This window comes from Saccopteryx leptura, chromosome 2, assembly GCF_036850995.1.
Source record: "Saccopteryx leptura isolate mSacLep1 chromosome 2, mSacLep1_pri_phased_curated, whole genome shotgun sequence".
Classification (NCBI taxonomy): domain Eukaryota; kingdom Metazoa; phylum Chordata; class Mammalia; order Chiroptera; family Emballonuridae; genus Saccopteryx; species Saccopteryx leptura.
The window spans coordinates 48,190,476-48,478,833 of NC_089504.1; the positions used below are offsets into that span (position 1 = coordinate 48,190,476).

Sequence of the window (288,358 nt, forward strand, 5' to 3'; positions counted from 1 at the left end):
AGGAAACTATAGCACTTCACAGAATGATACCATTAACCATATCCAACGATGTGGTCAACATCTATCAGCTGCCATGAAGAAAGGGGAACATTCTTCTCTATGAGCCAGCTATCTCCTCCCCAGCTTCTCCAGGCCAACAGATTCCCAGCCGGGCATGCCCAAAGCCTTCCTTCATTTTCCCTGTAAAGCTTTCTCATTCTTCTGCCTGCTTTTGAGTCTCTGCCAAATGCAAGTGTTGGTGGCTGACTCCCTTGTGCTAGCAAGTACTAGATAAATAGCCTTTGTTTTTCATATTTGATTGGTCATCATTTATTTCTACACCGTGGAAGAACAGAGGAAATGTTATGACCGACTTGTAGAATTCATACAAACGCAACATCATTTAGTTTTTGCAAAGGGTGTTATGGAATTTATACCTAAATATGACATACAATGTAATAAATACACCTAAACATTATTAGCACATCTATTTTGAGAATCTCTGCATCTCCTTTTAATATACATTCTCACATACAGTGATCTCCAAGCATTTTTAGTTCTGTACACCATTGATAAATTTTGTCAACCGTTCCCCAAATACAAGTACCTATCTGTACATTTATAGATGTAGTAAAATTAGAAAATTTAAATGGTGAAATAAAAATACTACCATAGCTGTCAGTATTTAGAGGGCTTAGAGGACTGGATGATGAAAGGTGAAGGAATTAAACAAACAAACAAAAATAAAAACCATGGAGATAGAGACAATAGTGTAGAGACAGCCAAAGGAAAAGGGAGTTGGGAATTAGGTGAAAGTGGACAAAGAAGAAAACATTGGGGAGGAAAGACACTTTGCTTGGGGCAATGGGCACATGATGCAGTGTGTAGATGATGTTTTATTTGGCTTCACATCTGAACCTGTACCCCAATACATTTCATTAAAAACAATCTTTTTTTAAAAAAAATTACTTTTAAACATTCTGTGAATCATGATAACACTATCAGTAGCTAATCCCTTTGCTGTGGGTGTAAATTCAAAGATGAAAAAGCCTTCCTGATAATTTCCAAGCATTAGGCCCAATAAATTATACAGTTAGGTTGTTATTGTTTTTACCTCTTCAATAGCTAAATATGCACTTATATTAGGGCTGGGTTACACTTCGGCTCTGCCGTGTTCTTGATGTTTGTGATTAATCATAGTTATTATATTTTATCTGGGGTGTCTTTGCAAGAATCTTTTAGTCTACTTTCCATTAAGAGATTGAGATGGAAACAAGATAATGTCCCCTATAAAGCCACTTAAACAGCCCATAGAGGCTACAAAAGGTTGCAGGATGCTGACAGTAAACAAATGGGCAACCATCTACCAACATCCCATTTTTTGTGGAACACTCCAAAATAAGGATGCCAGTGTCAACCAATCTATTACATATTAGTAAATTTAATTTATTTCTCATTAGAATTAGAAGATTAATAGATAACTAGAATTTTAATACTTTTCTTTCATAGCTCAATAGACACTTGCATAGAGACATGCTTTATAGGCTAGATAGCCAACTACAATGATTTTCAACTGGTGTGCCACAAGAATTTTTAAAATATAAAATACCTATATAGTCAGGGATACTGACCTCTTTTTCCCTAGATTGTCAAGTATAAAAATGACAACAGAAAAATAGTGGTCTGGTGTAAATGAATCAAAATTATGACTATTTTTGTCATGTTAGCAAAAAATATACTTTTTGGCCATGGCCATTTGGCTCAGTGGCAGAGAGTTGGCCTGGTGTATGAATGTCTCAGTGATTCCAGTCAGCGCACACAGGAGAAGCAACCATCTGCTTCTCCACCCCTCTCGCTCCCCATTCTCTCTCTCTCTCTCTCTCTCTCTCTCTCTTTTCCCCTCCCACAGACATGGCTAATTGGTTCAAGCACATAGGCCTGGGTGCTGAGGATGGCTCCATGGAGCCTCCTCCTCAAGCACTAAAAATACTGTAATTATGAGGACGGTCCCAGATGAGCAGAGCATCAGCCCCAGATGGGGGTTGCCAGGTGAATCCCAGTCAGGCTGCATGTGGGAGTCTGTCTATCTCCTCTCCTCTCATTTAAGAAAGAAGAAAAGAAAAAAATATATATATTGCTCACAAAAATTAGGGGATATTCCAACACTTCATATTCATTCATATGTGCTGTGAGCTGGAAAAAGGTGGAAAAATTGTGTCTATTATATTATTTTCCTGAGTTTAATCAATGAAAAAGTTTTAATTTTTTTTCTTCTTTTGGCAAACCAATGTGAAGAGAAAATGAGATGGCAAGTGCGCTTACATTTCACTAGCTTAAATTCACATTAGCTGAAGGAATCTGCATAAGTCTTGCTACTCTTGGCCTGAGTTAAAGGAAGGCAAAGGTCAATCTGAAGAATAAAAGCATAAAAACCTTAAAGTATTTATTATTCCCATTTTCTTGCTTTCCTTCTTTGAGAATTGGGACCTCCAGAGTTCAATGCATTTAGATATTTTCTTTATGTTAAATCAGCTCAATTATCTTATAAAAATGATGCATCATAAATGGTTTGGTAAGCACATTAGCTGACTCTCTTATTACCCAAGAGGAGACATGTCAACCAGATGTGCTGTTATTACTACGTTGAAATTTTCCAAATACGAACAGTCACTTCTGCTTTTTTAGCAACCATGTTTGCAATATCATTCATTATTCACTCCTGATCTAAACTTCCCCTCTTTATTTCCCTTGGTAACAAATTTACACACCAATATCTCAGCCATTTTAAAGTCATTCCTATTATTACTATCTTTACTGATTACCAAACTTTTTGAAAAGTTTTATCTACTGGTACTTCTTTCCTGACATATTTGTGAAAATTCCATTATCATTCTATCCTTCTGCTAACAAACTCCATTTGCTTTTTGACTGTTATCTTTCCCTTGTCAGTCATAACTAATGGGGCAAAATCTTGTTAATTTCTTTTCTGTCTATTCTCTTCCTGTCATGCTTTTATTTCTCCCCTCTACATATAGCTCTTAAAATAGGTCAAAGGCACCAGTTCATTAAAAAATTATTTGAATGCTTCTCACAGCACACAGGCTTTCATTGGATGTCAGCTCATATTCTTCATCTCATTCTTAGTCTCCCAATCGGATCTTTCTCCTAGCACAGAATACAAGGGAACCCTTTAAAATAATCTTTCTTAAAGTCTGATACCCAATGTTACGATTTGTAAAACTAATTCGTATGATAGTCAGCCTTCAGTTAGCCATGGTAACTGGAAAAATATTGGCTTGTTATAATTAATTGAAAGTTCTTAAAAAGCAGCCAGAATTCATGTAAGGCAAAGCTCTTTCCCTTCCACCGAACCTGCTCCAATTGTCAAATAATTATATGCATTCAAAAGATAGTATCCTAAACTTTCCCATATATTTTCTGGTAGGCATGATAATAGACATTAAATTAATTGAAGGGAGAATGTCAGAAACAATAGCCAAGAAGGCAGGACAGAGTACTGATACCGATTCTTAAAAGTAATTACTTCTTGGAAGGAGTGTGTGATTAAGGAGTGAGAGAGAAGGTAAAGAGACATTCAACTGCTCCTATACCCCCTTCTGTATTAATTTAATATTTTATAGCAAGCATGTATTCTCAATAGTTTAAAATAATATAAAGAAAAATAAGGGAGCACATGGCAACAAATCACCTGTTTAAGTTCAATACCCCTATAAACAACTTTTAAAATGAATTAATTAATTACCTGGATAAATAATTAGCTATTTCCAGCATATAATATATTCTAAAGTTATAATCAAAACACTAGTTGTTGTTTTTTCTGAGTTAAAATAGCTATAATATATTTAAAATATATTAAATTCACATTAATAAAATATTAAGTGTACTTATATTAAGATGTATGTTTATAAGTCAAATACATCTTTTATACAAATTGCACATTATGTTTTAAAACTTTTTATGGTTGCAATCTAAACAGGCAGTAGCTAGATGCCCAGGTGCCAGCTCTAGCCCAGGCATTCAGTTCAGTTTCCACCTGCTCTACCTGAGAAAGAGTAAGGAGCTTTATCCAGAGCTCTTAGCCCAGAGGCTCAAACTCTGTGGTCCCAGCCATAGCTAATCACGAGGATCATGCAAAGAGATGAATAGAGGGTGATTACAGTGAAAATGTACAGGCGGAGCAGTGATCTCCAGGTCCTGACCCTGGCTGCCTTTCAGAACGCCAGTGGGCAGCCACCTAATCCGCCCCATGCTAACAGGAAATTGGACAAATCTGGATGACCCAATGAAAGTGTCAGAGAATCCACCCAGCAAAGGCCACCAATTGATAAAATTCCCCGAGTTCCATTAACCTTTATACTTTGCTCTTCCATATGACCATTTTGGCCAGAGATCACAGGGTTCACAAACAAATATGGAAGTCCAAGATCAAAAAAAAAAAAAAACAAGAAAAAAAATTGCAGAAAACAATGGAGAAGAAGATTATAATTAAATTTTCAGGACTTTAGAGAAACTCATACCCAAAGAACAAGAACAAAATGCTATTTTTGAAAAAAGAAACCATAAAGAGAGTAAGAAAAATATCTTATAAAATTAAAAATATGACAGAAAAAAATGAGTGATCTAAAAAGCTTAACTTCTTGTGCTCTTTTTCTCAGAAATCAACTGGATTTTATCAAAATAAATAAACTAAAAATGAGGAGTATTTGTCAAATAATTCATTTTTTCCTGATTTGCATGAATCTGTTTATCTAGTATTTTATATGCTATCTTGCAGGAATTATATCATACTTTGCATAACTTTGCATACTGTTTTATAACTCACTTCACTTACAAAATAACATATCAACATCCTCTCATAGCAAGTAATACAGATCTACATATTTTCAACACTATTTTAAACATGTATCTAGTAAAGCTTATAAGCATTATTGAATTTTTTAAAATTTTATTTATTTATTCATTTTAGAGAGGAGAGAGAGTTAGAGTGAGAGAGAGAGAGAGAGAGAGAGAGAGAGAGAGAGAGAGAAAGGGGGGAGGAGCAGGAAGCATCAACTCCCATATATGCCTTGACCAGGCAAGCCCAGGGTTTTGAACCGGTGACCTCAGCATTCCAGGTCAACGCTTTAACCACTGCACCACCACAGGTCAGGCCAGCATTATTGAATTTTATTAATCCCAATTTCATTTACATACATGACAAAAATGCATATACATTATGTAAATGTTTTTAATTGGACTTCTTGATGGACTAGAATGTTTTGGGGACACAGAACTCACTGCAGCACCTTTGCTCCATGACTTCCATGGCCCACACATTGGAAACGACATTATGAGGAAAAACAAGCTCATAAGAAACAGGTAGGAATAAAAGTCCCTTAGTCAGGTGAGTCATTTCTTTATTCAACAAATATTTATTGAGGACCGACTGTGTGGTCAATCAAGCACAGTGCATCTACTGAGAGCAGCAAAGGACCACAAGTGGCTTAGAGAAGATGGGAATATGGGTGGGGGTGGGGGAATTTTAAAGAAAGCTAAAATAAAATAGCCAAAAGGTAGCTGTGTCAAACTTTTGTGAATTAGACTTTTTACTAAGAGCCAAGCAACCCTGCCTAAGATGTGCCACATAGCCACCCAGATAGATACGGCATTTCTTAGTCTTCCTTTCTTCCTCGAGGAGGTACGTGTTTAGACCAAACATGAAGGGAGATGCGCTACTTACTGCTTGTGGTAAATAAAACCCTGTATGTTCCTGGGTTAAAGCCAAGATGTCTACAGTTCCTTTGTAAATGTTTTATGGGCAGTTGGTATAGTCATCAACATCAGAGAAGTTTCTTATTTTATGTTTCTCCAGATGTTACTATTCTCATTTGGAGGAAAATTTTACAAAGCAAATTCGAGTGGCAGAGAATAGGTGGAGTGGGGAGAGAGGCGAGAAGAGAAACTCTCCTCCTGATAGTTGAGCTTTCGGAAAACCTTATGTCAGACCTGGCCAAGGTCCCAAGACAAAATGCTTTGTACAGTTTTTGCTCCGTAAGATAAAGGAACAAGAATGAAACCTAAGTCAGAAGCACTGAGGAGCAAAGAAGAAAGTATTCCTGTTTTCCTCAACAGCAACAAAAAAGTCATGACATGTTTATTTTGATGAGTGACAAATAGCATCTTATGACTTAAAACAGAAATTGATGTATATGCTCCTGAGAATAAGTCATTCAGATTAAAGCATTTGAGGATTTTAAAATATGCAGTTCAGCTCCATGCTCTTATTTTTAAAAAATGCTACTTATTACATTTGACAACAATGTGCCTTACTGTGCTTAGGTAAAAAAAAAAAAGGGGGGGGGATGCAGGGGAATTACACAGAGGTGCTCAGAGAAGGATGACAGAGAAAGTGTTGGGCTCCTCTGATGTATACAAAGTAGAACTGGAAAACTGTTATTCATGCCACAATAACAAAAAATACTCTGTATCCAATTGAGTTACCTAAGAAAAAGGCACTCCAATGATTAGAACAACATTTAAAGTAAGAGTGACTGAAAGGGTTGAGAGGCAGCAACATTTAATAATGATCATTTGAATTGAGATCATTTAAGGATCAGAAATATCTGTCTAATGGTGTCTGACTTCTGTGTCTTTATTCTCCCTTTAGGTCAATCCATCAATCAGTCATTCAGTCAACATACACCAAGCCAAGCATTTTATTTAAGCATTAGAAATAAATGTATCAGCTAAGTTTAGTATCTTTATTTTAAAGATAAGAAAAATAAAACCAGAGGAGATAAATAAATAACTAGTTTATCCAATGGGGATAATTCAAAAAAGAGCCATGACATACTGTCAGCTTTCCCTCCCCTGGCCCTCGACAATGTCCGAGGCAGATTCCATTGCTTTCCTGCCATTTTTAGGCATCAAAAGAGTTGCATTTTCAGGTGTTAAAAAGTCCAACCCATAACAAAAAATTAACTTGAAAAGGATAAAAGACTTAAATGTAAAATCTAAAGCCATAAAACACCTACAAGGAAATACGGGTGGCAAGCTCCTTGTCGTGGGGTCTTAACTGTGCTTTTTTGGATATTACACCTAAAGCACACAAGCAACAAGATCAAAACCAGCAGGATTACACAAAACAAAAGAGCTTTGCAGAGCAAAGAAACAATCAACAAAATGAAAAGCCAACGGGATGAGAGAAAATATTTACACATCTGATAAGGAGTTAATATACAAAACATATAAAAGACTCTTACAACTCAATGTGGGGGGGGGGGACAATCCACAGGAGCCGAGTAAACATGTTTGCAAAGGAGATATTCAAATGGACAAGTACATGGCAAGATGCTCAACATCACTCATGATCAGGGAAATGCAAATCAAAATCACAATGAGATATCACCTCATGCCTGTTAGAACAGCTGTTATTGGCCCTGGCCGGTTGGCTCCGTGGTAGAGCGTCAGCCTGGTGTGCAAGAGTCCCAGGTTCGATTCCCGGCCAGGGCACACAGGAAAAGCACCCATCTGCTTCTCTACCCCTCCCCCTCTCCTTCCTCTCTGTCTCTCTCTTCCCTTCCTGCAGCCGAGGCTTCATTGGAGCAAAGTTGGCCCAGGCGCGGATGATGGCTCTATGGCCTCTGCCTCAGGCACTAGAATGGCTCTGGTCACAACAGAGCAATGCCCCAGATGGGCAGAACATTGCTCCCTGGTGGGCATGCTGGGTGGATCCCGGTCGGACACATGCAGGAGTCTGTCTGACTGCCTCCCCGTTTCCAACTTCAGAAAAATACAAAAAAAAAAAAAAAAAAAAGAACAGCTGTTATTAAAAAAATAAGTGATAACAAATAATGGTGAGGATGTGGAGAAAAGGAAACCCTCTTGCACTGTTGGTATAAAGGTAAACTGGTAGAACCACTATGAAAAACAGTATGGAGTTTCCTCAAAAAATTAAAAATAAAACTACCAATTCCACTTTTGGGTATATAGCCAAAGAAAACAAAACCACTATATCAAAAAGATATCTTGCATTCCTACATTCCTTTTTATATTATTTACAATAGCTAAGGCATAGAAATAATATGAGTGTCCATCAACAGACAGATGAATAGATAACAGAACATGTGGTATGTTTGTGTATACATAGTATTCAAGTGTGGCCACACTAGTATTAACTCCCTAGAATATATATATATGAATACTATTAAGACATTTAAAAAAAGAAGGAAATCCTTTTATTTTGCCATCTGTGAAAACATGGATGAACATCAAGGGCATTATGCTAAGTGAAACAAGTCAGAGATAAATGAATATATATGATCTTACTTAGATGTGGAATTTAAAAAAAACTTATAGAAAAAGAGATTTGTGGTTACCAGAGGTGGGGGTGGGGCTAAATTTAATGAAAGTGTTCAAATATACAGACTTGCAGGTATAAAATAAATAAGTCCTGGTGATAGAATGTATAGCATGGTGACTATAGACAAATCTGTTATATTAGCCAGTTGCTAGGAGGATAAATCTTAAAAGTTCTTATCGCAAGAAAGAAACATTTTTGTGTCGACACAAGGTAATGAATGTTAACTACATTTATTGTGGTAATGATTTTGCTATATATGTATGCCAATTATTATGTTGTATACCTTAAGCTTACAAAATGTTATATGTCAACTATAATATTTCAAAAACAGAAACAGACAATTAAAATAACTTTTTTTTGTGTATCTTCCTGAAGCTGGAAACGGAGAGGCAGTCAGACAGACTCCCAGATGCGCCTGACCGGGATCCACCCGGCACGCCCACCAGGGGGTGATGCTCTGCCCATCCGGGGCATCGCTCTGTTGCATCCAGAGCCATTCTAGCGTCTGAGGCAGGGGCCACAGAGCCATCCCCAGCGCCCAGGCCATCTTTGCTCCAATGGAGCCTCGGCTGCGGGAGGGGAAGAGAGAGACAGAGAGGAAGGAGAGGGGGAGGGGTGGAGAAGCAGATGGGCGCTTCTCCTGTGTGCTCTGGCTGGGAATCAAACCCGGGACTTTCGCACGCCAGGCTGACGCTCTACCACTGAGCCAACCAGCCAGGGCCTTAAAATAACATTTTTAAAAATCCAACCCAATCCAGCCCTAGCCAGTTGGCTCAGCGGTAGAGTGTTGGTCCTGCGTGTGGAAGTCCTGGGTTCGATTCCTGACCAGGGCACACAGGAGAAGTGTCCATCTGCTTCTCCACCCTTCCCCCTCTCCTATCTCTCTGTCTCTCTCTTCCTCTCCCACAGCCAGGGCTCCATTGGAACAAAGTTGGCCCCAGGCGCTGGGGATGGCTCTATGGCCTCTGCCTCAGGTGCTACAGTGGCTCCCACTGCAACAGAGCAACGCTCCAGATGGGCAGAGCATCACCCTTGGCGGGCATGCCGGGTGGATCCTGGTCAGGTGCATGAGGGAGTCTATCTGACTGCCTCCCCACTTCTAACTTCAGAAAAAAAATTTAAAAAAAGAAAGAAAATTGAACCCAATCCAAATCAAAACTTTAATCTCTCAACCAGTTAAGAACTTCTCCCATCCTGCTCCATGAATCCTAACCTATAGCTTACTGAGCACATGTGGAGAGGAGAAGTGTCATGGTCTCCAATTTTCCTCTCCTTAATCCAGTTCCTTATTTCCTCCTGCTGATGTCTCTTTCGCTTCCATCATCAAGTGCAGTAGGTGAAATAAGTGGTAAAGGAGCAAAAGTGTCTTTTCTTAGTTGGTGCTTTTCAATGGGGCTCTTTTCAACGTCTAAGGACCTTTGCAAAACAGTCGTCAGATTCTGGCTCTTCTGTGGGATTCACTGTAAACGTTTCCAAGTCTTCCCACTGCACCATTCTTCAGGGCAGCTCAAGTTCAGGCCAACCTCTCTCACTCCACCTTCATGCCTGCCCTCTGTACACCTCACGCAATCCCTTTCTGTTAGGATTCTTCATTCCAGCACACATTCTTCCAGGACAGGGTTGTCCCAACAGAGTTCACTCTGGCTCTCCTGTTCTAGTCAACTCTGCCCCCAAGAAACATTACAGATGCTCACAGTAAACAGTTAAGGTGCAGGCCTCTCTCTGTCTCAGCCTAAGCACCTTTTAAAAAGCCTGAGACAAAGTCCTGCATGTGGGTAGTTTACTTGTAGTTATCACCCAGGAAGCAAGAGAGCAGGAGAGAAACAGGAGGCAGAGCCATTCCAGGTGCGCCTTATCAAGGTGGCCCCCAGTGAAGGACAAGGAGGAGAATCCTGTACGGACTGAATACAGACCTTTAAGAAATGTACTCTGAGCTGGGGAACTGAGGACAGTAGAAAGCACTTAACTATTGTCTCTCATACCCCATTGGCCCTGCTGGTGTTAATTCCCCACAGCTGCAAGCTGAGTATAAAGGAGTTCAGGGCCACTACCACAAAGAAAGCCTAGGGCAGGAAGGCAGGGCTATGCAGTGTGCGCCTAATGCCAGACCCTGTCTCATTGGACTTGCAGGAAATAATAGGTGTGACTGGAGTAAGAGGTGAGTGACCAAGAGAATTTTGAAGGTGCAAGAGGTGCCCAATATACGTTCTCCACCGCCTTCTCTCCTTTCCTGGATGTTAAAAGATAAAATCATGCCTCTCATGCAAATATAAAATAAACCTGTGTCAAAGATTATATTCAACTCCTTAAATAATGAAGAAATCAGTGAGATGTTAGAGCCAGTTCTAAAGAGAATTCAAAGTGCAGATTCACATTCAAGGATACTTAGGAATACCGAAATGAAAAGAATTTGCTTAGTAGATCCAAAACTGGCTTCTTTGGAGGAGAAGAGTGAGGAATCCATTGCATCTCCATCAGACAAAATTCACTTGTGTCTCTGTGAACAGGAAGCATTTGCATTACTCTCCGTTATCTATAATTTACAGAATTGTAAAGTAACTCAAAGGAAATGAATGCTACAGACCACACAGAATCACATAACCAAGGAGAATGTTCTAGACCAGGGGTAGTCAACCTTCTTATACCTACCGCCCACTTTTGTATCTCTGTTAGTAGTAAAATTTTCTAACCGCCCACCGGTTCCAGAGTAATGGTGATTTATAAAGTAGGGAAGTAACTTTACTTTATAAAATGTATAAAGCAGAGTTACAGGAAGTTAAAGTATATAATAATAATTACTTACTAAGTACTTTATGTCGGATTTTCGCTAAGTTTAGCAGAATAAATCTTTATAAAACAACTTACTATAGTTAAATCTATCTTTTTATTTATACTTTGGTTGCTCCGCTACTGCCCACCATGAAAGCTGGAACGCCCACTAGTGGGCAGTAGGGACCAGGTTGACTACCACTGCCTAGCTTCCATTAAAAAAGACCCAGGTTTTTGCTTGTTTGTTTGTTTTTCTATTTTGGTCTTTCATGATTTTTTTTGACAAGGCTATCACAGTATAATCTAGTCTTTATTTTTCCATATGCCCATCAGACACTCTTCTGGGAATTCACTTGTGATCCAATTCTAAGAACAAAAGGGTGAATCCTTAACTCAGAAATCAGCAAACTGACCCACAGGCCAAATCTGACCAGTAGACTTTTATAAGTAAAATTTTATTGGAAAACAGACACATTTATCTTTTGTTAGGACTCCTCTTACTCTACAACAGCAGAGTTAAATAGTTGTAACTAGGACCCTGTGGCTCACCATGCTAAAAATGTAATTTTACTTTTTTTTTAACTTTTTGTTGTTGTTGTTGAATATATTGGGATGGCATTGGTTAAAAAACATTTTATAGGTTCCAGGTGTACAGTTTTATAATATATTTTCTGTATAATGTGTTGCGTGTTTACCACATAAAGTCAAGTCTCCTTCCTTCACCATTAATCCCCCTTTACCCTCTTGACTGGTAATCATCCTACTGCTGTCTATGAGTTTATTTTTTCTAAAATGTTGACTCATTAGTTCTTTACGGAAAACGTTTGCTGACCTCTGCTCTAGCTCCCTAAGCAAACAGCAGGATTGTGCAATGACAATGCTTCTTTCCATCAGATGGCCCTTGTCTCTAAAAATGGCCTTCCAGGACTTGAGGCCAAGAAGGAAATACAAGAACACCTTGGAATTTTTTTTAAAGCATGTTTCTGTCACAGTTCCTCCCCCCCCCTTTTTAATAAGCCTATGTACCCTGATTGATCAATGTCACCCCGTTAAAATTAATAAAAATGTTAAAAAATATATTTTATTCATTGATTTTAGAGAGAGAGGAGAGAGAGAGAAGTCAGGGAAGGAATGGGAAGCATCAACTCATAGTCATTGCTTTTCATATGTGCCTTGACAGGGCAAGACCAGGGTTTTGAACCAGCAACCTCAGCATGCCAGGTTGGTGCTTTATCCACTGCACCATCACAGGTCAGGCCGCCTTGGCCCTTTCTAATCCTGTCTATCCCTCCAAAGAACCCTCTTCTTCTCTATCATGTCATCTAACTGTCTCTTCTAGAGACTGCAGCTGGGCAGTGGGGGCAAAGAGAGTAAATATTGGTCTTACCAGTTCCTAATAAAGTCTTTAGAGAAATATCTCAACCTCTCCTTATAAGTATGAGCCCTCTCCACCCCTCTCTTCAATTTATGAGCCTTCATTAAAATTCCAAGATCACGGCAAAGGTCTTGGTCTACATTCTGTCTCGTTACAATTTCTAAACAAAGGTGCTTCTGAACCATTAGGGCTGAGACTCAAATCCAGGTCTGACCCAGCACAGAGCTTGTCCAGCTTTCAGGGTGGGGATAATTCACAAGTTTACGGGTTACGGGGACTCACCTCATGTGAATGCCATGTGCTTTTAGTGCCACTTCACTGGTATTTTAAAAGACATTAAACATGGCAAGAGCACTGGGGTGGGAAAAAGTGTTTTAGGCAGAATGCTTGATCCTTCCTTGCTGCCGCCCCAGCGTTCAGATGGGGGAGGAGGCATCGCGGCTTCCACACCAGCCTGGCAGGAGAAACAGACATCTGTCTCAGGACGGTATTTCTTATTTTATGATAGCAGCCAGGATTGCTTTCTGATTCAAAAGAAAAAATATGCCTAAGCTAAGAAATATGAGATTAAAATTCAAGCACATTGACACTAAACTTTGAATTAAGTTCTTTTTGTGGTTGTTTATTTGTTTGTTTTTAAGGAACTGCTTAAACAACAATAATAAAAAAAAATCATATTTCTAAAGTACCAGCTAGGATCTTTCTAATTAAGTCCTGAAGAAAAGCAATAGAAGCCAATTAGTGGAAGGTGAGTGGAGAACCATACCATCAAAATGCAGCATTTCTACAATCCTCCATCTTATCTACTCCCTTTCAACACACAGAAAAATCAGCATAAGGCTTCCCTTTTTTTTTTTTTTTGTATTTTTCTGAAGCTGGAAACAGGGAGAGACAGTCAGGCAGACTCCCGCATGCGCCCGACCGGGATCCATCCAGCACGCCCACCAGGGGCAACGCTCTGCCCACCAGGGGGCGTCGCTCTGTTGCGACCAGAGCCACTCTAGCGCCTGGGGCAGAGGCCAAGGAGCCATCCCCAGTGCCCGGGCCATCTTTGCTCCAATGGAGCCTTGGCTGCGGGAGGGGAAGAGAGAGACAGAAAGGAAGGAGAGGGGGAGGGATGGAGAAGCAGATGGGCGCTTCTCCTGTGTGCCCTGGCTGGGAATCGAACCCAGAACTTCTGCACGCCAGGCCAACGCTCTACCACTGAGCCAACCGGCCAGGGCCAAGGCTTCCCTTTTTCTTTGGTTACTACAGGAGAATAACAGACTCAGATTTTGAGATGGTTGTTTTATGGTATAGCTAGGAATTGTCAATCTAACTGTCAAGACTATTTCTTTGGCTGGTATTGGAAGACCTTAAATGGTTTCCATCATTCTCTGTGAGTTAATCCCTCTGATTGCTTTCACCTAGGGAGGTCAAATGTCACATCTCAGCAATTGTGAGGATGTCTTGGCTTAGTCTTTCTTTAGGCATGGTGAAATAAAATAGCCTGTGGATACCATGCACAGTTTGGTGTTCATAATGCACTGGGGGAAAAGGAGAGCTTTTGGATTTAGATTTGGGTTTAAATACTGGCTCTTTCATTTACTAGCTGTGTGATCTGGCACAAATTGTTTCACACCTTTGAACTTGAGCTTTCTCATTGGTAAGTTAGGGATAATAATCATTTCCTAATTAACATCATGAGACTTAAGAAAGATTACAAAAATCATAGCACACAGAGCCTCACACTCAGTAGTTATTTCAATAGGTGTTCACTCCTTCCTACGCTGCTACACTGAGCAGTCATCATGCTTCAGGGAAACTGTTTGAGTTTTGATATTGCCGCTACCTAGAGAAATTCTATTATGATTTTCTCCTGTCACATCACAGAAAGATGTGTTTTTCTCCTCAGTTTATCTGGCAACTTCTTGCCAAGCAAAACACAAATAAACTTCAACTGTCCACAACAAAACCCATCAGTGGGGTTGGGTGAAATTTCATAATTGGCCTGTAAATCTTTGGTTTTAAAATACCAGCGCCCACCTCAGGAGACAGCAGTGATGTAGTTGAAGATAATTAGTAGTGACTGGGAGTAGTAGAACATGGATGGAAGAACAGGATGCTAAGCTGTGGAAAAGTTAAGCCTTCTTTGTGTGTGGAATACACCAGCAGCTGCTTTGGTGGAGGATAGTTTCAGAACAAAGCCTTTCAGTGTCTTGAATTCAGAAGGAAAAAGAATCTTAAATAGCATGATAATAAAAAATGCAATAAGAATACCCAGAAAGTCTAGAAGCAAATAGTCTATGAAAAAGATGCTGGCTTTTTACTTTTATTAAGATGGGACTTTTTGCCTGACCAGGCAGTGGCACAGTAGATAGAGTGTCCTACTAGGACGCGGAAGACCCAGGTTCGAAACCCCGAGGTTGTCCACTTGAGCGTGGGCTCATCTGGTTTTACCAAAGCTCACCAGCTTGAGCCCAAGATCACTGGCTTGAGCAAGCGGTGACTCGATCTGCTGTAGCCCCACGGTCAAGGCACATATGAGAAAGCAATCGATAAACAAGTAAGGTGCTGCAACAAAGAATTGATGCTTCTCATCTCTCATCCTTCCTGTCTGTTCCTATCTGTTCCTCTCTCTGTCTCTGTCACACACACACACACACACACACACACACACACACACACATACACAAAGAAAAAAAGATAGGACTTTTTACTTTTAAGATGAATTGTTTTGGGTAGTTGTTTTTTTTTTTTAACCAACACTGGTAGAGGTGTGCCTTTATGTTGATTGTTAAGCTCCTCAATGGATTGAAAGTAAAAGCTCCATGACAATTTAAAATTTGTTTTTCTGCATCTTTCCAAACCAAATAATTTTTCAAATTACATTAAGGTAAGAATTTTTTGGAAGCCAAGAATATGACCCAAAACATGGCACAGTCTCTGCCCAGTATAAATTTCACCAAAGACTTTCAAATGCATGAATGGTTTTGTGGCATTTTTCCAAGTTATTTTTCTGGAAAGTCCCTGTAAATATTACCAAATATCTCTAGTCCAAGAAAGAAGTCAATCAAGATCATCAAAAGTCCAGAAACCTGGCTCACAGTGGCCTGGTACAATCTGTAATGTATGAGAGCCAAGTAGACCAGAGTAAGATGACCCTTCCTAGTTCGTTCCTTCCTGGCATCTGCCCCAAACGGGTTTTCTGCCATTAACAGCTATCATCATAGAGGACTTCCCAATTGCATCCTACCCAGTGCAATAAGTATCAAAAGAAGAATTATTTTCTTGCCAATCTTGCTACCTTATTACTAAGATAAATACATACTCTTTCCAAGCTGAGAAGGTACAAAAGTCTGATGGCTCAAGTTGCGTTACAGTTACTCATTCTTTCCTAAACACTCACGATCTTCAGAACAAATATTTTATGTTCATGTAAACTTATACAGTAATATTTGAATCTCTGTGGTGATTACTGCCAGTTGAAAATCAAATTCACAAGCATAAAGTAAAAATGTTAAGCTATCACTCTATCCTCAGCTCTTAGAAGATTGCGTGGCACACAGGAGGCACTCAATGAATGTTTATGAACTAATGACTATTCACTGTAAATGGCAATTAAGCCAAAAAAGGGAATATGATTATGCTTGGAGAGTGTGGGGAGGGAGAAATAAAGGGAAAAGGAGGTAAGAAAAAGAAATAAAAAGGAAGAGAAAGAGGACTTACAAATAACTTTGGAAAACACCTAACAGTAAAGGATAGACACAGCAAAAAGAGGCAGCAAAAACCTGAGTAGTAGAAGCCAGATGGAGAGAGAAAATCAACAACAACAAAAAAGGAGGGGGTGTGGTTATGAAAGAGTAAACATTAGACTATTTCAGGATAGGGCACATTTCCCCTTTTTCACCAGATTTTTTCTGTCCCCACAGTTTTCTAAATAAACAATTGGATCCATTTTTACCTTTAAATTTCATTCTGATCTTTTGTACAAACCAATTTCACATATCTATTATTGACTCCAGTAGTAAAACAACAAATATTAGAAAAAATATGATTTCAATAGAAGCATTTTCTCTCATAAGAAGATAAATGGGTGGTTAGATAGACAGACATACAGACAGATAAAGATAAAATACACGAATGGTTTAGTTAATCCTTGGCAGTATCAATTTCATTTTTCTAGAAAGTAGCCTGAATAAAGCAAGAGTCTTCCAGCAAGCAATGAGAAGCTGCCTCATTGTGAGAAGATGCCTTTTGTGTCTTGGGAATCACATAGTATCCCCACTGAATATTCCATTGGTTGAAGCAATGACAAGTCCACTAGATTCAGGGCAAGAAAAATTAGACTCAATCTCTCAATATGGGAGTAGAAGGTTCTACTGCAGAACAGTGTAGGGGACAAAAGACATTGTTGTGGCCATCTTTGGAAAATACCATCTGCCACCATGACTTCCTGAAACTCCAGGTTCAGTGAGAGGTCTGGAGCCATCTTTTGCTACTGCGTTTTCCTGGGAATGCACATTACTCTGAGACCAAGAATTCTTCAACTGCCACAGCTTCTCTTGCTTGGCTGGAGTTACTATATTCAGTATCATCAACTGAATTGCTTAACCACTCCTTCTTCTGAACTCAGTAAGAAAAAAAATTCTTTTTCATGAACAAGTATTGTAGAAAAGAAATATTGCCATAGATCAAAACTCCTTCTCCTAGTGGAGTTGGGGGACTGAACAAAAGAAGTAAAGGGATTGAGAGGTACAAATTGGTAGTTACAGACTAGTCACAGGGATGCAGAGTACAGCATAGGGAATGTAGTCAATGATATTGTGATTAACTATGTATGGTGCCTGGTGTGTCCTGGAAATATCAAGGAGAACACTTTGTAAATTATACAATCATCTAACTACTATGTGATACACCTGAAACTAACACAAAATAATATTGAATGTAAACTGTAATTTAAAAGTGAAATTTAAATTAAAAAAAAAAATTCTTCTCTTCAACACAAGATCTTAAACTTCCTCCCCACTCTCACCCCTGACGGAATAAGGTCCTTCTTCCTCAGAGTCTCATTCTACAGTTCTTATGACTGTTTTTACCAAACTGCACTGTAGAGATCTCATGACTTATCCGTCTTCCAACTGAACTTCCCAACTAGCCTTTGACAAGAGGGATGGTGCTCCATCCATCTTTATATGTCCAGGCCTGACCCTAACGAATCAATTCTGTCTTGAAAATCATCATGCTGTAATGTAAAAAGTCAGGACACGAAGAAAGAAAACCTGGATTCCTACCCAAGCTTTTCCGTATACCAGCAGGACACAAGCCAATTCTCTCAGCCTGTTTTCTCATCATTAACATGGGGATATAACAACCTGACCCCCTTATATCACACAAGGGTTATTTTGAGAATCAGCTGAGAAGATAAGCTATAAAATTACAAGGCATTATTTTATAATATTAGTTTCTAAATATAGACCTTTACTCTTTACTGCCAAAGCTTATACATTTTCAGTACTTTGCACTAAATATTTCCATACTAGACTTGATACACTGTTGACTTTAAATGTTTAGGGTCATAAATCTAAGCTATACAGGAATATAACTCCTAAAATGCATTTTAATGAACCAAACAAGAGTTTAAAAGAGATATATAAAGTGATTGCTCCAAAGAATATTTCAATTTCAAGCAGAAAAATAGATTTCTGAGTAAATAAAGGATTCCTAAGAAACACAAAAGCAATGAAAAGGGCACAATAGACTACTATGAACTTATTGAAGGAATACGCAACTTCTCCCTAAGATTTTCCTTAGCATTTTGCATGTAGAATAGACTTTTTAAAAGTACTTGTCAAGAAAATACATATCAACCTTCATTCATTGTATAATTTTTTTAGAGAAATAAAATAATTCACCCTCAAGTCAATGACTATTTACAACTTGAAAAGCAATGAGAATTAAATCACACTAATATCCCTTCTTTCAATCCTCAAATCATATTTTCACAAAACAAATACTTACATATAATAAAAATTGTGAGGTATTGCATTGAACAAAAACAAAAACCAAATTCTGAATATTCTACACTAACAAAATTGCTATGATTTCTCTCTGGGGGAATTAGCAACTCAAAATGTAAGACAGTATGTGATGAGTCAGGTACAATATTTGTATTCATTACCTCTAATGCATAGAAAATTAACAAAGCATAACTGAGAAAAATAGACATTAACTAATTTTTATGTGCAATTAGTTTTTATACAGAAAGGTCTCCAAATCAATCTTAATTCTATCAATGGGCATTATCCCGCTTATATTAACATGTATGTAAACCTTTAAGGAAACTAGCAGAGTCACCAGATTTCTGTCTCAATGTTGACATGGACCAGAAGTCCCCAGTCTACACAGAGAACTAAGGAATGTAGACCGTCGCCAGGTGATTCAGATGATGAAGCAGGCTTGGAAACCATGACCTGAGACACGTTCCATTTGCCAACTTCTTCCTGCCACTCTTTGTATCTGTCTTTCAAATTCTCTAACCCCCCTTCACTCTGTCCCTCTTTCTTCCAGCTCACCTTGTCACGTCACAAGTAATTCTGGCACCAAAACACCCCAATGTTCTCAGTTAACCATTATGATTTTGACATTTTGGGACCATAAAGGGCCAAAAAAGGTGACAAAATTGGTCATGTTACCAAAGACATACTTTAAATCTTCTGTATTATAACACTTTGAAAGGTCAGGAATCATTTTAGCAATCATTTAGCAAAGAAGAAGCACTTCTCAGCTTCTCCTGCAAGCAGACACCAGTCATAAAAAAAACAAAAACAAACAAACAAAAAAAAACAGATCAATGTCTACTGCCAGTAATGTAGGTAAAGGGAGCATGAGTAAGAGCACTATGAATATAATGGTCTTAGGCAGAAAGAGAAGTTGTTAAAACAGCCCCTGTGGTAGGTTGATTGCATTACTCTAACCATCCCTAGACCTTTGCTCTTTACCATATAACTTGGCAAGGCCTCTCAATGTGAGCAGGGTGAACTTCTCTGCCCCTCTTCTCTGGACTTAGCCATGTGACTTGTTTTGACCAGTAAAACAAAGTATAGGGTTACCAGCTTTAGCAAATAAAAGATACATACAGCACATCCAAATTGAAAAATGGTATGTCAGTTCCAAGCATAGGTAGGCTTCAAGAGTCCTTGCATATTTCCACTAGCTTGTGTGCCTCTCTCTGCCTGAGCTAGCCTGTTACAGGAGAAGATATAGGTGCATCAGAGCCAGATCTTTCCTGTCACTCCAGCTGAGGTCAGCCTAGATCAGTGAACACCCACTCAATCTCCATTCAAGTGAGTGAACCCAGTCAGATCAGAACCAGTAGATTCCAAAGGACTCTGAAGCATGAGCAATAAACATTGCTAGTTATAGGCCAATGAGCTCGTGGTTGTTTGTAATATAGCTTTATTATATTAACAGATAGCTAATATAGCTCATATGGGGAAATATGCTACAATGAGGTTTGTAAATTTGCTAACTGAGATTGTGGTTAGTAATTAGAGCTCATTAATGATTTCCCTCTAAATACTAATGAATATATACCTCTCCCTCCCCACCTCATTCTTAAGACACTAGGGGGAAAAAATCTTATTTTCTATTCCTCTCCTCAAAGAAATGAGCTGAGACCTTCCTACTTGTTCATTACCCTCCTCACCCCTACCCCTAAGAATTGGACAGAAGTGCTAGAATTGCCTAGGGCAACGTAAATTAAAAGAATTGGTGACAACGGATTTATTTTTTCTGTGGCTTCTGAAGTTGGCAGGTCTGACTGGTTTACCTAACATCACTGGGCAGGGGCAAAGAAGATGAACATGCTAGCCAATCAGAGGTACTTCAGGTAATACGTGCAGCAGCACATTAGAATTGAACTCTTTCAGTCTCAGTATTGACCAGGATAAAACTACAGACACCATGCAGGCATCCCCCAAACTACGGCCCGCGGGCCGCATGCGGCCCCCTGAGGCCATTTATCCGGTCCCCCTCCGCACTTCCAGAAGGGGCACCTCTTTCATTGGTGGTCAGTGAGAGGAGCACTGTATGTGGCGGCCCTCCAATGGTCTGAGGGACAGTGAACTGGCCCCCTGTGTAAAAAGTTTGGGGACCCCTGCAAGGCCTTCATCTCTATACAAATGGCCAAAGGAAATGGCCTCAAAAACTTATCCCATGAATCCTTAACCTTTTAGACAGCTCGAAAATATAAAAGGAGATTAGAAAGGGTGGAAAAAGAACATTGGCGATGTTTGTTTGTTTGTTTTTTCATCTATTTTTTAGGACCCCTCAGAAAATGTTAAGGCTCACTGGGTAAAGGATCCTGGGAACTGAGATAATCTGTGCCAGAGAGATCCAGCTCAGCTTGCGTTGGGTCCTGCCCAACAGCGTAACACAGCAGGTGAGAAGACCTCAGCAGAAGGAGATGGGAGGGTGTCCCTGGATACCTATGGGCTGAGGGAGGAGTTACAAATGACCAGGCCTCATACATAATGGAAGGTGCAGGAAGAAGAGCTCAACAGGGTACCTCAAAAAACTCAAAGAAAGCAAAGAAAGCAGTCAGGGAGAAATGTCTGTTTTAATCATCAGCAAATGAACACATTTAAGTCCAGGGATAACAAAGCTCCCAGCCTTGGGAAAACTACAATCTTCCCTTCTATCTTTTTCTCCTAGTTTTGACAGAAATGTGCAGGGAAGAAAAGGTGAGTAGCGGGGGGGGGGGGGGGGGGGGGGGGGGGAAGCAGGGAGGGGCAGCTGAGAGGAAGTGAAGACCAAAGGACCAGAGGACCATGCCTGCAGCAGGTCAGAGCAGAAGGAAGGCAAAAGATTGAATTCTGTCAAATTCAAAGTTTTGATTAACATCTTTACCATGGCATTCTAATTACTGAATTGAGATTGTGTTTGCAACCTAAAGTGCCCTTGGAGTATCTTTTCTATAAGACTGGAGGCAAAAGCTGTAAGATCTGCCAGAGTTGACATCTCGGGGGCAGATAAATTACTCTCATGGAATCAAGCTCGAAGGTATGTTGGAAGACTATAATGCTGTGTTTTGTTTGTGTCACAAGTGATGCTTGTTAAACTTTCCAGGTACATACTGTTGAAGCCGAGTTTTTTACTCTTGATGATTTATACACATTCTCTCCAGTGTCTTGCCTGCACTTAGGAATGGGTGAAATTCTTGTGCTTTCAGTCACTGGATCCTGGTTGTTTTCAGAAAGAGACTGTACAAGGTGAGACTGATTAGAGATCAGCGATATTGGAGTGTTAAATACACAAGGTGGACTGGAGGGAGTAGAGAGCATTATTCACCTCCTTTCTGGTGTCTACTGACTATATGGATAAATGAGGTGTGTTTATTCCAGCTCCCCACTTCCAGAAACCCCTCTTCTTCTGTGTCTTTCACAACCTGGATGACCCAATGACTTGTCCAGGCTCTCATATTTTGTCTCCATGTATTCTCAGTAGATTTACCTACCACAGAAGTTAAATTGCCAAAAGCCAGTCTTCCTTGAAAAAGTGGAGACTAGAATTAATATCAAGATAGAGATTGCCTGATTATACTTCATTCCAGCGAGAGGCCATTACAGACACAGGACTTTCCCTAGGTTTTAGTAACATATAGAAAATAAGTAAAGTACACTTTAAAACACTGGTGTAGAAAGAGAAGAAGAAGCCTCTCTTTACTTTTTTATTTTGAAACTGTTGGGCCCTGTTCTTAAGGTATACAAAAATGACCGCAGCTTAGTATTTAAAAAAAATTAAAAAGGCAAGCTTTGACTTGGGCTAGAGAGGCAAATTGTCAATCATGATTTTTTTTTATTTTAGTGGGGTGACATTGATAAAATTGTCTTCCGTCACCTTCTAACTGGTTTTCTTTGTGCCCCTCCCCTCCCCCAACCCCCTCCTTCTCCTCTCCCCCACCCTGTAACCCCAACCCTGTTGTCCATGTCTCTGAGTCTCATTTTTATGTCCCACCTATGTATGGAATCATATAGTTCTTAGTTTTTTCTGATTTACTTATTTTGCTCAGTATAATGTTATCAAGGTCCATTCATGTTGTTGTAAAAGATCCGATGTCATCATTTCTTATGGCTGAGTAGTATTCCATAGTATATATGTACCAAAGCTTTTTAATCCACTTGACCTCTGATGGACACTTGGGCTGTTTCCAGATCTTTGCTATTGTGAACAATGCTGCCATAAACATGGGGGTTAATTTCTTCTTTTGAAACAGTGCTATGGTGTTCTTGGGGTATATTCCTAACAGTGGTATAGCTGGGTCAAAAGGCAGTTCGATTTTCAATTATTTGAGGAATCTCCATACTGTATTCCACAGAGGCTGCACCAGTCTGCATTCCCACCAGCACCGCAGGAGGGTTCCCTTTTCTCCACATCCTCGCCAGCACTTATTCTGCGTTGTTTTGTTGATGAGCGCCATTCTGACTGGTGTGAGGTGATATCTCATTGTGGTTTTAATTTGTATTTCTCTAATGATTAGTGATGTTGAACATTTATTCATATGCCTATTGGCCATCTGTATGTCCTCTTTGGAGAAGTGTCTATTCATTTCTTTTGCCCATTTTTGGATTGGATTGTTTGTCTTCCTGGTATTAAGTTTTACAAGTTCTTTATAAATTTTGGTCATTAACCCCTTATCAGACACATTGTCAAATATATTCTCCCATTGTGTAGTTTGTCTTTTTATTCTGTTCTTATTGTCTTTAGCTGTGCAGAAGCCTTTTAGTTTGATAAAGTCCCATTTGTTTATCCTGTCTTTTATTTCACTTGCCTGTGGTGACAAATCAGCAAATATATTGCTGCAAGAGATGTCAGAGAGCTTACTGCCTATGTTTTCTTCTAAGATGCTTATGGTTTTACAGCTTACATTTAAGTCTGTTATCCATTTTGAGTTTATTTTTGTGAATGGTGTAAGTTGGTGGTCTAGTTTCATTTTTTTGCAGGTAGCTGTCTAATTTTCCCAACACGATTTGTTGAAGAGGCTGTCTTTACTCCAATGTATGCTCTTACCTCCCTTGTCAAATATCAGTTGTCCATAAAAGTGTGGGTTTATTTCTGGGTTCTCAGTTCTGTTCCATTGATCTATATGCCTGTTCTTATGCCAGTACCAGGCTGTTTTGAGTACAATGGCCTTATAATATAACTTGATATTTGGAAGTATGATACCTCCCACTTTATTCTTCCTTTTCAAGATTGCTGAGGCTATTCGTGTTCTCTTTTGGTTCCATATAAATTTTTGGAATATGTGTTCTATATCTTTGAAGTAAGTCATTGGTAATTTAATTGGTATTGCATTGAATTTATAAATTGCTTTGGGTAATATAGACATTTTAATGATGTTTATTCTTCCTAACCATGAGCATGGTATATGCCTCCAGTTGTTTGTATCTTCCCTGATTTCTTTTGAAAATGTTTTATAATTTTCCAAGTACAAGTCTTTAATCTCTCTGGTTAAATTTATTCCTAGATACTTTATTTTTTTGGTTGCAATGGTGAAGGGGATTGATTCCTTAATTTCTCTTTCTGACAGTTCATTGTTGGTTTATAAAAATGCCTCTGATTTCTGAGTATTGATTTTATATCCTGCCACCTTGCTGAATTTATTTATCAGGTCTAGTAGTTTTTTGACTGAGACTTTAGGGTTTTCTATATACAATATCATATCATCTGCAAATAATGATAGTTTTACTTCTTCTTTTCCAACTTGAATGCCTTTTATTTCTTCTTCTTGTCTGACTGCTGTAACTAAGACTTCCAGGACTATGTTGAATAAGAGTGGTGAAAGGGGGCACCCCTGCTTTGTTCCTGATCTTAAGGGGATCGATTTTAATTTTTGCACATTGACAATGATGTTGGCTGTGGGTTTGTCATAGATGGCCTTTATCATGTTGAGGTATGTTCCCTGTATTCCCACTTTGTTGACAGTTTTGATCATGAATGGGTGCTGGATTTTATCAAATGCTTTTTCTGCATCTATTGAAATTATCGTGTGGTTTTTCTCCTTCCTTTTGTTTATGTGATGAGTCACATTGATTGATTTGCTAATATTGTACCAGCCTTGCCTCCCAAGAATAAATCCCACTTGATCATGGTGTATAATTTTTTTCATATATTGATCGATCCGGTTTGCTAATATTTTGTTGAGTATTTTATTATCTAAATTCATCAGGGATATTGCCCTATAGTTTTCTTTCTTTGTGTTGTCTTTGCCTGGTTTTGGAATCAGAATTATGCTCACCTCATAAAAGGAGCCTGGAAGTCTTCCTTCCTCTTGAATTTTCTGAAATAGCTTGAGAAGGATAGGAGTTAGTTCTTCTTTGAATATTTGGTAGAATTCACTTATGAAGCCATCAGGCCCAGACTTTTCTTTTTTATGAGTGTTTTGATAACTGTTTCAATCTCATTTGTTGTAATTGGTCTGTTTAGGTTTTCTGATTCTTCCAGATTAATTTTTGAAAGATTATGTTTCAAGGAATTTGTCCATTTCATCTAGGTTGTCTAGTTTTTTGGCATACAGTTCTTCATAGTATTTTCTTACAATATTTTGTATTTCTGTTGTGTCAGTTGTTATTTCTCCCCTCTCATTTCTAATTTTATTTACTTGAGTCCTCTCTCTTTTTTTCTTGGTGAGTCTGGTTAAAGGTTCATCAATCTTGTTTACCTCTTTAAAGAACCAGCTTCTGGTTTCATTGATCCTCTGTATTGTTTCTTTAGCCTCTATGTCATTTCTTTCTACTCTGATCTTTATTATTTCCTTCCTTCTACTAACTCTGGGCTTTACTTGCTGTTATTTTTCTAGTTCTTTTACATGTAGGGTCAAGTTGTTTATTTGAGCTTTTTCTAGCTTCTTGAGGTATGCCTGTAATGCTATGAACTTCCCTTTCAGGACTGCTTTTGCTGTGTCCCATAAATTTTGAGTTGATGTAGGCTCTTTATCATTTGTTTCTAGGAATTTTTTTATTTCTTCTTTGATCTCATTATTTACCCATTCATTATTTAATAACATGCTATTTAGTTTCCAAGTGTTTGAGTATTTTTCAGTTTTTCTGTTGTGGTTGATTTCTAGTTTCATGCCATTGTGATCAGAGAAAGTGCTCGATATGATTTCAATCTTCTTAAATTTGTTGAGACTACTTTTGTGCCCTAACATGTGGTCTATTCTAGAGAATGTACCATGAGCGCTTGAAAAGAATGTATGTTCTGCTGCTTTAGGGTGAAAGGTTCTGAAGATATCTATTAAATAGAGTTGATCTAGTATGTCCTTTAAGTCTGCTGTTTCTTTGTTAATTTTCATTCTTGAGGATCTATCTAATGATGTTAGTGGGATATTGAAATCCCCTACTATTATAGTATTGCTGTTGATCTTGCCCTTTAAATCCTTCAAAGTCTGCTTTATATATTTAGGTGCTCCTATATTAGGTCCATAGATATTTATAATGGTTATATCTTCCTGTTGGATTGCTCCCTTTATCATTATGTAGTGACCTTCTTTATCTCTAACTATAGTCTTTGTTTTGAAGTCCATTTTGTCTGATATAAGTATTGCTACCCCAGCTTTTTTTTCATTTCCATTTGTGTGAAATATTTTTTTCCATTTTTTTATCTTCAGTCTATGTGCATCTTTTGATTTAAGGTGTGTCTCTTGTAGACAGCATATGTATGGGTCCTGTTTTCTTATCCACGTAGCTACCCTATGTCATTTGATTGGATCATTTAATCCATTTACATTTAAGGTTATTATTGATATGTAATTGTTTATTGCCATTTTATTCTTTAAAACTGTATTCCTCTTTTGCTATATTCTTTTTCTCCTTTGATCTGTTTACAACAGGTCCCTTAGCATTTCTTGCAGCCTTGGTTTGGTTGTAGTGAGTTTCTTGGGGTTTTTTTTTGTCTGTAAAGCTTTTCATTTCTCCTTCAATTTTAAATGATAGCCTTGCTGGATAAAGTAGTCTTGGTTGTAGGCTCTTGTTCTGCATTACTTTGAATATTTCTTGCCATTCTCTTCTGGCCTCAAGTGTTTCTGTTGAGAAGTTGGAAGTCATCCTTATGGGGGCTTCTTTGTAGGTGATAGTCTTTTTTTCTCTAGCAGCTTTTAATATTTTCTCTTTATCACTTAGCTTTGGTATTTTAATATGATGTGTCTTGGTGTTGGTTTCTTTGGGTTTCTCTTTAATGGAGTTCTCTGTGCTTCTTGAACATGTGAGATGTTTTCCTGCCTTAATTGAGGGAAGTTTTAAGCTATGATATGCTTGAACAAAGTCTCTACCCCTTGTTCTTTCTCCTCTTCTTCAGGAACCCCTATGATGCGGATGTTGTTTCTCTTCATTTTGTCACAGAGCTCTCTTAGAGTTTCTTCAAACTTTTTGAGTCTCTTTTCTTTTTTCTGCTCTGCTCCTGCCTTTATTCATTGTGTCCTCTAACTCGCTGATTCAATTCTCCACTTCATCCATCCTGCTTTTAATTCCTTCCATTGTGTTCTTTATTTCAGATATTGTATTTGTCATTTCTGACTGATTCTTTTTTATTATTTCAATGTCCTTTTTTATATTTGCTATCTCTTTATTTAGGTGTTCATAATGACCATCTATTGTTGTTCTAATATCTTTGGGCATCCTAACAATCATTATTTTAAACTCTGCATCTGGTAATTTGGTTATATCTGATTCATTCAGGCCCTTTTCTGGGGATTTCTCTCGGTTCATTTGTGTTGCATTTCTCTGCCTTTGCATTTTCTCTGTGTAAAGGAAGGTTTTGGCCTCTGGAGTCCACTGGGTATGGCCTCTGTTCCTTAGGTATGGTCTGTCTGCAGACCTGCCACCCCTCTTCTGTTGCTGCGTAGGGTATTTGGGTTTGGGCGTTGCCGGTGCCTGCCCACTGGGGGTGTTGCTGTGGTTTCCACCTCTCCTTCACGGGGAGTGGCTGTGATCACATGCTCGGGTGTACAAGCTTTGGTGGCCTTGGCCTTTGCCCCGCCCCCATGGGTGGCGTTATGCTCGGCCCTGAGGGCAGTGGCAAACACCTTTGCTCAGCTGCGGGTGTCCGCCTATTTCCAGGCTTTTGCCCCACCCTTGTAGGAGGAGCCTGCTCGTGGAATGGCTGCTAGCCTTGGCTCCACAGGCCAGGCAGACTGTGTGCCTATGCTCAGTAATGGGACTCTGCCTGTTCTGGGTTTTGGCTCCACCCCCCCGGGAGGAGCCGGCTCCCAAGTCATGCCACAAGCCTCGGTTCCACGGGTGGGGCAAGGCTGTGCTCCTGCGCCCTTGTTCAAGGGCTGGTCTCCACCCCTTCCAGGTTTCCCGCCCTTCTCCTGCAGGCTGGATTACAGGTGGCCCACAGCTGGGCTTGACCACTTTTTTACGCCCCCTCCTCCCCAGCCAGGCAAGATTGAGCTCATACCTGGGCCCAGTGGTGGCCAGCCGGCTTCCGCCCTTGCCAACAGAACCACGCTTCCGCGTCCCGCCGCTGCCCGCCCTGGGTGAGCCCTCAGCCATGTGGGTGGGGGTGCTGCAGCTCAGTCCCTAAGACTCACTACTGTAGTCCCAAAAGCTCCCTCCTTCTAAGCGACTCTGCTCTGAGTGCCACAGGAGAGCTTGTTTGGCTGGTGTCCTGTTTCCCTTTGCTGATATTCCTGTTTCTAGGGGAAATATTCACTTCAGATTTGGGGAGTGACTCGTCCCAGGGGTTAGGGTGGCTGTCTCTCAAAATGATTCTCCCTGTGCCTCCTAGATTACACTCTCTTCCTGCTACTCCAGTATTCTCCTCTCTCCCCATCCTCCCAAGCCCCGGGTGAGTGGTTGTGAGAGAGGTGTTCTGCACGGTCCCTTTAAAAAGAATCCTGAGTCTTTCTCACAAACAGTATCCTGACTTCTTTCCAGCTAAATACTGTCCATACACCTCTTCTAGGCTCTGGGGCTGCAGGCTGGGGCTTTGTTCCTGGGGCTAGGGACCCCCCCTCTCTGCTAAATTCATTTCCTGCCACGCGAGTCTCTCCCGGGTGCTATTCACTCTGGGGAGCTGGGCAGCCCTCTCCATGTGTCTGCTTTTCCTACCGGTCTTGGTGTGGCTTCTTCAGTGTTCCTTGGTTGAAGAGTCCTCTTAGTTTAGTCCAAATTTGGTTTTTCCAGATGATAGTTCTTAAAATTAGTGTGTAATCCACTTTGGTTCTGGGAGGTGGTTGTTGGTACATCCCCCTACTCCAGTGCCATCTTGTCTTCCCATGATTATTTTTTATTTAAAGGTAAGTTGTTGCTTATGTTATCCCATCATCTCTTCATGTCCAAGCCTGGTAGCCAAATCAGAGCCGCCCTGGCAGGGAAGCGTTCACTTGGCACCAAAGATTCAGGCTAAGAGTGAAGAGAGGAAGACAGCAAGGATAATGGAACCCAGAGAGGCTCACCTCCACTGATAAGACAAGCTCTCTAAAAAGTGAAGGAGATGTTAGTGAGATGTTAGAGCATGCCAGAAAAAAAAAGAAGGCTGTTTAGTTAATTTTTGAAAAACAAAGTGGACAAAAAGACTATCCAGGAAAAAAAAATGAGGACTGATTGTTTAGGTCAATCCTTAAACATCAAGGGTTTGAACTTGACAAGTCCACTTACACACAGATTTTTTTCAATAAATGCTGTAAATGTATTTTCTCTTCCTTATGATTTTTAATAACATTTGCTTTTCTCTAGTTTACTTTATTATAAAAAGTACAGTATATAATACATACAACATGCAAACTATGTGTTAATCGACTGTTTATGTCATTAGTAAATTATTAGTAGTTATGTTTTAGGAGAGTCAAAAGTAACATGTTGATCTTGACTATGAGGGGAGTTGGTGCCCTTAACCCCCATGTGGTTCATGGTTCAACTGAAGATTGACACTGGCTTGGTGTGGAAAAATGCAGACCTGCAAATGTCTCTCCTCCCTTGGAGGGCTCATCTACTGCAGCCTCAATCCACCATACAAATCTTCACATTTTCAGAAACGTTTGATGTTCTCAGTTCAAGCTGTACTATGGAAGATTTTTAATCCACTTCAATTCAACAAGAAGTTATTAAGCATCCAGTTTGTACAAGGCATTGCATATGATGACATGGAAACAGCAACGATGAAGAAAAGATGAATCCTACCCTCAGGGAGCTTTAAGTCAAGACATGAACAAAAACAGTAAAGATCAATATAAGATAGTCTTTGGTGCATGCAATAATATAGAAAGTGCTAAGAAGAGAAAGATTAAATCCAGCCCAGCACAGGATGAAACAAAATGTTGGGTAAGCTTACAGACAAAGCAGCCTCTGAGATGCACATTGAAGGATATAAAGGATTTCAAGAAGTGGGGCAGGAAAGAAAGCAGCATGGAGGAGCCTGAGGATAATGAAATAGTAGCATCTCCACCTTGTATCAGACTAGTCCATCCTAAGAGGCCAAATGGACAGAATTCCTGAAGATCATGGCATTGGGGGGAAATTGGAAACACACAGTGCATTGTCACTAAGGTCATGGGATGAGAACAGAGCAGGGAATCAGGCCCTGCTCCTTCTCTGCCCTTAAAACCATCAGTTTTGGATAGCTAAGCACTTTTTGGTTCATAATAAGCTAGTCCAGTGCTATCCAGCCTAGTTTCCTGGTGGCCCTTCCCCTACCACTATAGTATACAGCAACTATAAAAACAGCCAGTGCCAGCACTTGGGATTAATAATTTAACCTTTGAACCACCTGCTTTAGTCAATTACACATTTTTTCTTACTCACTTTACTCTAATTATTTGACATTACCTGCCAGCAATCTCCCAATAATTCCAGTTTATCCTTCCATTGCAGTATCATAGGTGCTCTGCTAATATGATCACATTTCAGCCAGTGCCTGGCTCTGGGCCTCCTACCTTAGTCACATCCGCAGACAATGTTCATACCAGATTTTATTGAGTTCACAGAACAGGAGCGGATCTCAAATGCAGTGTGAGAGTTGCTCCCAAGCTACCCAAATTATTCTCCATTGCTGATGGAATAATTGGATATTTAATTCCATTTTTAATCTCTCTTTGTTTTAAAGTAGCCATGACAGAAGATACAATATGCAATTTGGTTTTTGTTCTGCAGATGTGTTCAAACTAAATGGGCTATTGAAACTCCTTCAAAGGGTCATCAGAGAAGGGATATGTGTTGATGCCTTTGCTTTTGAAAGCAATGTGGGTGTTTTATAGAACAATAGGGCCATGCCAGAGACAAACAAGAGATCTGGAACCTACAGACATCTCCTATAAACATGACCATAAGGCACAGACAGGTGTAATATCAGTGACACCCCAGGGCCTCTTCCTCGCTCTGTCTGTCATTGTTTAAAACAAACATGTTAATTGCTTAGTGAGGAAATGATTCAGACCAGATCATTTAGAAAAATGAAATCTCTGGAAACTGCCACCTTCAAGTCAAAAAGTATAAAAATAAAACAATTCTTAGTAATAGAAAGGCATAAAGAAAGCTTCACCTCTAACTGACTGGTGGTGATGCAGTGGATAGAGCATTGACCTGTGATGCTGAGGTTCCAGGTTCAAAACCCCAAAGTTGCTGACTTGAGCACAGGCTCATCAGCTTGATACGGGGTTTCTGGCTTGAACCTGGGATCACTGACATGATACCATGGTGGCTGGCTTGAGCCCAAAAGTCACTGCCTTGAAGCTCAAATGTTGCTGTATGGCCAGCAGTCACGGCCGTCATGGCCATGTACATGCAGGTTCCCATTGGATTCAGGCAGAAGGTAAAGAAAGAGTAGAGCCAAAAAATGAAATGGTGGGCCATTCCTTTATTCAAGTCTCATACTGGCCGATGAGCAAACACACAGGGCTCCCAAAGCCACTGACACATTATCTGGTTCCACAACCAGGAGAGTCTGCTCTGGTTTCTCCTAGAATCAAAGGCCTCACCAGTCCCAAAGCCCCTCACCTCTGGTTCCCCAGCTTTTCCTTCAGCACTCTGCCTTCTCTCTCTTTCCCTGCCATCTTGGCTTCTTTCTCCTTCTCCTCTCCTTTTAAAAGCTTTTTGACACAAAACCTCCTCTTCCAGCAAACATTAGCATTACAATGGCCCTTCCCAAGCAGGAAGGTAATTAGCAATTTCACAGATCACATACCTGGCGCTGCCCAGCACCATTTTTAACAATAAAAGTGAGCAAATTCAAAAAACACAATTTTACAAACTCATTTTTCTCAACAGTTGCTGACTTGAGCAAGGGATCACTGGCTCAGCAGGATGAAAAGCAATCAGTGAACAACTAAAATGCCACAACTATGAGTTGATGCTTCTCATCTCTCTCCCTTCCTCTCTCCCTCTCTCTCACACACACTTAAAAAGAAAAAGCCTTTCTCTGCCTCAGTTTCTTCCTTTGTGCAGCAGGGATAAAAATGGTGCCCATTTCATAGAGGTGCAATGAGGAATAAATGAGTTAAGACCAGTAAGGCGCTTAAAAACAACCCATGCCACATAAGAGGCACTCAGTAAATGTGTACCCGAGATGAATGAATAAACTATCAGCCATGAGTCTCTCTGTGGCAATCTTAGGTACAGAATTAATACTCAGCACCCTGCAGAGTGCTGGGCCTAACAACTTCAGCTCTTTTCCTCACATCTAAACCTACCCCTCTGCGCCGTTACAGTCTCAACCACAAGTGCAGTTATGTGGTTTTCAAATGACCACACGCCCCAGCAATCCTTTCCTTGGCTTAACAGACATCTCAGGTGAGCAGCTGCTGCATTGTCTCAGGTCACAACCAATCAGGAGGCATCAGAAGTTTGGAGAAGCCTCACATAGATCCACTCACACAACTTCAGTGATCACTCCTGGACAGAATTAGATCAGTGGGATTTCACTCCACTCTTTCTGCTTGAAGGAACACACACACACACACACACACACACACACACACACACACACACACACTATGGAAAAAACTCCAACATTTCAAATGACTTGCGTGAAGATAGGATATTTTCACCGCCTCATTCCCGATTTCCTAGGGTCTTCTCCCCGGAAATGGGAGAGGAGAATGTATCCACCAGGCTCTGCTAACAAGGGAAAAGAGAAGAGAACTAACTTTGCAGAATCTTCACCATGTAGCCAACTCTGCTGAGCTCTCTTTTATTAATTAATCCAACTAAACTTCACAACAACACATTAGAAAATCTCTAAATGTTGATACTAATTTACATTTCTGCTTTCTTCAAGGCGTCTGGCTTTTAGCTATTAAAGACAAGATGTGTGGTAAATCTTTAAAAAGATATATGGAGCTTAAGTCTCAGGGGAAATCCCTGGAGAAGAGGTTTCTATTGGCTGCTGCTGACTTAGCAGGGGCATGTATTCATCCACTTTACAGACAAAGAAACTGAGTCTCGGTTAGGTTAAGCGGCATTCGACAATCATACAAATGCTGTCTGTGCACCAGGGGGATTTATGCTGCTGCCTGTCTGCTTTGAAGTTCAAAGCTCTGTCCACTCCACTCCATGGCCTTCCAGTCCCCCCCAGGATCTGGTTCTTGCAGGAAGTAAACAGAAGGCAAAACAGGAAGTGGTTACCAGTGCTCAAATGTAGGGGTTTGTCAGTCAGAATAGAAGCTGAAAGCACCTAGCCTGTGCTTAGGTAACATTCTGCTGGTCATTTCTGAAGCAGAGAGAGGAATTGTTTTATTTATTTTTTTCATGTCTGCTTTGTCCAGAGTAAAAATATTTGGATGCAAGAGATGGGCCAGCAACTCAGTGGCAAGAAGAGGAAGCAAACCAGTCCTGCAGAAGGGACTCTGAGGGCCTCCCGGGCTTCCTTCCTCCGAGTGCAGGCACCCTAGTTTAGCAACCAACACGTGGAGGCAGAAACCAGGCAGACGTCCATGGGAATCTGGGAGAGGTCCCAAGAAGATTCTGGTCAGGGCAGAGTTGGGAATGCAACATCCCCAAAGGAGGCAGCCTTGGCTGAGGAGCCCTGAAAAGGTTGCCTCCTGCTTCTCAGAGGCAGAGAGTGAGGAGCATGGACCATAAGGAAGGTATTCTGGGCAGAAAAGAGCCTACAGGTATAATAGTATTGATAGATCCGATGGGCACACATAGTCTGTATGAATGTACGTGTTTTTTTTCTTCTGATGACTTAATTTCTTTCTACAAACTTGCATTTATAGCGCTGATAAAAGATGTTCCAATCCCTATCAAGAGAAGACACTCCCTGGGAATGGAAGAGATAATAACCCCGAGCTAGGGCCTTGATAGCAGTTCTGAATGTTTCACTTGACCTGGCATAATCCAGTGGAGATGGTACACAGCGTTCCTGCCTAACTTCGGTTTTCTGGTGAGTGGACTTGGACACCCGCCAGGACCTTTCCTCCCCATGAAGTGGCAGCATGATCGCAAATAGAGCGAGCTAGGGCTGCAAAGTTGGTGGCTTACTTAATTGACTGCTCACAAAAAGTGGACTTCATGGATTCCTGGGTAGAGAAAGAGGCCACGTTCAAATCCAGACATCATTCTGCCTGAAGAAAAGCAAGAGAATAGATCATGAAAGCAGGCTTTATGTTTTGAAGAACTCATAGGGAAAAGACAGCTCAGATGAAAGGCTGCTTTCTCTTGTAGGCTCTTTTTGTAGTTCTCTGTGTTATTAGAGGTGAAAGCTGTTAGGTATGAAGTCTGGCCGACTTCAAAAGCTGGAGGTCTTGCCTTGGGGAATCATAATTATTTCAGTTCCAACCTTCTGTAGTATCATCACTACAACGTAGAAGAGAAAATGCCTGGAGTTGAGTTTTTTTTAATGACATTAAAAATATATAAGGTATAAACTATAAAGTACACAAGGTATGAACTCTAAAATGTGAAAGAAAAAAAAAGTGTCAGAGCTATGATAAAATGTAACAGGAAGAACCACAGAAGGCTTGATCTCGTGCAAAATGGAACACCATTGTAATTCCTTTACTCTGTCTTCGCAAAGTGTGTCTTTACTAGTTCTTCAGGTTATCTATACTGACTGTTAATGTCAAAGCAGTGACATTGCAAAAGGAATGTTACCCTGACAAAATTCCATCTATTTTATTCAGACCCAGGATGGGTGTTTGAGCTGGAGCACCTCACTTTATATAAAGGAGCAGATGGATCGTGTGAATACTAGAAGTAACCTGCTGGGCACAGTATTAAAAATGTGTAAGAAGGCCTGACCTGTGGTGGTGCAGTGGATAAAGCGTCGACCTGGAAATGCTGAGGTCGCCGGTTCAAAACCCTGGGCTTGCCTGGTCAAGGCACATATGGGAGTTGATGCTTCCAGCTCCTCCCCCCTGTCTCTCTCCCTCTCTCTCTCCTCTCTAAAATGAATAAATAAATAAATAAATAAATAAAATACCCCCCCCCCAAAAAAAATGTGTAAGGAAATGTCACTACTTAGAAGTATTTATGTACTCAGCAATTGTTAGGTACTCAGTAAATTATTTTGTAAAGGGGCGTTATCACTCTAAACATATCTGAATTTTCACATCCTGAGACTACCTACAGTGAGGCAGGACTGTGTTTTATCATCTTATTATTTCTGATTGGCTTGATTTAAAAAAAAAAAAAAAGAGAGAGAGAGTCTTGTACAATTTGTACTGCTAGTATAAAAGTATACGAGGCCTGACCCTACAAGTGAGGAGAGAGTAAATTGGAGGCCACTGGGGTACAATTCGGCATATTAACTCACCTCTGATTTAAATTTTAACCTAATAGAATGAAGTCACAGCTGGGTGGAGAGAAGAATGGTTTCCTGCCAGCCAGTGTAGCTGCTGAGTCAGGAGAGAAAGGGAACACGGCTCTCCGGTGGGTAGTAACATGGACAGAAGGTTCAAGTTTCCTTCACTCAGACATAGCCACAGACACACCTGCACACAGCCCTATTACATTATTTAGAAGGTAAGTTATTATTTTAAAAAGATCCAAAATAATAGGGGTTTTAAGAAAGCAACTTATTTCTCACACATAAACAAATTCAAGACTGCCTGGCAACTCCTCACTTATCTGGGACTCTCTGTCCTCGTCACTGGGAAGTGGCTGCCATCCTCATGGTCCAGAAAAGGGGACATGTAATTTCCCAAAAAATACTAAAGAAGAAAGACTATTGAGGGAACTTCAGATTGTGATCTACTATCAAGTGTCCCTTTCCAAAGTAACGGAAGCCACTTGGTGGCCTGGAATAAAATTCCATTCCGAGTCTCCCTTGCAGCTAGAACTTCTGGCTAATGGGAGGTGAGGGAAGGCGACGTGTACCACTTCCTGGTCGTGTACCACTTCCTCCTCCCTTTCCTCCATCTGGGAAAATGAGGTCAAAGGTCCTGGGACACACAGTGGAGTCACTATACTAATCTTAACCTGTACTGCATACACAAAAACTTTTACATGGGAGAAAAATAAACTTCTATCTTTTCAGCCCCTGCTATTTGGGTCTGTGTTAAATGCTGCTGAAACTAAAGCCTACCTAATACACCCATCTTAAGGGAAATTTCATGAAGAAGAAAAGGTCAATATTTTAATTTACTAGGGTGCAATGGTTAGCTACAAAGTCTCACCGGTAGCCCTTTCATTTGCACATTTAATAATGTTTATCTAACATCTGCAATGTTCCAGACAGTGTTCCAGGCCTTCAGGGCAATGCAAAATGAATGTGCCCTGATCCTTCCCTCAAGGAACTTAATATCAAATAGAGGAAAGAATTAAGGGAGCAAATATGGTTGAATGCTAATGTGCCAGGCACTGCTGTAGTTGTTTTCATGTGTTTCATATCATTTGCATCTCACACAATTTCTGTGGATGCCGAATTTTATAGATGTGGGCATGGAAGCTCCACATGGTTATAGAACTTTCCAAAGGCTACACCTATAAGAAGTGGTGGGAATCAAGATTTAGGTTCAGATTTCTGACTCATGAGTCAATAAGTCACGAGGTTACTTCATGGATGTGTATACAAAAAACAAAAATGCAAGGCTCCAGATGACAAGGGCCAAGACTTCAAATGCTTCAGCTGATGTGTAACTAACTTGTAGAGGCGCCCAGCCATTATCTTTTCCCCAATGTCACTGTGTCCTAGAAAAGCACAGCTTGTTCTTCCCGTCCTGCAAGGGAGACTGAGCCCACTCAGAGCCATCACACCCACATCGCCTACTTGCTTTTCTTAATCATTGTACTCACACACATATTGCTTAGTTTTGTACATTATTTAACTTTATTCAAATAAAATCCTATCTTCTAGAATTGCTTTTTTTTTATCTAATATTATGTTTTTAAGTTTCATCCAAGTTGATGCATGTAGCTACATTTTATCCACTTTTGTTGCAATTGTGTGAATATAACAATATAAACTTATTCCTTCTATTTGGATGGCCATTTGTGTTTTCTGTTGGAAATCTTTGCTATTAGAAACAACACTGATAGGAATATTCTTGTGTATATCCTAGTATACATATGCAAGAATCTCCAGAGGGTGTACACCTAGGAATGAAAATGCTGGGTTGCTGAGTATTTAAACGCTCTAGTTGACTATGTAAGAGCAAATTGTTTCCCAAAGTAACCAAACCAATTCACACTGCCACCGGCCTGTGTGAGAGTTCTTCCTGCATTTCATCCTCACCAACACTTGGAAGTGAAACTTTTTATCCCCACTCTGGTGGGTGTAAAATGGTACCTTATTGTTGTTTTAATTTGCATTTTCATCAGGACATGCTTTTATCACATGTGAATTCAACAAACCAAGACAAGAAACCATTCAGAGTGATTTGTCATAAATATTCTTTAAGACTGGAAAATTTTCACAAACCAAGCTTCTCCTTATAGTGGAGGTCAAATAATTGGAAAAGGCACAATTATTCATTTTTAGACCTTAGAAAAAAACCACAGAGTTTATGCTACTGTTTGTATGGTAGGTTAAACAGCTATTTCTTAAATGGCTGCTTGTGGGGGTTAATGATATTCCCTAAAGCCATGGGGAAAGCAAATACATTTCAGGGAAATTATAAACATTTCTTTTATCTTACCAGATAAAGAGATTTAGTATAAATCCTAATGCACCTACTTGGCTATACACAATTTATAGCAAATGAAGAGTTTGAAACACTTTCATGTAAATAATCATAGATATTTTCCCCAAAGGTTGCTAAAAGGCTGTTTGACACTCTTTATAAGTGGAGAGCATCTCAGAGTAAGAACTGGTTCTGGATAATATCAGAATTTACTTCCCACCAGCAAAGTGGCTCCATTAAGAACTGTTTTCATCTCTGAAGCCTTTACTTTTATGTAATGTTTACATCATTGGCACCTTCTCTGACTGAATCCCTAATATAAACAAGAGATGTAATAAGCCTTAATGTATTTTAACAAGATTTTAGGAAATGTGGCTCTGGGATGATGATAACCAAATGGTGGACAGATTAAAGCAAAATCTTTATAACACCTCAATCTCATGTGACAAAGACAATGCTATAATTTAAGCCCAGGAGGGAAACGGTCCCCCTGTGTTTACTCATCAATTAGAATTTGATGGACTCCAAATGTCAACCGACCGCCAAATTCCTTAACACAGCCTTTTAGCAGAAAATTAGAAGCTCAGTTAAACTTGGAAAAGATACATGATAATAAATTCACTTTGCTCCATAATATCTACATACTGATGACAACTGTGAGTTTCATGAACCACAACAGCAATACATGAAAAGCAAATCTTTGTAATTCAACATCTTAATGCAATAACGTGAGATGATCCATCCAAAACTAAAATTTTGCCTGATTTACTTTATCTAAATAAATCATTCTAAAGTATGTTTAGTATAGTAATGGTCTGACCAACCTAGGTGGAAGGGTGCTTTGTAACTAATTTTCATCTTCATGTTTTTATTCTCTGTGAGGCTCTGTGGTATGTCATGACAAAGATGCATGAGTCCAGGCTGCAGCAGTGATCATTCCGGAGTGAGGAGGGCGTGTACTAGAGAAGTATGGCTTAGTAAGTGCTTGAGTGTGGTCTGTGGACTGGTGTCAGCCCAGGAACTCTTATTATCAGTGTTCAGGAAGAAAGGTAAGCAAGTGGAGAGTAAGTGTTTAAAACTTTTATAGCAATGGCTGCACCACCCAGGGTGTGCTTGCTGGATTTACCTCCTTGAATAGCACGTTTTATAAAAGAATGTGTTAGTGACAAATTTATTAAAAAAACCAACCAACAAAAAACACCTCACCCATTACTATAGATAGTTTGAGAAGCACTGATTTAAGGGGATTGTTAAAAGGCAGATTCTGTTTTTTAAATGTTTATTTTATAGGTTTTTTTGGGGGAGCGGGACATAGATTTGTTACTGTATTGTGCTCTGACTGGGGATTGAACAGGCAATCTTTGCACTTCCGGCCAACACTTCCACCAACTGAGCTATTTGATCAGGGCAAAAGGCAGATTATTGATCACCAGCCCTAGAGATTCAGATTCAATAGGTGAGGTGAGGTGAGGTGAGGTTTGAACTTACATTCCTTTTATAAAAAACTAAATTTATTGGAGTGAGCCTGGTTAACATAATTGTACAGGTTTCAGGTGCCCAATTCTACAACCCATCTCTGTACACTGTATTGTGTGTTCACCCCACCCTTTCCGCCATGACCTTGCATTTCTAACAAGATCTCAGGTGCTGCTGTTGCTGGTGGTCAGAACCACACTTGCTGAAGCACTGGGCTACATCAAACAAAACTCAAGATGCTCCCCACCATTTGTCACTGACGGCTACCAAACCTGGACATTTCAATTTAGTAGTCCTAAATATAACACCTTTCAGATATTTATATTTGGCATCTTCTGTGCTTTTAGGAGAATATGGAAGTGACCATTTGTCCACCAAAGAGGATTCTGTTTTGCATGACTTTTCCTTCTTACCATCTTCTACCCTCTTAGAACTGGCATACGGTGACATTCTTAGAGCTTCCTTTTACTGTTTGAAAGATTTGCCAATGTATGAACAGCATACAGCGTGCTGGGTCTCCTAACCATAGCCGGCAATGCCTTCTGGAAATAGACATGGATTATAACCGGCATCTGTACTGACCTGAACTTTTAAGACTTTCATAAAAGAGGGGAAAGGCTTGATCTCTGGTACGGAAAACCAACAGTGCCTGCCATTCAAGCCGCTCAAGTAACTTGGATGACTTATCTGAGTTTCCTTGTTGAAGTTCCTAGAACACCAGCCAATTCAAGTTCTCTTCAAAATGACCAAAGACTAGCACTTAGGAAATTAACACAGTGGTCACCTTCTCTCCTCCTGTGACTAACTAGCGAGGCAACCCCGCAGCTCCTGCGCCTCTGCAAGACTTCCATCAGCAGCACCGCCACGGGAGTGCTGGCGCTTTCCGGAAGCAAGGGCACGTCCACGGCTAAGTCAGTAATCACAGGGTGTGGCAGGCAGGCTTTTAGAGAGAGGAAGCTACCCTTTCTACTGAAAGAAAATGATGAATTCTCAAATGGGAGCCCTCTAATCATCCATTTGCTCAGCTACAGCGTACTTCTGTTGGCCAGTTATCTAGCTTGATCCACGTTGTTAGAATAAATGCCTTAGATTCTGGGAAGGCATGCACAGTTCAGGGAGCTGCTTGTGTGTGAGAAAGGGGACAGTGTTCTAAAAGGAGGAAAATGTTTCAAGAGTCTGAGAGAGTGAAATCAAATCTCTAAATCAAAGTTATTTAAAGGAAGTTCTAAAGAGCTAAGTTTTAAATTCTGAGTATGTCCCAATTGCTGTAGTTTCTTTATTTAGAACTCGGTGCTACTAAATATCTGTGTTTGGGCCTCTGTGCCTCAGTTTCCTCATCTTCAAAATGGAGATAATGACAGTACCCAGCTTACAGAGTTTTGGTAAGGATTAAATGAATTAATAATTGTCAAGACTTGAAAATAGTCCCCGGTACATAGGAAGTGCAAACATTTCCCAGGATCTCACAGTTACAGAAAGTCTTAGTGACTTAGTATGGCCCCACACCATACCACCCCACACCCTTTCCTAGTAACTTGCATCCCCTAGTTTAAATATGAATATTATCTATGCTAGAGTACACTGGAAATATCATAGACCAACTCTGTCCAATAGAAATATGAGAAATATGAGTCATATATGTAACATTAAAGTTTTTTAAAAGAAAAAGAGGTGAAACTACTTTTTTTTTTTTTAATATTTTATTTATTGATTTTTTAGAGAGGAGTGAGAGAGAGAGACAGAGAGAGAGAGAGAGAAGGGGGAGGAACAGGAAGCATCAACTCCCATAATGTGCCTTGACCAGGCAAGCCCAAGGTTTCAAACTGGCGACCTCGGTGTTCCAGGTTGACGCTTTATCCCACTGCGCCACCACAGGTCAGGCCTGAAACTACTTTTAGTATTTAAAAATATAAGCCAATCCATTGAAAATACTATTATTTTAACATTTCATCAATATAAAATTATTATTGAGATATTTATCTTTTTTAAAAGATTTTTAGAGGAGAGAGAGAGAGAAAGGGAGAGTGGGGGAGAAGCAGGAAGCATAGACCTGCAGTTGCCTCTTGTCTGTCTTGATGGGACAAGCCCAGGGTTTCAGGTTAACAAGCTGCTAAATCATTTATATTCTATCTCATTCGCTGACAAATAAATATTCACAATGATAGAATGATAGTAGCAAGTGAGGTTGGTCATAAAATTCCTTTAAATATCATGCTCAAACATCGTTTTTGGGGTGACATGTAATATATTATTGTCACCACAGAAACCTTGCAAAGTATTTTAATTTCAATATATAAATTGTCATAATTTCCACCATCTCTTAATGCAGTATTTAGGGTCATGTAATAATGCAAAGAAAACTACTCCTCACATTCTATCTAAACCCATATCCATACAGGTTTAGCAGTAGTTTGGACCATTTGGGGAAATGTTCCTAAGATTCCATGTGCTAGCACTCTGCGTGCTGCACTAATTTGTAAATACCTCTGGAACCACAAAGAAAACTAAGAAAGTGAATGCTCAGTACTACTGGGAAGTGATATTTGATCACAAGACACTCTATCACAGTCACACCATCAAAGAAAAATGATTTGACAAGTTAATTAATTTGTCTTTTCTCTTGCCTGAGCACTTTGGCTGCTCAAATCTTTCCACACACCTCAACGTAGTATTTGGATGTAAGTAGCAGCCTTACAGCCAGTAAGTGTTCATGGCACTTGGAGTTCACTTTTTCTTTTTTTAAGGACAAAGGGCAAGAATAGAGAAGTATTTTCTGGGAGCCTGAACAGTGTCATTTCTGAAGGTGAGTGATTAGGGTTACACTGTCCCAGCACTGAACACTGAATTCCATGAGACAAAAGTGCCCATGTGTTCTTTGATTTATTTATGTCTCTTGGTGAAAAGTAGAGCCCTCTAAAGTGTGAGGCCAGGGAAGGCCCCCTTTTGTCTGGTGTAAGCTCAGTACTGAGAAGGAGAAAGGGGAACAAAGAGAGAGAAGGAGATAAAAGAAAATAAAAAACAATAGATCATAAATAATCTCAAGCTACTTTCCACACCCCCAAGAAATTAAAGCCTCTGACCTAACAGGCTCAGTCAAAAATACCCCTAAGCTCTAGAGTTCCCAAGGAGACATCTTCAGTTCAGCTATGTTAAAGAACTTCTATAAACCAATATATGTACATATGTAAGTGTATGTATGTTATGTAACTTACATATAATACATTATATGTAATTTAAATATGTAAATACATAAATCTATACCCTTTTATTGTTTTTCTATAGCAAACAGGATTATTTTCATTGACCTGTTTCTTACTGCTTCAGCCTTTTTAGAGCCTCTTCACTGATGGGAGTTTGGGGATGTGGGTGCAGGATGGTGAAGACAATAGCATCATATGTGGCATTATTGTCCCCAGCTGTAGGGCTTCAGAGAGTAGAATTTGGTGGGGGGGGGGCGTAAATTTAGAAATCCATAAGGAATTGACCATTTGCTGGAGGGGAACGGCAAATGGGACATTGAAAATAAAAATCAACTATCTGTAATTTCCATCAATTTATGGAAAAGACATTTCTACAATAATGCACATACAGTCATGAAGAACAACTTAAACTAAAAATAATTTCTCTAAATTGATTAGTTCTTAAAAACTTATTTATTACATGGATTTATTCATTTGTTTGTTCATTCATTTGTTGCAAAGATCTCGTGAAAACAGCATCAAGAACATGATGCTGTCCTTGGACCAACTTTTGGGATCCCGGGCCTGGGTGTGTCCTACCAAGGCGAGCCAGTGAAGCTCTTACAAGATCTCTGCTAACAAACACCACAGAGCTATGACACTGTAGGACACAGTTTTTGTGAACAGGTTGGTGAGAAATTTATTACCAAACTGATAAAAGTCAAAAAATCATTGGATATTTTCATTGCATTGGCTTCAAACTATTTCTCTAATGGTGGTCCTGAAACATCAAGCCATCAAGATGTTTGACTTATTTAGATGTTAAACATAAGAAAACCAGTAGTATACCCATCTAAATTGAACTAGGAACTAGGGAAGGAGGAAGAGAGTGACAGATGTCACTGTCAGAAATACAACCAGGTGAATAGCACAAACATGTGCACTCTAAGGGCCTGAATGACAGTTCGATGACAGCAATCCCAGAGGAAGGAATAAGGACTTTTTGCTCCCCCTGAAAATTGAAAGGCTCACAGAGTGTTGACAAATGGCTTATAATCCCCTCTGTAATGCAGGCCTGGTGCCAACCTACAATATGTAACTTCTCAACAGAATTGCCAGAGTGGCTGGCCACTGAGTTCCAGCTGCTCCTCCGCAGACGTGAATAGACCTAAGTCATACTCCAGGGACATACCCCAGCGAGGCTGGTCTCCGAGGATAATCCGACTCTCGGTGCAACCCACGCTGCACTTTCCCCAGGGAAGGGGCAGGAGAAGCGGTGGGTCATGGGCTGTCAAGTTCAAGTTGGGAAGATTGAATACACCATTTACTGGTTGGACTTTGGGCCCATCACTTCACTTCTCTGAACCTCCATTTCCATGCATTTAAGTTGGGCTGATGCCACTCACATCACTGTGTTACTGAGGGAATTAAATAAAATGTTGTCACTGTAGCAACCAACTCAGCAGATACAATTATCTCTTTTTTAATAGTAGTTTCCTACCTGAATTTTAGAATCCCATAATCCTCCTAAATTTTCCATAGATTCATTATCTCATAAAATGACAACCACCATAAAAAAAAAATGAAGAGGGGAAAGAGAATGCCTGTTATCACAGAGGCTGAGTTGTTACCATCTAGCGATGGGCTGCCCTGACACTCTGCAACACTGCAGAATTCCCTTGGCCTCCTCTGCAACACTCCAGCCCGCCCTGACTCCTGAAACAAGTACAAGGATTACTGCTACAGGAAACACGACGACTTCTCAAGGGGCACATTCAGAGAACGGCTATTTGCGGGGGCCCTTTCTTCCTTCTGTCACTACTTGCCAGCTCTCGACAGCTGACCTGTCCTGTTGGATTCATACTCACTTCCTTCAGACATGTGCAAAATCTCAACAGAAGTCCCCTCCCCCCTTCTCTGGCATGAGCCAGCTTCCTGCCATTTAAAAGCTGCAGCCCGACAGGCAGGCTTAAGTCTGTTACTTGCATTTCTCCACAAGCCACCCCAGAATAGAGATGTGTTCATACTTTCCAGTCACCCAGATTTCCACTTCAAAAAGAGAGTGATAGACAAATATGGTGCAACCCATTTATAACATTTTCCCATGTTTAACTTCCAAATTCGAGAGTCTGAAGCATATTTGGCAAAAGCACTTTTTTTCTACATGTAATTTTTTTTCTTGGTCTCTTAGTCAATGACAACTGAATTTTTTCCCTACTGTTTCCTCTTAGAGGCCAAGAGTTTTTCACTCCCGGTCTGCAATACCCTGCCTGGGCTATGACCCAAATGGCTTTCACACTTAAAGTGAGAAAGAATTAAGTGCTCCTGCAATTGAAAAATGGCTCTTTCCGCCTCAGAGTCACCAAGCTCTCCTTACTGAACACCGATTTGAGATGCCAACTGAGTGCCCTGCTGAGCCTACGATGATGCCAGGAGGGTAACTGGAGAACAAAGAGAAGACCTTCACTTCTCCACCTGGAACACATCCAAATGTATTCACCTGGTTATTACCTGCAAATATTTTGGGGGGAAGAATTTTTCACATCTTTTCTCCAGTTTTCCTACAAACAAGTTTAGTACAACTTCAAAAACCATCATCTTTCTAGCCTTACCACACAGTAACAGTCTAAGCTGGTTACTGACCACATTTTCTTAAGTTACTTAGAAAGAGATGTTACCTGTGCTTTTTTAAAATAATTTTTTTTATTGATTGATTTTTAGTGGGAGAGGAAGAGAGAGAGAGAGAAAGACAGGAACATCAATCTGTCCCTGTATGTGCCCTGACCAGGGATCAAACCAGCAACCTTTGTGCTTTAGAACAATGCTCTAACCAACTAAGCCATCGGGCCAGGGCGTGGCTTCTAATATTTATATGTAGCAGCCCAACAGGCAGGCTTGACTCTGTAACTGGAATTTTATCATATTATCATCTAATATGATATTGACTTTATCTAATGACAGGAAGAAAAAGCAGTTAAATCAATCCCCATAAGTGATTATTTTCTTTGGAAGGCTAAATGAATCTTTTTTATATCTCAAAAGGATATCCTGTCTCTGTGTGTGTCTTTTACAAAGCAAGCATACCAAGGTGAAGAAATATTTGAATCAATGTGCCTTAAGCATCTTTACCTATTTCACTAAGCATTATTAATTGTCAATCCTCTTACATGGTAAATTTTAGTTTTGTTCAAGGTCAACCTCAGAGCTACAGATGATGGCCTAGCAAGTCTTATTAGTTTGCCAATTTGTAAAAAACAACAACAACAACAAAAAAAAACAACCCTCTAGATTTCAGTTATTTGTTACCTGTGTTTTCTGTTTCAAAAATTAACTGTAAATGCTCAAGTCATCATTTCCTTTAAGTGTTTACCTTTACATAACTTCTGAGTAAGTCTAATGATGTTTTTCAAAAGCAATTTTAAAACTTCGATGGGGACCAATAAGGCCAGAAAACAGTAAAAAATGTAGTCTGTATTTGACAAAGAGATAGCTCTGAAAATGACAGAGTGCTCAGTTTAGCTTTCATACCTTGAAAATACTAGAACAAATCATCAAAAAAATCAATTTGCAAACACCCATACGATCACAGAATACCAGGTAATGATCAGCATTACTTTGTGAAGAGCAGTCTTGTCAGAACCATCTAATTTCCTTCTAAAGCAGAGTGACAGGCCTGGTAGATCAGAGGGATGAAATAGATGTAATGGAGCTCAAAATTTACAAAGCTCTTGATTCCATCTTCCATGATATGCTCATCGAGAGATGACTTCGGAAGAAATTTGTTGTAAAGGTTTACACAGCTCTCAGTGTCTCAGCATTACACTGGTAGGTGAAGGGTTGGGTAGAAGCTATTTGGTATGATATTTGGCCCAGAAATGAGTAGTAGCTCCTGAATGATTTCATAGGCTCCTCAGGCCCAAACACAGTCCTAGTGCGTGCTCTATCAACACTTGTTCAATGAAAGAATGATGGGTAGGGGAGCTACTGCTTGGTGAATTATCATAATTCTAAAATGAATGGGTGGGTGAAGACCAGCATATTAGAAAAGAAGAATATTTGCTCCTCCCTGTGAAGAGCCAGCTCCCTAAGGGTACCTGGGACAACATTAGGTAAGCGGTTTACATTGTTTGGAGTAAATTTAATTACAGATTATTTTAACAGGTTTTATAAATATGTCAAACTAATGGTATATTATCTATTTGAGGGAAAATAAAACCACATAAACTCAAACTTTATAAAATGCAGAAAGAATAGTATATAAATTGCTCAGTAAGTGAAAGATATGTCATAGCCTTAAAACATCTTGGGCTAAAAATGTTGAGGAAGATTAGGTGATATGAGGAGCCAGCTGCCCTGGCTAGAGATAGCTCACTTGGTTAGAGCATCATCCGGATACACAAAGGTTGCAGGTTTGATTTCTGGTTAGGGCACACACAGGAACAGATTAATGTTTCTATCTCTCTCTCTTCTTCTCCCTCTCTCTCTCTCTCTCTAAATCAATAAATAACAATATAAATCAATTAAAAAAAAGACAGGGTTTAAAGACTGGCTTGGCCACTTGTTAGCTGTACAACTAGGAGTAAGACATTTAACCTTTCTCAGTCTTCCATGTTCTCATATGTAAAATGGGCCTTCTAAATCTCACAGAGTTGAAATCAGAACTGAGATTTCATTATATTATATGTTTTCATATATAAATGTATTAAGATATATAGGAACCTCCCCAGAGGTAGGCATACTGTAGGCACGTGATAAATATTAGTTCCTCACTCCTATTCACATGCAGGAAGTCCACTTTGAGAAAGTAACTTGTAGTAGATTAGCAACACACCACACATTCCTTATCTTCTTCCATCAATCTGAAGTCACAAATGGCTTTCTGATGTTCACCCCATGATTTTCATCCCCCATCCTGTTTATATATTTTAGACACCACATCTTATCTAGAGTTTGGCTTATAACATGGAAAAAACAAGATTTTCTGGTGGGTATCTACAGAGTTGTTGGCCTGGTTATTGTACCTCTTCCCCTTCTCTGAGGCTACATGGTTAGGACAAAAACGCCATGTTTTCTCATATCCTCACCATCTTGGCCACAACCAATCCATATCAGCCAGTCACCGCCATCACAATTGACTATTCCATGTGTGAGCTTCTGATCCAGACTGGGCCTTCAGAGTCTTTCCAGAGAAATTGTTTTTGAACTAGAACTAGTTTGAGATTAGTCAGCCTCTGACTTGTTAATAAGGTGCATTGGGCCAATGGAGATGTTTCCCACCATGAGGAAAAGCCACTCTGTCCTAAAAATCAAAGACTACTCAGGAGCAGCAGGTAATGGTAATGGGACAAGACCTAGCCCATTCAAACCCTGACTCCTGTTGTTCCTGAGACTACTGCACCCACATCCTTCTATAACTCAGTTCTCCAAACCTTGGAATTCCTCTAGTCAATACATTCTTTGTTTTGGCTTATGCCTTTTCACGTTGGTGTTCTGTCATTAGTAATCAGATTTAAAAAAATAAAAATGCTGCAATTAAAGTCCTTGTAAATTTTTTTGAATATGCTCTCAGAAATGAGAGTAAATAATGAAAATTGTATTTTTGAATCAAAGCTTATGTGCATTAAGATGATTGAAACATATTTACAAGTCTTTCAGAAATGTTTTAATAATTGCATCTCTCATCTGCAGTATATGAGATGTTTGTTAACACCACTAACATTAAGTAATTAATAATAATGATTAAAATAACTATTTTTGCCAGATGATAGGTGAAAAATGGTATCTTTCATTTTTATTTATTCAGTTATAAGTGCTATATAGTTATTTATTTCTCATCTTTGCTAACAGTCCATGTGTGTCCTTTGCCCAATTCTCTATTAGTATGTTTTCTAATTGACTTGTGAAAGCTATTTATATATATAAAATATTAAAATTGTGCTTGTCATATATGTTGCAAAAATTTCACGCTATTTTGTTATTTACATGCTTGCCTGAGCTCTTCTCCGTAAGCATGACTTGAAGGTTAATAAAGAACTATGATTCCTCTTCCTACTTTATTATATTTTATTTATTTATTTATTTATTATTTATTTTTGATAAATAGCACTTAATTGCTCTTTCAGGGAATTCTCTAATGCAATAATAATTTAAAGATCATTAAATTATTTGAATATAATCAATGCTTAACATTTTCTTTAACCACTTAAAACTCCCAGATTTCACTGAACTTTCCAGTCTCCCCAGGAAAAATAGAGCAGCTGCCTCTAGGAGTTGACCGTTGCTGCATAAAGGAAACGCTCACGTATATTAGCAGGTTCTGTCCACACTGGACATGTCTCCATCCTGACAACTTTTCTCTCTTATTTCTAGTAAGTTGATTTCCTTGGCCTCTCTTCTCTCTATTATAATTAAAGAAAAACTTTTTTGTACAGTTCACTCCTTAGATGTTAAAAAAAAATGCATTTGAACAATAAAAATCCCCAGAAGTAACAGTTATAGAACTATTAAGATTACAGAGAAAAGTAAATAGATAAGGGCTATAAATGAACAAGTAATCTTGGAGGTCATTGTTGGTTTAATAATAATCTGGAGGGAGAGCAGAAATAAGAAGTGGGTAAAGAGCATTGAATAATGAAACTGAATTTATGTAGGAGGAAGAACATCAACAAGATCCAAAGCACAGATAGCCTGTGTTCTATATATTTACTGCTGCATAACAACTACCTCCAAACTAAGTGGTTTAAAGCAGCAAAAAAATATATTATCTACAGTTTTTTGTGGGTCAGAAATCCATGAGTAGCTTAACCTGGAGGCTATGGCTCAGGTTTTTCATGAATCTTAAAAACAAGCTGTGACTGGGGCCGGAGGGTCTGCTTCCCAGGTTGCTCTCATGGGGCTGGCCACCAGCCTGCGAGGCTCACACTTGGGCCTCTCCCTTGGGTGCTCACCCAGGCCAGCTGGCAGAGCGAGGGATCCAAGAGGGAGAGAGAGAGTCAAACAGAGGCCACAGTGTCTTTCATAAGCTGTTATAACCTACTATGCCATCACTGCATGTTCTATCAGCAACACGGATCAATTCTGGTACGATGGGCGAGGGAGACTTCACACAGGTGTGAACACCAGGAGGCGATGTCACTGGCAGCCATCTCAGAGAATGGTGACTAGTCTGTGTCCATCTAATTCTAGCTCTATTTCCTTGTAGATCTGCCCATCTTAATTCTGAGGATTCTGTCCAAGCCTCTGTTTCCCTCATAGTGCACACTGTCCTTAACCCATCTCCTCCATTCCTGTGAGCTCTATTACAGTGAGCAAACGGAGGCTTATAGCCTCAGCATAATTGTTGCTTCCTTGGTTCTGGTGTGTTGTTTTTATTTTTCACTTTCCTGTAAGACTCCTTCATGTGTATGTCCAATACTAAATGCCATTCCCCACTGCTCATGTCAAACCACCTCCTTCTCCTCTCTCAGAAGATAATACCACCATCCACCCAGTTGCCCGGGCTGGGGACCTGGGTCTAACATTTGACTTCTCCCCTGCCCCTCACATTGTTGGGGCTACTTCTTTGGCTGGGCCTGCTCTACCTCCTTCCACTTCGCTGCTAACAGAACATACCAACCCTGGCTGCAGGGGATGGGGAAGTGAGGTCTAAGCTGGCCCATCTGTGCTTCAGTCCTGGACGTTGAGAGCTGAGTGAATCTGAGATAGGAAATAATACCAACAAATGTTACAGCAGCACTCTAGAAAAAGTGGTACCTCGGGCTTTTGAAAACTCGGAAGAAACAAGCTCCATATGTACTGAATCTCCAGGCCACTTGTTCAGCTTGCTCTTTGATTCTGTGATTCATGGCCTCCCAAGAGATTCCTTCCCTTAAACCCCTACTTTTTTTTTTTTTTAATCTTTTTTTGTGGACAAGTCCTACCAGGGGTGAGGACTACCAAGACGCAAAGACCCGACTCTGGGGACCAGGTTCAGTGATGCAGATCCACTTTATTCATGAAGGAAGCTAGCTTATATACACAGGTTCAGCCTATAGGGTGTTACAGCGTGTTCCTCAAAGCCAATGGCTGAAAAGATCAGGGAGCTGTGCGGTTGGCGCTAAGTCACATCCTCATAGTGGGCAAGCTTCCTTCCTGGGTGTGCCCAGGAGGCTTCTGGGGGCTAGAGTATTCTCACAGCATCGCATCAGCCACAGCTGCTAGGAATGCACTCTGTGCTCCACCCACATTTTTTTGCTTAAGTTCTTTTAAGTCTCCATGTTTTCTGTCCCCTTGGGCATTTGTACTTGTTTCCTCCGCATTGAGTTTTCTCCCATATACAGAAACTTCTTATCTGACCAATCTCTACACATTCTTCAGGTTCAACTAGATGTCATTTCTTCCAAAAGCCAACCCTAACCCTACGTGGGTTCTGATGCCTTCCGTGTGGTCCTATAGCATTCTGAACTCCCCTAGAATACTATCTATCCAATTATGTTTTAATTACTTAATTCCTTAATGAAGTCTTATCCCATCTAAACTTTATGAGATCAAGGACCATCTCTGTTCTGTGGATTTCTATGTCCTGTATCTAGCTTATTTCCTTAAGATTAAGGGGTCTTAGAAAACTTTGGAATAAAACTGAATTCTTTTTTAAAAGTCTCCTCCATCTTCATTGTAAAAAGTTGTACAAATTTTTCCTTTTAAACACGGTTGCCAACCTGCTTGGTTATTGTTACATGGCAACTTCTCTACATGTTGGTCAAATAGTCCAAAGAGCAAATACCCACTAAAAATGCTGTCTTATCTAACAGCATGAAGGGAGTTGGATGAATCTGTGGAGAGATAATATTTCTTATGGCTGGTGTACCAGCTACTGGCATTGTTACAATTCTGTCTCCAAAGAGGGTGACGTGAGCAAGGTTTCAGTGTTCAATTCTGGACACAGTAACACCTCCCTGGACTGTTGGAAGTTTTCAAGAAAGATTTTTCAGGGACCACAGATGAACAGGATTATGGCTTTGCAACATCTTTAATATATGATCTTTAAAATACTCATAGCTGCTCAGTTCTGTAATAGGGATCCAATGATGCACTCGTATAAATAGCTATGCATTCCTGCACTTGGCTCTGGCAGCCCCTGTTTTTCACTGGAAAGCAATTCAAATAGTAACTTAACTGGTCCAAGTTGTATGATGAGATCTTAATTAAAATTCTACAGTCATCTCTCCGAATAGCTGAAGAGTTCTTTTTTGGCAGTGGAGAGAATTGACCTTTTTAATACAGGTGTGTGTTATCAAGCAGTTAGTACATAATCAAACTGTCCCTGAACCAAAGCCATAGATCAAAATGCTTTTGTGGGCTAAGAATAGTGGCTCCCAGAATTTCAAGCAATCTGTGTGTCCTTTGCCTCACAACTCAATCTGTCCTGTGGTCAGGGCCTCTTGTCACCTCAGTGCAACTTTAATATGAGTGAAAACAATTCCATTTTAACTACCATGCTGTCTTTATGAGCTCATGAAATCAAAACACACACTAGTAATCAAAAAAAAATCTCCCCATGTGACCCATCTTTCAAACAAGACTATTGTTCAAGCTACAAAGTGCTTTTCAGAAACAAAAAGAAAAAAAAGTCCAAAATAAACGTATCACTTTAGTAAAAGAGTAATGCAAAGTAAAAAGATAATAATAAAGTTAAAGTTTGGAAGGATAAAAACCCCATGAATTAGAACACTTACAATTAGAAATTGACAGATATTTTTGGTGCCACGTTTGTAGCTGATGTTTTCATTTCCATGAAAGTATATTGCTTTTAACAAAGCCTCTCACCTAAAGATCAGCCTTTCAGTCACACAGAACAGAGCATCACCAAGAAGCAAGCTTCTCAGAGCTGAGGACAATGTAGCAAAGCCCTGGCTCTACTTTTTTTTTTAAGAAAAAATATGGAACTTTGGCCATGATGAATGAGTAATTTGCAGTTACTATTTAAGAGAGCAGAGAGCAAGTGGAGGTGGTGTATGGGAGTGAGAGAGAGCAATACAAAAAAGGGAAGCACAGGAACACTGGGCAGCTGTGTTCCAGTCACTGATGTGCTGACTGTGGGGACTGGTCACCGGCTCTGGTGTAGACAGGGCCAACTCTGTCATTCAATTCATCTGACCTCTGTGGATCCAATTTCTCACCTGTAAAATGGGGATAACAGAGGTACAGATCCACAAATCCCTTATTTCCAATTCCAAGATGGAAAATTTAAAGAATACCAGTTTTTTCATGATGCATTTGTGCAAAATTGACCTGAATTGAGTTATAGATGTATAGTCATGGCTTACTTCCTTCAGTAGGAACGCCCATGTTTTGCCCTAGAAATATTAATGTGCTTGATTATGGAGTGTTGTTGAGTGGATGTTATATATAACATTATTTATTATATATATAATAATATTATCCACATTATTTGTTATATATATATATATACACACATTATTTATTATATGTATATAAATAAAATACTTAGAAATAAATTTAACCAATGAGGTGAAAGATCTCTACACTGAAAATTGTAAGACAGTGATGGAAGAAATTGAAGAGGACATAAATAAATGGAAAGATATCAATGTTTGTGTATAATATTGCTATAAGGTCCATGCTCTCTATGGGACAGCTGTGTTAGGCTTGCTCGCTGGTGTACTAGCTGCAAGCACTGCTTGATTAGTGTGTAAGCGGCTGGCAGAGGAACGTGTGCATAGCTTATATAAGGCCACGGTGCTTGTGCTCGAGGGAGACTGTGGATTGTGGATGCGCAGACTGCCTGCCTACCACTGTGAGGGGCCATTTTTCTGTTTGTTTGCCTGAGAGGTGGTTTCCCCTGCCTGTGTGCTTGTCCACCGTTGTGACCCAACGGTGCCACAGAATGGCCTAACTTTTTCCAGCTCCGCAGTTTTTCTACCGTCTGCCTGAATCCAATGTTGACCTGCCTGGCCTCAGTCACTGGCATTACACTGTCTAAAGCCATCTACAGATTTAATGTATTATCTATCAAAATTGCAATGGTCTTTTTCAGAGAAACAAAAAGTAAATAAATAAGATTCATATAAAACTACAACAGACCCTGAAGAGCCAAAGCAATCTTGAGACAAAAACAAAGCTGAAGGGAGAATTCCATGGCAACGGAGTAGGCAGATGTTCCAACTGCCACCTCCCAGGAACAAATTGGATTACAACTTAATTTTTGAACAAGCATCTTGAAAAACTAACTTTGGACTATAACCAAGGATCACAGAGGAAGCCACACAGACACTGGTAGGAAGGGCATAGATGCAGAAAGGTCTTCCCCACTCCCAGGAGCGAGCAGTGGAGGAGGGTCCAGAGAGACTCTCACTGCGGGGAGGGTCGCCCTGAGAGGTGTGGGTCCTCAGCCCCATGCCCAGAGCCCCAGCTTAGAGCCCCAGAGCCTAGAAGAAGTGCCCACATAGCATTTAGTGGTGAAAAGAGCTGAGGTTTTTGTCTGAGAGAAAGAGATGGGAGCTCCCAGAGACTCAGGCTCTGTCTTAAAGGGCCAGTGCAGAAAATATCATTAATAGTCACTTATCTGGGGCTGCATTAGATGGACTAGTTACATGAGAAGAGTGTGAAGTTAGTGGTCCAGGGAGAGACACTGTGGGGGACAGGCACTGGAACCCCTGTGCTGAGTCATTCTATACTGCAGTCATCATCTTTCTTGGGTGGAATAGTCTTCTCCGTGTGGTATCACCCTGAGGGAAAGCAACTGTTCCACCCTCAGGAATCCCTCTTGCCCTGTCCTATGGAGACTGGGCCATTCTGAGAAGCCAGGAAGCAGGGAGCACATCAATGACTTAGTTTTCTGATGTTGAGGCCAGAGCTTTCCCTGGACTTTCCCAAGACTATGGTGCTTCCGCCTCATGGGAGACTCGGTAGAAAGTGTCCAGGCTGTGGGCAGAGCACACCTTTGGGTCTGAGGCCACACCCACCAGACTTCTGGGGCGATACCCTACTGAAGTCTGCAAAAAAAGTCTGGACAGACTTACACCTGGAGCCAAGGGGCTGGAGCCACACTCACCACCGTTCCTAATCCCTGAACTACCCCAGGCTCTAGATTCTACAAGAGGTTTTTCCAGTGGCCAAGCCCAACAAGGAGCCAGCAGACAGAGGCTGTAGGAGGCAGGGTCTCAGGGAACCTTGGATCTTTTGCTGACTTTCCCCCAGGCCCAGTGTGGGTAAAAGCTAGCCTCGGTCTGCAGCTTGATATTCCATGTGCACCTGGGCTCAGCAGAAGCATCCTCAAACTCTAGTTTGCTTATAGCTCCAAGAAGGTTGCTGAGGGCCAGTCATAGGTAGGGTCCTGTACTGGTCTGTGCCGAGTTTTCTCCATGGAGACCACCCAGAGCTGGCACATCCAGTGGCCAGCTGCGGAGAGCGTCAGAGCAGGACCTAACGATCTCTGCTGGCAGTGTGTGTTAAGGGATGGCTCGCTGGCACTGGGCCCAGCTAAGTTCCACTTTCTGTGGTCAGCACCTGCACAGTGGCTCCCCCACACATTGGACAGAATAAAGCTTTACAGTCAGCTGGTCCAGGTCCCAGACCTCTTGACCCACTGGACTAGATCCCATTGGGGGGGGGGGGCGAAGAGGCTTGGAGCACAGACATTTAAGTCCCTGGAGACTATTGTTAAGACCAATTGAGGGGGCACAGTTAGCCCCAATGAAGTACTCTCTCAGTCTTCCTCCCTGAGACCAGAGGCTCCCCAGCTGGAAGAACTTCTGCAAAGGGGACTATGGGCCCCACCCAAACAGAACCCACTACTCACTTCGCTGGGGAGAAATAGAATTGTGGAGTATCCAGCAGTGTCTGAGGGATTAGGCTCTGGACTCAGGGTCACTTTCCCCATATTGAGATCCTGCCCAAGAGACCTCTGAAGTAGGGGGTCCCACTAACGTTGTCATCCTGACCTCAGCTGCCCTAACCTATGAAGCTAACCATGAGTAGGGGTTGGTGGGATGAGGCCAGTCTAAGTCCACACTACAATCTTTTTACCAAAGACTCTGGGAACACCAGGCAGCTGCAAGAGATGGAGCAGCTGAAAAGTGGAGGCAAATCTTACAGAGCTTGGGATGTTTTACAGAGCTGCTATCAGTTCTAAGCAGGAGGAAGCTGATCCTTATACACAGGTTGGACCCTCACACACTACCCAGGCATATAAAACGCAGACAGAGTGAACAGAGCAGTAACTTCAGACAGGTAGCCCATGGTGGGTTATAAACTATGGCTGATGCTAATCCATACCCAAACCCTACTCAAGAGAACCCAGGACCAATATAACCAGTAATGGGTGTGAAGCCCACACCAATACTAGACTCAGCTAGCTACACAGTGGCACGCCCAAAGGAGGAGTCCAGCAGGCCCAGGCACAGCCAAGAATAAATACACCCAACAGGACAGACACTGCATAGCGTCTAATACACGTGATAAAGGTTGACCCTTAGAGCCAGCCAGCCAGCCTGAAGGGATAACCCCACCCATGAAAGGGCCAAATACACTTAAGACTCACATACAACAGGAAGGTAAATACTACCCTCAGGAAGCATTCTAGAGCAAGAAACTCAGGTGGCCTGGAGGTCAGTGCCACTGAGCCCATCTTCCTCATAAAGTTGCCTCAACAAATTTGAAAGTCAGAGCAGAGCTACCTAATACATAGACAAAATGAGCAGAGAAATATGACCCAAATGAATCAACAAAAGAAATTCCCGGAAAAAGAACTAAATGAAATGGAAGTAACCAAACAACCAGATGCAGAGTTTAAAATAATATTTAGGATGCTCAAGGATCTTAGAGCAACAATAATCACAATGAGAACTTAAAGAAATAGCAAGCATTAAAAAAGACATTGAAATCATAAAAAAAAGAACCTCTCAGAAATGGCAAATACAATATCTGAAATGAAGACTACAATAGAAGGAATCAATAGCTGGCTGGATGAAGCAGAATATCGAATCAGTGATTTAGAGGACAAGATAAACCTAAGCACAGAAGCAGAACAGCAAAAAAGAAAAGAGCCTCAAAAAGACTGAGGAAACTCTAAGAGACCTCTGCAACAACATGAAGAGAAACAATATCTGCATCATAGGGCTTCCTGAAGGAGAAGAGAATAAACAAGGGATAGAGAACTTGTTTGAAGAAATCTATCTAAAAACCTCCCTAATTGATGAAGGGAAAAGTCACATAAGTTTAAGAAGCATAGAGTCACATAAAAGATGAACCCAAGGAGGCCCAAACCAGGACACTTCATAAGTAAAATACCAATGTTAAGAGACAAAGAAAGAATATTAAAAGCTGCAAGAGAAAGGCAGTTAATTACCTACCCCATAAGGCCGACATCTGACTTCTCAACAGAAACCCGTCAGACAAGACATATTCAAAGTGATACAAAACAAGAACCTACAAACAAGACTACTCTATCCAGAAAGACTATCATTTAAAGTTTAAGGAGAAATAACGAGCTTCCCAGACCAAAAAAAAAAAAAAAAAGAAATCAAGGAGTTCATTACCACCAAACCATTACTACAAGAAATGTTAAAGGGCCTGCTATAAGAAGAGGAGGGGAAAATGGAGAGAATAAAAGAAAGAGGATTGCCCTGGCAGGCTGGCTCAGTGGTAGAGCGCCGGCCTGACATGCAGGAGTCCCGGGTTCGATTCCCGGCCAGGACACACAGGAGAGGTGCCCATCTGCTTCTCCATCCCTCCCCCCTTCCTTCCTCTCTGTCTCTCTCTTCCCCTCTCGCAGCCAGGGCTCCATTGGAGCAAGGTTGGCCCGGGCGCTGAGGATTGCTCTATGGCCTCTGCCTCAGGCGCTAGAATGGCCCTGGTTGCAACAGAGCAATGCCCCAGATGGGCAGAGCATTGCCCCCTGGTGGGCATGCTGGGTGGATCCTGGTTGGGCGCATGTGGGAGTCTGTCTGACTGCCTCCCCGTTTCCAACTTCAGAAAAAAAAAAAAATAAAATAAAATAAAAAAAGGATTATAGGTTTAAAAAATAAAATAGCAATAAATAAATACATATCAGTAATAACCTTAAATGTAAATAGATTAAATGCTCTAGTCAAAAGACATAGGGTAGCTGCATGAATAACAAAACAAGAACTGTATATATACTGTCTACAAGAGACCTACCTCACACATAGACTGAAAGTGAAGGGATGCAAAAAATATTTCATGCAGATGGAAATGAAACAAAACAAAGCAAAACAAAACAATACTGGGGTAGCAATACTTTTATCTGACAAAATAGCCTTTAAAACAAAGGCTATAGTAAGGGACAAAGAAAGTGACTACATAATGATAAACGGAACAATTCAACAAGAAGATATAACTATTGTAAATATTTATGCACCTAATATAGGAGCACCTAAATATATAATGCCGATTTTGATTGACATAAAGGGCGAGATCAACAGCAATCAGCAATACTTTAATAGTAGGGAATTTTAACATCCCACTAACATCAGTGGATAGATACTCCAGACAGAAAATTAACAGACAGTGGTCTTAAGCAACACACTAAATCAACTGGATTTAATTGATCTTTTCAGAACCTCTCACCCCAAAGCAGCAGAATATACATTCTTTTGAAGTGATTATGGTACATTTTCTAGGATAGACCACGTTAGGACACAAAACAAGTCTCAATAAATTTAAGAAGACTGAAATCTTATCAAGCATCTTCTCTGATCACAATGGCATAAAACTAGAAATCAACTACAACAGAAAAACTGAAAAATATTCAAACACTTGGAGGCTAAATAGCATGTTATTAAATAATGAATGGGTTAAAAATGAGAGCAAGGAAGAAACCAAAAATTTTCTTGAAACAAATAAAAATGAACATAAAATAATCCAAAAATCTATGGGACACAGCCAAAGCAGTCCTGAGAGGGAAGTTCATAGTATTACAGGCACACCTAAGGAGCAAGAGAGAGCTCAAATAAACAACTTACCCTGTAACTAAAAGAACTAGAAAAAGAACAACAAATAAAGCCCAGAGAAAGAAGAAAGGGAATAATGAAGATCAGAGCAGCAATAAATGACACAGAGTGTAAAAAAACAATGCAAAAGGTCAATGAAACCAAGAGCTGATTCTTTGAAAAGCTATTCCAAAAAATTCAAGAGGGAAGACTTCCAAGCTCATTTTATGAGGCAAGCATTATTCTAATTCCAAAACCAGGTAAAGACACTATAAAGAAAAAAACCTATAGGCCAATATCCCTGATAAACATATGTGCTAAAATTCTTAACAAAATACTAACTAGATCCAGCAATACATTAAAAAGATTATACATCATGATCAAGTGGGATTTATTTTGGGGAGGCAAAGTTTGTACAATATTCACAAATCAATAAATGTGATTCATCACACAAACAAAATGAAGGATAAAAAGCACAATATCATATCAATAGATGCAGAAAAAAGCATTTGATAAAATCCAGCACCCATTTATGATCAAAGCTCTCAACAAAGTGGGAACACATCTTCACATAATAAAGGCCATATATGACGATAAACCAACAGCCAACATCATATTCAATGGGCAAAAATTAAAAGCAATCCCCTTAAGATCAGGAACAATGCAAGAGTGGCCACTTTCACCATTCTTGTTCAACATAGTTCTGGAAGTCCTAGATATTTCAATCAGACAAAAAAAAAAAAAAAAGAAAGAAAGAAATAAAAGACACCCAAATTGGAAAAGAAGTAAAATTCTCATTATTTGCTGTTGACATGATACTGTACATGGAAAATCCTAATGTCTCAGCCAGAAAACTACTAGAGCTGATAAATGAATTCAGCAAGATGGCAGGATATAAAATTAATATTCAGAAATCAGTGACATTTATTTTATTTTATTATTTTTTTTTCATTTTTCTGAAGCTAGAAACAGGGAGAGACAGTCAGACAGACTCCCGCATGCGTCCGACCAGGATCCACCCGGCACGCCCACCAGGGGCAACGCTCTGCCCACCAGGGGGCGATGCTCTGCCCATCCTAGGCATTGCCATGTTGTGACCAGAGCCACTCTAGCACCTGAGGCAGAGGCCACAGAGCCATCCCCAGTGCCCGGGCCATCTTTGCTCCAATGGAGCCTTGGCTGCAGGAGGGGAAGAGAGAGATAGAGAGGAAAGCGTGGCGGAGGGGTGGAGAAGCAAATGGGCGCTTCTCCTGTGTGCCCTGGCCGGGAATTGAACCCGGGTCCTCCGCACGCTAGGCCGACACTCTACCGCTGAGCCAACCGGCCAGGGCCAACATTTTATATACCAACAATAAACTGTCCGAAAGAGAAATTAAAAAAACAATCTCATTAACTACTGCAACAAAAAGAAATAAAGTGCCTAGGGATAAATTTAACCAAGGAGGCAGAAGACATACTTGGAAAATTGTAAGACATTGAAAAAGGAAATTGAGGAAGAAACCAACAAATGGATGCATTTACTGTGTTCATGGATAGAAAAAACTATTATTAATATGTCCATACTACTCAAAGCAATCTACAGATTCAATGCAATTAGTATTTTAATTTCTATTAAAATACCAATGGTTTGCCTGACCAGGCGGTGGCACAGTGGATAGTGTCAGACTGGGATGCTTGAAGACCCAGGTTTGAGACCCTGAGGTTGCCAGCTTGAGCGTGGGCTCATCTGGTTTGAGCAAAGCTCACCAGCTTGGACCCAAGGTTGCTGGCTCGAGCAAGGGGTTAGTCGGTCTGCTGAAGGCCCATATGAGAAAGCAATCAATGAACAACTAAGGTGTCAGACGAAAAACTGATGATTGATGCTTCTCATCTCTCTCTGTTCCTGTCTGTCTGTCCCTATCTATCCCTCTCTCTCTGTCCCTGTAAAAAAACAAAACAAACACTAAAATAAATAAATAAATAAAATACCAATGGCATACTCCACAGATATAGAACAGATATTTCAAAAATTTATCAGGAACCAAAAAAGAACTCCAATAGCCTCAGCAATCTTGATAATGAAGAACAAAGTGGGAGGTATCACACTTCTTGATATCAAGTTATACAAGGTCATTGTAATCAAAACAGTTGGTACTGACCCTGGCCAGTTGGCTCAGCGGTAGAGCGTCGGCCTGGTGTGCAGGGGACCCGGGTTCGATTCCCGGCCAGGGCCCAGGAGAAGAGCCCATCTGCTTCTCCACCCCTCCCCCTCTCCTTCCTCTCTGTCTCTCTCTTCCCCTCCCGCAGCTGAGGCTCCATTGGAGCAAAGATGGCCCGAGCGCTGGAGATGGCTCCTTGGCCTCTGCCCCAGGCGCTAGAGTGGCTCTGGTCACAACAGAGCGATGCCCCGGAGGGGCAGAGCATCGCCCCCTGGTGGGCAGAGCATCGCCCCTGGTGGGCGTGCCGGGTGGATCCTGGTCGGGCGCATGCGGGAGTCTGTCTGACTGTCTCTTCCCGTTTCCAGCTTCAGAAAAATGCAAAAAACAAAAACAAAAACAAAAAACAGTTGGTACTAGCATAAGAACAGGCATACAGATCAATGGAAGAGAATAGAGAACCCAGAAAAAAACCATTTCTTTATGGTCAATTATATTTGACAAAGGAGGCAAGAGTATACAATGGAGTTAAGACAGTCTCTTTAAAAAATGGTGTTGGGAAAATTGTGCAGGTACATGCAAAAAGATGAAACTAGACCACCAACTTATACCATTCACAAAAAGAAACTCAAAATAGGTAAAAGACGTTAAGTCATGAAACCATAAAATCTTGGAAGAAAACATACGCTGTAGACTTTCCATTATCTCTTGTAGTACATTTCTGCTGATATATGTCTGTGGACAAGTTAAATAAAGGACAAAATAAACAAATGGGACTATATCGAACTAAAAGGCTTTTATACAGCAAGACACCATTAACAAAACTTTATGAAAATTTTCTAAAACTCAACACCAGAAAGGTAAACAATTCAATTAAAAAATAGGTAAAGGACTTGAATAGATACTTCATCAAAGAGGACATCCAGATGGCCAACAGGCAAATGAAAAAATGCTCAATGTCACTAATCATCAGAGAAATGCAAATTAAAACCACAATGAAATACCACTTCACACCTGTCAGAATGGCTCTCATTGACAAATCAACACACAAGTGCTGGTGAGGGTGTGGAGAAAAGGGAACCCTCCTGCACTGCTGGTGGGAATGCAGACTGGTGCAGCCACTGTGGAAAACAGTATAGCGTTTTCTCAAAAAATTAAAAATAAAACTGCTTTATGACCCAACTATCCCACTTTTAGGAATTTATTCTAATGCCAAAACACGAATTCAAAAGGAGATATGCACCCCTGTTTATTGCAGCATTGTTTACAATAGCCAAGATCTAGAAACAGCTGAAGTGTCCATCAGTGGATGAGTGGATAAAAAAGCTGTGGTATATTTACACAACTGAATGCTACATGGCTGTGAAAAAGAAAATCTTACCTTTTACAATGGCATAGATGGACCTGAAGATTATTATGCTAAATGAAATAAGGGAGGCAGAGGAAGACAAACACCATATGATCTTACATATATGTGGAATCTAATAAACATGGTGAACTGAGGAAGAAAACTAAGAGAGGCAGGGTCACAGGGAACAGAAGGATTCCTGTCAGAAGGAAGGGGAGGAGGGAATGGGATCAAAGAAGGTGAAGGGATTAGGCAAATTATATATACATAACACATAGATACAGATAACAGGGTAGCAAGCCCCAGAGGGAAAGGGGGATGAAGACAGGGAGGAGGGGGGCAAAGGGAGTAAAACGGGAATGGAAAGAGACTTTGCACGGACATGGGGGCATGATGCGGGGGGTTGAGGTGGTTATATTGAGTGGGACCCTTGAAACCATGTTAACACAATAAATTAAAAGTGGTAGTGCAGAGGGTAGAGTGTTGACCTGGAATGCTGAGGTTGCCGGGTCGAAATCCCAGGCTTGCCTGGTCAAGGCACATATGGGAGTTGATGCTTCTTGCCCCCCCCCCCCACCACTCCACTCTCTCTCTCTCTCTAAAAATAAATAAAATCTAAAAAACCCCACATTTTTAACAATTAAAAATTATAAAATACCACACATACACATACACACCCCAAGGCTGGAAGCATCAAACTTCATTTTAAACTACATTACACAGCTATAGTGATCAAAACAGTATGGTTCTGACATAAAAACAAACAAAAATGAAATGGAACAAAATCAAGAGCCAAGAAACAAATCTATATCTATATAGCTAAATAATATTTGACAAGAGAGACCTAAGAATACACACTTTGTTAGAGACAGTCTTTTTCATAAACAGTGTTAGGAAAATTGGATATTCACACACAAAAGAATGAAACTATTTAAACCCCACACAAAAATTGACTCAAAATGAATTAAAGATGTAAGACTTGAAACCATAAAACTTCTAAAAGCAAACATAGAAGAAAAGCTCCTTGACATTGCTGTTGGAAATAGCTTTTTGGATATGACATCAAAAGCACAACCAACAAAATAAAAAATAAACAAGTGGACTACATCAAACTCAAAAGCTGTCTGCACAGCAAAAGAAACCATCAACAAAATGAGGCAATATGGAATGGGAGCAAAATTTTGCAAACTGTGTATCAGATAAGGGGCTAATATCCAAAATATATTAAAAAAATAAACTCATATAACTTAATAGCAAATGATCTAATTTAAAAATGGGTTGAGGACTTAAATAGATGTGTTTCCAAAGAACACATACAGATGGCCTATAAATAAATGAAAAGATGCTCAACATCACTAATCATTAGGAAAATGCAAGTTAAAGCCACAATGATCTACCACTTCACACCTGTTAGAATGGCTGTCATCCAAAAGACAAGAGATAAGTGTTGGGGACAATGTGGAGAAAGGGGAACCCTTGTGTGCTGTTGGTAACAATGTAAACTCGTGCAGCCACTATGGAAACAGTATGAAGGTTCCTCCCATAATTAGAAATAAAACTGCCCCATGATCCATTAATCCTACTTTTGGGTATATATCCAAGATAAAATTACTAAAGAGATAACTGTATTTTCGTATTCATTGCAACATTATTTACAATAAATAGTGAAGAAACTGAAATAACCTTAAGTATCCCATTGACAGATGGATTAAAAAAGTGATCTATACACATACATGTGTATACACACACACACACACACTCATGTACAAAATGGAATATTATTCAGTTATGAGAAAGAAGGAAGTTCCACACTTACAACAACATGGGTAGACCTTGAGGGGATTATGCGAAATAAAATAAATCAGAGAAAAGACAAATACTATGTGATCTCATTTGCAGTGAAGTTTCTAAAAAGCCAAACTTAGAACAGTGTAGAATAGTGTTGTCAGGGTCAGGGTCTGGGGGTGAAGTGGTGATGTGGTGGTTGTGGTGGTAGGGGGGATGGGAAGATGTTGGTAAAAAGTACAAGCTTTCAGCTATAAGATGACAAGTTCCGAGAAATCATATATGGCATGGTGACTGTAGGTAACAATATTGTATTATATATTACTTGAAAACTAATGTGAGAGTAAATCTTAACTGTCTCACCACACACACACACACACACACACACACACACACACAGAGATCCTAATTATGTGAGGCAACAGATGTGTTATCTAACCTTCCTGTGGCAACCATTTCACAATATATGTGTATCAAATCATCACCTTGTATACCTTCGACTTACATATTACATGTTATACCTCAGTAAGTTGAGGGAAAAAAGACAAGCTTTCTAAGCATGATCAATACCAACTTGCCTTATTTTATTGGCTCCTACAAGTCTGTGGTCAGATTACAAATTTATATGAGTTTTACAAACCTAATGACATGCACTAGGAAAAAACATCGTGACACCGTTCTCCGTGTAGAAACAAATCTTTGGAGAGAAAAAGACAGTCAAACAAGTACAAAATTCCACGAGGTGTATGTAAATGGTGTCTTCCAAAAGACTGAAGGAGTTAACTTAGCAAATCCAGTTGGTACTTCTGGCTCCAAGTGCACCCACGGAAGGTCTGCAAAGTGCAGACCAACCACCCAGTGTGAAATCAAGTCCACCCCCCTAAGAGTGGAGCCGAATCCTTCGCATTTAGTCAGCTTGAGTCACCACTAAAAATCTCATTAGGGGCACTTTATGTTTTGTTTTTAAGACCATCTCTCAGGAACCAGTGTCTGTGAACCAAGGCCACTGGCCTCAGTCACCCTCACGACTGTCTGGTGCCCGGGAGGCTGTTCTGTCCACACTAAAACTTTGAAGCCTCAAGATGTGTCTGCAGTGGGGTTGACAGACCAGCACTGTGGAAAGCCTGAGTTTCCTAGTTCAGTCATGAACTTGAAATCACATTTAACTGACACTGATTACTTACAGGAAAAATGAAAGGGGCTATGAAAATCTGAAAGAGATTTAAGAACAAAGTTTAACACGATTTCTTGAGTGAATCCAGAAACAGTCTTGTTTTCATTCATCAGGGAACTAACTGGCTTCAGGAGGCGGTGCTTTGTTCTCAGCTGCACCAGACTTCTCTGCATTGGATTCATGATGCCAAAACTTGACTTCATAGACATTGAGAAGTGAAGAGCATTTAGGCTAGACTCTTTTGGGGCAAACAGACATTATGCTGAAGTTCTTTAACAAATGAGTTGTCCTGTATTGACAACTGCTTTGCTTCAAGGAAGGTGGTCCAGGAGTTTCACTCCATTCCTTGTGATGGTTCTTGTCGGTGTCTTTTCCGGTCCCTGTGATGCTGGTCCTGAGAGAAAGGCACATGCTGACCTGGTCGTTTTCTTTGCTGGAGCCCTTGTGACCACAAGGCTGGCAGTGTTTTTTCACTTAGTTCCCACCACTAACTCATTCTGCTACTTCCCCAATCCCTGGAACACAAATCTCTAGCTCAAGTCATACTTTCTGCCGCGACACAGGATATGGCCAGGGTACCACTTACAGTAGTTGCTTTTAGAAGAGACGGTGGAGGTTAAAGTAGAGATTGGGAGATGGCCAGCTGCTACCTAGGTGTGGGGAGAAAAGCTGGGCCACCAAAAACCATTTGGGCATTAATTTGGAGTCCAAAAATTTGCTGCCTAAGTTCTCAAAACCCAAATACTTCACAAGTACCTTCTAATGCATGTGTGTTTGTTTTGCTGGGCCTAAGTCAAATAAAACATGACATTTATGTGAGTTTAAGTCTTCTTCCAAAATAACATTAAACATGTTGATCCTGGATGTTCTCATGAAGCCACAATATGAAGTAAATGGAGGAGACTCCCTGCCTGAGGCAGTACGATGCGAGGTCACCAGGGTCACACCTGGGGAAGTCCACTCACCCACAAGGAACTATTTACCTTGTATGTACGGCATTCAGGCCACAGTAGGTACACATACCACAGAGCTCAGAACACAACTTATCAAAAATAAACCTTGCCACTATCAGTTCTGAATGCAAGTGGGAATTGAAAGGTAAATCAATGCAAATAGTTCAAAAGAACAGGGAAGGTTGTTAGCCACTGCTGGGTTGCGGGCCCACACCACAGCTCATTGTTGGAATGTCACTCTACAGGTGGCCCAGGAGCTGAGTAGCTACAGAAATGAGCAGCCAAGAATGTCAAAGAATGAAGTATTTTTGTACCGATGTCTTTGCAATTTTGTAATTGCTTACTCAATGCTGGGCAAGGAATTCCAGTGCAGATTTCCTTACAACTGACAAGTACTCTCGGTTAGACATCTTGTTTCTGCGTTATACAAATACCATGCAAAAATGTCCAGATTAAGGATGCAAGAAGTGGCCGAGCTGACAGCTGAGGGCATCACTGATGACCTCGCTGTTCACAAAGCCTAGTATGTGCTGCCTTCTGTCTGTGGGATGTCAATTTCCCCTACTCACGGCCGCAGTGTCCCAGAATTCCAAGGCTAAGCTGAATTTCTATCCCATGACTGGAATTCCAACCACATGTAGCTGTCACAGGGCTGCAGTTCAAGTTTCAGTGTTCCTTGTTCCAGGACAAAGCTCATCTTTTGCAGTTCACTGGCCAAGAAGCCAACCTTGCTAAGTAGTGGCCCCAAAATGAGGTGTATCAGTGGAAACTTTAAGATCGTGGAATTGGTCAACCTACATTTGACCTTCCAGTCTTAGCAAGGTCCTGGCGGCTTCTTCAATGTGGGTTTTTTTCTTCTTCTTCCTACTTTTTGGTAGATTGATGTAAGTCAATTTTCTAGTCCTAAACCACTCCGTCCTTTTATTGGCACTAAATTTCACCTGTATAGGGCGATTCCTTCCTTTCTTGTTCTTCAGACTCCATAAGACCATACTTGGAGTAAACATATGGTAAACCAAGTTATGATGACGTCAACATCAAGATTTTTGTGCAGTTTAATTCAGGCCTGAGATTTATATCTAATCTGACAAAATCTCTGTCATGAGAGAAAACAGATGCCTCTTTGCCTTAAAAAGTAGGTCTATTTATGTTCTCACCCCAAATTTTATTCCAGTACAACAGACAACGTTTTAAATCAGAGAACACTGATGGACATCACAGATTTGACCTCTCAGGCACCAAAAGGAAATTTTAACTGCTTGAGGTGGGCTCTCTCTCCTTCAGGAAGCATAAATACAGTATGCAAATGACATACCGTCTGTGCCAAAATGAGTCTTTTTACTCCAAATCTTTATCACTTTTTAAGAAGCATTAATAAGGATACGCTGAAATTAATTGAGCTAAGAATACTTTAAAAATGTTATCATCTGATGTAGCAGCTCTCAGAGTACTCACGTTTGAAGTGCCGCTTGCAACCCTGTGTGTTGATGAACACTGAACTCTCAGCCCGTTAAGTCAACACCTCTTATAGCACATCACCGAGCGCACTCCAGACCACTGTGGGGCTCCAAACCCCCAGCTTTCTACCTAGTGGAGTCTTAAAATGTCAGGTTTTGAGCCCCAGAAATACTTTAAGATCCTCCTTGTGCTGCATTTCTACACCCAACCAGCAGCAGTTCCAGAAGCTTTGTGCATGCAAAGACTTCAGTGGAAATGTTTCCCAAACCCAAATGGCTGGAAATAGTCCATGTGGGCTAACTCTAACACAGAGTTGTTCCCACAGAACGTACCTTAACGATGGAAATGTTCTATAAATTTGTGTCGTCCAATACAGTAGCCAGTAGCAACAAGTGACTACTGAACACTTGAGGAGTAAGTAGTTAGTGTGACTGATAAACTGAATTTTAATTTTAATAAACGTAAACAGGCATAGACAGCTAATTGTCACCACACTGAACAGCACAGTTCTAAAGCAATGAGGCTTTGAGTAACATGACTTTTGATGGATAGTATTTTTATACACCAAAGAGGCACTCAATAAATATTTGGTAGCAACCTGGCATTGACAACCCCTCCCCCTCTAGATCTTCTCAAGTAAAAAGAAAAACCAAACTAAAATAGCAACAGTGGAAAACCCACATTAGTTTAACACTAATCTCCCTGAAGAAAACGAATAATTTTTAATAGCCAGAGATGGCACAGTCCAGGATAAAAATAAACTAACACTAGCAAAACAAAGAATAAGAAAGCATACTAGAAGTTATTTATGTTTAATGCTTAAAAGTCTGAATGCACAAACAATCTACCATTATAGAAGTACTGGTGGTCAATACAATGCATTAAAACTATATACAATGCACAGTTTAGTATCAAAATCTTTCTACACTGTAGAGTTTTACGAAACTGTTAATGACATCAAACACTAAGCACTTAAGACACCTTTTTTTTTCCTGCTACCACATTAGAAACGTCAATGGACAGTCCATTTCAACTTGCAGCATCCATCCATTTCTAGTATGAAATTAAGTAATTTTCTACTTATACAATAAAGTTTATCTACACAGTTCTCTTGATTTTGATCCATAGCAGCAAAGGCACTGTACATCAGCAGATCCACAGACTTAAAAATTTTTTAAAGCATTCAAACAAAAAAAATAATAAAAAAAAGGAGTCACATACCATAGTTTAACAGCAACAACAACAACATAAAAGATAACACAATGTTTCTGGCACAATGGCACAGCCTGTGTCCATTTCAGGGACATCCAACTAAGACATGGAAAGAACCAGAGGTAAGGAAAGCAAGTCCTCATCCCAGGTGAGCGTCCATTTTCTGGTTTTCAGAGGGAGGTCCTTGCGAAGCCTCCTCTGCTGTCCTTGTTTTGTAAAAGCCTTGACTTGCACAGCAGGAAGAGTCTGTGCAGTTCCCAAAGAACATGCCAAAAAATAGCCCATAATCTCTCCTAATGACAAAACTGCCCAAAGATAAACATCTCCCTTTGCAAAGAAACGTGGCAAAAATATCCAGAGGGTTAAGTTCTCTCTTTGAGGCCAAATATAACTTGTTCATCTGTCTATAATATAATAAAAAAAGGAATTGAAAACATATTACAAAGACACTTGTCAACAAGTCAAAAAAAAAAAAGGGAAAGTCCAATTACTTTTATCGAATATAATCTAAAGCTATAGATATACTTGTTAAAGTTGTCTAAATAGAGTCAAATGAGGATGACATGGCCTGTCATGTTCTAATTGTTCAAATTTCCAAATGTCTTGAAAAGTAGAAAACAAAAACAAAATAAATCTAACACAGCAACATATTGCTTCAATATGTAATTATACATTTCACATCTCTATACAGTCATTAGTCTACATTTAGTGACATTATTAATCAATTGTTTTAAACCTTCCTTTCCCCTCCTTTGCCAAAAAAAGGGGGAGGTGTATCAAATACAACGCATTTTCATTATCAATGCAGGAGCAGACAGCTTTATTTAGTCAGTCATTGTTAGAAAGCCTTCTTTAAACAAAATAAATATATTACAGATATCATACATAAAGATTTCGTTCACTGTTAAGTATGTGTTCCATGTTCTTCCAAGTAGATAGCTGAAGATTTGGTATCACAGGTTCTTAATGAGTATTCACAATTCAATAGCAAGGAGGAGGTGAGGGGAAGGAAGGGGATTAAACACCACAACTACAATGAGTATTTGAAATCCTCGGTTTTAGATGGGGGAGGGAGGTGAGAGAACAAAGTGCTACAAGGAGAAGGAGTCCAGTTCGTATGAAGATTTGTCCTTAATAAATAACTTCATAAACCGTGGCCTTCTTATCCCCAGAGCCAGTGACAATATATTTGTCATCCACAGAGATGTCACAGCTAAGCACCGATGAGGATTCTTTGGACTGGGAAAGAAACATATGAACAAAAAAGTTAAATGCTGAGAGACAAGCCCATTAAGACTGAGAGGCAGGACTGGAGGACTCAGAGCAGAAAGAAGCCTGACGTGTTCCGCTGACCAGAGAGGAGCCCAAGTGAGGAAAGGCAGCACGTGCTCCCTTCTAAAGCAGCCCAGCCGGGTCCTAGGGACACTTCACATTAGTCTACAGATTCTTGCCCTGGGGGCATCAGGTGCGAGGCAAGTCACCCGATGAAGCAAGGCTCTATTTCAAATCCTGCTCGGAGCAGAATGGGTATGGAAAACCCTCACCTTCACCCACATGACAAGGGTTCAGGTGGAGCTACAAAACACCAGACATGTCACTTAACCTGCTTATGCCTCAGTTTCCTTATGAAGGTAAGCAGGTTGTCATCTTACCTGTCCACCCCTTCTAGAGAGCTGCCAAAGCATTCAAGTGAGGTAATATATGGGCAAGAGCATTGAAAACACTGTATTTTTAAATAGTGAATGCAAAAATATTTCTAAAATAAAGCCTAATTTCCTCCTGTGTAAAAATGGAACACAAATTTGCAAGTGGGGAGGGGTTCAATAGTTAAAAAATGCACCTCACTCAATTGCACTAACAACAAAGGGCTCAGTGTTCACTTTTAAACTGAATTGTGCTAATGAATAAACAAAAATACCTGTGGGATTTTCACTACCACTTTGAACACTGAAAAAAGTTTGACATGCAGCTGCTAACCCACTATCTGTGCTCCTCAAATTTTTTGATCACAACTTGAATATATAATATTTTACTTTGTAGCCCCGTACACACACGATATAATACTTATACTTGCTACCAATATGCACTCTAATATTAATTTTTTCATGTTCCAATTGGGACCATCTAAAAGGCTATATATAACCCACAATACAAAAAGTTCACCACTGTATTAGATTATAAACTTCATGATAGCTCACTCAATCTATGTATTTTTAAACTCAATTATAATTTACTCTATGATGACTTATCACTTGGTCAAGAAAACTGCAAGTGTTATGTTATTTCTAAAAATAGAACACCACCTAAAAAATAACATCTGAAATACATAAAATTAAAAAGAGATGTCTTCTTTAACATGCCTATGAATTTGTCACATCCCAGTAGGAGGAGAAAGATTGTGCGTGTACCATGTCTAAAATTTAGCTTTCAACAAATAATTTCATAAACTACACAAAGTACCAATAAGTCAACAGGAAGAATACAAGTTAATTAAAGTTAATCAAGATTTATGAAACTTTTCCATCATACTCTTCTTCGGAAAAAATTCAAAGAAATAGTAATACTACTAGTAAAGAGTATTCAGCAAAATGCTCATAATTTAAACATTAAAGAAAAAAGACAATGAAAAAACAAAACCCACAGAGACACACATCCTCTGCTCCGACGTATAGGAAGGGGTGAGGCCTGAGGAGCTGGTTAGTGAGCAGGCTAGGCACTCAGGACGTGAGCAGATTCCCAGCTCCCCAGTTTGTGGCTGTGACACTAGCCGCCTCAGACACAGCTGTTTCCCTCTGCACAATGGAAATAATACCAGCCCCTACATCCTAGGACACTTACATGCCTTCATTTGCAAGAAAGCACGGACAGAGTTTGGTTAAACAACTAGCAGCAGTGAGCACATGTAAGTGAAGGCCACCCAAGAAAAGTGTTACCTGGAATATACTGGCGCCGTAAGGTGTTCTCCAGGCATTCAGAAGGTTGTCCTTTCCAGTGCTTACAAACCATTTACCTACAGGAAGAGCAGTGAGGAAGGGAGTGTTCATGATACTCTGTCAGACACTGAGATCCGCTTTACAGGATGTCAAGCTGTTCACAGAAAACTCATCTGTGACAAGCAAGAGTTGTTTTTCACTGGAAAAATAAAGCCCATTCTGCTAGGTATGATGAGTCATCTACACTTATGACAAGGACAAAGTGGATTAAGGCCAGAAAAATTACACGGCATTGGAGAAGGAGGCAAGTGTAAGGAAGCGATACAATTTTAAAGAGGGACATGTTAATGAACTAAAGGGTCCGACTTAAGCCAGTCAGCAGAAGGGCGGAAGGAACGGCTCTGGGTGACAGGCAAGGGGAGGGCGTGCTCACCGCAATGGGCAAACTTCAGCGACAGCACACAGCTCTCGTGAAGATGCAGCTGGTACTTGTCTGGCTTGGTGACATGCAGGACTTCCACGTTACTGTTCTCCATCCCCACCGCGAGCCACTCTCCGGTGGGGCAGTAGCCCAGAGAAAAGATCTAGAATTAAAACAAGCGATGGTGACAATGGCTACAGCGGACACACTTGCTTGCAACTGGGAAGCACTGTTTCTTCTAATCATGTAAATTATAAAGGAAATCAAGATAAGCTGAATTGTACAGGGAAAATACCAAAGCCAAATGGGTGATCCCAAAGTAATCTGACACCTCTGACCAATTTAATTTAGTAATAAATCGTCAAATTCAAATATATACAGAGTAATGGGTTTTGAAATAAAAACCTGCTAAAAGCTTAAATGTAAGAGATTTCTTACTCCTCCCATAATATATAGCACTATATTTTGATAGGAACCATGGAATATTCAGCTATCTAATCAGTGTCAGAAGTGACTTTGTCTCATGGTAAGGGGCCGCCCTTAAGGATATCATATATTTCACAAAACCATGGCTTCTGACCCGACACAGGCTCTCAAGCACACCTGCGAGGTGAAGTCGTGCTGCTGCAGCTGCCGGCCTTCGCGCAGGTCCCAGGACCTGACCGTGTTGTCCAGGCCGCCCGTCCAGAGCTTGGTGCCGTCGTTAGAAATGTCAATACAGCTGGCCCCGTCTGTGTGGCCCTGGAACTGCCTGGAATGTCAAAATGGAGGGGAAAATCCTTGAAGTTAGTTTTTCCGTGAACTCACTTTAGAATTCCTCAGCAATCAATTTCACTGCAGGCCTTATTTGTAGATTTCATTTTGCTTTATTACGTTTTCTAGTTCTTCAAAGTAATAACCAAATATATACACGAGAGAGATTGAAGTTAAACTGAGAAACAGTATTTCCTGTACTTTTTATCCTTAAACAGGAAGTACTGTATTTTCCCATGTATAAGACGCTCCTATGTATAAGATGCACCTTAATTTTGGGGCCTGAAATTTGGGGGAGGGGAAATGTATTACATAAAGTTACTGAACTCAAGTTTTATTCATCATAAAATTCATATAACTCCTCGTCACTGTCAAAACTCCTATCCATTAGCTTGTCCTCATCTATGTCTGATGACAAATCACTGTCTTTAACAATAAGTGCATAAACAAACGCAAAAAAATGGGAAATGCAAGTAAAAAAATGTACAGCCCCAAATATTTTGGAAAAGGGTGCGTCTTATACATGGGGAAATACGGTACTCAAAATTGACACTAAAACACATACAACTGATAGAAAATGTCTCCAACGGAAACAAAAGAAAACACTGTGGCATGCATGTGGATTCATCCGGCCACTTCTCAGACCTACTCTATTACTGTGACAGGAAAGAAAGAACAGAAGAGGAAGTAAGGAGTCTTTCCTCCTGCAGAGCTCTGGGGATGGTGCAGGGAGCACGACCCATCCTGCCAGCGAGCACCACCACCACCGTGCGTGACTGTGCCGCCCTCAAGGAAGCCCCATGGAAAGAACTCTGTGACTCAGCTGCCCCAGGGGCTGGTCCACTGTCCAAAGACACTGGGGGGAAGAAGGGATTCGAAGTAGTCCCTCATAAGAGCCTTTTACAAACGGAACAAAGTGATGACTATTTTGTTTTTGGAATCATATTCAGAGCTTAGTCCTGACAAATCTCTGACAGACAGTACATGCCCCCAACTTGTAGCTAGGTTTGATCACAACCTTCTCACACCTCTGGCTTCCTGCTCTCTGGTACTGACCTGTGGAGACTTGTTTGGGGCCTTACACATCAACACCATCCTATACAATCTCATTTCTAAACAGACATCTTGGTTATATCTATGCATCCTTAAAAGTACAGACTTTTTCAGGGTGAACACACCAAACACATGCCTGGGCCCACAGTAGGCACGTAATGATCATGCTCTGAAGGATAGGACGTTTCGGATACATATGACACCAAGAACAGCACCACGCACTGGGAACCTTCTCAATGAGTGCTACTGACAATCGTGATTTGTTAGCAAGCACACAGATGGCAACTTACAGATACTTAACGAGCTCATGAGGTCATGGGAATGTTATGTACATTAATTATGTAAAAGTGACCTCATTTTTTTAAAACCTGAATTAATACTGTTCAGTACAATGTCAAAAGGAAAAACAAAAAGCAGCCTCCCCATTTGTTAAAGTTCAAATACTACAGAAAACAAGATTTTACGTGAATAATTTGTTTCAAGTATCTTAAAATGGGCCTACTCTTAACAAATTTTAGAAAGATAATTATACTTCATCTGTAAGACAGACTGACACACATATAGATCTCTGGCACAATGTGGCACAACCAGCTCATCCTCACGCCTTGGTGAGGAATCCTGCTGACCCACCTCACCAGCGTCTGGTTGTGCAGGTCCCACACGGCGATGTTGCCGTCGCTGCAGCAGGAGAAGCAGACCTTGGAGTCGGGGCTGATGGCCAGGGCGTAGCAGGCAGGGGCCGAGGATGTCAGCTCTGCCTTGATGCGCGGGGTCGGGGCGGCCAGGTCCCAGATGGACAGGGTGCTGGCTTCGCCTCCCACAATTAGGGTACGACCATCGGGGAGCAATCGGCAGGAACGGATGTAGTTATCCCTGTTCTGTAGAGACAAAACCATCAGGAGATTACTCATGAGGAAAGGAAAACAGCATTAACATAAGAGCAGAAATCCATAAAAGTATTGTGTTCCCTCCTGGTTTTAATGAGCCATTTTTACTTATGACAATGATAAAGTGGATTAATGCTAGAAAATTACATGAAATTAGGGAAGTACTTAAACTTGATCTACAAAATTTAGCACTGAGATATTTAATCTTAATTAGCATATAAATGCAAAGATCTAGACCCACTCCCACCGCCACCAAATCAACCAGCTCCATGAGTCATTTGCACACACTGGCGCACATGCACATCAGTGCGGCAACCTCGAGCCCTGGAGCAGCCACGTCTGGGTGCATGCACCCTGGCCGGGCAGAGGTCCTGCTACTGCTGCCAAAACTGTCAGTGGGAAAAAGAGACCTAACCGTCTCTTCCTTTCACCTGACCCTGCATTACATGGCTAAAGCAGCGTAAGACACAGGCAAGACATGATCAAGTAGGGTTAAACAACAAAAACAACAATTTCCTCCCAGTTCATGAGGTCATGGGAATCTTGTATACATTAATTATGTTAAATTGACTTAGCATGGTGCTATATAACAAAAATCCTAGTGCTGGTCTAAGGAAGAAAGTCAAGTAAAATTTCTTTAAAAGCTCAAAACAAATATCCAGGAAACAATAAAGGGGTTATGGGGTATCTCGTGTCTCACATGCTGTATTATGTTACTCTTGTCTCACAATGTGACAGATTACAATAGTTAGGTGCATTCTCACAGAAACCACATGGGCTCTAAGAAAACCAGTCTGCCTGCTCCCAGGCCCTGGGCCGGCTGAGTGACAGCTGTCCTGGTGCAAGTGTCATGTGAAGACCTGGATAATTCTGCCTTAAGGAACTGAAAGAAGACTTGCCTCTCCATCAGCGCTCTAAGTCTCCAGTGAATGACCACAAACCACTACAAAAACAACACCACGGCCCCCTTGGGATCAATACCGTGTGCTGCTTGTACATCCTACTCTCTCACTGCCCGGCCTATTTTCTAAACGAAGGTGGAAGCCCTGTCCATCCATGTTCACTCACCAGACAGTCGAGCTGAGAGACGGGGCTCTTATTGCCGGGGTGGCTGATGTCCCAGACCTTGACGCAGCCCTTCCCTCCCGTGTACACGTGTCTCGTGGGGTTGCTGATGGTCACTGCGCACACCACCTCCCCGTGGTTCAGGGTGTTGATCTGGCGAGCGTGTCGGGGGATGCCGGGTCCAATGAGGGCGTCGGGGGGGAAAGGGACGGGCTGCATCTGCCCGTCTGCCGTCACGTGGAAGGAGTACGCTCTACAGGCAGTGGAGGGGAGGGAAGATGGGGAGGGAATGTAAAAAGTGCTACTTAACTGATCTGTGTTATGAGGTGAAACAGAATACAGTTTCAGTGCTACTTATGGTCTGAAAATAAGTCAAATTTACTTAGTACAGTGGAAAGAACATAAATTTCTGGGTCACAGAGCTAGATTAATCAAGTCTCAGGTCAACTCTTCACCTGCTGCTGTGTGACATTAGTAGTTACGTGGCCTCTTTAAACCTTTAAAATCTTTGAAATGAAGAGACTGCTGCCTATACTTCACAGAGAATTAAATAAGACAGCCAATGTCCAATATAGTACCTATTCCTTCAGAGCACTCTGCAAACATGCACTGCCTTCTATTGTGAATAATTTGGAAGCCTATGATGAGATTTTGCTTATAGATCATTTCACACCAACCAAGAATTAGTACTTTGAGATCAATAAGCCAAAATTATGAAGCTTTAAGCTGTCTCCAGGCCTACATGATGAAATGGCAGGCATGCCAGGGAAAAACAAAAACAAACAAACAGAAAAAACATTCTGTCAGAGTCAACAATAACAAATTCTAGCATCTAAAATTGTAATTTTAGCTGACCAGGCGGTGGAACAGTGGATAGAGTGTCAGACTGGGACACAGAGGACCCAGGTTCGAAACTTCGAGGTCGCTGGCTTGAGCGCGGGCTCATCTGGTTTGAGCACAGTTCACCAGCTTGAGCCCGAGGAGTCACTTGCTCTGCTATAGCCCTCCAATCAAGGCACATATGAGAAGGCAATCAATGAACAACTAAGGTGCTACAATGAAGAATTGATGCTTCTCATCTCTCTCCCGCCTTCCTGTCTGTCTGTCCCTACCTGTCCCTCTCTCTGTCTCTGTCAAACACACACAAATAAATAAATAAAATTGTAAATTTAAACGATACTGGAACTATACAAAGTGTCCTGTGTGACTGCTCCATAGGCCCACCTGTGAATATCTATCAGTAGCTCCATCTCTCCAGTGAAGTATTTGGTTTTAAATGCAACCAAAGTTGGAGCATCTCCCTCAACAGATATCTCTCTTCTCAGGACACTGAGTCAGGGAGAGACTTTTGTGCAGGGCAGTGACATAATTCAGTTCATGTTTGAAAGGCTCATTCTGGTTGCCGGGTGAAGTGTGGCCTGCAGGTGGCAGATTAAAGGAAGGAAAACCTGCTGGGGGCTAGTGCAGTCATCTAGCGGGGAGGCGAGTGGCTTTTTGCTTGGGAGACTGGGAGAAAGCCGGGAATAAATTTGCAATTCAAAAAATTACTCTAGCTGGCCAAAGGTAGAGGAAACTGTGTTAGATGGGACATTTATAAAGAGTTTATTTATTCATTATAGAGAGGGGAGAGAGAGAGAGAGAGAGAGAGAGAGAGAGAGAGAGAGAGAAAGGGGGAGGAGCAGGAAGCATCAACTCCCATATGTACCTTGACCAGGCAAGCCCTGGGTTTCGAACCGGCAACCTCAGAGTTCCAGGTTGACGCTTTATCCACTGCGCTACCACAGGTCAGGCCATAAATTTTTTTATTATTATTTATTTATTCATTTTAGAGAGGAGAGGGAGAGACAGAGAGAGAGAGAGAAGAGACAGAGAGAGAGAAGGGGGGGAGGAGCTGGAAGCATCAACTCCCATATTTGCCTTGACCAGGCAAGCCCAGGGTTTCGAACCAGTGACCTCAGCATTTCCAGGTCGACGCTTTATCCACTGCACCACCACAGGTCAGGCAAGATGGGACATTTAAATTTCGAAGGTGACAGACATAGTGAGGGGTGATGACAAGGTCTTTGTGAGTCTGCAAGTAGGCTACAAAGGTTGTGAAGGGCAGAAGTTCACTAGAGATGACGTGGTCTGCATCCCAAGATGAGGTTACTGAGGGACTGGCCTTGTAAACAAACACCAGAGTCCCCAGGAGGACGGTGGGTTCTGCTGGGAGAAGATCCTGAGCCAGTGCCAAGTCCTTAAGAAGTTGGGGAAATTTCCCCCAACAAAGTGGAAGAGCAGGCAGAGGCCACTGGCACAAGCCTGAAAGGCACAGGGTTTTCCTAAAAATGTATAGGAGTTCATTTCCAGAAGAGACCAGAGAAGCAGGGGGCGTGGGGGCTGGGGGTAGATGACGACTGCCATGGCCTTGGGGACCGCGGGTTAGAAGGCAGCAGTGGATGGCCCCCTCAGGCCGGGAGGGAAGAGGGGTGAGGCTTACAGAGAAAGGCTGAGCTTCTGAGAGATGACAACTGAGAAAAGGGCTAACTGATTTAGCAATTAAGAGGTCATAAAGACTTAAAGAAAGGGAAAGAAAGGTTATTACAAGTTTAGATGGTGTTATACATTCATAATGATAATTTACTTGAAAATGTATCCCTTTTCTCCTCTAGAACCACTAAATAGTTTTTAAAGAGTCTTGAGAATTTAAATAGTTAAGAAACCAGACATAAAATTTCTTTTGAGGTTTTCAATAGGACAATTCTTCAGTTTAACCATGACCACTCCATGAACATCTACTACAGGAGGGATCCCCAAACTACGGCCCGTGGGCCGCATGCAGCCCCCTAAGGCCATTTATCTGGCCCCCCTGCTGAACTTCCGGAAGGGACACCTCTTTCATTGGTGGTCAGTGAGAGGAGCACTGTATGTGGCGGCGGCGCTCATGTACAGTACTACTTCCAGTGACGCGAGACGCACACGTCATGGCTCTGGAAGCGCGTCATATCACTTGTTACGGCTAGCAGTGACAAATATGGAACCAGACATTGACCATCTCATTAGCCAAAAGCAGACCCATAGTTCCCATTGAAATACTGGTCAGTTTGTTGATTTAAATTTACTTGTTCTTTATTTTAAATATTGCATTTGTTCCCGCTTTGTTTTTTTACTTTAAAATAAGATATGTGCAGTGTGCATAAGGATTTGTTCATAGTTTTTTTTATAGTCCAGCCCTCCAACAGTCTGAGGAACAGTGAACTGGTCCCCTGTGTAAAAAGTTTGGGGACCCCTGTACTACAGGATACAGCAAAAGTAGATTTATAATTGTGAGTACGTGAAAGAGTTTATTCTTATATTATTTATCAATTATTATGTTGTTTTCCATATGAATAACTGTAAACCCATATTTGCCCTACTCTGAATGTTACTGGAATTTTCTTAAGAATAGCAAGAGCCTACTTGCATTAAGACATAATGTGCCTATTTGCTACAAGTACTGTATATGTGAGATACTAATGACTGCAAAACACAGAGCTCTGGTACATACTCTTCATTAGATTTCAACAAACTCTTCAATGTGTACATAGCAATGAGCACTGGAATTAATAACAACAGCCAACCTTTCTAGAAATCAAGCTATCCAAGCTTTGAGAACTATTCTTTTTCTATCCAATTACATGCATCAGTAAGCACACCCCATATCCACATACTCTGACATGTGTCATGCTAAGAATACAAAATCAGGTAAGACATGGCCTTGTCCACAAATGGCTGATTGTCTAGGAAGTGTGATGAGATAGTACAGAAGTGACTATAATAGCAGGTGGAAGATGCAAAGCAAGAAGTTGTGTGGCGGTTCAAAAGGAAAGTCAGAGCTTCTACTTCAGGACAGACATGGTACTAGAAATGGATTTTACTGAATGGGAGGATTTCACCAGGGAGGAAAGAAGATAGAAAAACAAATGAGTCTGAGACATAGGGTGGGGCTAGGGTGGGGCACAGTAGAGAACAAGGGCTCTAAAATGAGGGGAAATGATCTGAGTAATTTCTGGGTTGGTTTTAATTCAGGGATTCATTTATTCAACAATGACACTTTGGTAAGTGGTTGGAAGAGCATATCCGAGCACAGTCAGATGAACTATATCCTAAACATATTTATACATATAAGTCAATATATAATGACACAAAAGGGAAGGCTTAGAATGCCCACTGAGACCATCTTTAACGGAATTTAATGAAGGACCCTTAAAGATGGCAAATAAAATCAAAGGGAACTGCAGGGAGCGCAAACAACTTAAGGTGAATTGGATATGGATAAAACCTTAGTGGGAGAAAGTGCAAAGGTGACTGGATAGATCATTTAACAGAAGCTCTCTGCCCTGGGTATTAACTCCAGGGATTGAGACTGTAAGCAAAGCCTTTACAGAGTGACAAGGTGAAGAGATGCCCTTTGAGACACTGTTGCTAGAATGAGATGGATAATGATGAATGGTTGGTATTCATGGAAGTGATATCAAAATGATGAACAAGAAACACTGCTCATCAAGAGCCCTCCTCTGTCCCCTGCCTCTTCCTCCACCCCGACACCTCCTGCCCCGTCCTGCCTCCCCACCCTTCCCTATTTTACTGCTGTCTTCTCTTTATTCTCTACTCTCAACTTACTAATATTGCATTGATGCTGTAATAGCTTCAATTAATAAACATTTAGTGGTTGAATGCAAAAGACATTTGTAAAATGAAGGTTTTGGGGGGGGTAGGGAAAAGGGGTGAGAGATTACTGGGTAAAGCCATTCACTTGAGTAAATTTGGTAACAAGGACTATGATGGGAGGGGAATAAGAGACAATGATCTCAGTAATCTAGATGAAAGGTAACAAGGGACCTGAACTAGGAAGAAGGGAAACACGCTAGAAGAGATACAGAATTCCACAGGACTGAACTCAAGAGATGTGAGGAAGGAGCCAATAACCGAGTTTCTGATTTCAGGAAAAAAGAAACAATATTAGTAGTTACTGAAAAATGGGCAAATTGAGAAGAAGTTCAAGTCTGGGAATAGATCTGGTGAATCTGGTGAACTTGAAGAGGAAACAATACATACTCAAGATGCCTAGCTGAGATGTCCAGAAAGAGCACCAGAGGGAGAGGGTACAGGGGCCAGGCAAGTGAAGCCACTGGGAGCTAAGAGCGGCTCTCGAAGGGAAGTGCTGAGGAGAACAGAGGAAGTTTGGACTTTCTGACACAACTGTACTTCAAACAGTCAAGGAAACTTCAAATCATTCTTTTAAAACATGTGCATCACAATCATTCTATTTGGTTCATTATCTTTTGATGAAAAACCAGCTTAAAGAAGGTCCCTGGCCTTCCTACAGTCCACCTCCTTTACCCTCCCTCAGAGACCCAATTCTGTCATGTTACAGTCACCTTTCTCATGCTTTGCAACACCTTCTCCAAGCTTTCAACGTCTCAAGGTTAAACTAGACCTTGATTTCCCAATTAAAGGTTTGGCTATTATACTTTATAAAGTCCGACAGGAAAGTAGGTCCTGTAAGTGTCGTGTGAACCCACTAGTAGTAGGTTAGCCAGTCAACAAATACTTGACGGTTTATGTGCCAAGCATTGCCCCTATTTTTAAAAAAATCTTGCTTTATAAAAACAAATAAATACAAGAGCAAGGAAAAAATTCTAAATTGTGAGCAGCTCCAAACCCATAAATCTGAGGTCTTTTGTTATGGCTGAATTCACAGGCCATAGCCTATAATTAGTACCAGAGTTTTAATAGAACCATTTCACACTATTTATAGAAGCCTCATTTAAGTAGAGGTGAGAGAGAAAGTCCCTTTTTGGCTTATGTTGAAATTGAACTATGTTGTCATTCCAATTACACATTGAGTGAAACTCTTGCTAATTCACCAGAACAGACAAGAAGACCCAGTGTGAATTATCAAGTATATTATCCCTGTATGCGTAAATGAACGTGAATTTATGTCCTGATGCCTTGTTCTATCAAGACATACCAGTAACAGGAATACGGAGGCAGATTTACTCAATCTTCTCTTCTCTGGCCATTTCTGCCCCACTACAATATGTTCCATCCCATAAGAGGTTGAAAAACTGATAAAACCCTGGGGAAAGCTGACCAGAAAATAATGCTGCAGTTGACTGAATAGCCACCATGTACCAATCAGGGCACTAACTGCGTAATACATTGTCTTATTTCATCCTCACGTTCTCCTGTGAGGCGGTGCCAGCCCTGGGTTACAGGTAAGCTGACTGAAGCTCACAAAGTTAAGAAACTGCATCAAGCTCTTCTCTTTGTAGTTGTCACTGGCAGGGTCAGAACCAAAATTGGATCTGCCTCACTCCAGAGCCCATACTCGGTGGACCACACCACACTCTCTTTGGGGATTCCTGCTGTTATTTGCCTATTGCACTAGTTGTGACTCTCACTCCCAAGAACAAAAATTCTCAATCATCCTCCAACTCCTCCCTTCACCCTTCCAAAAGGATTTCAAAAATTTTATAATGCTAAGAGGCAAGACGGGGGTGGGGTGGGGTAGGGTGGGGTGGGGGGTCGAGGAAGGGAGGCCAGTTCAAGGTTCAGAAGTACCACCTGCGATTCTACAGTGGTTCACCTGGCTCACATCCCCTAAATCAAGGCTGTCAGTGCTGTTTTAAATATACCTAACACGTTTTCACCCCCTGTGGCATCAAGGCAGAGGCTGAGAGAAGCACCACCTCTTCTGCTTTGGTGGTCATAACATAGCTGTGAGTGCAACTGCCGGTTAACGGAACGGTGACTGCAGTACCTGCACACTTCCCTAAGGGTCTCCTCCATCCCCACTGCTTCATATGGAACTCTCACAGGTATTTGAGTTGATTAATCCTTTGACCTTGTTATTTAGTCACTGCTTGCAACAGACCAAACTTTCACCTTCAAATACATCAGAGTTCTTGGTCAACAAGATTCGTCGGTCAGTAAACAACTATTTGCAGAACATACACCTAAGCACACAGAATTTTATGATAATTGATTATACTTTTAACTCTCAAGGAACTTGAAGTCTAATTTGTCTTGCCTCCCCTAATAATCAGTCAAATATTTACTAAGCAACTTGACTATGGTTTGATCCAATAGAAAAGTTTCAAGTCAAATTTGTAAAGCAGTAAGTTACAGAAGAAGTCTGATGTATTAGGTAGAAAGTGAAGAAAGGGTCAAGGTCTGGAATGATTACACTGAGGGGCAGGCAACTTGGGGAGAGAAAGGGGACACAGAGGGAACAAAAAGGTGACAAGTTCCTGAGTATATAGTTAGCAAATATGTAAATAAGAAATGGAAGGTCAGAGAAGGGACCTTCCTTTCCTTTCTGTTTTTTTCTCTTTTATCCATACATCCAAAAGGTACAAATTGTGACCAACAACTATGAACCAGGTGCCATTCTACACACTGAGCTACTTTTGTAACTGAACAGCAAAGAGTTCTACTACTCTGCTACCGTGGAACTTACATTCAAGTGTGGAGAGATAGATAATGGCTAGAAACAAGTATAAAAAAAAGCACAAGGAACAGAAAAGAATGATGATGGGAAGAAAGAGAAGGATACTATATCAGAAAGGGTTGTAAGGGCAGAACTCCCATAAAGTGACATCTTAGCAGAGATCTGAAATGACACAGTTGGCGCAGTAGACCTGAAATGTGCAGAAAGGACCAGAAAGAGCCAATACCCCACGGTAAGTAAGCCAGGAGGGCGGCCTCTGAGAGAATGGGACTCAGCACCTACTGAGGGCCACGTTTCCACAGCAGAGGACAGGTGAGAAAGCACTAGAGGTTGAGGAAGCAGCATGTATATGGGATGTATAGTGACAGACAGGATGCCAATGGAAAGAGCAATGAGAATAAAAAACACATGTGACTAACAAGGCAGGAAGGATCTGCAGGGATGCTTCCTAAAACAGAGGAGAGAGAAAACTGGGATTTTAAAGAAAAAGCCAATGTTATTTTATAGTAAATACTTTGTATCTGGGAAGATGAAGCCAAATAGCAAATAGAAGTGTATAACAGGTAATAAGTGTATAACAGGTAATAATTATTGATAGAAGGTACGCTGGATTGAAATGAAGGATGTGGAATGAGATATGGTGAGATCAGAATGTACAAGAGACTGGAACAATGCCGCATGTGAGTTTTGCCTTCACGACTCAAGGGGGCTATGAAAACAGGGGCTCCAAATACCTCCTCCCAAAACAAGAGGCCAGCTGACAACTGAGCAAGCCACCTTCTCCAGAAACACAACTGAGCATAAAACCGTGCTTTCTTTTCTGCCTTTTAAGTTTGGTATGTCTTTTCCCAACATGCTCAAATTTTGAGCATCCAGGTTTGCATATAAGCCTCTTTTTTTTCAAGGCAACAAAAGAATCGCCTTGAAAACAGTAACAGATGTAGAGAAAACCTGACTGCTAGATGCCTCAGCAATTTGCATTTCCATATTAGCAGCTCAAGATTTTAAGTTGAAAACACAAAATCCCACCTCATTACTTCTTTCCTTATGCTAAGGAAAAATGGAAAATAGTCTACTTTGCAAGGAAAAAAATGCGAGCTGCGGGAACTCCCCTACACTGTCTAGCAGTGCTCAAAGCCTGAAGCGCCAGCCAAGGCCCAGCACGTGGCCCGGCACGTGGCCCAGCACGTGGGCACGGGGAGCAGGGGGCAGAGGGACTCACGGTTTTCCTCCCGGAATGCCTGTCAGGTTTGGGGGTATTGCGGGTACGCGCATATGATGGTGCGGATCGAATCCAACCTAAAATTTTTCACAAGCAAAACAAAACAGACACAGTTACATTTAGTCATTTCATCCTACCTCCGTATTTTGTCTAAAACCTGGAATAACAGATTCTTTAAAGACAAGATTTTAGAAATATATACAGAAGTATTTATTGATGAAACGATGGTATGTTTATGATTTCATGATAACATTGGGCATAGAACATACATAAAATATACACTAATAATTATTCATGCTCATGATGGAAACAAAGCATTCACTACATTATTCTGCTTGCTGTACTTTTGTAGGTTAAAAAGTTTTTAATGGAATATAAAATTTAAAAAAATCCCTTCACTACATAGTTCTCATGATATAATTACATAAATTTTAAATTATACACATTATAAATAACTCAAATTATACAAACCACATTAAACAAATGTGTATGACAATCCTCCGTGCTCTGAAACGTTCATTTTGCAAATACCCACAAACGTACCACTGGTGATCTCCCGTAGGCGGCGGCGGCAGCGGCGGCAGCAGCAGCTGCGCTCATCTGTGGGGAGATGTTGTGCAGCCCTGCGTAGGCAGCTCCAGGGCTGGTCAGCTCCCCATTCATCCCAGCGTGGGGCACGATCCCAAAGGGGGTTGGATATGGACAAGGAACTGCCATCGGGGTCCTTAGGCTTGAGGCTACAGAGCAAAGTGGAATGAGGAAAGAGAAATATCAAGAACACAGGAAATAGTCATGAAGTAAGACATTCTCATTTACTTTAAAAAAATGGAATTGATGAGGCCCTGGCCAGGTTGTTCAGTGGACAGAGTGCCATCCCTGAGTGCCTTCTGGCATGCCAAGGTTGCAGGTCAACTCCAGTCAGGGCACAAAAAGAGAAGCAACCAATGAATGCGTAACTACATGAAACAACTAGTTGATGCCTCCCCCCCCCCCCCCATCCCTTCCTCCACCCCCATCAAATCAATGGGGGGAAAAAATCAAAAACAAAACCTCCCCAGAATTGATGGTTCAAACAAGCTTGTTTTAATATCCTCAAAAGTTATTCAAGCCTTCATCAGAGCTCAATCATTCACTTTATTTTACTAAATACCTACTATGTGCCAGACATAGTAGGTGCCAGATGTTTGGTTTGGGATAAATAACTTTGTCATAAGCCATTCAATGCTGGTTATTAATATTCTTAATGGATGACATCTTTAAACTGCTTTAATTGCTTTACAAAACAAGCAACTTAAAAATATATAGGAAACCTTTTTTCTTACTAACCTAAGGGGTCGACGCCTGGCGGTTTTCCAGGTATAGGCCTCAGTCCAGGAGTGGAATTACTGCCTGGGGTGGGTGCATCGGTTCGTGGAGTAGGGGTATTGGACTTTGAAACAGGAGTAGTAGATTTTTCATTCTAACAAGAGATGCAATAAGATACACTGGCAATGAGAACACAATTTTAATAATGATGTTTTAAAAAGGTAAAGAAAAAGGAAAGATAAATGGAAACAGTTCTTCAGCTTAGGCCTTTATTTTCATTAATTAATTAATTAAAAAGAGCTTTAAAAAAAGAGAAAAAGTTCCCTGAGACCACAAAACCAATGTTCAGGAGGACACACACTGCGGCTGAATTTAGGGTAGAGCAGATCATTTCCAGGAAACTGCCTAGCGTCAGATGGAGACAGACAAATCACGTGTCCCAAATTATGACCGCCACTTGCTGGTGGCTTTGATTTAAGATTGAGTGATTGGAGCTGGGCTCCTGGGTGGACTGTTCAAGTCACAGGGGACTTTCTGGTAAGCAGGTCCCAGTACAAAGATCCAAGCCTGAGTCACCATACAGAGCAACAAAGGAGCTGCCATTACAAACAGGCCAAAAGGCCAGAGGGAAACAGAGATAAAGACAACCTAGCTTGCTGTAAGCCATACCCTCCAAATTCACAGACAAACTGACCAATTTTATCTCCTCTAGCTGTGAATTCAACAGGTTATTTAAACCCTGAATTTTGTCATTTTGTTGTTGTTAATGTTATGTTACAAAGAAATAACTGGTGAAGAAAAAGAAAGATGCACCACAAAAAATGCAATTAACTACACAGCCATAGAAGAAGGGGTTATGGGAGATTATCCTGACTTGCCAGCAGTTTCATTATGCATTTGTGATTTGCGGTCTGAATCAGGGTAGATTTTTGTAAATGACAGATTTCTTTTTAGGTAGAAAGGGAAAATTATTGCAGTCATACATAGCTTGGTAATTCAAACAAAGCTACTAGCAACAAAAATCACATCCAAGCCAAAAATCAAATTTACCATAAGCCACAGGTGACAAAACTACCTTTGTAACCCCAGTGTGTATTCCTCCATTTTCAGATATTTCACTCAATTTCCCCATCTCCCTCCGCCAACCTTGCTTGCAAAAACACTCACGAAACTAACATCCGTCACTGACAAGTCTATAAATTCATGTGTCCCCAAAATATTTTTGTCAATTAAACTTGAATGCCGAACATATACATACAACATTTGGAAATAAAAGTCCTATAGAAAAATATGAAAAATACAAAATGAGAAGAAAAATAAAAGTCAAACCCAGCTATCCTGAAACAGGCAACACTTAGATGGTGAAGAACAGCTTACAAGGCTAAGTTCTTTGGATTTGGAGGAAGGAGTACTGCTGGAGGATGCGATTGAGGCTGGGCTAATTGGGGCGTCTTTCTTGAGCAGGCGTGTCTTGTCCAGGCCATTCTCTCTCGGGGAATGTGCTGGGCTCCCTCGAGGGGAAGACGGATCCTACAAAAGAACAGCTCGAGTATTAATACGGCAGAGCACATTCACAGTGCTGGAGTGCCTGGGTGTGGACGTTCCTAGCCAAAAGAATTTAATAGCTCAGAAGTGCAAAATGTTCTGGAATAGATAAATAGATAGTAAGACTCACTGAATCATATTGAGTATTCATATTGAGGTCAAAGAAAAATACTATACAAATTTATAGCATTTTTTTAAAACAAAAATCAAACCCTAAAAATTTGCAAGTCACTTGTCAATGAGATAGATCTGCAGGCTAACTACAGAGGTCGGTGTGCACTCATGGCGGTAGCAAAACACGCCTGCACATCACAGAAGAGACTCGCAGTAACAAAAGGATCAGCAACATATAAAATCAGTAATACACAAATTTTCCAGGTAAATATTAAATGTTTCCTTTTAGAGATTAAGAAAACATAGTGGATGCTAATTGTTAGGACACTAGTCACTGTTAGAGCTGGGTAAGAACAGGAAGTTACACGAACCACAAACATACCTCATTGGAAACGTCAACCACCAAGTTGTCATCACTCTTCTCACCATCGCTGTCCTGCGTGGACAATTGACAAGCATTACTTCCTCCCCCAGTAACAACCACAAAAAAGCCAGACTTACCCTAGATAAGTCCAGACTAATTAGTCATGTCATATAAAAATGAACTATACCAAAACACTCTACAATGTACTATGTTCTGTAGTCCTCATGCTGAAAGTTCTGAGGTAATACAATGATTCCATTTTAACAGTTTGAAAAATTGAAGCTTATGCCTTCCTTGTTACTCTAGAGCAGGGGTCCCCAAACTTTTTACACAGGGGGCCAGTTCACTGTCCCTCAGACCATTGGAGGGCCGGACTATAAAAAAAATACTATGAACAAATCCCTATGCACACTGCACATATTTTAAAGTAAAAAAACAAAACGGGAACAAATATAACATTTAAAATAAAGAACAAGTTAATTTAAATCAACAAACTGACCAGTATTTCAATGGGAACTATGCTCCTCTCACTGACCACCAATGAAAGAGGTGCCCCTTCCGGAAGTGCGGTGGGGGCCGGATAAATGGCCTCAGGGGGCCGCATGTGGCCTGCGGGCCGTAGTTTGGGGACCCCTGCTCTAGAGTATTGGTGCAAACTGGCACGCCCACCTTAAATCCGCCATGATTAGTTCTCTCAATGTTTTTAAAGAAACTGGATAGTAGCCATGTTTTAAAATTAGGAGTTTTCACATGAAAATGCTAATTTTCAGCTTTTTCCCCCCTGCGGCCTGGTAGGTGCCATTGCAGGAAGCAGAGTGGGACGACTTGTGTTCAGTCCCATCCAGCTCACTCCTTTTCCTATGTGACCTAAAGGACTAGTCACTGAGTGTCAACCCATGCCAGGGACATCCTGGATGTCTCTACAAATGATATTCCATACTGTCTATATTTCTCACAGCACAGGAGTTCATCTAAACAGTTTAACAGGCTATTTTTTCCCTTAACATTTCTAGCTGACCACAAGAAACTCAGCCACGTTGAAGTAGATGGAGGGGAAAAAATACATCTATAGAAATAATACTATGGACACCCAAGTCTTCTATTACTGCCAGATAAAGGACTCTGTTCTCTCTCACATACACGTATGCGCTCAGTGCACCCACACAGGACTTCGGACTAGCCAATAAAGACAAAGCTATGATTGCAATAAATTGTTCTCCCAGGAAGTTGTTACCCTGTATTCTAGTTTTGGCTGGTCCCAGTCAAAGGGTAGAACAGCTGCTGCTGGAAAGCAAGGTAAACTGGCCTCCCCCAAAGCAAAGGTGAATGAACCTACATAACGAGCCGCAATTTCCTTTTCTTCAGTTTTCTGCTTTTTGCTATCCGAGGAATAGTCGGTGGAGTTTCTGTGCTTCTCAGCCCCTCGGAAACTGGCTGACGGGGATACCGAAGAGCTCTGAAAGCAGAAAGGGAAGTGGAGTTGAGAGACAACCAGCCACTGAAGTGTGATTTTTGAAAATCATTTGAGACTTTATTCCCCCTTTTGTTCATTAGTCCACTCTTACAAAGCTGTTAAGAAAAAAACAGGAGAAAAGAGAAGAAGTAAAAGGAAGAAGAAAACAGAGGTTAGAGAGCAAGGGGGAAAAACAAAGGGGAAAAGGAGTGAACAAGACAGAGAAGCCGAGATGAGACAGAGGAGCACAGGGACAGAAAGGGAGGAGGCAGGGGATAATGTAAACTCAGCAGACAGAACGGGTCTGGCTGAAAGGAGATGTTTATATTATACTATTGAATTGGGAAATATATTATACTTTAGAGAATTGATAAAGGAAGCAGATACAAAAGAAAAAGGAAGGAAGAAAGGCAGTCTTCTTTTTTTGAAGTCGGCTAGTTAATGGGAAGCCAGTATTTGAAGCCTCTACAGAGAAACTGAATAATTTAGAGTCCAGCTTGAGAGATAATTAGTAGTTCTTCAATGAAAGAAAGAGGAGAGGTGCTCTTTGTTGATTTAAGCACCCCAAAATAATGATCATGTGCACAACGGTCATATTTATAGAATTTTGCTTCATCCTGCACCTTCAGGCTCTGGGAGATACAGAGTGAGAGATTAAAACAAAACAAAACCACACCTGCAAAAATGTACTTTATTCCTTTCTGACTCCTAGAGTTACCATGAGCCTGCTCCCTCGTATCTACAGGAGCCCAGGAACCGTTAGGCTCGGGGGATATAGGAAGATGGTCCCTCTGGGGATCGTGATCAGGGCGATCTGTATGAGCTCTGGCCACCTCTGTCATCTCTGCTCTTCCTAAGAGCTCTCAACCCCAGGAGCCCCACATACAGAAAACAAACACCGCTGACAAGATCTGCAGCACAGAGAATGAGGCCAGGTGGATGCTGCTAGAAAGGCCAGGTAGTTACTGGGCACATTTAGATGGTGTGAAGAACACACTGATGAGAACTGGAACTAACCTTAACAACTGGCTAGTGCCTCAGCTCCAGAAAGACCAAACGGAAGCGCTACATAAAGGTGAAGTCTGTGGGAGGGAGGAGCAGGGCTGATGTCGGGCCAAGCCGCTGAGGGCGGACGGTAGCCCCTGAGGAGCCAAGCCCTCAGCAGGGCAGCAGGGCAAGACTCCAAGCGCTAAATCAGCCCAGCCTGGGGTCAGAAAGTGCTGATCTTGGAGGGCAAAGAATACTTATTAAAAATTAAAACCCTAAGAAGAACAAGAATCACCACTAGAAGATCGGCCTGGTGTCCAAATGAATTCAGAAAACTGTTCAGTAAAGGTCTTCTTTAAAATTAACTCTTTGTACTTTTTTTCTTTATTTTAGTCTGTTAGTAATAATTAACATTTATAAAAATAGTCTATATTTCCAAGGGTCTTTTAATTAACTATGGGAGGCAGTGTGATGGCCAGCACTTTAGGCTCTATATTTTTTTACTTTCATTGTACCATGCCACATTCTCTTTTGTGGCTAAACTTTCAAAGCATGTTGTTAGAAGAAAATCAATAAATGTTTTTCACACCTGGGTAGGTATAGATACCAAGAGATCACCCCCTAGTGGTCAGCTGTAGTGATGGCAATCCCACCTCCAGCTCCAAGGGCAGGAATGCAGGGTAGGAGTTTGGAGGAGAAAGATGAGAATGAACACCAGTCACTGGGTTCTTACTGATACGGGCTGGATATTTCTAAACTGTTCCTTCCTGTACCAGTCTTTTCAAAGGCTTTATATTAATATTCTAGATGCACGGACCAAACTATCCCTACTGAAAGTCACCCTTTAAGCTTAGTGGCAGAAAAGATGGCAGGCGCTATTTAGTAAGGCTGAATTGAAGACTGAAACAGACGTTAGATGCCAATTTTAAAAAGCGGACTGCTTCTTGACTTGCATATATCTCCACTGAGTTCCATTCTTTGTTCCCAAGCCATAAGCCCTGGCTCAATGTTTTTACTTTGCTTCAAACCATGACCCAAACAAATCAGGTTTTTATAAGTAATCTCCATTGAAGTCATGCCAACAAACGTCATCTGTGAGCTACCATATTTAATGCCAGCTCCATACCTAGTTTCTCCCTTCTCCAGTCTATGCTCCATGTTTCTGGGATTAACATTTCCTAAACAGATATTCAACAAATTGGATCCCTAAAAAAGCAACAATGGGTCCCCACCACCCCAATTCTGAGTATGGCTATTTTCTAAAGGTCTTCACTCCACGCCCCAGCCCCGGTCCCGGCCTGGTCTCAGCGCCATGCGCTTGCTCCCGGGGCTCCATGTATTTATACTACACCTGCAGCCCTTTTTCCTGGCTCACGGGAATGCCCTTTCTCCCTCAGTGTCTTCCTTTTGACATCTCATTCTTAAGAACCAGCTCTGATATCACTTTTCAAAGCTCCTCAAACACTGTCAGACAGAATTAATCACTCATCCCTCTTTGTTCCCTTCACACTTTGTTCACTCAGTGAACACTCACCACCAATTTATGGTTGTTACGCAATGTCCCTTCCCACTCCAGGCTGCAGGTTCCGGCAGGCAGGGGACCCGGCACAGTGAGCGGCACAGAGCTGCCCAGGAATATTTTTGAACATAACTGATGAAGCCTCCCTTTGGCACTCCTTAATCTTAGTCCAGAATTCCAGTGATATATTCCCTCCCTTTCAGAGGTCCCCTGGGATGAACAGTTCCACCGGAAGCCATTCGCTAGAGTAAGACTGAGTAGTGGTGTCCCTTGAAGGTGGCACTATGGAAGCTCTGCCCTTTCTCCACCTTTCTTCCTTAACCCACTTCTAGATACCTTCAGCCTAATTTGATATTTTACAAAAAGAAAAAACAGTGAATGTATGTGTATATGATTAACAACTATGTGAGCCTTTTGATTCTGATACACTTCACTGAAAGTTATTTCTACTTTGTCCAATAGGAAAAACTGATTTGTAAACAATGGTGAAATGCTTTCTTAAAAATTAATACTAGGCCCTGGCTGGTTGGCTCAGCGGTAGAGCGTCAGCCTGGCGTGCGGGGGACCCGGGTTCGATTCCCGGCCAGGGCACATAGGAGAGGCGCCCATTTGCTTCTCCACCCTCCCCTCCTTCCTCTCTGTCTCTCTCTTCCCCTCCCACAGCTGAGGCTCCATTGGAGCAAAAGATGGCCCGGGCGCTGGGGATGGCTCCTTGGCCTCTGCCCCAGGCGCTAGAGTGGCTCTGGTCGCGGCAGAGCGACGCCCCGGAGGGGCAGAGCATCGCCCCCTGGTGGGCAGAGCATCGCCCCTGGTGGGCGTGCCGGGTGGATCCCGGTCGGGCGCATGCGGGAGTCTGTCTGACTGTCTCTCCCCGTTTCCAGCTTCAGAAAAATACAAAAAAAAAAAAAAAAAAAAAATTAATACTAAATAGTGATGCTTATTTAGATTTTTATGCACACATTTACTGGCACACATGTACAAATACCTTTATTCTTTTTTAAAAACTGGCTGTTTCAGGCTCTGTGAGTAGTATTTTATTTGTGAATTTTACTGTAGGTCAGAGATACATGTTGGAGTTTCCTGGTAGAATGATAAAGAAGTTAATTATCACTAGTATTTAAGTTAAGCTGAACAATGGGCAGTGGGGCAATAAGCAATGTTTTAATAACATAATTGCTCTGGAATCAAATGGACTCGGCAGGCTCTCACCATGAATCTTAGCATGAGCTGATAGACAGCCACCTCACTTTTTTGCTGAGCTAATCAAGTCACAATTTTACAAGAGCTTCTTTTATTTCTTTACTGTTATTTTAAAAGCTGAGCCAGGTTAAGATACTTCCCGAGCTTACTACAGAAGAAACAGACTAGAGCTGCATCATGATTCTACATAAATCTACAAATCTAGAAACACTAAACATAAATCTTTTCTTATTAGTTTGAGCATGTAAATACAGCAGCAAATCTGTTATGGACAGAAAGTCAGTGGCTAATCCAAAGAGGGCAAAATACCTTAAATGTGAATATTTAGCAAAAAACTCTGAAAAATAATCACACAGCATTAATTTTTTTTTAAAAAAAGTAACCATATTTGTTAAAAACGTCAACACTTTTTATTGGAATATTAAAAAGAACATGGGCCTGATCAGGTGGTGGCACAGTGGATACAGCATCAGCCTGGGACCCTGAGGACCCAGATTCAAAACCCCAGGTTGCCGGCTTGAGCACGGGCTCACCCAGCTTGAGCGTAGGATCGCTGGATTGAGTGTGGAATCATACACATGACCCCATGGTCACTGACTTGAGCCCATGGTTGCTGACTTGAGCCCATGATCGCTGGCTTGAGCAAGGGGTCACTCGCTCTGCTGTAGCCCCTGGTCAAGGCACATGAGAAAGCAATCAATGAACAACTAAGAAGGAGTAACAAAGAATTGATGCTTCTCATCTCTCTCCCTTCCTATCTGCCTGTCCCTCCCTCTCTCTCTTGTTAAAAAACCCCCACAAAAACACAATAGATATTTAATGAAAGAGAAAGAAGAGAGTAACAAGCAAGGACAAACCAAGGTTAAAAATAGTAACTTGTGCAGTAGAGCGTCTGCCTGGTGCGCAGGAATCCCGGGTTCGATTCCCTGCCAGGGCACACAGGAGAAGCGCCCATCTGCTTCTCCACCCCTCCCCCTCTCCTTCCTCTCTCTCTCTCTCTCTTCCCCTCCCACAGCCAAGGCTCCATTGGAAAAAAGATGGCCCAGGCACTGAGGATGGCTCTGTGGCCTCTGCCTCAGGCACTAGAATGGCTCTGGATGCAACAGAGCGACGCCCCAGGTGGGCAGAGCATCACCCCTGGTAGGCATGCCGGGTGGATCCCGGTTGGGCGCATGCAGGAGTCTGTCTGACTGCCTCCCCGTTTCCAGCTTCGGAAAAATGAAAAAAAAAGAAAAAAAAAGAGAAAAATTAATAATAACTTGTAAGTCTTATTATATGAAGAATTCTAATTGCTTTGGTAGTAAAAGGTAAATTTGAAAGACAGTTATTGCTAACATTACAAATCACGTTATCTCAAAATGAAAAATAATCTAGATACTAGGTTGAAATCCAACCCAGACTTTACAAAGATTACTTGATCAAGTCAGCTGGAAAACTGGTACCTCCAGCAATCTAAAGAGATAGTCTCGCCCCTTCACCTTTACTCCTCTGCCACCTCAGGATCAAAGATGACCACGTGTGGGAGAGTTCTATAAAGTATCACCCCAGGAGAGGTAATGTTGCTGTGATTAGCTAATTTTAATAGCAGGTAGCACAGACTTTACTATCAGACAAGAGCATCTTTCTGAGTCAGACTACCTGGGTTTGAGTCTACAATCTTCCACTTAACAAGTGTGTAGCCTTGGGGGGGTGTTGCTTAGTCTCAACCAGTCTGTGGTCAACAGCATCCCACCCATTCCCTCAACTGGGTTGCTTTGAGGACTACGTGAAAGAATCCATATAAGGTACTAGCACAGTCCCAGGCAGACAACTGAGCCTTCTACAATAGCAACTCAGCAAGCACTATGCTGTGTACTGTACTCTATTTACTACAGAGCTCTGTAGATCTTCTATTTTAAGCCTCACATAAGGACCATTCTAGGCATTTATGTACACTACCCTTCAGCATAGATATACAAGTGGTCCATAATGATAGGGTTTCAATAGGTTGCTACTAACCAAAACACATCTCCTTTCAACAATCACAGTAAGGTTTTGGTTCAATACCACACCTACACTGAACTTTCTAATTTGATTTCAAATGCACATCAAACTCATTCTGTTTTCCCTTTGCACAGATGCTATGCTCAGACATCAGCTCCCTTACAAGATTTCAACCAGGAAGAATATGTTAAAGACCAAGTGGACAACCTTGATCAAAAATTCTAAATTCATTTGTTACCATCTGTTTGCTCATCAGCTATGGCCTTCAAACACCCTATCTACTTGGCAGCAAAGGGTAACTTCGTTTCCAAACAGATAAAGGGGATAACTATGGGGTAGAGGGCAACACAAAGATCTGCTTCGGGTGACTTCAAGTCCTGGCACGTCCCCACTTTACGCCTGTTGTCCAGATCTCTCCTTATTCTCAAAACCCACGCACCCAGGTTAGAAAAGAAATTATACTGCTACTCTACCTGTAGTCCACTCAGTACAAGGATTAGTTTGGGTCAGGAACAATTCAGGGGGAGTTTGTTTATGGCCGTGGGGTGGGGAGGAAGCAGAGGGCAAGGTCAAGAGCCCTGCAGACCCTTTATTGATGCTATAACCAAAGTTCTCAATCATCATTTCATCTACAAAGACCAATACCTAGAAGAGAAATGAACACTGGCGATGTTCTTGGATGTGGAAAGGCCACGGTACTGCTCAGCTCAGCAGGGACTCAGCCCACTCCTCTCGCACAGGGAACCTTCAGGATGAGCCCTACAATCATGAGCATTCCAGGGTCAAGTATGGTCACTAGCCCTCAAAGCACTTTAGTTATAAAATACTTTCAACAAGTTCTGAAATCAAAGAAATATCCTAAAGAAACCTATGTATACCAAACCAGTAAGTACCACATACCAGTGCCTTTCTGATTGAGATTTTATTATATAGCATTACACAAAATGTTTATATATTCCTGTTTACAGAGCTCTTGTTTAACTGATAAAAGTTTATTACCACCCTGGCCGGTTGGCTCAGCGGTAGAGCGTCGGCCTAGCGTGCGGAGGACCTGGGTTCGATTCCCGGCCAGGGCACACAGGAGAAGCGCCCATTTGCTTCTCCACCCCTCCGCCGCGCTTTCCTCTCTGTCTCTCTCTTCCCCTCCCGCAGCCAAGGCTCCATTGGAGCAAAGATGGCCCGGGCACTGGGGATGGCTCTGTGGCCTCTGCCTCAGGCGCTAGAGTGGCTCTGGTCGCAACCTGGCGACGCCCAGGATGGGCAGAACATCGCCCCCTGGTGGGCAGAGCATCGCCCCATGGTGGGCGTGCCGGGTGGATCCCGGTTGGGCGCATGCGGGAGTCTGTCTGACTGTCTCTCCCTGTTTCCAGCTTCAGAAAAAAAAAAAAAAGAAAAAAAAAAGTTTATTACCTCATTTATAAGGAAATAACCAGGAGAGATAAAATAATCCTCAACTGGGAAAAATGAAATCTAAGAACTTTAAAAATTATTTGATCGAAATAATTATATACTGCCTTCCTAACACATGCAAACTTATGTTAATTAGCTTACATTTATAGCATACTAGTGGTGAAATACCTGGGTATGGTAGGATTCTGAGCCAGGTACAGTGTCAGTTTACTGCTCATTACAGTAAAACTTTTAAAAATAGCCTACTTGATTAAGGAAGTCATTAAAAACACAATCTGTATATAACCCTCATAGAACTTGTTTTCAAATTAACAAATCAAAATTCACCTTCAAAACTGACTGGGATTTCTGTAGACTTGCCCTTGTAAAAACAAGATTTAACATAATCTTCATATAATGAGTCTGTTCTTAACTGTTTCTCATCTTCTATAGCATTTCACAAACAGAAGCTTAGCTTAGTTTAAGATAAATTTCTTTAGCAGATAATCAAAATGCTATCAAACCAGAGGCAGAATCCACAATGGTCACAATATGGGCACTGGAGTCAGAGTGCTGGGTTCTAGACCAGGCTGTACCACTGCTGTACAGCCAAGGACAAGTTAACGAACCTCTCCAAGCTTCCACTTCCCCAAGTGGGTAAGACGAGGCTAACAGAAGTACCTCCAGGATTAAAGGAACGTATGCACGTTGTGAAGCTCCTAGCACAGAAAGAGCCACTGCTCATGTGGGAACCACCACACAATCTTAGTCCACTTACAGACTCACTCAGTTAAGTATGTACTGAATATCCACTAAGTATGGAAATGAAATACACACCTTGCCCTCCAGTAAGAATCCCTAAGTTAAAACTACTTAGAATATAGCAATCCTACATATTTATTCCCTCATGTGGTAGAACATTAGCACTTCAGTATTCAGTCATTCATGTTTTGCTGCCATAACCTCAGCATTATGTATTACTTGGTCAGGATAAAAAGCCGTAATAATTTATAAGGTATCAATAAAATTGATTTTAAATTAGAACATTATCTTAATGTCCTCCCGGGGTTTCTTGACTGTTATTTCCTCTTCCTGGAATAAAGCTGTTGGCTCCACCCCAGAAATTTCATTAAATACAGTTACTTTAGCTGGTGAGCTGAGCAGCTAGAACATGATGGTCTGACACCAAAGATATAGGTTTAATTCTTGTATAGGCATTTTACTTTCCTCTCTTGACAGCCACTGACTTATGCAGTCCAAACTGTGAGTCACATGAGGAAGCAACTGGGGGGACTAACAGGATACAAGTATGCACATCCCCCCAATCACTGGAGAGGTGAGCCCAAGCACAGGCTAAATTAATCAAGCAATCTTACTCCTGATTTAAGACATGGCAGAGTATTAACAGTCTACCAGAAATTGTAAAACAAATACACAAAAAGTACCAAGCGCATACAAATATTACACAGAAGTTACTTCCATCTTTTACACCAGGTATAGTCAACCTTTTTTACCTACCACCCACTTTTGTATCTCTGTTAGTAGTAAAATTTTCTAACCGCCCACCGGTTCCACAGTGATGGTGATTTATAAAGTAGGGAAGTAACTTTACTTTATAAAATGTACAAAGCAGAGTTAAAACAAGTTAAAGCATATAATAATAATTATTTTCCAAGTACTTTATGTCAGATTTTTGCCAAGTTTGGCAGAATAAATCTTTATAAAACAACTTACTATATAGTTAAATCTATTTTTATTTTATTTTTTTGTATTTTTCTGAAGCTGGAAACGGGGAGAGACAGTCAGACAGACTCCCGCATGCGCCCGACCGGAATCCACCCGGCACGCCCACCAGGGGCGACACTCTGCCCACCAGGGGGCGATGCTCTGCCCCTCCGGGGGCATCGCTCTGCCACGACCAGAGCCACTCTAGCGCCTGGGGCAGAGGCCAAGGAGCCATCCCCAGCGCCCAGGCCATCTTTGCTCCAATGGAGCCTCGCTGCGGGAGGGGAAGAGAGAGACAGAGAGGAAGGGGGGGTGGAGAAGCAAATGGGCGCTTCTCCTATGTGCCCTGGCTGGGAATCGAACCCGGGTCCCCTGCACGCCAGGCCGACGCTCTACCGCTGAGCCAACTGGCCAGGGCTTAAATCTATTTTTTTATTTATACTTTGGTTGCTCTGCTACTGCCCACCTTGAAAGCTGGAATGCCCGCTAGTGGGCAGGAGTGACCAGGTTGACTATCACTGTTTTAAACTGTCTAATCACCCCAAAGCCACTGTATGACCTTCAATCCAATGACCTCCTCAAAGTCTGCAAGAACAAACATTCCTAAGTGCACCTGCACTCCACCAAGAAATCCCTTCTTTCATTCATACAGATTCTATAAATCGCATGTGCAGACACTATATGTAAATTATAGTCACATGTACTCGCCACTTCTTCTGGGATTACTTTTTCCAGTCTAGCACTATAAAATATATCCCAAATCATTCACTCACCTATTCCTTGTAATTAATGTTACTAAGTCTCATTGACAAATATGCACATGAGTTTGAATGCCCTAAAAACAAGGGGGCATGAGACTGGCAAAAATTTCCTTCCTGAATTTTCTGAAGAGGTGAACTGGCGTTAGACTTATTCTTATACAGTGTTCTGTTCTTGAATTGAAATATAAACACACTTATAACAGCTGCTTTCAAAGTACTGAGTAGGGTAGCTGCTCACAGAAAATAAGTGACTCAGCTTTAAGACTTGGCAAGCTCTATCTTAATGGACCAGAATTCACATTTTAGAAACTATTAAAATTTATTGGAAAAGGAAGTCTTTTCATGTTGCTATTTTTTTTCCAGTAAACTGTTTTAATCTATCTGAAAGGCTAAATACTTTTTTCGTCCAAAGAGTGTTAACTCTACAGAGCCTCATATATACTCTTATGTATTATGTATGCAAATAAACTCTACAACATCGGAGGGTAATTGAGCAGAAACACCGAAGGAAACGACAGGGCATCAATCTCGAGGGAGGCTGCCTAACAGTTTTAAGATTACTAATCCTTAAAAATCCCAGGTCTTGTTCAACCCACCTCAAAAGGGCAAAAAGTTTTCACTGATCACTTAGCCAATTTGGTCTTTAAGCCCTTCGTAAAATATTAAAGTGAGTTATACTCTAGAACAGGCCTGACGAGTAGAAATATAATGTGAGCTACACATGTATTTTAATCTTTTCTAGTAGCCTGATTTTAAAAAAAAAACAAAATCAGGTAAAATTTTAATCGTATATTTATTTAACACAACGTATCCAAAGATATGTCAAAATGTAATAAACATTTAAATTATTGAGGTACTTTTTGCATTCTTTTTTAGTACTAGGTCTGGTCTTTAAAATCTGGTGTACACTTTACACTTCTAGCACATCTCCATATGAAATGGCCGCATTTTTGGTACTCAATAGCCATGTGTGGCTTAGGTGACACAGGTCTGCAAGTTCTTGAATAGGAATCAACATCTATTAATAGAGGCATCTAGTGCTTTATAGAAGCACAGGCCTGACATGGTTGCTGCCTCTCTTCTCCACTCTCAGTGAAAGGTCTCCTTCTCAGAGTGCTGGACACCCCATCTCTTCCACCCCTTAGTGCTGGCTTCTGCCAAGACCTTCCTCCCCAGACTCTCTGTGACTAGCATGTTTTCACCTTGAATGCCCCAGCTTAAACCCACCTCCTCAGAAAGGGCTGGTCAATGATGCTATCTAAGATTCCTCCTGAAAATCTCTACCACAGCCCCTTTCGTACTTCCCCAGCATTTGTAGCACAGCCATTATTTTGATTATTTACTTGTCTCTTCTACTTGATTAGAAGTTACTGGAAGGCAAGGGCTATGCCTGGTTTCATCACATGAAAATCCCGTTCTTGGTTTAATGCCTCAATGAACAGCGGCTGCTGAACAAACGAGTGAGTGCAAAACTTGATTTGCTCACGCACCAATGCTTATGCAAATGTCTTCCTTGTGCTCAGATTTTCATTATGTTGAGGTTAGAGATTATGCATTCCTAAAGGGCATGCACTATTGTACTTTATTTCTTTGTCTTCTCAGCACTCAATATAATGACTGTCACAGTCAGAAGAAGAGCTGCATGTGCATGTGGGTGTGGATACCCAGGTGTGGTATAGGCACACCAGAGGAGGGAGACAGCCTTCAAAAATGGTCATTTTGAAAGTGATATTGTGGCAAAATAATTTTCAGGGCTATGCTAAAAAGACATTAAGAAGCAATACAAAAAATAAAACTGAAATGAAGATCAGAATGGTAACAGGTAGAGAGGAGGGTCAAAAGTGGTGCCTTTGCCCTGTTTGCTCCCCTACTCACAGCACAGGACCCCCCCCCCCCCAAGGTCAGCACAGGCTTGACCTCTGGGCAGGCATTCAAGGAATATTTGCTGTTGCGTAACTGCAGTAGTGCTTCCAATTTTTATTTTTTATTCCCAAAGAGATAAATCTTTAGCATAAGGGAGACATTTTTCAAGAGGTTATCCCTCTTCCTCATCTCTTATGCACTCAATCAGCTGTTTGTGATCAGGGAGAAACAAATCTCACTCAAGTCTGACCACTGAAAAGGCAGAATTTAAATGAGTCCTGCCTGTGTGAACACCGTGTAAAGAATGCAGCATCAGCAGTTTTCCTGTGGGTGTTCATTTAGAGAATGGGGGACCCTGGGGCTCTCCTGGAAACATCTACCCCTCAAGGAGGTAAGAGGTGAAAAGAAAAAACTCTTCAGCACTCCCACCCCCTTTTATAGATAGTAAGTCACCACCATGCAGGTGATGAAAGAGAAATCCCAATATAGGGCACACAGATATAATACTTTTATTGCAGGGCGAGCTTTACACATAGGTTGATTTTTAAATCATAGATGACTATCTGGAGCTTTATGTGAATTTTTTTTGTATGTACAGCAGCATAAAGCATAACATTAGTTTAACAAAGTGACTTCAATATACTGGGGAATGAAAACAAATGAGACACAGATGCTTAAGAGACATACTTTCAAATTTTCCCCAAGAAATGATTTCAAGTAGCAGCCTTCATCTGACAACTAGATCTAAAGATGTGAGGGTCTGAACAAAATATATAAAACATTGGAAGAACAAGTTGCTTCACCAAGCGTGTGCCAAGATTCCTCTGGTCTAACCAGGAAACAGCATTTCACTAACCAGGGCTGAGATGTTGAAAGGGAAGTCAGGTCAAGGTCAAATCTCCCTGCTATCCTCACATAATCATACATCAGAGAGCCAAATTATAAGAGAACTATGGAAAACATCTCAGCGTTCCGTCTACTTGCCATCCCAAGCAACTGGGAGTGCTGGTCTGTAGCTCCTGTTTCTCTGACCTGCCCCTCTTCCACCCTCCCCACCTCATAAGGGGCCCCACTTGCCAGCAATGCCTCTGTCAATACTGAGTCCTGCCAGTTGCACTATGGGCTAAAGAGGTTGTTGACCCTTATTCTAACATGTCCTTTTAGGTTAATTACTTTTGTATACTCAGTGTACCCAGTGACATTTAATCATTATAGTGCTACTCGGGTAAACAGAACTGAATGGAGCCAACTTCAATTTGGCATCGAGCTAAATGGTGCGGTAATAGCAGCAAGCTGAAAATGGACTAGAGGAAAATACTCTCACTCACCACACTCAGAAAGGAGGTGAGTACCATTCGATCAATCACTATTTTATTAAAGAGGAAGAACACGAGCTCGGTGGAACGCTTTTGTTATTTAATAGGAAATATGGCTGGAAGAACATGCTGCACTTTGTAACGTAAGGACAGTCTAGTAAGTATTTGCTGAATAAATGAAGATAAAAATAACTCCAAGTGTACCTATGATTTTTGTGATATGTCTACCTCTTTACATGTACACGAGCGTGTGCGCTGTCTGTCTGTCTGTCTGTCTCTCTCTCTCTCTCTCACACACACACACACACACACACACACACACACACACACACACACAAGTGCATACATGCCCATCACAGGACAGCCCTCTGCTAACACAGCCAACAGTCTACTATCTTGCTAGTTTTTGGTTTACAAGCATCCAGGGAACCAGCACGAAGATGCAGAAGATCCCACCACCTAGCATATACAAAGAAGCAACCAGGAGCCCATGTTTAATACAACATGTCCCGGACCTCTGGGCCCCTGACAAAGTTTGCTGAAACAGGTACCCCCATGGCCTTCCTACTACTGGGAAAAGAGAGTGGGTCAGAGGGGCCATTAACAGCCTTGACAGAGCCAGCCTGACCACAGGAAACAGATGATTCTCCAGTACTTTCAATATTAGTTAGGAAATGGGAAAATAAGGCTTTACTCCTCTATCTGAAGAATAACAGACTTTGTAAGCAGTCTCATGTTGTGCCTCCAGTTGAATCCTGTAAGTGTAGCTAAATGCCTACTCTGCTGGTGGACACTGGGAACACAAAGTGAGTGAGGCGCTGGGCTGGCAGTGCTGTGGGGTCTTCAGGGAAGGCGATGGGAGGGAGTAACAATGACAGGCTTTGGAGCAGCGATTCTCAACCATTTTCATCTCATGGCACACATAAACTAATTACTGAATTTCTACAGCTATACCAAAACATCTATTTTTTGCCAATCTGACACACACGCAAAAACACAGGTATAATTCTGATTCATTCACACTGGATGGCGACTGTTGTGTTGGCTGTTGTCATTTTTTTATTTGACAATCTAAGGGAAAAGAGGTGCCCCAACTAGATAGTCTGGTATATCATGTTGTAAAAATTCTTACAGCACATGGGTTGGAAAATCGCAGAGCACTCTGGTTTCAAATCTCAACTCCAGTACTTATTAACTGTGTACTGGCACGTTAGCCCGGCAAGGCCTCAATTTTCATACCTGTAAAATAGAGATAAGGATATTTACCCTACTGGGTTGTCATAAAGATTAAATGAGACAACTACATGAAGTGGCAGTACTGCCTTTCCTATCAGGCTTGTTTCTGGAATCTGCCCTAGAAGACAAAGGCTAAGCTTTTACAAACAACCCAGCCCAACCCAGGCACAACAGGAGACCCAGGAGTGGCTGGGACCGCCTCCTCTTGGCCTGCCTTTGACAGAGATCAACTCCGGAATCCTGGGGAAAAGCCACCCTGTCCAGGCTCAGACATTTCAGACAGCATACTCTTCAGTCTGGGCATCGATGCCCTCTCAGCTCTGTGCCCTCTGAATGTTCAGCTTTCTCATCTGTAGAATTCACATCAAACACACCTTTTAGCATGACCTTGAAGTAAGTCTATCATGAGCGAGGCATCAGGACTAATGGGGTGAGGGAAGACAGCACGTATCCTCCATAAATAACAGTACTGCTAGTTGCTGCCGTGAGTCCCAACTACACGCCAGGCACTGTGCCGAGCCCCAAGACCCTGAGGCCCGGAACACAGTTTTAAAAAGGTGGATGATTAAATCATTAGTAATAAAATTAATAAAAAAATAAGTACAAATGACAATATAGTACAAGGGAGATGAACAGGATGCTAAGACTGAGGCTACCTAGCGACAGGGTGGTTAGGGATGGTCTCTTCAAAGAGATGACATTCATTCTGACACTGAAAGCTAAAGTTGGAGTCAGGCAAAGAATTCTGCAGACAGAGGGAAGGGCACATGCACAGGCCCCAAAAGGGGAGACCTGAGGTGACCCTGGAGGGACCAGAGGCTGGCTGCCGCTGAGGACGGAGAGCAGGAGATGATGCTGGGAGGAGGGCCCGGCAGGCCACAGTGGAGTCTGGGTCTTATGCTAAATGCCACTGAAGGGGAGCAATGAGATGACAGGCACATTTTATAACCTCCCACGAGACCTTCAGAAAGTTCAATTGTGAGATGGGGGTCAGAGCCAGAGGAAGACTTTTAAAAGCACTTCAAAACAGAAAAGATTATGTTGCCTACCTCCACCCAATACCAAGTATATAGCAAAATTCTCAATCAGATCATCAAAGCTGAGCTGTTACACTCTTGGTGCCCGGGCTTTACAAGCGCTGTTAGCGTGGGCTTGAGTGGGCCTGCCAGGTAACAGAGCTTTGGAGGGGAAGCAGCAGTCCAGGAGATGCTGGTGTCTCGGACTAGAAGGGGTGCTGGAGGCGGGGAGAAGATGGATCTGAGAGAGATGCAGAGGTATAACCCAGCGACTCACACAAATATAGGTGTGTGCAACTAGGTATGCTTGGGTGTGTGTAAGTATAAATATATACATAATTAGAATGGAATCAAGTGTGTTGACATACTGAAGTCATCTTCATGCATCTGCAACCGGATGTAGGCTCTTACTGGAAAAAGAAAGAGCAGGAGCCTTAGGTAGCCCACAAGAATGCTCCCGACCTGAAGTGGGCTCATGGGACTCGCCCGCATCCTACAGGTTTATCAGAACGGGAAACAACTGGGAGGTTTAGAGCTATTGATCTAACCAACCTGAATTACATTTCCACAAAGTGGTAGACCAGGTATTTGAGACAGATGCTAATGCATACATGCCAATAACATCCTTACTCAAAGAAACTTAGAAAAAAGGGAAGGGTATATTTCTGTGATCAACAGAAAACTGATTTATAAGAGCACAGGGATACATTAATAAGAAGCAGTGCTCTCAGGTTTCAAAAAAGAGGAATTTATCCCCTGAGACGCCCCATGGGAAACACAGGCCCAGGAACTGCTTGGGACGGGGAAGTAAGCCACGCGGGGCCCAGACTGGACAGCAGGGCTCCAGGTGGGTGAGGAGGCCAGGAGAGTCTCGGAGGAAATGGAGGAGGACGAAAGTCACAGAGCAGCAAAGCCCCCCACAGAAGGTGTCCTGTCTTGTGGGACAAGATCATGGACTGGGAGGGATACGACAGGCTGGCAGGCTACAAACAAAATTCAACACTAGCTGCTTGTGAGAACTACTTATGTAGTTTTAAAAAATAAAATAATATAAAAGTTAAAAAAGGCCCACCTGTGCCCAGCCTGATTCTTTTGAGGGGTATCTGGGAGACTTTACACAAGCCCCCAGGTGATGTAGAGGTTGAGACCCTCTGACCTTAGGCATCCTGAGCATCAGCGGGCACTGTGACCCTGCTGTCAATCAGAACATCTCATCAACTAGAACTGCCTACCTATTAGCACATCACCTCCAGACCTTTCAGACTTCATCTCCCTGTGGCCGTTCTCCTTAGGATGAACTACATTTAACTGGAAAGAAATAACTTATTTCAAAATCAGTCACAAGCATGTCACAACATGATGCAAGATGCTCCTTACACATTTTTGAACGCCTGAATATATTGTTCCCATGCGTGACTCAACAATGCTGACAAAGTGATGTCTTTTGAGTGCCATAATTAAAACAATAATCTCAATAAAGTGGGCATTACAAGATGATTGGCCACCCTTAGGTATTAAGCAAATTGTGGTAAAAGCCAAGGATACTCATTGCCAAGGTCAATTACAGCAACTGCTTATCTGAATTACATTATTGCTATTGTAAATCCCATTTGATTTTAAACAAACAAACAAACCAAAATACTATGACACTGACCTAACATACCCCAGGGAAGTGACCTGAGAAGGCGTTCCTGTTGCTTGACTACTGGTCATTTAAGAATTCCTACAATTAACTCTGTAGCACCTCCCACTTACAATCTGTCCCTTTCAAGTTTTGTTTTTCCGGTCTTCCAGTCTGAGTTCATTAGGAAAATATGGCTATCATTAGGAAAATATGGCTATCAGACACTAGAGAAGTGCCTTAGAAGGGCAGCATGTGGTAACATAGAAAACTGAAGTGGCTCTAAACTAATAATATAAACAGGGGGTACAAGAGAAAAATGCTGTCGCTCCTTGAGGCGCGCCCGCCCCGCCCCACCACCAGCACATTACAGGCGCGGCGTTCACTGCCTTGTGCAGACACCGAGCTCTCGGGCGGGTCATGGCTCGTGGGAAGGTATTTTGCCCTGCACATGCCACTGTCAGCTTGTCTACATTAGCACTCAGGCTGCAGTACCCAATGGTCAACCAGGAAATAATCAAGAAAAGCTTTGAAGACCAGAAGAGAGAAAACAGAAATTTTGACCTCCCTTTGGGTAACTAGAATGTGTCTGGCAATCGAAGAATATAAAACTTCTTTTTTAAGCTGTGATTAAATACCAAGACTTTGATGTTTTATATGGTATTTTTTTCCCAGTAATTAACTGCACTAATGAAGTTAATTAGTGGGGAAGAATGCCGTATAAAACATCAAAGTCTTGATGTTTAGTGTCACCACCGGTTCAACTAAACAGTAATAAAGAAATAATTTCTTAAGCGCATTTATGCGTGCTCAGCACTTCTATTTACAAGCTCAAACTGTATGACGGGAACATTTTTCAAAATATCCAAAGATGCTATCCACAGTGCAATCCAACTGCACTGACAGCAACTACATACCATTTAATGTAGTGTAATTAAGTAGCCAAGAATGCCACGTAAAGGAAAGAATTGAGACATTTAATCATAGTTAGGAGAATGGTTATAAATCTACCATTATTGAGAGACAAAGGAATGGGGGAAACCCAAGGCAAACAGCCACAAGAAGAACTGTGCAACCTGAAAGCTAGTGCTAATTATGCATTAGAGAGTGGGTTTAGCTTCAGACTAAGGGGGAAAAAAGGGCCAAGCTATAAAACAAGAACTTCAGACAGCAGGTCCTACTAACTACAGGATGGCCCGGAGTGTACTTTCGTCTGGAACACAGTGTGCAGGGATGGGGAAAATACTGGAATGCGAAGATCAGCAAGTGGGAGGCCTTCTCAATGTAAAGGTCACAGCTACAAACAGGCTCTACCAAACAAGGCAGGAACGTTCTCACCTTTAGCTGGCAGGGAACACAGACATGATCCAGCCCCCTGCTACACAAAGGGAGATGCACTGCCCAGCAGCAGTGAGATCTGAGAGCCTGTTAGAATCCAGCATGTCTGGCCCCAACCCCTCGACCTACTGAATCAGAATCTGCATTTTGGACAACATGTGTGTTTCTTCTATGCTCACCAAAGGTTTGAGGAGTACCTGTCTACTTCAACCCCCTCACTTCATAAAGAAGGAAACTCGAATCCCACGGGATGATGTAACTCACACCAGGTAACTCAGGGCAGATATTAGAAGACAATGCAATCCTGACTTTAATAAGAAGCACAGGAAATGATGCCTGGATGCTGTGAAAAGAACCCAATCTGTATCTAGAGCAGCAAAGCACCATCAATAAAAGAGGACACAAAAGAGGTCAAGGGAATGACAAAGGGGCTTGCCTCATTAGGTCTGACAGGTCTGAGTTCAGATCTATGACTGAGGCCAAGAACTCTTATCAAACATGTATGAAGTGAAAAATTACAAATTCTGTAAACACGGAAGATATAAAGGACCTTAAAATGTGTTAAAAAAACACAAAACTCAGAGGAGGAAACTCTCCAAGGTCTCTACTTTATTTTCTCAAAGGGAGAGGAAAAGAAGAAGTAAATCCAGGGGCTGCCACGTGTGGCTGCAGAGGATGTGGCATTCACAGCTCTGGGGACCATGTACTGTGCTCCTGTACAACTACACGGGCCACCCAAACCCGGGAGGGAGTGAGAAGCATGGGCAGGCTTGTTGCACACTTTAGGTCAGATCCAATAGTCAATTAGGATTCCGGAAGATGAATAAAAGGAACGAGACGTAGGCTATATAAAGCCAAGGGAGGCAGGCAATTTCATCAGAATTGTTCATCATAATGAATGTGTCTCCCCCAATGAAATGTGAGCTCCATGAGGGCAGACATTTCTTTGTCTTTTTTACCACTGTATCCCCACAGCCTAAGCACTGTGCCAGTACTTGGCTAGCCATGGAATAATAAGTTTCTTAAAACATTTAACACAGAGCAGTTTTGTGACTTATTGTATATATATAAAGATGCTCGCTGTATTTAGCACCATATAGCCAATTACTAAATTGATGATGAAACAAAAGTGACAAACTTAACTCTTGGGAGCTCCATTAGTTTCCTAGGGTTGATCAAACATAAGTCCAACAAAGCAGGTAGCTTAAAACAACAGAAATGTGTTCTTTCACAGTTCTGGAGGCTAGAGGTGTGAGATCACGGTGTTGGCAGGGCCATTCTCCCTCCAAAGGCTTAGGGAGGAATCCTTCATTGCCTCTCCAGCTTCTGGTGGTCCAGGCAATCCCTGGGACGGTACAGAGGAAAGTTCAGTGTGTTCTGTGGCTCGCTAAATTCGAATCCGTGACCAAAGTGCAACATGAATATCAGCGCATTTATAACAAAGCACCATCACGTAGGAATAACATTACTCGGTGGGATAAGCAGTTGAAGGAAACCGGCAGTTTGGTGGAGAAACCCCGTTCTGGTAGGCCATCAGTCAGTGACGAGTCTGTAGAGGCTATACGGGACAGCTACCTAAGGAGCCCTAAAAAATCTATGCGAGAGCCCACATCGAATTGCACTGAATAGGTATGAAACTGGGAGAGTTTTCCTTTTATTTGGTGCAGATTTCACATTTCTATTGTCTTTTGTTGCTTTCCTGTGACCGGTCAAAAGTGCACCATGACTTTACGGACACACTGTACTTTTGGGGTAAGTAATACACAAACTCAACACCTTTTTTTAAAATTCAAGCCAACTTAGCTAAAAGGCAGAAATCATACTCTCTTACATCCTAATATTCTGCCAAGGAGTTAAGTGTGATAATTGATATTTAGACATATGACCTTCTGTTCAATTCACATGAGTTATCTTTAGATATTTTGTGATGACTATTCTTGGAATTTAAGTACCTCATAATAAAATCCATCTTTCATTTTGCTTTTGTTTAGAAAAGGCTTGAATAATCGCCCTAAAACGTTATTCTGGCAAACACTCTTAAATTATGTAATTCACCAGGTTCAGCTCTGCTGGTACAATCGCTTTCCAAGAAGATGGCTATAATACATTATCATTATGGCTATACAATCCAAGTTGAATTTTCCTTGGCTAAATTCCTAACATTTTAATGCTGAAATTGATCTGTTTTAAAAACATCATGTGAAGGGTTTTTAAATACCATACATGCCCAAGCTCTTTATTTTAAATGCTTTAGAAATGAGCTTGCATAAACAGAAAAAAAAAAAATCTGTTCTCTAATCTAGCATTAAGCATATTTTAAAGAACAACAGGCATGTTTCCAAACAAACTACTGCAGTATACAAATTACCCAGCAGGCATGAAGATAACAATGCTTCTTATGTGGGTTTAAAACCTAGAGAAAGCTGACATTTTATCAAAGTTGTCTTGGAAACAATATTCTTTGTATTATTTAAAACACGAGAAGTGTGTATTTGGGTGTGGGCTATTTCTTTCCAAGCACTCAGACTGGGATGTTGCCAAGGTTCTAGTCTAGTGATGAGGACTGGGAGTGTGGAAGCACTGAAATTAGAACATGGGACAACCATGACTCTCAATGCCAGGCTTCAATCCTGTTTCCACTTGGGCCAATTTTTCTTTACCTGTAAGACCACTGTGTAGACAAACTTCAATTATGGCCACAATTTTCTACACTTCCACCCTGATTTAATCAATGACACCCCATTAAAATTAATTAAAAAAATTTTTTCCCACACTTCCCTGTATCTACATTTGGCAGTGCCCTGCCATACTGATGATGCTAGACTTGGTTATGTGGCTTGCTTTGGCCAAAGAAACAGGAACACATTTGATGCAAAGAGAGGCTCTCTTGGGCTCTGCAACCGTCAAAAGAAGCTGCTGCACTCTCTCCCTTCTGGGATCACGCCCGCACCTTCCCTTTCTCCTTCTTCTTCCCTCTCAGGCCTATGTTCTCGTAAACTCTAAGGGTCCCGTGAGACTTGTCGCCAGGGAACAGTAGGCAGTGGCAGCTCCTCCCAGGCTCAATCCCTGAACCTGTCTCCTTGGCCCCCGTTACTCTGACTTCTCAGTGAGCCAATGCAGCCCCGCCTGGCCTCATTTCTTCTTTCTTCTTTCTTTTTTAAAATTTACCGATTTTAGAGAGCAAGAAAGAAGGGGAAGTAGAATGGGGTAAAAAGAGAGAAACATCGACTTGTTATGCCACCTGTCCACGCATTCATTGTTGATTCTTGTACGTAACCTGACTGGAGATCGAATCAGCAACCTTGGCATATTGAGGTGATGCTCTAAACAACTGAGCTACCCAGCCAGGGCCAAAGGCTCATTTCTTCTAACATTTCTAGAAAGTCAAAGCAGCCCCACCTAGTCTCTCTCCTGTTGCTTCTTCTATCCTAAGCCCTTCCTTGTTTCACTGTCCCCAGCTTTAATAAAAGACATTCTCAAAAAACAAACAACAACAAAAATCAAGATATCCCTGAGGAAAAGCCAGGGTACCTGGGCTGAAGACATTCTGGAATACCCAGCTGAGTACAGACACTTGAGCAGCAAGTTCAGCCAACATCAGCCATGCCCAGCTTAGGGAGAAAGCCCCTTCCCCCCACCACAGCTGACACAAAGACTAATGAGATATAACCACTACTTTTCAATTTACACTAAGTTTTGGAAAGGTTTACTGCACAGCAATTGCTAACTGATATAACCGTTTAATTAAGAACATGAACTATAGGAATAAATGCCCCCCCTTTTAAGTCATTCATATTAGGAATAGATGAAAATCATACAAATTAAAAAGCAAGCTCATTTCTTTCCTGGTTCTGAGTCTCACAAATAACATACATAGAAATAACAAATGATCATAAATTCAAATTACCAACTAACATTTGAAAAGCATTCTGTGATTTTCAAATCATTTCACCACCATGTTAGTGATGAGCAAACAGAACTCTAGAAAGATTAAGTGATTGCTTAAGGTCATACAAATAGAAAGAAGTAAGGCTGGTATTAGAAAACAGGACATCTGACTCTACACCTCAATTGATTTTCACTAACCCTCACGAAAAATAATATGACGTCAGTAACATTACTTTTATCAAGTCATGGAGTAAAAAGAGAAGGTATAAAAACTGTATGTTGGTGTAACTAAAATAATTTGCAGGAAAAAAAATGTCTCACTGTATGAATCCTGCATTACTGCATTTCCCTATGTGTAAAACGCACCCTTTCCTGAAAAATGTGGGGTCTAATAACTGGGTGGGTCTTATACAGTAGTTGTAGTTTTTTTTTTTACTTGCATTTCCCACTTTTTCGTGCTTCTTGTCTTTTTTTCAAATTTTGGGCCCCAAAATTAAGGTGCATCTTAATGCATGGGAGTGTCTTAAATGTGGGGAAACACGATACATTGGAAAGGTTTACTGCACAGCAATTGCTAACTGATATAACCATTTAGGAACATGCACTACGTGAATAGGTATTTCAGGATTACATAAAGTGTTGCATGTATCATGTTTAAAAAAATCATTTGTTTAAAAAACAGTATTTTTCCAAATCACTATTTTTGAAAGTACTCTCAGTATTTAAATTGTGTATACAATTTTGTGAATGAAAGGAATTTTGAAGATAAAGGGATGAGAGTAATGATACTGTCACTAAATTAGTCGTGACAGGCACTGTGGAAGTTCTATACTTAGTTCTCTTCACATTTTATTATTAAAATAACTCAACTTCATATTTATGCCCAGCTTAATTCTACAGATCATGTTCATTTAAATTTCTTCCTGAGGAAACTTTTAAAAGGGTATAAGAAGCATCTTTTAGGGTTATCCTATCATGAATAAAAGTACCACCTAAGTCCTAGAAGAATGGCCCTGAATAGAGTAGGTAGATTCTTGAAGACAGAGGACGGGAGGAACAGAGAAGGACAGAATTCACCCTAAAGACTGGAAGGAGTAAACAGAATTAAAATCAAAGGTTGGCCAACATTTTTTATAAAGGCTGTGATAGTCATCATTTTGAGGTCCTGCAGACCACATAAGATTTTGTTGAATACTCAATTGTTTACAACCCTTTAAAAATGTGAAACCTACTTTTAGCTCACAGACAACAAACAAACTACCCACCCAGAAAATGGATTTGGCCTGTAGGCCATAGTTTGCCTAACCCCTCGTTAGGTAACCACAACATAATGTGGTGCAGTCCTACATTTTTTAAAATCTAAAAACTATCCACACAACGATCCTTATCAAGTGTCTACCATTCTCTCCTCAGGGTGCACACAACAGGACCCTAGAGAGGAGATATGAGGGTCTATGGTATAAACTCCAATTCTATCCAGGAGTCATTTCACCACTCTGTGATGCTTGAGCAATTTAATTTTCATCATTTTAAACACAGGGAAAAGGTCATAAATCATGATCTGATAACTTCAGTTATTAGTCAACTCAGTTTCGTGGCTGAACTTCTGCCTAGGGCACTAGACAAGAAAATGTGGCCTGGCTGATTCTGAGTAGTTTGGGATTAAGCTGCTTGAACCTTCTTCTCCCCCCTTCACTGATTTATTCAAAAGTGTAACCAAGGACTACTGTAACAGAGATGCCCTGACAGGAACACAGCAATGTTCAAAGCTGAAAAGGACAAGGTCTTTGCCCTAAAAGAGTTTTGAATAAAGTTAGAGATAAGATAAGCACATAAATTCCAAGGCTGCAATTAGAGACCTCATGTCAGAAAATCCTTTGGGGCCAGATGTGCCTTGGAATTCAGTACTTTGATAATCTAAGAAAGGTAATATATTTATGGTAGCAGTGTCCAAGATAACACCCCATAATCAAACATTAGTACTTCTATAGTTAATTCAGTTTTGTTACCCAATGAAATGCAAAGAAAAACCTTTGTTTTCAGTGTCTTTTGGATTTTAGAGTAATGGATAAGGGATTTGGGGCCAGTCTAATCTTAGATGAGTCTGCAAATTTATTTTATTCATCTCTCTTTTAAAATAACGTTTTAACTTAGAACCACAGAATGTCATAATATCAGATCTAAATTCTAAGCAATTGTCAACCTCTGCTGTACAACTATGGCCTTCATGTGGTACCGTATCTTTACAATAACAAGTTACTTAAGACCAGGGGTCCCCAAACTTTTTACACAGGGGGCCAGTTCACTGTCCCTCAGACCGTTGGAGGGCCGGACTATAAAAAAAAACTATGAACAAATCCCTATGCACACTGCACATATCTTATTTTAAAGTAAAAAAACAAAACGGGAACAAATACAATATTTAAAATAAAGAACAACTAAATTTAAATCAACAAACTGACCAATATTTCAATGGGAACTATGCTCCTCTCACTGACCACCAATGAAAGAGGTGCCCTTCCAGAAGTGCGGCGGGGGCCGGATAAATGGCCTCAGGGGGCCGCATGTGGCCCACGGGCCGTAGTTTGAGGACCCCTGCTTAAGACAATGGTGAGGTGAGCTCAAGCTAATTAAGACTTGACTTTTAGTATCATTTTCTTCAAGAGTTAAAAAAAAAAGATTAAAAAAACACATCTAGGAAGTAGTTAAAGAATCTCTGGAAATTAGGTAGCCTCACTTTCTTAAAAAATTAGCAATCAAATCACTAAGTACCTGTGGCTGTGTGGCAAGAAAAGGCAATACGGTTTTAAAGAGCAATATAAACAGTACATGCAGACAGTACAGCTTTAATTCCCAAGAGAACACCATCACCCGATAATAGGAAAGCTAGAGCTCTTCTGACCTTCTCAGTATGTATGTCCTGTTACTCTTTGGGGAAAGAGTCTGTGCCCGATTCACCTTTGCTTCTGTTATAAGGCCTGTATGAAGTAAGCCCCTTATGAAAATCTAACATATATATGAAAGCCATTTTCATTGGTACACCTAAACATGAAGAACAAAATATATCCCCATGACTGACAGACGGCAAGCTCTTTCACCACAGTGGATAGAGTATAAGACTAATTCACCAATACATAGCTTGTCCCAGATTGAATCTTAATTTTTAGATGTAGGCACAAGCTTAGAGAGCTTTTAGTCCAACTGCTTTGATGTTTACACTGAAGTGAAGGGACTTGTCCTATGTCCTATAGCTAGTAAGAAGAGAGCTAGAATTAAAACAAGGTCTCCATGTGGTTTCCAATTCAAGCTGGGAGTGAAATTCTGTTGATAAACAAGGACATTTATTAAATACAATCTATACTGATTAAAGCCTACACATTGTTTTTGGTCTTACTACATTAGGTTCAGAGTCAGTATCATGAGGAAACAAAGGTTCTAATTATCAAAGAGACAGTATTAACACACACATAACTGAATGAAGTTCATCATCCATGGACCGAAATATCCTGGATCCTTGGCAGGTCTGTGCACAATTTCTTTTCTGCCTTATTATAGTTTCCTACCAATTTTTATAACAGACACAGGGGCTGTATTCGGTATTAAATCGTTTCCTGAACTTGTATAACAATTGCATCACTCACCACTTGTTTTGCTAACAAGATAATGATTTCACACTCACCTATATACACAAAACACAAAACTAGTTTTACTAAGAGAACCTGCTAAGGCTAACCTTTCAGTACTGTTCCTTCTGAAGTGTCTGAGTTTGGTCAGGGTAAAGAACCTCCGACATCGCCCACTTCAGATTCTGTAAGTTAGAGAGAATCTGCAATGGAACCACATTTATACTGATATGAAATTAATGACAAAGCTACAAAACTCTGAAGCAGGATGGTTGTGACAATGTTACATCTTAGAACTTCTAGAATAGTCAAGGCTCAATATAAGTTTGTTTGGGTTATATACAATTTCTAAATATGTAAGTGTCTTACAAAAGAGCTTAATGAATAAATAACCATATATCTAGTTACCATGATTATCAACTAAAAATAATTTTTTAAAATTTCTTAGGTAACCTTGTCCCTGATGTTGTCAAAGTCTAGTACTTACAGGTAATTAAAATCAACATCTTGAAGAAAAAGGAAAGAACATGCTACAAGGAATGCGCCAAGGCACAGAAAGTCCCGGTCCACAGCATGTGCTGCAGATGCTCCAGGAGCTACACCCTCGTTTCTGTTGTGAAGGCACTTTCAGAAGAACAGAAAACCATGAAGATGCCACAGACTGAATTAAACCTAGGTATCACAACTCTCAGCACACACAGTGTTTTCAATTAGCCAGCACACCATTTTAAATACATGATGTTAGCATTTATTGAGAACTGACTGGTTGCCAAGCACTTTGCAAGATACTTTACCCACGTTGTCTCATTAAATTTTGTGATAATGCAATGAAATGAGTAACATTATTACTGTTGTCATTATTATAAAGAATCTAATCGGTAGAAACTGAGTAATTTGAAAGTTATCTATCTCTAGTCTACAAAAGATTATTTGAACCTAAATTTATCCAATTCCAAAGCCAGTCTATTACACTTTTGTTTGATTCATGGCTATACCCATCATTCTCACTGAATTGAGTGGGGTTAATGTACCTTCATGCATGAAGTAAATTAAAATATCAAAAATATTTTTGATTTACATGTCCCAATCAGCTCTAACATTTCAATTAGAATAGTTGAATGTACAAGAGAATAACACCTAGCTCTAATAAACAAAGGCTTTGGCATAATAAAATACTACCACTAAAACACTTCACAGGGTTTATCATATAATACACCGGTAAAGCTTAGGTTCAGAAGAACCTGAGCAGTCATTCAACATGATGAGAAACCAGAGGCCGCGAGAGGACAGAGGGCATGCACAAGGTCAGGTGATGGGGACAGATCCCCTGAACCCCAGTCCAGTGCTCTTTCTGCAATATTCCCTCCCCTGCATCTACATATTTTATTTTAAAAATAAAATAAACTCAATGAGTTAGACTACTGAATCAAGACAGTTTCAGTGGTAACAAAAGCAATAATTTATTTACTTTTTCTGTTGTGCCCTTTGCTAGAAAGGCCTTGGGGAGTGAAAATGGAAGATTCCATTAATTAGAGTGCCTAAAACAAACATCAGTGGCAATTAACAGATCAAACACGATAGTAAAAGTAGCATAAAATAAGATCCTCACTGCCACTCTACTAGGCACACTAGCTTTAAATATTTTGCATGATGCCTGTGATCCAATCAGATCAAAGAGGCTGGAACGGGATTCTAAGACATCATCTTTTTCACCTCACTTTAGGTCCCTAGTGTAAGCTGGAAATTGTGTTTAAAAGAGAAGCAAAATGACCAATCGGGATGGCACTGACAGTGCTTATTTCACAAAAGGGAAATCTTAGAAATGATGAAGCCCCCTGTCACAAACAGCTGTTAATGACTACACATTCCGTTTTTAAAGAACAGCCTAGAAGTATGTTTTATTTTTTGTTTTAAAGAAAGGTTACTTGTTAATTTAGAATAAATGGGATTTAATTTCTATGTCTTAATTCTATTTAAGAGGATTCACAAATAAGTACAAAAATGCTTTTGTCAAGCCATGGGACCCAATTTGGCATTCTAAAGGTATAAATCACCATCATATGCAGCCCTCAACTTAATTCTTCAAGCTGTCCTCAACAAAGCTATACAGCACTAGAGTCAAGCACTCACCCCTCTGTGACGTGCACCCAACTATCCCATCTGGTCTATTCTAAAGGGACTTAGTCGTTGGTCTCTCCACAACCCATGTCAGAAATATCCAAAAGTCAGTTGATAGAATCAGCAGCCAAAATACTGAAAACATGAGCATTTGTTCATCAATTAAAGAAGAGCACAAAGCATAAATAAATTTAAAAATTATTATGACATTTATTTAAAAAATATTATCACTAATTGTAGTTAGTGGTTACAGAAAAACAAGCAAAATACCCTTGCTTCTTTATGAAATGAAAACAAGAAACTATAAAATCCAAATTAGGGAATTCTTATTACTGTACAAGTATTCCTATTAACCTCCAACAAACTGATGAGGCTAGAAGTTAAATTCTTTGTCAGATTTTTAAAATCTGCATAAATTTTAATTAACCAGATAACAGATTCTGAGCTGTAAGAGGAGGAGGATACATCTGCTAGATATGAGACATTTTAACACAAAAACACACATAGAACTGTGTGTGATGACATTCCAAAATGCTGTGGAATAAAAATGGCCTCAAATCACCATTTTAAAAGTATACAAATATGAACTATTAAAAACACATGTTGCCTCCTCCCCCCATGAAAAGCTTAGACACTAAGGACATATGACAGAGAAATCACACAAAAGAACACATCACAACAGCATTACTATAGATACACAAAACTAGAATCTATTTGGTTTGGATTTTTGCAAATGTGACAGACAAGAAAGGGAAGAATACCATTTATTAATTGAATTCCCATCGGGAGGCACTTTCCAGAAACTCCTCATACATGTCTCTAATACTCACTTATCCTACAGCACCGGGAGGCACTTTCCGGAAAGTCCTCATACATGTCTCTAATACTCACTTATCCTACACCAAGCAAGGTACATCCGGATGAAGTTTAAACTGACACTCGTACAGAGAGGAGGAGGATGGGCTCCGGAGATTAACTTGGTTCTCAACAGCTCTCCTGATAGGTCACATTCTGGGCAACTGTGGGCAAGTCACTCACTCAGCCTGTTGTGCCTCCCTTTCCTCATGGGCAGTTCAGAAAGAACAGTAAACTCCACCGTAGAGGGCAGTGAGGCCTGAACAGAGTATGGCTGAAGGACCTGACCAGCACACAGTAAATGTACCCTTAGTGCTAATTATTTTTATTATTATTGTCCAAGGTCAACAAGCTAGCACAGGCGTGGCCAATAGTTTTTGCCCCCGGGCCAGATAAGAAAGAATATTTTTCACGGGCTGGACGAAATATTAAAATTAAAAAATGTTAAATACAAAAATGATTTGTTTAAGTAAACAAAATTTTATTATGTAATTTGTTTATGAATAAATGTGAGTAAAAAATTTTAATATACAATATTATTTTAGTAAAAATATAATTACATACCGTATAAATATCCAAACTATCGCAATCAATCGAAACAATATTTAATTAATAGAATGAGCTTGAAGGGTTATATTGCAAATAAAACAATTATTTTGTTTTACAAACAGCCTGAACACATTTTCAGTTATCAACTGCAGCTATTGTCTATGCTACAGTGCCACTTGATTCAGCATGCTTGACCACAAAAATAACGAACTGTTTGACCTTGGGTGCGCACTGGCAAACTCCACCTAAAAGAATGTGGGTTTCATTCACATTGCTGCTAAATGTCAAGCAGTTCATATCAAGTACAGACGAGTACAAAAGTTGTAAATCTTTGTAATGGAATTTTTTTTAAAAATAAAGAAGTATCGCGAATCCATTCAACCAATTATTGGAAGTTAATCCTAGCTTAGTCACCCACGGAATTCTTTTCCGCGTATCACTATCTTCTTAAATATCTCTATTTCCAATAATCAAAGACGCTTCCACTTCTGAGTAGCTGAGATTTTAAAGTAGTGGAGAATATTAAAAATTTAATCGCAGGCCGCATAAACTCATTACATGGGCCAGATTCGGCCCACGGGCTGTATGTTGGCCATGCCTGAGCTAGCAGGTGGCAAAGTTGTTCCGAGAACCCTGGTGGCAGCTACAAACCACATGCCTTTCATTCTATACTAAGCAGCCTTCTAGCAATTTTCATAAACATAGAGAAAAGCAATAGGCCACCTCTCAATTTTTCTTATCTGAGAAGGAAAGCCTGAGGCACATGTCATGTGATAAGACTAGAGAAGGCAAGGGCAATTATGAGGAAGATTCCAGGATGATGGGCCCAGGGACAGCCAGAGGCAGGAGCTACTGCCAGGACCAGGGACCAGAACTACAAAGGCACACCACCAGGACTAGAAGCAACTAGGCCCACAGGCACAAACTACTCACACATGATGACCATTCACGATCACTGTCTTTTCAGCCTGTGTTTTGTTTCACATTTACTACCTTTGAACAAGTTGCAGCCTGTGGTTTTAGTGACTGACAATGAGTGAAATGTAAATTATACTGCTACTTTAATTTCTTTTTAGGGGAAAGTATATACATGAAAACCTTCCTAGATATAAAAATAACAGAAACTAAAATACGCAAAGCAGGGAATCAGACAGTAGCATTTCATTTGGGGGGACTCCTCCCACAAAAGCAAATACTTCAATATGCAAAGTAATTTGTAAGAAAAACTGCACTTTAAAAACTGATATATTATATTCCAAAGGTAAACAAACATTTCTAAAATCACCTACTGCCAATCCAAGTATATGGATTTCAGCAGATAAGAAAACATGAAGGAAAAACCTCCAAGACTAACCCACATTATTTTGATTTAATGGAACTGGGTTCCATTCAATATTGTTTTAAGTAAGTGAACTACTGGTTGGGGGTCTAGATATTGTCCGGTTTTAAGGATATTCTTGTTGTACAGATATTTGTTACAATCGGATTCGATTTGTACATCTCCCAAAACAAATGTTGTGACAACCATTAAAAAACATTTCAGGATCTTAGGCCAAACAAAATTAGATCTTTAAAAATTTCATTCCTTGCAGAATGTGCAATGTAGAATGTACAATTCTCTGATATTTATTCTGAATATTTCAGTGATGAGGCCTCCATGTTTTTGAAAGCCAAAGGCAGACAATTTATAGCAGGGTTTCTGAAACCATGCCCTTTTCACTGGCTGCTGGCATTTAAAGCATGTTTTCACACATCTTGCAATGTTCTAAGACTATCCAAATTGGTTGGAATTACATTTTTAAAGCATTTTTAATTGAGTCCCTGGGCTGAGAGTTTTACACCTCGCCTGCTCTCACTTGCACTTGTTCCTAAGGGGCTGCAAAAAGTTCCCACTCTCTCTAGTCCTTCCTCTGGGGTTTCCGAAGCTGGAGAAATGAATATTACATTTTTCCTTATCTTTTAAATAAAATATACCTCCACCAAAAAAGCCAGCATTGGCGTTTAGTTTGATAAGCAGAGAAATCGGAACCCTAGTTCAGATTCCAAGCCTGAGCTAAAATGTGTTCCACAGCAGCTCTTGGGGAGGGGCAAGTACAGAGAAGCACACAGCCAAGGACTCTCGAGTACAGCCGAACCCGGACAGACTTCCTGAGACTTCAGTGGAGATACCACTTTTCCAAAGACAAAGATTTGGGGGCTGGGGAGAACGGGGGCCTGACGGCTCCCCGGGCCTCTTCTCATAGAAAACATTACCGAGGGTGATGGCACTTCACGTCCGGAGGAGGTCACTCTCTCAAACACAGTCACTCAAAAGACACCTTCTAAAGGGTGCGCCAGACTGGCCCTGGCCCCTGTGGAGAGCTGACATCCTATCTGCTCAGATGCCTCACACTGCCTAGCCCCAGCGGGAAACCTAGCTATGTCAGCACCCTCCCCATGAGGGAAAGCACCACCAGGCCTAAACTGGAGCCTGCTTTGCAGAACTCCGGCCCTTTTGTCATTCCTATTAAGAAAATATGGAATTTGCCAGAACCCTGTTGGTAGGACGCTTTGAGTGATGTGAATTTACATTCTGGACACCCTCCGCTCACGACAGGAGGGCCCCCTCATTTTGTGAGCGCTGAGAAAGACAGCCTAGTTAGAGCACTTATCACTGAAATGGCGCACACCAAAAAATAAGCCGAGAGGCGGAGGTACGATTTCAACAGCCGAGAAAGCGCAGGTAGTCTAAAATCTGCTGGAATGACATTTTTTAGAGAAACTGAGACTAATCTCTGCTGAAGACAGCAGCCAGACATCACCTTGTGTGAACCCTTTTCTTCTCCACTTCACCTTTCTGAGAGCTCCTCTCACACAGGGGTGGGCACTATCCTTTTCCTGCCTGCTGGGCCCAGCTGGCTGTCCCCCAGAGCACCCCGCATACTGCAAATGATTTTCTTCCCTCCGATAGACCTATGCTCCCCTGCCAAAACAGGTACCAAGACTGCCTGTCACTGCCTTGTGAAATTCTTCTGTTAACTCAGCCTGAAGGAAGAAAAGGAGCAGCAAATAAATCATTATTATAGTGCAGGGCTCTGTGTTCCTCCCCCAAACAGCCAACCTTATTGACAGGGATTAGGCGTATGAGTAGTAAAATAATGAAAAGCAGCAAGAGCCTCTCCTGCTCGACAAGCACCTAGTGGGTATACTCCCTGCTCCCCACACAATTAGAGGAACGCAGAACTGTTACAGTTTACAACACTGGTGGGAGAAGTCCATTTTACAGATAATCTGACATGAAAATAAAAGAGGCTCTCTGCAAAGACACAAGGCACGCTGGGGCCATGGACCTCGGGCCACTCCTCAGCGCATACGGCTGGTCAGGAGCTCCTCCTACCAACAGAAGCTCACAGTGCCAGCACCCAGCACCACCGGGAAATGACTTTTAAAAGGAGGATTTAGATTTAGACGGAAAGGAACCCACAAGGTTCTCCCTGTTTGGTCTCCAATTTCATATATTGTGAGTGGCAAGTGGGTTTTGCTGTAAAAAACCTGAGACTCATGTTCTCGGCCGAGGTTAAACTATCCCGAAACATGAAATCCCCTTTGGAATTAAATATATGCCCAGATCGGCTAAAGGTAATTCTCAACCATCTGAACGTACAAGATCCATTTTGTAGATTCTCTTGCAGCAAAATTTTAATCCCAGAATAATTTTCCCCACAGGCTGGCACATTTCTAGTTTACTCCTTTCTGCTGTCAGTCTGGTGCCTGCCTGGGGAATGCAAGTTCATTTAAATATTAAACCCCAAAAGAATAACTGGAAACAAGTTATTTTCAAATTATCTGCATTGTATACTTAAAAATAGTAAAAGTCACTGAGAGCCTACGAAGTGTCAGGTCCCTTTGAAAATTTACCTTTACCATCCCCGTTGGTAACATGAAAGAAGTAGCTTGCCCAAAGTCACAGGCTGGTAAGTGTTGGGAGGCAGGGCTGACCAGGCCCTCGACTCCTGAGCTTAACTGAGTCTCTAGCCAGTATCCCAGCACTGCCTTTCACCTGCAGGCTGGCGAGAGTTCACAGCGTGACACGTGTACTGAAGCGGACAGGTTACAACACACACCAGCTTCCCAATGTTAAGCAATGTGATTCAAACAGAGTGTACAAAGAGCCACCTTGAGTCACCCTGTACAAGCGTGTTATTTTAGCTTTTAAGAGCAGAGCGAACATGAATACCCGGCTTGAGCAGTAGGGAAGGAGGAGGGAAGACTGAGACACATCTGTCTATAAAACAGGTCTCTTTCAAAATATGCTTACCCTTGTGGCTCTGGCCACTGCCTGAGGGGTGCAGTGTACCAATCTATTTGTCTTGGCCTAAGTCAGTTTTGCTTGAACTCATTCCTTTCACTTGTGAGCCTTTTATTACGTTTTTGCCCACAGTCTCTCATAATTTTGGAGTCATACTGAGTCAAGTCTGGAGTCTCAGCTCGATCTCTCTTTTCTTCTTCCTGCTTGTTAACAATGATAAACTTCTTGCCTTATTGTCTTTTCAAGTTCTCTAACATGCCTGATTTCCCACCTCCTCTCCCGAGGACTAAATCTCGCAAGAAGCATCAACTTCTTAGCCACACAGACACATTTTTTCTGCACAGTACCAGCCCTTCTAGGGGTTTTTTGTTACGAGCTTCAGATCTAGGGCCCTATACTTGATCACCTAGTACTGAAATAAGCAAAATATCACCTGTAAGCTGAAACCTGGGAGCATTCATTTTGTCTTTCTTTTTGGCAAACTACAGAGTACAGCTACCTGACAAACACCTCCATTTCTATGAACCCACAGAGTCACCTGCACCCACCGCTCAGCTGTTTCTAGGACTAGAGATGCTGCAAAGACAAAAATAATCTACCATTCCCACTTTTAACATAAACAGCAAATTTCCACTATTTCCCACTATATTCCTGTAGATGTGGTTATATGAGGTACTGGAACCAAAGAACAAAGACACAGAGGTACAAGCTATTCTTTTTGTCGCTAGCAAAGGAGAGGAATCGAACAGACGAGAGGAAGCAGCAGGCTCCTCCCTGCTCCGACACTGGGTAAGGCAGCACTGACCAAAGAAGGGCCTCCTGATGGTGCCCCAGAGCGCACTCGGGGCCAAAACTGCAAGCCACAAAGACCTGGCTTATTTTCCCTGACCATTCAATTCAAATATATTTTTAGTAAACATTTCAATTATCATATCACTGAAACGTACTGTCCCAGAAAGCATTTTAACTTCCTAAATATAGTTTCTATCTATCCTTGCCCATGTTTTAGAAATATTTTTCTGGCCTCACTATGTATTCCAAATCCTTTCCTTGCCAAGGAAGGCAATTCTGTGACTGTTATCCATCTATTGCATCCTGGTGAGCGTGCTGGTTAGTGCTTTCAGACAACTCCCACAGACCTATTAGATGAATTCTTCAGAGAGACCTTTCTCTGAAGCGGACCCACCTTCACTGACCATCTGTGCACTGAAAACACACTCCGCAGGTTCTGAGTCAATACTCAGAGAAGTTCCACTCCAAGAAATTTTAAAGGGAGAAATATGCATACAATCCTCAGACAAGAAAACTATATTCTGGTTTGTACTAGGGAAAATACACGCACAAATGAAGCCGGAGGAAGGCCTAAATGCAAACTGAAATCATTGAGCAGAAGGACAGAGGCTTCCCCAACACTCAATCATTTTCAGTCACACTATGTTGTCCGGTAACCTGCATTGATAATTCCTCATGAATAAAATGCCAGCATTATCATCTGCAGCTATGTTGTTGACATGCTTTTGCTATTTCACTAAAAATACCATTAATTTTCTGGCTTCACAACAGCTGAGCTACTCCCCATTTGAATATACAAAAGAGTATTTTGTTTAAACCAAATTAAAAGCGTTCCAGTAAATGACTTCCATTTTGCTAGCTATACTATTTTAGCGTATACTGTTTTTCTTAATCCTCCCTACCTCAACGTCATGCCTGTCATCTCCCCAAGCCAAAATACTTGCATTATTTAAAAAAAAATTTTAAGTTTGGGAGGGGGAATTCAGAAAAGTATTTCTGTTACAGCATTCCCGGCCAGCTACACACCTGAACGGCGTAAGTATACTGTGGCTTTTTAAGGTTATACGGCATGGTGGCCTCCCTAGTTCTTTTGCCTCTTTCAGCCACGGTAATAAACAGCAAACTACTTTCCAGTTTGGTACCTGAAAACACACACACACACACACACACACACACTCTCTCTCTCTCTCTTACTTTACACCTTCCATTTCCCATCAAGATAAGTTCTGACATCCCCCATTTAAGTCAGAATGAAAACCCCTACTCCTGCCAAGCCCTCCTGGCATCTCACTACTTTATTTGTTCCCATTTGTATCTAATTCTTTTGTCAACAGTTCAACAAAAGTCAAAGCAAACAACCCACTGCAAACACTGGGGGTAACAGCAACAAGCATGAATCCTTCACAATTATCCAGCCCAGCTGCTCCGAGCTAGTCTGGGCTGCTTTCATTTACAACAATGTCAACAAAAGGCTGAAACCCAATAACTAGATGGGTCAATACGGCCACTGTATACCCTCTGGAGGAAGAAACACTGTGTGCCTCCTTTGCTGCTTGGGCAAACATGTAGAATGATTCAGTCAGATGGACAAGTGCTTGTCTAATCATTTGTTATGTGAATTATTCAACAACTTTCTACATAAACTACTAAACGGGGCTCTTCAAATATTTCAACGACACTTCCAGCTGTCCAACTGCCATGCGAAAGCACATGAAAGGAATAAAAACAGATGAAAACAGAAATCATGACCTGAGTTAGTTCCCAGTGATAATCTCTAGTCTAAGAAAGCTGCATCTTTACAACTAATCCTTTTCAGTCTAACCTTGCCTGACACTGTCACTAGGACTTCTGACTGAAGCTCACTATGGACCAGACAGGAGACAGGGCCGAGTGGAGAGCCATGGCCTAAGCCACCAGAACAACCCACAACCATGACCCTTAACCATCTTTTCCTCCCTCTCCCACGCACTGCCAGTAACTACAATATTTATTTATGACTTTTGGGAGTATTTTAAAAATATAGTTAAACATGTACAGTATTAACAAGTTATAAAGTAGAGTTTTAAAGTACTTGTTCCTAAAGATTGTATTTTAAAATGCCAATTCCCTGGCCAAATTTTAGTTAAAATGTTGATGTTTGTTTAACAAAGAATTATTTTGAGATGGCACAGCTGCAAATCCTCACTTCCCTTTCTTCCCTCTTACATGTATGGCTTGTGAAATCATATACAAACCAAACAGCCTGGCAAGAGAAGTCCCTGACCTGGGAACTGCGCCCTCATCTTAAGTCCCTCCTCAGGACCAAGGGGATGTGCCCACACCCTCTCTGCCCACCCATTCTAGACCATGAACTGGGTACCAGGACCCTGAAATTCCTTGCCCCAAAGCTCAAGTTCAGGACTGATCCAGTCATCTTCCTGGGGCCTTTCAAGGGTAGACTAAGCTGTTGGTCTGCCCACACCCAGACCCGAGGGCAGCGCTGGGGTGACTGTAGCTCTGAAGGGAGAAAAAGAGAAAATGTGGGAGCACACGTGTTTCCGCAGCGAAAGCAAGGCAAGGGGCCCGAGAACTGAAAATTCAAACCTGACCTTTCAGACTATCATGAAGGTGTATTTATTAAGTGGATTTATAACTTTTTAATACTTAAACATATGATATGCAGGCCTCCACTTTTACCCTTTACAGGCCCACAGATGTCAGACCCACCAGGAAGGCATCATCTACAGTTCTGCCTCCTGTGACGAGTCCTAACCCCAAATGCTCCACTGCAGTACTGTCTTTAAGAAAAACCTGTGAGAATTTTTCCCTTTAAATACCATTTGTCTTCATATATCCACAGTAGTGAAAATATTCATTTTTATTTCTATAAAGACTTTAAAGGCAGTGACAGTTTAAAAAAGTTAAAAATAAAATTCAAGAACTACTGCTGTTTGCCAAGCTTACCAATACAGTAGAAATAACAAATCTGAATGCTCAAGACCTTTTCCCTTCTAGATTTGTGTTCTCCTTTCTTTCCAGCCCTTCAACATCCAGATTACAAAATTACTGCTTTCAACGCCCTTTGTTGTACACAGATGAAGGAAACAGCCAAGATGCAAACTCATTCAAACTCATTCCCAGTCCTCACTCCAGCCAGTTTACGCACCGCCACGTATCACTGCGGAATTTTAACTTCTTACTACGAGTGTCTAAGAATTTTTACTTTAGGGCATAAAGAATTGTACTTTGGAAAAACAAATACCCTAGTCCACGACATAAAAAACTCAACTTGAGAATTCTACTTCCTTTTAAAGATTTATAATAATGCCTGTAAGTGTTGTATTTCTAGAAAGTTGGTACCTGAAAGAATCTAATTTTATCTGAATAGAGATGGGGCTATTTCCTGAGAGCAGCAACAGAAAACTTTTTTTTAATCAGAGAAACCATCTGAAAAGCAAATGAGGGGACTGGGGCTCAAACATCCATAAGTCTGATACTAATATTTTGTTTCGCTGATTCCTACAAAACACTGTTTGGACGCCAGTAAAAGGCACCCTCAAGGTTGGGTGGCCACAGAAAGCTACCACTGGCGTGGCCAGCAGTGTTTGCTCGAGGTTCCCTGTTTGCATGTATTTGCACATCAGCCCTGGAAGCTTCCTGGGAAGGCTGCTTCAGAAGCTAGTCCTCCAATGACCATAAACTAGTTTTATATGCACATTTTAAAAGAAATTAGGACTAACCGGAAGCTCAGAGAAATGAAGAGGAACAATCCATTAATATATTTCTCTCTACTCAGAGGGCAGCATATCTCAGTTCCATACTTTAATAGGAAAGTGATTTGAGGGAAGGAATTGTATCTAATCTTTACTACCTGCCCCCAAGGATGCAGAGCAGGCCTATTTGCCCTCCAGCAGCCAAATCAGTATCTACTGACTAACTTTAAATATTTCATTTAGACTGCACTGCTCAATTTTCAAGTTCATCTATCAACACCGACAGGTTCTAAAGTCAGAAACCATTAAAATAATAATTTTTGGTTAGTTGTCTACTAGAAAATCAGAAAAACCTCTCAGCTAGAGGCACAGCTGTGTCTTTTGAATATGCACTGGAAAACATGTACAGGTCGACAAGCAGTCCTTCCCACTTAAACGCCCCTCAATATTAATCATGATCAAGCAAAGCAAATGGACTAGTGTGCCGCACACACTTTCGTCTTAATACATTTATTAGAGAAATTTCTCACCCTAAATATTAAATATATGGACTACATTCAGCATGAGATGTTGCAAATGTAATATTCTGTCTTTCCTCCAAGAAAGAGGGTTGGCTCCTAAAGAAGAATGCAGGGAGAAGAAAAAAAGAGTAGAAGGAGAAAAAAAGGAAGAAGAGAGAAGGGAATTGAAAATAACAAGGGTGAGCAAAACAGTTTACAAGTGAGCATCTGGCAGCAACAGGAGGAACTGAACACAAGGTCTGTAGTGGTGCCACAGTCTGGAGGGAGGGGTACCAGTTTGAGAGTGGGGGGAGGGGCAGGAAAGGGAAGAACTGAGGGCAATCCTGTTAGGAGTGGGGGAGTAACTATCTAACCCAAGTATTGCGCCTGAATGCTTCTCTACTTAGTCATAGTTTGCTCTATTCTCCCTAGGGCAAAAATGTCACCAGTAGTTTAAAATTTCTCCAAATAAGGTCAGACTAGGACACTACCAGATTTACCCCAGCCAAAGCATCCAATTCAGGCATCTCATTCAGATTAGTCCAATATGGTTTGGTTATAATCCCGGGGTGGAGGCTGGGGCAAAGGTGTAGAATGTAACTCAGAGACCTTTCAAGTCCTGATAACTGTGGTATAAACACAAGTGATTACTTCAATTTTCTCTAAAGATTATTTTTTCAAGGCAGCCCAATAAACCCAATAATGCGCAGATTTACTAGAAAAAATTTTATTCATTTCCCCATGCACCGAAAGTAAGCTAATAATGTCCCACTGAGAATGCTGTCAGGCCAAATCTCTCCACTGCTGAATGCACTACCAGGATGAATCTCCCTTCACTTGCCATTCCACCATCCACTTTAGGGCACGGCCCTGGGGACTGCCCCAGATTACCCCTCCACACACGGTGTCACAGGCACAAGCCCAAGTGGCCCAATCAGTGCCAAGAAAAGAACAAACTAAAAAAGATTAATTCACAGATGTTCATGCATTTCACATACACTGTGCCCCATAGTCCGTTGCTAAGGCAACGGGAGACCACCAGTGCGCGATTTATTGGCTTTATGAAGTGCGTCTCGGGGACTATAGTCCGAAAAATGCTGCATAATAATAGTGTAGCTTTTCTGAAGCCTTGTTTTGTGTTTATCCACATTTAACCTTCTGAGTATTATAAAGAGCATCATTATGCATAGTCTTCAAACCCCCCTACCACCACCACACCTCCTCCAAACTGCTTCAACTTTCTATTGAGAAACATTAAAATGCATCTCCTGGGGGTCCATTTTGGAAAGACACACGTTACACCGCTCAACCAGTTCCACAAGAAAAAAAAAACACCTACAACTATTTAAAGATCACTATATTAGTGCAGCCAACCTTATCATCCACGCCTGAGCAGAACAGAAGCTAAAACCTGAAATACACACATGTCCCTTATTCTCTAGGCATCGGGAAGAACCCGCTTTATAACTGGTCACTGGTTTTTACCAGATGGAACAGCAGAACCAGTTAGCTTATCAGGTCCAAGTCTCCTCTATCCAAAAGAACTTTCTATGATGATGGGGATGTCCTCTATCTGCACTGGTATGGTAGTTATCACTGCCACATGTGGCTACTGAGCACTTGAAAGGTGGCTAATTCAACTGAGAAACTGGGTTTTTAAATTTTATTTCATTTAAACCAGTAGTAGTCAATCTGGTCCCTACCGCCCACTAGTGGGCGTTCTAGCTTTCAAGGTGGGCGGTTGTGGAGCAACCCAAGTATAAATAAAAAGACAGATTTAACTATAGTAAGTTGTCTTATAAAGATTTATTCTGCCAAACTTAGCAAAAATCCAACATAAAGTACTTGGTAAGTAATTATTATTATATGCTTTAACTTGCTGTAACTCTGCTTTATAAATTTTATAAAGTAAAGTTACTTTCCTACTTTATAAATCACCATCACTGTGGAACCGGTGGGTGGTTAGAAAATTTTACTACTAACAGAGATACAAAAGTGGGCGGTAGGTATAAAAAGGTTGACTACCCCTGGTTTAAACTAATTTAAATTTAAATAGCTTCACGTAGCCAGTGGCTAATGTATTGGATGGACAGTGCAGTTTTAGAGGCTTACCAGACAACTAGGCAGCTTTTTAAAAGTTCATAAAAAGCTGTCTCTCCATGTTTTTATAGTTTCTGCTTAATTCATAAAAAATGTAACTCCAAGTCCATGTCCACAGACCAGCACTCAGGACTGCGGCTGCCGCCCCTCCTCGCTGCGCCAGTTCCAAACAGCTCTCAGCATGCAGCCTCAGCGGCCTGGCTCTTTGTCCAAAGGGTCCAGGGATAAAGGCTGACCCCCCTCCCGTCCCCCACACAGGGTGGGAGGTTAAAATCACAAATGTCACAACTCTCAGAGCAGGAGTACAGATCAAGTGTTAATCTAAAGGGAAGGGGTGGCTGAGGGGGAGAATGGGGCTGGCAGGGCGAGGGATGATCTGGAATGAAGAGGAGAAAAATAAAACCAGTGAATAGAGCAGCAGAAGCAACAGCTTACATTCAGAGTCACAGGAGAAAGAACACACCGAGACAATCATTTCCTGGGAAAAGCTCAAGCCTAATGAGAATTTACTCTGCTCCTTTATGTGACAACCAGCCCTTTTGTGGCATGGGCTTCCTGACTGACAGGAACCCAGGGCCCCTTAATAGGATTTCCATATTATTTCTAACACCTGCCCAGAAGTTATTTGTTTACATTGAAGGAGGCAAGATTCTCAAATCAGACATCTGCTTCTAGTTCAGGCATATCTTAGGAAACCATCTAGAAAGCAGCTTTGTTACCATGGTGACATTTTTATTTTCCTCCTTTAGTTGGCTCAAAACATTAGCATTTCCAATTTTATTTTGTTGTTCAAAAGGCCAAATGTCGCTCAAGAAAACAGAAGTTTAAAGAAAAATAAATGAATGTAATACTCAAAAATTTCTAGAATTATTAAAATGACCATAAGGAAGAACAAACAAAACTGAGGCGTTAGTATGTGGTTCTACTGACTTCGCTCTCACTGGGCGGCACACTGCCTGTTTATCTCCTACCTCCTCCATCCTTACATTTGAACATGCAGCAAACTGAAAAAGTACCAATTTTGGTTGAAGTAATTCAAGAATCTTTAAGGTATGATACAATTAATTAATGAGCTCATTTCCATAAAAAAGAATTCCTCAAGCTCACAGGATGGTCATATCTTACAGTTACTTACGACAATACTAAAGACATTTTAACTTCCACCTCACTGCCTGCCATTCAGTCAAAGAGAGGGTGGTGAAAGACAGGAAAGAGTAAGCTTCTTGTGAACACTTAGCGGCTGAGGAGGGGCTGGAACATCAAACAGCGTGAGGGGAGAAGGCGACTGCGCCAGACTGGTTGACACTCGCGTGCTGGTTTCCCGTTCCTCGGGAAGCTAAGCTGGAGGCACCCATCCCTGAACCCAGCAGAGGGGACGTACCCACCAATTCCAACTCTCACACAGAAACAGCGGTTAAAGTTATAATACTAGTACTTGAAGCTTAAAATGTTTTTTTAAACACTGTATAATTTATTACATGCAGAAATAAATGGACTGGTTCTGAATAATGAATCTGATCAACTTCAAGTAATATTAACTTTGTTCAGTAAGAGTAATAAGCTTCCCCCTGGGTGATTTTATGATTTTCCCAGAGTGGGTTATGGGAAAATGTCAGTATAAGAATACAAAAAAAAAAAGAGAGAGAGAGAAGGTGAACAATTCTTTAGAATTCTTTTGGAAGAAGTAGCTACATTTTGAGAAGCAAATGTGAAATTCAAGTGCCAATTACATAGAAATTTTATGGTGTATAACATTTTTGCAAGAGAAGAAATGCATTCTAATTAAGAAAATTAAAGACATTAAACATCAGGATGAAAATGTGTGTTGTAACTAAGAGGGTTTGTTTATGGAGGAAAAGAATTAAACCACCTTTGTCAAAAAACAACTGAAGGCAGACCCCACAACCAGCCTGCCCCTGTAATTAATATTTATTCTGCTTTGGCCACCGGGGCAGGAGGAGGGCTCAGGAAACAAGCATGTCTCTCCCAATCACATCATTAAACCATTCATGCTCACTCAGCACCTGAGGACCAGCTATGCCCTAAAGATATTTACTCCTCTGTTCAACAAACAAACGATTACAAGGTATTTTCGGGAATTAGGGCACCTGTTACATTTCACAGCTTACATGCCTAGAGGCAGGTATCAATTAATACTGAACTAAGTACTGCCTCATAAACCCACAGAATATAACTTCCTAATGGTCTTTGATAAGGTAACTCTAAACCAGGGGTGCCCAAACTACGGCCCCCTCCGCACTTCCGGAAGGGGCACCTCTTTCATTGGTGGTCAGTGAGAGGAGCATAGTTCCCATTGAAATACTGGTCAGTTTGTTGATTTAAATTTACTTGCTCTTTATTTTAAATATTGTATTTTGTTCCCGTTTTGTTTTTTTACTTTAAAATAAGATATGTGCAGTGTGCATAGGGATTAGTTCATAGTTTTTTTTATAGTCCAGCCCTCCAACAGTCTGAGGAACAGTGAACTGGCCCCCTATGTAAAAAGTTTGGGGACCCCTGCTCTAAACAGTAAAATATATGGTAGAAACAAATACCTCTACAAACAACTAAAAAGCAACAGTAGTGCCAAAATAGTTAACTTCAAATTACCATCTTAATTTGGAAAACTGAAGTGGAGTTAAACATTAAATGCTTAAAAGGCATAATTTAAAAGATTAAACTAGTCCCCTACAACCCAGCACCCAAAATGAAATATAAGTACCATTGTGTTTATTTGGCCATTGGTATGGCCAACTTTATTGCTGAAACATACCCTTTGGTATAAGTTTTATTCTAAAAGTCATTTCTAGGGTGGGACTGAATAACATAAGAAAACATTTACATTCCAAATGCCTTAAAAATGCCTAGCTAGAGTAACAGCTTAGAGATCCTGACAGTTAGGTGATCTGCCCATTGACCCGAGTTCACCCAGAGAAAGAGAGGGTTCCTAGCAGAGTCAGGGTATTCCCAATTCTATTACAATTCTCTTCTCAAGCTAATTCTTGCTTTGTCCCTCTATGGAGTTACACAAAGAAGATTAGATTTTTGCCTTCAAGGAGCTAAAAATTTAGTGGGAGAGAACTTCACTCTGTTGGGAAATAGGGACAACACCTCTTAAGGAAATAATTTTACTTAGTGTATTTTAAAAACCCAACTTTAAAATATAATTTGGAAGCATATCTTAATACTTATATGCTTAGAAAGTAGAGTTGAATTTGAAAAACACAGTCTGTGTTTAAGGTTAAAGGATACACAAAGAACTCTATTGATGATCAGTAATATATTTCTAAACATTTTACACCCTTAATTATTGGTAAACTTAACTAAACTGTTCATCACCAACATGTACATGCAAATCTAGACTTAGTTCTTCTGCCTCCAGGGCTATCCCTCTCCTACTGCCCCCCTTATCCCTCAAGGGGTGTCCTTCCTGCTGTTCTCCCACATGGCACACGCAAGGGGTTGGTTAAGCATACGGAAGGAACACTCTTTTTCAGATTCACATCCTTTGAGACAGGAAAAACGGGGTGGGTGGACCAAGCCACACAGGTCACACCAGTATTGCAATACAACCCTTACAATTTAGTCCTGATTTTACAAAATGAGGAGGCAAACAGAAGGAATCATTCTGTTAATTCAGGTTAAAAACCCACTTTCATCAGTAACACCCAACTAAAAGAGCAAAAGTTCTTTCTCGGTCTGAATCATATACTTCAATTTGAACATAAAAACAGCTTAAGTCTGCCTGACCAGGCAGTGGCGCAGCAGACAGAGCATCAGCCTGGGACGCAGAAGACCCAGGTTCAAAACCCCAAGGTTGACAGCCTAAACATGAACTCATCCAGCTTGAGCACGGGCTCATCTGGCCTGAGCGCGGACTCATAGACATGATATGTTCTCTGGCTTGAGCCAAATCACTGGACTGAGCAAGGGATCACTGTTTAAGTTGGAGCCCCCCCACCCGTCAGACACATGAGAAAATCAACATCAAAGGTGCTGCAATGAAGAACTGATGCTTCTCATCTCTCTCCCTTCCTATCTGTTCCCATCTGTTCCTGTCTTTCTCTTGCTAAAACAAACAAAAAAAAGCTTTCGTCTAATTCCCCACTGACAGACCTTTATCGCCAACATAGAATAACTAAAGAGACAAGAAAAGCAATAAATGATGTTTTTATGTTTTAGTCCTCTACATAGAACAGGGGTCCCCAAACTTTTTACACAGGGGGCCAGTTCACTGTCCCTCAGACCGTTGGAGGGCCGGACTATAAAAAAAACTATGAACAAATTCCTAGGCACACTGCACATATCTTATTTTAAAGTAAAAAAACAAAACGGGAACAAATACAATATTTAAAATAAAGAACAAGTAAATTTAAATCAACAAACTTACCAATATTTCAATGGGAACTATGCTCCTCTCACTGACCACCAGTGAAAGAGGTGCCCTTTCAGAAGTGCGGCGGGGGTGGATAAATGGCCTCAGGGGGCCGCATGTGGCCCGCGGGCCGTAGTTTGGGGACCCCTGACATAAACATACACTGAAATACAGCTGGTATTGAAACTGTGTAGACATCAGGGGCAGGGTAATCAGACTAATTTCTCAACTTTAAATCTCTACCAAGTTTTACCTAATTTGTCCTTCACAGCTCTGAATCATTATCCTCATTCCAGCCACTCAGATGAAAACTGACAGTGATATAACTAATGACTCATCTTCATCGACGGGTACCTCAAGCAAATGGGAAGCAACTGGCAGCGTGTGGTGATGTCCTCTTTGACACCACTCTGTAGCCAACCAACTGCTACCTTTCAGCCCTCAGCAGGAGTGAGGGCAGAACACATTTTCTTGGTTTCACCTGTCTTTTCATCGGATAAGAGAAATGGTTCTAAACACTACAGAAGGATGTGAGAAAGCTCCCACCCAGGAAAGAGAAGTGAGAACCAGTTTTGGAGACCTTTGGATTTTCCACTCCACCACTATGCATGAGAGTGGGTCAGGTCCTGCTCCATTTGCCATTTTCAGCCCCCAAAGCTGAGGCTGTTGGGCACAAGAAACCACTAAATAGCCAAGTGACAAGCAGTTGTCAACAACCCTAGAACACACACCATTCTGGTTTCTTGGCCTCTGATAGTGCTTTCTCCTTTAGGTCCATATTTATATTCTCCACCATTATTGAAAAACTTCAGATACAGGTCTTCAAATAATAGGCTTAGGAATGAACCTGGCTACTGGAGCTATAGAAGACAAGATCAATAAAACCAATAGCATGAGGTTTTAGTGGCCACAGAACTTCCAAGGAGGGAGAGAAAGAAAAAAGCCCGACATTTTAACAGGAAAATTTCTTTCATTTTACTTGACACCTAAAGGTAAAGCACTTTAATTACTGAATCTATACATTAAGTTCAAATTTATATTTTATGAGCTATTCTGAAAGTTGCCCTGTTTAATAATCTGTAATGTCAAGAAAACATTCTAAAGTGTCTCTCACAATTAAAATATCCACAACCTTGTATAAATCAAAATTTTGCTACAATATCAAAATGTTACACTGGGGCTGTATAACATTGCCCACATCCTCATTACATGCAACACTAATTACTACCAGCAGATTCAGAATTTTCTGCACATTAGAGGCTTTTAGAGGAGCTATAAAAAATTTCAGGCACCATTAATTTAAATTTGTATTGAAATTTCCCTTTGACAGATGGCCAAAAATTACTTATTATTTAGAGTACCAGTGCTGCCTGTTTTCACATTAGAAGAGGAAAGGGAAAAATTAAAAGCAAGAAGGAAATTTATGTCACGTTCATTACCTGTTAAATGTTAAAGAGCATTATCCTGCATGAATAAATTATTTCATACAAGCCTGACTCCAGCTGCAGGCAACTGGCACGGTCTGGCTGATAAAATCTCAAGTCACAGAGCAGACAATCATAAAAAGGCACTCTTAACCAGGAACCACTTACAAGAGGATGAGAACGATCAATGGAACTGCTTCTCTGAGCATCACAGAACACAGTTACGAAAAAAAGCAAACTATTTCACCTAGCAAAGCCATAGGACCGCTCCAAATGTGACACAACAAAGCTTAAAATCTGAAAATGGAGTCTCCCAAAATATATTGAAAGCTACTGTTACATAATAAATCAAGCCCAAATCACCCACCTCTATTTCCTTTCTCTTTTTCCCCTGGCTTCTAGGTATATGGAACTCACTCCTAGACTCATACTGAATGATTATACATGATTTCAAAATATGCCCTTCTCTGGCGTGAGGGAATATAAAATGTAATTGACACAAAAGTGTGCACTGGAGTGTAATAAATATTTTCCCAGTCTTCTGGGAGTGGGATAGGAGAGGCGGTTTTTGTTTAGTTCACTGGCCTGCCTAAAGGTATGTATTTATCATTAAGAAGTCAGGGAATGTTTATATTATGGTCTCAGAATAACTAGACAGGCTTTTTCCAATGGCTGCTATCAGCTAATCCTGGTCAATGCATTTACTTACTACTTCCTAAGTACACACAGGTGGAACATTCACTACACTCTAAGAATGCCTTTTAATCTAGATATTGATACGCATATTATACAACAAAATACACAACTATAAATTCATAATTAAATAATTCAATGTGTGCAGTTCCAACTGTAAATATTGACATTTCTATGCATGTGCAGATGCCCTTTCAAATTACAAAGAGTCTTGAAGGGTAAAACAGATTAATTTTTATTTTCCATTATTTAAGGGCTCCGGGAAAAACCTTACTTCCCTTTTATTGTAAAAAGACAGGAATAAAGAGGCATTCAAAGTGACAGCACAGATGGTTCCCAGGGAAGATTTTAGTCTTCATATACTTAATTTCATTAAAACCTACAAGAGATCTAACTACCTGTGCTCCAAAACATTCAACTGTAAAATACAAGAAAAGAGACAGCATCTGCACTTTGACCAATGCTTGCGAACTATCCTTTCCTTCCTAATCTACGCAAGACACAGTGGCATACGCAATACAATTATGCATAATCAGCAGATTTGCATTGTTCTTAGCTCAAAAGTGATCAAGCAATTTTCACATTTTACTCATTTCCTGCTGTAACAGCCTGTTTTTGTTATTTGCTTACTGTATAAATCCAGGCATCCAAATCATTAGGCCCCAATTACTTTTCCACTTTCCTGAAAACTTATCTATAAAGAGATACAGAAGGCTGGTAAAACAGATGTAAAAAATACTTGTTATATTGGAAACCAAGATATTATTGACCAAAAAAAAAAAATTCTCCCTGGTGAAGAAAAATGCTTTTAAACAAATGTTTTCATAAAGAGTTTCATAGTATAAAATTGCTTCCCAAAATATAAGACTAATGTGTATTTCCTTATAAACCAATTTATTTACTTCCTTTCTTTATTATTTATTTATCTTATATCCAAAGCCTGAAGAAAAGCAGTTATTTGTTTTTCCCACATGGCAAGACATAATAAAATGAGCAATGCAAGCCAGATCTTATAATTCAATCTTGGCCTACAAATCTAATTTTGGTAGAGAAATGGCACCAATATTTTAAAAAGTCTCAACCACATAACTGAAAGTAATCCAGAAATGCAGTCTAACACTGTTTGGTGAAGGCCCACCAACTCATTCTCTAAATCTCGAAGAATCCATTACTAGATTTGCTCAGATCACTCTGAGCCCCTTTAAGCCATTCCTCCGCCTGTGAAGGTTAGTCCTACCTTGATGGAGTCTCTGTCTACAGGCAAAACAGCAACACCACACGTGGACCAAGTGGTAGGAAGAAGGAGAAAAGAAGAGTACTAGTTAGTTTACATAAAATCATACATTCATCAAACTTGATCTCTGCTAAATAATAAATGGCACGGATGTCAAGTGTGCTGTAGAGTTAATTATTAATACTACTTGACCAGATTCACAAAGCGCCAATCTTCCTTTGACAAAATTTCGGAAACCTAAGCTGGATATTCCTATTATTCATATTCCTTATCAAATTTCCCACTTACCAACGTGTTTACAATCATGCCTTAGCTCTGAACCGTAGCATTAAGATAACTGGAAAACAAATTATTATAGTGCTTGCAACATCAGAGATGGGAAATTTATTTTATGTGATAAATACCATTTACCCAGGATTATAATTCATGGCTAATGACACTGTAACAGGAGTAGATAAAGGTTTTAATTATAAGCCACACCCTTCGAACCAACGAACCACCCATGTGCTAAGTAAATTCCCACAAAGAAATGCTGGGAGAGACTTCTTCATTTGCTTTTCTGACATTAACTAATAAAAATTATTAGTTTTGTGACAAACATATGGTCACTTCAAAGGTCTCTGCACCACCATCTACTTTAGCAGCAGGAGGAAACCAACCCAGAAGCAGCAGAACTGGCCTTTAAATCAATTGCACTGCACAAACAATTGTATTCTTATAGAAAGAAATTAGTTAATTTCATGGTTCTAATCAGACTGAGTGAAATAGTTAAACCAACGGATTTCACTAATTTGGGCTGTATTTTCTCAATTACTAAGACTACTAAAAATTGTTTTTTTACTTGTGATATTTTTTCACTGCATTATATAGAGACTGATATGATTTATAAATAATTGGTTCTGTCAAACTATAAAGTAAGCCTTTATCAGTCTTTCCCCAAAATAGATTTGGTCAAAATTATCTATTAATGACACTCACTATTTCAAACACAGAGCAGCGTGAGATTTCCTTACTGACTTAGACCTGGGGAACATAGGAGACAGTAGCAAGGGATCAAAGGCAATAACCAGGAAACAGAACGCTTTGCCTTTGACAAGTGCCTTTACTCTTGCCAACCACTACACTAGGGTATCTTTTGGTAGAAGATGTCTTCCAATAATTAATTTACCTTCCAGCAGAAATCCTTTTTTTAGTCAATGGTAAAATTAAACCCAGAGAGGGACACAGAATAAACAATGGCATCAACAGCAGGTAGGTTATATCAGGCTGGCATCCTGGATAGCTCACCTCTTTGGTGATCATTGTCATGGTGCTTCTTCTCGTCTTTAATTGGAAGGTGGGACTGGCCTCCCAGGGCACTGGAGAGGGCCAGAAGGCCGGCACTGCTACCAATGGGTGGAATGGCAGGGGGCTGAAGTCCCGAAGGGTGTGGGGTCAGAGGCACAGGCAGACCATGTCCATGTGATAAATGCTGGGCCTGGAGTTGTTGCTGCTGTGAGAAACCAGACAAAGATATTGAATTTGTTCCACAGATCTGTGCCTCCCACCACCCAAATATATATATAAATAAATATTTTTTAAAGGGGAGGGAGGGAGATGTATAGTAGAGAAATGCTGTCCTTTTTTACTCAGGGGGTTTTGCAACGTGCTGTAAATAACTTAATTTTTTAAATAGTGAAATTATTGAAGTAACTTTTAATAGCTGAAATTCAGATTTCTTTAATAAAAAGTATCTATATTTAGTTCTCCAAAACATAAGGCTGTATTATCATGCATTTCAAATCAAAACATATACGTGACTAACTGTTAAAGCAGTTATGTTGAACAAAAAAAAGCTGAAAATTGAGAAAATTAGTGTTAAACAGTTCTCCCAGAACCACTGCACAGCATGCAGTGAGAGTTAATTTGAAAGAGAAAACCTGAATTAACAACCCAGAAAAGGAAACTGGTTGCAGCCACCGTTTTTAAGCCCCTTTAAGTGTCCTCAGCGGTACTTGAGCAAATTACTAAAGAAAATCTAATGTAGCAAGGCTTGGGTCCTCCTGCAGGCTTGCTCAATAATGCTGAAATAATTGGGCACTCCGTGCACGTTTAGTGATGCTCGAGTGAAAAGCTCGAGGCCTGCCCTTGTACTCTTCTCCGGCAGCCGCTTCTGTGTTGTGACAGGTTTATCTGAGTGGGACCGGGATGCATGCACCAGTAACTGTGCTGACAAGAGTTTAAAGTCATTTTTACCAGCACACTGGCAACACATGGAGAAAGCCCTCAAGAGGCTGGAATGGGAGTGCTTGACCTCAGCAGAGGGCCACATCAAGCTCGAGGCTGCATGCAGCCTGGCTGTGGGCAGGCCCTGCTGCCTCCTCCCGCAGAAGGGGGCGGATAACAGGAGATGCCGAGTTACTATTTCCCTCAACAGAAATCCCTCCAACTTGAGACCCTGCTTATTAACAATGTGCTGAGAACAAGTGCTGAAAAATTCTGTAGCTTCTGTGGTGCTTATATTTTAATTTCTGCTCTTAAATAAAGCACTCATCAGGCCCGCCCTGTGATAGCCCAATAGTCCCTTCTACTTTTCTACACAGGACTTCAGAAATTAGCTTATTAAAAAATGTGTGGGGCAGCAAATTCTGCTTCCCTTCACTGGTAAAAAGAATCCTGAGATGCTTTTATTTTTAAAGAAAGTACGTACTCCAAAGAAAAAAAACCCAAATCACTTTTACTTCCTTCCTCTTCCACTCTACATCTTCCTGTGTCAGACTATAAAAGTCTGCGCTTAGCACTTAATTACTAGCTCTTTTCTCCAACTGACCACCTATTTTCTGGCTATGTGCACTTAAAATATTGTAATAAAGCACTAACACTTCCAGGGCAAGCTGACACACCGAGAATGGAAAACCCGGCGCAAGGGCCCAGATACTCCCCCCGCAAGGCCCACAACGCCCAGTCCAACAACGTACTGCTTCATTTGGGCGGCCAAAATCATATCCATAGTTCTTTACATCCTGTTATGTATTTAGCTGTGACCAAACACTGTGAGCACACAATCACATTTTTTAAATGTGTTCAAAATAACGTCCATGAAAAAAACAAGGCTTTCAAGGTAAATATATGGCAAATTTATTTCAAGACCTTGTTCAACGGAAATTGCCAGAAAATTGCTTCAATTCCTTTTCTCCTCTAAACCCCTGAACACGGTGTGTGTACGGGTCAGGCGCGTGGGTTCCCTCCATCTCAGAGCAGAGTTCAATTGGCAAGCGTTCGTTAAGAGCCTGCATACTTGTCTCTCATCACTTTTCCTAGACTCCAAAGCTCTATGAGACTCTACATCTGACACAAACTCGGGTTGACTAAAAGGCACTGTGACATTCATATAATAGCTGAGCAATTTAAAAACTTGTCTATTTCTTTAGACATTAAAAAAGAAAACAAGAAAACCCTTAGCTAAAAATAATACCTTCAAAGACCCAGGTGTTCCACTTTTATTCTTCTCTTATAGTACAAAAAATAAGCACCAACAGCCCCATTTTTCCATCTGACCAGGAACTTGTCAGAGGCAGGAAATATACCCCCACCCTGTCTGCTGCACAGGCCATTCACAGTGAGGCTTCCTGGGCTCCTCACTTGTGCTCTATTCCACCTCAAATAGTTTCACACTACTTCCTCCTCCGTGCCTTAGAGGAGGGGCCCTTTCCCACCATGGCCAGCCCTGCCTCACCTGCACAGGCAGCAGCATCTCTGTTCCCTCCTCGTTTCATTGCTCTTTTGGTTTACATCTCTCTTCCTTGCCTTCAGCTGTTCTGTCACTGATTTCATCAGTCTGCTTGCAAGCTTAGTACCACGGCCCCTAACACGCTGCTGCTTAAGATGAAATGAACCGCCTATCAAATGCCAGAAGAACTTGAGGTAGCATTTTTTTTTCCAGAGGGAAAAACACCAGATTTTAATCACTTTTTGTGTCCCCCACTGCCCCTCATATAGTGCCGCCTTGTACATTAATTGGCACTTGATAAATGCTTTTAAATTTAATTAAAATAATCTTCTTTTGCCATCTTCAGCTACTGCCCTTGTCTTCGCACAGCCAAACTTCTTTGAGAAGCAGATTTGCTGTCTCCACTTCTCGACAACGCCCTCTGTGTTCACACACACACACTCCTTACTCTTTCATCCCCTATCACTGGGACTCAGGAGCCCATCATTCTCATAACACTGATGATCATTAGGCCAGCAATTACTTCCGGGTTTCAGTTTTCTCTCTGCAAACCGGCAGCCGTGACCAGCAAGCCCTCCTGGCAGCCCCTCCCCTCACTGTCTCAGGAGGGCTGAGGTCCCCAGGGCTCTGCACCTCTCGGACTGCGTCTGTCCGTTAGCTCTCCTTGGGTTTCTCTCCTCTCGCTCACTGCAGAGGAGGAGATCCAAACTCTTTGCTCCTCTCCCATGCTCCAGTATTCCCCGGCCTAACTTCTTGCCAGACAGTTCTACTTGGCAAGCCAGCATTTCCTGAAACGGAAAATGTTTAACACAAAGCCCCTACCTAAGTAACTGCCACTGGGTCAAGATATCTCTCAGTCATCATGAATTCTTCTTTATTGTCCATGCTCCTCAATCCAGAATCACAGATGCCTGTCAATTCTCAAATAATCTCTTGTACTTCTACTGCTACCATACTTATCACCCCCTACTTCAATTACAACAAGTCTCTATTCGCTTATTTCCATTCCAGTGAACCCAACCTACATCACCATGGACAATTTTTCAAAATTCATGTCATCTCCTGTTTCTCAGAACAACCTCTCCATTCCTTATCTAACTTAAGCTGCACTCAACCATCCCAGCTCAGCTCATGTTTCACCTGCTCTGCAAAGACTTCCCCAAAACCCCATGTGCCTGCTACCTTACAGAACTCTATCATTCACTGGCATAGGTTGCCTTGTAACAGTATATACATTTACTCATCTTTTTATGAATAAGAAGATCTGACTTGCAATGAGAGTCTCTGACTCTGAAATGAAGACACCAACCTCAGGCCTCTCTGCACCCCTGCCACCTAGAACACCACTATTTAGTCATCTGAGTATGTATTTAAAGAGTTTGAGGAATTAAATTTCTACTAAATGTGAAAGGAGTTCCTATAAAGCCTTTTTTTTTTTTTTTAAGTAAGAAGAGGAAAGATAGTGACACAGACTCCCACATGTGCCCTGACTAGGACCCACCTGGCAACCCCCTTCTGGGGTTGATTCTCGAACCAGTCAAGCCATTCTCTGAGGGAAAGGAAGAGAGAGAAAGGGGAGAGGGAGGGGGAGAGACACAGATGGTTGCCTCCCATGTGTGCCCTGACCGGGGATTGAACCCAGGATGTCCACACACCAAGCAGATGCTCTATCCACTGAGCCAGCTGGTCAGGGCAGTTCCTATACAGCCTATATACAGCTTCTATTAATGTTAAAGAATCATAGATTTTTATCTAAACTAAAAAATTAACATAAGTATATGTATTATGAATCAAATTATAGACAGATTTCCCTAGTTTTCCCACTGATGTCATATTCCAGACTTGTATTTAGAGAGGTCCTAATTTTTCACTTGTTATCATACCAAAATTATAAAACCCTCTCAAACGTTTTATGAATGGCAACATCCACACTGGAGTCAAATTGTTTAATAGAATACACCTTGAACTAAAAGTGAGGGAAAAAAGTGAGAGTGAACTTCCAAAAACTCATTTTACAAATTACCCATTATACATATAAAATATCAAACAAAAAAAGCATAATCAGTAGGAAGTCCTATATAAAGAAAGGAGCAATTTTTATCATATAAAACTATAAGATTAAATAAAACCTGACCACTGGTTGCTCAGTGGATATAATGTCAACCTGGGATGCTGAGGTCCCTGGTTTAGAACCCCGAGGTCGCCAGCTTGAGCATGGGACTGTTGTCATGATCGATCCTAATGTCGCTGGCTTGAGTCCAAAAGTAACTGGCTTGATGCCTAACGGCACTGCCTTGAGCAAGGGGTCACTGGCTCAGCTTGAGCTCCTGGTCAAGGCACGTATGAGAAGCAATCAATGAACAACTGAAGTGAAGCAACTTCAAGTTGATACTTCTCATCACTCTCCCTTCCTGCCTCTCTCCCTTTCCTTGTCTCTGTCTCAATCTTTCTCTTTCTCTAATAAAAAAATAAGATTAAATAAATCACCAAAAGATGCATGACAAAAATGTAAGACAGATATACATACTGAAATACTATGAGTTTAAAAATGTTTACATCAATAAAACAGACAGACTACTTATTTAGTGGTCATTTTTATGCTTCTTTGTAAGTGTTCGCCTTAGAAACTATCTTAGCAGTAGAGTGGCACATGTATTTATAATGGATACTGATTCCTAATTAGTCAGAAACATCAATCTATTAGGGGCAATCTTTCAATAAAAACACTATGTCATCAACAGCTAAACGAATGTCAGAATTTCCTCTATTTAAAAAAAAATGGCTTTATCAAATTTCAAAACATTCAAGAATTCAATAATTTAAAAAAATATATTTTATTGTGTAGTCTCATCAACAGAGAAATATTCAAAGCAGACCCCCTAAAAAATGAGTCAGATTTCTGTGGATATTGTCCAAGGAACTGAGAGTAGCATCACCTATTGCAGTGATTTCCAACCTTCTTACACTTGGGAACCAGTGAAAATGGGAAAATTGTTTCAGGGACCACTAAGGCAGACTTCACCCTGAGCATAAGCAAATTCAACTAAGATTACTGGGTCTGCACTCCTCATACCACATGAGGGTGCTTAACTGTTCTGCATACTGGTATGGAATTTGTTAGACCAGCCGTGGTCTACAGACTAGTGGTTGAAAAACCCCGACCTAATGGAGACTGTCCTACAAAATAGGAAAAGCTTGCTAACTTTTCCCAAGAGCTGTAATGTTATATCCTCTGATCTCTGCCCCATCTACAGCAATTACAGAGCAATTATCCTGCAAATGTTTACTACTTTATCCTACAGCCACACTAAGAAATAAGATGGATGGAAAGGAAATATCTAAGAGTACATAGTTCAACACTGATTTGTTACTAAAACAATTTAAGATATTATCACCACTCTAGGTAATTATAAACCAGCAGTTTAAAAATGTTGACTTAAGAAGAAAAAAACAACATCAAGCCAAAGAATCAAAGAGGAGGTCATAGACCAATTAAACATTAGTGCTAATTAAACATTAAAATAAAATATACTCTGTATAACCAAAACTGAAAAGTTCTTCTCACTGAGATTCCTAGGCCATTACTACTTTTGGGTGCCTTATTTCATTAAAAAACAAAACAACAACAAAAAAAGCTCTCATATTTCCAACTATAATATGAAATGAAAATCTTTTTTTCTGGTCCTTTGATGGAATAGTCAAGAGAATAAACATTAAAATGGACTGCACTTTAAACTTAGGCAAGTAAGTACTCCATTAAGATAATTAATTTAATTTTGAAAAATAGCTAGTAATTCTTTCTGAAAATATACAGCAATGAAATGGTAGACACAGCTTCAATTCTGTTAATAGCTTTTTTACTGGAGTTTCTGCAACAAAGAATTACTTCCTTGCAGTTTCAAGTTTGTAAGGAAGGCCAGAAAAGGACCACTAGCGAAATAAGTTCACGGGAAGTGCTGTTTGAAATTGAAATGTTGTCTTTCTGTCCTCAGAAAGAGGAATTCTTTTTAATAGAATCCCCAACTGGTTGATCATGAGGGCCTGACAGGCCAATGACCAAGCAGGGGCAGAGTGAGGGCAGAGCTGCAGCCTACCCACACCTGTGCAATTCCAGACAACTCCGACTGGAAACCGGAGGCTTGCTTTCCACACCCTGCATTTCTTCTATGCTAGCAACAGCAGTACAATCCTCAAAAGAAAAAAAAAAATGCATCCTTCTTAGAAGCAATGATACCCAGTAGCAATGAACACACCTCATGTCATAACTTAGTTTCTCAAAAAAAAAAGAAAAAAAAAAAGTGAGCAATAAAGTTTTGTAAGCTATGTAGACTACTACAGGGGAGTGACAGATAGTACAATGAGCAAAACAGAAGTCGTCGTCACTGGCAAAACTTGAGACAATTTAGCACCATAAAAAATAAAAATAACTACAGTAATAGATTATAAAACACATTTTTAAAAAGTTTCAGGAGTGGGGTCCATGGTACTCCAAGAAAAGAGATAGAGCTGTGGAGCTTTCTGGGGCCAAAACCTAGAGACTGGCTCCCAAATTCACAATCATTCTTCCACCCAGCTGACCACACTGGGTGCACTTAGCTTATATGTGTGCCTCGATCCAACCAGGAAACACCACGAGAAGCGAGAGAGGCCTGAGAGGAGCCAGGAACGAGGAGGCAGCAGACTGAAATGGAGCAACAAGCACAGGGAGGGCCCAGTGCCAGGCTGCTATCCACACGCCTTGGACTGAGAAGTGCCCTTTAGTAAGGACACTGGGGGTTGGGCAGAGTCTGAGAAAGAAGATCCTGGATGGCATCCAGGGATAAGTTACCTGGCTGAAACTCTCACCACTGTGAGCAAGAGCCAGTCACCTAAGTCCCCAGGCCTCAGTTTTTTCATGTAAGAAGTGGGAACAGTTATAAAATCTACTTCTCCAAGGATGTTGGGAGAATTATATAAGATTGTGCATATAAAACTGTTAGCAAAGCGCATGGCAAATAGTAAACACTCAATAAATGATGGATACTATTATTGGAAAAAGGTGTCCAGAAGCGCACACACAGACACACACAGGGAGGAGGAATAAGAAAAGCTCTTCTTCACAAACTAATGTCAATTTAAAACAAAATAGGATTTAAAACGTACCACTTCACTAACCTCAATGTATTAATAGCATCAATAGATGCTAAAACCCCTGGCACAAAACTGTTGGGTATTTAGAGTCAAAGCATCACCACACAGACTACTTAAGACTCACCAATAATGTGATACAACTGGAAATATACATCACCTACTAGCATTTTTGCTAAAAATATTTTATCTGAATTTACATGAGAAAACAATCGAAAAATCCAGGCTGTGGACATTCTAAAAGTCCAGCCTGGAGTTTTCAAAACACCCAAAATCATGAAGTAAAATGGTTTGGGACTGTGTTACTATAAAGACTGAACAGAGAGAACAACAAAGGCATTTTTGAATATGAGTCCGAGGACTGGAGGGAAACTGCTGTGAAGGAAAAAAGTGCCACCCCAGACATTTCGTGTACACTTGGAGAATTGTGGAATATGAACCATACACTGGATACATGGACGTGTCATTGTATGAAGCGTACATAGGAAAATACCCTTGTTCATAAAGCACACTGAGGTATTATGGCGTGAAACGTCATCACGGCTCTCTTACTTTCAAGAAGTTCAGTACAAACAAAACTGTGTATGAATGTACGTGTGTGCATATATACACATAAATACCAAACAAAAGTTACAAACTATTAACTGGTGGGTGTAGGTGATGAGTACAGTGTTGTATATTCGTTCAGCTTCCCTGTACTTGTGGGGATGGGGAAAACAAGATGTGCCTTTTTAGCCAAAGGATTGGGAATTCTTGCTTTTAACAAATATCTCTAGCGAAAGCTAAAAGTTAAAGTGAATATAATGGAAAGAAAGAAAAATAAAAAGAACAAAGGAAGGACTTTTTCAACCTAAGCTTATCTGTAACTCATTCCTGATGACTTAAAGCAGGAGGAGCTTTACTAGGAGAAAGACCTGAATTTAGAGCAAACCAAAAAAAAAAAAAAAAAAAAAGAGTATCACTCCAAGGCTCTTTGTCACACTATCACCACTCCGGTCCTCAGGATCCCTGGACTGGGGAAAGGCTGGCAACGAGCAAAGCAAGCAAATCCCACTGAGTCCTGTGCCAAGGAGCCCCTTGTCTTAACTTGCAGTTTAACTTATGAAATAATAACAGCAAGAAAAGAAGGGGGGGTAATCTAGAAAGCTTGATTAAATTAACTTTCCCACTGAGATCCTATTAGAATTTTTTTCTGAATTGGTCCAGTTTCCTAGGAAAGGTATTTCTAAGCAAATTAATAATAAAAACGTAATTTCCTGGAGGCTTGTTTAAACGATTTAAATATTTTTTTCAGAGATTTTAATATTATCCTACTGAAATCAATGCTTCATTTTGTGTCTTAGTCATTATAGTCACCAAGCTAAGAGATCATGCTCAGAAAGACTGAAGTTACTTCAGAGTACGTGAAGCTAAACTGCCACATAAAAAGCCTGTGTCTACTTGAGGTTCTTCAGTAATTCTGTAATGACCTTAGAACTGAAGACGTAGAATGAACCTCAGACAACATCTAGGTGAATTGTTTTCCAACATTTTGACCATAATTTGTGTGGTATACACACGTAACCTGCATGAAATACTTACGTAAATAAAACAAAGTTTAACAACCTAATATTATGTGCAACACAATATAATATTTTCATTCTCTTCTATTTTTTAATAAAAAATGTTGACTAGGGCTCTCTGAATTTATTTCATTGCACATTCACGAGTCTCATGGCTTGCAATTTGAAAAACACTGAACCAGTCTGTGATACTGTGATAAGCATTATACATTTAGGCCTGACCTGTGGAGGTGCAGTGGGTAGAGCATTTGGCCTGGAGTGCTGGTGTTGCTGGTTTGGGGCCCTGGGCTTGCCCAGTCAGGGCCCATATGGGAAGCAACTACTATGAGTTGATGCTTCCCGCTCCTCAACACCCCATTTTCCTTCTCTCTCTCTCTCCTCTATCTACAAGTCAACAAATAAAATCTTAAAAAAAAAAATTACACATTTAGCCACTGTTCCCTGTTCCTAGCACAGAATTCCAAAAACTCTTCAAATCTTCAAAGAGAAAAGAACTAAAGTCTTTTGTTCTGAAAACAGCTAAGAATGGTGCCTGATTGCTAGAACCAACCATGTGATTAGAGGGTTGGAACTTTCAGTTCTACCTCCAAAAGTAAGCGAAGGGGAGAGGGGCTGGAAATTGAGTCCGGCCACCAATGGCCAATGATTTACTCAAGTACGCCTGTGTGTTATGAAGCCTTCATAAAACTCCTATGCATCTCTTCCATCTGCCTGTTTCAGAATTACAGTAGTACCTTGAGATACGAGCAGACCAACATACGAATTTTTAAGATATGAGCCACAACTCAGTCCATATTTTTGTTCGAGAACCGAGCAAAATTACGATACAAGTCGTGATCCGAGAAGCGTTGGTGCACGGGTTCAGCACAGGTTCAGTATCAGCTACACAACACCAGCATCTTGTTCTCACGTGTTACCCGCAGAATCAAGTCGAATCTCGTGCGCTGTACTCCTTCTTACATAATTTCTGCATTTTTTACTAACTTTTTCTGTGTGCTATCATGGGGCCGAAGAAAGTGAGTGTAAGGGACAGTGCTGAGAAGAAGAGAATAATGTCAACAGAAATAAAGCAAGAAATAACAGAAAAAACATGAACGTGATGTATGAGTGATTGAACTGGCAAGGATGTACGACTGCAATACATCTACAATTTGTACCATCCTTAAACAAAAAGATGCCATCAAAAGTGCAAATCCAGCAAAAGGAACTACAATTCTGTTCCAATTAAGGACAAATATCCATGAAAAAATGGAGAAGCTTCTGCTGGTGTGGGTGAAAGAGAAAGAGCTGGCAGGAGATACAGTGACTGAGACTGTAATATGCCAAAAGGCACCTATTATTTACGGTGACTTGAAGAAGAAAGAACCATCAACCTCAAAAGGGGCAGAAGATACGTTTAAGGCAAGTCACAGCTGTTTGAAAATTTCAAGAGAAGATCTGGCATCCACTTGGTGGTGAGGCATGGTGAAGCTGCGAGTGCTATCGTTAAGGCAGCTGAGGAGTACATCACACGTTTCACTGCGCTCATCGCAAAGGAGGGCTAAATCCCCAAACAAGTGTTCAACTGTTACGAAACAGGATTGTTTGGGGGAAAAAAAATGTCCCAGAGGACTTTCTTAACCGCAGAGGAGAAGAAGCTGCCAGGCCATAAACCCATGAAAGACCGTCTGACCCTTGCATTGTGTGCAAATGCTAGTGGTGACTGTAAAGTAAAGCTACTGCTACTGTATCATTCTGAAAATCCTCAAGCCTTTAAGACTCACAAGATTCTTAAAGAAAAACTGCAGGTTATGTGGCACGCCAATACTAAGGCATGGGTTACGCAGCATTTTTTTATTGAATGGGTAAATCTCGTCTTTGATCCTGCAGAGAAGAAATATCTTCAAGAAAATAAACTCCCAATGAAAGCATTACTAATCCTTAAAAATGCTCCAGCCCACCCACCTGGTCTTGAAGATGACATTCTCAATGAGTTCAAATTTGTGAAAGTTCTCTACCTCCCACCCAACATGGTTTCAATCTTGCAACCTATGGATCAGCAGGTCATTTACAACTATAAAAAGCTTTACACAAAGCACTTGTTCCACTGCTGCTTTGAGGTGACTGAGAATACAAATCTAACCCTTCTGAGAGTTCTGGAAAGATCACTACAACATCATGATATGTTTACACATTATTGACTTGGCATGGCAAGAACTTGAACTCAGCATGGAAAACGTTATGGCCTGATGTTGCAGGCAGACATAGAAGCATTGGAGGTTGTGTCCCTCAGAAAGTCGATGGGTCTGGAGGTAGATGAGAGTGACATAAACAAGCTCGTCGAGGAACATGAGGGGGAATTCTCAACTGAGGAGCTGAAGGAGCTACAGATGATGCAACGTACGGAGCTTCTGCAAGAGATTAGTAGTGAGGAGGAGGTAGAGTTGGTGGAAGTGATTTCTACAAGTGAAATTAAAGACATGCTGGCAATGTGGAAGAAGCTTTCAAGTTTCATTGAAAAGAAACACCCAGAAAAAGTTTCAACTGGTCGTGCTTCAGCACTTTTTAACAACACTTGTTTGTCACATTTCCGTAGCATTTTAAAAGGCAGGCAAAAGCAAACCTCTTTGGATAAATTTTTATTCAAAAGTCCTGCAAGTGAAAGTGCCGAAAGTGCAGCCAAATAGGCAAAAACAGGTGATGATTAAATGAAAAATACGTAATGTTAAGCTTAGGTTAAGTTTAAAGTTAAGAAAGTGTATTTTTTTACAATCAAGTTTTTGTGGTTTCATTTTAAGTAAAGAAAGTGCAGTTTTAATTTTGTTTAAAGTAAAGGAAATGCAGTTTTAGTAAAGGAAATTTAGTTTACATTAGTGTTAAGAAAGTGCAGTTTTAGTTTACGTGTCTACAGTGCCTGCATCCCTTCCTCCCTCCCTCCTCCTCCGCCATTCACTTCCGTTAGCCGCACTCGTCTGTCTCCAGGGTAAGAATACAGTACTAAATAACACTCTTTTCTTTTATTTCATATATTGTTATGAATTGGTAAAGTATACATGTGTGTTTCTTAATTAAAAACAGGTCTTTTTTCATAATTTAGGATGGTTTGAGGATGTTTCACGGGGCTGGAACGAATTAAATCTATTTCAGTTATTTTAAATGGGAGAGATTTGTTTGATATACGAGTTGCCTGACTTATGAGCTCGGTTACAGAATGAATTAAACTCCTCGTATCTCAAAGCACCACTGTATATCCTTTTATAATAAACAGGTAATCCAGTCAGTAAAATGTTCCTGAGCTCTGTGATCTGCTTTAGTGAATTAATCAAACCAAGTAGCGGGCTGTTGGCAATACAGAGGACAACCTGGACTTGCATTCGGCATCTGAAGTAGGGTGGGGAGGGGGTAGTCTTGTAGGGCTGAGCCCTTACCTTGTGGAATTTAATGCTATCGGGCCATCAGAAGTGAATTGAACTGGAGTATACCCAGATGGTGTCAGAGAATTGCTTGGTGGTGTGGGAAAACCCCCATATTGGAATTGGATGCAAAACTGTTCAGAACACCAAGCTGAGTGAAGTTCAAAATAAAGTCATGGGAGTTTCTGTCAACATCAGTAATGGAGCACAAGGCCCTACCTTTCAGTCCAGTGGTGTACTGACTGCATCATCAGGACCTCTCCTAACTTGGGAGGTCTGACACTAAGAGATAAGCAATCATTACTCATAAGAATCAACCCAGACCACTACGAGTTTTGAACTGAGACCTGAGGACAAGAAGGAGAGCACCTTTCAAAGTACACCTGCAGAGAGCTGGGAGAAGAGAATCAGAGAGGAGAGAAGAGAAGAGCAGGTGTAAAGGCCCAGAACTGGAAAGGCCTGCAGGGATGAAGGAAGAAAAGGAAGTCTGGTGGGAACCCAGTGAGCCTGGCAAAAGGAGGGGCGCAATGCAAATATTCTGGGGATCAGATCATGGTTTTACACTTTCGTCTAAGAACACTGGGAACTTGAGACTCTGGTGAGTTGTTTTGGTTTGTTTAAGGTGGACTTTTAGTTTGTACTTAACTAGTATAAGCTAGATCAGAATCATTTGTTGGCTTTATGTGTTACAGATATCTTCTCTCAGTTTCCAACTTGTCTTTTACTTTCTTTAGGATATCTTTCGATAAGTAGATGTTTTCAATTTTACATGAGTAATGTTCTCTTTGTTCTTAGTTTGAGTTGCCAGTGACCCATTAAGAAATCCTTTCCTACCCCAAGATAAAAAATGATTTTTTTCCTGAAATTTGAAAAGTTCTGTCTTTTCATGCTTTTCAGATTGACTTTGGCACATGAGACAGGTGGACCCAATTCCACTTTTAGCACAAGACTAACCAACTATCCCCTCCCTCCCCCGGTAATATTTACTACTGCTCGTCTTTTCCCCCAGTGACATGCCTGCCCCTCTGACACACTGAGTGGATCTATTTCTGAGTACTTTGTTCCATTTCATTGGCCTAAAGGCTGATAAATCTTGAGCTAGTGTTATAGAATTTAAACTTTTTTAATGTTCACATGCTTTGTGGAGACTGGATGTAGAGTGGCCAATGAAAGAGAGACCAGCTAGGTGTCCAAGTCAAAAAAGAAAAAAGATGACTTGGATTAGGATTGTGGTAGTACAAGTTGCAACGCATCAGAGAAGTGAAGATCATTTAAGTTGGCACTGAAAATACATGGTTTGGAAGGAGAAGAGTATAGAAATAACAGGAGGCATTCAGGATACGTTGTAAAATCAGGGCTCATGTAACCGGGTAGATGGTTGTACCCTTTACTCATCTGGGACAGAAAAGAGCAATGGGTCTATAAATATAATTTTATATATTTTTTAAATAAATAATTTCTATACAGCAGCTTTCAGTACATAACCTCTAAAAGTCATGAATTCCTTTTATACTGCTCACAAAAATTAGGGGCTATTTCAAAATGAATATGAAGCAATAAAAAAAGCAGCATTTGATTTTTTTTTTATTAAACAGGAACATTAGAAAAGCAAATGACAAGTCAAAGAAAAGTTGTTTTATTATGCCAATGAGATGCAAAACCAACTTTTATTTTATTGGTGAAAATGCACTATACAAAAGGCTGAAAGTACTGGAGTATCTGCACATTCCCTGGTCCCCTCATTTTTGTCAGCAGTGTATCAGAAAAGTTGTATGTTAAATGAAGACAAGCAGAATGGAAAGAAATTAAGTCGACATAATCCAACTAGCCAAAGAAAACAAATATAATTTGTTAATGAGTACATTCAGTATTTTTTCAATGCATATATAAACATTTCAAAACAGAAATAACACCTTGCTATCCACTAGTGTAAAATGTTTTCCTACTTAGCCAGTATCAAAGAACATTTTCCTATCTCCCTAAGTAATATTTTGACTACATCATTAATAATGGCTGTATAGTTCATGCCCTTGTACAGTTATATTGTATGAGAGTTCACTTAAGAGGTCCTCAATCACTGGGTCAAAGTTTAGGTGCTTCAAGTTTATGTATTTATATATATATTATATATATATAATATATATTATATATATAAATATATTTATACACATTTATGTTTATATTATATATGTATTTATATATGTACATATATACACACACTGTGAGTCACCATGGTATTAAAATATATCTGTTAAGATCATTCCTCTGCAAGTTATAGAATACCCAAATAAAAATGAGTTTTTAATCTGCACTTAAGTCCAGGGTAGGCTGGACAACTTAGCAGTACCAAGGCCCTGGGTCAACACCTTTCTGATTCTCCTAGTCTATTTTGTATCCTATTTACGTCCTCACAAGATGGCTGCCACAGCTCCAAGCATTAACTCATATTCTCACACAACTGTGTTCAATGCAGAAAGGAGGGCAATTCTCTCTTTATAAGTCTTTCTGTTAAGAAAAAGATATTTTCTTATATCTCGCCAACCCGGACAGGGTCACATGCCCACAGCTCAGCTGTAAGGAAGGCTGAACAGAGCACTTGGGATATTTTACCTTCCACAGGAGTAGGCTTGGCTCTGCCTGCAAGGAAACACCTCCCCGAGTCCGCCTTGACACCTGTCTTTGTTCCGGAGCCAGTCTGAGGCTATTAGCTGAAAAAAACCCAGGAGCAACCTTGGAGCTTTCCAAATAGCAGCTGTTTTCCTCCCCTCAACGCTTTCTTCTCCCACATATTACTTTGGGCATTGCTATGTCTACAAATTGCTTTGGGTCAACCCAGAAACACTCGAGGGAAATAAAAAAAATACTACTGTCACTTTGCTTTGGGACCACAGTGGCATTGCCCTCACTGGTCACAGAAGACAAGCTGGGCCAAGATAAACTCTCTCCTTTCTTATGAATCTACCAAAGAGAAAAAAATGCCTAAGAATCACAAAGAGCAGGCTAGCTCTGGAGTTGCCTTAAAAAGGGTTCAAGAATGTGCCATTTTCATTTTTTCTAAAAAGTGTTGTTTTGGGCAGGGCAAGGGAGGGGGGAACTAGCTTTAATTCTTGCTAATTATTAGGTCAACATCATTATCTAAGTTTGTCATATTACTCTATCCCACAAAGTAGCTGTTATTCACAAGCAGGAAAGACAAAGTTTTCTCAAGATGAAGAAATGGAAGCAGAGGAAAAGCACAGTTTATCATATAGCAATGAAGTAACTTCAGAGATAGGACTCCCAAAATATTGGCAATGCCCATGGTTCTAAACTTATTTATGTCACTTGACTGGCCTCTGGTATGGGCCTTCTAATCGTCCCCTTCTACCAGTCACCCCATTCTAACTGTTCCCTCAGTTAGCTTACCCTTCCTTTTGCTTTCACTGGGTAACTGCTACTGTTGGGCTCATAACTTTATATAGGTATGTATCTATGGATGTCCCCTGCCTGAAAAATCATATGCACTAAAGAGGCAGGGACCAGCTCTTAGTTGTCATTGTGCCCAGAACTTTTAAGAATGCTTCCATAGCCTGACCTGTGGTGGCGCAGTGGGTAAAAGCGTCGACCTGGAACACTGAGGTCGCCGGTTTGAAACCCCAGGCTTGCCTGGTCAAGGCACATATGGGAGTTGATGCTTCCTGTTCCTCCCTCTGTTCTTTCTATCTCTTTTCTCTCTCTGTCTCCTCTCTCTAGAAAAATGAATAAATAAAATGTAAAAAATAAATTGTAAAAAAAAGAATGCTTCCATAAACAGGAAGCAAAACAACAACAAAACCTGAAGGAATATGTGCTTGCCTGTATTTTCTTTTGATATGACTATATAAGCTGCTGGCTCCAATTAATTCTTCTTAATATAAGCATAATCCCAAGCCAGTCATCATTATTGTTAGTTAAAGCTTAAAAGTTTAATGTGGCTACTTTATTTTCCCAAATACCTATGACAATATAGACAAAATGTAGCTTTGCTTTTTGTTTTTAAACCTGTCAACAGTACAAGAAACTCCCCATCCCCTAGGCCAGGCATCCCCAAACTAACCCCGAGGCCATTTATCCCGCCCCCCCCCCCACCGCATTTCCGGAAGGGGCACCTCTTTCGTTGGTGGTCAGTGAGAGGAACACTGTATGTGGCGGCCCTCCAATGGTCTGAGGGACAGTGAACTGGCCCCCTGTGTAAAAAGTTTGGGGACCCCTGCCCTAGGCAATATTTAGGAACAAATCCAATGTGAACTCCTGATTTTCAGGTTTCTGAACAATCGTCCAATAGTATCTCCTTATAATGCTATAGACAACTGTTTTCTGTCTACATGTACTCCACCAATATTTCATTATTTCATACCTAGATCTTGTACTGTATGGCATAAGCTCAAACATTTCTTTTGTCACGGGACCCTTTGGGAATCTAAGAAAAAAAATCTCTTCTCCATACCCCTGCCCAACATACACACACAATTTTGCAAACATTTCAGGGACCTAATGAACAGCCTAATACCCAAACATAAAATCTGAGAAGTTCCACAGACCTAAATTTAAAACACCTGCCTTGTAGTGTTGTTTATGACAACTCTGATTCTTACATATGAGAGTAAGAATCATACAGGAAGAAACACAGTATGATATGAGTCAAAAGTATTCAAGTGATCTATGGAACTAATGTAATTTAGACTAAGCTAACCAATTAGCATGTACATCTGGCACACCCAATTGCCATTTCCCTCGCTGAGCTCTGGACATTGAACACTGGACAATCCTATTAGTGGATAGGGATAAAGAGACGACTGATCTTAGTGTAAAGGAAAGAACATGAAGTTGAGGAAATAAATACAGAATGAGTATAAATATGTGAGCTCTGAAGTCAGGTTTAGATCCCAGTTCTGCTACTTTCTCCCTGTGTGGCCTTCAGAAAACTACTTATCCCATCAGTGCCTTGGTCTAGTTCAGCGGTTGGCAAACTCATTAGTCAACAGAGCCAAATATCAACAGCACAACGATTGAAATTTCTTTTGAAAGCCAAAGGTTTTAAACTTAAACTATATAGGTAGGTACATTACTTAAACTATATAGGTAGGTACATTCCTTATCGAGGTAGCGCCCGCACATGGTATTTTGTGGAAGAGCCACACTCAAGGGGCCAAAGAGTTGCATGTGGCTCGTGAGCTACAGTTTGCAGAACCAGGGTTCTAGTTATTCATAGAATTAGGACAATAATCCTACTGCCTTCCACATAGATTTGATGCGAAGCTTAAATAAAATAATGCATGCAAATGCTTTAACACATTACAGTACCTGACAAAAAGCAAATAATAATTTTTTTGTATTTTTAGTTATCCATTTTGGGGGGGGGGGGAATATAAGCCTGGGAATATGATAAATCAAGAGAAATAACTTACACGAAGTCCCTCAAGTTAAAAAAACAACTCTGTAGCCATCTAGACAAATGTTTACAAAAACATACAATATTAAGAAAACTAGATATAGCACTTTAGAAGCTATCAGCTCCACCCCTGCACTCTACATGTGAGAAACTGAAATTGCTAATGTCATACTATAAATGACACCCAGAATAAAGTATTTTCTGCCAGTCTATGCTTCCTCTCAATCATGGCTCAAAATTGAGGAGGAATAAATCCAAGTGTGAAAATAGCTCAAAATAGAGTGTTCTTTTGACAAATATTTACTGACCATATCTTTATTAAATACTATAAACAAATTACTGCATGTTATTAACCAAATTGTTAACGAGTACTTATTGTATAAATATATTGTTCTAGGCACCATGGCTATAAAAGTAAACAAGACCTCACCTGCTAGTAAAGGGGAAGTGACACATCAATAAACAGTAAGTGTTATGAGGAAAATAAAACAGGCTATTGGGACAGAGAGTGAACTGGGTGAAAGAGCTACTAAAGTCTGCCAGCCAAAGAAGTCCTTTCTCAGGACATAACGGCTAAGCTGGGACTTTAGCACAAACCCTCAATCAAGAAGATGCCTGGGGTGACACAGACAGAAAAAAAAAGGCCAGTGTAGCTTAAGGAAAGTCACTGAAGAGAGAGAGGTATGCGAAGTCAGAGGGCAGGCAAAGGGTCAGCTCACACACAGTTCTGTAGGTCATGGTAAGAAACTCAGGCTTCATTCTAAGCAAAATGGGTAGCCATCAGAGAAAAGTGCTAAGCAGGGGAGTAAGAGGATACAATTTATATTCCAGAAAAAAGAATACTACGGATGCTGTGTGCAGAATGAAGTATAGAAAGACAAATACACAAACAAGAAGCCTTGTTAAGGAGAAGGCTACTGGAGACCAGAAGAGGGTATACCTGTGCCAGAGGCAGATGGAAGATGCTCTCACCCTGAAAAGAAGAGTCTGGGTCAGAACAGACACTATTTTTGACATAAAAGTTCTTCTATCGTCCACCAGTCAGTCTCTGAGATACAAACAGCAAGGACCTGAGTTCTACAGGTACTATATAGAAAGAAGGCGAGAACAATCCAGTACTCAATAAGCTCAAAATGGAATGGAAAATATTGATAATGAAAGCTACAGAACTCAAGATATGTGTCATTAGCAAGAGACTAGGCATCCAGTTTAATGGAACACAACAAGAGTCCAGAAATGGACATGCACATATAGTCAATAGATTTTTGACAATGGTACAAAGGCAATTCAATAGAGAAAGGATAATCTATTTAATAAACGATGCTTAACAAATGAATCTGATGTCAAAGGAAGGAAAGAACGAGGGGAGAGAAGGGGAAAACAAAGGAAGAAACTCAGCCCACATCTCACACCATAAACAAAAACTCACTGAAACTGGATCATAGGCCTAAACACAAAATTTCTAGAAGAAAACTAGGAAGAAAATCTTTGTGGTCTTAAATGATGCAAAGATTACTGAGATAACACCAAAAGTAAGACTCATAAAGGAAAAAAATTCATACATTAGAGTTCAGTTCAGTTCATCAGTGTTTTATAAATTTCTGCTCTTCAAAATATACCATTAAAAAAATAAACCAACAACTACAGACTGGAAAAATATGTACAAAATACATAAATTAGTTATATCCAAAATATTTTTTAAAAATCTCAAACTTAATTTAAAAAACAAGAGAATCACGAGGTAAAGATACTTATCAAAGAAGATGGCAAATAAACACACAAAAAAGGACACCCAACATCATTAGCTCTTATGGAAACACATAAAAACAAGAGTACCACTACTGATCTATTGGAAAAGGCTAAAAGCCTACAATCCCAAATGCTGACGAGGATGTAGAAGGCTCTTTCTCACACATATTTGTGAGACTATGAAACACTATGGTCACTTTGAAAACACAATGCAGGTCACTTAGAAAGTTAACAGACTTATCAAATAACTCAGCAATCCCATTTCTAGGTAATAACCCAAAAGAAATGAAAACTTATATTCATCACTTACAAAAATCTGTATGTGAAGATTTATTGAAGTTTTATTCAAAATCACCAAAAACTGGAGATAAATCCAGTTGTCCTTCAAGGGGTGAATGGCTAAAAAAAAATTATAGCCATACAGTGAAATGTATTATTCATTGTCCAAAGGAACTACTGATATAAGCAACCAAACCACACATTGTGTTTAATGAAAGATAAAAACTCAAAAGGCTACACAGTATAGAGTTCCACTTACCTGATGTTTTCATAAAGGCCCACTTTGGGAGAATAAACCATTATGGGAGGGTAGGAAAGTCTAGGGTAGGAAAAGGAAGTGGCTACAAAGAACAAGGGAATTTGAAGGGGTAGCAGAGGCAGAAAAGATATTCTTGATCTTGATAGTGATGAGTAGTAGTTACATGACTATTCAGTTGTCAAGTCTCATAGAACTATATTCTAGAAAGGGTAAAAGTTACTTTATGTAAATTATACCTTGATGAATCTGACTTAAAAAGAAAGCAGAATATATCAATAATGAATGTGTACTGCTAAATTCCTAATCCCATATATCTATAAGTATGAGAAATACACAAACTTGTAAATGTATACAGCCTCATTTTTATGTTTTCTATTATCTGTTTCTCTTTACTCTGCTATCCTTGGAAACTAATGTTTTATTGAAATTAAAACATGTTAATTAGAAGTTGATTAGGTGTAGTAAAATTTGTAAAACCAGAAAGCTTATTACAACTATCAAAACCTTAAGATAATTTAAATGTAATCTGAAGATCATTTTGGAATACATTTCAGAAAACATTTTAAAATACCACTCAAAGTGAAAATAAGATGTTCTCCTCTAATAGGATTTGATAAAGGTAGTCAAAGATTTCCCGAATGAATGAATGAGTAGTTGTAATCATTAAATTACTTTTACTGTTCCTATAAGGTTCTAACCTTTTGAAATGGTCCTTAGAACACTCAAGATCACAAATGCATCTTTAGGTAAAATAATTCCCTAAATGATTTCCTAGGGAGCTTTGAGGGGGCACATACCAATTCTCCTTAAAACTTAGCTAAAGTCATTAACCTTTTGGTGACCTGTTTGGAGTGAGCCTGCCTCCTCCCGCACTCCCAGCTTTGCAGGACACAAGGCAGGCTGGGTCCACGGGGGAAAAGTCTGACTAAATGCGAGTTGGTGGTGATGCCACCCTTAGGAACACTACTGGGAAAAAGTCAGTAAGAAAATTAGAAAAGGGAAAGCAAAATGGAAAGAATGAACAAACACTAACCAATAAAAAGGGATAACAATGTACCAGCTTGTAAGTTGCTTAGTGTGTAACCTGCTTTTCTGTGTAACATTTCCATCAGGATCCCTGCCCTACACAGGCCCCGGAGCGACTGATACACAGCAATGTCAGATCACCCACCCACACATCCTGCAACTCTTTGTAACACTGTGTGCTGAACTCTACCCTGAACTATGGAAATACATGTCATTAGGTGGAAGGAGGGAGAGAAGGGTTCCTTCCCTCAACAAAAATAGTAGCACTTCATGTCAGCAACAATTTACAACCACCAAAAAAACCTGAGACTGGCTTCTAGAAGTTTCTTCTAGAGAAATTTTGTAGTAGAAATTAATGCAGTATAGAACAAATTAGAAAATCTGATCTTTACCTAGGTTTTTTAGGGGATTATGAAATGGAAGCAGAGCTAAAAAATGACTTAAATATATGAGGCTTTGTTGTTATGAGAGAAAGTAAATTAAAATTACTGCCTTTTAAGAGCCTCATTGAATTGTATCATAAAGATTAATTATGACTACATCACTCAACGTAGTGCTCTGATACTTTAAAAAAAAAAAAAAGGTGAGGGGCAGGCATACCAAAGTAAAGTACAGAGGAAGGTGCAGACTTACACGTAAAACTGCTTTGGTAGATGTGCAATCGCAGATTTTATCAGACTCTGTAACAGCAGGTGAGCAAAGCCCAACAATTGCAGAAAATCTTCCTTCAGCCCCCGACCCTCACCCAGCAAGCCTTGTACATCAAGCAGCCAGTGGCCAACATATTTTATAAAGCCATTAAGCTCAAGGCACACTGTTCATTAAAGACAGTAACAAAGATGAAATGACAGTCTCTGATAAAACGCAAATCTGTTATAACTCATTTTTAAGTTTATCCTGGCCCTAACTGGTTGGCTCAGTGGTAGAGCATTGGCCCAGCGTGTGGGAAGTCCTGGTTCAATTCCAGGTCAGGGCACACAGAAGCAGCTACCATCTGCTTCTCCTTTCCTCCTCCCTTGTTCCTCTCTTCCTCCCCTTCTCCTACCTTCCCCTCCCGAAACCATGGCTTGAATGAGCAAGCCCGCCCCAAGTGCTGAGGATGGCACATGGCCTCACCTCAGGCACTAAAATAATTTGGTTGCCAAGAATTGGAGCAGGGAGCCAGATGGGCAGAACATCAGCCCTAGATGGGGGTTGCCGGGTGGATCCCAGTCGGTCAGGGCACATGTGGGAGAGTCTGTCTCTCTGCCTCCCTGCCTCTCACTTAATTAAAAAAAAAAAAAAAAAAATGTATCCCATATAATATACATTTAGAAAACAGCAGTAGTAATCAGTTGGGAGAAAAACAAGAAAGGAAAGCTCCGCTATAAGTTTAATGAAAAGTATTTTAAAAATAATGTAAAAGCTGAGCCGTTTACAAATAATGGTTCTAGCATGTGAGGTGAGTATAACTACCTATCTACCCCAGGAAACCAACCCCCTTACATCCTACTATGAAGTGCAAGCCCTGGTGTCTTAGTTCCTCCAGGAAAGCAGAGGAGGGGCAGTGCCGGGCTGCGGGTAATTTTGAGAGATGATCCCAGAACCAGAGCTGCTGGCCTAGGGAAAGTGAATCAGAGAAGAGAAAGTCAAGGGTTTGATCGCCACACCAAGAGCTGACAACTGCCACAGGGCAACTGAAGCTCCATCTCGCTACACCCTTCATGGAGGAATGTAAAAGCTCAAAACTGCCCACCCAAGGGACAGGAGGGAGGCATTCCACTGCGGCCTGCAGGTCCAGGGAGGTCCTTCAGTGTGACTGAGCAGAACTGTCAGGCCAGGACCCAGGTAGTCAAGGCAATGGCTGAGGGAGCAGTTATGAGGTGGGCCCAGGAAGGACAACATCTGTGCCCACAACTACTGCAAACTGAACAATACTTCTGGAAGATCCTTTATTAGCGATCAGAGGAGAGATGTAAATACAGCTTTTGGATACTTAACATTTCTACTTTTGTTAAAAAAGCAGTTTAATTTTATTTCAGATTTAGTGTTATTGGAGGCTATGTTGTAAGGGAGGAAAAAACACATGCACGTTTTTACATATACCATCCTATTTCTTGCAGGTTTTTTTTTTTTTTTTAACCTAATGCTAATTATTTTTAAAAGAGGCTACAAGGGAAATCACCATAATGGTGCATTTAAATGGCTCTGAAACTTAAAATAGCAGTTTTGAAATCTACAATGGAAAAAGAGGGACATATATTTTAAAACTGTCATACTGCAAAACCTTCTGCCAAAATGCCAATCTGGAAAGTATACATATATAATTTAAGGACAATATAACAAAATGCTAAGAGGGAAAAAAAAACCACCCAAAGGTATTGTCATTTTTTAAAAAAATAACTCAAACACATAGGACAGTAAAGGCAAAGTCATTTAAATCATTTCCTTAGTAATACAAGTAATATTTAAATAGATTTAATAGTGCTGCTCCAAACCAATGAATTATGGGTTTAAAACCTATTAAAATGTAATGTTTTTTTCCTGAGCTGAGAGGAGAGAGATTTAAATCCACTGAATTTTAATATTTCAGCTTGAGCTGCAGGAGGTAGAGAAAGTCCAAATGAACTATTCCATCAGCACCATTCAAGCATGAACATTTTAATCAGTTTTACTTCCTTGGAGTTCTCTAACACAGTTTACGCTGTCATTCTGAAAGCACTTAACACAGAGAGTGTGAAAAACCACCAAGGCTTGTTATTGCCTTCACAATTGATGGCAAATAATTTTGCAGACTTCCTATCATTAAAATGTCACAGCTAAAAATTGAGGTTCAGCATTTCTTGTGCTAAACTGCATTTTCCTACAACACCATAGCATACCTGGTTCTGTTCTTAAGGACTTTTCAGAGGGTGTGCTTTTTCAAAAAATGCTATTTCTATCTTATTTTTCTTCAGAGTTAGGTTTAAAAGTGGGGGGATTCCACAGGAAGCTCATTTTTATTTTTACAAAAGCCAAACATTTTCTCTTCCAATGTTTATCCTAATAAAACTTTTGTTTCTTAATGGTAGCTTCTTTGGTGAAATTTTATGAGGTTCCTAAGTCAGCCTCCTTTATTAAGCATAACCACATTCACACAGCATGTGCTGATTATATAGTATAATGGATTTAAAAAGCATTTTAAGATAGTCAGATGACTCAATTTAATAATACAGGAAATGAAAACATCATTTCTAATTAGATCATATTACTGATCTAAAACTACAATTTGTGTGTTGTTCCAACAGTGTGATCTCGCAGAGATTCTAATTTAAAAACACAGTGGCTAGTAGGACACATGACAAGATCAAACTAGATGCATAACATTCCCTCAGCCCATTTGGGGAAACTCCAGGAAGGCTTCAAGGAAACGTGAAATACAACCAATTTAAAACAAAACACAAAATATTAACTATAGAAAACAACAAAGGACAGGTTTTATTCTTATAAATAAAAGATAAATGATATTTAACTTACTTCATTCTATCAACAGTTTTAAACTGAACATGACCTGTGAAAGAAATCATTATAACTGTGTTTCATTCCATTAAGCACAACTAGCTTATTGTCAGGAGAACAAGCAGCCTCTCCAGGTTTCGGGCTCACTTCAGCATTCTGCATTTAAACAGTATGGATCACTGGTTTGGCTCATTTACCAATGAAGGTAGAATAATATTGCAGTGTTAAAAAGGTGTTTCATCAGATTTCATTAAATCTAGGAACATTTGCACTTGTCTGGATGGTGTGCATACATATAAAAAAGATACATGTGTAATGATAAATAAACGAAGGTCTGCGGGTGCTTAGACGGGTCTTGGCTTCTCGGGAGAAAAATTTTCATCCGCTCCGCACAAAAAACCATTGCCTACTACAGTCTAAGACTAAAGTAACATTCTAAAATTAACCCCTCATCACTTTTGGTTGCAGGTCTAAACACCATCACCTCACAACTCAGGCCTGACCAAGGGCAACAGCAGATGCATTTAGAATTCTACAATGTCACAACTCTGGAAACTACTAGACACAGGCACGACACCAAGGCTGAAAGAGACAGAGAGTAGCAGCAGAAACCCATCAAGTTTATTTTCAAGCCTTTTCCTTCTCACTTGGTTTGTAGCTCCCTAAAACTATTGGGTTTGTTTTTCTATTTTTGCAACCTATTTTTCAGAAGTCAGACTACGTGATTTTGACTTCATTTTCTGATCAGATACAAATAATCTGGAATTCCCACCAGATCCACCAACTGCAGCACATACTGCTTAAATAGCATGCAGCTCTACTAAGTTTTTCAAATAAGGTTTTAGGTCACAAATTTAATGTTTCATTTTAATAATTAAATCCATATATACACAATTTATATGTTTCTCAGTTAGTCTAATAAATCACCCTTTCTCTGAGAAAAGGCAATCTGCCACACCATTCAGGACAAAGTACATAAAATGAAAGAGATACAAAACAGTAATAAAATATACTTGATGTGAAAGGAAGGGAACTTGTTCTGATTTTTTATCTTCCCTCATATTTTTAAGCAACATGCAACACAAAACAATGTGTTTTTTGATTTAGATTAATCTCTCCACTGTACAGACAGTAACTAGTAAGACTCGGAAAAGAAACAAAAAAGTATTGTTTTCCTAGAGAAGACTGCCAACCAGACACGAGGTAGGATGGACACTTATACTTTAGTAGTTCATACGAACAATGAACACTAAGCCAGAAATGACCCAGCAAGCTCACACTCCGCTCAGTCTCTCTCTTTCAACAGCAGCCAGTGCAGAGCCTGACAAATGTAGGTTCTTTCCCTAGTGACCCTGGGAGAGGTGGTAACCAAAGTACATCCCAACATAAATAAAACACACATGTCAAGCAAACACAGCTGGCATTTTACATATAATGTAGTTAGAAACCCCAGTCTTGGCTGGTCAAGGCACATGCGGAGGCAACTACAAGTCAATGCTTCCTGTTCCTCCCACCTGCCTTTGCACCCCTCTCCCGTCTCTAAAATCAATAATTTAAAAGAAATTTTTTAAAAAATTAAAGCTTTGTCAACGTTTTATAAAATGTAATATACTGCTGTTTTCTGAAATTTTAGGAACTAATTGTGAAATGCATTCCTCCCTCATCTCTCCTTTACACCCCCAGTGGAAGAAAATGTATGACAAATGAGTCTATGGTGGCTTGTTCTGATTCAACCTCTTCTTTCTCGGGGACACTTCTCAAGAAATAAAGGTTACCTTTCCATTTATTATGTCTCTAATTTACAACCACTATTTTCACGTGGTCGGAGGGACTCAACATAGAGCTCGAAATAGCCCATTAAAAAAAGCTACAATCAGACTCTGCTCCACCAGCACCGGCAGTCATCCCAGAGTCCTGCTTTCCTTGTTAAAAGACAGAGGCATAATTGAAGCAATATCTTCACTTCAGATTGATTATCAGGCGACCCATATCCGCATCTTCACTCTCAGCTATTCGAATTTTAATGAAAGTAAATGGAATAATTACCATTTCAAAGTCTGTTTGATATATGTACTAAGGAGGAGAAAAAAAGACTTTCACAAAAGTGTATAATCCATACACAAAAGAAAGTATTTGGGAGGAGGCAGAAAGAGGCAATACAGTTGGTAGTGCCTTCATTACAATAACCTAAGTAACTGCTTGTACCAGCTACGTAAACAGAGATGTGAATTTTGTGCTCTTTTGAGCTATGATTTCTTGCTTTTATATCCAAGTTTGAGCACCTAATTTTTTCACTTGTTACCTTAATCTGGGGGAACAAAAATGTAAGTGGGGTTGGAGTAACTGCCTAAACCCATGGATTCCAGTAGGATTTTTACGCAACATTATTAATGCTACTATTGCAAGGAAGGATTTTCTCTCTGGGCAGTGATTTTCAAACAGGTGGTGTTCATCTATTATTTCTACTACAAATGGACATTAGCCCATAAGTACCACTGATCACAGGGAAGAGTAGTAGGGTGATGCAAAAACTGTACATTTCACTAAAAAATGACATTAAGGTACTCTGTATTTGAGGTAAGATTTAAAAAATCAGGTCATTTTAACATCAGAGCAATACGAATCATTTTCTGACATAGGTTAGCAACAGAAGCTTACTGCAAAGGAAGGAAATATTATGAAAACTACCCAGTCTCCTTGAAGGAGAGTTTTTGGGAACATGTCAGCTGAACTGGTGAGAATATGATCCAAAGTTTCTGAGGTAGCCACCAAATTTCACATGAGGTTAAAGGCAAAGGGCTGATTTTCACTTTGTGGTCCTCTACTGCCTTTGGCCCTTTTCATAGAGCACAACTGAAAAGAGAGAGTGAGAGAGCTGATGACAAACACCAAGACCAGAGCTAAAATGGAAAGGGCACGTACCCCAATGATGGCGTTCAGTTCTGCCATGGTCACCTGCTTGGCCCGTTCCACAGCCTGCACCACTTGTTGCTGGTGCTATAAATGAAGATCAGAAACAGAATACAATTATTTGCCTTCTACTAGGTCAAGAATAGCTTTTCCTAACATGTCCTCTAACTTCAATCACATGCAAAATAGGATTTGGAGGTCTCCATACTTCAGAAACAAGCCCGGGTGGGTGGATGACTGAATGCCTACGGTACATCTGGGTTTATACTGCTGAGAAGTAAGCTGAGCGCCCACTGCGCCCCCCAGGTGCGCTCCCTTACAAGGGTACAAGCAGCTTAACACAACCCTTTTCCCTTTCTTTGTACCCCCTCTTCTTTTCCCACCTATGTAAAAATTTTCAAAATATTTCCTAGAAATAGTTATTTTTAAAATTCCTCCTGATGTTTGATAAAAACACTAAAAAGACATATAGGTTTAAATGTTTCCATTTCTTCTATAATTGTGAAGTGTTCATATTTTAATTCCTAAAATAAAGAGCTGCAAATTTAAGAGATGTAAAAGGTAGGTGCAACTATCGGTAGTAGTCAAGTTTAAGGGCTTCAGGTGTTTCTTTTAAATGCAATGGAAAAACAAAAGCCTACAAGTTTAAATTCTTTTTCTTTGAGGAAAAAAACTAGGATGGACAGTACAGGATCATCTCTCTATCCACGATTCAGTTCTATAAAGAATGATAAAGCACTGATATTAGTAATTTTTCTAACACTCGAAAGATTAAATGCACAGAAGTCTTGGTATGGAAGCTCTCAAATCTGGACATATGCAGTGCCCCATAAATGTTAAATATTATCCCCACCTAAATACACTTGAAGACTCTAATATCTCCATACTCAAACTTGGTCTAAAACAGGTCTCTTCTGGACTTCCTTTCCGTATGTAGGTTTAGTGAATGAAGAGCCAAAGGGACTGTGCTGTGAACAGGCACTCCTGTGTGTGCCTGGGAAGAGTTCTGTTTTGGTTGAGCCCAGTTAAGAAATGCAGCTAACATTCTCCACTGCTTTGAAGTAAATATGAAGCTGGGCTATCACACTATGTAATACATACAGAGCTAATCTACCAGTTAAACACGAAATCTCCCTTGAGCTACCTGGTGCTACATTCCAAAACCCTTGATTGAATAGTTCCTGAGATTAACCAGGACCGCCACCTCCACCTCCCCGCTGTGTAGGGGCCATAGTGGGCAAGGTGAGGTGATGTGGGGGAGGTGACGCGGGAGAGACAACTACTCTGAACGACTTATCATGTAGTGTTTTCCCCCTTGATCTCCTAACAGAAATATGTATTTTGTGCCTACAAGTAACGGAAAGAAAAATGTCAAATAAGAGATCACTGCATTTGAAGCTTTTAATAAACTTTGAACATTAAATATACCTTTGATTTTCTTTAACTGTAAGAGTTTGAAAACAAGACTTAAGAAGCAACAGAGGTATAGATACCTCTGTCCACTCTCTTACTCTTTAATAAAATATTTACCAAACTGAAGTAATTATTTTCTTTCTCTGAAGTAAAGATCCTAAAAATTTATAAAAACAGTAGAAAGGCACAATCAATAAAATGACCAGTAATAGTTTTCCTAAAGCCAACCTGACTATGAATGTTGGCTGAGCACCTACTATGTGCCAAGTACAGAGCTCAATGTTTAGTTTTAGGGTAACCTGATTGTCAGAGTAATAAAAAATAGCAACACTTAGAAAGCAGAGAAAAAGACAACACGCAGGACTCTGGGATTTATCTAATACCCAAAGTTGGTATAAGGACAGAAATTTTTATGATATTTTCTACCTTTTATCTTCAACAATGGCTGCTCACAACTTCCAAAAAAACTAAAAGCTCAAGGACCACACGTACACACATCCAACACATACATCATTCATTCTACTCATCCAACCATTCATTCAACAAAAGCTTTTAAGCACATCTTACTCTCTACCATTTCTGTACATTAATGAAGTTACTTCCATATTACTAAAATATCATCTACTTTATGTTAAGCATTCACAAAACAGCTCTATAAGACAAAGATGCAGAAAATACAACTAGTTAGGGCCTTTCTACCACAAAGATCATTCAACTCTTGCTTCATAAACTGGATTCCAACTGCCAAGATCAGCAAAGATGCCTTAGGCAGTGGTGATATCTTTCTAGCTCAGCATTCAAGTCAATTGTATTTATTGAGAAAACCAGAAACACACCAGTGAACCATAACACTAACATCTGATGTTCCTGTAAAAACTCTTGTTAAAAAGCTAAAATGACAATGGAAGTCCTGATTCAGCTCCTTCCTTGTCTCTCACGGCAATGGCCATGTTATACCACAGCTGAACTTTACCTGTGCGTTCAGGATTTCACTTCCCCGTTTCTGCTAACTGAATCATCTGCTGTTTAGAAGCTCCCTAAGGGCAAAGAATGCCTCCTCCTCCTCTATGTGCTCTGAGAGCACCAAGACACCCTGATTCTGCTCACACGGCAACACAGTAACATTATACCACAGACTAAACAAGTATGCACCAGAGAAGGTGAAGATTAAAACTCAGAGAAGAAGCAAAAGAAAAAAAAATAAAGCAAGAGAAGAAACCCAAGGTACTCTCATAAACTGATCCAAAGTCATACTTTTCCATGTTCAAATTTTAACAAATAATCTCCCTGAATCAGAAAACACAGCAAGTGTTTCACATGTTAAAAACATGATAGCTTTCGGGAAAAAAAAGAAAAAAGAAAAGAAACGTGACAGCTTTCCCATTATCTCTGGCATCTCTTACCCTTTCCTTCCTACCCTTCCGTTCTCCCTTCTCCCACTCGACCCTACATCTCATTTCCTCTCCCACTACCTGCTAATCCCTCTGCCACTTCACAAGTGGTGACAGCCACTCTAGACTCAGTAGACCTGCAGAAGGCAACGATCCTTACGGCCTCTTTATTGCTCAAGCTGCTCCCTCAGATATAAGCTCCTGGTATAAACTTTACACCAGCAGCACGAAAGGAAATACCAGTACGAGTGTATTAATAAGCCAAAGGCGAAAGGGGTCCTGTAACCTGGATTCAGAAGAGAGAGGGAGAGGGAGAGAGAAAAACCCAATATTCATTTTAATCCTTAAAAAGAAAACCTACATGTGGTTATGATTCTACAACTCTGTAAGTTTACTAAAAACCATTGATTTATACACTTAAAATAAGTAAATTTTATGAAGTAAAGTATATCTCAAAAAGACTGATTTAAGGAATACAAGCATGGTTGGGAAAAATGGTCAGTAAATGAAATTGCTCATTGACTTCCACCATAAAATTATTTTTTACATATGTTCAGGACAAGTATTGTAAATATCAACAATTTAAGCTTCTAGGTCTAACAATGCCTGATGAGAAACAGACCTTAACATACCAGGAACATGTTAAATACACATGCAGTACACATACAATAGGTGTTTAACACATATTTCTCAGGAGATTACAGTGACAATACCTGCCATGCCTTTACTTCCAAGCATGGCAATAGAGATGGTACTTCTGATAAACAGTGATTAAAAAGACACTCTGTAACAGCTAAAAAATTTTATACCCCTGTTTATTGAGAGTCATAGTAAAGGGGTAGTACGGGCAGAAATGGAAAATGAAGCCAGGTTCTTTTAATAAACAGTAAGAACGTTCCTGATACATGGGAATCCACCAGTGAACGGAACTCTTCAGAGAACTCCCAGACATCCAGGAGTGGAAGATACTAGATTCTGTACTACAAAGGCTACAGAAAGAAATGACAGAAGCACACTTCCTGGGGCATCAGAAAAGGTTTCGTTTTCTTGTTCATTTCTTAAATATTTATTTAGCACCTACTATAAACCATGCATTATACCAGGAACTGAGATAAGAGGAATGAACAAGACATTCAGTGAATTAATAATACTCAAGAGGTTTTGTAATTACAATAAGAGGATAATATCCATAAAGAAAATTACAGGATGCTATATAATCACTTATCAGGGAAATATCTAATTGAATCTCAGGCCTGAGGGAGGATTTCCTAGGGAAGCTGACCCTCGCCCCCCCACCCCCAGACCAAGAGGCCAGGCTGTGCAGGAGTTCTGTGGAGGAAGAGCCAGGGGAAAGGAATTCCAGGGAGGGGAGCAGCTAGGCTGAGGTCCCTGAAGGAGAAGAGGGTGGTCTGTCAAAGAAGAGAAAGATCGTGTATGTGGGGAAGGATGTAGGGGAAGGGAAAGCTGGGAGAGACAAGGCAGGTTAGATTTTGAAGGCCTCCTTGGGAATGGCAAGCCACAATGCCAAACTCATTCAAGTGCAATAGGTATTCACAGGAAGGACAGCAGAGGCGAGTGCGTGAAGTCATCTGAGTATGGTGCAGACACACTCTAGAGAACCATGTGCTAGTGGGAAGTGGAATCTGTAAGCCAGGAGGCAGCCAAAGAGAGAAGGGCAAATAAGTTATACTTTACCCCAGTAAGGCAATTTTTATTAAAAATGTTTAAGCAGCTGAGTGTTATCAGTTCTGTATTTCAGTAAGATATACCTGGTAACAGTAAGAAGATGGATGGCAAGAAGTGAACCGAATCCAATACATTCCAAGGTGAAAAATACTTAGGCCTGAATTGGACCATATACCTTCCTAATAAGAATCACACTAGCCACATGTACAAAAAAACCACTCACTCAGAACTAGAAAGGACCTTTAGAAAACATGAGATCCAGAATCCAGTAGTCCCCACAAGCACTGTAATAACCAACCAACAAAAGTCTTTCCGTATTTTCTGGGCTGAGGGGGTTGGGATGATAGCACTTGTTTACCAACCACAGGCCCCAAGTCATTACTAACTCCAACTTCCTCTATCATACCCTAAAGCTGGGGTAGTCAACCTTTTTATACCTACCACCCACTTTTGTATCTCTGTTAGTAGTAAAATTTTCTAACCGCCCACCGGTTCCACAGTAATGGTGATTTATAAAGTAGAGAAGTAACTTTACTTTATAAAATTTATAAAGCAGAGTTACAGCAAGTTAAAGCATATAATAATAACTTACCAAGTACTTTATATTGGATTTTTGCTAAATTTGGCAGAATAAATCTTTATAAAGCAACTTACTGTAGTTAAATCTATCTTTTTATTTATACTTTGGTTGCTCTGCTACCGCCCCCCATGAAAGCTGGAATGCCCACTAGTAGGAGGTAGGGACCAGGTTGACTATTACTGCACAAAGAATGGTCAGTTAGTCTCTGTTTGATCACTTCCTTTGAGAAAGAACTCACTACCTCATGGGTACACTTTATCCATTTGGGGATAATGCATCCTAATACTGAGTAGAAATACAGGTAGATAACTTCTTCCCACTGGACCCCATTTTGCCTCTAAAGTCTCCTCTGTTGGAGTGCACTTCAGGAACTTGAACATGGCATACCGCACATTTTCAATTTTCTGTATTAAGGTGAACATCCCCAGGTCGCTGGCTCTAGGCTGTTCATTCTTCTGGCTACTCCTCCGGTCCTGCTCAAGGCAACGAGACACAATTCTCCAGGTGTGGCTGAGCAGATCACATCTGAGTGCAAGTGTCAGTCCATGTCCAGCAAGTCAGGCAGAAATCCTACTGAACCCTTTTTCAGCAACTCTACCAAGTTTATTAATACAAATAAGCTTTAAATTTAACCAAAACTCAAGTCAGCCTTTCCTAAATAGTATTCGAATGAATGTTAGTCCACAAGAAATTAGTTATTACCAAACAAATAACCCCACCAGGTTTTATTTGGCTAATACCTGATAAATTGGTCTTCTCTGAGCTTCAAGTCTCAAAAAGAGTGAGTATGTATGCAAGGCTTTCCAAACAACGTGCCTCTGGAATTTGGGATTAAAGCTCTCAGGAGCACACCTTAGGGATTTGGATTTGGCTTTGGATTTGGCTTCTCCATTCTCACATAGGGGCAGAACATTCTTCACTCATTTGTCTATAAGCTCTCATAGTCTGATTTCTAGAACTTTCAGCAATGTTGGAACTGTCCCACATCTGCGCTACCAGCCACATATGGTGGAGACAGAGCGGTTAAATTGTGGCTACCGTGACTGGGACACTAATTTTTAACCAAGAAATGAGTCAGGCCTGACCAGGCAGTGGTGCAGTGGATAGAGCGTCGGACTGGGAGGCTGAAGACCCAGGTTCGAGACCCCCGAGGTCGCCAGCTTGAAGCGCAAACTCATCTGGCTTGAGCCAAAAAAAAAAAAAAAAAAAAAAAAGCTCACTAGCTTGGACCTAAAGTCACTGGCTTGAGCAAGGGGTTACTCGGTCTGCTGAAGGCCTGCGGTCAAGGCACATATGAGAAAGCAATCAATGAACAACTAAAAGTGTCGCAATGCACAACAAAAAACTAATGATTGATGCTTCTCATCTCTCTGTTCCTGTCTGTCTGTCCCTGTCTATCCCTCTCTCTGACTCTCTCTCTGTCTCTGTTAAAAAAAGAAGGAAGGAAGGAAGGGAGGAAGGGAGGGAGGGAGGGAGGGAGGGAGGGAGGGAGGGAGGGAGGGAGGGAAGAAATTAGTTTTTCAAATGCACGTTAATGTTTTTAGACACATACAGATAAGGACGAGCACTGCTGCCTTTAGTAGGAGGCCTACATTTAAACCTGCAGAAAGACATTCCCCTGCTGAGAATCATCTTTCATTTGCTAAAGGCAAGCAGGTCACCATGTCACCATAAGGATCTCACCAAACATCCAATTGTCAACAAAACACATAATCACATAGAACAAGCCAATTACTCAACCATGGAACATGGGACAGGATTATGCTCTCTGATGTCACATTCACTATTATGAGGGGGAAGAAGATTTTAAATAAAAGGTTATCCAATGTGATAATCAAGAAACTAGACCAAATCCTCTAAAGCTCCAATCCAGGTATAGTCAGTCATTTTAGGACACTCTTTAGATATACAGCGCTGTCATAATATAATAACCAACACTGACAGAAATGAGCCCGACTGGGAAGCAGATGACTCTAAAGGCTGCTGACATTTAATGAATGATTTCTGAAGATGGTCTTCCAGGTATCACTGCATACTGATCAAGGTATCTTTGGTAATTTCAGCCAACCTGACTTACATCAAACCTTGTTATCACAAGCCATTGATTTCCTTACAAAGTTAACAAGCAATGAGACGAGTTAACCTGGCGCCATTATGAGGCGCGAACACTGCCACCAGTGCATGTAACCACTGCATTTTGTTCATTTCCTTCCTGAGGCACAATGTGAAAGTGATTGATCACATTTTTCAACTTCCATTTTACAATTTTTCTATACATGCAAAATGTGGTTCAGAGACATTCAGTACCATTTTAACCCAGGTGCCAGATAAAGAGCACTTGACACATCCACATCTCAGAATGCAGAAGGGGTACGCTGTCCATCAAATTGGAAGTACCAAATTAATGGCATGTCCAAAATAGAAAGTCATGTGTCATTTGATCTGACTAGTTATTCTAGCTTATTGAAATCAGAATTTAAATAAATGCATATTATCAGGATTATATAATTGTATATCATTTTCTACTGTTTAAATGCAAGGTAGAGCACTCAAGTAAATCCATGGAATTTTAGAGCAAAACTCTAATTACTTGATACCAGTTATTAGAAAAGCAGTAAACTCTGAGCTTTGCGTTCAAAATTCAATTTGCACCAGGAAAGCATTCAAGTTGGGACATTCTCTTTCCCTAGGTAAATACAAGAGTAAAAGTAGAAAGCTTAAAATTTTCACTCCTAACTTTTCCTTTTTGTACTCCAAAACTTTGCAGTAATCAGAGAATATTGTTAAATGTGGTAAAAGAATTCTTTATTTCATCTGTTAAATCAGTACTTACAGACACAAGGAAAACCTGCCGCTCACTGATCAAGCCAAGCAAGCCCCCAGCACGGGCTCCACCGGGGTTCTGCTACAGGGCGCGCCCACTAGCCTCAAAGCAGCCCTGCTTCAGCTTAAGTAATTTAAGGAACAAGAAAACTTAGCTATGGAATTACAAAGAAGGGGGGGAAGAGGGGAATATCCATCCTCCTTGGCACTGAAACAAGTTGTAACATTCTGCTGGAAACAAGGTTAAAGATGAATGCCATTTCTCCAAAAGGTAACGATGACCAGGGGTTTAATAAATGGGAATTAGGAAGCCACAGGCCATAAGGAACTGCTTTTATGTTCTTACGCACTCTCTTCATACGGTACACACATTTCAGGTTACTGCAGGTTGTGGTCTGGAAATGGTTTCAGGCCCACGACATTAAAATGGATCAAGTCTGATGCGGCAAAACACTTAAACTGAGCTAATGTTTCTGAGATATCTTATAATTCCAAAAAACAAAGACTGACTTATCCAATATATCTTCTGTGATTTCTGGGAGAGAGACTGTCAAAATTTTTATTCCATTTTCTCCAGATCAAAGACAATACATACAAGAATATGTCTACGTGTAAGAGGGGTGAGGGGAAAAGTTCTAAGTAAAGGACTTACAAAATGTTCCACTCATGAGAAAAGATTTTTCTTTATTCAACAATAACTTCCAGTTTCAAGTAGCATTTTCCTTCCAGCCAGTCTACTACAAAGTAGGGCAGGCCTATGTGTCCGCTACATCCCACCATTGACACACCTCTCAATGGTTATATAAATACTTTGAAAAATACAGGCATAAACATCAGCTTGCATCTGGACTAGGCAGCCCACAAGGCCTATAACTGTTCGTATGGGTTCCTTTCCACCCCTGTGAATGTATGAATGATAAGTAATACCTGATGGATGTTCTTTTCCTTACAATTCATACTTTGGTGGCAAGAACTATGTATCATTTATATTTTAAGTGATAAATTAAAATATAAGTTGTACTGATCAAACTCAGAGTTCAATACGAGTTGTACTGATCAAACTCAGAGCTCAAGTTTTTCATATAAAGACACACCACTGGCTCAATATGACTTCCCTTTCAATCAACAATGGCAATGCAATAGTAATAACGGCTACTAATCTTATGCACAGCACAATGTCTAACTGTCCCGATAGCCCTTTTCTTACGTTAGTGTAAGATTTAGGTGAGTTTAATGGCCACCTAGCAAAGACTCCATTTCCAAGTTTGCCTTGGAGCTAGCTGTGGGCAGGCAACTGGGCATTTTTCATTGCCAAGTGAGCAACACTATGAACACCTTCCAAAAAAATGTCCTCTACCTTCTCCTTCTTGCTGTCTGGGGCAGGATATGATGGTGCTAGTGATGATGAGCATCAATGCCAAGAGGAACTTGAGTACGCAAGACATGGAGTCACCAAATTAGCCACAGCTGCTTCTATGTAAACTGTTGTGTGAGGGAAAACAAGTTTTTATCTTAACCAAACTATTATTCCCTTAATCCATTACAGCAGCCAAATCTCCGGCTGGGTTCTCTACACTGTCACTGATCCGTGTATAACAACTCCACACGACAGTGCGGGCTTCCATTAGATGGATGAAAACTGCAGCCCAGGAAGCAAAGTGTTTGGCCCAACATGATAAAGGAAGCAAGTGGCTGAGTAGCAACTGGGCTCTAGCGCTGCCTCTCACATAACATAACTATTCCAATGAACTCTGTTCCTTGTTAGAGGAGCAGCAAGTTTCTGACAAATACAACTGTACCCCAGGAAAGATTTCCAACTACAATGTAATCAGTTTCTACCTCCATCCTACCAGGGGTTTGAAGTTCTCAAAGGTCTTAGGAACACCTTGTTGATCACCATGAGACATCCCTGCCTGTATCAAAAATAAATAATTTTATAATCTAGGGAAATAAGAATACAAAAACACAGCTGTTCTCCAAATCAGGTCCTCAACTAGTGCCTAATATCTAATGCTTAATCTAACAGGTTAAGACCGAACTTACTGGTTTACCAAAAAATACAGAATCCCCCTCCTTCTGAAAGGTAATCTGTGTGGAGCCCTACCTGCCCGCTGCTGGACGCAGCCCTGCACTGCAAGGCCTCTCACACTGCATGGGAAGACGGCTGGCCAGCTCGCTCTGCAATACTACCTTAACTCTTCCCAGTTTTTACTAAGGCCTTCCTCTGCAAGTGTCTCGGGACCCAAAATAAGCTGGAATAGAATCCATTTCCAGGAAAAAAAAAACAAAAAAACAAAAAAACACTGACATTTACTATATCCCAAGTGCTTGTCATTTCAGTACCTATAATATATGTTATAAAGATGAGGTTATTCCCACAATTCTATAGGAATATTCAGGCTTAGACAGATGGACTTTCCCAACACAAAGCCGGTAAGTCTTAGAGTTGGTCTGATTCCAAACTAGCAGAAAAACTGCACCTTGCTGCCAGGGTGTAACAAGTGGCTCACAACTTTCAACTGACATTAGAATCTAAAGGTATTTCCTCGGGAAGGGAGAAAGGGGACACTGTCAGCAAGTCTACTTAGTGGCATCCTTCAATTTTGCTCAGGGCCTATATAATGTCTAAAAGTCCTCAAAGGCTATATCCTGGCCCTGGTCAGTTGGCTCAGTGGTAGAGCATTGGCCTGCCGTGTGGATGCCCCAGGTTCAATTCCTAGTCAGGGCACACAGGAGAAGCGAACATCTGCTTCTTCACCCCTCCAACTGTACCTCCACCTTCTCTCTCTTCCATCCAGCAGCCATGGCTCAACTGGTTCTAGCACATTAGCCTGGGAGCCTCACCTTAGGTGCTAAAACTAGCTCAGTTGTGAGCATGGCCCCAGATGGGCAGAGCATCAACCTCAGATGCTGTGTGGATCCCTGTTGGGGCGCATGTAGGAGTCTCTCTACCTCTCCTCTCACTTGGAAAAGAAGGGGGGAGAAAAGCTATATCCTGAAATCACTGATGAAGAAAAGAGACTCCATACACATAAACAACTTGTAAAAACAAAACCAACGTTCAGCTTAGCAACCTGGTATATTTTGAAAACAGCCAGATCCAAACTGTACTGAGAAGTCTGTTTTTCTACATAGCTTTGTGGGTAAAACACAGACCCCATCCCAAACCACTGTTCCTTCTGAGGTGAGTGCTCTAGGTGAGCACCTTGAAGAGCTATCTATCATCTATGGGTGGATCTTTGCTTGCTGGTTGGGGAGAGAAGGTGTTTGTCAAATGGGAACATTAATTTTTGGAGCTAGAAGAGAATCACTTTGGAGGTTACCTAATGCCTCAACTAAGATTTTCAGCTAGTCTGTCAGCCTGGGTTTGGTTTCAATTTACACTTTTTCCCTCTATCAGAAGGACAATAGAGAGAAAAATAATCAACTCACATCTTCCAAAAAGCAATGACCAAAAGGGGGAGGGAGGGCTTGATTCCAGGTTCCCTCACAAGGATATTCAGAACTTAGCTGCTGCTAGTACTCCTGCGACCTAGAGTAAACATCAAGAGATGTTTACTATGTGCTAAACTGCATGTGTATAATCCCAACTAATCCTCAAAGTGATCGTGTGTGTTCCATGCTATTATTAACCTCATCGTACAGATGAGGAAACTGAGGCTTAGAGAAGCAAATCACTTGCTAAAGGTCAACCAGCTTAACTCTGTCAGAGTAAGCCACAAATTTGTAACAGGGAGGCCAAGACCTGACCCAGATCCGACTGTCATCACTCTGGCATCTCTTGCTTATGGAACTGCCAACAGGGAGTTGATTATTTATAGTTCTGTCCCTGCAAATGAGGCCCAAAGTGGGATAGAGAAGAGCTTCCACTTACTACTTTGAGATTTCCCTTTTAATGAAATTTGAGGGCAGCAGAATACAGATTAGTTTTTACCCATTCCTAAAGGACAAAAAAAAAGGGGAGAAAGGGGGAAAAAAAGCTTTAGACTGGTAAAGACTCACTTTATGGTTTATCTAAATTCCAATATTAGGGATTCTATAAAATTTTAAGAACTATTAGTGACAGTTATTTTAATGATAAGAGTTAGCAATACCTTTTTCTAACTCTGGGACTTTGGAATTAATCATATGTGAGTACAACAAGCCATTAAAATATATATTGACTAAATTTTTTTTAATTTTAATGTTTTTGTGAAATCTAATAGAGAAATAATTTTTTCCTGTGATTGTTATCTCCATAGACTCACTTCAAGTACTTCTGATCTACAATTATACAACTGATTTCTAAAACAAAGTCTTGCAGTTAAATAAAAACTAAATATTATAGCTGTAATTCAGTAGCGATCTAGCTTTTCAATTTTACAAAATGAGGTACACTAGACACAAGCAACGTTAAACAGGAACATTAATCAACTCATGGGAGTTAACTTAAAAATAGACTTCATCTAGGTGTATGCAAATTCACCTCTTGCTCCTGTCAAGTTCCAAAATATTCTCTTCAACCACTGTCCTGCAACTTATGCACTAGTCTTCAGGAAATATTTTTTCTTTCCTCTAAAGACAATCATTTTAAAACATTTTAAAATTAATTCTAACACCACAGCTGCTGTTTTGGCAGTGGGACTGTCACACGAAGAGCCAGTGTTAAAAGATCAGACTAAGAGCCTTCAGTCCTGGCACCAAGTGACGCTCGCAGCCATGCAAGAGTGATTTTCCATGCCTCTGAAGAGACAGGAAGTAGAATTCATCTTCTTCTAATAACCTGCCTGCTTCCCTCCCTCCAGATTATGGTCCATCTGGCCTCAGGGTAAAAGCAAGAAGTCTGATGCTCACAGAATGCCCAGAAGAGGAAAGAAGGTGGGCAATGTTCACACACAAAACATCAGAGGACTGGACTGGACAGGAACAGACACATCTGTGACCCACGCATCACAAGATATAAACACTTAGGTAACCTTAAAAAAAAAGCCAATTAAAAATCCAAAGCAAGCAGAAGAAAACACATACACAGAATTAGGATTTAGAAAAACATGACACAGGTCATTCATTACACATGAATCAAGGATTTCAACCAAGAAATATCAAAGGTAAGTAGGGAGATCCACAGTAAGTGGTGAGATTATGATGCCTACCCTCCCAGCCTGAAGCAGAAAAGGAGCTGCCAGTATCTCCCTCATGGCTTTCCTCTACAGGGTACAACCTTCTCAGCCAATTAATTCCAGTCCGGTCTTGCTCAGCACCACTACCATTACACATTCTGCTCCTACTGCGCCTGTTATACAAACAACATAACTCACGTGGGAAAACCACCTACAGGCAGATCAGCTCCACCAACCCCCCCAAGACCTCCTTCTACTTCTAAACATAACACTACAGATCCCGCAACAATGCCCTGGGAAGAAGCTGTCCAGTAATTACATACAGAGGTCTGTGCCTGCAGAGATCTGACACCACCCCAGGGATAATTCAAACTCTTCCTTCTACCCTGGGCTGCGACTCAACCTGGAAACAGCTCTGAGTTACATTCTTCCCATTCTCCATAAAGCAGAGCTGGTCTCGAGTGGGCAAAGGGTACCCAGGCTTCCCTAAAGAAACGCAAACAGGCCTCCCTCTTGACTTTCCTTCACCACTCCATCTAATCTAGTCGCAAGCAAATCCTAAGTGGAAATAGGTAAATGGGGATATAGTGGGTGGTGGTTTTGTGGTAACAGCTAACAGGGGAGAAAAACAATACATCCTTTAGTGTTTGTGATCCAGAAGAGCATTTGAATTCAGGATTTTAACTTAGGTCCAAGGTCTGTGAATATAGCCATCCTAAAGGGATATATACCCAATGAAAGGTACCCCAGGTTACTGAGGTCTAACCCAGTTCAAACCAAATAAGTCAAACAGGAATACACAACTCTTTAACATGTATGAGCAAATTCTGGCTGCACACTAACATTATCAGCTCACTCCCACTAGTACGCAGACAATGAACCACTGTCCTGAACAGCAGCAACACAACAGACTTAAAACAAACTGAGGGTAGGAGGAAAGTGTCTCTGTGCCTTCCTTCTATTCCCAAAAATTATTCCTTTCCAGCAGATTCACCTAAACTTTGTAACTACTAAAAGCAAGCAAGCAAGCCAACAAACAAAAGCCACATAGGAGCCACCATGCACTGGAAATGCACCTCTTCATTCTGATACATGTGCATCTGTGGACAGTGTGCACTCTCACAGATGGTGAACCAGAGAAAGCAAGGAAGCTGCAGGCCTGGCCTTGGCAATGCATGAAGTCTGGGGTGCTCAGAGCAGTGAGACCACTGAGTCCATCTTGCATGTATTTTCTCCAATGCACAGGCAACATAAAGACTTCATCAGGTAATAAAAAGTAACATTTCAAGAGCAGCTAGCCAAAAGTTACATTAGCTTGTTTACTACCTAAGTACTTCCTATTTGATATCTTCTGCCAACTCTTACTGCCCAGGTGGCAAAAGTATAGAACAGCTTTTGTCTTCTGGACAATTTTTCAATCTACACTATTAGATGTCATTAAGACAAAGAGTCATAATTCTGAGCAACCCTACATCGCCCAATGACAGCAAAATATTTTAACAATTAAATTTACCTTTGCACATTAGAAAATATTCCATTATATAAACAATTTATATTCCACTAAATAGTAATAAGGTGCAGAAATTGGAATACAAACACTGAATCTTAGAAATGTGCAATGTGACACCAAGAGACTGACAAAGCCAAAGAGTCAGCCACAATCCCTTTTCTGTAAAACCACTAAAATGGCACCTTCTAGCCCAGTGTCTGAAAGCAACTAGCCTTACCTCTTGGGACAGGAAAGGAATGACTTGTGCACAGATAGCATTCAGCCGCTTGACAATCTCTGCCTGCAAAAAAACAAAAAAACAAAAAAACAAAAAAAAAAGGAAAGCAATAAAGAGAACAGTCAGCTGGTTACAAATTCCCAAAATATTAACAGGATGATATTAAAACACACTTTATATTCTTGTTGGCGTATTTCCTAAGCAAGAGGAAGACTCTCATCAGCAAGCCCATTAAAGGGAGGCAGTGACAACAGTGCCACATTAATAGCACAATTTATTAACCAGAATTCATCTTAAAAAGTCAACCTTCAAGAACCATGACAACATAAAAAAGAATTTAATTTTCATAACTGGAAATCAGTTTTTAAAAGCCTTCAGTAGGACACTCATTCATTCTAATGTGGTTTTTTATAAAACCTTGAGTTTTCAGAATTTAAATATTAAAATATACATTCTTCCCTACATCCTAAATTCTTTCAATTAGCACTCTCCGGGATTTTATGACCAAGTCCCCAATCTGCCAAAAGAATAGTGCCCAACCAACCCCAAAAAGTTCATTAATTCAGATCCCTAATAATGAATTGTTGAAGATTGGCATTTTTTTTCCAACCATAAAAATTCCCATGTGTATTTGCCAAGATTCTCTGCATAAAAAGTTTAGAACATGTTAAAAAGTCTTCCTATACTTAATAGTTAGCAATTTGTGGTGTATATGGAGATTAACCTTGGAAACATTATCATTGTACTATGTATCTGTAAAAGCCCCAATAATATCAGATAAGAGATTTTTCTGTAATAATTTTTATAAGTATAAAAATTTTAACCAATAAGATGCTGAAGTGGAAGGGAGGAGGATGGGAAGGAAGGAAAACCACCAATAGGTTTTCTTTAAAAAGCTACCCAAAGCTTCCCCAATGTTCTTCTTAACTTTTATTATCAGATGGTTCCTTATAGACTTTGGCATGTGACAAGTAAACATGTGGGTTTTTAATGCACATACATATAAAACAGCTTATATATTAATGATGGGGGGCAAAAAGAGAGAAGTGTTGAGAGGCCAAAAACATAAAGCAATTACTATTCTTGAGACATTCTTAAAATAAATTCCATCAGGGTCAGTTCCTCATTTTATAAGAGGACAAAATGTTCTCTTTCTTACTAAGTCATTACCAGAATGACAGCGACATTCTGCATGTGCAATCTAGGTTTCCTTCTTTCATCAGCAACCCTTCTGACTTTATAGCTAAGCAATCTTTTAAATGCCAGCACCTTAAAAATGTTGCCACCCAAGAGAAAACAGATTCACAATGAAGTTTCAAGCCCAAGCTTTCCCTTCCAGTTCTGCATTCCTAACAGGACGGACAAAAACCCAGCACCAACGAGCAGCAGTGAATAAGGACCCAACTGTGCTGACCTGATTTAATTTACTGCACTGGCCCCATGGAGCATTTAGCTATCCTTTAAGAATGCTTAAACCACCATGAAAAGCTGCAATGGGAATCACCAAACCACTCTCCACCTGGACGAACATACCACAGTGGTTATGGGGTGAAATTCCAGTGTGAGCTGAGAAAATAAGAGTACCATTCACCAGACTGAAAGCACTGTGTTTCAAAGGCATTTGGTTGCGAAGCTTTTTGTAGGGAGAGGTGGAGGGGGGAGAAAATAAAAGATAATGAGACACTTTGGGGCAGACCAAACTGATGGTTCTAATGCTTAGAACCATCTGCCAAGCATATTTTTCTCATTATGTTGTTTACATAAATAAAATAGTCCCTTGCTAGGAGGGTTGAAAAATGTGTGGGCACATAAAAAAACTGAGCTCTTTAGTTTGCCTACATAATCTAGGCAATAAAAACTACTCTAAGGAAACTTACTCAACTGGCAAAATAAAGACCAAGAAGTATTTATATGGCATCTTTAACTTTAGACCTAGACTATTTTAAGTCTGAGGCACTATTTTAAAAAATCTATATTTTCTTAAAAATAAATGTAGAAAAGTCATTTTATTGATTCATATATGTTAACACTCATACATAACAAAAAAGAGTGGAGGAGGGGAACCTTCCAAACATTTTCTTTAAAGACCTCCTTTTGTTTAAAAGACTTCTTAATTTCTTTAAGTTGTCATGCCAATGGATTTTCATGGTCAGGCTAATTGGCAGGAGGGCAGTGGGATGTGTGTGTGATTTCATAAAATTAAGCCAGTCATTCCTCACTTTGAAAGCTAAAGTTGCCTGGGAAACACTGCTGCTTCCATGGTCATCTAATTTTGCTTCTTTTGTCCCACCGGACCCTGCTTTAGGGAGGCATCATTTATTTACAGACCTTCCACTGGGCTTCAGTGATCAGCCAATAATACTGTGGACACACACTTCTAATGGCCCATGTTTTGAAACTGAGTCTAATCTAATGGCGTGAGGCCCAAACTCCTTTTCCAGCACAGCCATTAAAGGATGTAGGTTATTGCTGTTGTCACCATTGATATTTGTCATTGTAATGTAATTAGGGCCCTAAAATGATGCATTACAGCCCTTGGCATAGCTTCTATTAAAATCTTTTCTTCTGCTCACTGAACTGCGACCTGCTTTCTGATGAATAACAGACAGACAGCTGTAGGGTAAGGAGCAGATTCATCAAAGAAGTATTTTTCAGCTTTGGGGAAAGGGGAAAAATATACAACCTAGGAGGAAAAGCACTAGGGGAGAAAAAGCCACAATACACATTTGAATTTCATCTGACCACTTGAAATTCTGATTGCGTCTGATGAATCTTGCCTAGACAATATATTCCCAGTCTTCGAATCACATGGTTAATCAGGGCTCTAATCTGTTATCCATCAGCCTATGCCAGCGCTGTAGCTTCCAATCAAATTTATAGGTAATGTGGCTCATGCATCCCGGTGCAAGTACATTCGCAGATAGCCCATTTAAACAGGCAGAGACTCTGAACCACTGCTCTTAGGGTTACTGGGTGTTATCATGGTATTCGATGCTGTATGGACACTAACTATTGTCTCCAGTTGCCCATGATATACCAAATAGCATTAACGACTCGAATAAAAGAATAATTGTTTATATCAAAATATAACAAAAAGATTGTTTTTGCAGCCATAGTTTGTCAAATAAATTAATAATCTTTGACACTTCTATTATGTCCTCCTTTATCCATTAAAATATTCATTAAAGAAAAGTTATACCCTGGTCAGGTAGCTCAGTTGGTTAGAGAGTAGTCCTGACATGCCAAGGTTGCTGGTTCAGTCCCCAGTCTAGGCACATACAATAATCAACCAATGACAGCATGAATAAATGGAGCAAAACATCGATGTTCCTCTCTCTCTCTCTAAACATCAATAAAAATTTTTAAAAGTTACACATATTTTCCCACCTTCAACCAACTATCATTGTCTTTCTTCCTTGTATAATTTCCCACCTTTATACCACCCCTCCAATAAAAACAATAACCATCCTCCTCGACCCCCCCAAAAATGCCTATTTGAGCAAAATATTTTAGAAAGGGGTTAACTTAAAAAAGGCATTCTATGAAAATCCCTTACCTCTCAACACCTGGCACATAATCACTGAAAAGGTAACTCCAAAGTGGAGACGGCCAGTGGACTAGTAACATAACCAATCAGTAACGAAACAGAAAAACACCAAAAAGAACTTTTCTTCATGCTTCAACTCAAAAACCAGTGGAAATGAATCAACTACCCTGCCTCATGGAAAAGCAATGCCATGCATTGAAAAGAATGCCACAATTCAATCACTAGATTAAAAAGCAACAACTACTGAAGCATCCAGTATCAAAAACATGGTCTTTATCACTTATAACAAATTACATTAGTCATTTAACTAAGATAAAAAAAAAAAACTAGTTAAGGCTACACTTAGACTGAATTACAACCTTTCAAATAGTTCTAATATAATAAATCTAAATTTTATTTAGATTATTTCTGCCTATATAATTTGGTTTAAAAAAATAAATTTAACCATATAATGAACTTGAAAGAAATCACAGATGAATTTGAGTAACCAAGGAAATGAATCAAAAGCAATCATTTTAAAAAATGTTTCTTAGAACTTTTAGCCTTTCATTAAAATAGCTAGAACACTATTGTTTTTAATACACAGTACTACTGAAATAAAACTGAGTAACAAAACATTATTAGAAAACCATTTTAGCAGCCAACGGGCAAAAAAAAATAGACCCCCCCCAAAAAAAAAAGAACAAAGAAAGAAACCCAAACAATTATAGTTTCAGAAAAACATACTTGAATAAAATTACATGATTAATTTGTTTTCCACAGCAGTTTCTTTGCCAAAACTTTTTTTCAAAGTTGAATCTATTTATTTTATTATGTGTTTATCAAGAACATAACACCCATTATATAAGAACACTTTTTTAAGTGAAGAAAATTCCTTATTCTGTCTGAAATCTTTTTTGAAGTACCGGTAAGTACAAATAAATCTTGCAACTCCCCTTCACCCTCCCTTTTACCACTACAGAACCAACATTGGGATTTTTAAGTCTTGATTTGTTCATCGACCAACTTCAAATATTCTGAGAAACAGTACAACTTCTGGAACTGATCTTGCCTGCTCCTAGATTTCAAAAAATCAGAAGACTAATGAGAAATCCTTCCCAACTTAGTAAAACCCATACTAACATAACGAAAACAGTCAAGCAGTACTACTTCTCTACACTGACAACTCGGTTTTCATCTTATCATCAAAATTCATCGTTACAAGAGAGATAAGTATATGTAATGGATAACATTAATTTCTCACATATTTTTTTAAAGCCAGACTGGAACAAGGTTCAGAGATTTAGATCAGAAGTACTGTCAACACTGCTATTAAGCTGACAAACCAGACCTAAGTTTTAATTTAGTTAGGGTGCCTATTTTGCATAAAATATTTTATATTTCTTAGTAAGAATTGAAAGTGCCAATTCTAACCTTTTTTTTTTTTTTTTTTTACTCCTAACCCCAGAAGTTTAACTAAAGCAATGATCTACTGATGTTTATACCTCAAGCCACCTGTTTTGTGTTTTGAATTCATGTTTCTGCTATTTTCCTGTGTGCTAAGTGTGCTATTAACTGCCCAGGGTGCTCCACTGTTTGTCCTAACAACATGCACAGGTACTACAGTAGGAATATGCAGAACAATGTCTTTCCCAGACAGTATCACAGTACCCACCTCCATTTCATGAAACCATTCCAATCTGTCTCCAAAGGCAAAGTGGTATTTTACTAACGTATTTTTGCAATGGTTAGTAAAAAGTGCCCCTTTCTCTCACCCCTTGAGCTTTTTTTAAAAGGTCTTTAAAGGGAAATTCCAGGTATTTGCCTATTATTGTACCTACATCTTTTGGGCTCTGGTTATTGTGTTTAAATACTACTCCAAATGTTAAGAGTGATATGTTATCAAGGCTGAGAATGATGATCATTGTACCTGACATCCAATTACTCCTACAAGGTAAAATCATTTCAGTTCTCAAGTCTGAAAAACATTGTAACCAATGTAATCATAGTTATACTCAGACCCACCAGAGAGTGGGGTAGGGAAAGTGGAAGGAAGATGGGAGAGAAAAATGGGATGTCAGGAGTAGGAAAGAAAATCTGCTTCTCAGATGAGCTTAATTCAGTCTTCATGGAACAAGGTAGGCTGGCTGGTCATTATTCTGAGCACTAAGACACCTACACCCACGTTGTACAAAAGTTCATTAACTCAGAGCTCCCGGGCCAGCAAGCCTGCCAGCTACTTTCTGATTTCTCTTCCCCTCTACTCTAAGTCTCTCTCCTTGTCTCTGAAACTGGATTTCTCGTTCTCTCTCTCTCTCTCTCTCTCTCGCCTCACCCCTTTTTCCCCTACTCTTTCCTACTGACATAAATGTACAGAATCCTTTGCTGATTCAAAATTAAGCATACTGATACTTAGCCATAGTGGAGGGGACAAATATTTCTTGTGCCCACCATAGATAAAGATCATTCACTTTGTTTTTTCCCAACATGATGAATGTGATTAAAATGTTTGTGATAAATGCCTAAAAGACAAAGGACTTTGGATACTGGGATTAAAACAAAAAGGAAAAGAAAAATACTAACTTCATACCAAGTTCTCGTCAAAGGTAACTATCACCAGGAAAGCAGCAAGGCACCTTTGATACACTAAGAGCCATGCTGGATTTCTCACAGATGAGGCTAAAGAATTCCTGTCTCTGTTTTTTCTTATTTATGTCCTTTTAACAAAGATTAATCAATATCCACATTCCTCAAAACTTCCTTTACTCTTTTCTTTTGAATTCTAGCCTCTATTGGCTTCACTTCTCCCAATCATAGAAAATTTCAACTCTCTGAAGCCATTGCTGCCAATAAACCCGTCTCTCCCCTCGATTGTGTTCTCGCTTTGATAAACAGCCAAGTTCTTATTAAAACAAGTTCTGCTCTTCTGCTGTTTGCACCTGTACTGCTCTCCAAATTCTTCCATTACCAACCAGGTGCAGGCACAGCAGACAAGTGGATCCACAGACACTGGACTGGCCAGAGCACAAAAGGGGAGAAGTAAAGGTCTGACCTGGCATCAAAAAAGACAGGAGTGAACAAAAGCATGGCAAGGACGAGGGTCTCTCTTCTTGAACTGTCTTCCCCAGATCTTCCCGTAGCTATCGCGTCCTCATCATGGCGGCCTCAGCCCACAGAACACCTCAGACAGCTCTCACCCTCCACAATGACTCCTTCTCCCACTCACTCTGTCCCATTAGTCTTTCGTAACAGCATTTATAATCATCTGAAATCAGTTGACTTTTTCTTTTCATGAACTAGAGTAGTGTCTGTCAAACTTTAATGTGCATACTAATCACATGGGAATCTTGTTCAAATCCAGCCTTGAGTGGGGCCTGAGAGTCTATACTTCTAAGAAGCTCCAGGGCAATGCTGATTCTGACGCTGTGGGTCCACTGCCCACACCCTGAGAAGCAAGGTTCCAAGGAATGGAGGCTCCATGAGGGCAGAGTTCTCTTTGTCTACAGCCCCAGTCCTGCCTGGTATGTAGAAGACACTCAAAAATATTTATTGAATGAACAGAAGACACTGCAGCTCAGGTTGGGTGGTTGAAATCACCTAGAATCTTTGCAAGCATGCTAAAATTGTTTGGGAATCACTAGAGTGGGATTTGCTCAGTCTGATTCGGATTATCTATGCAACACACATCTTTCCTGTCATTTAGGATGCCAAAAGGCTCAAAAATAGTACGTAATTACTGTGGACCCCCAAAAGAAATGCAAATTCACTCTAGACAATCCCTCACTGGTAAGTAAATGATTAGTTTCCATTCTGAAACCTTCGCAGGACATGTTTTAAAAGATTACTTTAGAAATATGTACAGTAAATGAGATTCCACTTAACCTCCTTCCTGAGATTACTCACACCAGATTGCCATCAACTGACCCACTGGAATTAGGATAACAGTTAAGACGGCACACTGGATGGACATCTCATGTGCCAAGTCACGATACATCTCCACAATGGTATCTCCAGAATAAACCAGGGGGATGATTCCAACAGCCCACAGAATGGCCTTAGCTATGCACCGGCATCCCTGGTGTCATGAGAAGTGAGTGGTTCCTGATAATGCAGGGTGTAGTAGGTCACAAGAATTAAATACACACCATACAAGCAGACCAGTTCACACAAATCAACCTTACTCAATAGCTAAACAGTTCAAGATCAGCTTAGAGAGCCAGGGACAGAGTCATAGCATGAGGACTTCTAGAGAGAACACACTTTGGAAATTCCTTCCAAACAAGGTCCAGGAATCCAGGAATGCTGCAGCTCCACATGGATGGGATCCCAGTACGGACTCCAATGCACAAAGCCCCTCGCCCCCCACTGGCCCTGACAAACCTGTTTCAATATTCTCACTGTAGAAGAGTTCTAATAATTATAAGTTTTTAGTTAGAACCTACTAATTCCTTGCCTGTTTGTACATGCGTTATTTTGTCTGTGTGTTTGTTTTTGTCATCACTGGTACAGTGTCCACTATTGCTCACTGATTCCTCATCCAAACTCTTTTAATGACTCCCCCACAGTTATGACCCCTGTAGACTGGTTAATAAATTAAGAGAGAAAAAATAAGTCCTATCCACAGACTAAGAACTCTCTATAATCAGAAAAACAATAGTATTTTCTCTACAATTGGGCTCATATCAACATTTGCTTGTTTTCTCCTTTTTTTATTACTTTACTAGGCAAGTTGAGAAAATTCAAGGTATAGAAAACATTGTCATCTATTTTTGCTCCCGTATTCCTAACTACTTTTAAAATGTGTTTCAAGCTTTTAATTAAACTGTTCAGGCAGTTTAAAATATTTAAACATATATATGTTAGTAAAAGCCAAAACCATGCAACTATTGCTTTCTGTCCATTCAAATATTTATTAGACACCTACTCTTTATCAGGCCTATTTTAGGGGATGAATAGAAACATAGGGGTGTATAAGACAAAGAAGTAAGGTAAGTCCCTGCTGTGATGGAGTTGACAGCACAGGAGCAGGAGACTGAAGCAAACACATAAGCATATAAAGAGTGCCCTGGCCCAGTGGCTAAGTTGATCAGAGCGCTGTCCTGACATGCCAAGGTTGTGGGTTTGATTCCCAGTCAGGGCACATACAAGGATCAATCAATGAATGCGAAAGTGGGAAAATAAATCAATGTTTCTCTCTTCTGCCTGACCAAGCAGTGGTGCAGTGGATAGAGCATTGGACTGGGATGCAGAAGACCCAGGTTCAAAACCCCAAGGTCGCCAGCTTGAGCGCGGGCTCATCTGGTTTGAGCAGAAGCCCACCAACTTGGACCCAAGGTCGCTGCCTCCAGCAAGGGGTTACTCAATCTGCTGAAGGCCCGTGGTCAAGGCACATATGAGAAAGCAATCAACGAACAACTAAGGTGTTGCAACACACAATGAAAAACTAATGATTGATGCTTCTCATCTCTCTCTGTTCCTGTCTGTCTGTCCCTGACTATCCGTCTCTCTGACTCACTCTGTCTCTGTGAAAAATAAATAAATAAATGTTTCTCTCTTCTACTTCCTCTCTCTCAAAAACTTAAAATGTTTTAAAAATAATTTTAAGTATATTAATTTCAGATACTAAAAAAGGCTGAGATGATAAAAAGAGAGGCCAGGGGAGGGGCCATAGTTTAGATATATATATAATGAAGGAAGGACAAACAAAGAAAAGTGACTTAAAAGCTGCAATATAGCTGGACACAGCACTGCCCAAAGCAGGTTCTATACCAAGCTTTGCAGATGCTATTAACAGGTATTATACGCAGAAAGAGCCCCCTGATCAGATGGCCTCACAGAGCTTAAACAAAATTAAAGTTTTCTTTCTTGTTGGGCATCTCAGAGCCTCTCATTTGATAATATTAGTTATAAACTTTTTAAAAAATACAGTCCTACCAGGCCTTGGCCGGTTGGCTCAGTGATAGAGCGTCAGCCTGGCATGCAGGAGTCCTGGGTTTGATTCCCGGCCAGAGCACACAGGAGAAGCGCCCATCTGCTTCTCCACCCCTCCCCCCTCCTTCCTCTCTGTCTCTCTTCCCCTCCCGCAGCCGAGGCTCCATTGGAGCAAAGTTGGCCCAGGTGCTGAGGATGGCTCTATGGCCTCTGCCTCAGGTGCTAGAATGACTCTGGTTGCAACAGAGCAACGCCCCAAATGAGCAGAGCATCGCCTCTTGGTGGGCATGCCAGATGGATCCCAGTCGGGTGCATGCGGGAGTCTGTCTGACTGCCTCCCCGTTTCCAACTTCAGAAAAAAAATAAAAATAAAAAATAACACAGTCCTACCCAATCAAGCTTCTTTGGCTATAAAACCCTCTCATCTCAAAGCTCTTTGAGGGATTAGATCTCGTGGGAAACACTGAGTTAGTCAATGGTGTCCAGCCCGGCTTTATACTAGCATTACAAGTGGATATTTCACAAACACCAACGCCCAGACCTCACCCCAGACCAATGAACTCACACTCTCAGAGGGCAGAATCCACCATCAGGACTTTATTTTAAAGCTCCCCGGGTGATTCTAATGTACAGGCAGGATTGAAAACCATTAAGCTAGAGCACAAGATGTATGCAATAAAAAACCAAGTGGAAAATAAGGACAGAAAGAGTTTACTAGGGTCAAGCCGTGGAAGGTCTTGAATGCCACGCTAAAGAGCGCAAACTTTATCTGGAAGGCAGCAAGGACCTACCAAGGACAACTCCTAGGAAAGCTGTGATAAATACCAGACATGAGGTTAAGACACTCTAGTGCATTTCTGTCTTCCACCCCCCTTTCTTGCCACTGATTATATTTGAGTGGCGGTGGAAGGATAGAAGAGATTTATAACCACAAAACATACCACAAGAGGAAAGATGGAGGATGAAAGATAATTTCAGAATAGAAACAATATGAATTCCCATAGCACCACAGACGTAGGAAATTCAACAAGATGCTTTCAGATATCAGCTCATTCATTCACTCATACCCTAAAAGCTAGCAGCTATGGTAGAAACAGCAGTGAGTGCCCAATTGATCTGGGTCCTTGAAATCTTGAAATACTTATAACCCAGTGCAGCAGAAGAGCAAATGGAAATAAGCACAGTAACAGACACTACGTGGTACACCTTCGATGTACACAGAGGAGCCCTAGAAATGCAAGAGTGAGGAGGGCAAAACCCCTTCTGGCCAAACTCATTACAGTGGCTCTGGGGAGAGAGCAACATGTACTCCCTTACCAATTCCAGTTTTCCTAACTGTCTACAATTCTGTCACACACACTAGTACAGGCTGAGAACTGAGTAGGTGAACAAGAAAGATTTATAGAGCTCATAATCTAGCAAATGAGATATTAAAAAAAAAAAAGGAGGGTATTTTTAAATGCTTCACAAGGGACTCTACTTCCCTGAGTAACTGACAGTGACATGAGTGTGTTAGATAAAGAAGAGATGGGCAGGAAAAAGGGTGAAAACATTCCAAACAGTGAAGGACATTCATGCTGGACAATGGGACAAGTGAAAGGGAACAGGGGGAGCAAAACACGAGGCTGAAGAAGCAGATCCAGAAGGGGCTACTGTGCCAGGATGCTCTCCACCTGGGTCTGACAGCGGGGAGACAACTGCATTACTCAATGAGAGTCCGATTAAATATGGCGGCTACGGGGGCCAGTCAGCGTCCTCCTAAAACTCATGGAGAGCTTCCTCTTTCTGTGCTACCTATTGCATTTACACTCAGAACCATTTTAAGAGGATTAGTTCTGCTCCCACTTAACAGAGAAAGCTGAGGAAGAGTCAAGTGTTTTAGTAATTCACCAGGACCAGAGAGCTGGAGAGAAGTAAACAAAGGAAGGAGTAAACTGGGAGTACATTCCAGGAGACAAGATGATGACTTGGGTGTGGCTCAAGAGGGAGAGAGAAAGGCAATCAATCTTCACCTGCCTCTGGATTTCTGGCTTGAGAAACTGGGTGGGTGCTGCTGGCATTTCCTGAGATAGAGACCAGTGGACCAAGAGCAGGCCTACAGAGGATGTCTTTTTAGGATATGCGGAGTTTAAGCACCTGTAGATTTTCGGATACATATAATGGTCTCAGAGGAGACATCTAGGCTATAGAAGAAAATCTGGGGATGCATCTACTTAGCAGCCTGGCCAAGATCACCTATGTGAAGGGCAAAAGGAGAAAAACACAGAGGCATGTTGGGAATACTGGTGGGATTTCCAAGAGTAGAAAGGGCCCCTAAAGAATGAACCAAAATGAATAGAGACAGAAAAGTACCTTAAGCTCCTTAAGCCGAGACACGGGAACAGAGAGGGCAAAGGCTACAGAAGCAGTGATTTGCCAGAAGGCCAACCCAGCAGTTCAGGCATAACAAGTCTGCTGGAGTGACGGTGAGGGTGAGGAAAGGAGACACACTGCACAGCGAGAATCAGCAGCATGTTGTAACTCCACTAGATCTGGACAATGGAAGTAAATCCATGATTCCAACATGCAAAGGCTGGATTCAGTACTGCCATTCATTAAAACAGGGAAGTCACAAGGCTGGTTTCAAGGTTTGTTTTGAAGGACAGTTATAGAATGGCCAGGGGGAAATCCAGACTCAAGTGATAAAGCATTCCGTAAAACACACTAGATATTGTGAATGATACAACTGTGGAGTCCCAATTCCTAGGATGACTCTAATTACTAACGCAGCTAAACCAGGACTCCAAGCAAACTCCTTAGTGATATGGGACTCCATTTCTATAACCATGAACTGGGAAGAATAGCAGCTGCCCCATTCCCATTTCTGGTTGGCAGAAACGTTTATGAGGGTAGATTTATGAATAAAATCCCTTAAGATAAGTAGTTCTGTTCTAAGACAGAACTGAGATTAGAGAGTGCTACAAATTGAGAAGCTGTATTGTTAGGTATTGATTCAAGCTTAGGGCTCTTCCTGTCTCTCACTGGGAAGGGGAGGGGAGAGCAGACTCACTGGCACAGTAATAACAGAGGACAGTAGGACAGTGCCTTCCGATTGACTGGAAAGAGAAGTGAGGTCACAGGCCCAGTCCCAGAAAATCTGCTATTTCTTTACTTTCTTGAACTGTGACCCAGAAAAGACAGTCTCAAGTATTTATGTTTCGCTACTGGCGAAGGATCTCTCTTCCTCTTTTCTTGGTAAACAGATACTAGGCCTGGATGCAGTAAATTTTATACATAGCAGTAAAAAGTAAAGACTAGAAGGCTCGGGGGAAAAGGAAGAGAAGTGGAGGGGAAGTCAGGCATAATTTCAAAGCTTCTTGAAATTAAGACCACACAATAATAGTTATGTGAGACTTACAGATATGTGTCTTCCATTAAGTAGGTGACAAAATGAAAAACAAAAATTCTCTAAAAGGCAAGCTGTTTAGAATTCAGAAATACTCAAAACTACTAAAATGAGTTTAACATTAACCAAAGCCAACTGCAGTGTCTTACAGCTTCCTATTTGTAAATCTGTGTCAACTGCCTTAACTTGCTATATTCTGTACATATCTCCTTTCCTTTGAACTTAATCTTATTTTTAACTCAACTTGTCTTTGAACTTATCTTTTATTTTTTGGGTTACATTTTCCTTTATTTTATGAACTTCAATTTCAGTCTATTCCCAAATTAAAAAAACAACCCTAGTAAACCTTTTGATGGAGTAAATATATTCTATAGCGGTGCTACTGAAAGTAGTCAATCCCCAAATTATTGTCCATTGGCAAGAGGATACTGGCTTGCCTGTACTGCAATTTAAATCAACTACTCTTTAGTTCAGTTAGGTGGATTTTTTCATTATTTCTTTTTGTTTGTTTGTTTTGAAAATAAAGACAACTCTCAATGAAGCAGAGTAGTGCATTTAGTCTGGTACAAGCTCCCTGTTGTACTGCCCATCTTTAAAAAAAATAGCCCACAGACCTACAGCAGTCCACAGATCACAATGAGTAGCATTGGTCTAAAACAACATTTCTAAATAGCTAACTGTATTCTTACTGCCTGAGACTTTAGAATAGGTGATAGGCATATTTCCTTCAGGGAACAAAATTCTCCAACACAGCCCTAATAAACGGTGGAGTCCCTGATCTCTTGTCTGGTTTATTTAGAGAAGCTAAGTGTTCAGCTATACTCAGCTACTTAAGGCTAGGTGGCATCCTAAAAATCAGTTCTGCAGACACCCCACACCACAGGTCTTCCCACTCGATCATGCTACCTGTTAGTAGGTTGCTGTGCTACAACATACAAAAATAACAGACTATAAACAGTATCTTTTTTTCCTAAACCATAGGGTTAAAAAAAAAGGCATGAAAAATGTTACAGCTTAAGGATGTTTGTGCTTCTCCCACAACAAAATATACTGTGAAATTGAAATTTTGCTTACTTTAACTTACATTTAATAAATTTTCTGCAGATAATGTGCTCAAAGAGAAACAAAATTAAAATAAAATGTACTCCTTTATGATTCTTTTTGCCCATTTAACCTTAAAATACTGCTCAGGAACTAGAAATCAATACAGCAGGGCAGCCATTGAAGGATAAGAAAGGAGAGAGAATCTGAGAGTGTAGGTATGATGAAGAAGAGCGCCCTCTTCCCTGTAGCAAGGGGCCAACCCACCAGCCACCGCCTGGAGCTCAGTCAAGCCACCTACCATTAAAATGACTTGCTTTGCTGAGTTATTCCAGACATGCAACAGAGGTTACGCAGATACCACCTAATTGGGGGTCTCAGTCAAGCAGCACATGGGTGCCCATGTACTATATAACAACCACGCCATGGAAATAATAAATGACACAGATATGAGATAAATTTTGGAGATTTCTGGCTCCTTGCTACTCAAAATGTGGTCAGTGGACCAGCAGAGTCAGCAGCACCAGGGCATTAGAATTGGAGAATATCAGGCACCACTCCAGACCTGCAGAAATAGAATCTAATTTTAACATGATCCCCAGTGGCTTGTATGCACATTAAAGTTTGAGAAGCATTGCTCTACTTCACTGGTTCTCAACCTGGCTGTACTTTAGAATCACCCTGGGAGCTTTCAGAAAAATACTGATGCCCAGGTCCCAGGTTCAGGGACCCAGGAACCAGCATTTTATAAAACACACTAACCTGGTCCTAGACCCCATTTTATGGATATACTGTAGATGAGGAACAGAGACTTAGAAAAGTTAAATGACTTCCCAAGATTATAGAAGTTACTGGCTGAATAAAGAATAGATCCTAAAAAAATGTTTAGGATTATGTTACCCATAAAAAATGTTGAAGAAACCATAGTTACCAATAAATCAAAATTGATTTTCAAAATCTAAGGTTCTATTTTACTATATAATGCTGTACTTTTGGACTTCTAAAAAGGCATATTCATGCCTATTTTATATATTACCCTTTGAACCTTGAACTGTATTTTTCAATGGGGGACAAGGGGACATAGTTCTCATCTGCCACAGTACAACTGGTAGAGACAAGGTGAAGCATCAACCTCTAGCCCCTGTCCAGGTCAGCAGTTAGGTCAGAGTGGTAGTAAGTACCATGGGTGATTCTTTTAATTTTTTTCACTTTCTAAAATTTCTTTAATGTGAATATATTACTTTTTAGCCTCTCCCCCCAAAAAGGGCACTTCAAAACTGCCTTTTAAAAATCTCAATTTAAGTCCTGGTCGGTTGACTCAGTGGTAGAGCATCAGCCCGGCATGTGGAAGTCTCAAGTTCGATTTCCGGTCAGGGCACACAGGAGAGGTGTCTATCTACTTCTCCACCGTATCCCTCTCTTTTCTATCTCTCTCTTCCCCTCCTGTAGTCAAGCCTCAGTTGGAGCAAAGTTGGCCTGGATGCTGAAGATGGCTCTATGGCCTCCGACTCAGGCACTAGAATGGCTCCGGTTGCAACAGAGCAACGCTCCAGGTAGGCAGAGCATCATCCCCAAGAAGGTATGCCAGGTGGATCCCGGTCGGCACAAGCAGGAGTCTGTCTCTTTGCCTCCCTGCTTCTCACTTCAGAAGAATACAACAAAAAAAAAAAATGAAAATAAAAATCTCAATTTAAAAAGTCAAAAAAAAAAAAAAAAAACCCCAAAAACAACAAAACAAAACAAAAAATAAGGACAATCAACTGTGTTCTGATTATACGTTTCCAAAAGCAGAAAGGTGATACTTAGTTCACCTAAGATGAGAAACTTTTGCCACAACTGCTGATCCTTTTGGTGGTTAATGATTATGTCATTACATTTAAATTGCCCATAAATTAGCACTAGATACATGGGCATGTGGTGGGAGGTGTGGTGGAGTGGAGGAAATTAAAAGCTGCGGTCAGACTTGAAAAAAATACCCCATAAAGCAACGTATGTTTCTGACAGTTGAAACAGACTGCATGACAGACAGCAAAACCACATTTCCGCATTTTTTTTTTTTTGGAATGGATCTGTGGCTTCATGCCACCAAGCACTATTTTGGTTTACCAAAATGTACTCTTACAGCCTTTTTAATTTCATGTTTACTTAACTTTCCTTACTATCACTGCTGTTCTTACTCAACTACAGCAGCTTAAAACTGGTGTCTAAAGAGGAGGAAGGTTAAAATTACAGTTTTAAATGCCTCACATTAGGAAAAAAGAAAGAAAATTAACCACACACATATAATTCACATTGACTAAAACAACCATTGTCATTTCAGTATTTAGTTCACATAATAAACAAGAAAAATAATTATTTCTTTCAAAATATAGTAGTGATTTCTCAGCCTCATGTTTACACAAAAGGATAAGCAATCACTGACTTATTCACATTTCCTGGCCAAATGATATTTAAAAAAAATAGTAACACAGAAGGAATGCCTAAAGCAAAGAGTTTCCATAGCTGACAAATAATTTAGAGGATTGTGTGTCTATTTTTAACACTAAAATAAAACTTGAAAAGAAAAAAGTAAAGAAAAATGAGATAATTTGCAAACTCCCACTATTACATCTATATAAAGGTAATGGCAAATAATAAAGCAAAATGAAGAGACACTCTCTCTCGTATACTGACTGACACAAAGCTCCAACACCCACGAAGGGCTGCCTGGCAGTGTCCACTGTGGTCTGGGTATGGAACAAAGATACAAATATAGGTCTTGCTAAAAAAGAATCCTAGAAGTTCTTGGCAGGAGTACAGATTTGCCAGGAGAGGAAGGGAAGGTGCTGATATGAAGACATGAAAGCGAGAGAAACAACCAATTCACGCTCGCTCCCTCCTCCTCCTATCATGCTCTCCTCCCTAGGCACCTCACCCCCCCAACATTATCAAAACCAAGTTTCCCTCTCCAAGGTCTCTTTCTCTATTAATGCTACTATGATTCTGTCAGTCTGGAGAGATCGCTGTTAGGCGTTTCTCTTATGCATTTCCACACCATCCAATGAGCGGCTGGGTCACTTGGGTTCCTCCTTTCCAGCCACGTGTCACCTGCCCATCCCTATCCCTCTCTAACATTTATTGAAAATTTGCTGTCAGGCCTTATGCTAGCTGCTGAGAATAAAGCAAATGACATGCTCCTTCCCTATATCTGATTAATCTTCCCTTTGCTTTCTTGCAATAGTCCATGTACTAGAACCAGCATTCAAGGCCTATTATATGTAAGGCATCCCAAAACTACCTTCTTAACCACTCTCTTCTATATCTTCCAACCATGTTGAAAATGCTAACCATAGCCTGGAAACGCACAGCATTTTCCTTCCTTGGTGGCTTCCACCTAGAACCTTCCCCTTTCCTTTCTTCCTGCCTAAGTGATCCCCTGCTCTAAGGTCCCACTAAAGTGTCCCTACATCCTCCATAATAGCATCCTTAATCATTCTTAGACCAGAAAGACTTCTCCTCTTTTGTCTATGTTACAACAGTGTCATCACTACACAATGCCTTGTACTGTTCACACTGGTCCAAATGTCATAAAAAAAAAGTCTTGATAGAGGCAAGTGTTCTAGATCTCATAACTCCCTAGCCCTCAAAATGCCCCGCACATACTATTAGGTCAAGTAGCATTTGTTGAATGAATGATTAAAAGCCATCATAGCCTTTGCCTTCCACCTGAGGTGCCCAACACTACTCTCTCAAACCAAGTAACTCTCTCAATGAAGAATAAAAAACCGCCTGGCCAAGCAGTGGCACAGTGGATAAGGCGTCGGAATGGGATGCGGAGGACCAAGGTTCGAGACCCCGAGGTCACCAGCTTGAGCGCTGGTTCATCTGGTTTGAGCCAAAGCTCACCAGCTTGGACCCAAGATCGCTGGCTCAAGCAAGGGGTAACTCAGTCTGCTGAAGGCCCACAGTCAAGGCACATATGAGAAAGCAATCAATGAGGTCTCGCAACGAAAAACTGATGATTGATGCTTCTCAATTCTCTCCGTTCCTGTCTGTCTGTCCCTGTCTATCCCTCTCTCTGTCCCTGTTAAAAAAAAAGAAAAGAAAAGAAAGAATACAAAAACCTCATGAGAATTACGTTATTTTTTAGGTTTAAGTCTTTAGGTTATAATCTTTTTAATCTTTCTAGGTCTAGTTCTAGGCATCAGTTTGAGAAGCTAAATATTTTCATTTAGAAAGTTAACTTTTTGCCTGACCTGTGGTGGCGCAGTGGATAAAGCATCGACCTGGAAATGCTGAGGTCGCTGGTTCAAAACCCTGGGCCTGCCTGGTCAAGGCACATATGGGAGTTGATGCTTCCAGCTCCTCCCCCCTTCTCTCTCTCTCTGTCTCTCCCTCTCCTCTCTAAAATGAATAAATAAAAAATAAAAAAATAAAAAGAAAGTTAACTTTTGGGGTATGCCACAAACAACATGACAAAAGCATGCCCCCAAATGGAAAATCAAAGAAACGTTGGAATTTATAAATCTAACCTGCGAAGCTGGCATGAATACCACCTCACAAACCAAATCCAACAAAGATCTCACCAAGTATTTTTTCTGTATGCATCCTAAACTGATGCAAAATATCCCGAGTTCTTGTTTAGATTATAAGGAAATCTTAACAGTTAGTTTCTAAATATGGGTCTCCGTCTTAGGCCAGCCGTATCAAGCATTTGGAAATGAGCTGCAATATTAAAAAGAAAGATTTTGTACATAAATGCACAATGCCTGACCCAGCCTCTCCTAAATCTGACGAATGTAAGAAAAAGGCTTACAAAGAAGTAGAGCTGTCATCTCCACATTCCTGAAACTTATATAAAGGAAGGGCTTGCTGGAATTTTGCATGACACAATTTCTCCATTGAGAAGCCCAAACAAGCATTTTGTCTTCCCAAACTTAGCCAAAAAAATGTTCAAGCAAGTAACTGTGGAATTACCACCATACTTTTTATTGGCCACTTTAGGTGAACTATAATATTTTTTGAGGTTAACCAAGGCAGACATACTTAGAGGTAATAAGCCACACTCCAGAAAAGTTCTATATCCCAAAAAAAATCAAAAGCTTTAAAAATAATTACCCACATTCACAGCACAGCACAACAGAATATTTGAGGGGAGGGAGGTTAGCAAGCCCAAGTAAAACTGAGGTTCACTGATCAGAGCCCACACATTCAAAAATAAATAAACACATGCTCTAATTCAAAGGCTACTTAGAAAATCCAAAGCTCCATTTTGTTTATTACAGATGCCAAAAAGACAAGCACTTGCACTTGACCTAACCCTAAAGCTACGTGAAAGAGCAGAAGGAGCTTTCTGCAGCAAGATCTGCCATGATCCCTCAGCTGAGACAGAGCAGACCAAGGTGTCATGTTGAATTCTCAGGTTGCCCAGTCTATCATATATATCTTTGTACTAACCAGACGGGTGTCAGGAAATTGGCTGAAATAACTACTACAAGCATTCAGCACTAACAAGGAAAGGCTAATGAAGAACAACACTTGAAAAACACATTACTTAGAGAAGAAAACTAATTCAGAGGCCCTCAATGGATAACTAGGCCAAATAGGACACTTCAAACAAGAAATTTCTGCTAGTCCAATAGTTACAATGAAAAAGTCAGCAAACACACTGCTGCGAGAGATGTCGGAGATCTTACTACCTGTTTTCTTCCAAGATGATTATGGTTTCACTACTTACATTTAAGTCATTTATCCATTTTGAGTTTATTTTTGTGAATGGTGTAAGTTGGTGGTCTAGTTTCATTATTTTGCAAGTACCTGTCCAATTTTCCCAACACCATTTGTTAAAGAGACTGTCTTTACTTCACTGTATACTCTTACCTCCTCTGTCAAATATCAATTGTCCATAAAGGTGTGGGTTTATTTCTGGGTTCTCTGTTCTGTTCCATGATCTATATGCCTATTCTTATGCCAGTACCAGGCTGTTTTGAGTACAATGGCCTTGTAGTATAACCTGGTATCAGGAAGTGTGATACCTCCCACTTTAGTCTTCTTTTTCAAGATTGCTGAGGATATTCATGTTCTTTCTGGTACCATATAAATATTTGGAAAATTTGTTCTATATCTTTGAAGTATGCCATTGGTATTTTAATAGGAATTGCCATGAATTTATAGATTGTTTTGGGTAATATAGACATTTTCATGATGTTTATTCTTCCTAAACATGAACACGGTACATGCTTCCACTTGTTTGTATCTTCCTTGATTTCTTTAATCAATGTTTTATAATTTTCCAAGTACAAGTCTTTAACCTCCTTGGTACTTTACTTAAATTTAATGCTAGGTACTTTATTTTTTTGTTGCAATAGTGAAGGGGATTGTTACCTTAATTTCTCTTTCAGACAGTTCATTGTTGGTACATAAAAATGCCTCTGATTTCTGAATATTAATTTTATATCCTGCCACCTTGCTGATATTTATCAGGTCCAGTAGTTTTTTTTTGACTGAGACTTTAGGGTTTTCTATGTACAGTATTATGTCATCAGCAAATGATAGTTTTACCTCTTCTTTTCCAATTTGGATGCCTTTTATTTCTTCTTCTTGTCTGATTGCTGTGGCCAGGACTTCCAGAACTATGTTGAATAAGAGTTGTGAAAGGGGGCACCCCTGCCTTGTTCCTGATCTTAAGGGGATTGCTTTTAATTTTTTCCCATTGAGTATAATGTTGGCTGTGGGTTTGTCATAGATGGCCTTCATCATGTTGAGGTATGTTCCCTGTATTCCCACTTTGCTGAGAGTTTTGATCATGAATGGGTGCTGGACTTTATCAAATGCTTTCTCTGCAACTATTGAAATTATCATGTGATTTTTCTCCTTTTTGTTTATGTGATGAATCACATTGATTGATTTGTGAATATTGTACCAGCCTTGCCTCCTCAGAATAAGTCCCACTTGTTCATGATGTATGATTTTTTTCATGTATTGCTGGATCCGGTTTGCTAATATTTTGTTGAGAATTTTAGCATCTAAGTTCATCAGGGATATTGGCCTATATAGTCTTCTTTCTTTGCAGAGTCTTTGCCTGGTTTTGGAATGAGGATTATGTTCGCCTCATAAAAGGAGCTTGGAAGTCTTCCATGCTGATTTATCTCCACGGGCAAATGAAATAAAGGACAGGATTAACAAATGAAACTATATCAAACTAAAACAGCTTCTGCACAGCTAAAGACAATATGAACAAAATAAAAAGCCAAACCACACAATGGGAGAACATATTCGACAATACATCTGATAAGAGGTTAATAACCAAAATTTATAAAGAACTTCTAAAACTCAACACCAGGAAGATAAGCAATCCAATCAAAAAATGTGCAAAAGAAATTAATAGACACTTCTCCAAAGAGAACATACAGCCAACCAATAAGCATATTAAAAAATGTTCAATATCACTAATCATTAGAGAAATGCAAATTAAAATCACAATGAGATACCACCTCACACCTAAATGGCACTCATTAACAAAACAACACATAGTAAGTGCTGGTGAGGGTGTAGAGAAAAGGGAACCCTCCTGCACTCTGGTGGGAATGCAGACTGGTGCAGCCACAGTGGAAAACAGTATGAAGATTCCTCAAAAATTGAAAATGGAACTGCCCTTTGACCCAGCTATCCTACTTTTAGGAATATATCTTAAGAATACCAAATCACTGATTCAAAAGATGAACTGTACCACCATGCTTATTCCAGCATTGTTTACAATAGCCAAGATCTGGAAACAGCCCAAGTGTCCATCAGAGGACGAGTGGATTAAAAAGCTGTGGTACATATATACTATGGAATACTACGCAGACATGAGGAAGAAGGAAATCTTACCTTTTGCAACAACATGGATGGACCTGGAGACTATATTATGCTAACAGAAATAAGCCAGCCAGAGAAAGAAAAATATCATATGACCTCACTCATTTGAGGAATCTAATGTACAATGTGAACTGAGGAACGGAATAGAGGCAGAGGTGGGATAAAAGGAACCAGAAGGAAAGCAATCAGAGGGAAAGGGGAGGAGAGGGTGGGATCAGAGAAGGGAAAGAGATTAGAGAAATTATATATACATAACAGTGTTATAGAGAGCAGGACAGCAAATCCTGGAGGGAAGAGGGGAAGGCGTTGGGGTGCAGGGGCAACAAAAGTGTTAAGGGGAACACAGGGGTGGGGATGGAGATATATTTGGTGGGATACTTCAATCTATGTAAATACAATAAATTAAAATCAATAAAAATCTTTAAAAAGAGAAAGTCTATAACCTTCCCTTCTTTAGGAAAATGATGGATATAGAACACCCTCATTCTAAACTTGAGATAAGAATCTATTGCCATCATATTACTCTGCTCACCATCATAAGGGAAGAGAAAACCTAAAATGACAAGTACAGTTTGACAGGTTCTCTCAAAATGACATAATTAACTAGAGAAGCCAGACAAAACTGATTCTTGTCCTCTACCCTGTAGATGCCAGCAACACCTCCATGGTGTTGACAACCAAAAATATCTGCAGACAGTGCCAAATGTCCTTGGGAGAAAGCAACTACCTCGGTTTGAGACCATGCTCTAGTTCCCAAACTCCTCTGTTTGGTTCCTGGTTTCCTTCACTGGGTCAGTGAGTGCTAAGGACTCTTCTCTGCAGAAAAAGGCACATGCGGGAGTCTGTCTGACTGCCTCCCCGTTTCCAGCTTCAGAAAAATACAAAAAAATTAAAAAAAAAAAGATGAACCAACTGGTTGACTAACCCAGCGTACCTGTTCACCAGAAATAAAACAAAAACAAAACAAAAACCTATTTTTCCCCAACCTGGAATAACTAACCAATTCATAGCCATGTGCATGGCTCTATAGCTCTGGAACCCTGACTGAAAAACTACTCCCCATATTTCTACTCAAAAAGTCCTGAAGCAGAAAATAAATTTTTTTGCAAATTAAAAACTGAATCTTAAGAAAAAGGTATTTCCACTTATTAAAAAAAAAAGTGTCCCTCCCCCTTGTGTGGCCGGCAAAGCTGTCAGAGCAGGACGGGCTACACAGGGTGCTGGGGCCCATGGTAGTTTATGAGAGGACCGCTCCCCCACCACACCACACTTCTCAGAAAGGACTGGCAGCAAAAAAACTCGCTGATCTGAGAATTCAAAAAGCATTTTTCTGATACAATCAGACACCTAAGGGAGACCCACTATTATTTCTAACACTTAAGCTCACCATGTACAGAACACAGCAGACTAGATACATTTAAAAGACAAAAACAAAACAAGCTTACCATATTAAAATGGTCACTTAGGAGGCAGGTATTGCCAATGGTTTGCAACATGTACTCAGAAATCAGATCACTCAGGTAGGAACGAATCCCCCCATTCAGCAACATACTAGCTGTAAAGCCCTGGGCAAATCTCTCAACTTCTCTTCACCTTAGTTTCCATACATAATAGTGACAACCAAATCCTTTCCTCAAAGGGCTATGAATTACACAAAGTAACACATCTGAAGTACTTAATGCATCATCACCTGGTACACAGGTGTACTCAATGGATGCTACTGTTATTAATAGTCACCAAAGATACACATATGGAAAAATCTGTTAACTACATGTAGTCTCTGATATGCTAAACCCAGGGAAGGACAGGTAACATGTGGCCATACCTGTGAAAGAGCACATGGTTCTATATAAAACACTGGTATGGAAACATTGGGGGCGGGGGGTTAGCTGTCTACTGATCAAAGTAAGATTCTTAAAAAAATATTAGTATTTCATCATATATAAAATTAATTCTAAACTTTAACTTACTGAACTGGCATGCCTCTAGCGTCTAGTAATGAAATTAGGAACTCATCTTTTGCTAATGCTGGTCATTTTTAAATCATATGAAGAGCTGAAATATACCCTTCATTATCTAGAAATAAATCCAATCCTAAATTTTAAAATGCTCACTGCCAGCTCTAGAACCTGTGGCGGACTGCAATGAAAACTGCTAACCCTGGACGGCCTACTGAGGCCTTTTTGCTCATCACAAAGTTGAAGGGCTCAGACCAAAGCTTATACATAGATGGTAGACACTCAAATGTAGAGTGCTACAGGAAATAAAGAGAAACGAAAAATTAAACCACTCCTTCCGTTGTTACAGCACTGATTCATTCATTTGCTCCACCAAACACTGCTTTAGGTGCTAGTAAGAAAACACACTCTTCCCTTTGGAAGTTCTATTTTAGTGAAGAAAACTAATCTCTACTGAGTCCTTGATTCATCAGCTCAAAAAGTCCAAGATTACACATTTTCCCCTTCTTTTTTATTTACCCAATATTAACTTATAAACAAGTCGAAAAGTCCAAATCTTCCCTAAGTAAAAGATCTTTATGCAAGTGTGTGTGTGTGTGTGTGTGTGTGTGTGTGTGTGAGCGCACGCGTGCGTGTATGTGCATGCGTGAGACAGAGAGTGACAAACAGGCAGGAAGGGAGAGAGATGAGAAGCATCAATTCTTCATTGCAGCTCATTGACTGCTTTCTCTTATGTGCCTTGACAGGGGGTGGGGGGGGGGGGGGAGAGCCTACCACATAGCAAGTGACCCCCTCCTCAAACCAGTGACTTTGGGCTTAAGCGAGTGACCATGGGGTCATGTCCATGATCCTGCGCTCAAGCCAGCAAGCCTCCACTCAAGCAGGCGACCTCGGGGTTTCGAACCTGGGTCCTCCGAGTCCCAGTCCAACTCTACCCACTGCGCAACCGCCTGCTCAGGCCCTAAGTAAAAGATATTGATGAGACAATGCAAAAATCCTCAGGACTTAAGATATCAAGCTCACTGTAAGCCAGTTTACAGACATGCTACTTTCCTCCAAGTGCGACAAGGCAAACCTTAGTTAGAGAAACTGACACATACATTGGATTCTAGAAGTGTAATCCCAGGAGCAAGTCAAACAACAGGTAATAAACTACTACATATCCCCTTCAACGCTTTGGGAGAAAATTACTGGATTACATTATAATTCATATAATTTCAGAAGTTGTATGACTAAATTGTCTAATATATGCCAAAGTGAAAGCATAAATAAAAACTGGTCACTTTAAAAGAACAATAATATAAATGCTTTTTATTACATGTTTATAATAACTGCTCTAGTTCTACATCAACATTACTTGATCCTGAATGCTGGCTCTAAGAGAACCAGTGAATTCTAACCAATTGTGGCCATACTTTTGCTCTACTCTGTAAAGATAAAATATAAAGTACTACACAGAGTGTCTTCAGGTTAAGACCCAGTTCCGTTCCTGTGACAGTGATGTAACCCAAATTGTGGTGTAAGTTGAAACACACCCTAGCTAACACAAATGGAACACTTGCACTTTCAACAGTCCAAAATGGCGTAAGCAAGCGTTCTGGAGGGTGCCAACTCCCTCACTCATAGCCACATTACTACGTATTCTTCCACTGCGCGCAACCAAACTAGTCTGCCCACATAGTCCATAAGTACGACGCTAACAGCATAAGCCAGAACACTCACACCTCAATTTTTTTACGTTTTTACGGCAGTGAGCCTCAAACTCGAAACATCTTATGTCAAGACTGACATAACCCGAGGACCCCCTGTATGTATAATATATAGATATCCATTCCTGCTTATAGCTTTATTAGGTTAATTTTGGACTTAAAAAATAAAACCTCTGAAAACATGTTAAAAGAGACTTTTTGAGACTAAACAGTGATAAGAAGTCTCAACCTCTGTTCATTGGGTCATAGAAAAACTAAAACCAAACAATCATCTTAGACCTAAGGAGCTAAAAGAGATCTCAGCATCTACTTACACTCTTAATTTTAAGTTGATTAAAGTGGTCCAGAGAACTTAAGGTACTCAGCAATATCACACAGCTGGTTACCTGCAAGGTCAGAACTAGAATCTGAATGTCCTGACTCAATCGAGTGTTATGGGAGAGGTAGAGTAGAGAGTATATGTTGACAGTACACAGTATTCCAAATATAGCACTTAGAATACAGCAGAAAATCTATCATACCAGTAAGCTGAAATGAAGTCAAATGCAAGACCTATTTTATTGGCTAGCTAATCTAGAGAAGTTATTTAATTGCTCTTTGTCTCATCATCCTCATATATAAAATGGAAGTATAATAATACTGTAATCTCATAAAGTTGTGAGAATAAGTGAAATATTACCTGCACCATAACCTCTCTAAAATCACTTACTGTTATGGATTATTACTCTTCCAACAATAGTATCCCATATTCACTAATAAAAAACACAAATATCTTCAAAGTTCCTTGTCCCGTGAAAAGAACTAGAAGTTTTCATTTTTACCGATTTGGAGGAAAGTTAGCTAAACGTACCACAGTGTAGTTCAGATCAGTATCTCTCCCCACAACCACTCAAACCACATGCACAGTGACCTATTAATAGTAGAAGACTTCTTCATGTACACACTGACTAGTGATAGAGTGATGTTCAAAATGAATTTTAAATTCAGTTAGGAAGGATTCACATTTGCATTTTTCAAAAAAGAGATAAAATACATATATTCTACTTCAACTAGCCTCTCTCTCTCCTGAAAGGCACACCAAGTTCAGTTGCTTTTACTTACCCTTTCTGCCGGGCATTTTCCCACAAACTTAACAAGTAGGCAGCACAGACCTATCTAGACATGGAAGCTCTGTACCTGTTATCCTGTAACCTATTTATACCTTTAAAAATATTAAATCGCATATTTTTAGCTGGCTCAATCCAAATGCAACTATTCCCTCATTCGTCAAATATTTTCTAAGCAACTACTGTATGACAGGTACAGTTCTCGGAACCAGGAACACAACAGAGAACAGTCAACATCCCTGTTTCCATGAAGTTTACATTGTAGGGGGAGAGGGGAGACTGACCGAAAACAAGTTCATATCTAGTACAGTGTGTTTGAATAGTTAACTTTAGGAATGCAGGAACAGCTAGCTTTATTAAGCGCTTTGCTAAAAGGGGATTTAGGTTTCATATTTTAAATTGTGGATCCTAGCCTCCCTTTGGGCAAGGCCCAGCCATTGAAAGGTAGAGGGAAGACAGAAACTCTGTACTTACAAACAGATCAGATCTCTAGCTAGAAAAGATACTCAAACACCTCCTAGACTGCCCTTGCTTTTCATGTTGCACAGAGTCAAGAACATCATAGAAACAAGAACACTATTTGCTGTTTGGAAACAGTATGGTCAGTGATCAAGAAACTTATTTCCCTTTCTGTCAGGGACACTGGCTAAGCAACCTCAGGCCGTTTGCAGACTTACATAAAACCCTGGTCTCCGCGCGCCAGCATGCTGATCCTCCAATACTGTGACACTGGGCTAGTCTAAGCCCTTAAGCCTCAGTGTCATCTGTTCAAGAAGGCCAGTGGATTGACAATGCTTGGCAAACTGTCGGGTACTCCACCGACAGAAGCTATTTAAATAAATACATGGAATCCAAGCTTGCTACTTGCTTTACAGGAACATCAGGAAGATTAAGAAGAACATAAGAAATGCCTTAAGCTCTCTGTAAAGAAAGAGTACTAGAGCTCATAATTCCTACGATCACCATTCTCTCCAGATGTATTTCCTTGCATTTTTAAATTCTTTCACCAAAATAATCCACAGACCGTCAGAAGCAGAATACATAGTCAGAAAATAAGAACTGAATCCCAATGAGAATAATAAGTGAAATAAGCTGGCTAAAACAACAGAAAGTCAATCTAGTCTTCCTTCGCTCAACCCCTCACCGCCTAAGCTGCTGCAGACCTGGGTCGGGCCAGCTCCAGGCACACTGTGGCCGCAAAGCTGTGGACAGAGCCTGAGTCCAGCGCCAGCACAGCAACCTTTCTCCCCACGAAATGTAGACACTCCCTTCACAATACAAACTCTACAGTATTTGTGGGCCAAATCCTCAAAAATGACGATGCACTTAGCCACTCATCAGAGGACAGAGGACATAGGGGGCATCAGGAAGTGTTTCCCTTCTGCTCCTTTGACAATCTAGCTAAGAAAATCCACATCTTGATCTTTGTCTCCCTGGGTAAAGTATAGGTTACACACTGCTGCTCTCTGAGGAAAGTTTTGGCTGGATGGTAGAGAAATAGCAAGAGCTTGGCATAAACGCTGGGTCAAGTCCAATGAAAACAGTGAGGGTATACAGATTTGCATTGATGAATGCCAGCTTAATCCCTCTTTATAGACATAAAACAACTACCACGAACAGCTGTTACTAAGGCAAAGTCAAAACAACTCCAATTTTTGCTTTTGACTATAACTTTTGAGGCCTTTGCCCCTTAAAGTAGAACAATCATTTCGTGAACTGTTTGCAGTGCACTTACTCCAAGAAGTCTTAAGCCTTGTAAACTGACATCATCAGTGGAAATACTCAGTTGCCCACACCTAAATGTGTTCCCTCCTGCTTCTCCAAGTGCCACGCTTGCAAAACAGATGACACCTCAGCCACAAGGCCACTGAATGTGCTACCACTGCTGGCTGGAGTGCTAGAGCTTTCTAAGCGGAAGTGTGGGGAGACATCAAGGGAAAGTACCTTCTAAATATCACATCCCTTTCACTTGCTCCACAGCCATCAAATGTACCATTGCTGTACTGTAGCGATAAACCAGACCCACCAGTAAAATCAAAGGCAATAAAAATGTTCTCAATAAAAACAAACACAATTAGCTTTTCAGTGCACATTTTAAACATTTAACTCCCAACTGACTTCACCTATTCTATTGTTCAAGAAGATTCAAAAAAGGATAATTCTCAAGAAGAAATGAAGCGTTACCTCGACCTCATTGAGGCTGCAACAGTCCCTAAGACTCACCTTATGCTCAGTTCATTAGTTCAACCTAGCTTAAAGGAATATTACTTAGGATACAAAGAACTTTGGCCAGCAAAACAAAAAATAAATAAAACAAACAATATCCAGTAGGGAACAAGGGGCAGTGAGAGGGAGTAGCCCTTTGTTTGAATACTGCAAAGAAAATCTTTTAACAGTAAAAGCAAAACATTTGCCTTCATTTAAAAGTTTGAAAGTTTGAGTTGCGTGTGATTTCCTGCATCTAAGAACCTCTTTCAAACTACAAAGAGGCCACAAAACATCACATTTTCCCCTCCCAGCTTTCCCCTTCAAAAACCCACAAGATGGTGATTAACAAACAGCCCCTTGTCTTCAGGCAGTTTTAGAAGCCACAAGGAAAAGATAAAAGTTAAATGGAAGAGCAAGTTTGTAAACAAATGAGAAATAGGTTGCCCAGGGAGGAAGCACACCAGATCTTGATAAGCAACAGTTCTGTGCTCCATTTGTGTGAGACTCCAAAGAAAGCAACCCCCTGCCGTCTTAGCCATTAAAACAGTCTGTGGGGAGAGTCCAGGCCCAGCTCTCAGACCCTAACTCTATCTAGGCAGCGCTGCAGAGAATGCCCCACCACCCCAGGAGTTCTGGTTATGAACCTGAAGTTCAGTGATTCAAAGACAAACCCAAAGACCATCCCAGCCTTCCTGAGACTCCCCATTCCAGGAATGAACTGGGGCTGACTCTCCAACCCAGCACAGAACTCTTTTAGGAGATATCCTCCCAGGTAAATTCATCTTAGAGTCCTGAATCTACAACCTAATAACTCTATTACCTTATGCAGATCTGATTCTGTTTAATCATCCTTTGATTGGACATATCCCTTTCTTATAATCATTATGAGAATTAAAAAATTTTGGCAATGTGCCCAGATCAGTGGTAAGCATGTGCCATACACACACACACACACACACACACACACATATATGGCAATAAACATTAACTTCCATTAAAAAGAAATTCCAATTGCATTCCACAATTACTGCTGTAGGTGAACCATCGTCAGACATCCTATGAAAACTCAAAAGAGAAAATGAAGAACCCAACATGCAAAAAGAAAAAGGGAGGAAACCAATGCCATCCAGAGAACTGCTAATTACGCACAGACCCTGACCAGTGAAATTTTCTCCACATCTGCTCCTCTCGTAGGCCCTGGGACAAATAAAACAACAGCTCACTGGTTCCTGCCCAAGGCACTATCTTATTGAATCAATTGTCCTAATGCTAGATCCTCTCACAGTATTGTAAAAAAATATAATGCAAAATCTACATATATCTAGATTTACTAAACAGGGCTGAAGTTGTCTCCCTAACCCCCAAATGTCCAAATCAGAGCAGCAGAGAGAGAAAAAAATACCACCTATGACCTCCATTTGATTATTTAATTGTGGAATACTACCAAGGTATGAGTAATCTGAAATTAGAAAAGATGGCTTTAAATCTTAATGAAAAACAAATAAAAACACAAATAATCCCCCATCACACATGTAGCATGGTCACCTAAAATGTAGCTGGAGTTTTTTTTGCACAGTCATCAAAATTTCACTTATAACCTCTCTGGGATTTCCTAATCTAGCCATGTCCACCCTAGTCAGCTCCTCCAGATTACTTCCTAATGTTTCTACAGCGAAAGAAAGATCTCTCCAGCAGAATTGTCACTGGCTTATTATTTAACTTCAGATAAAACACCTGAGCTCTAACAGTTCACTTTCATAGTATACAAGAGTTTAATCACATCCATTTCTAAAAAACACGAATTAGTCATTGCAAAAGAAAACAGGCATATTTTTGTTTACATTCTCAAGCACCTACTCTGGCATCTACTCCTCCCAATCTAAGCATATACAATCCAAGACAGAAGATGGGCAAGAAATTAGTAATGCTCAAAAGAAAAGTTTTCTTAAGGAAAATCTAGTCCAAACAGAACTTTAAACAAACTGACCACCATTGCAAGCACTGTCCCCAAATAAATTTACTGCACCCTAGAATCAAGTACACTCAAGGCTGGAATGTCATGCCAGTCGTATATTACTTCTACTTCAATAAATCTCTCCAAATCCTCAGCTGCTTTCAAAAATAGTTCACGAAAAAGCACCAACCTAATTAACAACAACTTCCTCTGCAACTGTGGCCTTGATTTCACTTATTTACACATTAACTGCAGCTTCCTTTTGGCCAATCCAGTCTATTCTCTTTACCATGCCGAGCCTTTTATCTGCCCTGGACAGCATTTTCTCCAGCAGATGAAGTAGATGCCGATTGATTTGCTGTCGAGCATGGTAAATTAATAGCAACAAATTGCTGAGGGCCCGTCTCGCTACTCCACCATGCTTCGGCAGTTTTGCTTTATTTGCTCCATGATGGGCAGCAGTCGGCCTCTTCAAGTCAATTTCTTCTTAACAACCTGCAATACTTTTCAATGGTGAAAATAGAGCTGTTCCTTGTAAGTCAGAAATCAATATCCTATTGCCCTTAGAAAATGCTAAACAAGCAGTATTGGCAATCCACTTGGTACTAGAGGGTATCAGATATAATGCAAATCCATACTGCTTCCCTCCTCGTAGTTATTACAGTTTGCTAAAAGGTTCCTAATGTCATTTATCATCATTTACCATCGACCAGAGAGGCTACGATTATGATATCCTATCAGTTGGCAAGACCCTTTCATTTCTATTCAATTAATATTTTAGCAGCACTCAAATGGTTGTATTCCAAATTGCATAATAAAATTTACATGGCTTGGAGTGAAACAGGAGTTTTCTTGCTCTGATTTTAAAAGAGTAATTATATATATATATATATATATATATATATATATATACACACACACACATACATATACATGCATACACACATATTCATTTATACACACGCACACATATATATGTAAATAGGTGGTACTTCTTTTAGGTTCTAAGTGTTGCAGATTTCTAAAATGTTCCAATTTCTAAAATTCAAGTATTAAGCTAAATTTTTTAGAAGCAAAGAGAGCTTCAGATTACATAACATTAAATATGAGGAAGTTACAAGATGGTTCTCAAAATATGGTATGCTTATCTCCATTTACAGTTCCTAGAGAGTAAATTCGCATTTTACCTATTTTTCCTAATCTGCATCCAATATTCACTTTAGAGTGGTAACTGCTGCTGTCAGATTAAATCAGGGCAGTATTCTGTAATTACAGCATTACAGGTGAAGGTTGGGCGCAAGCCATGTTTAGCAATGTTATCAACTGCATGCATCACCCTGTTCTGCCCACGGTCACTGACCCATTTAGAAGACACACTGTATTTATAAAGAACAATAATCAGCAAAAACAAGTAACAACAAAACGGTAGGTCAACTGCCCCATCCAAACGAAACACAGAATCTCCACAATCCTTAGAAATCAAGGCCTGTGTACTTTCATTTTCAAAAATTCCACTATGAAGGGACCACAATAAAATATGTGCCCTGTTAACCATGGTCCATTTGTCACCTTCACTTTCACACTAGAACTTAAAAGATAACGGTGAAGCATGAATTCACATTACAGCCTAGAACACCACTGTCGCACTTTTCTGGTGTTTTTCCAACTTCATCTGCTCAGCTCTATCAATCCTACTAAAGATGACCAGAAATCAGATTCATATTTTATGCTCTAATTCCATGTCATGTCATCGAGTTCCCCTTTAAAAAAAAAAATTCAACTAATTCTACCAGACTAATGCTATTTACTCAGTTACCAAAATTTAAATTAATTATGTTCTCAAACATAATTGTTAAAAATTGGCAACATTATGCAGGCTTAATTAAGATTAAATCCAATTTACTAAATGTACTTTAATTGGTACTAATTACATTAGCTTTCATTTCAGAATGACAAATTCCCCATAGGTTTCACTTTATAGTCCTCTATCAGAATCAACACAGGGTGACTGACTATGAGCATCTTACAGAAAGGGGAGGGGCTACACCGCCAGGCCCCGGACCCTGTTTGGCACTGCTCTGTGCTTTTACCCTTTTATCAATTTGCTAAGTCACAGAGTCATGACTCCATCACAGCCATCATTTTCTGTTGCAGTGAAAAATTTCTCTAAAAATAAATACTCTGTGGCTGGCAGCAGCCAAGAAGAACAGGAGCGTTAACCAAAAAAAATACACAAAGGTTTCAAATATCAGGGCCACCAATTACTAGGGTACTTCCAAGGACTCCGGGGACTCCTACTCTTGAACCCTTCAGAGACACAAATCTAATAAGTGAATAAGCCTAACCCGATCTTGAGAACTAGGCCCAATTATGCTGCAGGGCAACTTCCCTGCATTATTGCTGCTTTCCATTACGAGGGCATCCAGCGAGTGCATCTGGAAGAGAGGCCAAGAGGAACCAAGGCTGTCTGCCTAGGAAAACAAATAAAGACAGATATGCCTCTGCGCTTAAGGGGGAAAAGAAAGAAAATATAATAAGTAGGTGGTTTGCAGGGCTGTCTGTATTTCATAATGTGATAAACTGCCCTCAGGATTCTTGATATGATTGAATTTAAATGCAAGAGAAAAAAAGGGAAAATGTATTCTATTCTCAGTTCTAAATAGATGGCATTTGAAGCCAGATGGACAAGAAGATGACAGAATTACAAAGGTATAAAATGTGTAAAATTAAGGGACCTCCAATATAGCCTCCCCAACCAAAAAAATATATGCAGCCAAATACTATTAACTCTGGGATACTGACTCCTGTAAATGATAAGAGAACTGGATGCTAACTGGCTATGGTAAATAAGATACAGGAGGAGAAATAAAGGGACATTAATCATCTGCTCCAATCTTTAAAAAGGTACCAATTAATCTTGGGAGGTGGGATGAGGGAAAAAAAAAAAAAAAGACAAGTACAAGATCCAGACCTAAAATGACATGTAATGAGGATAATTAACAAACAGTATCTCTCATGTAATTTATTCCTGTAAGGTAGAGTTAAGGGCAGCCCATCCATAAGCTTGATGGATTCTGTTTAAGCGGGAGATATTTACATTGCTAACCTAAACAGAAATGGCAAAGATGCCAAAATAAGAGCTTAATTTTAATACAGAGTAAACTAATACTGACATACCCAAATAGCGTATAAAGGAAAAAAGGTATCTGAAATAAAAACTCTTCAGTGTAAGAAACAACTCATTTTTTCCTCAACTTTTTCAAATACTGCTTATCTGATCACTTTTATTAACATTCATCTTTTAAAGCTCTATTGAGTATATTCGAAGTATATGATAATTAACTATATCCAAAAATGAATCCATAAAGCCTAGTAATATGTAATCATTTCATATTTTTTAAACTTGGAAAATAATGACATCCACCATGAGTATAATGAGAGATGGGAAGCATTAAGTCTTCCCACGTCTTTCCCCAGCAGGTAAACACATATACACCTACTCTGAAATGGTTGAGACAGACCTGAAGGGTGATCACTAAAAGTAAATGTCTCCTAGAGGAATTATTATTGCCAAACAATGATTTTTATGTATATGCTATTTTTCTATTTAGGAAACTTAAACCATTTTATTCAGTCTCCTACAAAAAAAACAAAACAAAACAAAAACCCAGCTGTCTGAATCATACTTCTCAATGCTCTATAACTAATGATTATCTTTTTCCTTTTCTTTACTTTGGCTGAACTAATTAATAGATTTCAAGGCCCAGTGTTGAACCTTATCATATCCTCCTATCAGGTTCATTTACTCTGTACAAATTTTGAAACTAACAGTTCCAGTTTCTAGTAAGATCCAACTAAATAGCCTCCGGGGGACCAGTACAAGGATTTTACATCAATTTCCTTTGCCACCACAGATTTCATTCTGATCCTCCCAGCTCACCCTCTCCATTCTTTTGCACCCAGCCAATGAAGGCTCCACACAATTTAGTTTTCCTTTTTTAATATTTTCCAAGAAAAGCTCTTTTATAAAACAAGTTTGCAATGCCTGAAATACATAAATTAACTCTTTCAAAAAAAAAAAAAATAGAGCTATTTTAAAATTTAGCATCCTGGTTTTGAAAGTGTACATAGTTGAACATGCACTCAGACATTTTAAACCACATTTTTAAAAATAATTAAAATTAAGGTTATATACAAAAAAGATGAGAAAACCACACCTGAAAAAATAGCATTCTCACCAGTACAGTCTTTTAAAAACACATGTAGCCATAGAAAAATGCAGAAAACTACAAAACATATCATTTTCTTTCTAAACTGTCATTTAAAATGGTTATTAAGAAATAAATAACTCACCTGTTTGTGCATTTCTATATTCAACCCATAGGACATCTCATAATACTGTCAAAGAAGGAAAAGCAATTAACTTTGTGCCTTTCATCAATCTCCGTTGTTTGTTCAAAATGCCCCCAAATATGTTTAAAACAAACATAAAAGCCACACCTAAACCAAAATATCCATAATATCTATGCTGTTTAATGAAGAACATTCCACCACTACCTTAAGCCTAATAAACTAAAAGTCACCTTAAGACACAGACTCTAAGAGAATAACTCACAAAAACTAAGAAAATCAAGTTCAAAGCAGAGCATTCTACACATTTCCTGTAGTCTTTAGACATCACAAGCAGGTGAATGAAAAGGGTCTGGTGAAAATTTGGTTCTATAAAGACTCTAATTCCTAGGCAAGACTGGAAAGTTAATGGCAAAAATGTGTCTCTCACAAATGCAGATGCTTTGAAAGAACTGTTCAAGAAGGTGATGCTACTCCAGAGTTCAGTTTCTCAGATGTAGTGTGCTGCTAATGTTCATACATTCAAAGGAAAAAAGCTTGACAGGAAATGAATTACTCCTGGAGCCTTTATGAACAAGCATTAAAATGTACTTGGTCATACTTTTGAAAAAGCAGATTGGAATTTTTTGAACGTAGTATAACCAGCATTACAGAAATTCAGTTATACAGGGGACGACAACACTCCTCAAACCAAAGTAACACTATAGAAACCGAAAATACACAACACACAAATACACATGCACTAGTATCACAAAGAATGGAGGGAAATTTGATAAGGGGTCTCATGTCTTTTGCTATCCATTATTTTTTAAAAGAAATAAAACGCATTAAAATTTTAACAGTTTCCAGAAAAACTGGTTGAAATTGTTTGGAGCAGAGGCAATAAAACAACAAAGAAAACCACTAACACAAAAACATTTTGCTTGTGACTCTAAACAAAACCTAAATGAGGTTTTGTTTTGTTTCAATCTGTAAAAACAAAGCACAGAAAATTATACCCCATGCAGCTGAACTTTTTGAAAATTCAAATCAAAGCTGGTTGTCAGAGACAAGTTGCAATATCCTGGAATTACAGGTTGCTCATGGTCACAATCCCACAACCTCAACTGCACTGACACTGTGACTGTGAACTATCCTGCAGCCTGTAGCAACCTGAAGGTATTCTTGCTTTTAGTACCCCCCAAATTAACAGAGTCTATGACCGGTTTCTTACCATGACATAATGCCGCTGCATCTCGGTCTTCTCACTGGCCAGTTTCTCACATTCTAGCTTCAGGCTGTTCAAGACATAAAGCAATCTAAGTACAACACAGATCTTGAATTAACATCCTTTAAATGTAAATACACATTCTCTCCTCTAGCATCACCTACAAAACACCCAGTCAACTATCTTAAATACCACCCTCATTTTTCAAGGAGCGGTAGGAGAGAAAGGAGTGACTGGAAGCAGCCTGGACTTGCTTTTCAATGCAAATCAAACGTGCTGTTTCTGTTTAAGAAAATAAAAACAAAAAAACAAAATCCTCCAGCCAATTTAATTCCAAACCTCAGCCAGACTTGAACAGTCACTAAATTTACTAAAAAAGAACAAGAAAAAATCAATAATGTCCACATATCCAATCACAAATTAGTACCCCAAAATGTCACATGGGAGTTTTTTTTTTTAATGTTCCACTAAAAGATTAATGAAAACATGAATCAAGTATGTCTTATGAATGATGTCTTATTTTTTCCCTCCAAAACAGAGACAAGTTGAATACCACCACCCAGGGGCAAAGTGTGGACTGGGTTCAGTGGCTTGCTTTGGTTCTTGCATTTATGAAAGAAGAACTACACGTCATTAAAAAGCCAGTGAAAGAAAAATATTGCAAAAGCACTCTACGCCTACCGATCGTTTCTAAATCAAAAAAAATTTTTTCAGCATAAAAGTAATGAAATCGCTCACAGCTCATGGTATTTCAGTAGAATGGCAGAAAGAAGTGAGAAGGAATCAAGCCCGGAGTAATAAAAGACCGAGGAAGTCAAAAGGGCCCAGAACGTTCCCAACCTTCCCTTCTCCCGGCCACAATGAATCAATATCCAAAGTTTGGCTTCAACGTTTTCCAAGTCTCCCCCGTTTCGATTGTTCTGCCCCCCCTTTTTTTTAATTTACGGGAAGAGAGGAATGCTTAATTTCTTTACACCTGCCTAATAAAAAAGGCTTTGACTTGCCCTTTCTGCCCACAGGAAAAATGATCATAATACCTTTGTAGTGGCTAAAAGGGGAGGGGGGTGTTTGTGTGTTTGGGGGGAAGGGGGGACAAGAGCTAAGCAAACAGAAGGATCAGCTAAAGTCAATATCGTTACCTGTGGTATTGAGCCTGTAAAAACTGAAACTCTTCCTTAATCCGATCACAGGACTCGGAAATTGTAAATTTAAAGGGTTGAGCAGGCTGATGCGGTGCCTAAAGAACAACAATAAAATATTTAATTAGCCCACATCACAGGCGGGGTAGGGAGATGGAGAAAACATACCACGCGGCGCTGGCGTGGGGGGGGGGGGGGGGAGGGCATCGCGCAGCAAGCAAAGAGCGATGAGAACTCTCCCGCCACCCCCACTTCGTCACACAGCCCAGAAGGGGCTGGTTTCGGGTGCCTCGGGCCCCTGCGCCCTCTTCCCCACCCCGGAACCGGCAGGTTCGAGACCCCGCTCCCCTCCCTCGCCAACTGCGTCCCTCCCTCGCCCAAGGGCCGGCGCACCCAACCCACTCCCTCTCCCCACCCGGAATCGAAACTGGCCCGTCGGGGGGATTCGCGCCATGGCGTCGGGCCGCAGCCAGGTGCGAGGAAAGGAGGACGAGACAACCACGTCCGGCTGGACGGCTGGCTCGCTCGCTCGTCCCCGGGGCCCGCGGCGCAAAGGGCCGGCGCCCTGCACTCCCAAGCCGCCACCGGACCAGCCGCGCCGCCGCGGAGGGCGCCCTCTCCGCCCCAGCGCCGAGTCGCGCCGCCTTCATCGCTTACCCCCCCACCCCACCCCCCGAGGAGTCGCGGCGCGGGGACGACAAACGGCTCGGCACAGCTTCTAGGAGCTTCAAAGACAACAATAAGAAAATGGCTACAACTCAATTGCCTCTCCGCACCCCCTCTCCGAGAGTGCCACCGCGCCTGGGGGTGGGGGGTGCGGGTGGAGGTGGGGGTCCCCGAGCGGGTCGCAGGGTTCGAGCCGCCCTCCACGCCCCTGGGGCCAAAGACACAACTCCGCGCGCTGAGGGGACGCGGGGAGTCCCCCGGCGCCCCGCGAGCCCGAGTCCCCGCCGCCCGCACTCACCGGGTGTCTGGTCTGCGGGTACATCTTGCTCAGGTCGCGAATCATCCAAACCGATTTAGTTGGCTGCGCTAGGCAGAGGCGCGCGGCTCATTGGCTTTAATGGCCCGGAGGAGGAGGCGGCGGCTGCGGCCGGCCGGTCCGAGGGGCGGCTCGGGCGGTCCCGGCCCCCGCCGGGTCTCGCGTAATGTGGACGGCAAGAATGCGCGGCGGCGGCGGCTGGGTGCCGGCGGCCGGGCCGCTCCGCATTCCCCGCGGGTGTCACTGGCCCGCCGCGGGCATTGTCCGGCGCGCGTCTCTCGCGGCAACGCTCCGACGTTCGCTCCGCCAAGGCGCGACCGCCGAACCCGGTGCCGCAGCCGCGCTGCTCACCCGAGCCGGGAAAGTGCGAGCTCCGCTCCCCAACACCCGCCGGCAGCGCCGCCCGCTCGCTCGCTCGCTCGCCGTCCCACTCCAAACTTTTTTTATTTGTCTTTTAATTGGTTGTTATTCCTCCGAATGAATGATCTTTCTCTCTTCTTTCCTAAAAGCAAACACAAACTCCTTTGGTTCGGAAGAGGTCTCGGCGGTGCTTTTTGGTTTCTCTGGAGATTTTTTTCACTTCACAGCAACGATCTTTTAAAAGGCACCTTTTAGCTTCTTTTACCACATCTCATTTCCTTATTTTTCTTCCTTCCTGTTTTTTTTAACCCCAAATTGAAGGGGATTATAAAAATAAGAGTGAAACGCTTGCGGCTTTTTTTTTTTAATTCTCTCTCCTTTCAAACTCTGCGAACACCACCTCAAAATAATATACAAGTGTGTGAGAGAGTGGGAAGACAGCAGCCAACAGCCCAAACACCCGCTCAGAACAGCTCTAACAACACGCTCTGTGTAGGTGACTTCTTTGACCAAATTTAGCATCAGCTAATCATTAACATTCTGATACATATTCACAACCGTCCGTGGAGGGACCGCGGAGCATCCCGGGAGATGTAGTGCGCCCCTGGCGACCGCGGCTGAGGATTTGGCCAGATTGACTACAATCACCGGCCCGCCACGCGACAGCTCTGGGGTGCTCTAAAAGCGCCCCGCCCAACCCGCGGCGTATTAGGCGTCTCCAGCAACCAATCAGAAATTGCTGAACATTAATCGCCGTTCTGTGTTACTGCCCATCATTTCACTGCTGACAAATGGGAAGCAGAGGGGTGGAGCCGGCCGGGCTGTAGCCCACGTGGGGGCCGGGAGCCGTCCATAGTTCGGGCCAATGAACAGAACAGAATGGGGTTGGCGGAGGCGGGGCGGAAACGGCCCGCCCAAGGCGGAGCTGCGCCTTGGCTGACGTTCCTTAGCGCCAGCGTTCGAACCCGGCAAACATTTGTTCAGCTGTCAATCAAAGTAACGTGGGCCAGGCTGAAGCGGTGGTGGCTGCTGTTGCTGTTGCTGCTGCCCGGGCTGCATCTTCAGAACTGGGTGTTGGTGGCTGTGGGGGCGGCAAAATAAAGAGGATGGAGGGGGCGGTGAGACTGGAAGCTAGACTCCTTCCGAGTCTCGTTCTCCCCCCGCTCCTCTCCAACCCAAACACCTCGGCCCCGTGCTCCGCAGCCGTGCCAGGAATGCGGACTAATTAGGGTCCAATGTCTCCTTAAAGAGACAAGCTCGGCCTTGTGTAACGCGCGGAAACCCCTGTTGAGACAAGAGAGGGAGGATCAGGCCGATCCCACTTCGTTCGGTTCACATCAATTTTACGCGCCGCTGGAGCCGGCATAATTTTCCATGTGAACGCGGACTCGGGCCCCTGTTCTTGTTTAGAGCCGAGACCGAGCTGCGAGACGCTGACCTGGGCGGGGGCCCTCCGAGGCCGGAGGGGCTGTGATTGCCGCTTAACCTTGACGCGGAGCCTTCCCCAAGGAATTCTGCAAGGAAGTGCCCCAACACGCTGCGCCTGGGGGGGTCACAGAGGCGTAACTGTCAAGTACCCGACAGGGACTGGAGCTCCAGGGCAGGGTCCCCCGATTCCCGAAGAAACTTAGTCGAGGGAGCCACCCACACCTCCCACACTGAGTCGGTCCGCACTAAAGCAGTGTGAATTGAGTGGGAAGAAAAATACCACTGCGTGACCTTAGATGCTCCTTCCCCCCGTTTAGTAGGAAGAAGGCTGCTCCTCTTTTTCCCGTTTTTTGAAACAACGAAGTCAAGCTAGTCGCGGTAGAAACGGTCAGGGGATGATGCGTGCCACAAGAGATGGAGAGTCTGCCACCGCGGGGACGAAGGCTGAAAAGGTCCAGCAAGCGGTCCCGGGGTAAAGGCTGGGGGAGAGGACGTAGGGGCGCGGTGGAGGAGGGGCATCCTTAGGGAAGGGGCTGAGGAGGTGGAGGAGGACCCTGTGGAAAGAAGGGGCGGCCTGGAGCAGGCGCGCCTCCACCCTTAGTCCTGACCCAGCTTGGGTTAGCTCCTGGGTTTAAAGGGAAGCTATGCGTTTCGCGACCTTTACGAGTGAGCCTCTAACCTTTAGGGGAGGAAGGAATTTGGAAAAAGTCAAGACGGGGATTGGTTAATTTAAGGGTCTGAGTTTTGTACTTTCCAAGTGTCCTTTGGCTACTCTAACTTGAGACGTTGGCCGAAATGGTTCATCATTAGTGGAAAACCATTCTTCTTTATGGTATTCCTTGCCTCAGTGGACAGATCAAACAATAACCTAAAATACAACCTAGCACATTCTATGAGCCTTTCTCTGTATTGTGCACTATGGGGGCTGAGGCAAAAGAGGGCTATGGCTGTCTTCAACTTCCTCTTTTTTCTTTTCTTACTAAACTAGAGATCACAGAACGGTTCAGTTAAGCAAGTATTTTCTCCATCCACAAAATAAGAAAATGGAGAACTCCGTGGGCAGTTTACTGAACCTTCCTTTTCAAAACCCCCCACACATGGCTATTAACACTTGAAATGTGGCCACTCCAAACTGAAATATGCTGTAAGTGCACATACACCGATTTTGAAGAGTTAGTACAAAAATAGGAAAGTGAATGATTGCATGTTGAAATTCTAATATTTTGAATATAATTGGTTAAACAAAATATATTACTAAAATTAATTTTGTCTATTGCTCTTTTATTTTTTTAACCCAGATACTAGAAAACTTTAAATTAAATTTGTGGCTCACATATTTCCACTGGACAGCACTGTTTGAAACCTTCACAAGAACCAAAAATTAGAAGACTTAAATGATATCATTTCTACATGAGGACAATGAATTTTCTAAGAACACCAGCAAAAGCCACATTTTATGCTACAGTTGATAATTTGTTCCCACTGGAGCTTTTCAGTACTTTGTTAAATCACCTACAGTGCCTCTGTAGGGAGTTCCATGTTAGCTATTCTAGCCAGAATCTTAGCAAGTTCCATGAGAAGAGGGTCCTGGTTGTGTTTTCATGGCTGCATTCCAAATTCTAGAATGATGTCTGGCACATAGCTGGCACTTAGTAAATATCTGTTGGTGACATTCTGTTAGTGAACTTCACATTGTGTCGATAGAGAAAGCTTCTTCATCATTGGGGCCATACTTCTTGAAATTCTCTATAGTCATTTCCCAGGACAGTGAACAAGAATTCTAATAACAAAACCTGAAGAGCTATTGAAAGGGTCAATGGACAAAGGGGAAAATTCCTTTCTGTTAGGAAATATCAGATAGCCTGTAGCAGGATTATTTCTCCTAAACTCTCTTGACAGTTTGTGTCAACAGAAGAGTAGCTAGAGAAGTTAAGATGTTTCTTTATTTTTTAAAATAGAGTCTTAAAACAGCACTTGGATATGTTTCCCATATTGCCTACAAGGCAGATCTGCATAATTCACAGTGGCATCTCAGAAAGATGCCAAGTGAAGCAACTGGCAGCTCAGCCTAGGCCCCAACACAGAGTTGAGCTTGTGGCTGCCTTTCTTTCTTCTCTCATTGTGCTTTTTCAAACTGTTGAGCCAAGATGTGAAGTCACTTAGGGACTTGTTTTATCCCTACCATACAGTGGGGAGCTCCAGAAGTTTTCTGTGGGAGGACGTCAGCAGTAGCATTCATTTGGGAAGCTAGGCCTGAAGATTCCAAACTTAAAATGATAATATGCAAGCAAGCGCATTGTTTTCTCTTAGGTTATATGTTATAAATCATTTATTTTTCCATCACATATTCATTGAGCACCTAATATGTGCCAGAATAAGAGAATGTAGCAGTAAATGTGGCTATTTTTATGTATTATCTGTCAGTTCCAAATGCATCCTCTTTGCCTGCTCTGTAAAAATGGATCTGGGCCTTTTAAATAGTTTCCTTTGCCAGTTGGACCAAAGCTTTGTCTTTAGAGGGCTCTAGAGAGACGTCACAAGAGTAAAGGGTTTTGCTTCCTGGTTCTGGTTGCAGTTGGGATAGGTTCCTCCAGCACACGTGGCAATCAGTAGCACCAGCAGCCAGCAGCTTCTTTACGTGGTTTTGCAGCTGAGTACCTCTGGTGAGACATCTCTCTGAATACCTTTCACTGGGACTCGGGAGAATGGATTGCCAGCAAGTTCTGGAGGGTGGATTTCTGGCAAGTTCCAGAAGACTGATTTCCAGCAGGGTCCACCTGCTCCAGGGTAAGCTCTGGATTTCATAGGGGTGTGTCGGTCTTCAGGAGGCTCTATTTTTTTTTTAAATAAAGATTTTTTTTTTTTTTAATTTATGTATTGATCTCAGAGAGAGAGGAAAGGGGAGAGCGAGAGACAGAAACAGCCATCGGTTTCTGTATGTGTCCTGACTGGGGATCAATCCAGCTTTGTGTATTAGGATGAAACTCGAACCAACCAAGCTATTCGACCAGGGCAGGGAGGCTCTTTCTTGAATCCTCTATATCAGCCCTAGGGGTAGCAGCTGCTCTTTATATCTACTATTTCTATATTCTTTTTTTATTATTATTCATTTTTTAGAGAGGAGAGGGAGAGACAGAGAGAGAGAAGGGGGGGAGGAGCTGGAAGCATCAACTCCCATATGTGCCTTGACCAGGCAAGCCCAGGGTTTCGAACCGGCGAGCTCAGCATTTCCAGGTCGACACTTTATCCACTGCGCCACCACAGGTCAGGCCTATTTCTATATTCTTCAGGGTTCTCTTTACCTTTTACTCATCCATTCCTTTTTATTCCCATTTCCTGTTACAGTAAATAAGTCTTTATATTGAATTTTCCTTGCTCAAATTAGTGTGCTTTTTCTCCTAATTAAACTCAGACTAACATAGTAAACAGCATAAACAAGTCCCTTTCTTACTGGACTTACATTCTGATCAAGGGAAGTAGGCAAACAGGTGAACATGTGGCAGGATAATATGGAGATGTCAGTGTGTACTGTGCAGAGAAATAGAGCCGGGTAGGGGATGGGAGAAAGAGTGGCAGAACTTCATACAGATGGGAAGTGTTGAGAAGCTTCTTGAAGAAGTTCATAGTTAAACAGAGGCCTGGGTGCCAAGAAAAAGCCATCCGTGGCAGAGATCACAGGGAAGCAAATTTCAGGTGGATTCAAAGGCTCCATCTGAGGAAATGTTGGTCAATATGAGGATTTTTAGAAAACTGGTGTGTGCCAGTGTGAAATACTGTAAGATTAATTCACAGTAACATCTATGGGTCCAGATCACATGGAACTTCTTATACACAATCAAGGCATTTGTTTTCTATTCTGAGAGTAATGGGGTGCCATTTTTGGGGGAGGAAAGGTTATAAACAGAGAGTAAGAGGACCATTATAAATATATGTGTGGTTTGTCCTGGCTGGTTGGCGCTAGAGCATCATCCTGAAGCTCAGAGGTTGCTGGTTTGACCTCTGATCAGGCACATACAGGAACAGAGCAATGCTCTTGTCTCTCTCTCTTCCTTCCTCTCTAAGATCAGTAAATAAAAATTTAAAAATATATATATGTATGTGGTTTATGAGTACCCTTATTCACATCTGGCCTCAGATTAGGAAACACCCTTTTTCATATTAAAGACTATTATTTTTATTGGGGGAAGCTGATGAAGATTATGGAGGCATACCTCCACTAATGAGTAATAGGTAAATTTTAGTTTAGAAATGTAACGCTCTGCTTTGAATATACAGCTAGAACATCAATGATCTAGAGCAGGGGTAGTCAACCTTTTTATACCTACTGCCCGCTTTTGTATCTCTGTTAGTAGTAAAATTTTATAACCGCCCACCAGTTCCATAGTAATGGTGATTTATAAAGTAAGGAAGTAACTTTACTTCATAAAATTTATAAAGCAGAGTTACAGCAAGTTAAAACATATAACAATAATTACTTACCAAGTGCTTTATGTCAGATTTTCATTAAGTTTGGCAGAATAAATCTTTATAAAACAACTTACTATAGTTAAATCTAACTTTTTATTTATACTTTGGTTGCTCCACTACCGCCCACCATGAAAGCTGGAATGCCCACTAGTGGGCGGTAAGGACCAGGTTGACTACCACTGGTCTCGAGAATAAAGAACATGATTCATTTCTGGATCAGCAATTGACTTGCTCAGTAACTGACTTGACACCATCCTCTCTTCTGTGAGAAGATGGACATAAATGTATAGTATACTTCTCATTTTAAAAGATTTACTCAATGTCAATGAGAGTGCCAAATTTCTGACCTTGTCTGGTGAGGCAGAACCTTGTCTTTGACAACTGCCTCTATATTTAGTGGTGGGGATTGCCAAGCTGTCTTTTTATTGAGATATCCCTTCTTAACCTGATGGATAAAAGGTCAGTGGACAGCCATTGATTGCTTTTTTATTGAGTGGGGGCACTTGGCTTGGGAGAAGGGTGAACAAATTTGCATAGGGATTTAGGAGGTTCCTGGGAGAAAAAAAACTGCTTATTTAAATACTACATTGTTTGAATCCGTTAGTATGGTCCCTAGGGAACTCTGCTGGCAAGAGGGAACACAAAGGCCTTTTTCTCCTTTCCCATGGGTTGGGGTGCAGACAAGGTGGGGTGTGGAGGGTTGTTTAGAACTCACCATGAAGTCAACAGAAGAAGGGACTGTTGACCAAGTTCAGAATCAGTAGCTATAGGTAGGGAGTTATGGATCTTTCTCTTCTGAAAACTCTTGGTTGAAGATAGACATCCCCTTGTGGGACTTACTCATCCTGCCATGGAGTGGGGTGCTTTGGGATAAATGGCTGAATGTGTAAGGATGATAAAGGTCTGCATAGGACCCCTGCTTTCAATAGTCATACTATTGTTCTGAGTGCCTGAAAGGAATCCAGGACTTCTACTTGGTCTGAACAATTAATTGTCAGTATTTTAAAGCATCTATGAAGTTATTTATACTCCAAGCTGATAAAGCAAATCCTATTTAAGAAATACACTATGAAAAAAATGACCCTCTTGCTCAAGAAAAACTCATGTTATCTTTACTTTCCTTGAATCTTAAAGGGATGTTTCAAAGGTTTTTCTTTTCTATTCTCCTAACTTGAAGTAAACAAGGTAGTATTATTCTCACTTTGAAGTCTAATCACCTGAGGCTCAGAAAGAAGTTACTTGCCCAAGGTTATATAGCTTGGCAGTACTGAAGCAGAGATCAGAACTTCTTCTCCGCCTCCTTATTTCATCTCTGTGTAAAACCTGAGTTCCACAAGTTGGTATTCAATTAAAGTGTGTAATGTAAGCACTGCCCAGCTCACCTGCTAGCTTTATTCCTCTTTAAGCAGATGTTTTATTGCTTAAATGGGCGTAGAGTGTAAAACAGGGAGGTAACTCTGTTGCAGTTGCCACTGGGCTAAAGCTAAACCTGAGGATTCGCTCTCAGGACTGCAGGGAGCAAACATGGCTCCCCCGCCCGTCCCTCCCTCTAGCCTCCAACCTGGGAGTCTCTGAAGGTGTGATAAGCACAGTTCAAGAGAGATGAATGGTGCTTAAGCTCTAGTCTTCTCCTTCCCAGTACCGGCAGGGTTCACACCTATTCAGCTGCTCGTGCCATGCCTTCGTATAGGCTCCCACTCCCGCTAACGATCACAACAGCCTACAGGGCAGGTATTACAGGAGACAAACTGTGTATTTACTTTCTGAAATGGGTGGCAGGGGAATGGGGTAGGTGTAGAAAAGAATAACTGGATACCGCACTGCTTTGTGTGAGAAAATTCATATAAGTCCAGTATGATTTTCCCTGGAACTGGGGCTCAATTCTACCATGATCTGGTTAACTTTGGTTAGTCTCTTTAACCTTCCTGATTTCATTCGTACAGTATCTCGACCATAAAGGAGGTATGGTAACTAAACCCATCTCCACTAAATGCAAATATTTGCAGCTCTAAAAATGTTTCATTTTATACTCTGAATGTTGCATTAGTCATAGAGAATAGATTTTTTTTCAGTGTACTAGATATTTTGTAATTAAATATATTGGAGTGACACTGGTTAATAGGATCATATAGGTTTCAAGCGCCCATGTCTATGACACATGATCGTATATTGCATTGTGTTCCCAGCACCCAAAGTCAGATCATCTTGCATCACTGTATATTTGGCCACCTTTACCCTTCACTACTCCACCCCCTTCCCTCTGATAACCACCATGCTGTTGTCTGTGTCTATGAGTCTCAGTTTTATGTTCCACAAATGAGTGAATTTATATGGTTCTTGGCTTTTTCTGACTGACTTAATTTGCTTAGCAAAACTTTCTCAAGGTCCATCCACGTTGTCGCAAATGGTAGTATTTCATCTGTTCTTGCGGCTGAGTGGAGTTTCATAGTATATATGAACCACATCTTCTTTATCTAATCCTCTCTTAAAGGACACTTTCATTGTCTCCATGTTTTGGCCACAGTGAATAATGCTGCAGTGAACATAGGGTGCATATATCTTTGTGAATAAATGTGTTCAAGTTTTTCAACTATATGCCCAGAACAGGGATAGCTGGGTCGTATGGTAACTTTATTCTTAATTTTTTGAGGTACTATCATACTGTTTTCTGTAGTAGCTGTATCAGTTTACATTCCCCCCAGCAGTGAATGAGGGTTCCTTTTTGTCCACATCCTATCCAACATTTGTTATTGCCTGTCTTGTTGATAATAGCCATTCTAAGTGGTGTGAGGGAAAAGGGATTTTGATCCATTCTATGATCATCTAAGCTTGATCAATTTTTTTCTCCCTTTTTAATATCTCCAAAGAAATGAATTTCTGGAATGGATATTATTTGGGGAAAGTAAAAGCAGACACATATTATTGAAAATTGATTAGTTGTCTTATGAAGTGATCAAAACTGAAAGGATCTATAGGCTTGGCTTGATGCTGGTATGTGGGTTTTCACTGCTATAATCTAGTTTACGATTTGTCTTCAATATTACACAGTCTGGAAAAAAATCCTGGTAAGTCACGTGACTTCCTTTAATAGAAATCTTTGTAAAATAATGTGAATGAGCCATCATTCACAGTATAATATCTAGTCTAGTGCATTACTGTTTTTAGAAAAGACTATCATACTCTGTGATATTTTTATTCAAGGAGATAGCACCCTACTTCCACTGCTTGATTTTATATAAAACAATTTGAATGATTTTATTACAGATTTTTATTAAATATGTTCACAAAAGAGATTATTTCATACCTTATATCTGTATGGACCATAAGTGTTTATATAGTGCTGTCTCGTGGTATTACATCTGGTGAAATGTAAAGGAACCGAGAGATAGGAAACTAACATTCAGAGAAACCGAGGCCTCTTCAAGTTTATACAACTAGTAAGCAAGCAAGTTAGAAATCAAAGTTAAGCTTTCAGATTCTACTTTCCACTACACTGCAGCTCCCTTTTAATGACATACATCACTTATCTCTGCTTTACAGTGTTTCCACGTGCTTCTTCCTTCCTTACAAACCCTGTTGAGGAGGGAAAGTATTACAAGCATCTTACAAATGTGAAACTGTAAGTCAGAAATGTAACTGGCCTGACTTGTGTGTATGTATGTATAGGCACACATCAACTGTATAATCTATATTTATATTTATATGTATAGCCATATGTAACAATAACAATTAAAATCCTGAAATATATGTAGTCAGAAAATCTATAGAAAGGTGTTATTAGTATAACACATATGTCAGCTAATTGGATGTCCTCATCTTTCAGCCTACTAAATTCCTTGCTCTTACAGCTTTTGAAAGGAATGATTCATCATCAACCCACATGCAGTCAGAGACCCAACATCCTTCTCTGCGGCTCCAGGGATTCCAAAGGGGCTCTGTTTCTCTGACTCATCACTGGCTGTGATCGCTTGCTTCTGATGAAAGCTTAATCTTCACTCTATGCGTCCTGCTCATCTGTCCCTTCTCTCTACCAGGCTATCCTGGACATTCTTCACTCTTCTGAAGTACCCTTCACACAAACTGTGTATGATTCACACTTTTACCGAAGGTTTGGATTACAGAGAGTTAACAACTCATAAGGGCAAACAAATGAAAGTAGACTTTTAACCATCTCGGTCCTCCTAAACTGCTCAGTCATGGCCACCATCCAGCTTTGTTCCATCTAGTAACTCTCCTCCCTTCATCTCCCCTCGTTTCATAGGCAAGGTCCCAATAGTGTGATTGGTACCCTTCTACCCTGGACAGTTACTACTGTGTAACCTTTTTGTAGCTTAGGGTTGATTTCTGAATCTGACAAATTTTTGCAACATCTATATGTGGAAGGTAGTCTTCCATATGCAGAATTAACTCACTCATTCTCCATTTGTAATCCCAAACTGAGACCTTTTTAATAATTTATCCAGTTTTTATAGTTTAAAAAGAAATGAATGATTTTAAAAGGGAAGCATGCTGGAAATAATCGCATAATCTCCAGGAATGACGTTCATCAAGGATTTAAATAGCAGCACAGACTCTTTTTCCTTCGTAGGCTTAAGAAATTCGGCACTTATGCTTCCTTGAAAGATAACTGTTTTGAAGTCCTTGGAGGATTTTATATTCCTTGAAAATTGTAAGATAGATAATTAATCATGTGGAAAATGATTTATTATGATGGTAATTGTCAAGTATAAGTATAATTTAATAAGACATTGGAAATGTAAAATAAAGAATTGTTAAATATTTATTGCAAATTGTATTTAGAAACCTTTTTATAACATTTAGATTTCTGTGCAGCAATCAATGTTCTCTAACAACTTGCACTCCAAACAGTAAACATGTGAATCATGTTGTAAAAATTTTAAAATTTACTCTAAGCTATAAAAATGATACATAGTAATAATTGTACTGGCAAAAGGTATGCTAACTGTACACGTTCAACCTGTTCTGGAATGTTTACAATAGCCTAACACCAACAACCATATTTAACACCTAGCTTTTGGAAGTTTGCTTTTTGTTGAATGAAGTATGTTAGTCACATACATTTTTTAATTATTTATGCAATGCTTAGGCAAATTTATAATCAAAGTTGCATCAAAGTAAGTTTAATTAAATTTTTATTATCTGTAAAGCTATTGCATGCACAACGAGAACTCTGCTAATTATTAAAACCAAATATATGTGAAGTCATAGCTTATGGAGAAAGAATTGCCAAATAAAGTACTATCTAGTAAATTCAACTAGAAATTTAAATAGTGGTAAAAAGAAAAAAGGAGGGGGATATGTTATTCTTTTTTTAACATTTTGAGTATCAAGGCATAGGCTGTTGGAAAGCTTCTAATTTCTATTATGAACCTTGAATCCCTGCCTTCTGTTCTATCCTAGGACCTGTATTTATTCCACAGCTAGGTTACATGTAATCAAGCCCATCGGTAACTAACATTTACTGAGTGTGCCAAACACGTTCTATAAATGACCTAATACAATACCTTTATCTCTATCTCGTCTTCATTTTAAAGGTGAGTCCATGGACTCTTGGACAGGTTCCCTAACTTGCATAAATTTTCCAACATACAAATTGAAGGGTGAGATTTAAATCCAGGACTGTTTTACTTTAAAAGGCTTTTTGGTTTTGGTTTTGTTGTTTTCAGGGCATAAACTGTGGCTGATGATACCTTTTATGTATTTCTCTGTGCTGTGGGATCTTCTTCAGAGGAATTTTGATATGAACCAGTGAGTCAACAAATGGTTGTTAAATTTATATTTCCTCCATTGAACAAGATTAAATTCTAATTCAAATTGTTTTTATGTTCTGATGAATAATCAAATGACCCATTCACTAAGCCCATCTTTTTTTTCTTCTCAGCAGAGGAATAATTACTAAAATTAGTGTTTAAACTCTAGAACTAGGAACCATACTCAAGTAACTATCAATGGTTAACATGCTACCCTGGGAATTTGGATATATTTCCATGTTTCAGGTGTGGTAATATGCAAAAAATCTAATAAGAAAAAAAAACATGAGTAGCAGATACACACACACACACACACACACACACACACACACCTGTGAGTGTCAACATTTGATTTCATAGATAATTTCCATCACTCTGATGACTGTGTCCCCAAACCTTAATTATAGAGAAAAACTGATAATACTAACATAGTTTAATTAGCAATATTTCTTATATTTAGACCAATAAACAGTGTTCTAATGTACTTGTTTTGATTAGATAAAAAATAAGTAAAACAAGAACAATGACCATATTGTTTAAGAAGATCCATGACACATTTTAGGTTCACTGTTTCATACAGATCCTTTTTTTCTCAGTAAGGTTCACTTGAGATAGTAGTTTAAAGTAAAAAAAAAATCTTTTAAAAAGAAAACATAATATCATATTAATAACTTCTTCTGCTAACAAAGTTTTATTATGAGTGCTATGAATGTGAGAAAAATTAAAATTTCATATCAACGTCGAGGACAGAAGTAAGCCGAATTCAAGTGTGTGTTTACTGAAATGCTGCTGAATACATTGTCCGATTGTACCACGGAAGGCTGAAAGCAAAACACGGGTGGGTCTATCAAACAATCCCTGACTCTGTTTATAACAACTGAAGCTGTGCCTTTCATATCGCAGACCCATCAGAAAGGGGAGGGGGAGGAAGAGATAAGCCCATCAGTGAAATAGTAGCCTTTAACAACAACCAGTCACTTCCTGCAATCAAAACCATGCTAGCATGAGGCTTGTTCAAATAAAAATTACTGGACTAGAGCCAAACAAGGAAAAAGTAATTGATAATGTGGTTTTTCAGAAACCATCCATCCATCAAATGTGTCAGTCCTTCATAATACTTTATTTCCCTTCTGAACAAAGATCTTTAAAATTCATTGTGTGCACTTAAAAACAAAGTGTCCTTGTGTTGGTTTATAAAGATTCTCTTTTAGTTTGGGTTTGTTTTGTTATTTGATTACATTCCCTCCCATCCTGCATTTTTTTCTTTCCAGATAGTTGCTGGAAATTTCTGCCATTCTTAAACAAAGCATCTTTGTGCTGTATCAGCTTGCATTTTCCTTGGATTGTATTTGGATGGTGCCTTTTCACTGACTTCAGCACTGGAGTATTGTAGCCATAGCTTCAGTAAATAGACTGTAACAAACAGATTCAGTGGCCCTTTTTGTTGTTGCATCCTATTAACCTGTTGGTGGGAAATGCTACTCAGAGTAAGGCACAGGAGCAATTGCAAACAGGAAGAACTGATGAGGAAATACTGGATCATACTTTCAGCTATAGCAAGCCATTAACAGTTACTACACACACACACACACACACACACACACACACAGTGGGGCAAAAGTAGGTTTACAGCAGTTCATATGGAAAATAATGAAATAATTAAGAAATGATAATATGAGAATAAACCGTGTTCGTATATTCACAACTGTAAACCTACTTTTGCCCCACATTGTATATGTAAGTTCCCCCTCGAATAATTCCTCTGATATATATTTTAACTAAAATCTGAAAATCTTTTAACTAAAATATTTCATTCATTTTAGGATCCTAAAGATCAGTTTGCAAAACTGATAATAGTTTAGCTCACCATCAGAATCCAAAAGAAATGTCTGTAATGTGAATTGCAGTAACATACACTCTCTTCTGCTCTTGATGACTTCCATATGAAAGTCACGGGTACTAGAGATTAAGTTCTATATGCATACACACACAGGTACATGCACACAATTTTGTTCTGAAATATGGTAAAGATCACAATTTAAAGTGCATATTTAAAGAAATATGGTCATTTCCTAGAAATTAGATTTTAAATGATGTTATGTGATTAAAACACTACCGCTAAAGATAGAAGAAATAATGAGGTTTGGGTGAAGAAAAAAATATGAAGAAAAAAGTCTGTGATTTTGAAAGCTTTTCACTTCTTTCAACTTTTACAAGTCAAGGCAATCATATTATGATCTCTTTTGTAAACATCTACTACTATCAACTGTTAACCTGCCAATTACTTTAGGTTTATATTAAGATTTTTGTCATCAGTGACAAAAGATAGGCAAGCCAGGGGAAAGGCCCTTACAAATGATTGTTTCTCATGCATCCAGCTAGGTCCTAGCCAAAGAAACCACTCCTATCACCTCACTGGGAATCTCAATCAAGTTTCTTTTTAAAGAATGCCATGAAGAAAAGGCCTCACTCGTAGCACCCAACCTTGGTGGTCATTACATCCTGGGCAGCCCAGGCCAACCCCCCGCTAGCAGACCCAGCAGGATTCAGCATGGACTTGCTGACAGGAGGACCCTGTCCCCCACTACCACCACCACAAAGCCACAGAAACCTTACCTCTTCCCAGGTCACAGAGGCCAGCTCAGGAAAATGGGGAGAGAAAGCTGAAATCGAAAAACGGAACATTTCTTCCAAAATAGACTGGTAATTTAGGTAGAGAAAATGTAAAAATTAATAATAGGATGAAATTTTAGGGGTTGTTAAAATAAATTTAGTATTTTTTTTTGACGCTCGGTTAAGCATTTATAAAAGAGGTCAGTTAATAGAAAAATGAAAAATTATGCTTTCTAACAATATCTGATTTGTACTATAAGTGAAAATGTGACTCCAAGATTCCAGAATAATGAAGAGACTACCCTCAAAAAGTCTAGAATCTAAAGGGTAATAATACGAGAACCTGTAGAAATATAGTATATTGAATCTATTAACCTAAGAACCTATGAGAAATAGACCATCTTTCATCTATGATAAATTAGCACATTATAATTCTATGGCCTATATTATAGTATTAATGGTGTTTTAATTCAACCAAAGGATACTGTCATTATTAAAATTGTTCCTACATCTTAATAGTATTCCTTGATCCTGGTTAAGAAAGAAGCAGGTGCTATAGGTAGATTATCGTCTTTGAGAGTTAACAGTCAAATACATGTGAACACAGAAATATCATAGTTGGCACAGATCATTGTCTGCTTGCCAATGGGCTTTTTCAGATAGAATACAAAGTTGTAAAAGAAACAAATGAGCAATGTTGGGGACATACGGATAAGTGCATTTGGAGGGCTTGACAAGACAAGCACAAGTGACTTCACTGGATGACATAACAGGATTGGAAGGGGAGGGAAATGGCACCATGGTTTCTTCTTAGACATGTCCTCTCAGTGACTCGCCCCTGGTATCTTAAATCTTTGCCTGTGCTCCCCTGATGGCTATGGTTCAGGGAGAGGGAGGCAGTGGGCCCCCTCCACTCTTGCTCTGGAGTGGAATGCCAGTGTCTCTCCAACCTCAGCAGAGTCTCATCACCTACTGGATAATGTTTTCCTGGGTGCTGAATATAATCTACCTTATTCTTCTTTTTCAGCCCAGTATTCCAGATTCCTACAGCCCTCCTGCAGCCCCAAAAGATGAGGGGTGCTGGGTGGACAGAGTGTCAACCTAGTGGATGGACCATTCCATCACAATGAGAGAGAATACTTTTAATGCAAATGAATCCCCTCTTTAGAAAGCTGGGCTTATTGACTGAAGACCATTATCACGGTGAGACCCAAAGAGAGGAAGCAGTTAAACATGCTCTTTTTCCCCTTTTGTGTTTATAGTTGCTCAGAAATGAACATCAATATTTAAATGTCTAAATTAGCTTTGGCTTGTAAAAAACCAATTAGCTCTCCCTGGGCTCAGTGTTTGGGGCTTCCTTGGGGCAGGGTATGGGACTGTTTAGTTCTTGCAGTCAGAGGCAGAGAGCTTGGGGAGAGGTCAGAGTGGCATGGGTCATTGCTGGGTTAGTGGGGTCTCATGGGACCATCTATCCTCAGGGGGCAGGCCAGGGCGGGGGCAGGAGTCCGTGGCAGCCCTTGTAAGGCTGTCAGGAGAGACCCACTGGGACTGTTGGCAGTGCACAGAACACTTGGCCAGTATAGCTGCATCATGAAAACACATCACAGCCTGGAGCCTCTCACTGGGCAGTTCAGGGCCATCTCTGCCTCCAGGTAGAAATCTCTAGGCTAACTATAGTAAGTCTGGTTCCTCTGAAGAAATAAGTCCTCCTCTCCAGCTGGAGCTAACACATTTGTATCAGAAAGTAGGGCTCCGTATTCAGACTTAGCATTTCCTCTACAGGGACGTCTTGCTTGGCACAGGGCAGAGCAAGTGGACTATGGGGACCAAGTTCATGTTTATTAGGAAGGTTTCCCACTTCCGTCATGGTCCAGATTCCCATGGTCCCTGACTTGCAGAAGGTCATGATTATTATCCTTTTGGTACCAGATTTTTTATCTCTGGCAGACATCACTATTGGCCTACCCAATTCATCTGTACTAATGGAGCCCCGTATCTGTTGATTTCAAAAAAAGACCCAGCCCCAGGTGGGATATGCAATTTCCCAAACGCCATGGCAGCTGGGAGTGGTGAGAGAAGAGAAAGCAGGAGATTTTAGGGTGATAGTTTCTGGGAAATTTTTACCTCCCTCATCAAAGTGGACAGACGCAGTGGGCATGGCTCTTTGGGCCTGGACCTCAGGCTTGTCGGGGGCTGCAATGGGATCAGCATGTGGCTGATTAGAGTACAGAAGTCAGAGGCTAGTTCTATTTCTTACTTGCATTTATTCAACAATTATCCACTGAGCACCTGCTACATTTCCAGCTTAATGCACAAGACAAAAACACAGGGCCCATATTTGTTCCTCCTATCAGATATTGCATCACCCAGGGCTCCTGTGTGTAATAGATATTACTGGAATGAATACATTAAAATATAAACTACTGTATATTTCATAGAAGATACTGCATATTAAGAGTTTCACTGAGAGATGGAAAATGAGATTCAGAAAATAGAAGACAAGGAGGGAGGCCAGGCACTAAGGGGCACAGCCATGATCACCCGTTAGAATCAGGTAAAGGCCACTATCATAGCCCCTGCTAAGGCATGGGCCAAATCTCTTGCTACTGCTGACCTCCACTCATATTTTAGAGCCCGTATCGCACAAGCAAGGAACAGATTCTGATGAGCGTTATCACATGCCTGCTTATTGGCAATTTTGGAAATCAGTGAAAGCAGGTGCGACGCCTTCGCTCTTGCCCTACTTTCTGTGCATGGGAGTACTGGAATCAGCCTCCTGCCAAGGTCACACTCCCAGTGCCCAAGGACAATCCCCAAAGGAGATTGGAGCACTCTGAGAGAGGAATCAATGTTAAGTAACCAAAATAAAAAAGTGCATGATAGCAAAAATAATTTACACAGAGTATTACAGTTTTCAAAGTGGAAAACTGTAAAAATAACTTTCATACAGTATATTAAAAGTTTCAAAATACATCTGATCATCACAAGAATGAGATACACACAGAGCAGGCATTATATCTGGGCCTCAAAAAGATGAGATTATTTATATAGAATATGAAATGTTCAGTTATTATCTGACTTAAAAAAGAGAGATGTGCAACATTAAGTCTGTGGCAATATCCACTGGAGATGGAAATATTTGGAGGGCAAAACAAGTTTTCTGTCAACAATGTTGATTTAGATCTACAAATGAACTCATTTACCAAAAAGCAAAGATATTCTATTTGAAAGTTAGAGAGATTTTTTTGTTCCCCCTATTAAGCTCTTCTTAAATTTTATTTGAAATGCTTATCAAATTCTTATCTTGTAAAGACAAAACCACTTATCAGACCTGATCACATGCTTAATTGGTATAGAACAAGGATGGAGAAACATGACATATGTCTTGTTACTCTTCTCTCTCTTGACCTTTGCAGACATAACTAATTAACCATGGCATTCTTTCTCATAGAGCTCAGACATGGCCTCAGAACCCCTCTCAAGGCAGCACTGAAAGCAGTCCCTACCAATCGATCAGAGCTGGCAACCCCAGAGGAGCAGTGCGCTACATGGAGTTCCAGGAGTCAGGGATTTCTTTCGTTTTCCCTGGTATGTTGAGGTTCTGGGAAGAGCACCCTTCTTCCCCTGGAAAAGGCTTTCAAGCCTGTGGTTCAAACCCTGGACTGTTATGCAGATTTGAAGTTACTGGTTCAACCACCACCTGTAGTATTTTGGAATCCAAAAGCTGTCTATCAAGGCTAATGTGTTCAAGGATGTGGTAGAAAAATGTCATGATAGTAAAGTGAGAAGGTGGGTACCTCTTAGGGCATTCAGTATGGTGCTACTAGAGAAAGATGTGCTTTGCCCGTGTTAAAGGTAGACCATCAGAGAAGAGAAACAGCTTTGTTAGGAGAATCCCTTTTTATCCTTCAGTGGTGGTCCTCATATTGCAAAAGTCCAATTCTCAGCCTAAGCTAAAGTGGGATACTGGGGAAAGCACAGGGGATTGGGAAGTCTGATCTCCAGGCCCTCCCAAGCATTAGCTGGGATGAAGAGAGATCACTGTTGCCTCCCTCCTCTACCCACCCTTCTCAACCACAAGACGGAGGCAGAGGTCTAATACTTTAAACAAAGACTAGGCAGAGAGAGGCTAGGAGACAAAAGTGACCCTGATGTTTAGCTTAAATAGCAGCAGTCTGGACAACTTTTCTGGTGCTGGGGAATAGGTAATTCTGCTGTTGCCAGAAAAATCACAAATCTGGGGCAGGAGCCAGTGATTCTTTAAGCCCCCAGAAAATCCTTAGGCTCTAGACCTGCAGCAGTTGTAGGTGAGGTATGTGGGTGAATGTTCAAACTTCACAAAGCCTCTGTCCCTTCCCTCATGGTTGCTGCTGAGGAAAATGGAGGAGGAAGATCACTCAGCTGGTAGAACCTGAGCTACTGAATTGGCCAATTAAAGAACTCAGTATACTGCCAGGGGATTGATTCAACGAAGAGACCTACTAACATCATCATTTATCTTATGTCCCTGACCAGAAAGATTTTTTTTTTATGAGGGGTGCTGGAATCTACCTCCTGCCCAAGCCACGTAGGCATAATTCCTGAGAGAAACTCCCTAAGGCACTGGAGCAGGGATCAATAGCAAGGATCACTGCTGTGGAGCATTTGCCCTTGCATGAGGCTCCTCTAGCCCCCATTTCTAAGTGGAAAGCTTTGATTGGTGTCATTCTAATTTTCTGCCACATTAAATATTAATGTCAGAAAAGTTACATTTGTACCTAATGGACAGTAACAGACAACACTCTGTGATCCTGGACATTCAGCTATTGAGGTGGGCTGGATATATCTCTGTTTATATGTGGGATAATTGCATTTGTAAACTGGTGGCTATATTGGTTATCTATTTCCACAAAAATTCTATGAACATGCAACCACAAATCCAGTGGCTTAAAACAACAACCATTTTATTTAGCTCATGAGTTTGTGGGTTGGTTGGGTAATTCTTCAGTCTTGGCTAAGCTTTCCGATCTTGGCTGAACTTACTCATGTGTCTCTGACTCAGCTGGTGAGTTGGCTGGGGGCTGCCTGGTCTAAAATGACCTAACCTAGAATGATTTGGCTCTGCCTCCAGAGTTTTTCATCTGCCATCAGACTAGCCTGAGCTTGTTCTAAAGGTGGCAGCATTCTAATGGGAAGAACAGAGCCGAGGCTCAAAAGTAGTTCACTCTCACTTCAGTCCTATTCTATGGCCATAGCAAATTATAGGCCAGCTCAGGTTCAAAGAGTATAGAAATAGACTCTATCTCTTGGAGAAAGTTGCTGCAAAGTTACATAGCAAAGGGCATGGATAAAGGGCGGAGTGGGGAATTGGAGCAATTTTTGCAATCAAGCAACCACAGAGGTTTTGGAGAAACTATATAAATAGCAAGAAGGTATATGAGAGAGCTAGATGGCCAAGAGAGGGACAGTGGTGGAGATTTATCTCTAAGATCTTCCCAGCACTCTTCTGTTCTTTTATAAGCAGCATGCACCTCCTGTTCTCTAAGAAATGCTTACTTAAAAGAGAGCTGACATCTTCCTATAGACTCTGCTTCCTTGGCCATAGTAGTTAAATAGAGATGGGTACTTGACCCAACCTAGGCCAATCGGAGTACCCCATAGCTTGCCTTAGTACTTGGTCTAGTTGTGGATACAGCCTCATTTAAGCTACTAAAAATGCTTCCACAGGTAAGAGAGCTGAGAACCTGTGAATCCAGGAATTGACATCAGCCATGGCAGTGTGGACAGTGCAAGATTGCAACAATGAAATTGAAACCAGAGAGAAACAGAAAAGGAGGAGGATAAAGGCCTGGGGGCGTTTCAGTTCCTGGTACGTGAAACATTTCATGTCCGTTCTTCCTATCATTTGTTCTTAGGCTATTATCTCTCTTTCTCTCTCTCTCTATCTATCTATCTCTATCTCTATCTCTATCTCTATCTCTTCTTTTTAAAACTCAAGTTGGGAGTTGTTCCACTGCAACCAGAGTAGACTAGTATAGGTGTGATTTGGGAAATAGTCCTCCTGCTCCCAAATATTTTCATGTCTTCTTATAACTAAGACCTAGGCAGATAGAGCTGCAGTTTTTCCTGTTAGCAATTCATTGTTTGTGTTAGGAAGGTGTATAAATGAGAATGAGCCATGTATATTGACACCTCTGTAGATAGCTTGGAAAGTCTTCCCAACCCTGACCTTGCAAACCTGTTTTCGTCTTGCAACATGTAACTCAACATCAGCCACATTTTGAAGCATCTTTTCTTCTTTCTACCACCTCCAAATTATTGGCCCTTTTGCCTTTGTGCTCCCAAAATAGTTTAAATATATTTCTCTTATACCACTCATATGTCACATTGTATGCCTGTAGCTCTATATGTGTCTTCCCACTTAAATTATAATTTCTTCTTTTAGGTAGACATTTAAACTCTTATTGACCTTTGTATTCTTGGGGTATAGTATTGCATTGCTTTTAATAAAAATGTAAGTATTCTAAAGGCTAGTCCATTAATACATTAAGACGTTAATATCTTAGCTTGACTCCATTGATAACTATTATTTAAGAACATATTCAAGCCTCAGTAGTTCTAAATCTTGGTTGCACATTAGAATCACCTAGGGAGCTTTCTAAACCTATTGATGCTTGAGCATCACCCCAGACCAATTAAATCAGAATTTCTGGGATAGGGTCCCAGACATCAATATTTTTAATAGATTTCTAAGTGGTTCTGATATGCAGCCAGTATTAAGAACTGCTGCCCTATATGTGGTTTCTAGCTGTTATAAAGAGCTAGAGCTGAAGTAAAGATGCCATCTGGTTGGAAGGAAGCCTTCATAGAAGCGATGGCTTTTGAATTAAATCTTAATGGATGGATAGGATTTCAGTGAGGAAATACAAGAGCAGCAGTTAGAATGTGTCAAGATGGAGAGTCCAGGCATGTACAGGAAACGGTGTGTCCACCTTACCTATAGTGCACGGAGGGGTGTGCTGAGAGAGTATTTATTTACATTTGGTTTTAGAGGTGGGGAAAAGAGAGACATCAATTTATTGTTCACTTACTTATGCATTCATTAGTTGATTCTTTTTTTTTAGGTTTTATTTATTGATTTTTAGAGAGAGGGAGAGAGAGAGAAAAAGAGAGAGGAGAAAAGCAGGAAGCATCCACTCTTAGTAATTGCTTCCTGTCTGTGCCTTGACTGGGCAAGCCCAGGGATTTGAATTGGCAACCTCAGTGTTCCAGGTCAAGGCTTTATCCACTGCACCACCACAGGTCAGGAGAGAGATAGTATTTATTGAGTAGTTCCTCTGTGCTAAGCATTTTATATACCTTTCTCAATTAATCCTCACAATTACCTTCCGAGGAAGGAACTATTTGTGGATGAGAAGACCGAGGCATAGACAGTTTAAACATTTACTTAAGGTCATACCATTAGCTGGTGGGAGATCCGGGACTCAACCCCAGATCTGCATTGGTCTCTCAGTCAATACACACAACGGTGTGCTAGGGCTGGAAGGTGGGCTGTACCTATGGGTGCTTCCCTGTAGCTCTGCCTCCGCTTTCTTCATCTGAAGCTACTAAAGGGCTCATGTGGCAGGCTCCGGACCACCTGAGGACTTCTTGAGTAAATGTCATCAAGGTGAGTGCATTTGGTAGTGGCCTGTGTTCCCCTGCCAGGCTCAGCATGGTTGCTTTCCAGAGTGAGATCTGGTAGCCCAAGCACATGACTAGTTGCTTGCCTGCAGTCAGCCAGAACCAATGGATTGAGGGACACTCACCTAGCCCTTGAGTTTCAGTATCACCGCTATTTCTTTTAATGACTCAGATTTCCCAGAATAATGTCTCTGAAGTATTTGTTGTATATTTCTAATTGTCCATGTTTATTTTACCACTGATTTTAGAAATGATCACAGGACACCATTTTCAGGCACCACAATTGTCCTCTCCCAAGCAAGCCACAGGCCCCTGACTACTTTCCATGAAGTCCTGTTTGTTTTTCTTCACCTGGCCACATGCTGCTAAGCCACATACCTGCTCCAGCTGAGGTAAAGCAGAGACCAGATGGTGCCTATTGGGTTGAGTGCAGGATTCATTGTTAAATGTTCTTTAACAGGAGGGTGTTAGCTTAAATGAAAGATCAATAGCAGGATTTTTCTGGGACGAGAAAGTGAGACTAAATGTAGTTAGAAGATACATTATTTAAAACTCTTGTTGCATGTGACAGAAAACTCAATCTAAGCTCATTTAAGCAAAAGGAAGGATAATTTAATGAATATCACTGAAGGTCCAGTACTGATTTCTTCAGGCACGGCTTGGTCCAAGGGCTCAAACAACATTATTAGTTACCAGTTTCTCAGCTTTGTCTGCATTGCATTCATGGACTTCATTCTTGAACAACAAATAGGGGCCCTATCACAATAAGATATTATTGTTATGCTAGTTATTCTAGCAGAAAAGACTCTTTTACAAGGTACCTTCTCAACACTCTAAACTAACTGTGATTGAATTAATTTGGGTTTATTCCCATCTCTAAACAAATCAATGTGCCCAGAGGGTTGGAAATTTGATGATAAGGCAGGCCTGGGTCATGAGCCCATCACTGAACCAATCAACATGGCTAAGGAAATTTAGTACTTTTAGTGCCTAAGCATGGGTCACGTGATCCATTTTAAACCACATGATCTGAGATTTGGGATGGGGTAGTCTCCCAAAGAAAGTATGAAGTAACCTGGCAGAAAAGGGACTAGATAGCAGAGAGGCAAAGCAAAAAACAACCACAACAGAAAGCTATTTCAGAAGTCCAGGTCTGGCCAAAATAAAGTCCCTTCTACCATGTAGCAAAGATGAGGGTTATAACGAGATCGTCCTCCGCAGTCCAATTCACACATCTGTACTGGTGCAGACTGGTACACAGCCACAAGGCAAATCGGATCAGTTCAGAGCCAATGACTTCTTTCTCTTCTCTTTTGCTAAATATGGTTTAAGCTAAGGGGTGGTCTAAGTCAAGGAAATTCACAGCAACATCTTAGTCTTCCATGCTAATGAATATCATGGATAATTGAATCCCACTGTTAACCTCTATATGTCATCTTACAAAAGTATTTAGAATTCACCACCAACCTTTTTGTCAAAGCTGTTAACAGATCATTAAATTAGTTTCCTGAAGGGTTCCATTTTTATGTGTATTAGTCTGGACTATCATCTGATAAATAGAAATAAATGGGCCAAACAGTCCAGAGTGGGAGAAGTATCAAGCCTTAGTAATCTATTATGTCTATTTCTCCTTTGATATTCTGGAGTATCCCTTGATATTCCAAAGTGAGAGTTGTTATTTATTTCTTTGTAATATTTTAATGCTTTGAGCATTGAAATCTATAAAGACTTTATTTGGTTGGGTTGGTTGATCAGTGTGTTTTATAAAAACAGCTTAACATAATAAAGCCATTTTACACTGTCAGATGCAGTGTGGCCATATACATTTTACACACTTGTTTCATATTTGTTGGAATTTCATTGAACAAAGCTGACAGGTTTAAAGCCTATGGCAAAATCATTCTATTAGAGCTTTGCATGTAGGACTTCAATATAGATTCAATAAAATGATCAAACTTGGCTCCACAATGTTCAATGAAATCATTTAGGAAAGGGAAGGACAAATATTCCAGCTTAGATGAAAAAGCACAGAAGACAGATCAATTTAGAACCTTCCTCATCTGACATTTCCCTTCTGTTTATCTTGCCTCTGATATCTCTTTTTATGTTCTTTCTCCATCTTTGGCAGTCTTGCATTTTATTTGATTAGTTTCCAAGCAAAAGTTTTAAAGAACACCAATCATCTTTTTCAATATTAAAAAAAAAAAGGTGTAATGCATTATTGAGAGACAGAGACAGAGAAAGAGAGAGAGAACATAATGTTTAAAATTTACGGCTCTGTGCTCTACTGTCTCCAAAACCAGTCACTTTTTTCTAATAATGTGACATGAAGAAGTTAGTGAACTTCCTTTAGCCTCAATTCATCACCAACACGATGTTAAAATAGAGACAATGATAGTACCTACCTCATAGATGCGTGGCACATAGTAAACATTCAGTAAGATGATATTGTCATCATTATCATCACTATCATCATTAATTTACACATCTAGCATAAAAAAATGTTATCTTTCAGGGGAAAATTTAGAAGTCATGATAGTCGCAATGAGGGAATAGGGGTGATATATAGACACATACATACTGATCAGGAGGTACTTATAAAACTAAGGTCTGACTGAGGGTCTCCTTATTTTCAGATCCATTAGCCCTTGCTATTAATGCAAAAGAGAGTGCAAGATGTCTCAGAACATTTTATTTCAGCCAAGCAAACACAATATGGGCACTCTTGCACATGAGAAGAAACAAACATATTGATGCAATACTCCAGGTTTTCAGAAATGCCTGTAGTCATATTTTTATCATTAACCTTAGCCTGAAGCACTTAGCATGAGCTGGGTTCACATGAGCAGTAACACACTTGTGAACCCGTGCTGAAATGTACGGGTCCTGCTCCTGCCCTGTGTTATAGCCCCTTGTCTACATGTTTTAGTTATTCCTCCACACGGTCCACTTCTCTCTTCCTGCTCTGGGCCTGGGAGGCTGACAGGCACCACCCAGCTCCCTTAGTCTTTAGCTGGTATCTATGATTAGGATGCATCAGAAGGAATGAGTGAGCAGAAGGCATGTGAGGTTAGGGCAGTGGTTCTCAAACTTCTTGAAGTTGGGGCACATTTAAAATCCTACAAATAATTGTTGGCACACTGTATACAAATTTCTGAGAAATATGTTATAATAAGTCAAATATTAAAGAAAAAGATATAAAGCCCAAGTGTGCTTTTATGGTAATTAAACAAAATAAATATGACAAAATTAAATTTATTCTGACATTAAAAATTTTTATGTTACATTTTTTGTTATACTTTTTAGAATTCATAAAAAAGAGGGGTTAAAAAATAAAAAAAGACAAAAAAGTTATCTTATTATATATATAGATACATTCTTAGTGAGATTTAGTAAATTCTGCGGGTCCCGGCTTGAATGTGTTAAGTTTTTTCATTTTTGTGTTTATGAGAAACATGAGCCTGATGTGTCCTAGTGATTTCTTCAATGTTTGGGCATATATTTGAAAGGCAAACTCTCATTTCCTCATCAATACATTGAAGAATTACTGTCTTTTTACTCTTGATTGTGTTGAGTGCAGAAAACCCCACCATACATATCATCTTAACTTTACACCAAACAAAGGATAGAAGAAACTTGTCTCAAGTCTTTCCCAGGAACATGGGGGTAGTGTAAACAATCCAGCACCACAGCTTAACAGCCTTTTGCAACCTAATCAGGCAAGTGAGGTGGGGGGTTGGGTAGATTATCAGTTTACAGCCAATTCCCCACACCTCTGCCCCCAAAAATCTAAACTCCAAAATCTTGTTGGTTTTTTGGTCCCCAACAGGCACATATTTCTCTGGAATACCATAGGGCACACCTGGAAATCTTCTAGGGCACACCAGTGTACCCTGGCGCACACTTTAAGAACCCCTGGGTTAGGGTATCTATTTCTTGGGCTCCCCCAGGCAAGATGCTGTGCTTTAGCTGTGTCCCTCCTGAATGGTTCTTTCCATTCTGGTGCCCAGCCTGGGTCCCAAGGACTGCTCCATCCTTGTTCCTTCAAGCCCAATGGTGATAACAGCTCCCTGCTTCTTTCCCCCACAGGAACTGCCCTACATTATTGGTTGCCCCATGCCCACACCTCTGTAAATAAGCTATTCAGCCTTCCTCAACTGTTTACATCATGTTGCCATCTGTTTCCTGCTGAGTTTTTATCTGTTCCCTATATATACTTTAGTCTTACATACTACATTAACAGTGAGTTCTGATCAATCAACATTTCTTCCACTCCAACATGTTAACAAAATTAACAAAACAAATATGTTGTTTTCTAAGTCCCATTGACATAACTAGTACTATTTCCACAGACCCATCAGCAAAAGCTGTCCTGGCGGACTTATTTTAAATAACATAATGTCTACTGATAGAGGAAATAGAAAATTAGCAGAGATCACCATGATAGAAAAATACTTATGATTTTATCACCCTACATTCTAAACTGCTTTCATTTTCTTAGTATCTACTTATAGGGAAGATACACTTTTATTATTTTTTCTACATAATGTTATATAATAATTTCCCTGGATCCTTGTAACTTTTTTAAAAATTATTTTTCCATTGAGAGCATGCAAGGTACCTTCTTTGACATTTTTCCTCTCACTGTCATGAAGGTTGCAAATTATTTTTATTTAGTGATTGGTGTGAAATTTTATTATACAACCAAATATGTTACTTTGGAAACAGGTTCAAAGAACTCATTATTGGACTCAGATCTTATAATTGGAAACAAATTCACACATATAAAATTCCTTAATTAGCACATGCCAAACTTTCTTTTGTTTTTATTGTTCAAAGTAATTTCACTGATTCTAAGTTTTTATGCTCCTGTAAACCCATCTCCTATGACCTTTCTTCCTGATGCCTTTATATTTGGTTGAAAATTTCTTCTATAGAACTGTTAGAGGCCCTGGCTGGTTTGTTCAGTGGTAGAGCATTGGCCCGGCATGTGGAAGTCCAGGGTTCGATTCCCGGTCAGGGCACACAGGAGAAGCACACATCTGATTCTCCACCCCTCCCCCTCTCCTTCCTCTCTGTCTCTCTCTTCCCCTCCCACAGCCAAGGCTCCATTGGAGCAAAGTTGGCCCGGGCACTGAGGATGGCTCTGTGGCCTCTGCCTCAGGCACTAGAATGGCTCCAATTGTAGCAGAGCAATGCCCCAGATGGGCCGAGCATCGTCTCCTGGTGGGCATGCCAGGTGGATCCTGGTCGGGCACATGTGGGAGTCTGTCTGTCTGCCTCACCCTGCTTCTCACTTCAGAAAAATACAGAAAAAAGAAAGAACTCTTAGAGCAGAATGGGGAAAATCATTCTTGAAGAATAGTCTCAGAAAGTTAAAATCTGAGCCAAGAGAAAGCAAAAACAAAAAAATAATTTTCTGGAGAGAAAAATATTTAGTCATATTTCTCAGACCCTGTATGTAACAATTTGGTGAGATTTATCCCTTCCCCCAGGTTGAATCACAAACTATTCATCAGTGTCTTTATTTAAGATTCTGACTCTGTGTTCAGACTTTTAAATTGGAACTAGGCTGCTTGATGATGCAGAATCCTAAACTGATACCCATACATTTTTGTTAAATAAACATGTTCCTAAATTCATAAGGTAATATTGAGAAATTCTGAAATGACCCTAAGTTGTCTAAAATGAAGCCCCAAATTTGGACCTTTAAATATATCCTTATCTACCAATTTGCTCAATGTCTTAAAATGATCATTGTTTAAGTGTGACTATTATTTTTTCAGATCCTTGTATTGTCTAGATCCTTGCTACTCAAAAAATGGTCAGTGGGTCTGTGGCATTGATCTAACTGGGCAACATGTTAGAAATGCAGAATATTGGGTCTCACACAGACCTCCTGAATCAGAATCTGCCTTTTAACAAGCTTCCCAGGTGTGTGTTAAAGTTTAAGAAGCATTGGATATACTCGCATTTGTCTAGTAAATGAAGAAATGTGTTTCTTACTTGTTTTTCAGACATTTGAATCATAGATGCATAAAGGATTGTAGAAATGATCTAGTTCTGCATTTCCCCCATGTATTCCACGGAACTCTCATTTCTATGAATGTCAATAGAGGTTATGTTGAAAAAATTTAGGAAATGCTGCTGGTTAAATAATGCAAATAATTTTCTTTACTACAGGATTTCTCAGAGTCTCTAATAAACTTCTGTGCATTGTGACTCTCCAGGGTGGTGGGGTGGGAATAAGATTGAAACAGTGAATGTCTTGCAAATATATTTGAATACAGAACATCATTTTTACCAGATATTGAAAAGGACTAGTATATACTTTGATACATTTTGAAAACATTTATCTAATTCAATCCCCTCGTTTAACAGATTCATATTCTTTATTATTATCACCTTATTTGACAAAAATAAGGTAATTTATTCTAATATTTTATTTATTATACAATAAGAATGTAACTGCTGCTGTATTGGTAAAGGCTATAAACAGACTTAAAATATAGTGGCTTGCTCATGTAAGAGTCCAGGGGTTTTCTGGGGTGGGAGAGTGAGTGGGTATCAAAAACAATGACTATCTGAGATCTTACCCTACTCTCAAGCTCACGAGTTAGCCTGGAAGCTAACTTCCATGAGTTTCATGGAAGCTGTCAGAAGACACAAAACATCTGGGTTAGAGACAAATGACTATTACAACATAGCAACAGGGTAAGCTTTCCATTTGTGCCTTTTCTCCATGTCCCCCAAGTCCAACAGGGGAAATGTGGAGAGTCCCAAGTAAACACTGCACATAGAGTGGGCTTGAGTCAAAGGTAAGGATCCTGGAGTTTAGGGTACCTCAATCTTTTATAGTGAGCTGCAAGTAAAACTGCTCTTTGCCCCAGAGAGGGATATTGCCTTTATTTTACTGGACACTAAAGAAATGTTTCCTTGTTTCTAAGGGAAATACTAGCTCTGTCTTCTAAAGCTGTTCATTACACTAAAATCCTAAAAAAGACAGTCTGAAACAAAGGCAGCCAATGCCTGTGCTCACAGAACATGTGAAAACATGCAAGACCTTTGCAGAATTGTCTCCAAACATTGCTGGGTGAGAGAGGGAGTAGGTTAGGTGTTCTGTTACACAAAATTATATAAAGATCCAGACTTATGGTGACTCTATTATATTTAACACGTGGTTTTTAAGGTGGGGTGTGTCGCTATCATAGACAGCAGAAGGGGGAGGATTTAGAGGAGCATCCATGGGAGGTTTGAGCCAAGCTTGAAAGTGGTGCATACCACTTTCTAACCTTTCATCCCTAGACCTTGGACACATGGCCACACTTCACTGTAGGAGAGGATGGAACATATTCTGTATTTCCCCATGTATAAGACACACCCCTTTCAGAAAAATTTGGGGTTTAAAAACTGGGTGCATCTTATACAGTTGCAGATTTTTTTACTTGTATTTCCTACTCTTTTGCACTTGTTGTCTTTGAGCTCATTGTTTCATACTTGTTACCCGGTATATTATGGTAGGTTACGTTTTGCCACTTTCTGTCCAAAAATGGCTCAGAAAAGATTTTCATGCAGTGCTGAATTCAAGTTAAAAGTGATCCAGTTTGCAAAAGTGAATGGTAATTGTGCTGCTGAACGTAATTTTGGTCCTCTTCCAACTAAGAAATCAATCCTAGACTGGCTACGGGAAGAAGAAACCCTACTGAAAATGCCATGGCAGAAGAAGGCCATGAGAGGCAAGTCAGCAGAATGGCCTGATTTAGAGAAGGAATTGAAGATAGAAATTGAAGAGCAAAGGGCAATTGGAATTCCTGTGTCCACAAAGATGGTTCAGCATGAGGCAAAAATTGCTGATGAAAAAGAAGTTGCTGGTTTCAAAGGAGGACACAGTTGTTGTTTCAGGCCCATGAAATGGAATGGACTGAGCATGCACTTATGCACCAGACTTGCCCAAAAGATGCCTGAAAGCTTTGAGCAGAAGGTCCTTGAATTTCATCATTTGTCATTGAATGTTAGAAGCCACATCAGTTTGAGTTGGGACAGATTACAAATATGGACGAAGTCCCCCTTCAATTTGATGTCCCAAGTAACAGAACAGTTGATAAGAAGGGGGTGAAAACTAACTGTGAAGACAAGTGGACATGAAAGGAGCCATATACAGTTCTAGATTGTTGTGCCCACAGAATCAAGCTGCCTCTTATGCTGATTTTCAAACACAAAACAATGCCAAAAGAAGACATTCCTCAAGGAGTGATTGTCCACGTTCATGACAAGGGTTGGAGGGATCAGGATGAGGTGAAGATATGGTTTGAGAAAGTTTGGAGAAAGACCAGATGGGCTCTTATGCAAACCAGACCTATTGGTGCTTGATCAGTTCAGGGCACATGTAACAAAAAACACAAAGAAGATTGTTGCAGAGCAAAAAACAAAACTTGCCATCACACTTGGAAGCTTGACATCCCAGCTTCTACCACTTGATATAAGCATTAACCCTTCAAAGCTGCCTTGAGAGACGAATGGAATCAATGGTTGAAGTCTTCTGGGGACAATTTGACACCAGCAGGAAGAGTGAATAAGCCAACTAAAGAAGAAGTTTGAACCTGGGTGAACAGATCCTGGGATGATATCAAGATTGAGATCATTATCAAGTCATTTAAGAAGTGTGGCATTTCAAATGCCATAGATGGAACTGAGGACGAGGCAATATATGAAGACAGTGATATGTCATCAGACACAGATGAGGATAAGCTAATGGATGGGAGTTTTGACAGTGATGAAGAGTTGTATAAATTTTATGATGAATAAAACTTGAGTTCAATAACTTTATGTAATACATTTTTTTTTCAAATTTTGGACCCCAAAATTAAGGTGTGTCTTATACATTGGAGCATCTTATACATGGGCCATACGGTAGCTTGACTTTGTGCCCAGGAAGAAGGGAAAACAGGTTCTGGAGGACACCCAGGAGTTTCCACCACATTGCCAATTTTGATAGTGATTAAGCTACTGGTCTCTGTTTTCATCTCAAGTAAAAATGTACGTATAAACATACACATAAATGCCTGAGGGTAGGACTTTATATTTTACAGCATAATAGAATTTTAGAATTGGGAGGATACCTAGAATCATTCAGGCCAGCAATCTACTCCCCATTACCTTCATTTTAGTGGTAAAGAAACTGAAACTTAGAAAAGCTAAATGGCTTAGGTATGTGACTTGCTAAACGCAAGTGGTTGGTCAGCTGGAGTTGGGACTTTTCAGATCTCCGTCCCATAGCTCTTTGACCTGTACCACACTTGCAAGCTCATGGGACCTTTTTGTATTTTAAATAATCATTTCCCAATTAGTAGGTTTTTAATATTTGGAATTTTGATTATTAGAATTTCTTAAATTATAGAATGTCAGTGTAAATTGTTCATTCATTCATGTATTTAAGAAATAGTTATTGAGCCTTACTATGGCAGACATTGTTCTAGTTATTAGGAATAAAGCTTGTAAAAGGTACAGGCAAGGTCCCGTTCTTATAAAGCTAATGTAAACATGTTAGTCTATGATATTTAGAATAGGGTTGACTTTTCACTGTGAGAATCACTGTAGTGATATAAGCCATTACATAAGGATTCCAAAAATTTACATTTCCTGTTGCCAGCTTAAATTAGATAGCATAGACTTTACAGCTTTTAAGTTTCTTTACAATTAGTTTATAGCAGGATTCCCTTTGTATTTTACATAACAACTAAGCTTTTAAAATAAGCCCTATACATTACTTCTGTAACAAATATGTTATTAGTATTTTGTTATTGCCTTTGGGTTAACAGCTTTTATTATGTTAAAGACAGAGCTTTATTTCAAGTCGCAACACAGATTGGAACATTTTTAATAGAATTCTCATTCACATGTTTTGATTTATCAAAGCAGTTTATGTTTACTTATAAAACATTCCTTCCTGTTCCCTGGAGAATTCCATAATGTACTCAGTCAACGCAAGTTGAACATCAGAAATATAATGCAGTCAAATGGCAGAATAAAATTCAAGAGGAACTGCTGAAGCTTTGCTCCTTAAAAGAAAAATCTATGTTTCTGTGTTACAATATATATATGTATTATGGAAATCCCTAAAAGATACACAATGCTCCATGCACAAAACTATTGTTGATGAACAAGTACATGTAATGCAGTTTACTGAAAAGACATTTGATTTAAAGTAATAGTGCATAAAATAAGCATAACCTGACACGTTGCAAAGAGGTCTAGATTGTAAGCCTCAACCGTCAGGATCTATTTGTGATGGTGCTTAAAAAACTATATGATATAAATATTTGTATAACATTTTATCCCTCCATTAACGTTTTTCTCCTCTGTTATCAAGTAACATTTATTGAGCACTTACCATGTTCCAGATGTGGTGATGTCATTTAATTCCTCTAAAACAGGGGTAGTCAACCTTTTTATACCTACCGCCCACTTTTGTATCTCTGTTAGTAGTAAAATTTTCTAACTTCCCACCGGTTCCACAGTAATGGTGATTTATAAAGTAAGGAAGTAACTTTACTTTATAAAATTTATAAAGCAGAATTACAGCAAGTTGAAGCATATAATAATAAAAATTTACCAAGTACTTTATGTTGGATTTTTCCTACATTTGGCAGAATAAATCTTTATAAAACAACTTACTATAGTTAAATCTATCTTTTTATTTATTCTTTGGTTGCTCTGCTACCATCCACCATGAAAGCTGGAATGCCCACTAGTGGGCAGTAGGGACCAGGTTGACTACCACTGCTAACACCTCTATGAGATATGTTTAATGTCTATTCAACACCTTATTCTCCAATCTCACCTTCCTGGGTGCTTATAAGGTTAGGTTGACTTGATCTACTGACTACCTGTGAGGAGCCACTGAGCCACTTCATCCGCAGGTGTTGTAAGGTACCAAAAACTACAGAATTAATATTAATATTTTAAGAGGCTTGGAGAACATTTTATTAATTTGGGTTAAGGTGTGCAGAGAAATAATGAGAGTAGTCTCTGTACTGTGTGATTGGCATAACCAGGATGGCCCTTGGCATTGTATTGTAAATGCAAAGGGGAGGAAAACATGGATTCCCAGACATTTCACCATGCCTGTGGGGAAAAGAGTGAATGGCTAGCCAGGTACAGGGAGAGAAAAGCCAAAATAAACCTTTTCTTATAGCAATGAACCATTCGCAGGCATTTGTCCCCACAGAAACTACCTCTCCTATGTGAATGCGTGTGGTTAACACGTGTGACTCTGGACAGAGAGATGGCAGATAAACACTAGATAATATAGGAATGCCTTTAATATGTAAAGAGACATCTTTCTACCATTGTGTTGGCTTGTAAATTTTGTTTTCTCCAAAATGATGTATGACTTGCAAATTGAACATGGTCCTATCATGTTAAAGGACATATGACTATAACCAATAGTGGTAAAGGGCTCCTAATTACAATTTTTGCTTCTGTACTTCCCACTTACAAAAATATAAAAACTAGGTAGAACAAAGGGCCTATTCGCTCTCCCCCAGATTTCTGTCGGAGCTGCCGCTGCTTGGCCAAGCTAGACAATAAAGCTTTGATGTGTAAACGACGGACCTTGTTCTTGTCTTCCATGTTTTAGGTCCCTCCGAATTTGGTTTAACACCTGGACACTGCTCATCCCAGACCAGGCCACTGGGGAGAGCTGCTTCTGCTTCCTCCTTCGGATATACAGTTCCTTCCTTCTGGTACATGCCTCTGAAACATGGTATTGATTAGTTGGTGGGATGGGGGAGGCAACCTGGATACACATATTATTTTTCAATTTCTGTATCTCACCAGAGTCCTTGAAGAATTAAACAGACCTAGAGCAATGGTCCCCCAAAGTTCTCAGGCATTCAGGCTTAGACTTATGTATGTTACTGACCTCACAAAAATCCTTTCTTATTTTGTTGCCTCTTTTCCCTATACCCAGCTGTGTCCCTGAGGCAGTCTGTGTTCCCCACCCCACCTGGGTGGTCCCAGTGCTGCCTACTGCCATGCCCAACTTAGAATTGCACGTCTGTGCCTACTGTTAATCTGCCACTCAGTACAAAACGGAATGAGTTTCAGTTCTCGGCCAAATTATTCAACACCAGTACCTATCTTCCTGGGAAGTTACTCCAATTCAATTTTGTTTATGTTTTTTACTTTTTGTTTACTTCCATGTGTGCCAACTGTTGGTGCTTTCTTGATCCAAATTGCGCAAAGATTGAGGCATTTACTTCCCATTGTATCCTCACTTTGTTTCCTGTTTATCCCCATCCTCTTAATGTTGTTTTTCAGTGGCAGCCTGATTTTTTTCACTTAATGTCTGCATATTTTTGAATTATCATTGATCAACCTTTTATATTACGTATCTTTTCCCTTTCATAAATACTATCATATTACATTGAATCTAACATGCATATATATCTTTCTTCACATTTTAACATCTCTGAAATCAGCATGCATCTGAGGGTAGTTGCTAACTTACAATTAATCACAGCATTTAAAATATTTTTTATTGATTTTAATTTATTGTGTTTACATAGATTCAAGTGTACCACCGAACATATGTCTGCCCTGACCCTTGTGTTCCCCTCGACACCCTCCTTGCCCCGCCCCCCAATTCCTTCCCCCTTCCCTCCAGGATTTGCTCCCTATAATGCTGTGTTATGTGTATATAATTTCACTAATCTCTTTCCCTTCTCTGACTCCATCCTCTCATCCCCTTTCCCTCTGTCTGCTTTTCCTCTGGTCCCTTTGATCCCACCTCTGCCTCATTTTTAAAATTTCTTAATGGAATATGAAGTAACAATGCATCTTAAATAATCAAGGCTTCTTATGTTTGATGAAGTAAAGCAAATACAATCATGAAAAATGAAGAGGCTGAAGTATGACGAGGCCAGTGGACTTGCCCAATATCATGCACTGTGACAGGTGAAGCTGTGTTGCCCCTGAGCAAGCTGCTCCCAAGCCCTTGCTCTGTGTTCGGTGCTATGATCACAGAAAGTGTGAGGATAGAGAGGCAAGTGACTTTCCTGCAGGCACCAGGTGGCCATGGGATAGAATTAGGTTTGAGTCCTGAGCTCTTTCCTCTTCCACTGGAATACACTAGTTGATCTATGACCTTGTACGACACTTAACTTCTCTAGTCCTCAGTTACACCACCTTCAAGTCAGGATTTTGGCTTAGAAAACTCTCCAAGGCCCAAGTGACTTCTAATATTCTGACTTAAAATAAAGCCAGTTTTACTCTTTTAATGTTTAAATATTTTAAAACATTGTCTGGTGCAGGTAATGTGAGCATGTGGCACAAAATTTCAAAAGTAACAAAGAAACTATAAGAAAAAGTAATTTTTCCATCTTATGGACCCAGCCACCCAATTTTACCCCCTAGAAGTAAACAGTGCTACAACTCTCATGTGCATATTCCAGAAATATTCTATATATTTTATGCAAATAAAGTATATATATATAAAACATTTTCAAATGATAATCATGATTTCACACTGATGTTTCTAATCTCAATTTTACAACATGAACTCATTCTACATAGTTTTCTGCATTTGCAAATTTGTAACTCATATCTCCAATATAATCTTAATATATACTATATTTTTTAATTTGATCAATTCCTGTGTATATAAGCAATCTCCTGGGCCATCATCCCTCTACTTTAGGAATGTCCTTGTCATCTCACTTGATTCTGACACTCTGCGCTAACCTGCTGCCCACACTTCCTCCTCCCCCATGTCAGTGGCCTCCTCCTCTAGGCTGGACTTTGACACTCCATACTAGTAGGGTTGGCAGATACAATACAGGATGTCCAGTTAAACTTGAATTTCAGGTAAACTATAATTATTTTTTTAGTATACGTATGTTCCAAATATTGCTTGGGATATACTTATACTAAAAGTATTATCCATTGTTCATCTGAAATTCAAATTTGACTGGGCTTCCTGTGTTTTTTGTTTGCTAAATTTGGCAACCTTACATGCTGGGCCACCCACCAGACCCAGTGTGGAAACTTCCTCACCTCTCTGGAGTTCTAACATGCCAAGCTGAGCAGTTCCCCTCTCCCGCTGTGTCTGCCTCAGTCTACAGCCTAATGCCTTTTGGGCTGAATTGTTGGGAAAGGAAAGGAATGGAAGGGAGTGGAATGAGGGAAGGAAGGGAAAAGAAGGGGAACAGTGAGAGAGACAAGGGAGAGGAGGAGAAAGAATGTTTTAGACTTTTAAAATTCACATTTATGATAATAAATTTTCCACTTGACCTAAACTATATATAGTCTGATGATTTTTTAAAATATCCATGTGGATAAAACTGCCACCTAGAGTCTAAGACTACTAAAACTATGTCAAACTTAAATCAACGAATATTAAGTTAATTAAGTCAACAAGAACTATACTGATGAGGTAAGTTTGGAAGTTCAGAAGCATTATCAAGTCCTACTTTGGACAAATTAGGTGTACAAAATTTATTGTTGGCACTTAATACCTCCCTATTCAGAAAAATATCTTTTGCAGGAAAAAGTATTTCGGGCCAATGCATCTTCCTTTGTAATAAGGGAACACACTCATTGTAAATACCACAAACAGAAAAAATGTTAAAATTTCTCAAGTCAGCCTTGCTTATTTTGCAGATTGAATACTACCTTGGAGAAAACAACAATGAAACATTGGGTCAAGATGTTTATTTGTCGCAAAACAGTCATCTTGGCTTTTCACAGACTTATTAGAGAAAATAATTCTGATGCACAGGTACATCCGAAGTAAATGCTTTTCCTGCTCCGTTAATTTTTATTTTTTTCTAGCCCAAAGTGGACAACCAACAAGGAAAGATGCTCAAACAAATGATTCAAAGTCAGAAATAGGGTTTGGCAAGACAACCATAGCATGTGGAAATATTTAAAAAGGGGAAAGACCTGCAGAGAATACAGTGGGCAATTTCATATAAAAGCACCTGGCTGTGGTTGTGCAAAGGGGAAATAATGCAAACACAGGGGAGGCTCGAATTTACTGGAAAAAGCTTCAAGGACAAGATGCATGGGCAGACCCCAGGCTTGCAGGCATTACGTTGTAGGGGAACGGTTGGATCTTTGCTTTGGCCCTTCATCAGAGGAAATGTTCTGTAAGCAACTACACATGCGGTATCTGGATATCACCTTTCGGACTAGAGTGAGAGACCACAGGTCAAGACGTTGAACTGGTATTTGGAGAAAAAGAACTGCTCAGAAGTACAATATATTCCTTTGCAATTAGGACCCTGATGGAAAGGAAACAGCTGGGAGCTCCCTCGTCCTACATTATGTCTCAAAGTAGTTATGGAGGAAGGGGGAGCCTAGAGTGGGAATATGTGGGCTTTTAGAGTTAAACACAAGCTGGTTTAAAAGTTTTGTTTTCCACTTACTGGTTGACTTAGGGAAGGAGACAGGTTATTCGATTCTCCAACAACTGTTTCTCGTTCTTTTGAAATACCACCTTGCCAGGTTATTGAGAGAAGCAAAAAAGATAAACCAGGATAGAGGGTCTCAAAGTGTGGCCCCTGGACCAGTAGCATCAGCCCCACATGGGATCTTGTTAGAACCACAAATCATTGGTTCCATTCCAGATCCACAGTGCGAGAGTCACTGATTCTATAGTTTAATGAGGCCTCCAGGTGATTATGGTGATTTGAGAACCAGTGAGTTAGAAAAAGCCCCTGGCAGGGAATCCATGTATAAAAGTGGTTACTACCTGTAATGTAGGTGGCCAAGGCAGGAAGGTCCACATTGGATTCTGGCAGCCAATAGAAAAACTGTGGTGTTGAAAACGTTGGGCCATTACTGTTTAATACTATAGATTCTCATAATGGGTGGAAGAAAAAACAGTCAGGGAAAAGCTCTTCTCACTGAAAACAAACAGCAATAAACAGCCCCTCACAGTGGTGGGCAGGCGAGCCACAACCCGCCATCCACAATCCTCCTCCCCCAGCACAAGTACCCATAACCTTACATAGGCTATGCACATTGCCTCTGCCACGTGATCACGCACTGATCAACCAAAGTGCTTGCAGCTGGCACACCAGCGAGCCAGCCTAACACAGCCATTTCCTCAACACTACCTTTATAAGCATGCTCTGTCTTCATTTACTGTCTTACCTTCTTTTTTAAACTCTACTTTTTCATTATTAAAATATATTCGTATTGCCTTCTGTCTTCTCTGTTATAGGTGAAGGGGGCTGAGAGCAGAAGTTGGGCAGAGGCTAGATTTCCAAAATCAGACTCATGCTCCAGGGATCCTGATATTCACTCCCTGATGCTCTGCAAGTCTCTGAGACTCCTGATAAAAGCCATCCCAAGGGGTCCCTGCAACCAGCAGCCAACTCCTGAAACCTGAAAGACAGGTGAAGGAAGCTTGCAGAAAGAATTGTTCTCATCGTCTGGCAGGCTCCATTTGGATTTGTGACATTTCCCTGTCTCTCCATCTAGCCTCCTTAGTACAGACAGGTCATCTTCCTAATTTTAAAAGATCAGATCCTGTCATTCCTCTACTAAAACCATAAGTAGCCTCCATTAGATTTTGTCCTTACGATTCGGCCAGACTTCTTAGCGGAATGTGAAAGGCAATTCCAATTTTGAATCCAAAAGACCTCTGCAGCCTGATGCATCTCTTACTTCCTGTATACCCCTCCACTCCCAATCCCCACATCCTATTCTCCCCACCTCCAATACATACAAGCACACATGCACATGCAGGTCTTGAAGAGGTGGGAAAGCCAGTGGCCAGGTAAGGCTTCCTGGTGGATGCTACCCTTCAGCTGATCATGAGGAACATAGAGAAAGTGTTCCAGGCAAGAGGAACAGTCATGTAAGGCAACATGGAGAACTACACTGTGGTCTAGTGGGGACTATTTCTAAAGTGTAATTAGTAGGAGAGGTGTGGAAACACTTAAGGCTAAAATTGCAGGCTTAGGGCAGATCTTTAGGGACAAGCTAACTAAAGCACTAACAAACCCCAGCCTGCACACGCATATATGCAAGTTTCAACATGATGCAGAGGGGCTACTAGTTAGGTTAGATTGTTTAGGTCCTGGATAAAAGTAGGCCTATTATCTCCATTGAGTAGCTGGAGAGACTGAGACTCAACGGAGATAAACCATGATCCACAAGGTGCTTTCACTATAAAATGCTGAGGATATGCTTCCAAGCCATCCCTGTGCTCCCAACCACTGCTCTGCCCTGCATCTAATCTTTGCCTGGCCCTTTAAAAACCAGAGGTTGTCTTCAAATTTGGACTATGGCTAGAATACCAACACAAAATCTTTTCATCAAGGTCCTCAATTACATTTTGACTGTAAGAGATTTATTTCCTTGTAATTACAACCTTAATTGTTTGTTATTATTTATTCCTTAACAATGCTGGCTAGGAATCGTCAGAGACTTTCACAATTATTTATCTTGTGGATCGCTTTGATAAATTCTTGGTGGAGAGCCTCCTCTGTCTGCACAGCTGGTATCAATATCCATAAAAGGCCATTTATGCAATTTGTCAGCTCTGTAAGTGTCAATTTCCTTGAGTGGGTGCCTTTAGTGGCCTCCACTTGTGTTGGAAAAATTTTTATGAATGTATTTACTTCTGGATTCTTTTCTGAAAATAGGGGAAAAAAACCAACCTTGATAATATTTTTTCTTCAAAAGATGGCTGTTTTTCTCCATCTTTCAGGAGCTGGTTGACAAAACTTACATCTAAGGAAGCACAATGAAACCTTTAAGTGTAGGAAAAACCCAGAGAAGTCAGTGTGTCAACTGCCAAGTGGATTTAATTGAAATAACCCTAATAAGGACAATATTAACATAATACTGTATTAATAGCAACACTAAGGCTGACAAATGATTTTAGTAAAGAATCTAAAACTTTTTTTTTAATAATTTTATTTTTTTAATGGGGTGACATCAATAAATCAGGATACATATATTCAAAGATAACATGTCCAGGTTATCTTGTCATTTAATTATGTTGCATACCCATCACCCAAAGTCAGATTGTCCTCTGTCACCTTCTATCTAGTTTTCTTTGTGCCCCTCCCTCTCCCCCTTTCCCTCTCCCTCTCCCCCCTCCCCCTGTAACCACCACACTCTTATCAATGTCTCTTAGTCTCACTTTTATGTGCCACCTACGTATGGAATAATGCAGTTCCTGGTTTTTTCTGATTTACTTATTTCACTTCATATAATGTTATCAAGATCCCACCATTTTGCTGTAAATGATCTGATGTCATCATTTCTTATGGCTGAGTAGTATTCCATAGTGTATATGTGCCACATCTCCTTTATCCAGTCATCTATTGACGGGCTTTTTGGTTGTTTCCATGTCCTGGCCACTGTGAACAATGCTGCAATGAACATGGGGCTGCATGTGTCTTTACATATCAATGTTTCTGAGTTTTGGGGGTATATACCCAGTAGAGGGATTGCTGGGTCATAAGGTAGTTCTATTTTCAGTTTTTTGAGGAACCACCATACTTTCTTCCATAATGGTTGTACTACTTTACATTCCCACCAACAGTGTATGAGGGTTCCTTTTTCTCCACAGCCTCTCCAACATTTGCTATTACCTGTCTTGCTAATGACAGCTAATCGAACAGGTGTGAGGTGGTATCTCATTGCCATTTTGATTTGCATTTCTCTAATAACTAACGAAGATGAGCATCTTTTTATATATCTGTTGGCCATTTGTATTTCTTCCTGGGAGAAGTGTCTGTTCATGTCCTCTTCCCATTTTTTTATTGGATTGTTTGTTTGTTTGTTGTTGAGTTTTATGAGTTCTTTGTATATTTTGGATATTAGGCCCTTATCTGAGCTGTTGTTTGAAAATATCATTTCCCATTTAGTTGGCTGTCTGTTTATTTTGTTATCAGTTTCTCTTGCTGAGAAAAAACTTCTTAGTCTGCTGTAGTCCCATTCATTAATTTTTGCCTTCACTTCTCTTGCCTTTGGAGTCAAATTCATAAAATGCTCTTTAAAACCCAGGTCCATGAGTTTAGTACCTATGTCTTCTTCTATGTACTTTATTGTTTCAGGTCTTATGTTTAGATCTTTGATCCATTTTGAGTTAATTTTAGTACAGGGGGACAACCTGTATTCCAGTTTCATTCTTTTACATGTGGCTTTCCAGTTTTCCCAGTACCATTTATTGAAGAGGCTTTCTTTTCTCCATTGTGTGTTGTTGGCCCCTTTATCAAAAATTATTTGACTATATATATGTGGTTTTATTTCTGGGTTTTCTGTTCTGTTCCATTGGTCTGAGTGTCTGTTTTTCTGCCAATACCATGCTGTTTTGATTGTTGTGGCCCTATAATATAGTTTAAAGTCAGGTATTGTAATGCCCCCAGCTTCATTCTTTTTCTTTAGGATTGCTTTGGCTATTCGGGGTTTTTTATAGTTCCATATAAATCTGATGAGAATCTAAAACTTTTTATAAAAAGTTTTTATTTCCATGTTGGCAAACATGGAAATCTCCTGGAAAAAAATAGTTATTCTTTTTGGTCTCCATTTAAAAATTGTCAATATAAAGACCTAACTTAAATTGGAAAAATATGTAAATTAATTAACTTAAGCCTGCCAAGTCTCTCACACTTTTATGTCCTTTGAAGGAAAAGATTTTGGTTGTATTCCATGATCAATATAGAGCTTACTCTATAGTAATAAACCAAAAAATATTTGTTGAATCAATGAATGAAAATATTATTAAACCAGATGTCAGCCTAAAAATACTTTAATAACTATCTCATCATTTTGCATTGTGCACTACATCTCTTAGAACTTGATATCATTTTTATATCTAGATACTTATTTTACAAAAAAGTGACATATGTGTAAAATAGTCTAAGTACAGGAATAGTCACTACAGCATAGGTTGTAATAGTCTAAGATTGAAGCAATCTAAATGTCTGTCTGTATAAAACTAGTTACTGCTATACAATGGAATACTATGCAGCCATCATGGAGAAGTGGCAGCTCTATACAAGCGTACCTCAGAGCCACTGTGGGTTTGGTTCCAAACCATCAGAATAAAGTGAATATATCAATAAAATTAGCACAATAAAACAAAGCAAGCCTATATATCACTGAGTGAAAACAGCAAGAAAGTGTTTTTACTTTGAAATTCTCCATTTATAGAACCCTTGTATGGATAGTACAAAAATATTTTCCCCCTGATCTTTTGAGAGCAAGTTGCTGACATGATGCTCTATCCCTTTTAACTCCAACTCAAAATCCTACATAAAGGGGCATCCTCCAGCTTACCATTAATACAAACATCAAAATCAGGAAATCAATATCAGTATGTTTCTTCATCTAATCCTCAGATTTCTTTACAGTTTTAATTGTCCTAATAATTTTTTTAGAGCAAAAGGCTCCCATCTAGAATCATGCTTTACATTTAACTGTCATTAAGTTTAATCTCTGTGCTCACTCCTGAACTTTAAATGGGTTAGTGTCAGTATCTTTGAAACAACATGGTCTTTTAATTCCCCCTCCTCCCAATGTAGGTAACGCCTAAAGACCATGTTGTCAAGCAACTGTGTATTATTATTCAGGTATTTTTCTCTACTAGTCTTCCTATTACACCCATTGGTCAGAATAGAGTCACATGCCCACTTCTTGACCAATCACAGGCCAAGTGGTATGAAGTCACCTTGGCTCATGTCTACTAACCACGCTAAGGACTAAAGGTAGGAAATCCAGGGATCTTTGGTCTCTACCTGAACAAGAAAGAAGAGGGTCAGGAATGATTATTTGGTGGGCAACAGCCAATATCTATCACTACTAGTTGCACATAATAAAACAATGGGTGGGTTGCAAGAAGATGTAATATACCTTTAAAAGATAATAGAGCCTTCACACTTCTCAAAATATTCAATTGTGTAGATGAGAATTTTCTGTTGAAAGGATATAACTGTTATTAAATTTAATAATTTAACTTTGTATGTGGATGACATTATTGAATGGTATGTTATGGAATTGTATAGTTCTAGCAATGAAAAAGTCTAATTACAGAGCCATTGACTTCTCCTCCTATAGGTAAAAAAATTATCCTTGTACAATCGCAAGGAGACAGCAAGAGGATAAAAGCCAACTTTTCAAAATGGGAGCATGAAAAAACAAGATCCAGGTCCCTGATTCATTGTTGAGCTGATGACTCAATGCCAGCAGCCACCTACCTCAGGGGTTCTTGTTATAGGAGAAGAATAAAATGTCTATTTGTTCCAGTCTCTCTAAGTCAGGTTTCTGTTATCTGCAGTCAAACTGCAGTCTTTCTAACTGAAAGCCTGATTAAAGAACTCTGTTACATAGTCCCAATTTCTCTGCTAAGAAAAGCTCACTGCTCATATTATATCCTTTACTAAAAGGCAGGAACTGGAGAATTTAGAGAAATTGGTGAGGGATTTCTTTAGAAAAGCAATGGGGTAAATGAAAGTACAGTGTAGTGTCTGTATGTTAGTTTTGTGTTTAAGATATTAAATAATGTATTCATATCTTCTTGTACTTACATAGAAAAATACATAGAGGATAAATACACAGTCACATAACTAAGGGACAGGGCAGGCAGGAACAGGTGGATTGGACATGCTGAGGGAATGAGGAATAAAAACTGAACAGGAAACAGAAAAATAAACTAGTTACAGAAAATTGGAAAATTATGTTCACAAAAAAGACCTTTTTTTGATAAAAGTATATTTTGATTCTCTTTATAACACTTTCTGGCTGACTAATTTTAAGCAAATTTCTTAAACTCTCAGCATCTAATTTTTTTACCTATAGGAGGAGAAGTCAATGGCTTTATAATTAGACTTTTTCATTGCTAGAACTATACAATTTCATAACATATCATTCAATAATGTCACCCACATACAAAGTTAAATTATTAAATTTAATTACTAAAAATTTTCTGTTATATCATTTCAACAGGAAATTCGCATCTAGACAACTTTACAATGGGTTAGTGTCAGTATCTTTGAAACAACCTGGGAATTGATCAGATTAAACAATTATGACTTATTCCAATTACTAAACATTAACTATTATTTGACTTAATACTGCAACCTATCTTCCTTCCCCCTTATCTGCCATTCCTGATTCTTTTTACTCTGCTCTACTTTCTGTTTTTCATACCACTAGAGACTTCTAACATCCCAAATAATTAACTTATCAATTGTGCACTGTGTTAATGATCTCTGCCCCCACACTACAAACTTTTTTCTTAGTGTATGTCAGCTGCTTGCTCCAGAGTAAGCACTCAGCAGATGTTTGCTACATGAGTGAAACAATGAACTCATGTAGGGTACCTGATCCCTTTAAATGTCAAACAAGCTTTTACATGTATGTTTGGGAAGAACAACATAAAATATCAGTTTTCACAATTGGTAGGTTGGTTGGGATGTCAGGAAAATATACTTGTAATTTGTTTGTTTTTTTTTCCTGACTTTTTTTCCTTTATAATTTGAGAGTATGCTTATTAAAGCTGGGGATAAGGAAACAAGGAAAAGGTTAGGATAGAGGAAGCAATAGGAGAGAGACTAGGTGGGGCTGCTTTGGCTCACTGTGACGTCAGAGAGAAAAAAAGGCTTTGGAGACAGGTTCAGGGGGTGAGCCTGGGATGAGCTGCCACAGTCCATTGCTCCCCTTGTTGCAAGTCTCATGGGGGGCACTTAAAGTTTAGGAGCTACACACCTGTGGGGGAAGAGGAGAGGGAAGGGAAGGGCTTGGGTGTGTTCCTGGGCGGGAGAACATGCCTGGCTCATCTTTTATAGCAGAAACTTAGGAAGTAAAGTTGGGATCTTAAGAACGCAATAATAGAAAGCAAACCTAATAAAGTTGTCTGTACAATGTTAGCGTTAGCAGAGATGTCCTTGGGTACCAGGAGCCTTTGGATGTGAGAACGCATCCCTTTTAGACTTGACTCCTAAGGCTCAGAACTCAAGAATTCTTGCTTTTTAAAGACAGAAATTCAGTCTTTTTGCTTTCTTGAGCATCAGTTCAGGCTTCCAAGAAAGGTTTCCTCCTGTGAAATGCACACCACAACCTGCCTACTCCTCTGCTCTCCTTGGGTGTAGTACTCAACCTGCCCCATTTGGTGGCTGAGAGCTGAACTCCTCTGAGGCCACCTGGTTGCTGAGTTCCCCTTAGACTGCTCAGGCAGTGGTGCTGACCCATCCTGTACCTAAAATACAGTTGGGTCACTACTTTTTCCCACTGTCCTCTGAGTAGTGCCTGCCCCTCTAAGGAGTCCTTCTTTAGTTACCATGGGCATAGAAGAAGGCCACCCTGCAGAATTCCTTGAACACTTAGTTGCATTTTTTTCAGTTCTGCAATTTTATCTTCATCTTCCCAGGGCAAAAAAAAAAAAAAAAAAGACTAGGTTAGGGTGGGTTCCAGGGCAGTGTCCTTTATATCTTGAACCACTGTTTCCTTTCCCTTCAAGGAGTTACTGAGGCTGCCCAAACTTATGAATCTGTCTCTCTCTCTCTCTCTCTCTCTCTCTCTCTCTCTCTCTCTCTCTCTCACACACACACACACACACACACACACACACACACACACACACACACACACACACACAAACACACGAGCTTCTGTACAATCTTGTGTCCATAATCCTCCTGCCCCAAAAGTATGTCCGACATATCTAAATATATCTGAAATACAACAGTGGACACACTAACATTTTTTCTCATTTAAATTCTGGGTTCTATGAAAATTCAGGGACGATAGCAGGTGTGTTTTAGTAGAGGGGACAGAACTTCTAATTCAGCATGTTAGGGTGAAAGAGACACACTGACCTGTGTTTGGAGCCTGCCTCTACTTTTTGTGGTTAATTCTTTGACTTCTGGCAACTCACCTGTCTCTTTGGAATTCAGTTCTCTTTTTTCTTCATTTATAGAATGAGTATAGTGATAATACTTACCTCACAGGGTTATTTTAAAGACTGACTGTGGCAAGGGCATGTGAGACACTTACAGGAGGCGACTTAAAGGAAAATCTAAGTAAATTCTCAATTGTGAAGCACTTACAGTCATTATCATCATATTTTATCTTCTTCCGCCCCCTTCTCCCTTCACCATCATCACCAGCACCATTACCAACATCATAACTATCATCATCATCATCACCATCATCATCATCGTTTTCATCATTTATGACCTACCTGTTACAACACTGGATTTCTATGGGAACTCAATTACCATATCTTCTCAACACAGCAAACATACTAGTTAATATGTTTTGAAGAAGTACTTAACTTCCTAAAACGCAACTGCTAATTGATCAAGAATTTGAAAGTGCAGAAGAATATGACAGAGAAAACACTGCTTATTATAGTTTCTCATGTAAATAAACATTGAGACTTATCAAGATTTCCTTTTAAAATTATCATACATAAAAATAGTCTTGAATTTTAGTCATAAAACTCAATATCTAGAATTAAAGAAAACCACATAGAAGTCATGAAATTGGTTATATTATGAAATTCTTTTTTCTAAAAGAAACAGTGAGAGGGTGCAGATATTCAATATCTTTTTGCCTAAGGCCCCCTCCTTTAAGTCCAAACTCTAGGGGAGAACAGAAATAATTTTGAGACACAATACCTTAAATTAAAGTTATAGGTATTGTCTAGGAATTAAAAAAATCTGTTTTTCTACAGAGGAGAGATATGGTAGGTGGTCATATTGAGAACATTTATAAAGCTTTAGGCAAGCTATTCGGAAGGTGGCCTCACTGAAAAATATTAGAAAGAGATGCACTTTGCAAACTGATTCTCTGAGAAACTAGAAATCAATGAATTGAAATAGAGAAAAAATGGACAGAAATTTGAACCCAAATTTTGATATCCATCTCCTAGAAGACAGCACTGGGTGAAATAGACAACAATTTTTCCTTGTTATAATTTGATAGTTTAATAGAACCCTGATTTACTTTTTGTAGACTCTCTGGACCATTGTTTCTTGTGCATTTGTCTGTGTGTGTGTGTGTGTGTGCACGCACGTGTGCTTATGCCCTTTATTGAGGGGTAGAAAAATTAAAATTTTTCTTAAACTTTCATTTTAAAATAATTTTAAACTTACAGAAAATGTACAGAACAGTCAAAGTCCTCTGGTATACTTTCAATCAGGTTCCCAAATATTGGCATTTTAATAATTTTTTTTTACCATTCTCTCTCTCTGTTTCTCTCACACACATACTATACATAGATGCACATATTACAATATATTTTTGAAGCATATGAGATTAAGTTTCAGACAGGATACCCTATTGCTCTTTAATACTTCAGTGTGTATTTTCTAAGTTGAGGACACTGTCCTACAGAAACATAGTCAAACCTTTAAAATCAGGGAATTGATGTTAAAATATTACCATCTAATCTATAGATTCATTCAAAATTTGCCAATTGTTCTAATAATTTCTTTTATAAAGTCCAAGATCTAATTCAAGATATTGTATTTAGCTGTCATATTTGTTTAGTTGTCTTCAATCTAGAACAGTTCCTTAGTCTTTCTTTGTCTTTCATGACCTTGATATGTGTGGAATGCAAACCAATTATGTTGGAGAATGTCCCAGAGTTTTGATTTGTCTTATGTCTTCTTGTAAGTGATGAGTTTGGGCATAAGTATCATAGAAGTGATGTGTACTCTCAAAGCATCATTACTGGAGTATACTGATGACCATATGTTTCATTCTTCGTGCTGTCAACTCATCACTAGCTTTAGAAGGTATATTTTAGGTTTCTGCATTGTAAGGTTAATTAATATGTATTTTGTACCTATTAATTAATGAGTAGTTAAGCAATTTGTGGTGAAAAGTTTTTGACTATGTACACATCCTCCTCCTGAATCAGTTCTTTGTTAAAAAGATTTTATTTATTCATTTTAGAGAGGTGGGAAGAGAAGAAAGGGAAAGAGAAAGAGAGAAGGAGGGAGGAACAGGAAGTGTCTATGCCCATATGTGCCTTGACCAGGCAAGCCCAGGATTTCAAAGCGGTGACCCCAGTGTTCCAGGTTGATGCATGATCCACTGCGTCACCACCGGTCCAGCTATTTCTATAATGGTTGGCAAGTGGTGGTTTTGTAAATTCTATTATTCCTTTTACATATACAGCATTCTATGATAAAATAGAGCTTTCCTTCTCTGTGAGAGAAGCTCTATCATTTGTGTATTTACCATTTATACCAGCATTGACTCAGATTGCTGTTTTATTCAATGTTTTATAATCCATTATTATTCTTATATATCTTGATGATCAAATTTACCAATAAATCCCCTTTAAGCTGGCTCCTCTGTCCTTTTGACACAAATCCTTGGATGTATTTTTATTTTCTGCCACAAGATATTTCAGGTTTATCATTTTGTTTCCTTGTTCCAACCCTATATTCAGGCATTTCTTTAGGACCCTTGGTTTCTTTCTTTCTTTCCTTTTTGTTGTTTATTTTATTGAATTTATTAGGGTGACACTAGTTACCATAATTATAGTTTTCAGGTGTCCAATACTATAAGACATCTCTGCATGCCACATTGTGTGTTCACTCCTCCCCAAGTCTTCATCTGTCACCATTTATCCCGCATACCCTCCTCCCTCTCTCCCCGCCCAGCAATCACCACACTGTTTTCTGTGTCCATAAGTTATTTTTTTGTCCTTTTCTGCTCCACCTCTCTCCCTCCCTTGCCTAGTCACCCCTATGCTGTCAACCTGTTCTCTGTGTATGAGTCTATCTCTATTTTACATGTTAGTCCATTTTGTTTATTAAATTCCACATATGACTGAGATTTACATGGTACTTGTCTTTCTCTGACTGGCTTATTTCACTTAGCATAATGCTCTCCAGGTTCATCCATACTGTCACAAATTGTAAAATTTCCTTCTTTTTATGGCTGTGTAGTATTTCATTGTGTAAATATACCACAGCTTTTTTTATCTACTTATTTACTGATAGGCACATAGGCTGTTTTCAGATCTTGGGTATTATAAATAATGCTGCAATAAACATAGGGGTGAATATATTCTTTCAAATTAGTGTTTCAGGATTCTTAGGACATATTCCCAGAAGTGGGATTGCTGGGTCAAAAGGTAGGTCATTTTTAAATTCTTTGAGATAACTCCATACTGCTTTCCACAGTGCAGATAGTGTTTTTTTTTTTTAATTGAGGTATAATTGACATATAACATTATATTAGTTTTAGATAACATCATATTAGTTTCAAATACAACATAATGATTCAATATTTGTATACATTGTGAAATGATCACTGCAATAATTCTCAATATCATTGCCATATATAGTTACAAAAGTTTTTTTTCTTGTAATGAGGACTTTGATTTTTTTTTTTTTTAGTAGAGAGTACTATTCAGAAATCAAGCTCTGAATAGCTTGGATGCTTATTGCTACTGGGGTGTCATTGCATCCAGGCCCATTCTGCAGACAAAGCTAAGAAATACATGCATGTAATACACATACCCACACATGTACACATATAGCTATGTGTATTTAAAAACCATGATGCTACATTGACACTTCCAATTCCAGTTTAGTACTACAGGCTTAATCCCAGCATTCCTTCTTTTTATATTTGTAACTCCTTTCTTTTTGGAGAGAAATCTCCTCCATTATACTCATTTTATTTATTCATATATTTGTTCAATACACTGAAATAGCCAATATTCTGATGTCACAGGCTTTTCCCTGCATCCTAATGCTGCCAACTCACTGCCCCGGCCTTACTGAATATGCCAACTGCTCAGCTCCTACCAAGGAGAACAGGAGGGAAGTTAGTTTATACTCTTACATTATTAATTAACATTACCTGGAGAGAGAATAAAGAAAGAGACACTTGAAATATTAATAAAAACTGTTCAGATGCATCAAATATTAAACTAAATATTTTGCCTGATTTATGCTAAGGATATTTTCCTTGTCATATAGGCTTTGGTGCTAGTCTACATTTATATAAATCTTATTAGCAGTGCAAATGGCTCACTTAAATACGTTTAGATTTATTCTTACAACTTCTTGATTCAATTTATCGTATATGATTGACAGATGGACTTATTTGGGACAAATTTATGATTTCGATGTTGTAAGTAATTATTAAGCCTGGCAGGGTAGGGCATGCCATTGCCTCCCAGAAATGTTTAAGGACAGTCAAAATTCACTAGTCCTTTCTTCTCTGAAGCTAAGGTACATATATCACAGAGCTGAAACATGAAATTCTATTATTTTCTCTTTTTCTACCCCTCATAAACATGTCTTTCTTTCTATGCATAGGATGTGCTTAAGAACAGGATATATCTCTATAGGACATATGGATCCCAGATATGCTTGGTGAGCCTCTCTCTCTATTTCTCTCCTTCTCTCTCTCTCTCTCTCTCTCTCTCCCTATCTCTAGAATTGGGGGTGAGGTTGGTGTTTGCTAAGAAGATTTTTTTAAAACAGAATTTTTATATTTTTCTCTCTCCTGTTCTTCATTTTAGAGTGACATTATCAGGGAAATAAAGATGGAATATAGAATTTTGGGGGGAATAAAGGATTTTTATCACACACAAATCCATGAAGTAAATATTTTCTTCTCCCTTCTTCCTTTCCAAATCATTGTCAAATGTGCTGAAAGCTTGAAAACATTAAAGCAATATGATGACTGAGGGCCTCCAAGTAAATGATTACTTTATGGAAATTTTTATGAAATTCTGTTTACAAAATTTGCATTTATGTGCTCAGAGGCCTTAACAACGGAATAATTACACTGAAGTAGTTTCACTTTACAATGTCATGATGACTCTAACTCGTACTAAGTCTACTTCAAGGAAATGCAATAATGATCCTGCATCATCATGTCCATTGAGCATTATTTTTAAGTCAGATTTGTTCAAATAAATTCAGTCCTCAGAACAGGAATGACAATTATGGGTTTGTTAGTCTATTGCTAGACTTTTCGTGTTTTTTTCCCCTAAAATTCTGAGAACCCATTGGCCCTCTAAATTGGAAAACCTAGTTCTGAATAATGTGTCAATACACTTAAAGGAATTAGTATAAATAATTTTAAATCATAGTGGTAAAGTTTGGTCATTGTCTATTATCACATCTACAAACCATTATTTTGTTTCAATATTCAGGTAAATAGAAGGGTGCATACGTTAGAACTTTGCTAGTAGAGAATCTGAGAATCTTTATGGGGTGGATTATTTAGTATCCAAGAGGATTTAGAAATCTTCAAATAAAGAGGGCTCCAGATTATAGATTAATTACTTGATAGCATATACTTGAAAGGTTCAGTCTAGAAATGTTCCATTAGTCAAGAAACAAGAGGCATTCTTAGGGATCAATGGAAAGAAATTAGATAAAAATATTGTCAATAACTTTTGTTTAAAGAGATCATATTTTCTTTTTTTCTTTACTTCCAATACTAATCTAGTATATGAGTATACATTTTTATGTATAAAGCACTCTTCATATATGTTACCTCATATAAATCTGCTTGGGCATATTTACAACAGGAAAAGTTAGAACCTTACAAAAGATTAAATTCAAACAGAAGGATTCTTAAACATCATAATTTATGCTTGCAAATATAAATGTTTTTTAGGGTTTAGCACATTAAACAAGGCTATAAGAATAGCCTCCCAATCTGCTAATTTAATATATTCTGCTATTTTATTTTATTTTATTTTTTGGTGGGGTATTTTCTTCTGTTGTTGAACTCTTCTAGTTTAGTTTCAGATACAGTGTGAAGTCTGTATGACTTTTGCAAAGAGAAATAGATGATTTTTTTGTTTCATGGAATGACAGAAGACTAAAGTTAGTTTTTATTTGTTTGTTTGTTTGTTTGTTTGTAATGAATGTTGAAGAACCGTTTTCTCCATAACTGATCTCTTATGGCAGCTTCATTACTTTTAGATTTGCCAATGAAAGTGAAAATCAGACTATAACATGATGGCGATACTGTGCCATGGTGCCCAGGGAGCAGGTGGCAGTGTGGGGTGAATGAATGTTTCATGGAGTCAAGTTTGATCATCTTGGACAGTGGCTGACAGTCCTGGCTCAGGGAAATTGGGTTGGAGACACTTGTAGGCAAAATTTAGGACAAGATTCCAGAAGTTTAAATTGAGGAGTTGGCTCTATTTTTATTTCATTTACAGATGCCTGGTTTTCTATCCCTCCTATAAATAAGAGACTGCAAATATTCCCAATTAAAACAGAAGATGTTCAGGCTGGGCTAATGGGGCATCAAATAATTGGATGAAAACCCTCTTTACCTCAGAACCCTGTCCCCATCTCACTCAAACACCCAAAGAGTCTGGCTCATACTTTAAAGCTAAACATTGAGCTTCTAGAAAGATTGCAGATGTTTGATTGAAGGCCTCAGTTTTCAGGCAGATGCTGTCATTTGTGTCCAAAGTTGGAGGGTTAGCAAGGGTCATTTTATAAAATATATATATTATCTTGGGCATCTTTACTTTGTCTCTTGATCATATTTCTTTTACTGATGTTAATTCTATTAAACTAGAGATTCTTATGAATTTTGGTCTCAGGACCCCTTTATGCTCCTAAAAATGTTTGAGAACTTGAAAGAGCCGTTGTTTACATGAGTGTTATAAAATGATAATTACCAAATTAAAATTAAAATGGAAAATTTTAAAGTATTTATTAAATTATTACAAAGTGACAATAACAAACCCATTACATGTTAATATAAATAACATTTTTATCAACATACCTTTATTGTCTAAAACAAAGATATTTAGTGAGAACAGTGGCATTGCTATACATTTTTGAAAATCTCTTTTATGTCTGGTCATGTGATCTATTGTGACATCAGATGTCACATTGCCTGAAATTGCTACGATATCCTCATGAAATGAAGAGAGTGAAAGAGGCAAGATAATCTTAGTATTATGTTCTTAGTGTTATAGTTTTAACCTCAAGGCCCCTTTGAAAGGGTGTCAGGACTGCTGTTGGTTCCCGCCCAGCACTTTGAGAACTGCTGAGATAACCTAAACTGAGTAAAATTACGATCAGGTTAGAGACCCTGGTTCAGAGTTGTATGAGGCTAAGAGTTTTAACAGGCTTTCACTCTTTAGAAGTTATCTTAATTGTCACCACTTCAGAGAGGCTTTCTCTGATAATTCTCCCTGAAGTGAGCATTACCCACTCTCAATATTCTAGAGCTTCATACCCTGATCTTTCTTAGTTTTCTTTTCTTTTCTTTTTTCCTTTATGGACTTATTCCAACTTGTAATTTTAAAATTTACCTCGTTTTTTGCCCTTCATGTTAACTCAGCTGTTGCTCTCACTAGACTATAATCTTCTTCAGTTTTCCTGCCTTATCCACTGTTGTATCCTTCATATATAGCATTAGGCCTAGCACAGAGTCAGCATTCAGTAATTCAATAGCTATTTGCTAGTTTAATTAATGAATAAATTAGTGGCATTTTTGCTTTTCCCACTTTTCTTTTGGTCCTTAGTTCTTATATGGAGATGATCATTGGACATAGGAAAATTATAGTAAATACATTTTCATTCATTCATTCAAATTAAAACAAACAAACAGTGTTTCTAGAGTACCTTTTATGTGCTGGTCAAGTTTATAGGATAAAAAGATGTGGGAGATATAGTACCTAATTCCAGTCATCTCTCTCTGTAGTAAGGCACACCAAGAGAGGAAACTTTAGTTAAATCTTTATAGAGAATGTAGGTTCTATCAGGAGAGAAGCAAGTCACAGTCCCTGAGGTGAGTAAAAGCCTGGCATATTGAAGGAACTGCAAGGAAGTCAGTATGGCTGAATCATTTATATTGCAAAAGGATTCCAGGGGAACTAGAAAGAAGAGTGACATATGAACATAAAAAGGTATGCAGACCCTAGGACCCCACTTGGGTTCTGGGTTATGGAGTTTGGACCTTATCCTAAAGGCAGAACATTACATAGATTCATCATACCCATGTACAAGAGGAAGTTCCAGTTTCTCCACATCCTTGTTTATACTTGCTGATTACTGTTGTTTTGACAATAGCCATCCTGATGGATGTGACATGATATCTCATTATGGGTTTGATTTGTGTTTTCTTTTAGACTAGTGATGTTGAGTACCTACCTTTTCACGGCTGGCCATTTGTGTATCATCTTTGGAGAAATGTCTGTTGAATCTTTTGCACATTTTTAAACTGGGTTTGCTTGTCTTTGAAAAAAAAGTCCAAAAAGTACAGAGCCTTTCATCACCATCCTGCTATGCAGATCCACAGTCAAGGAGGACTCAAGACTTTTAGCTATATTTGCTCATAGGTATCTAAACCTTAGTAATTTATAAGAGGTACAATATAGAATGCCAATTTTCTAGTTAAAAGAAGCCATTATGCTTAACAAAATATTTGTAGGAAGTTAACTTGATGCTACTAATTCAGAATTAGGGACTGATTATTTTGAAAATAAGCATTTCTTACTACCATAAAGGTAAAAATTAAACCCAGAAACATATAAAAAGGATAACAGACAAGTTAGAGATTTCCAGGAATAAAATTGGTTTAACATTTGAAAAATGAACCAGTGAAATTTACTTCATTTACAGATTAAAAGAGAAAAGTCATGTGATCATCTCAGTAGATATATTAATGACATTTGATAAATCCAACATTTATTCATAATTATAACTCTTAGAAAACTAGGAACAGATAAGAACTTTTTAAGTCTGATAAAGGGTATCATAAAAAATATAAAAAATAATCAACTTTGGGTTGAAATACTAAAAGTTTTTACCCTGAGTTTGGAAAGAGTATAAAGATGTCAGTTTTTATCATTTTTCTTCAACATTTAACTAGAGGCCCTAGTCAGTAAAAAAAAATAATAAAGGTAGAAGAACTAAAAAGAGAGGGAGGAAAACATCTTATTTGCAGGTGGTGCACATAAAAAATCTAAAAGCAAGAGTCAATAATAAAATTATGATATATCTATATATTAAAAATAAATTATTAGATATTAAAATAAAAACACATGCACAATAGTATAAAAAATTTGGTACCTAGGGATACATTTAACAAAGAATGAACAAAATTTCTGCACAGATAGCTAAAAAAAACTACTGAGATAATTTAAAATACTAAATAAATGAAGGGGCATACTATTTTTGAGAATCAGAGGGCTTGTTTTTGTTAAAATGTGAGTCCACTCTAAAATTATGTAAAGATTTAATAAAATCCAGTTAAAATTTCAGATATTTTTTGTGAAAATTAACAACCCAATTCTAAAATTTATATGAAAGTACAAATGTCCAAAATTAGCAAAGATAATCTAAAAAAGAGGGATAAAGAGGTCTTACATAGGCATTTATTAAGATTACATTAATCAGGCCCTGGCCAGTTGGCTCAGTTGTAGTGTCAGCGGGCGTGTGGATGTCCTCGGTTCTATTCCTCATCAGGGCACACAGGAGAAGTGCCCTCCTGCTTCTCTACTCCTCCCCCTCTCTCTCTTGCTTCTCTCTCTCTTTCTCTCTCTTTTCCCCTCTGCAGCCATGGCTCGATTGGAAAGAGTTGGCCCTGGGTGCTGAGGATGGCTCCAGGGTCTCCAACTCAGCTGCTAAGAAAAGGTTGGTGCTGAGCAATGGAGCAATGACCCAGATAGGCAGAACATCACCCCCTAGTGGTCTTGCTGGGTGGATCCCAGTTGGGGTGCATACATGAGTCTATCTCTATGCCTTCTCTCCTCTCAATGAATAAAAAAAGGAAAAAAAAAGACTACATTAATAAAAATAGTATTGTTGCAAAGATGGACAAATGGAAAGAATAGAGTCTAAAAACAAATTTCCATAAATAGGGATTTACAACAAATGCACCACTTCAACACAACGTAAACCAAGGTCTTTCTTGGAAAGAGTGCTAAGTCAACTTGATATACCTATTTTAAAATAAAATGAATTTTGACACTTAACAACTTACAACATCCACAAAAATCACTTCCAGAAACATCACATAAATAAATAAACAAAGTAAAACTAAACTTCTTGGAAAATATTGAAGAGTTTTTTTTTAACCTTCAGTTAGGCAGTTTTCCTAAATAGAATGCAAAGAACACTAGCTATAGAAGGAAAGATCTATTAAATGGATTGCATTAAAGTTCATCAGATGATATCATTCAGATAGCAAAGAGTCTAGTGAGAGTTGAAGAAGAAATTTGCTATAAATAAATATAATTATTAAAAATTCATACTTTGTATATCAGTAAGAAAAAACAGACACCATAACATAAATGGGCAATACTTTGAACAAGAATTTTATGAAAAAAGTATTTAAAGATTAATAAGTAGGTGGAAAGATGTTCAACACCACTGCGTATCTGGGCCATATAAATAGAGACACAGTGAGATATCATTATGTGGTCACAAGAATGATTAAACTAAACACAAACCCCAAAACTCTGGAATACCTCAAGTGTTTGAGGGATGTAGAATAATTTGAATTCACATGCACTTTGGGAAACTGTTTGTCAATATATTCTAAATATTAAAAACCTGCTTATTCTGTAACTTAATAATTTTCCTCCTAGATATATACGAGAAAGAAATGTTACATATGTGCATCAAAACATCTACAAGACTGTTCATAACAAGCCCAGATTGGGAAAAACCCAAATGTCCATTAAAAATGAATGGATCAATAAATTGTGACACAGTAATACAATGGAATACCACACAGCAATGAGAATGAATAAATGGCAGCTATCTGCAACAGTGTGGATAAATCTCACTGATAAAGATTGAGTGAAAAATGCAGAAACAGATGAGTCCACCTATATAACACATTTATTTAAAAAGTAAAAATCAGCACACTGATCTTTGGTAATGGATTCTAGAGTTCCTTTGCTGTGCGGTGGGAATGGGGTAAGTAATGACTAGAAGGAGGCATGAAGGAAGCTTTTGGTTTGCTCTTAATAATCTATATCTGGATTATTCAGGGTTAGGTTTATTTTGTAAAGTTCATGAAAATATTTATTTTAGACTTGTATACTTTATGTATGTATGTTTGTACACTTTATGTATGGATGCTGTACTATAATAAAAGAATAAAACAAAACTCTTGTGTTCTAACTAGTGTGTCAGCATATATTTAGGACTCCCTACTACACTACTGACTTGCCATATTACTCTTTGTCTTAGAAATAGCTTTTTTATTTAATATGTGAACACTGAATAATGTAGTTAACAGCTAATTTTCTTATGACAGGGCAGCAAATGCAGAAGGGGATGTCAGAATGCAAGGCTCTGTCAAAGGCAGATGGCAGACCACGAGATACTTGGCTCAGTGTGAATGGTATTTGTCAGTTTGTTGAGAGTATCTGATTCTGCTGTTGCTTTGCATTCAGCTGAACAGGTTGACTCAGAATAGCTAATAATAAGTGTATTTGTAAACATGGCAGAGGTAGGCAACAGTGCAAGTAAAAGACCAAGCAGGTTTTTAAAATGCAAGGTGGACAATGGCTTGAGGTGCCTCGAAAACGTGAGCATGCAGGTGGACAAAAGGGGGTAAAGATCAGCCTGCACCCAGGATGGGTGGGAGCCTTCAGACAAATAAACATCCCTGCAGACTGGGAGACAGTCTACCATGGTGTGGCCGGTACCCAGAAGAAACAATGTTCAAAGGCATGTGATGACTTCAGGGAAGCTGAAGTGACTGGATAGTCCATTCATTTATTCAACAAATATTTATTGAGTGTCTGCTCTTAAACAAGGACTGTTTTAGATTTTGTTAATGATTGAACAAGTGCCATGTAGAGACCACATCCTCAAAGGGGCTAAGCTATAATGACACAGAGGGTACTGATTCACTTAGCATTCCCAGTTCCAGTAATGCATTTCCTGTGCTAGTGAGGGTATATCTACATTTACCTTAACAAACATAGTCTTTTTTTTTTGTAAATATTATCTATTGCCGACTTGTACAGAAGACATGGCAAAGGAGTAAAAAATTCATGATTGATTTAACCCATTCTTTTCTGGTCCCTCTGTAGGTGACATTATGCATTTGTAAAAAATTTGGACAATAAATAGTAGCTTGAATTATAGTAAAATGCATCAGTTTATAACTGACCTGTACCAATGCCAATTGAATGCAGGATTTGCCTATATAGCACAGAATGAATTATTTAACAATTCTGTGTTACATGGGGTTTTTTTGAATCTGTATATTTGAGGTTTTTCTATTTGAAGGATGTATCTTTGTATCACCTTGGTTATCAGGAAAGGTTTAAACAAAAAGAGAAGACATTTGTGTCATCAATGTCTTTGGTAGTCAAGCTTGGAACTTCTTAGGAGTCAATTACATAAATTTTAAAAATTTTAACAATTTGCCTGACCTGTGGTGGTGCAGTGGATAAAGTGTTGATCTGAAATGCCGAGGTCACTGGTTTGAAATTCCAGGCTTGCCTGGCCAAGGCACATATGACAAGAAATCAATGAACTAAAGCCAAGCAACTAAGAATTGGTCATTTTCATTTTCTCCCCTTTATAAAATGAATAAATAAAATTCTAACAATCTGTTTATGATTCTGGGTTTACAGTTGAGCATATATATAAAATTTATTCAAATCTTTTTTTTCTGAGGCTGAATTCTATAGTCCCAATATTCTACCCTATCCTGTTTCCTCCCCATTTTGCATGTATTACTTGATTTATTGTACCTAAGATAAATATTTGAATCCTAAATGAAGGGAGGGGGAGTAGAAGTCTATTTTTAAAATGAATTCTCCTAAATTTATGTAAATAGTTCTATCTATATACTTTTTGTTCAACATTTTACATATAATTTCTCTTTTTTTTTTCCTGCTGCAAGAATCCAGGTGCTTCCTCTTCCAAAATTAAGTTTCTTCTTCATTAAGGAGTTCTTAGAGCTCCTTGGCCATTGGCTGAAATCTGGAAACATTACAGAACCTCTCATTCAACAACAAAAAAGTAAAAGTGGTAGGAGGACAATTAATAACTATTTCTGGTTTCTCTGAGAGCACCTATATGCCAACAAAAGTCGTTAGGACCTTAGTTCATGCTGCTATAACAAAAAATGTCATCAACTGGGTGACTTAAGTGACAAATATTTATTTCCTCAGTTTTAGGGGCTGGGATGTCTAAGATCAAGGAGAGGCAGATCTGATGTCTAGTGAGGGCTATTTCCTGGCTTGTAAACAATGCCTTCTTGCATGTAGACATGGGAAAAAAGAGGGTCTTTTTTCTTATAAGGGCACTAATATGACCATAATAACTCCATCTTTAAATGTGTCACTTAATAGGGGACTTAAGCTTCAACACATAAACTTTGGCAGGACATAAACTTGCAGTCCATAACAAGAACATTATCAGTTGCTTTTTTCAAGTTTTTAATTCCTTCTAGTAAAAATAACCAAGACTTTAAGCCACCCCAGCTCTAATACTGCCAATAGCAAGACAAAAAGTGATAACACAATTCTTAGTGACACCTATTTACTCCCTATTGTTCATTTGGTTGGAAAGTAGGGAAAGCAGGAGGCACAGATAACTAAATTATGTTTGCAATAAAACTTTCATCTTGCCAAGGTTTGTCAAATTTGGTACATTCTTTCTCTTGCTACTATTCACCCAGTTTTCTTTGCAACCTGAATGATATTTGAAATGTGACTTGAGTGACATCAAGTCAACCCTGGAATCCAAAGTAGCTTGGATGTTTGTCAGGAAAATGCTGGCAAGCTGGAGTTCTAGTACATTATGGTTGCCACAGAACATGAATAACTACAGCAGGTAGCCTTAGCAAAAACTCAGAGAGAAATGAAATATAAAGAGAAATACCTGTGATGATATAAGCAAAAAAAATAATAGCTTTTTTTTTACAGGCCCACCAGGAATATTTTTCTTTTTCTTTTTCTTTTTTCTTTTTAGGTGAGAGGAGGGGAGATAGTGAGGCAGACTCCCTCGTGTGCCTGGCAAACCCATAGGAGCCAGTGCTCAAGTACCAAGCTATTTTTAGCATCTAATGATGATGTGCTTGGACCAACCGAGCTATCCTCAGCACTCGGGATCCCGCTCGAACCAGTTGAGCCACTGGCTGGAAAAGGGGAAGACGGAGATAGGGGGAAGAAGCAGGGGAGAGAACCAAATGGTTGCTTCTCGTGTGTGCCCTGACCAGGAATCGAACCCGGTACATCCATACATCAAGCTGATACTCTATTCACTGTGCCACAGGCCAGGGCCTCATCTGGAAGATTTTCAACCCTTCTTTCTTAAGAAATATGTAGGCATTAAATTCAGTTCTTATTTCAAACAGAACATTTATATGTCAATTGCAAGAAATATGTAGAGGGGTACAGTTGACTTCAATATTTTATTGAACAAGGTGACAAGAATTTTTAAATGTATAAATTAACCAAGGGATGACCTTTCAGAACTGAAATGCATAGGTGTGGATGACATTTTCCCTTTCAGTTACTTATTTTGAAACCTAAATTAAAGCACACACAGCACAAATTAAATATCTCCTCCCAAGAGTGAATATCTTAATCATTTATAACTAAGCAACTTAAACATCCAGTAATCAACAAACATTAACATGTAAATACTTTGTGTTAATAAGCCATCAACATTAACAAGCACACGGCTGAAATTACTCTTGCTGAAATTATTCCTTTGCAACCTGAAATATCAAATAAGAGCTGGAGAGAAGTAAAACTGTTCAATTTGATTCTGAAAACATTCATGTGAGTTTGAATAAATCCTCTCTATTTTCCGGTGGATTTTTTTTCAAGACTTTTTTCCCCTCCCCCTGCAAGAGACTTATGAAACTGAAATGTCAAGTGAGGGTTGCTTTATATCATGTTCTGTCAATCAAAGGAAGGGAGGCTTTATGCATCTGTTGCTAGTACATTGGCACTTTTTGAAGAGTGTTTCGGTGGGAACGAGAATAAATAAAGATCCTTCAGGCACTTTCTCATTTATGGATGAGGAATCAAAGCAGTCTGAAACTTCATTTTCAGCCTGATACCCTGAAGATTGCTGGCTGATAATTCCTGATGGAACAGCTTATCTTGCAGGATTAGGGAGAACATGGCCTACCTATTACTTCTGGCTTCAGCCTATTCAGCTGGGTAGACTTTGTCACACAGTATCTGGGCCTTTACATGTGTCACTAATCTTATCTATATCTTTTCAGCTCCTTCTGTTGGCGCTGTGGTTTCCCAAGCCTAACCCTCCCATTTCTTCATTACACCATCTGTGTAGGCATCAGCCTTCACTAACAGCCTTTCTACACCGAGTCATTCGGTAATGGCGAGTTTTGCAAACGTGCTGCTTTCATGAGCAGGTTGCGGTAGGACTTTATCCCAAATCTTGAAACTCTTGTCATCACTAGTATTAAAAAGCTCCTTATAGTCCCCAAATACACTCATTTCCTCCCTTCACCGAATGTGCTTAACAAAATGAAATAATCTCCAGAACACAGTATCTTTGCAGTCATTAAAGGTAATGACGCCTCCCTGTGTGCCAGCGTGTCTGTGCCAGGCTGCCTCTTCTTTCCCATGATGTGAGATAGCCATTCACCCCTCGTGTGTGCAAGACATTGAGGCCACAGACGTAACTTCAAAATTGACTCATGTCCTCAAGATGTCTACAATCTGGTATGAAAAATAGGAACTCACAAAAATAACTAGGATGCGAGGAAAAAATAACTAGGACCCAAGAAAGGTGGTATATAGAGTGCTTGGATAGTTTATAAGAGGCAGACAGGCCTGACCTGTGGTGGTGCAGTGGCTGGGGCGTTGACCTGGAACGCTGAGGTTGCAGGTTCAAAACCCTGGGCTTGCCTGGTCAAGGCACATATGGGAGTTGATGCTTCCTGCTCCTCCCCCACTCCCTCTGTAAAAATGAATAAATAAAGTCTAAAAAACAAAACACCACACTTTAAAAAAAAGAAGCAGACAGGTGAGAGAATGAAGCTAAGAAGTTTAGGTAAAGGAGGTGACATTTAGAAAACAACAAAGGTTTGAACTGTTGTGATGGGGTCTGGAAATTGTTTCAATGTTTGTTTTCCAGTTACTTTCAGAATAAGGGATGTAAATTCAAAGAGGTTATGGTGTTAGTGACTGAAGCTAGAAGAGCTCTGTGTCAAAGACTACTCCTTGCTCATCATATATTTATTCTCCACTTTCTTTCAAATTAACCTCACATTTATCTGGGTACACTTGTCCCAGACTACAGACCACATTTGTCAGTTTCTCTTGCTGCTGTGTGGCTGTTTGTTGGAGTTCTCATATCAATGGGATGCAAGAGGAGGAAATTGTCTGTAAAGGCAGCAGGTGAGCCCTTCTTCTCTTCTGCCCTTCTGATCTTTGGTATGTGGATACAAGGGCTGGATCTCCAGCAGCCATTTGGAACATGAGGATGAAGGCCAGACCCTATGCATGGTAGAGGGAGAAGACGGAAGAAGCCTGGGCCTCTGACCATAGAGACTCTGCCCTGCTGATCTACAGCCTGGTTTTCACAAGAGAGAAGTAAACTTCTATCCTGTTTCAGGAAGCGTTTTTGTTTGTTTGGTTTTTGTCTTGGTTTATCCTAATCAATATAGTCTATACTCACTGCTAAAATTCGGATCTAATGTGTACTTATCATGTAATGCTACCTGATGAGGTTTTTAGTTTTCTGGCATAGCATTAAAATGATATGATACATTGGCCACAAAACATTTGCGTACCTGCAATGTTCAGGGCACTTTTCTAGGTAAAAAGAACAAAAATGGTGGGGGCTAATCTCGGTCTCATGAAACTAAGGTTCTACTTGGGGGTCTGAAACATGCTTGCTGAAAGTCAATTACTCAGATACAGTCATTAAACACAGGCCAAAGGGGAAATACAACCCACAGCATCATAGAGTTGAGAGGCAGCAGCAAATACCTAAAGCTGGGGGAGGTGGGGCTCGGTCTCGGATAAGATGTAGGATGCCTAGTTGAAATAGAATTTCAGATTTAAAAATGAATAGTTTTCAGTACAACCATATTCCAGATATCATATCAGACATATTTATATTTTCAAAACATTATTTGCTTATTTAAAAAATTCAAATCCCAAATTTAAATTAAAATCTAAATTTCAGTTCTCCAGAATATGGCATGAGATATACTACAAATTATGATTTTTTTTAAATTTAGATTTAATCAGGGCATCGTGGATTTTCATTTGTCTAACCTGGCAACCCTTAACCACCAGCTACTGTGGCATCTTCACAGCAGAGGTGGAGGCTAAAGTGCTATCAGTAGAGAGGCAGGGATGGGGCCATGCTCTTCAAAGCATGGTGCATTGGCATGGGCCAGAACCCAGGCCAAGGCATTAGAAAAATGTAATCTAATTTTCTTTCAATGTCAAGGTTACGCAAAAAATAAAAAATAAAAAAATAAAAAAAATAAAAAATAAATTAAAATAATATTATTCCCAACACTGAGTAGAATGCAAAGTTTGCACATATTTTAATATAGAGTAGGGCTTCTCAACCTCAGCACTGTTGACATTTTGGACTGGATAGTTTTTTGTTGTGGGGAACTGTCTTGTACACTGTAGGGTGTTCAGTAACACTGCTGGCTCTATGCACTACATGCACTCTCTTCCCTGTTGTATCAACTAAATATGTTTTCAGACATTGCCAAATGTACTCAGGGAGTAGGGGGAAAAGTCACACTGGGTTGAAAATCACTGATATAAGTCATGGCACTTTCACTAAATCTTGTGGTTGTGATGAATGAACCATTTGTGGGACCATCTCCAAAGTGTTGATGATATGCATTAATTCTCCTCATCATTGAGGTTCTTCTGTGGCCAATTTTGAGATATACCCAAACAGGGCATTTCTGATAGCGAAAGAGATAAGCACCTGAATGCCAATTTAAGCCAGGATGTTACTTTTCTTTCTAATTTATTAGTTTTTTTCCCCCTCTAATTTTCAGGTATGTACACTCCTTGAGGCAATTCATTTCCCAAAGCACCTAATACCTAGCACATGACCGATACTCCATCAATGTGAACTGAATTACAGAAGTTTTTAGCTTCTGTTTTGAAAATCCTGGAGATCAATGAATGAGAGAGGGAGGGAGAACAGCTTTTAAAATGACCTCAGGTAAATTACTAGGTGTGGGCAGCACAGTCAATATTAGCAACATAGAGGATTAATTTCAGCAGTAGGACTTGAACATTAACGCAACCTTGCAAATAGATTCCCCAGACACTAGCTGTTTGGAGTCACTGACATTGTCTGCTTATTTCCACAAGGAAATTTCTTGCCTCTCCAGACCTAGTCAGGAGCAGTATTCCCTCTGAGCTTTGTGCCACTGTGGCTGTACCAGCCTTCAATTACCACTGCCTAAGGGCTTTATTTGTCATCTGCCTCGCTCTGCTCTCCTGGCAACATACACACCTAAAATGAAAATAAGCCTCTAGGTCAGGGCAGCATACTGATATGAAAACAAGCCTTCAGCTCCAGGGCTGCACAACCAATTCCTGCATGATGATGGGAGGCTCCGAGAGAAAGATGGTGATTATGAGAAGTGTGAAGACCCATACAGGAGCAACTTGAGCGGTGGTGAAGAAGGAGTAAGACGCTGTGCATGTGTTTCTGTGTATGTGTGTGTGTGTGCTTAATTGTGGGTGTGTGTGCACATGTGTGTATGTGTAGGACTGTTCCCACATTGCTAGATTGGTGCAGCCAGTAGATACTCTTTTTCCTTAGACCTAGTTTAGTTAAGAGCTGTTTCCATAAAGGTCATGGGCATAGAGAATAGATTTTATAGGCAGGAGATGTTGTGTCTGAAAGTAGTTACTCTTGTTTGAATGGTTCTCTCATTTTTTCCCTCTTTTCTGCTTCTTTCTCAAGTCTACCCCATGCTTGTCTTCAGCTCATTCATTGGCCATCCTCTCTCTTTCTTAGGTAGACTGAAAGGATGTTCTTGTTGGCTGGACCACTGTGGTTTCATGTCCTTGGTTCTTGCTGTCTTAAGTTCTTTGGCGGCTCTGACACTGGGGGCAGGTCCTCCTTAGGAATGGGGAAGATCAAACAGTACCATCTCAGAACCACTGAGATGAGGGAAGACACATACCTGGCTCTCTTTATGTTCCAGGCCCTGAGGAGACATTGCTCATAATTTTTCTAAACATACTTGCTCTCCCAACCAGTGTGATCCAGTTGGAGCTGGCACCCCAGATGAAACTCCTTTGTCATCCCTGTCTGAGGTCACAGGAAATGGGAATGAGGAGGAAAGAGAGAAGTCATCATGCATAAGGGTGAGTGAAACAAGAGGCTTTGACCCTGTGGCTAAGAGGGTGAAACACACAGAAGTCTCTAATTATGAAAGAGGCAAACCTTTGTCTGTAAATTTCTGTAAATGAGCATGTGAGATTCTTTTTTTTTTTTAATTTTTTTTTTTTTTTTTTGTATTTTTCTGAAGTTGGAAACAGGGAGGCAATCAGACAGACTCCCACATGCGCTCGATCAGGATCCACCCAGCATGCCCACCAGGGGGCGATGCTCTGCCCATCTGGGGCTTCACTCCGCTGCGACCAGAGCCATTCTAGCGCCTGAGGCAGAGACCACAGAGCCATCCTCAGCGCCGGGGCCAACTTTGCTCCAGTGGAGCCTTGGCTGCGGGAGGGGAAGAGAGAGACAGAGAGAAAGGAGAGGGGGAGGGGTGGAGAAGCAGATGGGCGCTTCTCCTGTGTGCCCTGGCCGGGAATTGAACCCAGAACTCCTGCATGCCAGGCCGACGATCTACCACTGAGCCAACCGGCCAGGGCTTGCATGTGTGATTCTTGGTGTGACTTGTGCTGTGAGAATACACGTGTTGGTATGTGTGATGGGGAAAAAACTATACCAAGTGTTAGCAATGGCAATACATATTGATATGCTTGTAGATAAGGGTAAACTAATAAAGAAAAGATAAATTGTGAAACCTTGGCTTTGCTACATTAGATTAATAATAATTATATTATAGTAATGTATATGAACTGCTTACTGTCTTAGACTTTTTACTGTGAAGCGTGACAAATAATAAGCATATTATTGATGGTGTAATAGATTAACTTTGTTGTACATTTTAGTTGATGACAACATTGATTTCACACAATTCATGATTTCAAAAATTAGAAACAAAAAGCATTAATTATTCTCTTTATTTTTGCTAGACACAAATATTTGCTTACCTAATGCCCTCTGCTCAGAGAACATGGTCACCAATTTACAAGGTAGAGGAGACTATAACACATTATAATACATCTCTCACAAAACGAGGAAACAGAAGATGAAAAACCTAATTTTCTGCAGTTAGAATGTAGCCTTCAGTTGTTACCAGTGAAGCACCAATACTATGAGTCGGTCTTCTCATTTTTACTGAAATTTCTTTTAAATTTATTCAGATTTTTTTCCTTGGCCTTTTCACAGTGGGGCACTGTTAGCATTTGTTGGCTAACTCACTGTGATGCAGAAAAACTGAGTCTACTATACTCCATTCCACTACTGAGGGTGCAACAGGACCAGGACTGTGAGAGCGGAGCAGGCATTGCAGCTGGGAGGGCTTCAGTCTTTCCCACAGGGCTGATAAACAGTTATGGTCAAACAAGCTGCAATTCCTGAACATTCCTCTTTCTTATTATATTTCTTCTTCTTCCTCTCTGGTGCAGATTCTCTCTCTCTCTCTCTCTCTCTCTCTTTTTTTTTAAACTGGAAATTTTCTTGAACTCTGTCTGCAAGCTCTAATATTTCAACTTGACAAGTATTCCCAAAGCCAATGATTTGCAGACATGTGCCAGACACTGAGAGCACCAATCATGCTGAAGGAATAAGCTAAGGTCTTGGCCCTCAGCAATCTTATGGTCAAATTAGAAATTAGAAGTATTTATTGATAATTCCCATATCATATGGAATGTGGTAAGATAGGGGGTTTTGTGGGTTTACAAAAATCTCTTCCTTCCTCAACTTGTCTTCTAGCTCAATTTCCCATAAAACACTGCTTCTTTCATTGACTCACTGATAAGAGCAGCATATCCCACAGTCATCACTTTACTCAGTAATGGAATTCTAATTTTGTTTGAACCAATGTGATAAATAATTACTATAGACTGAATGTTTGTGTCCCACCAGAATTGAAATGTTGAAACTTAAATTCCCAGTGTGATGGGATTTGGAATGGAAACCTTTGAGAAGTCATGAGAACAGAGTTCTCCTGACAGGGATTATTGCTCTTATAGGAAGAAACACAATAGAGATGATTGTTCTCCACTCTCCATCATGTGAGGACACAAAGGGAAGATGGTCATCTACAAACCAGGAAGAAGGTTCTCACCAGACACTGGATTGGCTGGTGCCTTGATCTTGGACTTCTTAGCCTCCCAGACTGTGAAAAATAAATTTCCATTGTTTATGCCACCTAATCTATGGTAGTCTGACAGCAGCACGATGTGACTAACGCAAATGATCTAAAACCAATAATGATAATTGGCATTTTCCTTTGCAGTTGAAGATGTAGCCACGTGACCCAGTTTTAATCAATGGGTCATCTGTTGAAGGGCTTCTGAGAAAGCATTTGTTTCCTGACAAAAGGTTACTGAAATGGGGATAGTTTGTTCACAAACAACCTTCCCCTTCTTTTATGCTGGGATGCTATTAAGAGGACATGATGCTTGGAGTCAACGCAGCATTCTTAGCACTATGAAGTATCCCACATAAATAAGGACAGGCCACATGCTGGAAATGGAAGAACAAAAGGACGGGATGAGTCTGGGTCACTGATGACATTGTTAAACTTCTGAATGGACTCTGGAATCTCCACATTCAAATATCTTGTTAACCATAATCCGAGATTCCTTATAGTCCAAGCTGATGTTAATCAGCTTTTTTGGTTCTGTATAGCCCAAAGCACTTCAAACTAATATAGTCCATAATCCTCTTGGTAATGAACTTTAATTGCCTTTTTTTTTAGAAGGGCTGTGAATTAAATTTCTTTTTTCATTTTTCAATAATTGAAATCAGAATCAAAAGAACAACGTTTTGTGATAAGAGAAAATTATGTGAAATTCAAATGTCAGTGTTCATCAGTAAAGTTTTATGTGAATCAAGCCACATTCATTTATTTACATATAGTTCATGGCAGCTTTCATACAGAATTGAGTATTTGAGACAGAACAGATGGGTCACAAAATCTAAAATATTTACTCTCTAGCCCTTTACAAAAAACCTTGCAGACCCCTGTCCTACTGCACGGATCCTCACTCAAGTCAGTGGGACCTTGAGTGTGTTTTAGGTATGTTACACCCTCTTCCCATGCACTTGACTTTGTGGTTTCAATTGGATTTATCTTTTCTCTATTCTCTCTAAAAATTTCACATTCATCTATTATTATCTTGAGTTTATAAAATGCTTCCACAAATACTAGTTCATTGATTCTTATAAAAACTTCTTTGAAAAGGTAAAGCAGAGGTAATCAAAAACTGATGCCAGAGTGCAAGTTCTGTATTATGGGTTTTGGAGTAGATTGATCTAAGCCTCATGTTTAAAATTTCACTCAGTAGCTAGCTCTGTAACCTCATTCCCTCAAGCCTCAGATTTTCATTTGTCAAATGTGGATAAAATACTAACATGTTCTATGTTAAACCATTTTGTGGCTGGCATAAATTCCCAGAACTGGAAAGAGCTAAGGCTAGAAGTTAGAATGCAATTGATAATCTCAAGCTATGTATACATTCACAGTTGGCTTTGAGAAATAGCATTAGGAAGATAAACGCCTGTTTAAAAATGAATAGGAAAATATGTTGGAATTTCCATTTCTTAGACTGGAACTAATAAAGCAGTTAGGAAGCTAACGTGCTTGCCTGGAAAATTAGCATCTTAAGAAAAAGAGAAAAAGGGAGTGAGGAGAGAGAATATAGTGTTCTCTTTCAACTGAAGTATGCATGCCTCATATTAATCAGTCAGTGGTCTTTAGTGGATTTCAAAATAGTGTGCGTGCAAGACACTCTAAAGCTTCCAACATTCCCTCTTATGTTCTAGTTAAAAATACTGCAAAATAAAAGAGCTATTCCTTTCACTAAATTCCTTGGCCCCGAAACCTCCTTTTTCGTACCCAAACTACCTTTCTTTCAGCCACTGGCTCTTTCCTAACTCCCACGGCATATTTTGAAATTGCATATTTCAATCACCTATACGTGCTAACCGAAGCTGA

General features: G+C 40.0%; 1 protein-coding gene and 1 non-coding gene across 11 annotated transcripts; one reads left to right on the plus strand and one right to left on the minus strand.

Annotated features, from left to right (window-relative positions):
- Window positions 1-56,800: 56,800 nt before the first annotated feature.
- Window positions 56,801-56,876, plus strand: TRNAV-GAC (transfer RNA valine (anticodon GAC)). Its single transcript has one exon. It is a non-coding gene; the product is annotated as a tRNA-Val (tRNA).
- Window positions 56,877-67,778: 10,902 nt separating this feature from the next.
- LOC136394585 (transducin-like enhancer protein 4) lies at window positions 67,779-219,673 on the minus strand. 10 transcript variants are annotated; one of them, XM_066367935.1, is made up of 20 exons: window positions 218,805-219,673; window positions 217,841-217,938; window positions 216,708-216,771; window positions 215,498-215,542; window positions 180,488-180,550; window positions 165,781-165,855; window positions 138,156-138,357; window positions 136,872-136,888; window positions 88,667-88,786; window positions 87,349-87,402; window positions 86,685-86,837; window positions 85,329-85,461; window positions 84,546-84,739; window positions 84,003-84,079; window positions 75,310-75,559; window positions 73,985-74,232; window positions 72,152-72,299; window positions 71,561-71,711; window positions 71,128-71,204; window positions 67,779-69,433 (listed from the first exon to the last, which is right to left on the minus strand). In XM_066367935.1, the coding sequence occupies exons 1-20, from the start codon at window positions 218,847-218,849 to the stop codon at window positions 69,326-69,328; spliced, it is 2,322 nt and encodes a 773-aa protein (XP_066224032.1). In that variant the 5' UTR covers window positions 218,850-219,673; the 3' UTR covers window positions 67,779-69,325. The 10 variants fall into 10 exon arrangements, with proteins under 10 accessions (XP_066224032.1, XP_066224031.1, XP_066224034.1 ...); XM_066367934.1 differs by having other exon boundaries at window positions 138,156-138,360; XM_066367937.1 differs by lacking the exon at window positions 218,805-219,673 and adding an exon at window positions 218,256-218,414.
- Between the last annotated feature and the right edge of the window lie 68,685 nt (window positions 219,674-288,358).

Coding starts and splice junctions, on each gene's coding strand:
- LOC136394585 (XM_066367934.1), bottom strand. CDS start 218,849: ATGATTCGCGACCTGAGCAAGATGTACCCGCAGACCAGACACCCG. Junction 74,233..75,309: donor TCTCTCAGCTCGACTGTCTG/GTGAGTGAACAT, acceptor TTGTCTCTACAG/AACAGGGATAACTACATCCG. Junction 71,712..72,151: donor AGCACGACTTCACCTCGCAG/GTGTGCTTGAGA, acceptor TTTTAATTCTAG/ATCTTTTCTCTGGGCTACTG.